Genomic DNA, 239,895 nt, shown 5'->3' with positions numbered 1-239,895 from the left:
TCCGACGACGGATTCACAGTCTAGAAGGAGGAGGCAGATAAAACAAAGCAAGTAGACATCAATATCATCAGAATAGATAAATAGAACCGTAGATAAATGCACATCATTAGTAAAATAGAGCAATAAATATGTACAAATATATACAAGTGCTGTGGGGAGGGGAAGGGGGTAGAGCAGGGGGAGGGAGGAGGAGGAATGGGGAGGGGAGGAGGGGCAGAGGGAAAGGGAGGGCTGAGTCTGGGAAGGCCGCCCGGAGGAGGTGAGCTCTCAGCGGGGCTTTGAAGGGGGAAAGTGTGCTAATTTGGTGGTTGTGAGGAGGGAGGGCCTGCCAGGTCAGAGGTAGGACGTGGGCCAGGGGTCGACGGCAGAACGGGCAGAAACGAGGCCCAGTGACGTTAGCGGCAACAGAGGAGTGGAGCGTATAATAATAATGTTGGTATTTGTTAAGCGCTTACTATGTGCAGAGCACTGTTCAAAGCGCTGGGGTAGATACAGGGTAATCAGGTTGTCCCACGTGAGGCTCACAGTTAATCCCCATTTTACAGATGAGGTCACTGAGGCACAGAGAAATGACTTGCCCACAGTCACACAGCTGATGAGTGGCAGAGCCGGAATTCGAACCCATGACCTCTGACTCCCAAGCCCGGGGTCTTTCCACTGAGCCATGCTGTATGGGGTGGGTTGGAGAAGGAGATAAGGGAGGTGAGTTAGAAGGGGGCAAGGTGATGGACGGCTTTGAAGCCAAGAGTGAGGAGTTTTTGCTTCACGCAAAGGTCGAAAGGCAACCGCTGGAGATTTTTGAGGAGGGGAGGGACATGCCCAGAGCGTTTCTGCGAAAGGATAATTCGGTCAGCGGAGTGAAGTATAGACCGAAGCGGGGAGAGACAGGAGGATGGGAGATGAGAAAGGAAATTGATTGATCACTGTGTGCACAGCAGTATACTTAGGAGAGTAATAATAATGATCCTATTTGTTAAGGGCTCACTATGTGCCTAGCATTGTTCTAAGCACCGTAGGTACAAGGTAAACAGGTTGTCCTACATGAGGGTCACAGTCTCAATCCCCACTTTGCATATGAGGTAACTGAGGCACAGAGAAGTACAATACAGTAGAGTCGATAGGATGGCTGCCCTCAAGGAGCTCATAGAGTGGGAGACAGACATTAAATTAGAGGCGAAGCGGTTGAGTGTAAGGACATGTATAAACGTCTTGGAGGCTGGGCGTGGGGTGCGTCTTCAAGGTCTTCAGAAGTACAGACCCGAATCCGAGGTGACATGGAAGGGAGGATGAATAGAAGAAATAAGGGCTCTTGGAGGAGATGTGATTTTCCTAGGACTTGGGAGACAGGGAGAGTGGCGGATATCAAGGGGGAGGGAGTTCCAGGACGTGTGCGAGGGGTGAGCGGCGAGAAAGTCGTGATCGGGGTACGGTGAGTAGGGTGGAATTGCAGGAGTGAAGTGGGCTGGTTGGATTATAGTAATGATAATAATATTTGTTAAGTGCTTATTATGTGCCGAGCACTGTTCTAAGAGCTGGAGATCGACGAGGTAAGGCAGTGGAAATAGCTGGTCGAGGACCTTCAAACCCACGGTAAGGAGCTTCTGGTTAATGCAGCGATGGAACGATTGGAAGTGTTTGAGGAGCCGGGAGACGTGGACTGCATTTACTCTAGAAGAATGATCTGGACAACACAGTGAAGTAGAAACCGGAGAAAAGAGAGACAGGAGGAAGGGAAATGAATGAGGAGATTTCTGAGAAGTCATGACAGTAAGTCCATAAGTGCTTGGATCAACATTTGTGCAGATTCCTCTAGACTGTAAGCTTCTCCTCTAGTAATGTTGGTATTTGTTGAGCGCTTACTATGTGCAGAGCACTGTTCTAAGCGCTGGGGGAGATACAGGGTCATCAGGTTGTCCTACGTGAGGCTCACAGTTAATCCCCATTTTGCAGATGAGGGAACTGAGGCCCAGAGAAGTGAAGTGACTCGCCCACAGTCACACAGCTGACAAGTGGCCGAGCGGGGATTCGATCCCATGACCTCTGACTCCCAAGCCCGGGCTCTTTCCACTGAGCCACGCTGCTTCTCCGTTGTCTCCTTGTGGGCGGGGAACAGTCTACCAGCTCTTGTTATAATCCACTTTCCTCAGTGCTTAGTTCAGCGCTCTGCACACGCAAAGGACTCAAATGTGACTGATTGATTGTCGATTGATCAGCCTAGTAGCTGTTTGGTTGGAAAGGAAGGGCTGGATCCTAGAAATGTTGTGAAGGTAGAATTGCCAGGGTTCGATGCCTGACTGAATATATGGGTTGAATGAGAAAGAGAGATAACTGGCCAGATGGTCCTAGTTATTGAGAAGCAGCGTGGCCTAGTGGAAAGAGCACGGGCCTGGGGGGCCGAGAACCTGAGTTCTAATTCCAGCTCCTCTTGCCTGCTTGTTTACCTTGGACAAGTTACTTCATTTCTCACTGCCTCAGTGACCTCATCTGTAAAATGGGAACTCAATACCCATTCTCCCTCCTCTTGGGACTGTGACCCCATATGGGACAAGAACTGTGTCTGACTGTATATCGCACCTACCCCAGCACTTAGTACACTGCTCGGCAAGTAGTAAGCAATCAACGAAACCTCCGTATAATAATAAGAATCGTATCTGTTAGGCAGTTATGCTGTGCCAAACACTGCTGTATTCCCTGGGGTAGCTTGGACACGGTCCCTGTCCCACGGGGGGCTCACATTCTCCAGCCCCATTTTACAGATGAGATAACCGAGGCACAGAGGAGTTAAGTGTCTTGCCCGAAGTCACAGAGCAGACAAGTAGTGGAGCCGGGATCCGCCCTTTCCTCTCTATTCAAACCGCTACCGTATCAGTACGATCCCTCATCCTGTCCCGCCTGGATGCCTGCATCAGCCTCCTTTCTGACCTTCCAACCTCCTGTCTTTCCCCACTTGAGTCTATACTTCACTCCGCTGCCAGGATCATCTTTCTACAGAAAGGTTCTGGGCACGTCACTCCCCTCCTCAAAAATCGCCAGTGGTTGCCTGTCAACCTTCGCATCGAACTCCTCACTCTTGGCTTCAAAGCTCTCCGTCACCTCGCCCCCTCCTACCTCACCTCCCTTTCTGTCTTCTAAATCCCAACCCGCACACTCCGCTCCTCTGCCGCTAACCTTCTCGCTGTGCCTCGTTCTCACCTGTCCCGCTGTCGACCCCTGGCCCACGTCCTCCCTCTGACCTGGAACGCCCTCCCTCCTCACATCCGCCAAACTAGCTCGCTTCCCCTCTTCGAAGCCCTACTGGAGGCTCACCTCCTCCAAGAGGCCTTCCCAGACTAAGCCCCCTTTCCTTAGCTCCCCCTCCCCTTCCCATCGCCCCAGCTCGTTCCCTTTACTCTACCCCCCCTCCTCGCCGCCCCCGGCACTTGTGTCTACGTTTATGTGGATAATTCTGTTTATATTAACGCTTGTGTGCTTGTTTTGATGTATATATATCTATAATTCCATTTATTTATATCGATGCTATTGACGCCTGTTTGCTTGCTTTGATGTCTGTCTCCCCCCTTCTAGACTGTGAGCCCGTTGTGGGCAGGGACCGTCTCTATTGCTGAATTGTACTTTCCCAGCGCTTAGTACAGTGCTCTGCACACAGTAAGCGCTCGATAAATACTACCGAATGAATGAAGGAACCCGCAACCTCTGCCTTCCCAGCCCGTGCTCTTGCCACTGGACCAGGCTGTTACCATGTAGGGGAGAAGCCAATTCCCCCTACATCCTGCACCATCCGGCTCTCCCTTGTCCGTCTCCCGTCTCCAGAAGACGAAGGAAAGACCCAGTGCGCAGTGGAGGTTGTCGGGTTCTGTCCACCTCAAGTTCCTAGCCTCTCTCCCCTCCTCCCCAAACTTCAGCCGGTGTTAACACAGTTGAGAGGCCTCTGGTCAGCAGAGGGTTGCCATTTTAATATGGGCTCGGTCAGATCAGTGTCACCTTTCAAACCTAAACGGGGCCCTAAATTTTTACTTTCCCGGGAGTCGGCAGTAGTAACAACCTCCAGTGACGGCAGATCTCGCTGTGGGCAGGGAATGTGTCTGTTGTTGTATCGTACTCTCCCAGGTGCTTAGTACAGTGCTCTGCACACAGCAAGGGCTCAATAAATATGATTGCCCGAATGAATGAAAGCCGATGGCCAGGGCACGGGGTTTTCCCCGGCTTTCTGTTGTTGTTGTTGTTTATATGGTATCTGTTAAGCGCTTACTACACGCCAGGCATCGTATTAAATGCCGGGGGTAGTTAGAAGTCAGTCGGGTTGGACGCAGTCCACGCCCCACATTTGTTCATTCTTTCATTCAGTCGTATTTATTGATCGCTTACCGTGTGCGGAGCATGGTACTCAATGCTTGGGAAAGTGCAATACAACAATGAAGAGACACATTCCCGGCCCACAGAGAGCTTCTAGGCTAGAGGGGCTCGCCGTCTTAATCCCCATTTTACAGATGAGGTACCCAAGGCCCAGATAAGTGAAGCGACTTGCCCAAGGCCACACAGCAGACGGGTGGCAAAGCCGGGATTAGAGCCCAGGTCCTCCGACTCCCAAGCCCGGGCTCTAGCCATTAGGCCGTGCAACTTCTCAGTCGAGAGAGATCTGCTCTTGCCTTTGGGTCAGCACTGGTGGGTCAGTAGGATTTAGGTTGCGATGAAGGAGGTCAGTGGCTCCTTTTATTACGCAGTGCTTCATAAATATAAGGTTTAACCCAAGAGTACCTCCTCTCATTACATCCATGATCATTCCGGATCCTCCAGACTGTAAGCTCACTGTGAGCAGGGAACGGGCCTACCACCTTTGTTCTACTGTTATAGCGTGATTCTATTTATTGCTATCTCGATTCTATTTATTGCTATTGTTTTTGTCTGGCCGTCTCCCCCGCTTAGACTGGAAACCCGTCAGTGGGCAGGGATCGTCTCTATCTCTTGCCGAATTGTACATTCCAAACGCTTAGTGCAGTGCTCTGCACATAGTAAGCGCTCAATAAATACTATTGAATGAATGAATGAATGGACCAGGCGGGGCTATGAAGAGGCCAGGACTTATCCTCCCCATCCCAGGCAGCATCGACTTCTCCCTTCACCTGCCTTCCTGGGTAAGAGCAGAGTGTGTGTGCCTGCATCAGCAAAGCTTCCTTAGTTCGCTTCCTCTTCTAGTGTCCTCTAACGAGGGACTGGAAAATCTCTATTCCCTGAGCCTTTTGAAGTTGAGAATGTAAAGAATGAGCGAGGTGAAAAATGAAAACGGATGCCAAAATGTAAGCTGGGATAGTGGAGCTGACTCAAGAATTCTTAATGTTTTCGCAACAAACAATGTCAAATTTGATAAGGAGCCAGGGGATCCAGGAATCAAAGTGACAATTTTTTTTTTTGGTAAGGTTTTTTGCCTCTCCATTTCTTTTTTTAAGGATATTTGTTAAGTGGTTTCTAGTTACTAGACCTGTTCTAAGCACTGGAGTAGTTACAAGATAATCAGGTGAGTCCCTGTCCCACATGGTGCACACAGCCTAATTAGGAAGGAAAACTGGTATGATGATGATGGTGATGATGGTATTTGTTAAGCGCTGTGTGCCAAGCACTGTTCTAAGCGCTGGGGTGGATACAACGTAATCAGGTCGTCCCGCGTGGGGCTCACAGTCTTAATTTCCATTTTACAGTGAGCAAACTGAGGCATAGAGAATTTAAGTGACTTGCCCAAGGGCCACATAGCAGGCCAATGACAGGGACTGGATTGGAATCCAGGCCCTTGGCCTCTCAGACTCCACTAGGCCTCGGTGCTTCTAGTGGAGTCGGTGGGTAGATGACGACTAACTGGACGGGAAGCCGCATGGTGTGGTGGAGAGATCGTGGGCCTGGGAGTCAGAAGGACATGGGTTCTAATGCCGGCTCCGTCACTTGCCTGCTGTGTGACCTTGGGTAAGTCACTTCGCTTCTCTGGGCCTCGGTTCCCTCATCTGTCAAATGGCGTTGAGAATGTGTGAGCCTCACGTGGGACAGGGACTGTCCAACCTGATTTGCTTGTATCCACCCGTGTGCTTAGAACAGTGCCTGGCACATAGTAAAGTGACTTACGTAGTCAGGTAGTTGCTCGACGAGGCTTCCTTCAATCCTTGTCCCTCCCTAAGTGAGAGGCCTATCTGGTTTCAAAAACTTTGAGAGGAAAAAGACACAATCCTTCCTCTCCATCTCAGAGCCTTAATAATAACTGTGGCGTTTAGTAAATGCTTACTGCGTGCCAGGCGCTGTACTAAGCTCTGGGCTGGAAATAAGCTAATCAGGTTGGACCCAGTCCCCTGTCCCACAAAGGGGCTCACAGACTTAATCCCCATTTTACAGATGAGGTAACTGAGGCCCGACAAGTTAAATGACTTGCCCAAGGTCACACAGCAGGCAACTGGAAGTGATCTGCCCAAGGTCACACAGCAGAGTGGCAGAACCCAGGTCCTCCTTTCTGACTCCCAGGCCCCTGCTCTATCCAGTCGGCCGTGCTGCTTAACATTCCCGATTTCCGTTAACACCCTCCCTACTGACCGCAGAGCCCCGTGCCGAGTGGTCGGAAACAGATGTCGAAGACATCGTCTTCGGGGCTCTTACAGCCGACTGGGAGTTTAGGAGATGCTTGCGATATCCTAAAGAGGACTGAACCAGATGCATTTAGAGAGGACCGTTCAATTCTTGACATTTCCATGGTCTTCTGCCAACATTCTCCAGAATCACCATGGCCACCTTCACCAGCTGGCATTCCGTACACTACCTAATTGCTTTTCACTCCCCGAGTCTCTTTCAGCGTTGCAGATTCTCATATTTCTCCCCATTTGTTCTGGTGTTTTCTCAATGCGTTCATTTGCATCTTTCAAATTGAAAGGAATCCGAAGTTGACGTCCCTCCTCTTTCCAAGGGCTGTCTTCTTTTGATTTCCCTCTTCTTTATCGTGTTTACCACCCAGAACCTCCAATTTCACATCTTGGCACGACTGATGAGCAAAGCCTCAGCTCTGGGTCATTAGCGGAGCTACGGAGATGGAAAGCGGTGATTTCCCTCCGGGCTCGACAGAGCCTCCTTTCTCTGGCCTTCGGGACCCGACGCAAGGACCATCTGCGTTGTCAGACATTCGCCAGAAGAGGTGGCAGGCGCCGGTCCCGGTTTCGAGTCCAGAAGTTGTAATTAAGTGTCTCGTTTTCGCGTGTGCCCGAAAGCGACGGGATGGACACGTCCGGACAATAAACGGTAATGCCTCACCGGCCTGCCTTCTCTCAGCGTGTTGCCAGTGACCGGTGCCCACGCTCTTCAGCGATTCAAGCCCTCTTCAATCTGTCGTGGGCATGGCGATCCATGAAGCATTCCATCTCACAGGATCGCCCAACAGGAAGCGGCCCGGCCTAGCGGATAGAGCACGCAGATGGCCATGGGTTCTAATCCCGGCTCCACCACGTGTCTGTTGCGTGATCTTGGGCAAGTCGCTTCACTTCTCAGTTACCTCATCTATAAAATCTGTCCCCACTCGGGACGGGGACTGTGTCCAACCCGATGTCCTGGCAGCACATAGTAAGCACATAACAAATACCGTCATTATCGGGAATTTTGTCTACGTTGATGAATACTTCCACGTTTGGACCTATCATCTACCCACCTATGAGCTTTCTCACGTGTTGGTATGAGCGATAAAATTCAATGGTTTATCTGGATCATAATGTCCATTTGGCATTTCTATGTCTCGAAACCTACTCTTAAGTTACCACTCTGGACATTTGATTTAAAAAAAAGACCGTGTATTTTCAATAGAAAGCAAAGATGTGATTTCAAAAAGAAACCTTATACCATGTTCAGGAGGATGGGGGACAAAGGATTGAAGCCTAAGAGAGATTTTTCTTAGGTCTTCTGAAGTGGTAAGCTCCCAGTGGTTGGGGAATCTTATGTGTCTTTTAATTCTGTTTCAGCTTCCAGAAGCATTTAAAAATGATAATGATGGCATTTGTTAAGTGCTTACTATGTGCGAAGCACTGTTCTAAGCGCTGGGGGGGGATACAGGGTGATCAGATTGTCCCACGTGGAGCTCGCAGTCTTCATCCCCATTTTACAGATGAGGTCACTGAGGCCCAGAGGAGTGAGACTTGCCCACGGTCACACAGCTGACAAGTGGCAGAGCGGGGACTCGAATCCATGACCTCTGACTCCCCAGCCCGGGCTCTTTCCACTGAGCCACGCTGCCTCTATTATCCACCGTGAGTCCCCATTACATCCCAGTTTGCCCTTTTCATTCCTCTCCGACTCTTCTGGTGCCTCTTACTCAACTCTCTCACCTCTGCCCCCCCACGTGTGTTGTCTTCCTTCCTGGAATTCCCTCTCCCTTCAGATCAGCCAGAGCACAACTCTCCCCATTTTTAAAGCCTTTCTGAAATCCCATCTCCTCCAAAGACCTTTCCCAATTATTCATTCCTTCCTTCAATCATATTTATTGAGCGCTTACTGCGGGCAAAGCACTGTACGAAGAACTTGGGTGAGTACAACAATTGATTTTTTTGCTCCTTAGATTATATCCTTCCCACTATCACACTCTTCAGCCACCTGCACACTTTTCTCACAAGCGACTGAGCACTTTACATGTTGAATTTCACTACCCTTCGAGCCCTTACTCACTCTTCACGCCCATTCTTTTTTTCCTCATTTCTGGAATGGTTTTGTGTCATTCTTCTCTGGTAGATTCTAGACTGTAAACCTGGTGTGGGCAGGGATTGTCTCTCTTTATTGCTGTATTGTACTTTGCAAGCGCTTAGTACGGTGCTCTGCACACAGCACTCGATAAATACGATCAAATGGATTACATTCATTGAGCGCTTACTGTGTGCGGAGCACTGTACTAAGCGCTTGGGAGAGGACAGTGTAACAGAGTTGGCAGACACGTTCCCTGCCCTGTGGGCGGGGATCGTATCTACTCGCCATCGACTCTCCCAAGTGCTTAGAACGGCGCTCTGCCTACTGCGGGCCCTCAATAAATGGCACTGATGGATTGAGACTAGGTCAACGACCTCACAGTTTTCCTGTATGACCTGGGCAGGGTGTGTGTTGGGTATATTGTTATATGGTCCTCTCCTGAGCGCTTATTACAGTGCTCTGCGCACAGCACTCAAGAAATACGATAAGAGAAGCAGTGTGACTCAGGGGATAGAGCACAGGCCTGGGAGTCAGAAGGACCTGGGTTTCTAATCCCAGAATTCTAATTCGAGAAGCAACGTGGCTCAGTGGAAAGAGCACGGGCTTGGGAATCAGAGGTCATGAGTTCGAATTCCGGCTCTGCCACTTGTCAGCTGTGTGACTGTGGGCAAGTCACTTAACTTCTCTGTGCCTCAGTTCCCTCATCTGTCAAATGGGGATTAACTGTGAGCCTCACGTGGGACGACCTGATTACCCTCTATCTACCCCAGCGCTTAGAACAGTGCTCGGCGCATAGTAAGCGCTTAAATACCAACATTAATCCCAGTTCCGCCGTGTGTCTGCTGCGTGACCTTGGGCAAGTCATTTAATTTCTCTAGGCCTCAGTTTCCTCATCTGTAAAATGGTGATTAAGAGGGTGAGCCCCATGTGGGACAGGGACTGTGTCCAACCTGATTAGCTTGTATCTACCCCGGCGCTTAGAACAGTGCTTGGCACTTTAGTAAGTGCATAAGGAGGACCATAATTAACTAATTGATTGATTAATCTGAATGTGCATCGGGGCTGATAAATGCCCTTGTTTGGGGTCTGAAATAGTTTTCCTCTTGGATCATTCAAAAATTTTCAACTGGGGACCAGACTCTGTCGATAGGTAATGCTTAAATCGCCTCTTGCAATTTTCTCCTCAGACATTTGTGTCACTTTTCCTGACCGGTTGTCTTGTTCAGCGTATTGAAGGAGGCAGCACGGCGATCACAAAAATAGGGTCAATAGAGTTGTTGAAAAGTGGATTATCCAGTGCGTAGCGTTTGATGCCCTTGGCTCTTCCTCCTCCCTGCTCCAGCTGTCCTCTTTCATCCAGGCTCTCTGCATTCTATCCCGTTTAGGGCTCCAGGGGTGTGGTAGCTAATAACTACAACGAGGTTTGAGATTTTTCCGTGGATTTAATCCCCCGATGCAAATCCCGCTCCCCCTTCGCTTGGAAAATCAAAACCAAGTGGACTGGCCAATTTTATTTGCTTTTCCCGCGCGTTACCTGGGAGAGAGGGGGAGGAGATTAAATACCATATGCACCCCAGGCAGGTAGAAATCATTATTGCCTACTGCAGCGGCCTCCTCTTATGAAATTTCCAAAGTCCATTCTGCTCACTGCTGTACCTCAACGGCTCATAGGGAGGGGTATTTAACCGGGCTATCAAACTCAAAGAGCTATGAATGATAAAAGAGACAATTCTCCTAGGAAATCAAGACATTCCAACAGAGAGGCGATGCATTTTCTCAGCAAAGATATCCACCCGGTTCCATAAATTATTTAAGCCCTCTCATCTTGACTTTACAGCTAAATAAACTGTGGATATGCACGCGCTCCTTAACACTGAGGCGGTGGATTTATCTCCTCTCCATCCCTGAATGAGTAAGGTTTTTAAATTGGGCCGTTTTAGATTTCAGGGCATCTGCCTGCATTATTTCGTAGCAGTAAATAATAGAGTGGGAAGGGAGGAAGAAGTAACTGCTTTGCTCAGGATTCTCCATAATAATAATAATAATAATGTCGGTATTTGTTAAGCGCTTACTATGTGCAGGGCACCGTTCTAAGCGCTGGGGGAGATACACGGTAATCAGGTTGTCCCACGTGAGGCTCACAGTCTTAATCCCCATTTTATAGATGAGGTCACTGAGGCACAGAGAAGTGAAGTGACTTGCCCACCGTCACCCAGCTGTCGAACCCATGACCTCTGACTCCCAAGCCCGTGCCCTTTCCACTGAGCCACGCTGCTTCTCCATCGAACCGGCCATTCGGGTCATCCGAAGCCACAGAGTTCTGGGCCTGGTGGAACGTTCGGTCCCGACTTGGCATGCTGACGTGGCATGAAGATAGCCTTTCTCGTTTCGTGTTGCCTCCGACTCTGGGATCGAAGGTGAAAATCGGATGGTTGTGATCAATCCAGTTAATAATAACATTTGAGCGCTTAACTCCATACGCAGCGATTAGTTCATGGGGAGCACTTAGTGTGGGCAGAGCACTGTCTACTAAGTGCTTGGGAAAGTACAATGCAACAGAATAGGTAGATGTGATCCTGGGGCCGGGGGTCAGAAGGTCATGGGTTCTAATTCCGGCTCCACCACCTGTCTGCCGTGTGACCTGGGGCAAATCACTTCACTTCTCTGTGCCTCAGCTGCCTCACCTGAGAAATGGGGATCGAGACCGTGAGCCGACCCGGTTTGGTGGTATCCTCCCCGGTGCTTAGTACGGTGTCTGGCACAGACTAAGCATTTAATAGCACAATTACTATTATTATTGCTACTATGTGAGAGAGTGCAATGGAGTAAATAAGGCCAACCCCTGCCCTCTAGGAATTTACAATGTAAAAGGGGAGATAGACTATAAAATAATTTGCAGGTTGGGGAAATACCAGAACATATGAATATACATGTTTCCTAATTTACTGTCCGTCGCCCGCTCTAGATTACAAGCTCACTATGGGTAGGGAATGTATCTATTGTTATATTGTACTCACCCAAGTGCTTAGAACAGTGCTCTGCACACAATAAGCTCTCAATAAATACAACTGACTGAACTGAACGAATGGATTGTGGGCAGGAAACGTGCCTACCGACTCTTGTACTCTCCCAAGCGCTTAGTACAGTGATCTGCACACAGGAAATGCTCAGTGAATGCGATGGATGGATGGCTATGTAGGTAAGTACTGCAGGAGAAAGGGTGAGGTGAGTACTAAATTTTCAGGGGGTAAAGACATGGGTGATGCACTAGGGGAGAAAATAGATGGGGGAGATGATAAATTATCCAGTGGAGTTAACCATATGTCACTATAAATCGTGATCTAATTGAAACTGGAGCTAACTTGTGGGTATGATTTGCAGTTTTAATTAAACATTTTCTTCACCAACTTCTTCTCCCTTATCACACTGTTTAATCTCTCTTTGGGTGGTAGCACTTTATGGACTCGGTATCAGCGTTCTATGATTCCGCTCTCCCCAAAGGTTTATTACTCGCCAGATCGGGGTAAGTGGAAGATTCTCTGACTTCAGTTGATATTTTTGTGGAATCACCACATCTCGCAGCCCTGACATTCCAAGAAGCATCCTTCATTGTCTACCAAAGATAGAAAGCAGCTGGAATAATAGGGGGCGGGTTACACTTTAAAAATTTTAGATTCTTAATTGTGATTCTTAGTGAAAAGCTTCCGAATCTAAGTGGTTCGGTTTTCCGCATAAGTATCTGCTCATGCTTTGAAGGTATTTGACGTGACAATTTTCCAAAAGATGCACATAACATTTAGCAAATTCCTCCTGTCAGTAATCTTCTCATTGAGGTGAAGATAATTTTCTTTTAAATTCCCATCCCTCTCGGCGGTCGCTTGTCATGTAATAACATGTTGTGCTGCTTAGTGACCTACATATATCCAGTGCTGCCCTTAAATTGGGACGATAAGGTATTTCCAGTGAGGTTGAAGGAAGAGTAGCTACTTGCATATTTTGTTCCGGAGGCTGTTCCACGTTTCAGATCTTGTCGCGAGAGACGAGGAATTTGAGCAGAGGAAAGAGTAGAGTCCGGGTGTCATTTCAAAACTAATTTGAACGACAAAAAGCAATTTTAGAAAGAACTCCAATCCCCTCCACACGGTCTCAATTTTCTTAATTATTTGCTATTGATTAAGTACCAAGTGGATAGAGCACGGGCCCGGGACTCAGAAGGACCTGCTTTCTCATCCTGGCTATGCCACGTCTTCTATGTGACCTTGGGTAAGTCGCTTCACTTCTCCGGGCCTCAGTTACCTCATCTGGAAAATGGAGATTAAGACTGTAAGCCCCACATAGGACCGGGACTGTGTCCAATCAGATTTGATTGTATCTACCCCAGCTCTTAGGACAGTGTCTAGCACTTAGGAAGCACTTAATACCATTTTTAAAAAGTCACTTTTCTCTGGACCTCAATTTCCTCATCTGTAAAATGGGGATGAAATGAATACCTGTTCTCCCTCCTACTTAAGACTGTGAGCCCCATGTGGAACTTTGTCAGATCTAATGATCTTGTACCCTCTCCAGTGCTGAGCCATCAGGGTTTGGCACATAATAAGCGCTTAACAAATACCACAATTATTATTACGATCTCAGGTAGACGACCAGGTCTAGGTGTGTTTGGGGAAGGCAAGGAAATCTCAGTGGTCTAAGAGGACACGGAGCAGTTAACGAGATATGCCTTTTAGGATTGCAACTTTTGTTTTCTGAGAAAGGCAGCCTTCCTCTGCCTGAGAAAAGGAGAATTTTCCGGTAAAGGGCATCAGTCATTCCTGAGTGTCTGCCCAAAGGTAGGCCCCACCTACATAAAAATAGGGCGGCACTTACCAGGTGTACCGGCTCAAATGTGAGAACGTAAATTGATTTGAATTGACATTTCAAGGGCAGGTCTGAGAGGCACTTCTAATGGAATCTAGATTTACTAGATCATGGCGGGAGAGTTTGCGTACACCGATGAAGCTAAGAGCTATGCCGCATAGGGCTACTCAGAATGGAAAAGTCTAAGCCGAAGCGTCAGCCCAAGCGGATTCACCCGTGCTGGGCGGCGGCGGCCTGGGAAAAGAATCAAAGGCGGATGATCGAGTGATTAAAACATTGACCAAAGACAGCGGCGGAGACTGAAGTTTATACTGCACAGGAGAAGGCAAAGGTAAACCACTTGCGTATCTTTACCGAGAAAACTCAGCGAATACACACACCAGAAGGACGGACAATGGGATGTTCTGAAGAGGGTGCGATCGTGGAGTTGCTATGGGTCGGAAAAGACTCGACGGCACTTGAAGAAGACTGTGTGCTGAGCACTATATTCAGCATCTGGGAGAGGACAATACACCAGTAAACAGACATATTCCTTGCCCACATTGAGCTTACAGTCCAGAGGGTAGGTAGAGGCTGGGAAGGGGGTATTTGAAGAAGTAACATTTCAGCATTCACCATATGCAAAGCTTGATGCCAGGAAACAAGTCTTCCAATTCTGTTCTATTGTACTCTCCCAAGTGCTCAGTACAGTCCCCTGCACACAGTAAGCGCTCGATAAATGCATTTGATTGATTGATGCCAGGCATTAGGGTCTTTGGCCCTCAGATGGTTCAAAATCTAAGACATGCATGAAGAAGAATGCCACAGTGTCACTTTCCTTTATCTTCTGAGAAGCAGCGTGGCTTTAGTGGCCAGAGACTGGGCTTGGGAGGCAGAGGACATGGGTTCTAATTCCGCCTCTGCCACTTGTCTGTTGTGTGAGCTTTGGCAAGTCACTTCACTTTTCTCTGTCTCAGTTCCCTCATCTGTAAAATGGGGATTAAGACTTTGAGCCCCACATGGGACAACCCGATTACCTTATGTCTACCTCAGAGCTTAGAACGGTGCTTGGCACATAGTAAGCACTTAACAAATACCGTCATTATTATTATTTATTCTTCAGTTGTATTTATTGAATGCTTATTGGGTGCAAAGCACTGTATTAAATGCTTGATATTTTGTTGCCCTGGTAGCCTCTCACTCAGCATGACTTATTATGTCTCTGCAATCAATCAGTGAAGAATCAATCAGAGAAGCAGCGTGGCTCAGTGGAAAGAGCCCGGGCTTGGGAGTCAGAGGTCATGAGTTCGAATCCCAGCCCTGCCACTTGTCAGCTGTGTGACTGTGGGCAAGTCACTTCACTTCTCTGTGCCTCAGTTCCCTCATCTGTAAAATGGGGATTTAAAACTGTGAGCCCCACGTGGGACAACCTGATGACCCTGTACCTACCCCAGCGCTTAGAACAGTGCTCTGCACATAGTGAGCATTTAACAAATACCAACATTATCATTATTGTTAATCAATCGCATTTGTTGAACTCTTACTGTGTGCTTAGTGCTTGGGAGAGTACAATATAACAGAAGTGGTAGATACGATCCCTGCCTACAATAAACTTGCAGTCTACAGACAGCCCGGGACTATAACAAAGATGGAGAAGACCAGCCGTGGTCCGAGTTATCCGCATCCATTTTTTGTTCCGGATTAAACGCGTGTTAAAAATCTTATGTGAATTTGTCAAAAGCTCTGCCTATTTTACCTCTGGTGTGGAATGCCCTCCCTCCTCACATCTGCCAAACTAGCTCTCTCCCCTCCTTCAATGCCCTACTGAAAGCTCATTCATTCATTCATTCATTCAATAGTATTTATTGAGCGCTTACTATGTGCAGAGCACCGTACCAAGCGCTTGGAACGAACAAGTCGGCGACAGATAGAGACGGTCCCCGCCGTTTGACGGGCTCACGGTCCGATCGGGGGAGACGGACGGACGAGAACGATGGCGATAAGTAGAGTCGAGGGGAAGGACGTCTCGTAAGAACCGATGGCGACTAAATAGAATCGAGGCGATGTACATCTCATTAACAAAATAAATAGGGTGATGAAAATATATACGGTCGAGCGGACGAGTACGGTGCCGAGGGGATGGGAAGGGGGAGGGGGAGGAGCGGAGGGAGATGGGGGGAAAAGAGGGTTAAGCTGTGGAGAGGTGGAGGGGGGGTGGTAGAGGGAGAAGAGGAGCTCAGTCTGGGAAGGCCTCTTGGAGGAGGATGCCTTCCCAGACTGAGCCCCCCTTTTCCTCTGTTCTTCCTCCCCTCCCCATCGCCCCTACTCCCTCCCTCTCCTCTACCCCCTTCCCCACCCCACAGCACTTGTGTATATTTGTACATATTTATTATTCTATTTATTTTATTGATGATGTGTTTATATCTATAATTCTATTTACTTATTTTGATGCTATTGATGCCTCTCTACTTCTTTTGTTCTGTTGTCTGTCTTCCCCTTCTAGACTGTTGTTGGGTAGGGATTGTCTCTATCCGTTACCGAACTGTACTTTCCAAGAGCTTAGTACAGTGCTGTGCACACAGTACGTGCTCCATAAATACCACTGAATGAATGAATGAGAAGGGAAGCAGTCTTTCCATGCAGCTCTTGGCATCTACTTAAAACTAATTTAAAAATCAAATGGGGACATTGTACAATTTTCCTGGAAATGTGGCTTGTGTTTTCCCATTCTGTGGTGTTCCTCCAGTGTATGAACATTCATTTTTCCTCAGAAACACTAAGGAGAAAAGCTATACGATATTCCCAAATGGATATTCCGAATGGATATAATTATAAGAACTAGAATAACGGTGACTATCATTACTATTGTTATTATCAAATTTCCCAAGTGCTTACTGTGTTCCGAGTGCTGGGGTAGATGCAAGGTTAGCAGAAGCAGCGTGGCTTAGTGGAAAAAGGACGGGCTTGGGAGTGAGAGGTCGTGGGTTTTAAACCCGCCTCTGCCACTGATCAGCTGTGTGACTTTGGTCAAGTCATTTGACTTCCCTGTGCCTCGATCACCTCATCTGTAAAATGGGGATTAAGACCGTGAGCCACACATGGGACAACCTGATTACCTTGTATATCCCTCGGTGCTTAGAACAGTGCTCGGAGCATAGTAAGCGCTCAACAAATACCATCATTATTATTATCGTTATTATTCTCTGTGCTTCAGTTCCCTCGTCTGTAAAATGGGGATTAAGACAGTGAGCTCCATGTGGGTCAGGGACCGTGTTCAACCTGATTAGCCTGTATCCACCCCAGTGCTTAGAACAGTGCTTGGCATATAGTAAACGCTCAAGTACCACAGTCATCGATGTCATTATTATTATTATTACCTCGGACATACTCTCTGTCTCACAAGAGGTTCACACTATGTCTTATCCCCATTAGAGAGAAGGAAAATGAGACCCAAATATGTTAAATGACTTGCCCAAGGTGACCCAGCAGGCCAGTGGGAGAGCTGCATCGCTTGACCCCCTAATCCCACGCCCTTTCCATTAAGGCCACCCTGCCTAGAATCGGGACCGAGTATTGTTCTTTCTCAGCACCCTCTCGTAACCTTCGCCTTTCGATTCGAAGCGTCCCAGAGCCGACAGAGTGCCGCTGGAAAATTGACATCCTGGTGTTCCATATTTATTTCCCATCAGCAACCTCTCTCTGAAATTCCCGCACTTAAGTTGGAGCCAGCCTGTCGGTTTTCTTCCATAGTCAGCACTACAAGCTCGACCGCGTATAGGAAAATCGAGCTGCCCGATTTCGACTTCAAAGATCGTTGCCACAGCAATCGAAAATTCAAGGCTCAGAACCGGCCGGGTGGTTCTTTTGAGCCGGTACTGGGGGTGCAGGATCCGGCTGACTTCTCAGAAGTTCCCTGTTCTGTTCATGGTGACGGGGGTGTGGATGGGTTTTTTTCTCTGTCGCAAAAGCTGTGTTGATTTCAAATCACCGGGAAGTGAGTCACAGCGGAGAGGACTGTCTGCAGTCAGTTCAGATCTCAAAGGCATCACGTGGTCTAGTGCACGGGCCTGGGGGTCAGAAGGGTTCTCATCCCAGTTCCACCACTTAGCCACTTTGTGATCTTGGTCAAGTGATTTTATTTCTCTGTACCTCAGTTACCTCATCTGTAAAATGGGGATTAAGACCGTGAGCCCCGTGTGGGACAGGGACTGTGTCCAACCCAATTACCGTGCATCTACCCCAGTGCCTGGCAGATAGTAAGCGCTTAACAAATACCACAATCGTTATTGTTGTTATTACAGTCGTTCCACCTGTGGTGTTTAGGGAATGGGCCATCTGATTTACGGGATGTGTTTCGTTCATTGATTGTGGAAGTACGTTTACGACCTTGAGTTATGAAAGGATACAGTCTTCCCCCTCAGGACTCTGGCCACTAAGCCACTCTGTTTCTCAGAAGATAAAGGAAAGTGGCATTCTTCTGTCATGCATGTCTTTCCCACTTTGATTTTGAACCATCTGAGGGCCAGGGACCCCACTGCCTGGCCTCAGTTATCTCATCTGTAAAATGGGGATAAAGACTGTGAACCTCACGTGGGACAACCTGATTACCCTGTATCTACCCCGGCGCTTAGAACAGTGCTCTGCACATAGTAAGCGCTTAACAAGTACCAACATTCTTATCAATCAATCGAATGTATTTTTCGAGTGCTTACTGTCCTGAGGGGAAGGGAAGGGGGAATCTACCTCTCCTCCCCTGTCCTCTCTTCCACCCTCCAGGCCCATATCTCCTCCTGCCTCCAGGACGTCTCCACCTGGATGTCTGCCCGCCACTAAAACTCAACATGTCTAAAACTGAGCTCCTTATCTTCCCTCCCAAACCCCGTCCTCTCCCTGACTTCCCTGTCACTGTGGACGGCGAGACCATCCTTCCCGTCTCACGGGCCCGCAACATTGGTGTCGTCCTTGACTCGGCTTTCTCGTTCACCCCACACATCCAATCCATCACCAACTCCTGCCGGTCTCGCCTTCACGATATCGCCCAGATCCGCCCTCTCCTCTCCATCCAAACGGCTATTGTGCTGGTACAAGCTCTCCTAATATCCCGACTAGATTATTGTGTCAGCTTCCTCTCGGATCTCCCTTCCTCCGGTCTCTTCCCACTCCAGTCTATTCTTCATTCCACTGCCCAGATCGTCTTCAAAACCTCCAGTGGTTGCCTATCAACCTTTGCACAAAACAAAAACTCCTCACTCTTGGCTTCAAGGCTCTCCATCACCTGGCCCCCTCCTACCTCACCTCCCTTCTCTCTTTCTACTGCCCACCCGGTACACTCCGCTCCTCTACCGCTCACCTCCTCACCGTCCCCCGTTCACGCCTATCCCGCCGTCGACCCCTGGCCGACGTCCTACCGCTGACCTGGAATGCCCTCCCTCCTCACATCCGCCAAACTAAGTCTCTTCCCCTCTTCAAAGCCCTACTGAGAGCTCACCTCCTCCAGGAGGCCTTCCCAGACTGAGCCCCCCTTTCCCTCTGCTCCCCCTTCCCTCCCCTCCTCCCCACCCTCTGCTCTTCCCCCTTCCCCTCTCCCCAGAACTGTGCTCATTTGTATATATTATTTATTACCCTATTTATTTTGTTAATGAGGTGTACATCTCCTTGATTCTATTATTTATCTTGATGATGTCTTTTTTTTTGTTTTGTTCTGTTTTGCTTTGCCACCTGTCTCCCCCGTTTAGGCTGTGAGCCTGACATTGGGCAGGGATTGTCTCTATCTGTTGCCTAATTGTACATTCCAAGTGCTTAGTACAGTGCTCTGCACATAGTAAGCACTCAAATACTATTGAATAGTGTCTGCAGAGCACTGTACTAAGCACTTGGGAGAATACAATAGAACAGAGTCGGTAGACTCCTTCCCTGGCATCATGCTTTGCATGTGATGAATGCTGAAATGTTACTTCTTCAAATACCCCCTCCCTGGCCTCTACCTACCCTCTAGACTGTAAACTCATTGTGGGCAGGGAATACGTCTGTTTACTGCTGTATCGGTAGATACGTTCCCTGATCACAAGGAGCTTACATTGTCAGATCTGAGGAGGGAGGACGTTCCAGGCCAGAGGCCGGACCTGGGCAAGGGGTTGGTGAGGTAGATGAGATCGTGAGACAGTGACTAGGTTGGCATTAGAACAGTGACTTGTGCTGGCTGGGTCGGAGTAGAACAGTGAGGTGAGGTAAGAGGGGGCTAGGTGATTGAGGGCTTTAAATCCAATGGTAAGGAGTTTCCCTTTGATGCGGAGATACAAGAAGAGAAGCAAATTATTAAAAGCTTCAGGATTATTGTTTATGGGAAAATCTCAGGCCTCCGTCCAAAAGGACCGATCTGGGCCAAAGATCAGTCTGGCCTTGCGTGGGCCGAAGATCAGTCTGGCCTTGTCTGGCTTGCTGTGAGCTGGGGGCAAACACTAGGAGAGAGATTCCACACACCAAAGGCAGAAGAAAACTGAAGTCGTGACCCTCCCGGCAATATGGAACCAAAGATTTTCATCGCGGCTCAAGGTTTAATAGTGTCATCGAATTCTGTTACCCAGACAGGCCCTGATAGATGGTTAAAAAGCAGCATGGCTTAATGGATAAGGCACAGTCCTGGAAGTCAGAAGGACCTGGGTTCTAATCCCAACTCCACCACATAATAAGGATAGTAATAATAACAATGATGGTATTTGTTAAGCGCTTACTATGTGCCAAGCACTGTTCTAACAATGGGGTAGATACCAAGTAATCAGGTTGTTCCACGTGGTGCTCACAGTCTTTATCCCCATTTTACAGATGAGGTAACTGAAGCCCAGAGAAATGAAGGGACTTGCCCAGAGTCACAAAGTTGACAGTGGTGGGGTCGGGATTAGAACCCACAACCTCTGACTCCCAAGCCCGTGCTCTTTCCACTAAGCCACGTCTGCTATGTGACCTTGGGTAAGTCACTTCACTTCTCTGGGCCTCAGTTACCTCATCTGTAAAATGGGGATTAAGAACGTGAGCCCCGGGTGGGACAGAGACTGTTTGAAACCTGATTAACTTGTATCTACCCCAGAGTTTAGAACAGTGCTTGGCACATAGTAAATGCTTAAAAGTACCATAATTATTACTTAGTATCATTAAAACAAGAAGCCAAAATGTATACAGGACTTTCAGCAGGCTTCAAGAGTGTGTTCTCATATTTTTTGTGTTAATACTAGAATGAATATTATTCTATTTATTATGGTATTAAGTGCCTGCTATGTGCAGAGCACTGAACTAAGAGCTGGGATAGATACAAGTTAGTCAGGTTGGACGCTGTCCCTGTCCACATGGGGCTCACAATCTAAGTAGGCGGGATTAAGATTTAATCCCTATTTTACAGATGGGGAAGCTGAGGCACAGAGAAGTTGTGATTTGCCCAGGGCCACACAGCAGGCAAGGGGCAGACCTGGGATGAGAACCAACCTGGAAAAGCAGCGTAGCCTTTTGGTTAGAGCACGGACCTAGAAGTCAGAAGGATGTGATTTCTAATCCCGGCTCTGTCACTTGTCCGCCATCTGACTTGGGGTAAGTCACTTCGTTTCTCTGTGCCTCAGATACCTCATCCATAAAATGGGGATTAAGACTGTGAGCCCCATATGGAAAATGGACTGTGTCCAACCTGATTAACTTGCAGCTACCCCAGTCCTTAGTACGGTGCCTGGCATACAGTTACGGGCATTACAAATTAAAAAAAAATAATAATTATTATAAAAAGCCCCAAGTCCTCTGACTATGCTGCTTTGTAAATCATTGATGATGCAGTATTGTCCTCATAACGGAGTTGATTTTCCTGGCAGTGTTTCTACCCAGATTGCAATGTGAGTGTCCCAGCCCAATAACCCTCCTGCATTTCTCTCTCCAACCCACAGAACAGTGTACATTTTGGCAAGGCCGGTTTTCCCAGCTCCCAAGAGACCATGATGTAAATGTTTGGCTACTTCCCGACTTCTCAAAGTGAAGGTTGTTCCAGAGTTTGGGTCTTTGAGCCCAAACTAGAATTTTTCTCCTTTGAGATGAGGCCTTGATGGTTTTGCCTTTTATCTCTGTTGGCCATTCAATGGAAGAGACATATTTTGAAGAGAAACAGTGTTTCCTGTGGAAAATCTATTTTGGATTCAATGTGGCCTAGTAGATAGAGCCCGGGCCTGGGAGCCAGAAGGACCTGGGTTCTGATCCAGCTCTGCCGCTTATTTGCTGGGTGAGCTTGGGCAAATCAATTCACTTCTCGAGGCCTCAGTTACCCCATCTGTAAAATGGAGATTAAGATTATAAGCCCTATGTGGGACAGAGACTGTGTCCAGCCCAATTACCTTATATCTACACGAGTGCTTAGTACAGTGCCTTACCCATAGTGAGCATTTAATAAATACCTCAATTATTATTATTATTATTAATAAAACCTGAACAGGGCAAGTTTAACGTTAGCAGCAAGGTGAAAGTACCAGACAAGCAGACAAGACTAATGTTTTCAGAATCACACAACGTACACATACACACACACACACCCCACACACCCCCACCTCCTCCAGCCTCATCTTCTTTTCTGCCTAGAGAATCCCATCAACCCACCCACCTGATTAAGAGAAGAGATTTCAGGCCTCTTTCCTCTGCTCTTTATTCAGCTGACATGTCTAGCGGATCTGTTATATTATATTCTCCCAAGCACTCTGCCCACATCAACTGGTCAATAACCATGATTGATTGACGTCCTGCGAGTCTCCGAGAACTTACCGTTTTAGGCTTACGGAGAGAACTGTTTATTAACTATCGTATGACAAAGCATGCCAGCCTACACTTGATTAATATTGTAGGAGTTAAATGAGTGAACCAAGGTGAAAATAAATGGTTTCCACAGGGTCATCTTAGGAAAGCTCCTTTTTTAATCTTTTATGAGCCGAAGGAAAAAATAATTAGAATTCTGCTCATTTATCTACATAGCCATAATGTATTTTAATGACTCCCTCCCCTTCTAGACTGCAAGCTCCTGTTGGCAAGGGAACGTGTCTACCAACTTTGTTATATTGTCCTGTCACAAGTGCTTAGAACAGTGCTCTGCACACAGTCAGTGCTCAGTAAGCACCACCGACCGATTAATTGTTCCTATTTAGAGACACCATGGCCTAGGGGAAAGAAAACTGGACTAGGAATCAGAAGAAGCAGCCTCTAGTCCCAGTTCGGAAACTAGCCTGCTGTGTCATCTTAAGCAAGTTACTTAACCTCTCTGGTTTTCGCTTTCCTTGTTTGCAAACTGAGGATGGGACCGTGTCTTCCTTCCTCTTAGACTGAGAATTTCATGGGACTGAAATTATCTCTGATCTGACTGCATTGGATCTACCCCAGTGCCCAGTACAGTGCTTGGCACATAATTAGCCTTTCTTAAATACCATCATTAGAGAACAAATCTAAATGGTATATATATGTACACACACAATAAATATGAATGAATGAGTCAGGTCCCTTGGACAGAGGCTGTCAATCAAACCGAGTCTCAAAACAGTCAAGAGTCACCCCAAGTTATTCAGATGCCAAAAAAGACAAAACCTCACCTCAACCAAATCTTTTGCCAACAATTCATACAGCTAACAGAAAGAATGATTCAGAGGAATCCCACTTTGGGTGGAAAGTGACCCAGTGACCATCGAGACCATTTTAAGAAAATCTTGATTTCTAAATTTGTTTTTCGTTTTGTCTTTCTCAAATCCTGCTGCTGAAGGCAGTTTACTAAACTGTGGAATGGAGGAAGAATTTGGATGCAGGTGAAGGGCTGGGGTTGTCCCGGAGATAAGTAGCAGAGGAAGACAGTAAACGCTCTTAATTTCCAGGGTGTATTTTTCTAGTTTTTTTTTAATGGTATTTCTTAAATGCTTACCATGTGGCAGGCACTGTACTAAGCTCTGGGGTAGATACAAGCTAATCAGGTTGGACACGGTCCCGGTCCCCCTTGGGGCTCACAGTCTCAATCCCCCTTCTACAGATGAAGTAACTGAGGCCCAGAGAAGTGAAGTGACTTGCCAAAGGTCACACATCAGACAGGTGACAGCGCTGGGATTAGAACCCAGGTCCTTCTGACGCTCAGACCTGTGCTCTATCCAGTAGGTCTTGCCGCTTAGTATTCCTTAATAGCTTAAGACTCGGAATTTGCCCAGAGATTTCCTCCCAGGTGATATTGTGAAAAGGCATTGTAATGTCTTCCAGGTAACTGCTCCCAAGGAGAATCGAGGGAATTGCCCCCCATTTAAACGTTTTCCTCTTTACCTGACGGAGCTACTCTTAGTACAAATGGATCCATTTTGGGAGCATTGCAGCACGCTGGGTGAATGTGGCTCAAGACAACTCTTTGGAAAATGGAACCTTAAGTCTTTGGGGGATTAAAGAACAATCATTCTCTTCTGGAGAGAAGTCGTCTTCCTGGGAACAGAACTTCAATCTGAAAATTGCAGGCGCATAAAATATACAGATATGCAAATAGGTGGGATAATAATAGACATTTTAAATGTTTCGTCTGACTCACAGGAGCTAAGTGAACCATGAAATGTGAAATTCTGAAACAAACAGAGCTGAATAACAAACCAAAACATGCCCTGGGCAACAAACAGGTTTTTATGGGGTTTTTTTTGTTGTTGTTCTTTTGTTTTGCCTGTTTCCATCTCTCTTGTGTGCATCTTTGTGATGAATGATGTGACAAAAGAATCCTCACTAAGCTAGAAATGCTGAAACCTGTATAAATTAAAAACTGACGATATTAGGGCTAACACTGCAGATGTCATTCCACAGCTTTCCTGAGGCCTTTCCTAAACATTTTTTAAGTAGCCGACTGAGTGGTCATTCGACAGCCCTAGTAAGTTGGAGAAGGATATGGGTCTCTGGAGACAACAGAGTCTGGAGCAATAAATGATAATAATAATAATTAGAGTATTTGTTAAGCCCCTTCTACATACCAGGCACTGTGCTAAGCACTGGGGCAGATATAAGCAAATCAGGTTGGACACAGTCCCAGTCCCACGTGGGGCTCACCGTCTCGCTCCCCATTTTACAGAAGAAGTAACTGAGGCCCAGAGAAATGAAATGACTTGCCCAAAGTCACACAGCAGACAAGCGGGAGAGGAGGGATTAGAACCCAGGTCCTTCTAACTCCCAGGTCTGTGCTCTATCCACTACGCCATGCTGCTTCTCTAGTGACCTCGTGACTAATAGTTTAGTGACTAAGCTTTCCCCAAACAAATCTTTCCTTTGCGGCCTCAAGGAATTGGAATCGGAAAGGTCAGTAGAAGTTGGGTTGCTGGGAGTGGGGGGGTTCATTCAATCATATATATTGAGCACTTACTGTGTGCAAAGCATAGTACTAAGCGTTTGGGAGGATACAGTATAACACCAAACATTCCTGCCCACAGTGGGCTCACAGTATAGAGGGATTTGTTTGGTCTTGGAAGGAATGAACGCCTTGATGGTGGGTAGGATAATCCTGTTTCATTCAGTCAATCAATCATCAATGGGTATTTACTGAGCACTTATTTTGTGCAGAGCACTGTCCTAAGCACTTGGGAGAGCACAATACAGTGGAATTAGAAGACACGATCTCTGCCCATAACGAGTTTACGGTCAAAATTCCAAAGCCCTTTATCCCCTTATCGTTAGCTGTCACCCCCAAGCTCCCTCTAGACTGTAAGCTCAATGTGGGCAGGGAGTGTGTCTGTTTATTGTTATATGTCCTCTCCCCAGTGCTTAGTACAGTGCTCTGCACACTCTGAGTGCTCAATAAATACCACTGAATGAATGAATGCCTTGAGCAATGGGTAGGATAATCGCATTTCCAAACAATCAGTCAATGAGTATTTATTAAGCACTAACTGTGTGCAGAGCATTGTACTAAGCACTTGGGAGAGAGCAGGGCAACGTAGTTGGTAGATGTGTTCCCTGCCCACAAGGATCTTATAGTCTAGAGTAAGAGATGGGCATTAAAAAAATTTTTGATACATACATAAGTACTTCTCATATATCCATGAGAAGCAGCATGGAGTATTGGATAGAGCACAGGCCTGGGAGTCAGAAGGTCATGGGTTCTAGTCCCAGCTCTGCCACTTGTCTGCTTGTATGATCTTGGGCAGGTCATTTAACTTCTCTGGGCCTCAGTTCCCTCATCTGTAAAATGGGGATTAAGACTGTGAGCCACACATGAGACAGGGACTGTGTCCAATTTGATTTGCTTGTATCTACTCCAGCGTTTAGTTCAGTGCCTGGCACGTAGTAAGCACTTAACAAATACCATAAAACCATAGACAAATAACAAATACCATAATAAATAAGTAAAAAAAGTGCACGGGGCAAAAACCAATGTCCAGCTGAAACCATTTCATATCGTCATCATCACCACATCATCAACATCTACTGAAAACTGACCAGGTGGTGTAATGAACACTTACTATGTGCAGAACACTGAACTAAGCTCCTTTTGAAGCCCAGCTTCCAATGGCTAGCGAGGTCAACCCCAACCAGACTACCACCCCTTCAGTCTCCAAAGATGGCAGCTGCGGGGGACCTTCCAAAGATGGCAGCCTCCTGTGCCATCTCACAGGCTTTTCTTCAACACGGTGGCAGGACAGGACAGTACCTCCCACGTAGGGCAGCACCCGACTATGATGCGTCTAAGGTGGACACCGCGTGGCTTCTCACAAAAGTGACTGTGTCACTTCCCTCCTCTAAGATGGTGAAGGGGTGGTGGTAATCCATTAGCAAACTGCAGTTTAGACAGTCGGAGCTGAGCTGTCCAGACCACTTGGTCTAGGAGTGGCTCCAGGGTTCCAGCTGCTTTGAAACACACCCACGCACCCCCTATTCTCCAAAAAAAGCTTCCGTTGACCCCACAGTTATCACCTCATCGCCCATCTACCTTTTCTTTCTAGACATCTCGAACAACGTATTTACACACCTGCTGCCTCCACCCCCTCTTCTCCATCTCCTTGACCTCTTCCCGCAGTATGGCTTCTGTCCCCTTCATTCACTGAAAACTGCCCCCTCTGAGGTCACTAATAACCTCTGGAGAAGCAGCATGGCCCAGTGAAAAGAGCACAGGCCTGCGAGTCAAAGGATCTAGGTTCTAATCCCGACTCTGCCGTTTGTCTACATGCATGATCTTGGGCAAGTCACAACTTCTCTGTGCCTCAGTTACCTCATCTTAACTATGGGGATTAAGACTGTGAGTCCTATGTGGGACAGGGACTATGTCCAATCTGATTAGCTTGTCTCTATCCCAGATCTTAGTACCGTTCCTGTACTTGTTGTCTTATGTTGTCGGGTCATGTCTGACCCATAGCGAAACCGTGGACTTATCTCTCCCAGAACGCCCCACTTGCATCGGCAATCGTTCTGGTAGTGTATCCGTAGAGTTTTCTTGGTAAAAATCCGGAAGTGGTTTACGACTGCCACCCTCTGCACAGTGAACGAGTCTCTGCCCTCGACTCTCTCCCGTGCCGCCGCTGCCCGGCACGGGCGAGTTTTGTCTTGTAGCAGATGGCCTGCCACTCACTAGCCACTGGCCAAGTTAGGAATGGAATGGACAGGCCTCTGCTTGACTCTCCCTCCTGTAGTTGAGACTGGTAGAGGACTGGAAACTCTCCAGGTGCCACCCCGAGAGGGGTTCTGGCGCATACCGGTGCTCAATAATAACCATTAAAAAAAGCTACCTTCTTCCCAAATCCAGTGGCTTCTACTCCATCCTTATCCTCTTGAACTTTCAGGTCCTCTCTGCTTCTTCCACTCCCTCCTGCATCGCCCTGACTTGCTCCCTTCATTCATCCTCCCTCCCACCCCCACAACACCTCAGTGCATGGCCTTGTGGCAAGAGCACGGGCTTGGGAGTCAGAGGTTGGGGGTTCTAATCCCAGCTCTGCCACTTTTCAGCTGTGTGACTTTGGGTAAGTCACTTGACTTCTCTGGGTTTCAATTACCTCATCTACAAAATGGTGACTGAGGCTGTAAGCTCCACATGGGACAACCCGATTATCTTGTATCTACCCCAGCGCTTAGAACAATAAGCACATAGTAAGTGCTTAACAAATATAATTATCATATATATATATATCTATGTCCCCCTTTAGACTGTGAGCTCATTCTGGGCAAGAAATATGTCTTTTTGTTATTACATTGTACCCTCCAAGTGCTTACTCTAGTTCTCTGCACACAGTAAGCACTCAATAAATATGATTGAATGAATGAAAGAATGAATTAGTTTATGTCTGCCCCAATGTTTAGTTCATTGCACGGTGCATAGTAAGCACTTAACAAATACCATAAAAATGTGTTAGAAAGGTTGGATACTGGTTCTTCTTCTTGTAATTCAACGCAGAAGAGGTGGTTGCTCAGGCTCCCAAATTATTAATCGGGGTACATGGACTGCACCCAACCTGATTATCATTATCATGGTATTTGTTAAGTGTTTCCTATGTACCAGGCACTGTACTAAGCGCTGGGGTATTTACAAGCAAATCAAATTGGACACAGCCCCTGTCCCACATGGGACTCACAGTCTCAATCCCTATTTTCCAGATGAGGGAAATGAGGTCCAGAAAAACGAAGTGACTTGCCCAAGGTGACCCAGCAGACAAGTGGTGGTGCCAGGATTAGAACCCATGACCTTTTGACTCCCAGGCCCAACCTGCATAGCGGCAGCTCTCTCCTACTCATATTAACTTCTATCGATCCCAGCACTTAGTCTGGTGCCTGGCACATGGTAAGAGTTTAGTGAACACCATAAAACAGCACAGAAAAAACCCCATCTTGCCCATGCAATCCCCATCAGGCTAGCTATGTAGGTGCCTGTGCAGATTTAATCCCAAATTCCAGGACATCTCTCCCCGATTTGGACCTACCCGCTGCCTGGTCATCTCGACTTTGTCTCGTGTTTCGAACAGCTGTGACCGTCAAAGCCATTTGCCGTGGAAATGCAATGGGCCTCTGGCGACCATCCGACATCGTAATTTGAAGTTGGCGGTCGGATTGCCCGGTGTCCACCTGCAGCAGAGAGATACCACCTGAGCAGCAAGGGCTAAAATTGTCCCTTTGATGAGTTTCTTGTATGTCCCTCCAGGAGAGGGACATAGAAGAAACTCATCAAAGGGACAAAAGGGACAGGAGAGGACTAGCCATCCAGTTTTTGAATATCCATTTTTAACGTCTCCAGTTCACTGAACCAGGATTAAGGGGCCTGTCTCTGTTGACCACCGCAAACGCTTCTAATATTATCTAAATATTTCAGCTATTAGGGGACCTGCCTCCCAACTCCTCTTCCTGCCTCTGGGCTGGAACGCCCTCCCTCTTCATATCCAACAGACCTTGACGCTCCCCACTTGAAAGTCTTATTGAAAGCACATCTCCTCCAAGAGGCCTTCTCTAAGCCCTCCTTTCCTCTTCTCCCACTCCTTTCCGCGTCTTCCTGACTTGCTCCCTTTCTGCATCCTCCCACCCAGCACCACAGCACTTATGTACATATCTGTAGTGTATTCATTCATATTAACGTCCGACTCCCCCTCTAGACTGTAAGCTCACTGAGGGCAGGGGATGTGTCTATTTACAGTTCTCCGTACATAGTAAGAGCTCAGTAAATACAATTGACTGACTCACTCACTGGCTATTCCAGTAGAGTCAACAACACTCAAACTGGGGGAGGTAGGGGAATCCCTGATTTAAGAAGGTAAACAGTATGATTTTGTTTTAAAATGTATCGTTTGCATTTGGCGAGCACTTATTTCACCCTGACCACCGTGTGAAGCAAAGGAGAAAGACTTGAGGCTATTGATTGTGATAGCATCCTTGGCACAGAAAGAACCAGTGGTAGAGGTTGGCGGGGCGATTACTCTGATAAATGCAGCAAAATGAATTCAAATCCTTGACATGAATTTCGTGCTCATCATCGACCTCTTCCTCACACCATACTTCCTGCCTTCATCTCCCTCCCCCTTCTCATCTGACAGAACACGGTTCTCCCTACCTTCAAAGTCCTACTAAAATTACACGTCCTCCGGGAAGCCTTCCCGGACTAATCGCACATCTTCCCATCCTATTTTCCTTCCCTACTGCTTCACCCATATATGGGAGTCTTTACCCAGAGACCCCTTAGGTACTGACCCCAACGTCCAACACCACAGCACTTACGTGCATATCCTTATAATATAATAATTATGGAATTTGTTAAGCACTTACTATGTATCAGACACTGTACTAAACGTTGGGGGGATACAAGCAAATCGGGTTGGATAAAGGCCCTGCCCTATTTGGGGATCACAGACTCAATCCCCATATTACAGATGAGGGAACCAAGGCACAGAGAGGTGAAGTTCCCCAAGGTCACACCGCAGACGTGGCAGAGCCGAGATCGGTTCCCTCATTCTTCTGATTCCCATGCCCATGCTCTTTCCACTAGGCCACACTGCTTCCCAATAGCTACAGTAATTGTCGCGGGCATCACTGCTATCAGTTGATTAATCAGTAGCTTTTACTGAGTGCTTACTGTGTGCAGAGCACTGTAGTAAGCCCTCAAAGAGTACAAAATAACAATCTCACGGATTCGATAGATATCATTAGACACTTCCTCCTTGGTAGAAGAAGTTTTCAGACTTTACATAGGCAGAATGTGAGCCGGTGCCCTACCTTCCAACCCGGTAAAAAATTAGTCAAGTTCTGGTATGCAGTGGGCTGGGGGGTGGCGTGTCTTCTCAGAACCCAAGGACTCGGCTGCTTCCAAACCTTCTGCCAACTCGATGACAGAAATTCTCCAAAACTGGGTTGAGAAGTTTATTGTTTCCTCCCCATCAATCTCTCCAGTGTTGAGTACGGAGCTTCACGTGTATTAAGTGCATGAGAAATCCCAGTGAAAATGATTTGCAAAGTCCAGTACAAATTTCCACAGTGAGATATGAGAGGTTACAAGACATTGAAAACTGGGTTCTATTCATCACCTTGGGAGACTGGTCAAGAACAACACAATTTAATAGAATCAGTTGAAGGCCAAGTATTTGGGGATACCCAGGTTTGCCCCTAAAAAGTGCTAAACTAGAAATAGACCCAACTGAAATATTCACAGTTACTATGAGATGCATAGAGATTCATTCATTCATTCAATTCATTCATTCAGTCGTATTTATTGAGCGCTTACTGGGTGCAGAGCACTGTACTAAGAGCTTGGAAAGTACAGTTCAGCGAAAAAGAGACAATCCCTGCCCACACCAGGTGTACAGTCTAGAAGGGGGAGACAGATATCTAAACAAGTAAGCAGGCATCAATATAAATAAATAGAATTATAGATATATACCAATCAAAACAAGGAAACGGGCATCAATATAAACAGAATTATAGATATGTACGTATATACATAAGTGCTGTGGAGTGGGGAGGGGGTTAGGGTGCAAGTCAGGGTGACGTGGCGGGGGCTGAGGAAAAGGGGGGCTTAGTCTGGGAAGGCTAGGAAGGGATCATTTTCAGGCTCTGAGGAAGCAGCTAGAGAAGACACAAATAAACCAGGATTATCCAAGTCGAACAAAGGCCACTTCATGACGAAGTGGGTGGTAAAACATTTGGAATTGACTACCAGGGGAAGTTGGAGAAGCTAAAAATATGCCAGAGGCTCTTGGATAAATTCCCGATTTAGTGGTTCATCGTGGACTATGAGAAGGGAAGTGAGGAAAGTAGAGGGAAAAGTTAGGGGTGTTAGTTCATCCATAACCATTAGGTGGAATGAAAAGGACAGTCACTGTCATGGATTTCTGCAAATGAATGCCGACCTTCCATTTCTCATTCAGTCGTATTTATTGAATGCTTACTCTGTGCAGAGTGCTGTATTAAATGTTTGGGAGAGTACAATATTACCATAAACAGACACATGCCCTGTCCCCAAAAAGCTTACAGTCTAGAGGGGGAGACAGGCACTAATATCAATAAATAAATTTCAAATATGTGCATAAGGGCCAAGGGAGGGGTGCTCCTCGAGGCCAGGGACGGGGTCTTACTTCTAATTAATTTTCCTAAGTGCCCAGTAAAATGCTCTGCACATGGTAAGGAGCCCAAACAATACTTTGCTCTCCGTAGACTCCCAATTAGATTGAAGGCATTCGGTACCATGCCCTGCACGTGGTAGGCATTCATTCATTCACTTGGTAGTATTTATTGAGCACTTCCTGTGTGCAGAGCACTATAATAAGCACTTGGGAAGGTTCAATATAACAATAAACAGACACATTCCCTGCCCATAATGAGCTTCCAGTTTAGAGAAAAGCTCACGATCTAGAGACTGACCACCCCCAATGCTGGAAGGGGTCAGAGAGAAGCCACGTGGCCATCTCCTCCAAGAGGCCTTCCCTGACTAAGCCCTCCTTTCTTCCTCTCCCACTCCCTTCTGTGTCACCCTGACTTGCTTCCTTTATTCACCCCCCCCCCCAACCCCAGAGCACTTACATAACATCTGAAATTTATTCATTTGTATTAATGTCTGTTTTCCCCTCTGGACTGTAAACTCATTGTGGGCAGGGAATGTTCCTGTTTATTGTTCTATTGTACTCTCCCAAGCACTTAGAACAGCGCTCTGCACAAAGTAAGTGCTCAATAAATACGATTGAATGAATGAACCTTAAGCACTGGAGTTAGACAAATTCTTGTCCTGGGTATTTATTTGCTGTAGGTACCGCAGCTGATATTGACAAGACTGTTGTGCATGAGCTAATTTATTTCAGAGTTGTTTCTGCTGTTTTCTCGTGCCCAAGGGCTACCAGCATCAGACACATTTCATAATAACCAAACTATAAATAAATAAATATGCTGGCCCATTGCCCAGACAGAGAGCTTGTTCTGAAGGGAAACATTTTCCCCTTCAAACATTTTTCAAGAGTTGGCGCTTCCATCAAACTCATGAACTGCGCCTGTGGAGGGATGGCAGTTACCTTTGCTGGGTGACACGGATCCTTTGAGAAAATCCTAAGTGGCACTTTTCAGTCCTTACCTTTTGAGACTATAAGCTCTTGGAGGGTAAATCCACACCCCTGATGACACAAATTCTTGAAACATTCCATATTTTTTCTTCATAACCAATTACTTTCTCCACTTTCAAACCCTTATTGAAGGCACCTCTTCTCCAAGAGGCCTTCCCTAAGTTCTCATTTCCTCTTTTCCAACTCCCTTCTGGATGGCCCTCATTTGCCCCCTTTCGTCACCCCTCCTTCAGCCCCACAGCACTTATGTCCTAATCCATAATTTGTTCATTTCTCTTAATGTTCGTCTCCCACTCTAGATTGTGAGCGCACTGTGGGCAGGGAACGTGTCTACCAACTCCGTTATATTGTACTCTCCCAAGCGCTTAGTATGGTGCTCTGAAAAATAAATATGACTGACTGATAGATATCTGGTGGTCTCCATCAAAGAGGGATATTCCATGTAGCTCCAGTATCTATAATCGCTACACTGGGAACTTTATCTTTACTGACATAACACAGTTTGGAGGTAATGTTGGTAAAGATAGAGTATCCAGCCTTGGTTCTGACTTACAGTGATTTGACTTACGGTGCCGTTCTCAGGAAACAAATCCGCCATCAATCTGAGGAGAATCTAAACTGGAATGCTAGGAATCGGAGCTCCCCAGACCAAATCACTTCTAAATCAGAGTACAAACGATTAACCTTGGGGTGTGCTAGGAATTTGGAACCGACGATAATAATGATGATGATGATGATTTTATTAATTATGGTATTTGCTAAGCAGTTACTATGTGACAAGGACTGTACTAAGTCGGGGTGTAATAACAGTCTTTCAGTCAATCATGGTATTTATTGAGCACTTATAATGTGCAGAGCACTGTACTAAGCACTTGGCAGAGCATAATATAACAAAATTAGCAGTTACATTCCCTGCCCATAAAAATAATAATAATATTTGTTAAGTGTTTACTATGTGCCAAGCATTCATCTTAGCACTGGGATAATAATAAAAATAATAATAGCAATGGTATTTATTAAGCAATTACTATAGACACAAGATGATCAGGTCCCTCATAGGGCTCACAGTCTAGGTAGGAGGGAGAACAGTGATCGAATCCCCATTTCGTAGATGGGGAAACTTAGGCACAGAGAAGTTAAGTGACTTGCCTGAGTTTGCACAGCAGGTAAGTGGGGGAAGCATAATTAGAACACGGACCCTCTGATTCCCAACTTAGTGTTGAAGCAAATCCTAGGGCTGTAATGCTATTCCTTGGTCCTGAGAAGCAGTGTGACCTTGTGGAAAGATTCATGGGCCTGGGAGTCAGGATACCTGGGTTCTAAGCGCAGCTCCACTGTTTATCTGTTGGGTGACTGTGGGTCACTTAACCTTTCTGTGCCTCAGTTTCCTCATTTGTAATATGAGGATAAAATGCCTGTTTTCTCTCTCCCCTTTAGACTGTGAGCTCTGTGTGGGACAGGGACTGAGTCCATTCTGCTTATGTTGTATCAACCCAGTGCTTGGCACATAGTAAGAACTTAACCAATACCAAAGTTATTATGAATCCTTCGCTTTGTCCTTAGGCTAGAAAGGGAACGGTGTGAGATGTTTCCATTCCATGGAGGGGGAAGATGAGAAGAAATGAGCAGATCACCCCACCCACCTTGGCCAATTACCGCTTTCTTGAAATATCCAACAGTCATCTGGAAGCTATCAGTCCTTAGACTCACTTTCTCTTCCTGCTTCGGTTTGGCTTCCAAAGGAAACAGATTCCCGAAGGTGCTAAGTACAGACTACGGGCCTGCTAAGCTAAAAGCCATTCTGTAGGATCTAAATCTGAATACTGTGAATCCTTAATATACACAGTGACTATACCAACAATTCCGGTCTGTTTCCTTCCCTCTAGACTATGAGCTCGTTGTGGGCAGGGAATGTGTCTATCAACTCTGCTATACTGTCCTCTCCCAAGGGCTCAGGCAGTGCTCTGCACGCAGTAAGTCCTCAATAAATACAAATGATTGATCGATTGATTGGTTACCGTCTTTAAAAATGTGTGGTGGTAATAATTCCCCTCTCAGGGTGGCAACCGGAGAGTTCCAGTCCTCTACCAGTCGCGACTCCAGGAGGGAAAGTCAGGCACCAGGCCTGTCCATTCCATTCCTAGCTTGGCCAGTGGCTAGCCAGCGGAAGGCCATCTTCTACAAGCCAAAACTCACCCTCGCTGGGCAGCGGCGGCTTGGGAGCGAGTCAAGAGAGGAGATTCAAGTTGACTGCCGGGGAGGAGGTAATGATAAACCACTGCCGGATTTTTACCAAGAACACTCTCTGAATCCACTACCAGGATTGCAGAAGGAGGCGGGGCGTTCTGGGAGAGATGTGTCCGTTGCTGCGCTATGGGTCGAAGACGACTCGACGGCATAAGACAAGTAATAGTGACAGTAGGAGGAGGAGCATTTTTTCAGTGCTCGCTGGGTGCCATACACTGTGCTATGCTCTTAGGAAATACAAAGTAAAAAAGAGAAGACAACTGTACCACACTGCTGCATACCATGTAGCTCTTAGTTCTCCTTTGACACGACTCAGTTAATTCGATCAATCAGTGGTATTTATTGAGCGCATATTATGTGCAGAGCATTCTACTAAGTGCTTGAGAGCCAGTCAGTCAATCGTATTTACTGAGCATTCACCATGTGCAGAGCACCGTACGAAGCACTTGGGAGAGTACAATAGAACAATATAACAGACACATTCCCTGCTCACAACGAGATTAAGGCTAGAGGGGGAGACAGACAATAATATAAATAAATTAATTACCATATGGACAGAAGTGTCTATGGGGCTGGGAGGGGGAGATGAATAAAGGGAGCAAGTCAAGGGGACGCAAAAGGAAGTGGAAGAAAAGGGAAAGAGAAAGTACATTACAACAGAATTAGTGGACACATTTCCTGCCTATAACAAGTGTACAGTCAAAAAGAAAGTAGGACAGACCAGTGGACAAGGTTAAGTGTGTTCAAAGAAACAAGGTCCAAATGAAAGGAAGATTTAAGTTCTCTAACACTCTAAGAGCACATTCTGTCCAGTTTTGCAGCTCTACAGATTGGGTCCGAGGGTAATTATAGGCTTATAAAAAATGCTAATCAATAGCACTTAATGGTTTCTTTAAAGCCATGACGATTGGATATTTTCAATCCTTGGAGATCTTTGAATTTTAGGATCATTACAGCAAGAGCCTTTTCACTGTAAGCAGTGTGGCCTAGTAGATTGCACGGATTGAGAGTCCCAGGCTCCGGGATTGGCTCTGGCTCCTGCTGAGTCACAGACTTCTCTTTGCCTTAGTTTCCTCATCTGTAAATTGGAGTTCATAACCTCCACATCTCATCTGCGAGGATGAAATGAGGCAACTGATGGGAAAGCGCTTTGGTAGTCTAAAAAGTGCCGTTTCAAAATTCAAGGGAATCAAAGAGGGAGGGATGAGTTTGGCAGTATTTCTCTGATGGAAGCCATCTTAGGCCTGCTCTTTTACTCCCCCTGCCACTAGTTAACTGCCCCCCTCCCCAGCTAGATTGCAAGCTCCTTTACAACAGAGATTGTGTCTCCCAGCCGTCTTGTATTGTACTCTCCCAAGCGTTTCATACAGTGCTCCGCACACAGCAAGCACTCAAGCAATACCGTGAGTGATGGTGAAGATGATTGGTGTTCACTGAGCACTTACCGTATGCAGAGCACTGTTCTAAGCATTTAGGAGAATGCAACAAAGCTGGTAGATATATTTCCCTCCCACAACAAGCTGACAATCAAGATGATTGTTACAAATCAGAGAATGTGGAACAAATATAATCATTCAATCGTATTTATCGAGCATTTACCGCGTACAGAACACTGTACTCAGTGCTTATATAATCCACAGGGGACAGGCAAGTCAGCATGATTTCGAGAGTTTGGAAAACAGAATTCCATGTCCTGCATTCCCTAGAAATCACTTGTCCAAGCTAAGCGCTTAGTATGTGTGAGGCACTGTACAAGCGCTGGGGTAGACTTGGACGTAGGATAATCAAGTTGGACACAGTCCCTGACTCACATAGGGCTCACGGTCTTCATCCCCATTTTACAGCTGAGGTAACTGAGTCCCAGAGAAGTGAAGTGACTTGCCCGAGATCACAAAGCAGGCAAGTGACAGAAAACTTGAATCCAGGTCTTCTGACTCCCAAGCCTGTGCTTTTTTCACCAAGCCATGCTGCTTCTCATAATAATAATAATGATGGTATTTGTTAAGCATTTACTAAGTGCCAAGCCCTGTTCTAAGGACCAGAGTAGATAAACAAGGTAATCAGGTTGTCCCAGCTGGGGCTCACGGTCTTCATCCCCATTTTATAGATTAGGTAACTGAGGCACAGAGAAGTTAAGTGGCTTGTCCAAGGTCACACAGCAGGCATGAAGCAGACCTGGGCCTCCTCTGGCTCTCGAGCCCGTGCTCTTTCCACTAAGTCACGCTTCTCGTGCCTTTCATATTGGAGTGGTCTTGGAGGAAAACCCTCTTCGTTCTTCCAACTCTATTAACTGTGAGTCCATTATCTCAGCTCTAGAAAGCACGTCCCTCTCTCCCTTGAAGTGCTGCCATTGACTTCCACAGGGGGTGAGAGGTGATTTTGACCTTTGGCTGAAGAAAATAGGCAGAGAGTCCTCCTTGGGAGAAAAGATATGGAGGATCCTTTCAATGCATGCATGGTGGGTGGATGGGCCTCGGTATAAAGATCTGATCCAGAAGAAGAGCGTGCAGGAACACCTCCTGAAGGTGATATATTCTCCTCTCTCGGAAAAGCAAAGAAGTCAGATAATTCTGCTGAGACTTCAACCGGGTAGTCTAGTTATTATTAACTGTGATATTTAGGGTTAGGGAATCATCTTCTCCTAAGCTCTCAGGGGGATAGAAGCAGCGTGGCTCAGTGGAAAGAGCCCGGGCTTGGGAGTCAGAGTTCATGGGTTCGAATCCCGGCTCTGCCACTTGTCAGCTGTGTGACTGTGGGCAAGTCACTTCACTTCTCTGTGCCTCAGTTCCCTCATCTGTAAAATGGGGATCAACTGTGAGTCTCACGTGGGACAACCTGATTACCCTATCTCTACCCCAGTGCTTAGAACAGTGCTTTGCACATAGTAAGCGCTTAACCAATACCAACACTAGCACCTGTGTTTCTGAGCTCGGGAGAGATGACCCTCATCCACAAAGAACTCTCCTTCCATCCCTAGTCTCAAAGAGAGAATAGTGATTGTAAACTCTGGTTTAGAATATTGAAATTTATTTTTCACCGGTCTTTGTTAAGACAGGCTGAAATGCACAGGAAAGACAGAAAAACAGGACCTTGTCCCTGCTGGAGTCTCTTTCACTGCTCCAAAACTACAAACTGGGAAAAATCGTAATGATTGGGGAATTTGTTAAGCACTTACTATGTGCCAAGCACTGAACTAAGTGCTCATTGATCTAGTGGGTAGAGCACAGCACTGGGAGTAAGAAGGACCTGGGTTCTTATCCTGGCACCACCACTTGTCTGCTGTGTGACCTTAGGCAAGTCACTTAACTCATCTGTGCCTCAGTGACCTCATTTGTAAAATGGGGATTAAGATCATCAGGCACTGTGTCCAACCCGATTTACTTGCATCCAGCCCTGCACTTAGAACACTACCTGGAACACAATAAGTGCTTAACAAACACTATCATTATTATTATAATACAAGATAATCAGATCTCACATGGGGCTGATAATCTAAGTAAGATAATCTAAGTTATTAAATCTCCATTGCGCAGATCAGGAAACTGAGGGACAGAGGGAAGTGAAATGACTTACCCAAGGTCTCTCACAGCAGAAAAGTGGTGGAGTCAGGTTTAGAACCCAGGTCCTCTGACTCCAAGGTCCATGCTCTATCCACTGGGCCATGCTGCTCTCTAACTGGGGGAATCAAGGTTCCGAGAGAAAAAATGAGTTTTCTGGCTATTCTGCTTCTTTCTTTAGGATCCTGCATTCTCTGCCCCTCAGGTCATTCTTGATGCTTGGCTGGGAATAAGCTGGGTTGAACCAATAAGCCCAACCTCATTTCTGAGGAGCAGGTGATTTGCTCTTAAGAGGCTTTTTGAGAGTGTATCTAATCAACCTTGATGATTGGAAGACAATATTCTCACCGCACCTGTGAATATTTGTCGGGTACAATCATGGAATTTGTAATTATTATGAATATCGACTAACGGATTTGAAGCCCCGGGGAATTGCGAGAGAATTCAGCCAGCTCTATTTCTGAAGGAATGTTTTCTGATAGATCGAGTTTCATTAAGGGTAATGGCTCCCTTCCATGCTAGGTTCTTAAATGAAAATTGCTTTACCAACTCCACTGTGAATTATATTTTGACATCAAAACTGGGGGCGTCATTTTACAGGTACAAAGCAATAATAATTCTAATAATGATTATGGTATTTGTTCAGTGTTTACTATGTGCTAGGCAATATGGTTGGACACAATCTCTGTCCCAAATGGGGCGCCCAATTGTAATGCCCATTTTACAGATGAGATAAACAGGCACAGAGAAGTTAAGTGACTTGCCCACGGTCACAGAGTGGACAAGTGGCGGAGCCAAGATTAGAACCCAGGTCCTTCTGACTCCCAGGCTTGTGCTCTACCCACTAGGCCATGGTGCAGCCTACCGGCCGAGTGGAAAGAGCCTGTCCCCTGTCTGCTGTGTGAACTTGGCACATAGTAAGCGCATCACAAATGCCATAAACGAAACTCCATTTTACAGATGAGGTGACACAGGTATGGTGAAGTTTCCCAAGCAGGTAAGTGGTGGAGTCAGGATTAGAACTCAGACCCTTCTGATTCTCAGGCCCGGGTACTATCCAATAAACAGTGCCGGGTGTGTATCACAGACACCACTGGTGGCATGTTTCTCAAGAACCTGGAAGGGTCACAGCCTTAGAGAAGCGGCGTGGCTCAGTGGAAAAAGCACGGGCTTTGGAGTCAGGGCTCATGAGTTCGAATCCCAGCTCTGCCACTTGTCGGCTGTGTGACTGTGGGCGAGTCACTTCACTTCTCTGTGCCTCAGTTCCCTCATCTGTAAAATGGGGATTAAGACTGTGAGCCCCACGTGGGACAACCTGATTCCCCTGTGTCTACCCCAGCGCTTAGAACAGTGCTCGGCACATAGTAAGCGCTTAACAAATACCAACATTATTATTAGAGAAGGTTGGACACCACTACAGGGCTACAGGTGCGCATCTCATTATTGAGGCCATTCGGTCACCAGCTGTAATCATTTTGCAAGGTTCCATGAGGGCCTTTGGGATTCAGTTATAATAATAATGATGATGGTAATTGCTAAGTGCTTCCTATGTGCCAAGCACTGTTCTAAGCACTGGAGTGGATGAAAGGTAATCAGGTTGTCCCACGTGGGGCTCACAGTCTTAATCCCCGTTTTACAGAGGAGGTCACTGAGGCAGAGAGAAGTGAAGTGACTTGCCCAAAGTCCCACAGCTGACAAGTGGCGCAGCCGGGATTAGAACCCGCGACCACTGATGCCTAAGCCCGGGCTCTTTCCACTAAGCCACGCTGCTTCTCCTTACGATGGCGTTTGTTAAGCCACTGAACTAAGCGCTGGGGTGCAAGCAAATCAAGTTGGACATGCAGGGCTCACAGTCTCAATCCCTGTTTTACGGATGAGGGAACTGAGGCCCAGAGAAGTGAAGTGACTTGCCCAAAGTCATACAGCAGACAAGTAGTGGAGTCAGGATTAGAACCCATGACTTTTTGACTCCCAGGCCCGTGCTCTATCCACTACACCATGCTGCTTCTATTTCGGTTATCTATTTCTTTGTCCGTCTCCCTAAAACTACACATCCCTCGGCACAGGGAAGTGTCTAGAAATGCATTTTTTTACGATGTTTTTGAAACGCTTGCTATGCGTCAAGCACTGTTCTAAAAGCTGAGGTAGATGCACGTGTATCAGGTTGGATACAATCCCTGTGGCACATGGGGCTCACAGTCTAAGTAAAAGGGAGAACAAATATTAAATCCCCTTTTTACAGATGAGGTAACTTGAGGGACAGAGGAAGGGAAGTGACTTGCCCAAGGTCACACAGACAAGCAGCAGAGCCAAGATTTGAACCTAAATCCTTCTGACTCCCAGCCCCGTGCTCTACCCGCTAGACCACGATGCTTCTCCACTGATTCCATTGATTTATTGATTGGTCGATTGCCTCAATCGACCAATGATACCGATGAAGCGACGTGGCTTTAATAATAATAATGATGGCACTTGTTAAGCGCTTACTACGTTCCAGGCACTGTTAGAGGAAAGAGCACAGGTCTGGGAGTCGAGAAGACCTGGGTTCTAATCCTGACTCTGCCACTTGCCTCCTGTGTGTCCTAGAATAAGGGCACTTAATCTCTCTGAACTGCAGTTTCCTCGTCTGTAAAATGGGGATGAAATAATAATAATAATGTTGGTATTTGTTAAGCGCTTACTATGTGCAGGGCACTGTTCTAAGTGCTGGGGTAGATGCAGGGTAATCAGGTTGTCCCACATGAGGCTCACAGTCTTAATCTCACAGCTGACAAGTGGCAGAGCTGGGATTCGAACCTATGACCCCCAAGCCCGCACTCTTTCCACTGAGCCATGCTGCTTCCCATAATAATAATGTCGGCATTTGTTAAGCGCTTACTATGTGCAGAGCACTGTTCTAAGCACTGGGGTAGATACAGGGTGATCGGGTCGTCCCACGTGAGGCTCACAGTTAATCCTCATTTTACAGATGAGGTACCTGAGGCACAGAGAAGTGAAGTGACTTGCCCACAGTCACACAGCTGCCAAGCGGCAGAGCCGGGATTCGAACCCATGACCTCTGACTCCCAAGCCCGGGTTCTTTCCACTGGGCCACGCTGCTTCTCTTATGCCTGTTCTCCCTCCTATTTGGCCAGGGAGCTTCACCTTGAACAGGGACTGTGCCCAACCTGATTTTCTTTCCTCTGCCGCAGCACTTAATACAGTGCTCGACACACAATAAGCATTTGGTAAATACCTCAGTTATTATCAGTGAAGCATCGGCCTGTGTCAGTGCAGCTTTATCCTTGTGATCATTCATTTGAGACCTTTTTCTCACCTTCCTCACCCCGTCAAACGTTTGACTCCAAGAAGAGGGATCAGCCCGGCCCCCGTACCGTCTCTTAAGTGTTTTAAAGGAGCCGCTCCCACTGTGGGGAAATTCAGACTTTCTGTGAATGACCACATTGCTCTGAACTTCGTTGTTGGATGACTTTAATAATTTTCCCTCGGTGGAAATCTTTCAGCAGCACTGAATTGAGCCGCATAGGTAGATAAGTGCCAAGATTTTTGTTGATTAGACTAATTATCGGCCATTACCAACAGTAGGTCAGCAAGACCTGGGAAAGGAGCTGATACAGGGCTTTCGTTCATGCCAGGTAATATAATCGCCGTGCATTCTTCTATTTATCAAAGCCTTTTGCAGGTTATTGCGTTATTATTGCTGGCTGGAGTTGTATTCCACCACCTTATTTAGCTAACAAGAATGTCAGAATAACTCTCCGTCAATATGCATTTTAAATAATAGGATAGTTTTCATTTCTCTGGGGCACTGTGAGTGTTATCTCTGAGGCTACATTGTTCAGTCCGGGTGTTAGGAGGGTGTTCGACTTTGCATTCAACTTCAAGCTTTAAAGGCAGAGGCAGCAGGACCCTTCAAAATGTCAGAACAAATTCCCACCGGGGAAAAGAATGTGCTCCTGATTTCAGTCTTCCCTGAGTTTCTCGAGGATTTGGTGTTTTTTGAATGGTGTTTGTTAAGCACTTACTTCGAGAAGCAGCGTGGCTCAGTGGAAAGAGCCCGGGCTTGGGAGACCGAGGTCATGGGTTTGAATTCTGGCTCCGCCGCTTGTCAGCTGTGTGACTGTGGGCAAGTCACTTCACTTCTCTGTGCCCCAGTTACCTCATCTGGAAAATGGGGACTAAGACTGTGAGCCTCATGTGGGACAACCTGATGACCCTGTCTCTACCCCAGCGCTTAGAACAGTGCTCGGCACATAGTAAGTGCTTAACAAATACCAACATTATTATTATTATTATGTGTCAGGCATTGTTCTAAGCAGCGTGGCCTAGTGGCAAGAGCAAGACCCCGGGCCTGGGAGTCAGAGGATGTGAATTCTAATCCTGGCTCTGCCACTTGTCTGCTGTGTGACCTTGGACATGCCACTTAACTTCTCTGTGCCTCAATGACCTCATCTGTAAAATGGTGATTAAGAACTGTGGGACAACCTGATTACCTTTTATCTACCCCAGTGCTTAGAACAGTGCGTGGCAGATAGTAAAAACTTAACAAATACCATTATTATTATTATTATTACAAGCTAATCAGGTTGGACACAGTCCCTGTCTCTCGAGACTGTAAGCCCATTCTGAGCAGGGATTATCCCTCTTTACTGCTACATTATACTTTCCAAGGGCTTAGTACAGTGCTCTGCACACAGTAAGCACTCTATAAATACAACTGAATGAATGAATAAATGAATGAATGTCCCACAGTGGTCTCACAGTCAATCCCCATTTTACAGATGGGGTAACTGAAGCACAGAGAAGTTAAGTGACTTGCCCAAGGTCACACAGCAGACAAGTACTAGAGCTGAGATTAGAAGCCAGGTCCTTCTGACTCCCAGGCCCGTGCTCTACCCACTAGACCACACGGCTGAGCACAAGGCCCTTCACTCCTTGGAGAGGTCTTTCAGGAGTGTAAGAGCCAAACTAGGGAGGGCTCAGGGCTTAAGTAATACTAATAATATTTTTAAATGGCACTTGTGAAACGATTACTCTGTGCAAAGCACAGTATTAAGCACTCAGGTACAAGATAATCAGGTCTGAGCCCAGTCCCTATCCCACTTGGGGTTCACATTCTAAGTCGTAGGGAGGAGGATTGAATTTCCATTTTAAAGATGAGGTAACTGAGGCCTGGAAAAGTGAAGTGCCTTGCTCAAGGACACACAGCAGAGAAGAGGCAGAGCTGTGATTAGAACCCAGGTCCTCTAACTACCAGGCCTCTGCTCATTTCAGGTGGCCGTGCTGCTTCCCTCTGCTTCCCTTCTGGCACCATTCAGAGAAGCAGCGTGGCCTAATGGCTAGAGCCCAGGCCTGGGAATCAGAAGGACTTGGTTCTAATCCTGCCTCCGCCATTTGCCACTGTGTGACTTTGGACAAGCCACTTCACTTCTCTCTGCCTCAGTTACCCCATCTGTAAAATGGGGATTCAGACTATGAGCCCCACATAGGACATGGACTGTGTCCAGTGTGCTTAGTACAGTCCCTGGAACTTGGTAAGCGCTTAACAAATATCATAAAAAAGCAGTCAATGGCACACCTTTCATCATCATTTTAATACAACTGTCATCATCTGCCCCAGTGACCTCCCAGCTGGAAGTCTAGCACAGTCCCTTCACTACTGATCTCCCGGCTTCCAGACAGAGGCCATTTCAGTAAAAATAGGGTGTCCCTCTTAGGATCCAAACAAGTCCCCCCCCCACCATTTATCAAATCATTCCTGTGGAAAAATTGGATCCCACTTAGGTTGCCAATTGAGACGGTTTTCAGGAAGCAGTTGTGTTGAGAATAGAAGCCGTCTTGTATTCTAATTCAGTCCTCTAACTAATAATAATAAATAATTACGGTACTTGTTAAGCACTTACTATCTTCCAGACACTGTTCTAACCACTGAGGTAGATACAAGTTAATCAGGTTAGGCACAGTCCCTGTCCCACATGGAGCTCACTCTCTTAATCCCCATTTCACAGATGAGGTAACTGAGGCCCAGAGAAGTGACTTACCCAAGGTCACACAACAGACATGTGGCGGAACTGGGATTAGAACCCAGCTCCTTCTGACTCCCAGGTTCTATTCACTAAGCCCCAGTGCTTCCCTACGAAGGCACGCTTTGACACAGACTCTGAATAAATTCAGTATCATGGTTCCTATAACAAAAGGTAATTTGCCCCATGCAGCTCCAACACATTCTTAGAAGTTGCTCATTTGCCAGAGGGGCCACTGGGGCATTGAATTCCAGGAAAGAGGTCTTATTCTACAGAATGATCAGGAAAAAATAGACACAGAACAACATTTTTTTTTTCCTTCTGTGGAGAGGAGGTGATTAATTAGAAAAAAAAATAAGTAATTAAACCGACCAGCAAGGCTCCTGGCAAGTAGGTGAGAGTGGTTAAGGTGCTTGAGACATTCTGCCTTGAGCAGAGGCAATCAGAAGCCAATTAGATACTGAAGAAATGAAATGGAAATTTCAGGTCAAAGAATAGAGTTTTAGAGCAACCTTTAAATTGAGCATCTAGTACTGTAACAATTATCAATCAATGAGCACTTACTGTGAACTGAGTACTGTACTAAGCGCTTGGGCGAGTGCGATACAACAGAGTTAGTAGACACATTCCCCGCTTATAATGAACATCTTTGCATCTGGATCCAACTATCATTAGCCTCTAATTGGCTTAATTGCTCATCTCCAAATACTCATGGAGATAAATATTGGGGCCAATGTGGGGTTTTTTTCCCCTCTAATCGCCTTTCTGTTAAGCCAGAGAGTAAATGAGGCCTGAAATGAATTTGCATGATGCTTTAATCAATAGTCAAAATATTTGGTCCCGTTCCTCACGCACAAGGTCGCCCGATCCACTCACCGCTGTTTTCCTGGAGCTAGAAAACTCCCTGATGCTCCAAAGCATAGAGCACCTCTTGATTCGAATCCAATTTCTGAGCCAGGGAAACCTGGTCAATGGCGAATAGTTTCCTGCCAGCTTTATCTCTGCCAAGCTAAGCTCTGCCAGGGTAGGCCAGAATGTGGCCACCTACTAATTAGCTCAGATTGGACCCGTCAAGTTGCCTGTCCTCGTCCACTGGAGGCCATTAGTGAGATCTGTTTTATTGAACTCTCCCAAGCACTTAGTACAGTGCTCGGCACACAGTTATTATTATCAAGTGCCGTCGAGTCGTTTTCGATTCATAACGACTCTATGGATCTATTTTCTCCAGAAAGTCCCGTCTTCTGCCATAATCCGTAACCTTGCTAACGGTTCTTCCGTTATTGTTATGGTTTCTATCCATCTAGCTGCCGGTCTGATTCTTCCTCATTTTCCCTGGATTTTTCCTAGCACTAGTGTCTTCTCCAGAGAGTTAGTCCTCCTGATGAAGTGTCCAAAATATAATAATAATTATGGTATTTGTTAAGTGCTTACTATGTGCAAAGCAATGTTCTAAGAGCTGGGGTAGATACAAGGTAATCAGGTTGTCCCACATGAGGCTCACAGTCTTAATCCCCATTTTACAGATGAGGTGACTGAGTCCCAGAGAAGTAAAGTGACTTGCCCAAAGTCACACAGCTGATAAGTGGCGGAGCCGGGATTAGAACCCCTGACCTCTGACTCCCAAGCCCGGGCTCTTTCCACTGAGCCACGCTGCTTCTCCATGCTAATCTATGTCGAGTCATTTCGCCTTCCAAAGACCACTTTGGCTTAATTTGCTCCAAAACCCATTTGTTTGTATTTCAGGCAGTCCATGGTATTTGCCAAAGCCTTCTCCAACACCATATTTCAAAAATTTGATGCCCTGCTTTCGGATCCATACACCATCCCTGGAAATGCCGTAGAATTGACAATTTGTTCTTTTCTCGCAATGGTTACATCAACATGTTTCATGACTTTTTCCAGGCTCTTCATAGCAAATCTTCCTAACACTAATCTTCAGAGTATTTATCGACTACTAGTTCCTTTATTATTGATTAGCGCTCCATAAATACCGCTGATTGACATTGATTGATTGGTAGTGTGGAAGCAGCATGGCCTAATGGACAGAGCACGGGCCTGGCGCTTAACAAGTGCCATAAAAAACCAAAGAAACAACAACAGAAAACATTGCTTGATGCTGGTAGTCTGATTTGGTTCTCGGAGTGTGTTGTGGGTGATTCTGCCTCGTCGTTTGATAGGAGTTGTGGCTTGCATGAACTATAGCCATTAGGAATCGTGAGTTTTTGAAATAGCTCAGATAATTGTGGTATTTGTTAAGCGCTTCCTATGTGGCAGGCCCTGTACTGAGCGCTCGGGTGGATACAAACAAATCAGGCTGGACACAGTCCCCGCCCCACATGGGGCTCACGGTCTCAATCCCCATTTACAGGGAAGGAAAGTGAGGCACAGAGAAGTCAAGTGACTTGCCCAAGGTCACACAGCAGACAAGTGGCAGAGCCGGGATTAAAAGCCATGAGCTCTGACTCCCGGGCCCCTACTCTACCCACTATGCCGTGTTGCTTCCCAGTGAAACGGTTGGTGGAAGGTGGAGGTGGGTTTTGTGAAATAAGGTTAGCACTGGCTCTTTTACTCAGCAGGCCGGAAGTTTCCAGAGAAGTCTGACAGCTCGTAATTTTGCAAGGTCACTGTCCGTCTCCCAGCTAATGAATTGCCCTAGATAAGTCCTTTCTTCCCCTGTCTGTTGTGGAGAGAAGATTTTCAGAAGCAGGAAACCAACTACTTTTTCAACCGGTGTAGCTTGTTCCTGACCCATTTAAGGGCTCAGTGATTATATAAGAAAAAAATATTCGAACGGGCCATCTAACATCATTTCAGATCCATTCAAGGCCCAAATGACCCCAGCGTCGTGCCGAGGCCGTGTTGGCTAGGCTCAGCCCGGCAGGTAACTGATTGTCCTCTCGCGGCTATCCTTTTAGCCTCCCACCTTGACCGGTTATTTTTCAGGTTTGCTGCTGTTCCCGTCCACCTCGGGAGAATGTCCAGAGGGTGCTTCAATCAGAAAATCTCACCTCTGTTGGCAAAGCCCCAGGACCCATTCTGCTCCTTCAGAATCAAGGCTAGAACCTAGGACTCCTGGGTCCCAGAGAGTGGACTAAAAGCAGGGCTAAGCCATCTGCCAAGTCCAACTCGTTCACTCCGCCTCGATCTTGTCTCTCTTCCCCTTGTTCACGCCTTCCCTCTTTTGTGAGACTCCTTTTCCCTTTGTATCTCCCAGACCCCCACTCTCCCCATTTTCCCATTCCTACTAAAATGGAACCTCCTTTAGCAAAGCTTCCCTAACAGATCTCTCATCTCCTCACCTGCCTCATTCTGCATCATCGTTCACCCACCCACCGAAGCAGTTAGGGATTCACCCCACCCCCACAGCCCTTATGTATGTACCTTCACACCCTGTGGCTGCCCTGACCTTTGATTTATTGTAGTATCTCTCTCTCCCCTACTAAACTGTAACCTTCTTGAGGCCAGGAACCCTACCTATTCACTCCAGTGTACTCTCCCAATCACCTAGCATGGTGGTCTGCACAAAGGAAGCCCTCTATAATAATAATGTTGGTACTAAACACTGTTCTAAGCTCTGAGGTAAATACAGGGTCATCAGGTGGTCCCACGTGAGGCTCACAATCTTCCTCTCCATTTTACAGATGAGGTAACTGAGGCACAGAGAGGTTAACTGACTTGCCCACAGTCACACAGCTGACAAGTGGCAGAGCCGGGATTCGAACCCATGACCTCTGACTCCCAAGCCCGGGCTCTTTCCACTGAGCCACGCTACTACTGATTGATAACATGTATATAATAATTAATAATAATCATTATGGTACTTGTTAAGCGCTTACTATATGCTAAGGACGTGGGGGTCTGATCCCGGCTCTGCCACGAGTCTGCTGTGCGACCTCAGGCAAGTCAGTTTACTTCTCTGTGCCTCAGTTACCTCATCCGTAAAAAATAGGGATCAGCATGTGAGCCTCATTTAGGACAGGGACTGTGTCCAGTCATGTTACCCTTAATCTACCCAAGCACATAATAAGCACTTAACAAATACCATAATTATTATTACTATTGAATACACTTCTGAGGGCCGGAATAGATGCAAGTTAATCAGGTCGAACACGGTCTCTGTCCCACATGTGGCTTGCATTCTGCATCTCCATGAGCCCTGAGGTCCAGAGAAGCCAAGTGACTTACCCGAGGTCACATAGCAGACATTTGGCAGAGGTGGAATTAGAACTCAGGTCCTTCTGACTCCCAGGCCCGTTCTCTGTCCACTAAGCCATGCTGCTTCTGGATGTACCCCAAAACACCCAGTCCACTAATGGCCCCAAAGTTGAGTGGTTCTCATGGTTTTTAAAGAACACAATAATCATCATCATCATCATCATCAAAGTGGCATCTATTAAGCACTTACTGTGCTCCAGGCACTGTAATAGACGTAAGGGTAAATGCAAGCTAATCGGGTTATACATAGTCCCTGTCCTACATGGGTCTCTCAGTTTTCTTCCACATTTGACAGATGAGATAACTAAGGCCTAGAGAAGTGAAGTGACTTGCCCAGGGTCACCCAGCAGCCAAGCGGCGGAGCAGGGATTAGAACCCAGGTCCTTCCGACTTCCAGGCCTATGCTCTATCATTAGGCCACGTTGCCTCAGACAAGCATCTTCCTTGCCTCTCAGAGAGACTATGGTATTCATTGAGTACTTACTGTGTGCAGAACACTGTACTAAAAGTTGCGCCCTCCTACCTCACCTCCCTTCTCTCCTTCTCCAGCCCAGCCCGCACACTCCGCTCCTCCGCTGCCTCTAACCTCCTCACTGGGCCTCCATCTCGCCTCTCGCTGTCGACCCCTGGCCCACGTCCTACCTCTGACCTGGCATGCCCTCCCTCCCACATCCACCAAACTAACTCTCTTCCCCTCTTCAGAGCCCTACCGAGAGCTCACCTCCTCCAGGAGGCCTTCCCAGACTGAGCCCCCCTTTTCCTCTGCTCCTCCTCCCCTCCCCATCATCCCGACTCCCTCCCTCTGCTCTACCCCCCCTCCCCCACAACACGTGTATATATGCACCTGTTTATTATTCTATTTATTTTATTAATGATATGTATCTGTCTATAATTCCATTTATTTATATTGATGTTATGGATGCCTGTCTACTTGTTTCGTTGTCTGTCTCCCCCTTCTAGACTGTGAGCCCGTTGTTGGTTAGGGATTATCTCTATTTGTGGCCAAATTATACTGCCCAAGCACTTAGTACAGTGCTCTGCACGCAGTAAGAGCTCAATAAGTACAATTGAATGAATGAATGAAGAGCTATGGTAGAAGAGCACAGTGGAATTTTCATATTCCAACATTACCATCATCAGCAACCAGTCACTTCACTGAACACTTACTGTGTGCAGAGCACTGTACTCAGCTCTTGGGAGAGTACCATAAAGCAGAGTTGGTAGATATGTTCTCTGTCTACATCATCATCAGTAGTTTTATTGAGCACCTCCTGTCTTCAGAGCAATCAATCTATTAATCGGTGGAATTTACTGAGCGCTTACTTGGTGCAGAGCACTGTACGAAGCATTTGGGAGAGTACAAAAGAGTTAGAAGATACAATCCCTACCCTCAAGGAGCTTAGAGTCTAGCAGTGGAGGTCCTGACCCTTCAATAAATTACAAATAGAGAGAATAACAAAATCACGGGACAAGGAGTCAGGAGACATTATTCATTCATTTAATCATATTTACTGAACGCTTACTGTGTGCAAAGTACTGAAATAAGCACTTGGGAGAGTACAGTATAACAACAGACACATCCCTGCCCAGAACGAGCTCACAGTTCTAATCCCACCTCTAATAATAATAATGATGATGGTATTTTTTAAGCGCTTACTATGTGCCAAGCACTGTTCTAAGCACTGGGATAGATACAAGGTGATCAGGTTGTCCGACGTGGGGCTCACAGTCCTAATTCCTCATTTTACAGATGAGGTAACTGAGGCACAGAGAAGTCACACAACTGACAAGTCACACAACTGACAAGTGGCAGAGCTAGGATTTGAACCCACAGTCTCTGACTCCCAAGCCTGTGCTCTTTCCATTAAGCCGCTCTACCGTGCCCCAGTGTGTGACAAGTTATTGTCTTGTCTTACGCCGTAGAGTCATTTCCAACTCATAGTGGCTCCAATGGACCCATCTCTTCCAGAACGCCCCACCTCCATCTGCAATCGTTCTGGGAGTGGATCCAGAGAGTTTTCTGGGGAAAAATCTGGCAGTGGTTTATCACTGCTTCCTTCCATGCAGTCAACTCGAGTCTCCGCCCTTGACTCTCTCTTTCGCTCTCACGGCTTTGACTACCATCTCTACGCAGATGACACGCAGATCTACATCTCCGCCCCCGTCCTCTCCCCCTCCCTTCGGGCTCGCATCTCCTCCCGCCTCCGGGACGTCTCCACCTGGATGTCGGCCCGCCACCTAAAACTCAACGTGAGCGAGACTGAGCTCCTCATCTTCCCTCCCAAACCCGGTCCTCTCCCAGACTTCTCTATCACCGTGGATGGCACGACCATCCTTCCCGTCTCTCGGGCCCGCGATCTCGGTGTCGTCCTCGACTCGTCCCTCTCGTTCGCCCCACGCGTCCTATCCATTACCGAGACCCGCCGGTTTCACCTCTACGATATCGCCAAGATCCGCCCTCTCCTCTCCACCCGGACGGCTACCTTACCGTTACGGGCTCTCGTCATATCCCGGCTAGACTACCGTGTCGGCCTTCTCTCCGACCTCCCTTCCTCCTCTCTCGCCCCGCTCCGGTCTATCCTTCACTCCGCCGCCCGGCTCATCTTCCCGCAGAGACGATCCGGGCGTGTCACTCCCCTTCTTAAACAACTCCAGCGGTTGCCTATCGACCTCCGCTCCAAACAGAAACTCCTCACTCAAGGCTTCGAGGCTCTCCATCACCTCGCCCCTTCCTACCTCTCCTCCCTTCTCTCTTTCTACCGCCCACCCCGCACGCTCCGCTCCTCCGCCGCCCACCTCCTCGCCGTCCCTCGGTCTCGCCCATCCCGCCGTCGACCCCCGGGTCGCGTCCTCCCGCGGTCCCGGAACGCCCTCCCTCCTCGCCTCCGCCAAACCGATTCTCTTTCCCTCTTCGAAACCCTACTTAAAAATCACCTCCTCCAAGAGGCGTTCCCAGACTGAGCTCCTCTTCCCCCTCTACTCCCTCTGCCATCCCCCCTTTACCTCTCCGCAGCTAAAGCCTCATTTTCCCCTTTTCCCTCTGCTCCTCCACCTCTCCCTTCCCATCCCCATGGCACCGTACTCGTCCGCTCGACTGTATATATTTTCGTTACCCTATTTATTTTGTTAATGAATTGTACATCGCCTCGATTCTATTTAGTCGCCATCGGTTTTTACGAGATGTTCTTCCCCTCGACGCTGTTTATTGCCATCGTTCTCGTCTGTCCGTCTCCCCCGATCAGACCGTAAGCCCGTCAAACGGCAGGGACTGTCTCTATCTGTTGCCGACTTGTTCATCCCAAGCGCTTAGTACAGTGCTCTGCACATAGTAAGCGCTCAATAAATACTATTGAATGAATGAATGAATGACTCTCTCCCATGCCGCTGCTGCCCAGCACAAGGGAGTTTTTACTTGGAGCAGATTGCCTTCCAGACTAATACATCCTTAAATTAAACTGATGATGATTAAACTAAATAATAATAATAATGGAATTCGTTAAGCGCTTCCTATGTGCTAGGCACTGTACTGAGCGTTAGGGTGGATACAAGCAAATCAGGTTGGACGCAGTTCCCGTCCCACGTGGGGCTCACAGTCTCAATCTCCCTTTGACCGATGAATTAACTGAGACACAGAGAAGTGAAGTGAAATACATCGCCTTGATTCTATTTATTTGCTATTGTTTTAATGAGATGTTCATCCCCTTGATTCTATTTATTGCTATTGTTCTTGTCTGTCCGTCTCCCCCAGTTAGACCGTACGCCCGTCAAAGGGCAGGGACTGTCTCTATCTGTTACCGATCTGTACGTTCCAAGCCCTTAGTACAGTGCTCTGCACATAGTAAGTCCTCAATAAATACTATTGAATGAATGAATTAAATATAATATAGAGCAAGTCAGGAAAAAAATCTGAATTTTCTTAGGCTACGAGAGACATGTCCCCTCTCAGGGTAGCATCTGGGGAGTTTCCAGTTCTCTACCAGTCTCGACTCCGGGAGGGAGAGTCAAGCAGAAGTATACCCATTCCATTCCTAGGTCAGGCAGTGGCTAGCGAGTGGCAGGAAATCTGGTACAAGTCAAAAGTCACCTGCGCTGGGCGGCAACGGCATAAGGCGGAGACTCACGTTGACTGCGCGGAAGAAGGCGACGGTAAATCACTTCCAGATTTTTGCCCAGAAAGCTCTTCTCTGCTTGGCTCTCCCTCCCTTAGCCAAGACTGGTAGAGTGCTGGAAACGCTCCCGATACAATCCTGAGAGAGTGACAAGTTGTTATAGAATGGGTTTAATAGCAGAAGTTTTAAAATCTTTGAAAATATAGCTAATCTGATCACACTGCTGTTCATGGGATTTGGAAGTTTTAACAGTATTGGGTCTTTGAGCTCGATTTCACCTGCAACATCCGATTTCCTTATTACTGAATTTCACTCATCCTGAAACTTAGCCTCGGGGTAGGGAGTCCTAAAGGATGCTAAAGGAAGAGGAGGAGGACTACTTGACGAATATTTTATACAGTCTCTGAAAACTGTAATTATTTTCAAAGCTTTAGAGCAAATGGAATATCAAAGGGGAGACCCTAATCCTGCTTGCTCAGTGGATAGAGCCCGGGCCTGGGAGTCAGAAAGACCTGGGTTCTGATCCCGGCTCCATCTCTTGTCTGCTGTGTGACCTTGGGCAAATCACTTCACTTCTCCGGGCCTCATTTAACTCATTTGTAAAATGGGAATAAAGACTGTAAGCTCCATTTGAGATGTGGACTGAGTCCAGCCTAATTGTCTTGTATCTATCCCAGATCATAATACAGTGTCTGGCACGTAGTAAGAGCTTAACAAGTACCATTAAAAACAAATCATTTATCTGCAAAATATGCACCAGTCTCTAAACTGTGACCTTGCTATAGTCAGGAATGTATCTCTTTGTTCTTACGTTGTACTCTCTCAAATGCTTAGGGCAGTACTTTGCACACAGTAAGCGCTCAATAAATATGACTGAAAGAATGAACGAATCATAAATTAACAAATTGTAAATCAGAGAGGGAAAAGAAAACCCATCTAAGCCTAGCTCTCCAAAGCATGAATCCCTACCTCTTAATAGCTTAAACTGTTTGGATTTATAACCACACTCAAAATGTGCTTTTAGGAGTGCTCTGAATCACAGTAAGCACTCAATAGATTTGATTGATTGATTGACTGACTGGAGAAAGGACTTTTCCAGAGACCATCTCTGCGAGGATCGATGCAGAATCCTGAACAGCCGCCTCTCTGTCTAGAAGGGAAGGTGTAATCAGGCCTAGTTGGTGAAGCAGGAATGATATTCTTCTCCGGGCCTCAGTGACCTCATCTCTAAAATGGGGATTAAGACCGTGAGTCTCATGTGGGACAGGGACTGTGTCCGACCTGATTACCTTGTAACTACCCCAGCGCTTAGAACAGTAATTAATGCATAGTAAGTGCTTAACAAATACCATAAAGAAACTCTACCCCAGGACTTAGTACTGTGCTTGGCATATTCTGAACACTTAAGGAATATAATAATAATAACAATAAATAAATAATAATAAACAAAAAATAAAGGTCCTACATCCTTTGTCTTACTGAAGTTGAGCCCTGTCCTTCCAAGATGGCGAAAGGTAATTAGAAGATCCCAGGTCAGAAGTGCAGGGGGAGGAAGCTCTGGGGAAAAGGGAGCGTGGCTCAATGGAAAGAGCCCGGGCTTGGGAGTCAGAGGTCATGGGTTCGAATCCCAGCTCTGCCACTTGTCAGCTGTGTGACTTTGGGCAAGTCACTTTACTTGTCCGTGCCTCAGTTACCTCATCTGTAAAATGGGGATTAAGACTGTGAGCCTCTATTATTATTATGCAGAAAGGAGTGGGAGAAGAGGAAAAGAAGACTTTGTCAGGGGAGGCTTCTTGGAGGAGATGTGCCTTCCATGAGGCTTTGAAGATGGGGAGAGTTTTTGTCTGTCAGATATGAGGAGATAGGGCGTTCCAGGGCAGACAACGTGAGCAAGAAGTCAGCAGTGAGATAGGCGAGATAGAGGTACCCATCCCCTTGATTCTATTTATTGCTATTATTCTTGTCTCTCCGTCTCCCCCGATTAGACCGTAAGCCCGTCAAAGGGCAGGGACTGTCTCTATCTGTTACCGATTTGTTCATTCCAAGTGCTTAGTACAGTGCTCTGCACATAGTAAGCACTCAATAAATACTATTGAATGAATGAATGAATAAAAATGCGAGGATTAGATGGGAAGCAAGTAGATGAGTAAGATTTCTAAATAATGCTGTCAGAAGAGTGCAAGATCCAGATATTTGAGGGCATTTAAAACGGATCGGCTTCTCTAACAACATTCTTTCACTGACAGCTCCCTAGATAGAAGGAGTGTGGGCTTCTGATGCTGACTATTGGCATTTATGGAGCATTTCCTGTGTTCTTTTCACCTCCCTCAGAAACAGATGTCTGAGAACTAAAAAGGGGAATGTGTCTACCGACTCTGTTAAATCGTCTCGTCACTCATCATCAGTGGAATTTATCGAGTTATTACTCTGTGCTGAGCACAGTACTGAGCACTGTTTGGGAGAGTATACACAATAGCGTGGGCAGACAGGCTCTAGACTACTGCGCTAGAGTGAGCTGAAATGGGATAATGGTAGCAAAAGAGGGTAGAAAAAAGGTTTTAAGGTAAAATGAGGGCAAATCTCAAACAATGAATGTCTGGGAGACAATCTTAGAAGACAGGCCAGCTTGGCATTCAACGATTACAAATGGAATAACTGTCTTAGAGCAGAACCTTTAAGAAAATCATGATTCACCAAGAGAGAAGTAAAAATGGAAACAGGTAACACATGCAATGGGGTGGTAAGGGACAGTCTTTATGTGTTTACACTGCAGAAAGGTCTTGGAGCTTCTAGATCTTATTTATAGTATAATTAAAATTGAGTATAAAATAAGTACCTGTAGGATCAGTTATTGGATTGGTTTCCTAGATGAAGAGATGACAGTCAGCACTTAGAACAGTGCTAAGTGCTTAACATATACCATTATTATTATTATTAATAACAGGCATGGATGACTGGTTCTTAAAAGAGATGGTAATTCTGTATTGCTGAGTAAATTGTAAAATTGGGGCTTAATACCTGTTCTTTCTAACTATTGGACTGGGAGTCCACTGTGGGGTAGGGACTCTGTTCAGTCTGATTATCTTATATCTATCCCAGTGTTTAGTACAATGCTTGGCACATAAGAAGCACTTAACAAATATCATTATCATTATCGGTAGTAATAATAATAATAAATACGTGGCAGTTCCAACTAATATATCATTATATTAAACTGATGAGTTAAACTTAATATATTATAGTAATAATAATAATAATGTTGGTATTTGTTAAGTGCTTACTATGTGCAGAGCACTGATCTAAGCGCTGGGGTAGATACAGGGTAATCAGGTTGTCCCACGTGGGGGTCACAGTCTTAATCCCCATTTTACAGATGAGGTAGCTGAGGCACAGAGAAGTTAAGTGACTTGCCCACAGTCACACAGCTGACAAGTGGCAGAACTAGGATTCGAACCCATGACCTCTGACTCCCAAGCCCGGGCTCTTTCCACTGAGCCACGCTGCTTCTCTAAATAGTGTAAGCCAGGGGAAAAAAAATAGAATTTTCTTAGTCAATGAAGATACATGAAGAACGTAACTTTTAGAAAATCTCCTTAAGAAAGCTTCAAGAACTTCTTTTCAGGTGGGAAGCTGAATGGATTTCCTGTCTAATTCCCTCTCCAGGTTAGCCTCTTGCTAGCACTGATGATGACGCTCTTGAATTATACCACCTAGGTGAGCCAAGACTGGCAGTCAGGCTGAATAAAAATCTGTCTCCAAATGAAATATGAACTGAGCTCAGCATACACAAGACAATCTCAGGATGTGAAAATCTCCTACTGCTGTTGGATCAGCTTTAAATTGCATTTCATAAAAAGAATTTTTTTTTGAGCAAGGAGATATCTCAATCTTGAGGAATGCATTCCTTATGGGTAGAGCTTTAACACCGACCACCAATAGCCATGACCATCTGGGTATTCTGCTTTAGCTACTGTATCAATCAATCAATTAATTGTATATATTGAGCGTTTGCTGTATGCAGGGCACTGTACTAGGCTCTTGGGACAGTACCTGGTAGACATGTTCCCTGCCCACAGGGAGTTTACAGTCTGCTAAAGTATCTACTGCCCTAAAGGGGAGGTATTTGGAGAGTGGCGCCTGCCTTTTCACTAGGAACGTCATTTGAGAGGCCAGAAATGTTGGGTGGAGAATAAGGGGGGATTAACTGTGTCTGATCTACTTCTATTAAATCAACCCCAGTATTTTGTACAGTGCTTGGCATATAGAAAGCACTTAACACATTTCATTATTCTTGTTATTTTATTATTATCATTGGGCAGGGCTGCTGCTGACATATGATCTGTTCTACATCTCCTCTTGCCCCAGTAATTGCCTTACCCTAACCTCAACCCTAACCCTAACGCTAACCCCTTGTTCTGCAGCCCAGTGAGTGGTGTTTGTTTATTCATTCATTCATTCATTCGTCTTTATTGAGCGCTTACTATGTGCGGAGCACCGTACTAAGCGCTTGGAATGTACAATTCGGCAACAGATAGAGACAGTCCCTGTCCTTTGACGGGCTTGAAGTTTATTCCTCACTTAGCACTTGGAAGCAGTGTGCACAGCGGAAGCAGCACGGCCTAGTAGATAGAGCATGGCTCTGGGAGTCAGAAGGACTTGGGTTCTAATCCTGTCTCCTCCACTAGTCTGCTCTGTGGCCTCTGGCAAGTCTCTTCACTTCTCTGAGCCTCAGTTACCTCCTCTGTCAAATGGAGATTAAGATTTAAGATTAAGACTGTGATCCCTGTGTGAGGCAGGGGCTGAATCTACCCCAGCACTTAGTACAGTGCCTGGCATGTAGTGAGCACTTAAGAAATACCATTATGAATTAATAAATTATGATGCAGCAGAGTTCGTAGGCAAATTATCTGCATGCAAAGAACTTAGAACCTGAGGGGAGACAGATATTGGTATAAGTGAAGAAATTATGGATTTGTACCCAAAATGAGTTACTCTTCATAAAGATCTTGTTAAAAGTCTACTTTAAATATGTTCCAGATGCATTTTTCAATGCAAGAAAGCTTGTGTTAGTTATAACAAAATTTACTTTTAATTTAAATAGGTGTAGATAACAAATAAAGTACATCTATCACCTTTTGCTGGTATTTCAATAAAAGGTATTTCAATACCTTTTAAGGGTATTGAAAGATGTTCTGTTGAACACCAGAGAAACTAAAAGCAGGGGATCCTGTATTTTTCACTTGGAATGATTATTCAGCTTCCATTTTTTCCTTAAAGAAAATATAAAAACTGTTTATTTTTCTTTATTTTTATTATTCCTTCTCTCATTTAAAGCGATTAATTTTCCTATGTTAATATTTTGTATGGGATTTATAAATATCCCCGTCAGTGGCTCAAATCTCAAGTAAAATGGATACTTAGGTCAATCAATCAATTAATCAATTGTATTTTTGGAGCATTTATTGTGTGCAGAGCACTATTCTAAGCACTTGAGTGAGTAGATTACAATGAAGTTGGTAGGCATGTTCCCTTTCTACAAGGAGCTTATAGTCTAGAGGGGGAGAGAGATATTACAATAAATTATAGATATTTACATAAGTGCCGAGTGCCCTAGGATGAGGTGAATAAAGGTTACAAATTCAAGCGACCCAGAAGGGAGAGGGAGTAGGGGAAACTTGGGCTTAGTTGGAAGAGTGAAGTTCTGTTATTTATGAAGTGGGAGGGAGTTCCAGGCCAGAGGCAGAATGTGGACAAGAAGCTTAGATGCATTAGATTTTATTTGATTTTTTCACCATTTTAATTTTTAATCATTTTATCACCCACTCTTCTCTCATCACAGCAATTACTTTTCTTGAGTTGATATATTGTGTGGAGTTTATGAACGTCTCACTCTGGGTGATATGTCCAAAGTTTTCCAGTTATCCAAACTGACTCCAGTTGACTCAGTCTTCCCCCGTCATTTAGTATAGTGGATCACATTAAACATTTAAAGAAAATCCCCTTGTTATGGCGATTATCGCTTAGATGAAATGATTGGGTGTGGGGTAACGCGTGTAAATTCTTCTGGTTGGTGAGCTTGCCTCAGCAGAGAACCCAGCCTGCTCCAAGCCTAACTATGGCCAAGTTTGAAAATTCCTTACTAGGCCTTAAACACCTCAAGAGCAGGGATCATGTCTACCAACTCTATTAATAATAATAAAGATAATAGTGGTGCTTGTTAAGTGCTTACTATGTGCCAGGAACTGTATTAAGCGCAAATCAGGTTGGGCACAGTCCCTGTCCCACAGAGGATTTATAGTCCTTACTTTCCATTTTACAGATGAGGTAACTGAGGCACAGAGAAATTTAGTGACTCTGCCCAGGCCTTAATACAATGCTCTGCACAGAGTAAGTACTCAGTAAATATCATTGGTCGACCGATTCTTAGAGCTAATGGGCTCCCTCCCCTAGAACAGCGTACCCACGGCGGGAAGTTGGCACAGTCTTATTTTCCTGGATTCAAATTCTGACTCCGTCACTTGTCTGTTGTGCGGCTTTGGACTTCTCTGTGCCTCAGTTATCTCATCTGTAAAATGGGGATTCAATAATGCCTGTGCTCCCACCCCCGACCCCCACCTACTTAGATTATGAGCCCCATGTGGGACGGGGACTGTTTCCCACCTCATTAGCTCGCATCTAGTCCAGCGCTTAGTACAGTGCCTGGCACACTGTGAGTGCTTAAGAAATATCAGTTTAAAAAAAAATCAATCGATCAGTAGTAATTATTGAGCATTTTTCACTTTCTATATGCAGAGCACTGTGCTAAGTGATTGGGAGAGAACAATGTAACAGACATTCTCCGCCCACAGTAGGGATACAGTTTATTGTGAATAAGGGAATAGGAGAGTATTTGACTATTTACTTGAGTGTTTGTGGTGCAGGGGTGAATGTCAAAGGACCTTCATGTCCTAGTTGATAGACTCCCTCCTTTTGATACTATAATCCTTGGGGTGGTTGGTGGAGAATTGAATATTACTAATAGCCAAAGAGCGTCCTTTATTCTTACATTGATTGCTTAACCAAGATATTGATGATGCTATTAAGGTTTTTAAAAAAGGAAAAAAACTGCATCTCAGATCTAATTTCTAAACTGGATGATTTAGGCATTAGCTTGGAGATAGTAATGCTAAAATTAGGCAGTGCATGCAGGTCTCTTGCATTCTAAGCAGACAGTTTAACACCACTTTTTTTTGACCAAATGCCATTATCTTACAGGATTTTGGCAAACAATTGAGATATAAATTTCAGCAATGAGACTAGCCTCAATATATTGGCAGAACATTTAAACATTATCATGACTTATTGCTAGAAGACAGTGAATAAATGCATTAGACACACATCAGCTATTTTAATTACCATTTTAAAAGCTTCACTAGTTCTTTTATCTTTTATGTTTAATAAACTATATTAACAGTTTTGTATTAGTGTCAATTTAACTTTTCTTTCTTCCTTAAAGAAACCTTCAAAGTGACTGAAATTTTTAAGCGTACAATTGAAATGGTTTCAAAAATGAAAATGCAGACTTCTTTTTTCTCCCCCTTATTAAGCAGCCCCTTTACAAATCTTTTATACGTTTTACTGACTGACTGATTAGATGGTAATTTGAGCCTTTGAATTAGAAGCAAGGCCCTCTCTCCTCCAAAGACATCCTTTCTCCAAATCCAACCTAAGCAGCCAATTTGAATAGAGTCCAATTGAGCAAGAGAGCTTTCCATAACTCGCCTAATATCAACGGTATCTTTTCAACTCAGTTTTACCATCATTTATTGAACACCTAAAATGTACAAGCACTGTACTAGGTGCTTGGGAATTCGGTAAAAGATGTGATCGACAAGAATAACAATAATAATAATAATAGAATTTGTTAAGCACACTATGTGTCAGGCACTGTTCTGAACACTGGAGTAGACACAAGTTAATCAAGTTGGATTCACTTCCTCTCTCACAGCCTAAATCAGTCAATCATATTTATTGAGCCCTTATTGTGCACAGAGCACTGTGCTAAGCGCTTGGGACAGGCAATATAACAATAAATGGACACATTCTAAGTAGGATGAAAAACAAACATTGAATTCCCATTTTTACAGATGAGGAGACCGTGTTCCAGAGATATTAAGTGACTTGCCTAAGGTCACACAGCAGGCAGTTAGTGGAGAAGGGATTAGAGCCCAGATCCTCTGACTCCCAGGTCCATAAAACAAGCAGATAGGAATCACAAAACACAATAAGGAAATTGAATAAGTAAATAACAGATGCACACAAGAATGTTAAAGTAGCCGATTAGAGGGGCAAGAGAGATGAGAGAAGGTGGGGGATTCTTTAGTCAGGGAAAGTCTCTTTGGAAGAAGGGATTGTTTTAGCCTGATGCTGAAGGAGGTGGTTGGGGATGTACATTTAAGTGCAGAGAGGCAAAATCCAGGAACATTCAGCCCCGCTATCAACTCCTTGCTCTCTAAGGGAGTGTCTTCTTTAGGACTCATCCCTCCCATACTCCCGTCCCCTTGCCAAACCAAATGGACATTAATGATAACTGCACACACTTTTTGTTTGTATCCATAGAGAATATTTCTTCTCAGAGGGTTCACAGTCTTCCTTTTTGATTATTTGGTAAAATACCAAAATGAACCTCCGACCCTCCAAGGAAGAAGGGAGAGTCTTAAGAGTCAATGATGAACTTCATGTGAGAGAGAATCTCAGTGTTACAAATCCTTTCAACAGTGTAGCAGGTAACTCTAGAGGCTCCCATCCACCTTTCCTCCCCACCCATGTCGTCGCCCCCTGCCACTTAATGCTGGGTGTCATTAAGGGGTTTTAGACTCATCACAATCACATGCATATTTGATCTGAGTACATTCAAATCCAAGAAGAATGTTCATATCCAGCTTATTTCATGATCCAGTGGAAGCTTCCTCTTTTTAATTTTTTTAATGGGATTTTAACACTATGTTTGAGGGACTTTTTATGGCATTTGTGAAATGCTTACTCTGTGGCAGGCACTATTATAAGCGCTGGGGTAGATACAAAGTAATCAGGTTGGACACAGTTCATTTTCCCATTAGGGCTCAGAGTCTTAATCCCCATTTCGCAGATGAGGTAACTGAGACACAGAGAAGTGAAGTGACTTGCCCAAGGATACACAGCAGGCAAGTCATGGATCTGGGATTAGAACCCAAGTCCTTCTGAACCCCAAACCCGTGCTCTATCCACTAGACCAAGCTGCTTCTCAGGATTCAGTGCCACAAGACACTCAACTAAGCACTGGGGTAGAAGCAAGATAATCAGATTGGACACAGTCCCTGTCCCACAAGAGGAAAGTCCCTGGGGCCTGGAAGTCAGAGGACCTGAGTTCTAACCACCCTCTGCTGCTTGTCTGTCGTGAGACCTTCGGCAAGTCACTGCTCTTTTCTGTGCCTCGGTTTCCTCCAATGTAAAATGGAAATTCAATACTTGTTCTCTCTCCTAGTTAGCCCGAGAGTCCCATACGGGACAGGGAATGTGTCCAAACAGATTAGCTTTTCTCTACTCGGACACTTAGAACAGTGCTTGACAGATAGAAAGAGCTTAATGAATACCTTTTTTTGTTTTGTTTTAAAGAAGAGTTTGGGCAGGCTGAAGCTGGAGAAGAGAGGTGTGAATTCTGGTACTGGCAGTGAGGGGAACAATCTGCAACCGTGTATCTATTAAAGCTGGAAAGCTGGACACAATGTTTTTCAGAGAGACTTTTTTATGAGATCAACATATTGGAAAACATCTTTAAACAATCACTTGCTACTCGCTGTTTGTTGGTTCAAGGGCTCTCGTGCATCAACAATTTGATTTCGAGGGACTAATCAATATTACACCCTGCACAAACTCTTTCTTTGACCTCAGGACTCACCAGAAGTGTTTCAGAAGCAGGGGTTTCTGCCTACTCAGTTTGTGCACAGGATCCCCTGCCCCAAGCTATTCATTCTTTAAAGGAATTTCTTTTCATGTCTGCCACTCAGCTTCAGAATGCAGCTTTGTGTCTTTGAGTGGAGCTGCCCCCTTGCAGATTTACCCTGCCCGATTTTATTTGATTTCTATCTTCTCCAGATGCAACCTCTAGGGGTTTCCTGTAGGGTGTCAGCCTTGCCAAAGCTGGAAAAGCGTTTATCTTGACTAAAACAGTTCAGAGCGAAATTTGCCTTTTGATTCACTGTTTTCAACATCTTCTTTGATTTCAGGGCATCTTTGAAAAACAGATCCCTACTAAAGCAATCCAATTTCCTTCTCCAAACAGTAGACTAATCGGAGACTCTGCCTTAGACTCTGTGGATGATGATGATGGTATTTTTTAGGCGCTTACTACGTGCCAGGCACTATTCTAAGTGGGGTGGTTGGGGCTGTTGCCTATAGAACTGTTAGAGGTTGGCTTGAAAGGCTACAGAACTTTAATTTTTGTTTTTATTATATTTGTTAAGAAACTGCTTACTATGTGTAAAGCACTGTTCTAAGCACTAGAATAGATAAATGATAATCAGGTTGGACACAGTCCCTGTCTTACATGGGGCTCGCAGTCTAAGTAGGAAAGGGAACAGGTATTTTTGAATCCCCATTTTACAGTTAAGGAAACAGGTCACACATCAAGTAATTGACAGAGTCGGGATTAGAACCTAAGACCTCTGACTCCCAGACCCATACCTTTTTCTACTGGGCCAAGCCGCTTCTTTGAATCATTTCATTCTCTTAGCTTTATTCTGGATTTTGAATTAATCGGTCAGTGGTATTTATTGAATGCTTATGGTGTGCAAATCACTACACTGTGTACTTTGGAGAGTACAATACCACAGTTTTCTCACTAAAGTCTAGCTGCTGTCAGTTGCCTGGAAGAAAAGGCTTCTAGAAGACTTTTTCTGTATAACTTGGCTAAAATGCAAGGAATCCACATGATTTACTTCCAAGTGAGCCCATTAGATTGTAAAATCTAGAGGGCAGTTGTTATGTATATTAGATCTATTGTATTGTACTCTCCAAAGCACTTGGGCAGAGCTCTGCTTCAGTAGATACCGAATAAGTACAGTTGATTGATTATAAGAATAATAATAATAATGGTATTTGTTAAGTGCTTTCTATGTGCCAGGCACTGTACTAAGTTCTGGGTTGAATACAAGCAAATCAAGTTGGACAGAATCCCTGTCCCACGTGAGGCTCACATTCTCAATCTTCACTTTGCAGTTGAGATCATATCTCCATGGTGAAATTTGCTTTCCCAATTTCCTCCATATTTAAGGAGTACCTACTGAGTTCAAAGTACAGTGGCAGATACTTGGAAGAATACAAAAGAAGCAAAATGCATATTGCCTGCCTGCACTCAGTCAATCAATCAACAATATTCATTCAATCGTATTTATTGAGAGCTTACTATGTGCAGAGCACTATACTAAGCACTTGGAAAGTACAATTCGGTAACATATTGATGCACTTTTTTTGTGCAGAGTATTGTACTGAGCCCCAGGCTAGAACAGTAGAATTAGTAGACGTGATCCCGGCCCTCAGTAGCCTACAGTTGAAGGAAGGAGAAAGGCAGACAAAAATTATTCATGAACAGTGGAAACAAGAAGTACAAGATTCAGCAAGTACGGACACAACTCCTCGATACAGGCCTGGTATGTTCCTCGACAAGCAACGTTGTCTAGTGGATACAGCATGGATCTGGGAGTCAGAAGGACCTGGGTTCTAATCCTGACTCAGCCGCATGTCTGCTGAGTGATCTTAGGCAAGTCACTTCCCTTTTCTGTGCCTCAGTTACCTCGTCTGTAAAATGGGGATTAAGATTGTGAGTCAAGCTGATTAGCTCGTCTCTACCTCAGTGCTTAGGACAGTCTCTAGCAAGTAGTAAGTGCTTAAGAAATACCATTAAAAAAAGGCACCATGGATGTATATGAGTGACTGGATCATGAGGTAATTTGTCCCCTAGATTTAAATATTACAAATTGGGATCCATTCAAGGACCTCTGATAAAATAATATGAATTCCTTTACATGCAACATTATTTAATTTTAAATGTCACTAGGCTATCATTCTCTATTAAAGCATTTCAAGGCATTACATCACAATATTCCCTAAATAAGGACTTGTAATATGACTATTAGTCTTTTCAGAAGGTACAGATGTGTTCTGCCAGCTGGGGTAATGATTTGATTTTTCAAATTTAGTGAAAAATTGGTCCAATTTAGATCGAGCAACAGTGGTCTTCTTTCTTCATGAAGTGCCTCAGAGCAACCTAAATCCTTCTGAACATCTCTTTACACTTTTTTATGGTTTTTATTGAGCACTTATTATGTATCAGGGACAGTACTAAGCGCTGGGGTAGACATAAGCTAATGAGGTTGGACATAGCCCACGTCCCACATGGGGCTCACAGTATGGGAGAGAGTAAGAATTGATCCCCATTTTACAGGTGACATAACTGAGGCACAGAGAAGTGACGCCTAAATCCACAAAGCAGACACAAGGTGGAGCCTAGATTAAAAGTTCTGTTCTGTTCTGTTTTGGGCACGTCAAGTCTGAGGTATCGGTGGGGCATCTAAGCAAAGATGTCCTGAAGACTGTAGAGAAGGAGAGAGATCAAGGCTGGAGATTTCAGAATCATCTGCATAGAGATGGTAGTTGAAGTCATGGGAGCGAATGAGTTCTCCAAGGGAGTGGGTGTAGATAGAGAATAAAAGGGGACCCAGAACTGAACCTTGAGGGACCCTCACAGTTAGGGGGTGGGAGGCAGAGGAACACCCAAAAGAGATGGAGAAGGAGCAGCCAGAGAGATAAGAGGAGGAGGAGAGGACAGGGTCGGGGAAGCCAAGGTGGGATAATATTTCCAGGAGAAAGGGGAAGTCGACAGTATCCAAGACAGTTGAAAATCTGAGGAGGATTAGGATGGATTAGAGGCAGTTGGATTTGGCAAGAAGGAGATCCAATTCCCAACTGTGGATTCTTTCCCAGTCCTTAATACCATGCACTGCACACAGTAAGCGCTCAATAAATACTATTACTATTATTACTACGTGACTGACTATGCATGTCAAGTCTACAGGACCCCTACTCCCAACTCGTCCAAGGACTGTAGAAACAAATCACCTCTTTTGGAGTTCCTCATATGATGCACCCAAGGTCGTGGGTTCTAATTCCGGCTCCACCACGTGTCTGCTGTGTGACCTTGGGCAAATCACTTCATTTTTCTATGCCTCAATATCTGTATCTGTAAAATGGAGTTTGAGATTGTGAGTCTTATGTGGGACAGGGACTGTGTCCAATTCAATTCAGTTATAATTATCCTCTGACTCCCAAGCCAGTGCTCCTTCCTCGAGGCCACACTGCTTCATGGGTTCTAATTCCGGCTCCTCCGATTGGCTGCCGGGCCACCTTAGGGAGGTCACTTGACGTTTCTGTGCTTCGCTTACCTTATCTGTAAAATGGGGATTAAGACCGTGAGCCTGATGTGGGAAAGGGTCTGCATCCAATTCAGTTTGCTTGTGTTCCCACCCAGCGCTTAGTACAGTGCCTGGAACATAGTAAGCACTTAAATACCACAGTTATAATTATGATAATGAAAACTCTGTCTAGCAAAAGGGTTGGTAGACACATTCCCTGCCCTCAACTGTAAGTTGTTTGGGGGCAGGGAGCGTGTCTGCCAACTCAGTTGCTTTGCTATATTGTATCCTCCCAAGCGCTCAGTACAGTGCTCCGTAGATACGATTTATCGATCGATAATAATAATGGTATTTGTTAAGTGCTTACTACGTGCCAAGCACTGCATTGAGCACTGGGGTAGATAGACCAGGAGAATAGGCTTTGAAGGAGATTTGGAGATTTTGGGAAGAGTAAACTGGATAAGCTACTGTGCATCTGCTTCAGCTAATGGAATACAGAGCTGGAAACCAGGAGAGGCCTGTAGGTGCTCATTATTGAAGAAGGTCTTTATGTCTCAAGCTGTCGTTATAGCCGGTGGCTAAGAGACGAAAGGTGAAAGAGAAAAGATGAAGTCTTCACCAAATGGTCTGCCCGGTGCCCCATTTCTAAGTTCATTTTCCCCGTTCTGGATTTGGGAACCCTAAGGAAAGAAAAGGAAAGTGTCACTGGCATGAAAAATGGGGTTAATGAGCTGTGAAGATGCATACTATAAACAGAGCGATTTCAACAGACACAGCTTGCACCTTCTGCTCTGTAAACAGTGAACACCAACTACAGAAATCGGCTGTTCTTTCCTTTCCAAACCACTTGGAGATGTTAAGAGGTTTGCAAGGTACTTTTCTAGGAAAAGGTGAATCCATCCTCGGGCTTCTTAAACAGAGCTCTTTTTCTGGGTTCACCCAATAGCTCAGGCACAAGTAATGGTATTTCTTAAGTGCTTACTGTGCGCAAGGCCCAGTACTAAGCACTGGGTCATCTAACCATCTCGATTTCATCTGACTCACCGCTGAACTCTCAACCGCGTCCTGCCTCTGGCCTGGAATGCCCTCTCTCTTCATAACCGACAATGATTCTGCCCCTCTTCAAAGCCTCCAAGAGGTCTTCCCTGACTAAATCTTCTTTTCCTTTTCTTCCACTACCTTCTACGTCATCCTGACTCAGCCCCCCTCTCAGACCCACAGCACTTATGTACATATCTATCGTTTATTTATTTATCTATCTCCCCCTCTAGATTGTAAGCTCATTGTGGGTAGGGAATGTGTCTGTTATATAATTGTATTGTACTCTCTCAAGTGCTCAGTACAGTGTTCTGCACACAGTAAGAATGCAGTAAAAACCATTCATCATAGAAATTCCACCCTTTCCAATAATCTTTTAAAGGACCTGGCTTCATCCAAATGTGAACTCTGGAGAATTTAAAGGACTATAAATTCATGGTCTGGAATTCTCTGGAGGTGCAAATCCAGGAAAATATATCCCTGACTGTAAACTCCTCTATTCGAATGCCAAATCCTCGATAGCATGAAGCGAGTCTCTTCTTTTTATTGTACATTCACAAGCCACTAATACATTGGGCTGCACACAATAGGTGCTTTTTTAAAAATGGTATTTCTTAAGCGCTTAACTATGTTCCAGACACTGTGCTAAGCGCTGGGATGGATACAAGCAAATCAATTTGGACACGGTCCTTGTCTCTTCTGGGAATCACAGTCTGGATCCTTATTTTACAGATGAGAGAACTGAATCACAAAGAAGTGAAGTGACTTGCCCTAGGTCGCAAAGAAGACAAGTGGCGGGGCCAGGATTGGAACCCTTGACCTTCTGACTCCCAGGCTCCTGCCTGGGTCCTCTATGCCAAGCTGGCAGGTGCTTAATATAGGGACTTTCTAGTTTATCTTTTGTTTGTTTCCCCAGTTTCAGTGCACACTCCTCTGGGGACAAGGATTAGTTCCCTCCCTAATTCTGCACTTCCCAAGCTCCTAGTTTAGTGCACCCTACTAAGCGTTTTTTTGTTTTGTTTTGTTTTTAATAGCTTTTGTTAAGCGCTACTATGTGGCAGGCCCTGTTCTAAGTGTTGGAGTAGATACATCTGTAATCTGTAGTCAAGTCAGACACAGTCCATGTCCCACATGGGGCGTACAGTCTTAATCTTCCCCATTTTACAGATGAGGAACTGAGGCCCAGAGAAGTGAAGTGACTTGTCCAAGGTCACCCCGCAGATAAGTGGGGAACCTGGGATTAGAACTCAGGTCTGGAGGACTCCCAGGCACATGAGTGCTAAATAAATGCTACTATTTATAGTAGTAATGTACTATTTCTATTACTACTGTGGGCAGGGAATGTGTCTGTTTATTGTCCTGTTGTCCTCTCCTAAGTGCTTAGTACAGTGCTCTGCACACATTAAGTGCTCAAAACATACAACTGAAAGAATACTTACTACTACTTCTACTAGCGTTTTTTGCACACAGGAGGCACTCAGTACATAATTTTCAATGAATGAATGAAAAGATGAATTATTCAAAGGACACATAGGATCATGGATCCCCTTCCTTGCCATCTTTTACATGTCTTCCTGTTTAATAATTATAATAATAATGATGGTGTTTGTTAAGCACTTACTATGTGGCAGGCACGGTTCTAAGCTCTGGGGGAGACATAGGAGAATTGGGTTGGACACAGTCCCCGGCCCTCACGGGGATCACAGTCTTAATCTCCATTTTACAGATGAGGGAACTGAGGCCCAGAGAAGTTAAGTGACCTGCCCAAGGTCACCCAACAGACAAACGGCAGAGCCCGGACCAGAACCCAATTAATCCATTCATTCAATCATATTTATTGAGCGCATACTGTGTGCAGAGCACTGGACTAAGCGCTTGGAAAGTACAATTCAGCAACAGACAGAGACAATCCCTACCCAACAGTGACCCACCGACTCCCAAGCTCATGTTCCATCCACCAGGCCCTGATGAGCCCATGTGGGACAGGGGCTGTGTCCAACCCGAATACCTTGTATCCAACCCCAGCGCTTAGAACAGTACCCGGCACATAGTAAGCACTGAACAGAGACCATATAATAAAAAAAGACAGAGAGAGAGGGTTGGGGGGGAGGAGCAGGGAAAGAGAGAGAAGAGAAAGATGATAAAAGGGGTGGAGGGAGGAGGAGAGACTTGTTAGAAGTTACAAGGGGACAAAAAAGAGAGAGCAGGGGGATGGGACCTGTTCTCCCAGACACACCTCAGGACATCAAGCGGCCCCAAAGGGCCCCACAGAAACACCAAAAGCAGAGTCTGAAATGACAACAGTGCTAATAGTACTATCTGTGGAATTAGGAGATTGCTTACTATGTACCAAGTACTGTGCTAAACACTGGATACAATACAATCAGATTAGAAAAAAATCCCTGATCCATATGGGGTTCACAGCCTAAGGTGTTGGGAGAACAGACATTTAATCCCCTTTTTTATAAATGAGGAAACTAAGGCACAGAAATGTCAAGTGACTTGTCCAAGGTCAAGCAGCAGGCCAGTACCAGAACTGGGATTAGAACCTGGGTCTCCTACCCTCCGGTCATATGCTCTTTCCACTGGGCCGTGAGGCTAAGATTGCAAAAAGATTTTCTCCTTGACTAAAGCATTCCTTTCCAGAGGGAAACTGTGTTCATCGACTAATCGACGGTATCTATTGAGTGACTGCTATGCTCAGAGCTCTGTATTAAGCACTTGGGAGAGTACAGTCCAAGAAACAGCATGGCTAGGAGAAGCAGGGTGGCTCTGTGGGTAGAGCTCGGGCCTGGAAGTCAAAAGGAGCTGGGTTCTGTGAGTACTCCAGTGCACCGTGTGTCTGTGTGACCTTGGGCAAATCACTTCACTTCTCTGTGCCTCAGTTACCTCATCTATAAAATGGGGATTAAGACTGTGAGCCCCATGTGGGACAGGGACTCTGTCCTAGCTGATTGGCTTGTGTCTACCCCAGGGCTTAAAACAGTGCTTGGAACACAGTAAGCGCTTAATAAGTACCATGATTATTATTATTAGAGTGGGTAGAAATGATCCCAGCCCTTAAGGAGCTTACAGCTTCCTCACACCGGTCTGGGAAAAAACCTGCCCTATTCAAAAAGGGCGGTGAAAAGGTCCTTTGCCAAAGAGAGACTTGGGACTTCCAGAAAAGTCTCCAGGGGCAGGCAAAACCTTGCCACACAGTGATTCCTTGCCACATGGGGCAATCCCATGAGGCTCTACTACAGAAAGTCCCCACCCACAACCCACTCTTCTGGAGAAGTGTGAAGGAGAACTGAGCAAAACTGCACGGTAGTTCTGACCTACCGGCTCCGAGCTGAGAGGTGCATTTTCATCACAGCCCAGGCCCGCTGGTCTCCCCACATTGGAAACCTTCAGAGCTGAGGAACAACTCCTACTCCGCAAAGCAAAAACGAAACTCGTGCGGTATTTACAATTCTTCAGGTGGAAAGTCACCCACATTTAGAGAGAAGCAGCGTTGCCCGGTGGTTACGGCCCGGGCCTGGGAGTCACAAGGACCTGGGCTCTAATTCCAACTCCTCCACTTGTCCGTTGTGTGACCTTGGGCAAATGCCTTCACTTCTCTGGGCTTCAGTTACCTCAGCTGTCAAATGGGGATTAAGACTGTAAGCCCCACGTGGGGCAGGGATTGGGTCCAACCTGCTTAGCCTGTATCTACTCCAGAACTCAGAATGGTGCTTGACATAGAGTAAGGCCTTAACGGATACCATTAAAAAGATTGCAAACCTCTGATACTGACCTAACAGAGTATCAGTTTGACATTTACTCCTCCTGTAGGGCTTGCAGTAAAATAAACGACTAATCTTTTACAGTGGTAAGCACATTCCTATGGATTGTACCCTCTGTAGCTCCCTGGCTTACTGCTTTCAAGTTGTTGCTACCGACAGTAAAATCGTACACATCCTGTATATGGACAGACTGTCCCTTTGATACCCTCAGTACCTCATACCGAATCCCTTTCACGTATCCCTCCTTATGGTGATTTTTCTCACTGCCCCCATTAGAATTTCTAATTGTTTTATGCCTCGTGTTTGTCTCCTTGTTCACAGTCTGTTAATAGCTCCTTCTTCACTATTTTCATTTCCTAATTTCAGGTCACCCTTCAGCAGCTGTTTAGGGTATCGTATCATCATCTCTTCCTCTCACACTTCCTGCCTAGCCAATTTCGATGAGAGAAATGTCGTCTGGAAGCTAGGAGATGGAATGAAAGAATTGCAAGGTGACATTATTTGAATTTCCAACTGATACTAAATACGGCATCTAGGCGGTATTGATATTGGTACTGGGCTGTAGAACTTAAATTGGACAAGTGTGTATTTTTTTTAAGGGTATTTCTTAAGTGCCTATTATGTATTAGTAGGGGTAGATACAAGATTATCAGCTTGGACACAATCCATGTCCTCTAGACTGTAAACTCACTGTGGGCAGGGAAAGTGTCTGTTATATTGTCGTACTGTACCCTCCCAAGTGATTAGTACAGTGCTCTGCACGTGGTAAGAGCTCCATAAATACGATTGACTGAATACATAGGACTCACAGCTTTAATCCTCATTTTGCAGGGGAGGTAACTGAGGCAGAGAGAAGTTAAGCAGCTTGTTTAAGGCTGGGATTCGAATCCGGGTTCCCCGATTAAAGACCTGTGTTCTTTTCATCAGGCCACGCTGTTTCCCAGACCAGGAGAGCAGCCCTGTAAGGGTGGCTACTACAGTTGAATAGCTGGTATAGACTTTTTGAAGCAGCGTGGCTCAGTGGAAAGAGCTTAGGCTTCGGAGTCAGGGGTCATGGGTTCGAATCCCGGCTCTGCCACTTGTCAGCTGTGTGACTGTGGGCAAGTCACTTAACTTCTCTGTGCCTCAGTTCCCTCATCTGGAAAATGGGGATTAACTGTGAGCCTCACGTGGGACAACCTGATGACCCTGTATCTCCCCCAGCGCTTAGAACAGTGCTCTGCACATAGTAAGTGCTTAACAAATACCAACATTATTAACATTATTATTACTTTTGGTTTGGTCTGACTCTCAGTAGGCACCTGACTTGATCAATCTTCCCAGGGATTCTTGATTCCATTTCCAAGCCGGTTGTCTGTCCTAGTCCTGTAGACTGTAAGCTCATCGTGGGCAGAAAATGTGACTGTTTATTGTTGTATTGTACTCTCCCAAGCTCTCAGTACAGTGTCCCACACACAGTAAGCACTCAATAAATATGATTGGATTAATTAATTAATTAATCCTGGGATCACTGGATAGTATTCTGTAATAGTAGCAGAATTCAGATAAGGCACTGTAGGACTGGTAATATTTATTAAGCATTTCCTCTGTGCAGAGCACTGTAGACCATAAGCTCATTGTGGGCATGGAATGTGTCTGTTTATTGCTATATTGTACTCTCCCAAGTGCTTAGTACAATAATCTGTACACAGTAAGTGCTCCATAAATACAACTGACTGACTGATTGACTGAACTAAAGGCTGGGAAAGGGTAAAAAGGTGCGATACTCAGCACTGAACTCCACATCATGTTGTCTGGGTGTAGGATTGGTCAGCTGTGGGTTAGTCCATACAGTGCTCAGGTGCTTAGTACAGTACTCTGCCCCAGTAGGTGCTTAATAAATATGATTGAATGAGTAAAATGGATCTCAAAAAGCTAATAGTCACTGCACAGCCCTTGATGGATTCTGAAAAGTGATTCAATAGCCGTGTTTTCATAATAATAATTGTGGCATTTGTTAAGCACTTAATATGTGCCAAGCATCGTTCTAAGCGCTAGGGTAGATACAGAGTAATCAGGTTGTCCCATGTGGGACTCAAACTTTTAATTCCCATTTTACAGATGAGGTAACCGAGGCTCAGAAAAGTTAAGTGTCTTGCCCATGGTCACACAGCAGACAAGTCACGGAGGCAGGATTAGAACCCACGTCCTCTGACTCCCAAACCCTGCTCTTTCCACTAACCCATATTGCTTTTCATCTGTTTTTATGTGATGAGTTTCTAGTTTTCAGCCCTCAGAGTCCATGCGTTTCTTTATGAGTTGATTCCATTACTTTGGTTTATAGCCCTAGTCTGTTGAATTGGGAGAATTTCCCAATAGACTGGAACCATATTCTAGGATCAACTTCCAAATTCTTTGTTGCATCGTCCTGCCCGGCTGCCTCAGAAAGGTTAAACCAGATTAGATTGAATCCTCAAGCCTCGCTTCACTCCATTAGTGATAGAGAAAGCGTCAGACACGACCCTTCTAATCTACTACCTTAGTATCCTGATAAACATTTCAAGAGTCAAACTTTCAATAATTGCAAGAACCCAGACATGCTAATGATGTCAGAGGCTTTTAAAAAGACTCTGGACATAAATTAAGTGTTCTGATGTTATTCCCTTTGCCCTCTGAACCCAGTGTTTGTCAAAATTCATATCGCCTCGGACCTAAATGTGTCTAGGAGTGCGTAGTTATGATGTCCTTCGATAGTTTTATCATAACGGAGAAGAACGGCCTAGCGGAAAGAAGCCAGGCCCATGCTTGGGAATCGGAGCACCTGGGTTCTAAACCCAGCTCTTCCACTTGTCTGCTGTGTGGCGTTGGGCAAGTCATCTAAACTTCTCTGTGCCTCACTTCCCTCCTCTGTAAAATGGGGGCTAAATGTTGCCCCTCCTACATAGACTGGGAAGCCCAAGTGAAACAGGGACAGTGTCCAATCGGATTATCATGCATTCACCCCAGTGCTTCACACAGAGAAAGCACTAAACAAATGCCTTGATAATAACAATCCCGTATTGAAGTTTGGAAACCTAATGGGCTGAGGCTGACAGATGTGTTTTTTTGTTCTAACATTGTGACCTTAGACATAATAATAATAATAATGTTGGCATTTGTTAAGCTGTTGCTATGTGCAGAGCAATGTTCTAAGCGCTGGGGTAGATACAGGGTAATCAGGTTGTCCCACGTGGGGATCACAGTCTTAATCCCCATTTTACAGATGAGGTAACTGAGGCACAGAGAAGTTAAGTGACTTGCCCAAAGTCACACAGCTGACAAGTGGCAGAGCCGGGATTAGAACCCATGACGTCCGACTCCAAAGCCCGGATTCTTTCCACTGAACCACGCTGCTTCCCTTAGGTGACCTAGAGTCTCCCCGTAGTCCGCCAGAGGAGTGTCATGTTTTTATCTAGTCTTCCTCTCCCTCTCTAAAGTAAGAAATGCTGCAAAGTTGTGGAGTCAGAATATAGGAAAAGGTTCAGTAAATAGATTGGCGTTATCTTTTAAATTTTCACTTTGTTATAACATTTGTTAAACACTTACTATGTGTTGGGCACTAAACTAAGAGGTGGGGTAGATACAAGCTAATGAGATTGACAAAGTCCCTCTCCCACATGGGGCTCACAGTCTTAATCCCCATTTTACAGATAAGGTAACTGAGGTACAGAGAAGTGAAGTGACTTATCCAAGGTCACACAGCAGACAAATGGGGGACCCGGGATTAGAACCCAGGTCCGTCTGACTCCCAGGCCTCTCTTCTATCCACTCCTAGGCCAGTGCGCTATCCACTAGGACATACTACAATGTGTCTGCTGTATTGTTATATTGTAATTATAATAATAATAATTGTGCTGTTTGCTATGCATTTACTATGTGCCAGGCACTGTACTAAGCACTGGGGTGGATACCAACAAATCAGATTGGACACAGTCTCAGTCCCACATGGGGCTCACAGTCTAAATCTCCACTTTACGGATGAGGTAATTGAAGTACGGAGAAGTGAAGTGACTTGTACAAGGTCACACAGCTGACAAGTGTGGGAGCAGGGATTAAAATCCAAGTTCTTCTGACTCCTGGGCCCATGCTCTATCCACTCCCAGGACTGCGTTATCCGCAAGGCCTCGCTGCAATGTGCCTGTTATATTGCTATATTGTACGCTTCCAAGCATTTAGTATAGTGCTCTGCCTGCACACGGTAAGCGCTCAATAAATAGGGTTGACTGACTTCTCTGGTAATTGTGATTGATTCTTACTGTTTTCTGTGCCTGTCCCCTAATCAGGCTGTGAGCTCCAGCTGTGGCCGTGACTTCACACCCAATTGCTAATTTTTTTTTTATATATCTACTCCAGAGCCTAGTAAAGTAACTTACCCAGAAAATGCTAAATGACTATCATAACAAATGAACATTAGATCTGGTTTTCTCTTTCTCCTAAATAACGGGACGCCACTGAGCAGACCAGAATGCATCTGAGGATCCCCCAAGGGATACTGGAGGTCTGCACTGTTAAGACTGTGTCGTTAAGATCAGAATGCTGTTTATCTGGTCTGGACATACTGAAATTCTGCAATGCCCTTAGAGACAAGAACCTGGGTGACATTTGAAATGGCAGGAACTTGTCTCGAGCAACGTTGAATCTCATTAGGTTGGAAAAAAGGAATTGAGGAAGTCATAAAACTAGCAAGACAAAATTTTCTGTCATCGACTCACGGGGCACTTAAAGCCTGTTGGTAGCATTAGTGGAATGTCGGACCAAGAAACTCCATTTTTAACTCCAATAATGAAGACATAGGTAGTTCAATCTGAGACACGGAGTAGAAGATTGGAAAGGGCGCGGGCCTGGAAGTCATAAGGACGTGGGTTCTAACCCCAACTACGCCACTTGTCTGCTGTGTGATGTTGGCCAAGTCACTTCACTTCTCTGTGCCTCAGTTCCCTCATCTGTGAAATGGGGATTAAGACCGTGAGCCCTGTTTGGGACAGGGACTGTGTCCAACCTGATTAGCAAGTGTCTGCCCTAGTGCTTAGTACAGTGCCTGGCATACGGTAAGCACATAACAAAGACCATTACAAAAAAGAGGAATCACTTTGGTTAAAAAAGCAAATGCTTCAAGTCCAAAATGAGAATCTTACCAATACATCAATGGTACTTTTGAATGCTCTCCATGTGCAGAAAACTGTATCGAGCACTTGGGAGAGATTTCTTGTTGTGGGCCGGAAATGTGTCTTCCAACTCTGTAATATTATTATATTGTCCTCTCCCAAGTGTTTCGTTCAGTGCTCTGCACAGAGTAAGCGTGTAGTAAATTCGATTGCTTGATTAATTGAGACACATTCCCTTCCCACCAGCAGCTTTCAGTTTGAGAGGGAGATATAACTTCATATATTAGTTTACCTTAAATTCTAAAAGAATAGAGCTGATATATTCAATCAGTTGTCTTATCTCTCCCATCAGCATTCACTGCCGAACTATCTCTGGCCTAGTAGATGAACTGGATCCAATCCTGTGGAACTGATGTGCTGATTTATGACAGAGTTTCTTTAGCACTCTCATACCCACAAAAAGCTTTGATAAATGTTTAACCCTGAGCTGAATCCCATGCTCTTCCTCTAGCAATTCAACTCCTTGTCCTCTTAGAAAATGTGTCTTTTGGGGCTCTTAATAATCCACGCATTAGACACACAGGTACTCCAAAATAAACAACAAAGAGGCACTTCCATGTGAAAAACTGTTCTCATGTCTTCATTCGATGACTTTCAGGAAGCAGAAGTCAGAGCATCACAAATCTGAGAACAAAAAATCCCTAAATGACAAAATCCACCGGCACCTGAAACAACCGTGTTGATGTTCAAGTCTCCTTCTGAAGTCATCAAGGTGTTTAGCGGACCAGCAAATGATAATAAGAAACCACCAGCCAAGCGTGAAACAAGGAACCAGAACTTGGCACTCATTCGCGTGCTTAAGCGAGGAGAGATGCTCTCAATAATATCTCTGCAGTGGAAACACAAGCTGAGACCAATTGGAGGTTGGGTGAGTTGTATTCTATTGTACTCTCCCAAGCGCTTAGTACAGTCCTCTACACACAATAAGCTCTCAAAATATACAGCTGATTGATTGCTATATTCCATCCCAAGCCAAGAGAACGGGGTACGGGGAGGGGTGTCTTGACCTTCCAGCTGATGTTGGAAACAAGCATCTTCCTGCAAGCAGGACGCATATTCGAAAACTGATTTGGGGCCACCTAATAATAATAATTATGGTATTTGTTAATTGCTTACTATGTGCCAGGCTCTGTACTAAATGGTGCTTGGCTTGATTTGCTAGGCATAATACCACCCAAAGCCCACAGGATATGTCCATGGACTGGGTGGGTGCATAATGTCAACGAACGATAACCCCTTTCCCCAACCTTTCTGAGGATTAAATCAAAGAACGCTTCTTCTCTTTTTCCCAACCTGTAAACTGACCTTCCAGGCCAATTTTGAGTTGAAAATAAGCCTGCCTGACTAGCACCTTGCTTTCAAACAATTGAACTAGAGTATTTATTGAGTACTTACTACATGTGAGGCACTGTACTAAGTGCTTGGGAAAGGACAGTGCCGCAGAGTTGGTAGAAGTGATCCCTGCCCCACTACGAGCCTGCTGTCGTGCTTTTTGAAAAGTAGGGTGCCGGGGGCTCCCCCTTCACATGCCCAATACATTTAGACACTTTTAGACTGTAAACTCATTGTGGGCAGAAAATGTGGCTGTTTACTGTTACATTGTACTCTCCCAAGCGCTTAGTACAGTGTTCTACACACAGGGGCATGGCATAATGGGTAGAGGATGAGCAAGGTCTTGGTTTCTAATCCCAGCTCTGCCACATGTCTGCTGTGTGACCTTGGGCAAGTCACTTTACTTCTTGGTGCCTCAGTTACCTCATCTGTAAAATAGGGATTGAGGCTATAATCCCCAAGTGGGACAAGGGACTGTGTCCCATCAGATTTGCTTGTATCCGCCCCGGTGTTTCATACAGTGCTTGGCACAGAGAAAGCACTTAACAAATACCATAACCATTCCAGTGCTTAGTACAGTGCCTGGTCCACAGTAAGCACTTGACAAATACCATAATTATTATTAATATGTGCTCAGTAAATACGATTGAATGTATGAACATCTAGCATGGCTCAGACCTGATCTCGGATATGAGGACAAAGCAGGATTATTCATACATTCGGTTGTATTTATTGAGCTCTTACCCTATGCAGGGTACTGTGCTAAGCACTTGGGGGAGTATAATACAATAATAAGTAGACACATTCCCTGCTCACAACAAGCTTACGATCTAGATGGGGAGACAGACATTAATAGGAATAAATATATTGTTAACTTTTAATATATAATATTCTTAACTGCGGCAAGATACTCATCTCATCTCTCTCGCTGGGACAGGATTGTCGTTCTTCTGGAGGCAGTGGAGACCCTTTCAACCATGCTCTGAGTATGGATTCGCTAGGTAGGTATAAAAGCGGCAATGAGTGACTATTTTAGGTCAGAGATCACCCCCTGGAGGAATCAAGCAATCGGTCACATTTATTGAGCGCTTACTGAGTGCAGAGCACCGTACTGAGCGCAGCGTACACTCTAACAGAGTTGGTAGAAGGAAAGGCCAATCCTTCCGACGGGAATGAATTCTAGTAAAAGAGGGATGGGGTTCATGATGGAGCAACCCAAACCCTCCCTATCGTATGCCTTCCGGAGCCCCTGATAACAAGAATCTCTCTCTTATGCTCCATAAAGCTGGTTGAGACATTTAGGTTAGGTCCATCCAGGTGAGTTACGTGCCACGGAAAGTTTCGACGACTGACCTTGTCTCCCCGCTACTTTTCCTGGCTGCCGTCCCACTCTTCCCCAGTTCACGTGCTTCGTTCATCTCCAGCCAACCCACTCATCTCGCCTCACGCTCAGGTCTCCTGCCACTGGCTTCCTGCTCACTCATCTCCCTCGAGCCTGGGCCTCTCTCCCTCCCTCCCTCCCTCCACACATCTGGCAACCACCACGCTCCCCATCCTCAAGGCCCTTCTGAAATCCCATCTCCTCCAGGCCTTCCCTGATTCATCTCTCATTTCCCCCACCCCACTTCCACTTCAACACGTAGGCGTTTCTTTTAAGCCATTGGGGGGGTAGTAGGAAGAGTATTTATTAAGTGCTTACTGTGGGCAGAGCACTGTGCCAAGGACTAGGAGACAATAACCACCGCACTCATGTTCATATCTTTACGCTCTATATTGTGTCTGTCTCCCCCATTAAATTATAAGGGCCCTGAGGATAAAGGATCAAAGTTTATGAATTTAGCTGTACTCTCCCGTATGCTCGGTACAGTGCTCTGCACAGAGTACACCCTCAGCGCTCAGACCAGTGCTTGGCACATAGTAAGCGCTTAACGTACCCCATAATAAAATAAACAACGATGTTTGATTTTTTTTAACGGTATTTAAACACTAGTATGGGTCAATCACCGTTCAAAACGCGGGGTTAGATACAAGTTAATTACGTTGGACGCCATCCCCGTCCCGCTTGGGGCTCCCGGCCTAAGGCACAAAAAAGCTGTGACTTGCCCAAGGTCTCGCAGAGCAAGCATTTGGCAGAGCTGGGAGTGGAAGCCAGGACCCCTGACTCCCAGGCCCACGCTTCTTCCGGTCAGCTCTGCTGCTTCTCCTGCTGATGCGACGAAAGAACGATCGCTTCTTGGCACCACCGGTTTTCATTTTCATTTTTAGGGATGTCTCAACCGGTGCCGGAAGCCAGCCGGAACGGTCGGGATCTTTGCAGTAGACGGATCGGTCCCGTAACGGCAGGTCCCTTTCCCCTTCCCCCCCAGGCTCGGGGCTCCCCGGCCGACTGGCGGGCCCATGCCCGCTCACCCCACGGGTCCGAGGACGGAGAGGGTCAAGAAGCCGCGTGGCTTAGCGGAGAGAGCCAAGGCCTGGGAGTCGGAGGACCTGGCTTCTAATCCCGGCTCCGCCGTGTGCCTGCCGCGTCACCTTGGGCAAGTCACTTTGCTCCTCTGGGCCTCTATTACCTCATCTATAAAATGGGATCCAGGACCTGTGATCGCAGTGCACTCGGACTGTGAGCCCCGTGTGTGACAGCGACTGTGTCTGACCTGATCATCCTCTATCTTCTCCTGTGCACGGAACAGTGCTTGACACACAGTAAGCGCTTAACAGATGCCATTATTATTATTAGTACTAGTAGTAGTATTTCTAGTTCCAGTAGCCCTCCGCACTCCCTCCACCCCACACGATACCCTTTTGTCGCCAGCTCACCTCCTCCAGGAGGCCTTCCCAGACTGAGCCCCCCTTTCCCTCTGTCCCCCTTCCCTCCCCCCAGCCCACCGTCTGCTCTTCCCCCTTCCCCTCCCCTCAGCACTGTGCTCATTTGTATATCTTATTTATTACCCTATTTATTGTGTTAATGAGGTGTATATGTCCTTGAGTCTATTTATCTTGATGATATTGTCGTTTTGTTCTGTTTTGCTTTGCCTTCTGTCTCCCCCGTTTAGGCTGTGAGCCCATCAAGGGGCAGATATTGTCTCTATCTGTTGCCGAATTGTACATTCCAAGCGCTTAGTACAGTGCTCTGCACATAGTAAGCGCTCAATAAATACTATTGAATGAATGAATGAAATAAATTATAGATAGGTACATAAGTGGTGTGGGGCTGGGAGGGGAGATGAATAAAGGGAGCGAGTCAAGGTGACGCAGAAGGGAGTAGGAGAAGAGAAGGGGAGGGCTTAGTCAGGGATGACCTCTTGGAGGAGGTGTGGAGGGGATTATAAGAAATGAGCCAACAATCTCAAATGGCCATAGCTCTTTCTCAGCTCCTCACGGTTTGGCATTTACACCAAAAGGGAAATCGTGGGTTTGAACTTCTCACTAAAAGTAGCATAATATTTTCCCCGAGCAAGTCTCAACTGCAGAGTTTCGGGCTGAATGTCACCGCGGCTTCTGGGTTTTGATTTGGCTAATCACGGAGGCTTTCTCCCACCCTCACTAAGGACTCCAAGCAGAACCTATTCATTCCCGATGAAGTCTTGCGGCAGATGACGTGGAATCATCTGAATCGCAGGCTTGTAAAATTCCATCTGAAAAGAATGAGGTGTCTCCCAGATTGACTTGGTGACCTATAGGAGCTAAGCATCCCCAGCAGAAACCAAGCCACAGCTGTGGCAAATAATAATAATAATTATGGCATTTGCTAAGCACTTACTATGGGCCAGGCACTCTACTAAGTGCTGAGGCACTGTGCTAGGCACTAGGAGTTGAAGAAGAAAGACCCTCTGAGACTGTAAGCTCCTTATGGGCACTAATTCTGTTGTACTGTACTCTTCCGAGCACTTAGGACAGTGAGCTCTCAGTAAATACCATTGATTGACTGGTTGATTGAGGAATAACCACAGAGATGATGTGACTGGGTTAAATTATTTTTGACTCTGAGAATGTTTTCCATTTTCTCTTCATTAGTGTTGGGTGGGTATGGGAAGTAAATTTAAATTTTGCATCCAGGCACATCAGGACTAGTGACTTTGCAAAACCCGCAACCAATTCCTTGAGTCCCCATGGATGTAGGCGTTCAGTCCATGCTCATTTAAGTATATCTGTAATTGATGTATCTTTAATTTATTTATATATCTGTAATTTCTTTATTTGTATTAATGTCTGTCTCCACCTCTAGACTGTAAGCTCATCGTGGGTAGGGAATGCATCTGTTCTATTGGAGAAGCAGCATGGCTTAGTGGAAAGAGCCCGGGCTTGGGAGTCAGAGGTCGCGGGTTCTAATCCCACTTCTGCCACTTGTCAGTTCTGTGACTCTGGGCAAGTCACTTAACTTCTCCATGGCGCAGTGGAAAGAGCACGGGCTTTGGAGTCAGGGCTCATGAGTTCGAATCCCAGCTCTGCCACTTGTCAGCTGTGTGACTGTGGGCAAGTCACTTAACTTCTCTGTGCCTCAGTTCCCTCATCTGTAAAATGGGGATTAAGACTGTGAGCCCCACGTGGGACAACCTGATTTCCCTGTGTTTACCCCAGCGCTTAGCACAGTGCTCTGCACATAGTAAGCGCTTAACAAATACCAACATTATTATTATTATTATTATTCTCTGGGCCTCAGTTCCCTCATCTGTAAAATGGGGATGAAGTCTGGAAGCCCTATGTGGGACACCCTGATTAGCTTGTATCTGGGGTAGATACAAGAACATTGCTTTGCACATAGTAAGTGCTTAACAAATGCCATTATTATTATTATTGCACTGTACTCACCTAAACACTTAGTACAGTGCTCGGCACCTAGTAAGCGCTCAACAAATACGATTGACCGACTGATTAAATACTGTTTTAAGAGTAGGCTTCTGATAGGATGCTTCTGCTTTCCTATCCGTGCAAGAGAATGTGACCCAAAATGCATATTCTGGATTGGTGCCCACACCATGTACTCATAAGGACGAGATAGCAAGCTTCTCCCCTAGAACGTCAGCTCCTTGAGGGCAGAAATCATACATTTGGTCTACCTAGAAGCAGTGTGGTCTGGTGGAAAAAGCATGGGCCCGGGAGTCAGAGGAGCTGTGTTCTAACCCCAGCTATGCCCTGTACCTGTTATGTGACCTTGGATAAGTCACTTCACTTCTCTGTGCCTCAGTTATCTATCTGTAAAATGGAGATTCAATTCTACTCCTTCCTACTAATACTGAGAGCCCCAAACGGGGTAATAATAATGGTATTTGTTAAGCACTTACTTTGTGCCAGGCACTGTACTAAACGTTGGGGAGAATACAAGCAAATTGTGTTGGACACAGTCCCTGTTCATTCATTCATTCAATAGTATTTATTGAGCGCTTACCATGTGCAGAGCACTGTACTAAGCGCTTGGAATGAACAAGTCAAGCTCCCTGTTCCACGTGGAGCTCACAGTCTCAACCCCCATTTTACAGATGAGGTAACTGAGGCCCAGAAAAGTGAAGTGACTTGCCCGAGGTCACACAGCAGACAAGTGCTGGAGCAGGGATTAGAACCCAGCACCTTCTGGCTCCCAGATCTTCACTTCTCATAAAGAAACCCCGATGGAGAGGGAGCCAAATCTTTTTGTGGCTTCTGATCTCTCCCCAGGAATGCACAGAGCATCTTTCTCCAGGAGAGGCGGAGCTCAAATTGGTTGAGTTGATGGAGTAGTGTTTCACCTGATTTTGCCAAATTGCCAAAGGCTGCAGGATTTTCAGATTGCCTTGACGCTTGCTCGGCACAACGATAAACTGAGACCGAGGTGGAGGGAAAAACAGAGAAACTGAAAGGAAAGCGTGCCTGCCCTTGTCCCTCTCAAAGGTAGGTGATAAAAAACCCCTCCGGAAGCAGATTGAAGTAGATGGATCATTTAATGAAAATGTCCAGGGAGTTTCAAAGGACAACGTCCTTATCTGATGTTGGCCCCTCCTGGGTTTCCTTGCCAGTGCTGAGCTTTGCGGTAAAGTTGGAGAGGCAGTTTATGAGCTTTCTTTGGAGACTTTTAAATGAGTGAATCAGGGACCCCGTTTCTCAATCTATCAGTGGTAGTCGTTGATCGTTTACTGTGTTCGGAGCATCGCATCGAGCCCTTGGGAGAGTACAGTATAATGGAATAGTACAATACGCCAACGCGTCTCGTCTCGGAGGATTCGTCCCAAGTTCTGCGTGGCGGCTACTGCAGAGAGTTCAAGGACACGAGTTCCAAAGACGCTGCGTTTGGCGGCTGTCACTGACCCTGCACCCAAAGCTCTGGGGTTTGTCTGAGAAGCAGCGTGGCCTAGTGCAGAGGCCTGGAAGTCAGTAGGACCTGGGTTTTAATCCTGGTTCTGCCACTTTTCTTCTGTGGGATCTTGAGCAAGTCATATCACTTCTCGGGGCCTCAGTTCCCTCAACTGTTAAATAGAGATTAAGAGCCCCATGTGGGATATGGTCTGTGTCCAACCTGGTTAGCTTGTACCTACCCCACCAGTTAGTAAGGTGACCGGCACATATTATGCACTTAATATAGAAACAAGCAAACAAACAAAAAATATTTGGTGGAATAGTGCTGGGATACTGCTGAAAATTGATTTTTCCAACCTTCTTGTGCATAATTATCCTAGGAAGGAGATCTGTGATAGAAGATGTATATATTGCTATTGTTCTTGTCCGTCTCCCCCGATTAGACCGTAAGCCCGTCAAAGGTCAGGGACCGTCTCTATCTGTTACCGTTTTGTACATTCCAAGCGCTTAGTATAGTGCTCTGCACATAGTAAGCACTCAATAAATACTATTTGAATTGAATGAATGAATCACAATCATTGTGATATTGGCTAACCTTTTTTTTTTTTAACGGTATTTGTTAAGTGTCTACTATGTTAAGCACTGGGCTAGATGCCCGATAATCAGCTTGGACCAAGTCCGTGTCCCACATGGGACTCACATTCTTAATCTCCATTTTATGGATGAGGTAAATGAGGCACAGAGAAGTTGATAAGCAGTATGGCCTACTGGATAGAGCGCAGGACTGGGACTCAGAAGGGCCGGGGTTCTAATCCAGGCTCTGTTACTTGTCTGTTGTGTGACCTTGGGCGAGTCGCTTCACTTCTCCGTGCCTCAGTTACCTCATCTTTAAAATGAGGATTAAGACGGTGAGTCCTACGTGGCACAGGGACTGAGTTCAACCTGACTACTTTGTATCTGCCCCGGTGCTTTGAACAGTGCCTGGCAGGTAGTAAGTGCTTCACGAATACCATTTAACAATAAGAAGAATACTGGCCCTGCAGTCAACTTTGCCCAGGGGCGGTGCCCACCTAGCCTCCATGGGCCGGGACCTGCCATTCATTCATTCACTCAATAGTATTTATTGAGCGCTTATTATGTGCAGAGCACTGTACTAAGCGCTTGGAATGGACAAATGGGTAACAGATAGAGACAGTCCCTGCCCTTTGACGGGCTTACAGTCTCATCGGGAGAGACGGACAGACAAGAACAATAGCAATAAATACTACGGGGCACCACGGCACTCATCCAAGTGGCAGCAGCAGCGTGTGTATATGTGTGTGTGTGTGTGTGTGTGTGAAGGGGCGGGGAAATTGATTTTATTCTGAGCCCTGAGCACATTGCATTCTGAGCACAGAGCAAACTCGGAACAGAGCATTGGAGATGGGGCGATAGGGGTTGGCTTTGAGGAGAGGCAAGAAAAGAGGAGAGAGAGGGAAGGAGGAGGAGAAGAGGAAAAGGCACGGAGAGAGCGCGGCGTTAAGCGTTTAGTTAGAGAAGCAGCATAGCTCAGTGGAAAGAGCCCCGGCTTGGGAGTCAGAGGTCATGGGTTTGGATCCCGGATCTGCAAACTGTCAGCTGAGTGACTGTGGGCAAGTCACTTAACTCTCTGTGTCTGTTACCTCAGATGTAAAATGTGGATTAAGACTGTGAACCTCATGTGGGACAATCTGATTACCCTGTATTTACCCCAGCGCTTAGAACAGTGCTCTGCACATAGTAAATACTTAACAAATACCAACATTATTATTATTATTTTTATTACATACTCGCCACACAGTAAAAGCTCTGTAAATTTTGCTGATTGAAAAGGAGAGAGGAAGGAAAAGAGGAGAAAATAGGAAAATAAAGAGGCATTTGAGACAAAATATCTAACATCGATCCATCAATCGATGACACTAATTGAGTGCTTACTATGTTCAGAACACTAAGCGCTTGGGAGAGTACAATACAACAGCAATAGCAGATATGTTCCTTGTATGGTATAGTAGAGAGAACATGGGCCTGGGAGTCAGAGGTTCTAATTTTGGCTCTGCCACTTGTCTGCTTGGTGACCTTGGGCAAGTCACTTAACTTCTCTGGGCCTCAGTTCCCTCATCTGTAAAGTGGGGATTGAGACTCTGATTGATTGAGTCCAACCCAATTTGCTCATATCCACCCCAGTGCATAACACAGTGCCTGGAACCTAGTAAGTTCTTAATGAATACCATTATTATTATTATTATTATTATTAACTTCTCTGGGCCTCAGTTCCCTCATCTGTAAAATGGGGATTGAGACTATGAGCCCCACATAGAACAGGGATTGTGTCCATCCTAATTTGCTTGAATCCATTCCAGGGCTTAGTACGGTGCCTGAAACATAGTAAGTGCTTAACAAATACCATAATAATAATAATTTATTGAGCATCTACTGTGGGCAGAGCATTGTATTAAGCACTTGGGAGAGTATGATACAAAAGAACTCATAGACTCATAGACACAATTCCTGCCCTCAAGGAGTTTACAATTTTCAATCATCACTCAATCAATGGAATGTAATCATATGTGTATATATATATATATATATATTTGGAATGTCCTACTTCTTCATATCCGGCAGACTATCATCCTCCCCACCTTCAAGGCCTTATTAAAAGCACATCTCCAAAAGGCCTTCCCTGACTAAGCCCTCATTTCCTCTTCTCCCACTCTCTTCTGTGTCCCCTTTGCATTTAGTTTAGCACCCTTAATTCACCGTCCCTTACCCCTATAGTATTCATGTAGCGATCTCTAAGTTATTTATTTATAATGGAATTTAATTATATATATGTAATTTAATTATATATACCATATATAATATATGATATATATAATTAAATATATATTAAAGAGCTTACTATTTGTCAGGCACTTTTTTAAGCTCTGGGATAGATACAAGCTAATCAGGTTGGACACAGTCCCTGTCCTACATGGGGCTCCCAGTCTTAATCCTCATTTTACAGATGAGGGAACTGAGGTACAGAGAAGTGAAGATACGTGCCCAAGGTGCTGGGATTAGAATCCAGGTCCTGCTGACTCCCAGGCCCATGTTCTATCCACTAGGCCACGCTGTTTCTTTGAGTACTTAGTAAGTGCATATCGTGTGCAAACTACTGTATGAAGCACTTGGGACAGTAAAAAGTGCAAACACTACACTGTAAACTCCTTGTGGGCAGGGACTGTGTCTACCGACCCTATTGTACTGTGCGCTTCCAAGGCCTGAGTACATTATAAAAATAACTATGATTATAAGATACAGATGATTAAGGTCCACTCCCGTCCATACTTCACTCGGCTGCTCGGGTCATTTTTCCACAAAAACGTTCAGTCCTCATTTCCCCACTCCTCAAGAACCTCCAGTGGTTGCCAACCCCCCCGCATCAAACAGAAATTATTTATAATCAGTTTTAAAGCAATCACTTTTACCTCCCTCATTTCCTACTACAACCCAGTCCACACACTTGGCTTTCTTAATGCCAGCCTACTCACTGTCCCTCAATCTCTTCTATCTCGCTGCCAACCTCTCGCCCACATCCTGCCTCGGGCCTGGAATGTCCTACTTCTTCATATCCGGCAGACTATCACCCTCCCCACCTTCAAGGCCTTATTAAAGCAGCGTGGCTCAGTGGAAAGAGCATAGGCTTTGGAGTCAGAGGTCATGGGTTCGAATCCCAGCTCTGCCACTTGTCAGCTGTGTGACTGTGGGCGAGTCACTTAACTTCTCTGCGCCTCAGTTCCCTCATCTGTAAAATGGGGATTAAGACTGTGAGCCCCACGTGGGACAACCCGATTCCCCTGTGTCTACCCCAGCGCTTAGAACAGTGCTCTGCACATAGTAAGCGCTTAACAAATACCAACATTATTATTAAAAGCACATCTCCAAAAGGCCTTCCCTGACTAAGCCCTCATTTCCTCTTCTCCCACTCTCTTCTGTGTCCCCTTTGCATTTAGTTTAGCACCCTTAATTCACCGTCCCTCACCCCTATAGTATTCATGTGCATATCTCTAAGTTATTTATTTATATTAAGGTCTATATTTCCCTTTAGAGTATAAGCTCGATGTGAGCAGGGAATGTTTCTACCAACTCTGATTTATTGTACCCTCCCAAGCTCTTAGTATGGTGAGGTACACACAGCAAGCTCTCAACAATATGATCAATTGACTGATCTTTTTTCAAAACTCCTCACAGAAACATCTAAAGCATTTTCTTTTTATTAGTTCTCTGATTGGCTGAATTTTTTACCCTCACATGACACCTTTGTGTGGATGCATGGAACACAAGAGAATTAATAATAATTGCATTTGTTCTTTTTTATTAATGCTATTTGTTCAGCCAAGCCCTGTCCTGAGAGCTGGGGGGGATACAAGATAATCAGGCTGGAAAGAGTCCTTGTCCCACATGGGCTTCACAGTCTAAGTAGGAGGGAGAACAGATATTAAAACCCCATTTTAAAGATGAGAAAACTAAAGCAGAGAGAAATTAAGTGATTTGCCCAAGGTCACACACCAGGCAAGTGGCAGAACTGGGATTAGAACCCAGGTCCTCTGAATCATAGGCTTCAGTGCTCTTTCCAGTAGTCCACACACTGCATTCCTCAAACAGGTGATAGAGAGAGAAATAAAGAGGAAAGAGGCCATGGGAAGGGCGAGGAGAAAAGAGAAATCATTTTTAGGGAAAAATATTGCTACTTGCTTCCATTTTCCCCCCATATCTCAGAAACAATCACACTACAGGGAAAAAAAAAATCTAGGAATGTAGGAGTTAATGTCAAAAATGATTGTAATATTATACCTGAACGAAGATAAATATGCTTGACATCAGAAACAGTTATCTCAATCTCAAGAAATGATGGATGGATGGCTTGGTAATTTTTCTCAACAAACCATCCAGTTCCTAGAGACAATTTGTTTCAAAAGCAACAGGCGTTGGAAAAACATGACTGAATACTGTGTTATGGTGTCACTGCGTTAAAGAGAGAAGGAAAGAGGATGTGTATATTTTTTAGTGCAGAAACAGGAGGATGCATTTGAAGCCCCTCGGAATTAATACCACCGGACGTATTGGTCACCGTTTTACTCAACCCCAGGGTTCCACTGAAAGCCAGAAAAATCACTCGATCCAAGTGGAATAGGGGGGATTCTGAGCCACACTGGAGCCAAGGAAACATTCCTGGAAGAACATTTTGCCCAGATTCCAAGAGAATTTCTAATTAAGGTAAACAAATACGGATGTTTATCAGCTATTTAGGCATGGATAACTGCAAACTCTGTAGTAATAGAGGAGAACGAGTCCCTCTTTTTTCACTTTAATGATTCAGCCCCACAACCACTTAGTATCCAGCTAAGGATGGGTGAACAGATTCCATTAAACCAAGTCTTTTCTCCACCCACTTGAATCTCTGCCAGGTCCTCGAAGCCAAAATACATTTTACTGTAGACTGGGCGGCATGGATTCCTCTCGCCACCTGCAGTAGTAGGTGCTTCTCCTTGGAAAGAAAAGTTTAGCAATTATGTGGAATGTTCTCCTGTTTCTGATCTCTCCAGGAGATGGTTGGACTCTTCACTACCAAAGCAAAGTCGACTTGAATTCAGTTGTGCCAAGGAATCAATTAATGGTAGAGCCATATTGCCAAATGTGTCCCTCTTCCCCGCCTACAACCTCCACTCATGGGTTGAAAAATAGTTTAATTATTATTGCTAGGTGTGAGGGCAAGCAAACTTTACACAATACCCAAGAAGCAGCATGATGTAGCGGAAAGAGCACGGGGCCTCGGAGTCAACAGACTTGGATTCTAATTTAGGTTCTGCCATGTATCTGCTGTGTGACCTTGGTCAAATCACTTAACTTCTCTGTGCCTCAGTTTCCTGACCTGCAAAATGGGGATTCGATACTTGTTCTACTTCCTACTTAAACTGTGAGCCTCATATGGTACATGATTCACTCATATTCAGTCAATCGTATTTTTTGAGCACTTAAGGTGTGCAAAGAACTGTACTAAGAGTTTGGAAAGTACAATTCAGCAAGAAATAGAGACAATCCCTACCCAACAGTGGGCTCACAGTCTAGTACTTAGTACATACAAGCCCTTAATGTAATAAGTGCTTAACAAATATCACAGTTATTATTATCCCTGTCCAGTCGAAAGGAGAATATGGGGCCGATCATAGGTCTAACACAGTAGCAGCCTTGTGCCTTATGGTTTTGGTGTCTCAATATCAACATTTAAATCAGGTGATTTCCAGCGGTGAGTACAATATTTTTATTATTGTTATGTTATTTGTTTAGCATTTACTATGTGCTAGGCTCTGTTCTAAACGCCGGGGTAGATACAAAGCAAATCAAGGTGAACGTGGTCCCTGGCCCATGTTGGGCTCACAATTACTGGTGAACAACCATGGAAAGAGTAGCTCCCATTCAGGCAGAAAAGTAAAAACCAATTCTTGGGCTTGAGGTCACGGCTGTCCTGTTAGAGCCACTCATCCCAGAATGAATTATTCTCCATCAGACTCCCTCTTTTATTTGTCTCCTGCACGAGATTGTAATCTCCTAGAGGGCAGGGATCATTTCCACTTATGCTGTTCTACTCTCCCAAGCACTTAGTACAGGGCTAAGTGATCAGAAAACACAGATAATGGCTCTCCCCACCTTCAAAGCCTTACTGAAGGCAAATCTCCTCCAAGAGGTCTTCCCTGACTAAGCCCTCTTTTCCTTTTCTTCAGCTGCCTTCTGCGTCACTCTGACTTGCTCCTTCTATTCATCGGCCTCTCCCACCCCCACAGCACTTATGTACTGTCTATAATTTATTCATTCATATTAATGTCTGACTCCCCCTCTAACTTAACAAATATCATCGTTATCATTATTCTCTCCACCCCACACCCTGAAACCTGAGAGAGTAGTGGATGGAACACGGGCTTGGGAGTCAGAAGTTCATGGGTTCTAATCCCAGCTCTGCCTACTGTGTGCTGTATGGCCTTGTGCAAGTCACTTTACTTCTCTGGGCCTCAGTTACCTCATCTGTAAAATGGGGATTAAGACTGTGAGCCCCATGTGGGACAGGGACTGTGTCCAACCAGATTTGCTTGTCTCCACCTTAGTTTTTAGTACAGTGCCTGGCACATAGTAAGCACGTAACAAATAGCACATTATTATTATCATTATTGTTTATTATTAACAATAATAAAAATAAACCCAGTGGTCCATTTCCCAAAATGCCACCTGTATCTTTGAGAGTCGTGCTCAAACATGTGCTCGGCAAGGGTTACCCACAATTTCCTGCAGTTGACACTGCCTTTTCTCAGAATCTTAGGAGGTTTTTTTGAAGCCCAGAGAATTGATGCGTGACCTTTATAAAGAACTCCGATCGGCTAGATAGGGAGTCAAGGTGCCCCCGAATACAGTATAAGAGAAATCAGAAAACAGAAAAAAGGATTTAATTTTACACTTGTACAAATGATAAAACAATGAAATTTAAATGCTGTACATAAAATAATATTTAAAAACAGTGTCAAACAAGACAAACCTGGACAGAATACACCTTAATTCTTCAAACCTACAAATGGAATTGCGGGTGGCCAGCAGACAGAATAACTGGGCTGCACTGCTGTTCTCTGTAAACTTTTTCTCCTGTTCTACACATTTAAACACTTGTGCTTTTGTCTACACAAAGAAACAATACTCCAAAAAAAGTGTCATTTAAATGAGACTTAAAAAGCAAATCTATGATGGGAAAATGCCATTTTAAACAAGTGGACCATCTCAAGATTGATTTGTAAAAGATATTCCTGGGTTTTATCCAAAGTTTCTTCCTAATACATCTACACTTATCCTAACTTACCCATTCTGGAAAACATTTGGCAAGTAGATAGGGATCATGACAATGACGAAACTGTTCAAAGCTAAAACTGCAACATTCAATAATTTTACATATCTTCGACCCTGTTCCTTGGGTGGGTCTGAAATTCTGGCCTAAGAGCATCTGAGAGCTAGTCTTTAAAGGACCAAGTGGGAAATCATGTGCATTGATGACGAATTACCTCCAATGCAAACAAATCTCTTTGACCCCTGACTTCCCTTGCTCTGTCTTCTGAAGATGTAGTAAGAGGCAAGGCCTGTTGGAAGAACTCGGCTCAGCAGATTTCCTTTTCTAAGCTCCTAGGAAGAACTTTCCTTTAGTGATTGATATACACTTTCACACCGGGTATCACACTCTGTCCCGTCAGACCTGTCCTCTCCAGTCTGTTGGAATCGAATTCTGGGTTTCATTCACTCAGGATTCCCCTCAGAGAATTACAGGTCATTAAATCAGGGCACTGCTTCCTCGGTTTATGTTTACCCATGTTAGTTTTAGCCCTAGAGTGCCCGGGAACTAGAGGTGAGAGTGTACTGGGTGTATCTCTGGTCGACAGTCCCGAAACAGTCTTCTCGAGAGGAGTTCCCACGGCCCCCAACTTTCTCGGGCTAGTTTAAAGCCGGAACGTGGAAGTGGGTTGCAGCTGTGAAATATCTCCAACTGCCTCCAGAGACACTTAAGATACCACCTCCTTGAAGGTGGGGGTCATGTCTTTCATCTCCATTGTACCCAAGCGCTGGGTACAGTGCTCTGCACACGGTAGATGCTCATATAACGTCAACCATCGAGCGAAACATTTGGGAGCACTTTACTCGCCTGCGGTATTCTTTCTTGGAGCTAATTGTGAATGATTTCTCCTCTTCACGCTCCTCCTAAATTAGTCCTAAAACAGTGCGTAGACAGTGGAACTGGGAGAGGGAGCGGGGTAGCTGTTTGTTAGCATATGAACTGGTCTAGCATAGTGAGAGCTTTATGGACCTAGAACAGAATTAACACTGGAGAATTGCAAGCTCCCTGAGATGAACAGAAGCTGTTTCCTCCCACGCCGAAACCCTTTTTGATAGCTACTCTTTCGACGAGAGGATAATTTCAGTCGGGAAACAGATTCAGAGATCACACAGATTCTATGGAATAGTAAAGCGGGGGAAGAAGTCGTATGGTATTTAGTTCGTCATGCTCTCAGTCAGTAGGTCAGTCGTATTTATTGAGTGCTTACTGTGTGCGGAGCACTGTACTAAGCGCTTGGTAGAGTACAATAGAACTCGCAGATGGACATCAGCGTTCAGTGACACCAGTGCTTACTGACATGGGTGCTTATTAGAAGAAATAAATTTACATTGATCACTGCCCATCTGCTTTGAAGACCCCGTTCTTTCTCTGATCTTAAACTCTACCTTGAACCATTTAACATATCCTGCTCATTAAGTATTATAGTACAGTGCTCTGTACACAATATAAGTGTTCAATAAATATCATTGATTGGCTGACTGTGTTCGATAGTTCCCCAAATTCATTAATCTTCCGGGAGAATTTGCCCCAGAACTATACCATCCGAAGTGAGGTCCTGCTCTATGAATGGTTGTCTGATGGTGGCTACTCCAAATAGATCTTCAATATGCTGCTACCTTCCCCAGCTTTTCAATGTTGCTCAATAATTTCATCAACTTAGATGGATTTTTGGACTTGGGCCACCTCAATTTAGCTATGAACGACCCAGAATATTGCTCTTCAGCCCGTTTTCCCTTCTGATTATTAGATGAGATGGCCTTTATTGTTTCAAGTCTGCGACCCTCTTCCGAGCCACGGTTGTCATCAGACACGATTTTCAGGGAGGAAAGAGCTCAGATGTACAAGAGATCCATTTCCCTTGAAAAATACTTTTTTTCCTTGCCCACTCAAGACATGGGGACTGTCCAAATAGCAGCCCTCCTCCCAAATGGGAAGGGGACCCAAGCTGAGATCTGACCCCCCTCATTCTTGATTCCTGGCTTTGAACACCTCCCTGGCAGAATAGTAGTGGGTAATGCTTCTCTGCTCTCCTCTTCCAGAGGAGATTTTTTATGGCCTGGCTTGGGGAACCTGGATTTCACTACTAATTTGCCATGTCTGCCCTTAGGTTTCCCTCTTGGAAGAAAAGGCAGAGTGATCGGTGAAGGGATTCTTATTTGTCATTCCAGAGTAATACTTTAAAATGGAATTTGGCCTATATTACTTAAGCACAGAATTTGCTACCAAAAAATCATATATTGCCCAACCTATTAAAGTGTCTCATTTAATTTATGGTTTCAGTTGGCTTTCTTCTCATTCATTTCACCTTTACAAAAGCAAGATTACAACCGAATTGACCCGCTGAATATTCTAGGTGACTTTAGTTCCTTTGAAGTGTGAAATTCTGATGTGTAAATTCCTTTTCAACTTGCTTCCCCAAACGACCCTCCTCTGCTAGGAAATGAACACTCTCCAGAGAGTCTATTATCTCTTTTACTAAACACAAAATTGAAAAACCCCTTAAACATCGAACCAATCTCCGCATTCAAATAGAAAGAGAAATTTTAAACCACCAGTCCAAGTTTCAGTTCAAGACCTCTTAAAGCCCGAATGTGTCAGCCGAGTCTTAGTAAATTCAAAGTTGAGAGATGCTGTTTTTTATTCCAACCAAAATTTAACAAAATACTAGTTTTTGGAACTAAAATAAATCTCTCAGGGACTACTTTCAACCGGGCAGTCAAACATCACATTACCAAAAGGACATATCACTTCAGTGGAGAGAGAAAAGTTTCTTGTGTTAAAAAAAGCAAAAACAAAAAACAGTGTAATCTTTGGTACCAAAAATAAGGGCACCTTTTCATTCACTTTTCACTTTCCTTGATGGCATGGAACAGATAGATCTTTCTTAAAGAAAGGCTCCAGGTGACTGAATCCCATCATTTAGTGGGCAATTTACCACATCATCCAAAAATACTTTGGCGATGTCCTCTTGTGCATTATGAGAGATGTTTGAATGACTTTTTTTCCCAGATATGAACATCAAAAGCGATTCTTTGATCATTTACGTGTTCCTGTTCATATTTCCAATCCCCAGACCAAATAGAAACCAAAAGACAGCAATAACAAAAATCGAAACATGAGGTTATAATATAAGATCAGACACCATCTCCTGACTGAAGGCATTTGCTTGAGTTGTTCGATCTTATGCATTCTGTTGCTTAAACTCTTTCCGTCGTGGGTTTTCCGGACAACAGTGATTTGATCGCCCACAAGGAAACCAGTTTCTTCTCGGACTCCCCTCCGAACGATTGGTTGTAGGTGTGGAGTTCCAGAGGAATACATCGGCTTCTCTCTATGGCGAATTTCTGTCGGGTCTTGTAAACACTACTGATTATACATTCAAGCTGGGTTCTTAAACTGGCAATTCCTCGCAGTCAGAAATGCCTACGTTTACAAGTAGGTCATCGGCTGATAGTAGATTTCTCGTCAACTTCCTCTTTTTTGTCCCCCAGTGACTTAACGGGTAAGGGAATCTTTCCTCTTTTGGAATCCCACTTCCATTCCAACAACTGGAGGGTTAAGTTGTGTCGGGGAGGAGCCTTTCGGATGGACTTATTGCTGTTCGCATTTTCCTGTTGTTAATCTGAGCGCTCCTTTGTTGTGCAACACGTTTAATGTTTTAAACTCCAGTGGCATCCGATGGGGGCTGGCGTTGGAAAAGTACCTGTATTTGAGGTCGTCATAGTAATGGTATTTGACTGCTTTCCCATTTAAATCCTTCGGGAAGGGCCAGAATCCGTACAAGTGAATTTCGTCACAGAATCTTGTGGCCAGGGTGTACATGAGGAGGCCTGTGCTGGGTCTTTTGATGTGAACCCTGTTGGTCAGCCAGTAACTGGAAAAGAAAAACCAGAAGAAAAGAAATTAGAGAATAGGCAGAACCATTCATCCTGAACAAGTCGGCGGCACAGATAAAATAATAATAATGATAATCATTGTGGTATCTGCTCAGCGCTTACTATGTGCCAGGCACCGTACTAAGTGCTGAGGCAGATACAAGGAGACTGGGTTGGACAGAGTCTCTGTTCCACACTGGGCTCACAGTCTTAATCCCTATTTTACAGACGAGGGAATTTAGACACAGTTAAATGAGTTGTCCAAAGTCACACAGAAGAGACCAGCGTCGGAGCCGGGATTGGAACCCGGGACCTTCTGACCCAGGCCCATGCTCTATCCACCAGGCCACGCTGCTTATAAACAAAATGAAAAGTTTTTGCTCAACAGATACATTTGAAAAACATAAACCTTTACTCAAGGACTTCATCTGTCCTTCGCACGATCAAGGATGTATTTTATAAACATTGTCTCCTCTTTGTTTTCCCCTAATTTTTATTACTCTTTGGGAAAAATAGGGTCAAAAGACCTAACTCTAAGCAATGTGGTTATACAAGCCGAAGTTCCAGTTGGACCGAGGGGAGTGAAGTGGGTAGAAGCTGGACCAAACCCTCGTTTCCCAGGGGAAGTCTCATTTCCCAAGGGGAAATCATCTTTCCCCTCTTCAATCAGGCTCAAACATGGAGAAGATTTGATGAGATGAGAAGCAGCATGGCTTAGTGGAAAGTGAGAATCAGAAGACCTGGGTTTTAATCCCAGCTCTGCCACCTGCTGACCATATGATCTCGGGCAAGGCATTTAACTTCTCTGTGCCTCAGTTTCCTCATCTGTAAAATAGGGATTAAATGTCTGTTCCCCCACTCCAATAGACAGCGAGCCTCATATAGATCAGAGTCTGTGTCTGATCTGATTGTTTTATATCTTCCTCAGCACTTAGTACGATGCTAGACATGGTAAGTACCCGACAAAATTATTGTTATTATTATTATTACTATCATTATGTTTCCTTGACCAGGGGTGGAGAGAAAGAGAATTACTGGGCAAAGTAGAATCACTATAATGGAAAAAAAAGAAACGGTGGAAGAAAGTTGGCCCGAAACCACAACATTTATCTGTATAATGTTTGACATTTTGATAAGCTCTTAGTACAGTAGTGTTGTGCACAAGGTAAGCCCTCAATAAATACCATTGATTGATAGGTGGGTAGGGGCTGTCAGTTACGGAGCCACCTTGCCTGTCACATACTTGCACAGATGGATAAAATTAACTGTCAGGAGCAGGTCGTAGAATATGAAGAGGGGTGGGTGTGTTTGTGTGTTTGTGTGTACAGAACAATCAGAATGACAGCTCACAAATAATGAGAATGATACAAGAAAAAAAACAGAATCTTTTGGAAACCACTAGATATTACTGCAGTGATTTTTATCACTCATCTGATTGTCTATCACCCTGTTTAGATGCTCAGTGAGTCCACAAGTTTGAAAGATATCACCATTATCATCATTTTCAAAAAGAATGGCAAGACAGATGAGGTGAGACTATTGTGAAACAGTGTCTTGCACGTAGTAAGCATTTAACAGATACCATTTAAAAACAAAAACAAAAAGTACTGTTGCTCTCCTTTGCTGACGAGCTTATCTAGGGCCCTCCTCAACTAGCTACTGAAAAATATTAACTCAGAATTCCATTTATTCAGTGCTTACTGTATGCAGAGCACTGTACTGGGTTCTAATCCCGGCTCCACCACTTGTCAGCTGTGTGACTTTGGGCAAGTCACTTCACATCTCTGTGCCTCAGTTCCCCCATCTGTAAAATGGGGATTTTAAGACTGGGAGCCCCACGTGGGACAACCTGATCATCTTGTATCCCCCCAGCACTTAGAACAGTGCTTGGCACATAGTAAGCGCTTAATAAATACCAGCATTATTATTACTAAGTATTTGGGAGAGTACAAAACAACAATAAACCACCACGCTCCCTGCTCACAATGTGTTACGTGCTCATCTCCATATTGAAATGATCCTTTCTCACTCATGATGTCTGATTCCTGAGTTCGTTGAGCCCTTATGCCTTTTCCTCCTAGATGGCATCCAGGAACCTGGATCAATATTGATTTGGTGATCGGGTCTGGGGACTTGACAGAGTGTTAGACTAGAAAGCAGAGAGGAATTTTGGGATCTTTTGCTAGTTGGAAAAGTTTACCTGTACTAAACAAGAAAGCGCTCAATAAATATGATTGCTAGGTAAAAGAAAAAAACAAAAACCCAAAACAGGCATGAGGGCAAAAGCCAAATGGGCACAGATGGACTCCATAGGCCTTTCCAGAATAATCCATCATATTTATTGAGCGCTTACTTTTTTATGGTATTTGTTAAGCGCTTACTGTGTGTCAGGCACTGTACTAAGAGTTGGGGTAGAATCAAGCTAATCAGGGTTGGACCCTCTCCCTATCCCACAAGGGGCTCAAAGTAATAATCCTCATTTTACAGATGAGGAAACTGAGGCACAGAGAAGTGAGGTGACTTGCCCAAGGTAACACAGCAGACAAGAGGTGGAGCCTGGATTAGAACCCAGGCCCTTCTGACTCTCAGGCCCATGGTCTATCCACCAGGCCATGCTGCTTACTGTGGGCAGAGCACAGTACTGAGCGCTAGGAAGAGTACAATATAACAGAGTTGGTAGACACATTCCCTGCCCATAGTGAATTTATTAGAGAGATAATAAGAAAAAATAATTGTGGAATTGGTTCAGTGCTTATTATAGGCCAAACCCTGTACTAAGCACTTGGGTAGATACAAGATATTCAGGTCAGAGGTAGTAGATGTTCAATAAATCCATTTGACTGATAAGGCTCAGCTCCAGACTGTAAGCTCACTGTGGGCAGGGAATGTAATAATAATAATGATAATGTTGGTATTTGTTAAGCGCTTACTATGTGCAGGGCACTGTTCTAAGCGCTGGGGTAGATACAGGGTAATCAGGTTGTCCCACGTGAGGCTTACAGTTAATCCTCAGTTTACAGATGAGGGAACTGAGGCACAGAGAAGTGAAGTGACTTGCCCACAGTCACACAGCTGACAAGTGGCAGAGCCGGGAGTCGAATTCATGACCTCTGACTCCGAAGCCCAGGCTCTTTCCACTGAGCCACGCTGCTTCCCCAACTCTGTTATATCGTACTCACCCAAGCGCTTAGTACAGTGCTCTGCAAACAGTAAGTGCTCAATAAATACACTTGGCTGAGTGATTAGGCCTAGTTTGGAAATTCCATGGCATGTAATTCTACACTATAATATTATACTCTACTACTATTACTATAATTCTATAACCCTAAGATCATTACAGACTCCACAAGGTCTCACAGCGCATGGCATGATGGATAGAGCACAGGCCTGGAAGTCAGAAGGTCATGGGTTCTAATCCTGGCTCTGTCACTTGTTTCCTCTGTTACCTTGGGCAAGTCACTTCAATTCTCTGTGCCTCAGTTCCCCCATCTGTAAAACAGGGATTGGGAAACTGTGAGCCCCATGTGGGACAGGGACTGTGTCCAACCTGATTTGCTTGTACCCACCCCAGCAGTTAGTACAGTGCCTGGCACATAATAAGCGCTTATCGGATACCATAATTATTACAGCAGAATGATCTAAATGGTCAATAACTGCAGGGAGTAATGTCAGTGACACACATTAAGACCAAATGTACACAAACTAGAGATACTCCTCATAGGCTTTGCCATTTAGCTTATTCTATTCATTTCAATTTTTAAAAAATGAATTCTCCGGTCTGATGCTTATGAGCACATATACATAATCGAGCCACTAATTCATGTCAATAATATCCAGTAATATTTCAGAAGTGTCTACTAATTTCAGGCTCATAATGTAAGCATTTGGGAAAACCATCTCATAAAATGAGGTCTGGCATCATAAAAATGAACAAGATGTTTGACAGGGTATAAAGAATTTTCCAGTTGAGGCAGATTAAAAAAGCAGCCAGGTCATCCCATTCTCAGATTTTCCCGAGAGAATCAGACAAAATAACATTCTAGCTAAATCCTAAGAATGGCTTTTAGGCAAAGATCAACATTCTCGAGCTGATCATCTCAGGAAATCATAATGGATGGGTTTCCAAAATAAAGATTTGCTTAATTTGCTCAGTGAGCAATTGAAATTCTTAAAAGGACTCAACCTTTTTGGGTTTTTGAGTAGATCTTCCTGCATCTGAAACTGGGATTCTAATTCACTGAAAACAATTTTACCTTTTGATTATTCAGCGGCTCCTAGCTTCAGCCAGGTGCTTTGGAAACAGAGCTTTTAATGGCTTCAGAAATGTGCCACTCAGTTTCTGGGCTAGTTGGATAGTGCCCTAGTAAATCAGAATCTTGGGCATTTTCCAAAGTTCACGTAGTTATGCTTGATAGGTGATGGTGATCATCAGAATTGCCATCCTTTTTGTCATTATCCTCATCAACAACAGTGGTCTCTGATTCAGAGCTCTGGTGTGTTTCCAAAACCTCCTCCTGGGTACCTCTTCCCCCCCAATTCACCATCTTGCCCTTGATTTAAATGGCATTTGTTAAGCACTTACTATGTGCCAAGCACTGTTCTAAGTGCCGGGGTAGATATAAGTCAAAAAAGTTGGACAAAATCCCTCTCCCACATGGGGTTCACAGTCTAAGTAGAAAAGAGAAGGGGTATTTAATCCCCATTTTACACTTGAGGAAACTGCGGCCCAGAGAAGTTAAATGACTTGCCCTAGGCCACACAGTAAGCAATTTCCCGAGCCAGGATTAGAATCCGGGTCGTCCGACTCCCAGGTCCACTAGGTCATGCTGCTTCACAAGACCATACTGCTTCTCTTGTCCTGGAGACATTCTGACAGTTCAGAATGAGAAGCAGCGTGGCCTAGTGCTTGGAAGAGTTGGTAGACAGACACATTCCCTGTCCACGAGGAGCTTAAACTCTAGAGGGGGAGACAAGACATTGAAATTATGGCTATGTACATAAATAAGTGCAGTGGAGCTGAATATCAAGTGCTTAAAGGGTACAAGTCCAAGTGCTTAGGGAAGCAGCACGGCGTAGTAGGGAAGTAGCATGGCGGAGTGGATAGAGCAAGGGCCTGGGAGTCAGAAGATCATAGGTTCTAAACACGGCTCCGCCACTTCTCTGCCGTGTGACCTTAGGCAAGTCACTTTGCTTCTCTGTGCCTCAGTTGCCTCATCTGTTAAAGGGGGAATAAGACTGTGGACCCCAGGTGGGACAGGGACTGTGTCCAACGTGATTTGGGTGCATCCACCCCAGCGCTTAATACAGTGCTCTGCACACCATAAGCGCTCAATAAATACGATTGAATGAATTATTATTATTTAGTGTGACCCAGAAGGGAGAGGGAGTAGGGGAAATGAGGCTTTAACTTACAGTTCAGCAAGACTTTTCCTTTGGTGAGAAAGATTAATTCTTATGAAATGTTTCAGACTCAATAACCTTAGAGTTAATTTAAAACACGCTTACCAATTTTCCCTTAAATGGAGAAAGTCTAAGCAACTGCCTACCTACTATTCGGTTCATTTTACGCTCAAGACATTTTACCCGGTCGTTTCTCTGACCCATAGCCTCTGTCCTTTTCCAAACAACCAATCAATCAATGGTATTTATTGAACATTTACTACATGCAGAGCATTGTAATAAGTACTTGGGAGAGTACAATATGACAGAATTTGGGACACGTTCCTTGACCATAATGAGCTCACAGTCTAGTGCCCAGACGCAGGAGTCTCAAGAAGCAGCACTTTAGTTGATAAGGAGGGCCAGCTCTTGTCATTTGTTTTATCTAATGGGGCAGGGTTGCCAACCTATAGTGTCTTTTGCAAGTATCAGAAGCTTCTCTTTGCAACACCACTAACTGTAATAATAATACTAGGAAGAATTGTTACAGAGAGGGGCTTGGGTCTCTATACTATACCTGGCCTCCCGATTCCAGTCCATATTTCCAACCTCTTCCACTTAAAGAAAATACAAAATCAAGTAGCTCGATCATTTGGGGACACTTTCTTCTGCTTCCCTATTACCCACACCCTTCATCTTTCTTCTTCCCTTTGGGTTGCATCGCTTCTCCACAACAAACTCCCTCTCCCTCTAGATTAGAAATTCCTCCAGGGAAGGAATGATTTCTGCTAACTCTATTGAGCTCTCGCAATTTACACCAGCACAACAAAAAGACAACCTTTTTGAGTGTCCAACATGGCTAAGGCTGCGGGCCTGTATTGGTCTTTCGGCCACAAAAATATAATAGTGGTATTTGTTAAACGCTTAGTATGTGTCGAACACTGTACTAAGCCTGGGGTAGATACTAGCTAATCAGGTCCCACATGGGGCTCACAGACTAAATAGGAGGGAGAACAGGGATTGAGTTTCCATTATGAAGATGAGGGAACTGGGGAACAGAGAGGTTGAGTGACTTGCTCAAGGGCACACAATGGACAAGGGGCAGTGTGGGGAATAGAACCCAGATCCTCTGACTCCCGGGCCTGTGCTTTTTCCTCTAGGTCGTGCTGCTGCAAAATGAATTTCACTCTTACGTGTGTCTTCTTTGAATATAAAGGGCGACTATATATGTATATATATATATATATATATATATATATATATATATATATATACATATATAGTCGCCCTTTATATATATATATATACACATTTTTATATACACATATATATACACATGTTTATATACTATGTATATATGATATATATACAAATACACGTTCTCCTAAGCCTTAGTATAGTACTGTGCCAGATTATGTTATCAATTTAAAAGAAGGACTTGAGTTCTAATCCCAGCTCCACCACCTGTCTACTCTGTGACTTAAGACAAGCCACTTCACTTCTCTGGGCCTCAGTTCCCTCATCTATAAAAAGGGGATTAAGACTACGAGTCCCACCTGGGATCTGGACTGTGTCAACCTGATTAGCTCGTTTCTACCCCAGCGCTTAGCACAGTGCCTGGCAAATAGTAAGCGTTTAACAAATATGATTAAATAAATGATTAAAGAAATAAATAATGTAAATACTATTGACTGAATGGTTGGTGGGAAAGAAAGAAACTCATTGGGTTGCCTGCTTGTTTCACTGACTTAGGTCAGGTTGGGGATAAATGAAGCAAATATGCAATTCACCTGAGCCACTATAGGAGAGGAAGGTTAAAGGAAGAAGAATCCTTCAGTGGATCCTGTCTTCCACTGTATTTCCAGTCATTAAAAATTGACTGACTGAAGCAACACTCTCCCAAATCCTTTAAGCATCAGTCTCACCTGAAGTAACACAGAAGTAGCGTAGCCTTATGAAAGCAGCATGACCTAGTGGAAAGAGTACAGGCCTGGGAGTCAGAGGACCGGGGTTCTAATCCCGACTCCCCCACCTGCCTGCTGTGGCACCTCAGGCAAGTCATTTCACTTCTCTGTGCCTCAATTCCCTCATCTACAAAATGGAGATTCAATGCTTGAGCTCCCTCCTACTTGGAATGTGGATTGCAAAGTTATCACCAAGCAAGCTTTCGCTCTAAGTCACCCCATTCCTAATTGTTGAATGTCACATCATTCTGCTTCTGTAATCCCTCAGCTTTCTGTGGTTTTAGCGTATGGTGCAGGGTTTTGCTTTTGGGCCTCCGAAACATTTTTGTTTTGTTTTGTTTTTTCCATCCTTTAGCTTCTAGTTCTCCTAGGTCCTTTCACCGTTACAGGAGTTGTTTCGGCATCCTGCTTTCATGCCATCGCCTCACTGCCCTGGCATAGTGATGCAATGGAGAGTACTTCACTGTTTTGGAGCAGGCCGGGCCCCAGGTTGACACTGTGACTGATCTTATCTCTACATTTGATGCGAGAATAGGGTGTGGGTGGTGTTGGCAGAACTGCTCCGAGAAGTCAGATGTGGTTTTCTGCACTAAGTCCTGATCTCATAGCTGCAGAAGAGGTCCCGCACTTCAAAGAGTGTATGTCACATGCAAAGCATCGTTAGCGTTTAGAAATCTCTCTGGATCCGGCATACCAGAGGCACAATAAGAATCAGAATTCAAATTTGTCAATATGTCTGTTGCAGGGTCTATTCAGCTGAAACAAACTACTCAGGTCTTGGCTTCCTACAGAGAAACATGCTTTATTTTATTATTTATAATAATAATAACAATGATAATGGTGGTATTTGATGTTTACTAATGCTAAGCACTGTACTAAACGCTGGGGTAGATACAAAGTGATCAGCTCACACATGGGGCTCACACTCTAAGAGGGAGAATGGGTACTGAGTCCCCATTTTGCGGATGAGGGAACTGAGGCACAGAGAAGTTAAATGAATCGCCACAGCAGATTAGTGGTGGAGCTGGGATTAGAACCCAGGTCGTCTGGCTCCCGGGCTAACGCTCTTTCCACTAGGCCACGCTGCTTCCCTCTTTTCATTTATAATGGACCTATCAGCGACCTTCTTTTTCCATCACAGCAGATGCTTATTAGAACAATCCCGAATGCAGAGCTTTTAATTATATATTTATAATGAGGGTCATTATGAAATCTTCTCCACATACCAGTCCACCATTAGACTGATCTGTGATTATCCAAAATTACCAAATGGTCCATCTCATCGTGATTTTGGAAGTAGGACTGATGGAACATGATACTGCCCTCACCAATCGGACTCTGTCACTCGGCGTGAGAAATAAAATAAAAGCACACACTGAGCAATTCTGCCAATAACTAGTTGCCAGGCAGGAGACAAGCATTCTATTGTGATTAATTTATTTCTCCACGCATAAAGATTGATGTAAATCATCCTTTTCCTGCAAGAGATAATGTTGGAGGCGGGTCAAGGTCACCCACTGGGAAGTTGAAATGGTCTGATTTGCTTTAGGATAGCATTCCTCAACTGGGAGTATTATTATCATTATATTATAACTATTATAATATAATATAATAATAATTGTGGGATTTGCTAAGTGCTTACCATGTGCCAGTCACTGTACTAAACAATGGGGCAGATACAAGGTAACTGGGTCGGAAACAGTCCGTGTCCCACATGGGGCTCACAATCTTAATCTCCATTTTCCAGATGAGGGAACTGAGGCACAGAGAAGTGAAGTGACTTACCCAAAGTCACACAGCAGACAAGTGGCCGAGCCAGGGAGCACTCACATTGCTGAACAGGGGTTAATTAGGGTTACTGATGATAATAATAATAGTAATGGTATTTTGTTAAGCGCTTACTATGTGCCAGGCACTGTACTAAACGCTGGGGGAAATACGAGCTAATTGTGTTGGAAATAGCCCATATCACGTTGGAATCACAGTATCGATCCTCATTTTACAGATGAGGGAATTGAATCACAGAGAAGTTAAGTGACTTGCCAAAAGTCACACAGCAAACAAGCGGCAGAGCCGGGGTTAGAACTCATGACCTTCTGACTCTCAGGACTGTGTTCTGTCCAATAGGCCATGCTTCAGGGTCAGGGTTAGGGGTGCCAGAAACTATGAAAAAGGGAAGTAGACAATGCACCCCAGAGTTTAGGATTATTTTCTTTTATATATGCCAAAGCAGTGTCAAGGAAGAGGGTTGATACTTAAATCCTGCGTTTAGTGGCCGGCCCATCACTCCTTTGCAGGTAGGAAATCAATGTCTGTAGCAGTTTCCAGTCCTCTACCGGTCTCGGCTACGGGAGGAAGAGTCAAGCAGAGACCTACCCATTCCATTCCTAGCTTGGGCTGTGGCTAGCGAGTGGAAGGCAATCTGCTACAAATCAAAACTCACCCGTGCTGGGCAGCAGCGGCATGGGAGACAGTCGAGGGCAGAGACTCCAGTTTACTGCGCGGAAGGCGACAATGATAAACCCACTTCCCTATTTGGACCAAGAAAACTCTATGGATCCACTACCAGAACGATCGCAGATGGAGAGCGGGGCGTTCTGGGAGAGATGCGTCCATGGCGTCGCGATGGGTCGGAAATGACTCGACGGCATAAGACAAGACAAGCACCAGGCAGTGAGAGCGGCAGGATAAATCAAGTCCCTAAATGTTTCAGAATTCTGGAAGGGGGATGTGGGATCATTTGTCATTACTGTACTAAGAATTTCCATACTAAGCGCTTAATACAGTGCGAAGCATTTAGTACAGTGCTCTGCACATGGTAAGCATCCAATAAATACCATGTATTGAGGCTTGATCGCTGTCCAAAAATCACTCACTTGGCTAGAGTGGAAGCTCCTCGAGGGCAGTAATCCTGTCACCCTACTCCACTGAACTCCCCAGTGGGCTGAGTACAAGTGCTCTGCACACAGTAAGTGCTCACTAAATAGCACTGGTGAATTGAAGGGAGGAGAAGAAAGCGAGTAGTAAAAAGAAAACAACTAGAAAATCAGAGAGACTACAGGTTGAAAATGGACCAAAGTTAATAACTCTTGTACCAGGTGGCAGTCAAATAAGCTTTCGACTGACATTCAAATAAAAGCTCAAGCTGTTCTTTAGAAGCTCTCCTTTGGGACCCTACAACCAGCCTGATAGCTTCCAAATAAAAGTTCATTTTACTGTAACTATACAATTTCCCCACCTCTCTCTCCTCCGTCTATTTTTAGCCCGTTAAACTGTTTACGAATGGGAACGAACAGTTTACATCAATAAGTCAGGTTCCATTTAACCTCCAGACTGGAGTGCTGAAGAAATCCGTTTCCAAAGAAAGAGGGCCAATAAATCCCACGATAATTCACTCGACACTGAAAAATGTTTGCTGGTTAAGTTCGCCAACCGACCTGCGAAAGTTATCAGGGAGCTCTTGACAGCCCTAACTAAGTTCGTCTGGCAAAAGTGCCCGAGATTGTGAGGTATTCTTCAAGGTGTTCCTGCTGGCCTCAATCCAGTGGCGAGTTCGGCTGCCATTCGTGTTCTCACTGGACATCTTCAGCCTCCTCTCCTTCTATCGAACAAGCCAGGGTACGACGCTAAGCCTTTGAGTCCACATCCTGTATTGCGTTTTAAGAGTATCGAGAGAGCAGGCTTTGGGAATGAGTTTCCACTAGACCGTAAACTCCCTGAAGACAGGGTTCACGTTTACCTACTCTATTCTATTCTCCCGAATGCTCAGCCCAGCACTTAGAACAGTGGTCCAGTGCTTAGAACAGTGCTTGGCACATAGTAAGTGCTTAACAAATACCTTCATTATTATTACAATGTTCTGTAAGCTCTAGACTGTAAGCTCATTGTGGGCAGACATGTCAACCGACTATTATATTTTTACATTGTATGCTCCCAACTGTTTAGTGCAGTGCTCTGCACACAGTAAGCGCTTGATAAATATGACTGTTTCGTTCTGCACGTAGTAAGCGCTCAATGAATACCATCAATTGACTGAAAGGGCTCTGGGCTTTCTGTGAGTTGCCCTCTGGCAGACAGCGCCCTTTAATGGCAAAGAAACTTTGGTAGGTATCCTCCAGTTCATTCATTCATTCACTCAATCCTATTTATTGAGCGCTTGCTGTGAGCCAAGCACTGTACTAACTGCTTCGAAGAGTTTATTATAACAATAAGCAGACACATTCCCTGCCCGCAACGAGCTTACAGACTAGAGGGCAGGTCAGCCGGGGACGCCTGCCCTGACAACCTGCACAATCATATCTTTCAAATTTCTTTAGGAGGAAATTACAAACAAGCATAGTCATCTGTCATTCATTCAATCGTATCTACTGACAGCTTACTGTTTGCAAAGCACCATACTAAGCACTTAGAAACTCTGTACCCTGATCTAAGTGCTTACTACAGTGCTCTCCACTAGATTGTAAGGTCCTTGGGGGTAGGGATTATGTCTAAAACCATAGTATTGTATTCTCCCAAGGGTTTAGTACGATGCTCTGCACCCAATAAGTGCTCGATAAATATCACTGAGTGATTGACTGCATACAATATAGGATCGATTAATTTCACCGATTGAGTGAAACCTGCTTGTTCTAATGGTATTTGTTAAGTGCTTACTATGAGAGAGGGACTGTATTAAATGCTGGGGTTGATACAAGCTAATCAGTTTGGAATCAGTCCATGTCCCACATGGGGCTCACAGTCTTCACTCCTATTTTAAGAAGCAAAAGCAGCATGGTTTAGAGGAAAGAGCATGGGCTTGGGAGTCAGAGGTCATGGGTTCTAATCCAGGCTGCCACTTGTCAGCTGGGTGACTTTGGGCAAGTCACTTAACTTTTCTCTGCCTCAGTTACCTCATCTGCAAAATGGGGATTAAGATCGTGAGCCCTACATGGGACAACCTTAGTACAGTGCTCGGCACATAGTAAGTGCTCAATAAACGCTATTGAAGAATGACAACCTGATTACCTTGTATCTACCCCAGTGTATAGAACAGTGCTTGGCATATAGTAAGCACTTAACAAATACCATTATTATTATTATTTTACAGAAGAAGAAACTGAGGGAATCCCCATTTTATAGTTAACTATGAGCGTCTTGTAGGGCAGGGACCGCGTCCCATCTGATTAACTTGCATTTGCTGCAGATCTTAGAACCAGTGCTTGACACATAGTAAGCACTTAACAAATGCCATTGAAAAAAAAAGCGGTGGAACTGGGGTTAGAACCCAGATCACCCGGTTTCCCTTCCTGCGCTTCCTTCCACTAGGCCATGCTGCTTCACCCCCAAGTTTTGGACACCGTCAAAAGCAATTTGGATTACGGATATCCGTAATCAGTCAGTCAGTCATATTTATTGAGCGCTTGCTATGCGGAGAACCCTGTATTAAGCATTTGAAAAAGTACAACGTAACAGACACATTCCCTGCCCACAATGAGCTTTCAGTCTTGAGGGGGAGAGGGACATTAATATAAATAAATACCAAGGAGTTCACTGTGAGTAATGTGAGGTACTGCTTTGGGCACTAGCCACCCCAAATTTCTAATGAACTTCAAGGTGAATGGATGGGAACTACAGAATAGGATATCCAATATGAAAGCAATCATGGAAATCTCATCAGGACTCCCTCTTTCGTAAAAGCCGAGTGAACTCAAAGTGAACTCGGAAGTATTTGCCAAGTCCTTAGTTTTCCGGCTGCTGTTATCTGGTTTTCTTTGGATCTACAGCTACCATAGCAAGCCAAACATTGTACTCCTAAATCCCGCTGCTTGTCTCTAGTTCCTCGAGAAACAATGCAAGTCGACGCAGATAATTAACTCTACCTTCATAATGATAAAATCACCATCTTCTTCAAAATGAACATGCTTTAGCAAAGGTTCTGCTTTTGGCCTGAGAGCATTATTTCCAAAACAAAACTTCCAAATCACTTGTTTGATGACAGGGATTATTTAAATGCCATCTAAAGGCAGGCCTCATTGAGAGAATGAACATTTTTAGCATGTGTGGAGTGTTTCTCAACCATCTGTCTCACTTTGTTTGTACATATATGTAAATGCTCTTTTTCCTTTCTAGCATTGTATTGCATTTCTAAAGTCTCTAAATGAACTAAGCAGTGAAAGCATGAAACCTACATAAAAGAAGGATGAGAGTTACTGAGATCTTCCTTAAAGGCTGCGAGTTAAAGGCTAAATAAATGATACTTGGGCAACACCCTGCCCTCCCAAAATCATTTGGAGCATTCTGGGTAAGGCTGACTTTCTTCTCCAAGGTGGGAAAACTCCCTCCTCCTTGGAGGTGTAGTGGAGTTTTCCTGAGAGCATAGCAAAGGGAAATATTCCCCTTAGATTGAGCGCTTACTGTGTGTAGAGCCCTGTACTAAGCACTTGGGAGAGTACAATGTAACAATATAATGGACACATTCTCTGCCCACAAAAAGCTTACAATCTTGAGGGAGAGAGAGACATTAATATAAACACCAAGGAGTTGTGAGTAATGTGAGCTACTACACTGGGGATTAGGCACCCCCAAGTTTCTGCTCTAATTGTATTGAGTCTACCTCAGTGCTTGGCACCCTGTAAGCATTTAACAAATTCTACCATTATAATTAATTATATATGAGAAGCAGCATCGCCTAGTGGAAAGAGCAAGGGCCTGGGAGTCAAAGGATCTGGATTTTAACCCCAGCTCCATCACTTGTCTGCTGTGTGATCTTGGGCAAGTCACTTAACTTGCCTGGGCCTCAGTTACCTCATCTGCAAAATGGGGATGTAAATTGAGCCCCATAAGAAACAGCCCGATTAGCTTGTGCCTATCTCAGCGCTTAGTACAGCCTGGCTCATTGTAAAGACTAAACAATCACCATTTTTAAACAATTTATAATAATTGTTATTGCTATTATATTGTTATTAGTATTAAGGAAAATGGTTGTGAACTTCTCTTGCCTGTGAAATTAAAGCAGCCTGCTCTCCTAAGACCCAGCCAAAAGAGATCAACTTTTGTATTTTTCTCTACTTAAGCTGTACCTGAAGTTATAAGGAAGTTAGAATAGGTTACTTTGGTCATTATCTTCATTTGTGGATTCCTTTAGACTAAAACCCATTTTCCAGATTTTTCCCCAGGCAGAACTATCAGGCAGCTCCAGACCTAATAATTAACCACATGACTTCTGTTCATCAAATCCCCTCCTTAACCCTTAATATTTAAATCTTAAACTTCACCCCTTAAACAGTCTTAAACCTCAGTCGCTATAAATATCATCTTCCAAACCTTGATTTTAGCATCTTCTGTTGTGATTTTTTCCTATTTGTGTGACTGATTAAACCCCAACTTCGATCTTATCTGCCATGGTAATCTGGTTCACCCGAGGTCATTCATGTTTATCCATGGGAAAAGACTGACAGACTTGAGGATTTACAAATAATGGGAACAGGAGAGAGAAAACAAAACGGCAACTAGTAGTTGTGCAGGCATAGAACTGCCACAAAACTCTCCATTAGATCTTGGACGGACTCCCTAATTCTTTCTCTTCCTTCATTGGTCCTAGATAAGAAATGGCTGACTTTGGTCCTCATTTATGGTTACACTGCAAAATGGCCCAGTTTCAGTCTCCTGAGGGAAAAAAACCTCAACGGAGTCTATTTTTCAATAAGGTATTTGTTAACTGCTTATTATGTGTGGAGCACTATTCTAAACCTTGGGATGGATGCGATCTAACACGTTGGACATAGTCCCTGTCCCATATGGGCCTCACAGTCTAAATCGGAGACGGAACAGGTATTGAATCCCCACTTTACAGTTGAAGAAATTGATGAAATTTTACAGAGATACTGAGTGACTTGCCCAAGGTCACACAGCAGGCAAGTGATGGAGCTGGGATTAGAACACAGGTCTTCTGATCCTCAAGTCTACGGTTTTTCCACTAGGCCACACTGCTACTGATAGACTCGAACACTCCCTGTGAAATTTAAGGACTTGGGACATTCTAAGTAGCTTTTCAATCAGTCAATCAATGGTATTTGTTGAGTATCTATGGTTTGGAGAGGACTATACAGTGCTCAGCACATAGTAAGCTCTCAATAAATACTATTGAATGAATAAATACTAAGTGCTTAGGAGAATATAGTAATAGAATATATTCATTTATTCATCCAGTCATAATTACTGAGCACTTACTGTGTGCAGAATGCTGTACTAAGTGCTTGGGAGAGTACAATATAACAATAAACAGACACATTCTCTGCCCACAACAAGCTTACAGTTTAAAGAGGCAGACAAATATTAATATAAATAAATGACAGATATGGTCATAAGTGCTTTGGGGCTGGATGGGGGGGGGGGGGGCGGGACGACTACAAGGAGCAAGTCGGTACGATGCACAATAAATGCTACTGATCGATCAATCATTGGTATTTACGAGCACTTAACTGTGAGCACTGCTTCAGTGCTAGATACAGTGCTGATGCCAATGATGTACAGTCCTAAACAACTTCCCCTCTTAAACTGTACAACAGAGTTGGATGGCCCCCAGCTTCAACATTCGTCCATTCAAGCAGCATCTGAAGTGGCTCTGTCACATGGAAATCAATAGATGGTATATTACTTACTGTGTGCAGGGCACTGTACGAAACGCTTGGTAGAGGACAAAATAATGGAGTTGGTAGACACCTTCCCTGCCCATAAGGCACTTACATTTTTCAGGGAGAGACAGACATTAAAACAAATTGTAGAACATAACTGCTGTGGGCTGAGAGTGGAGAACATATCAAAAAGGGGAATAGTGTGGCCAAGGCCAAAGTTGAGGGGGGTTTGGGGTGATTACTATGTGCCAAGCACTACCTCCTACCTCACCCTCCTACCTCACCACCCTTCTCTCTTTCTACTGCCCACCCCGTACACTTGCCTCCTCTGCCACTCATCTCACGGTCTCCCGTTCTAGCCTGTCCCCCCGTCGACCCCTGGCCCCCGTCCTCCCGCTGTCCTGGAATGCCCTACCTCCTCACGTCCACCAAACTAACTCTCTTCCCCTCTTCAAAGCCCTACTGGGAGCTCACCTCCTCCAGGAGGCCTTCCCAGACTGAGCCTCCCTCTGCCCTCCCTCCTCTCCCCATTCCCCCTTCTCCCGCCTTCTGCTCTTCCCCCTTCCCCTCCCCTCAGCACTGTGCATATTTGTATACATTATTTATTAGTCTATTTATTTCGTTAATGACTTGCAAATGATTCCATTTATCTTGATGATATCTACACCAGACTACTTGTTTTGTTTTGCTCTGTTTTGCTTTGCTGTCTGTCTCACCCTTTTAGACTGTGAGCCTGTTATTGGGCAGGGATTGTCTCTCTGTTGCCAAACTGTACATTCCAAGCACTTAGTACAGTGATCTGCACAGAGTAAGCGCTCAATAAATACTATTGAATGAATGAGCAATATACTAAGCACTAGGGCAGATAGTCTGTTGTATTGTTATACTGAACTCGCTTCAGTGCCTAGTAGGGTGCTCTGCATATGATAACCATCAGTAAATACGATTTACTGACTGACTAGAGGATAATCAGGTGGGACACAGTCCCTGACCCACATGGGCCTCGGAGTCTAAGTAGGAGGGAGAACAGGTACTTCATCCCCATTTTGCAGATGAGAAAACTGAGGCCCAGAGAAATGAAATAACTTACCCAAGGTCACACAGCAAGGCAAGTAGCAGAGATTGGATTAGAACCCAGAGCCTCTGACTCCCAGGTTCATGGTGTCTGTACCCTCTCCTTCTCCCCAGCAGCACATGACTGTCTTCTCATGAGAGCAGGGATCATGTCTACTGATTTTATTATTCTCGTCCAAGCGCCTAGGACAGTGCTCTGTTCTCAGCAGAGGCTCAGGAAATAATGCAACTGATAATTTCTGTCATCTGCACCTAAATCAATACGGTTTAAACACTGAAATGGTGTTCATCTTCCCAGCCAATGAGAATCAAGTTGGGTTCTTATAGAGAGAGAGAGAGAGAACCCAAGGGACACGAGTCTGGACTTGGGAAATTCTCATGTATATGGAAGTGAAACAAAGAGGAAAATGGAAAGGACAACGCCTGGTTGCTTCAACTGTTGGTGGACAAATTCCAGGAGCGTGGGATACAAACAGAAGGAGAGGGAGGTCAGAGCTGAGGACCTCAATCATGATGCAACTGGAATAACATAAACCAGATGAGACCGCGCTCATAAATGCAAAGCTATATATAAGCTCTATGCAGTTGTTCAAGGAAAGCAGATGGGAAAAAAATGGTTTTCCCTAAGTCTTGTAATACTTTCTTCCACTACCCGGCAGAACTGTCTTTTTGAACAACAGCCAGAATCCTTGAACTCCTTTGCCTCTTACACTCATCTTCAAGAGAACCACTGCTCTAAGAATGTTTTAAGTTTGTTTTCCTAAAATTCAGTTGATCGTACTCATTCATCTCTTCCTTTCCCATAGGACATCAAGACTGGCACCTAAAAGGATAAGGGATGATTTTTTTTTTAAACATTATTTGTTAAATACTCACTATGTGCCAGGCATTGTTCTAAGCTCTGGTGTAGTTACAAGATGTTCAGGTTGGACAGAGTCCATGTCCCACATGGGGCTCACAGTGTTCATTTCCATTTTACAGATGTCAAAACTGAGGCACGGAGAATTGAAGTGACATGCCCAAGGTTGCACAGCAGACAGGTGATGGAGCCAGGACTAGAACCCAAATCCTTCTGACTCCCAGGCCTGTGCTCTACCCTCCAGGCCACGCTGTGATTGAATAACTGCCCTGAAATCCAAGATGTTTTTATAAGCTGGATGGGAACAATTGCCTCTCAGCCCATACGGGTCTGAAGAAGAGGACATTGGCCTTAAATTGAAGTGGGGGAGATTTCAGTTTGATGAGCCAGTGGAAAAAGGGATTGTGGAATCCCAGTTAAGGAGGGAGTTCTTGAAGAAACTACGAGACACTGATCAAGTCCCTTACCCACTTCAAAAATAATGATAATAATGATAATTGTGGTATTTGTTAAGGGCTTACTATGTGCTAAGGATTTTTCTAAGCGCTGGGGTAGATACAGGGTAATCAGGTTGTCCCAACTGGGGCTCACACTTTCATTCTCCATTTTACAGATGAGGTAACTGAGGCAAGGAGAAGTTTAGTGACTTGCCCAAGGTCACACAGCAGACAAGTTGCGGGGGTGGAATTAGAACCCATGTCCTCTGACTCCCAAGCCCTTGTTCTTTCTACTGAGCCATGCTGCTTCTCTGCTGCTTCAAGGCAGAAGACTCAAATCTCTCAACTAGTAGTAATAATAATAATAACAATGTTGGTATTTGTTAAGCACTTACTATGTGCAGAGCACTGTTCTAAGCGCTGGGATGGATAGAGGGTAATCAAGTTGTGCCACACGAGGCTCACAGTCTTAATCCCCATTTTACAGATGAGGTAACTGAGGCACAGAGAAGTTAAGTGACTTGCCCACAGTCACACAACTGACAAGCGGCGGAGCCGGGATTCAAACCCATGACCTATGACTCCCAAGCCCAGGCTCTTTCCACTGAGCCACGCTGCTTCTCTTTTGAATGCTTATTGAATTATATTGAATTATGCTTATTGAATTGTAGTACTTATTGAATGATCACTCTGTGCAGAGTATTGTGCTACGGGCTTCAGAGAGTTCAAGGTAATAAAGTTAGTAAACAGGGTGGCTGCCCTCAAGGAGTTTACTGTCTGGCAGGAAACCTTAGATTCTAGTGGCAGAAACAGATGAACCCTAGGAGATTTCTATCAATTATTTTGTAATAATCTAGTTTGCCTCCCCTAGTAGACTGTAAGCTTCCCGAGGGAAGGGATACTACCTTCCTACTTCTACTGTACTCTCCCAAGTGCTTTGCCAGAATATATAATATCCATTAGGGAGGGTAATGTCTTAGTGCTTTCATTCACTCATTCAATCGTATTTACTGAGCGTTTACTGCGTGCAGAGCACTGTCCTAAGCGCTTGGGAGAGTACAATACAACAATAAACAGACACATTCCCTGCCCACGATGAGCTTACAGTCTAGAGGAGGGGAGTCGGACATTAATATAAATGTATAAATTACAGATGTATACATAAGTGCTGTGGGGCTGGGAGAGGGGAAGAAGAAAGGGAGCAAGTCAGGGCGATGTGGAAGGAAGTGGGAGAAGAGGAAAGGGGGGCTTAGTCGGGGAAGGCCTCTTGGAGGGGATGTGCCTTTAATAAGAGTCAGATCTGGCCTCAAAGTGGTACTGTTGAGGTGTGATGGCCCCACACTGCTAGGGACTGAATGAGTTCCTTGGTTTGATGGATTCTTTGGCATTCCAGATGCAAAGACAAGGTGCACCACTCACACACCCATCAAAGTACACAGAAGTACAGGGGAAGCAGTGTGGGAAGAGCACAGACCTGGGAGTCTTAGTACTTGGGTTCTAATCCCAGCTCGGCCACTTGGCTGCTGGGTCACCTTGGATGAGCCGCTTAACTTCTCTGTGCCTCAGTTCCCTCATCTGCAAAATGGGGATTCAATACCTGTCTTCCTTCCTACTTAGAATGTGAACCCCATGTGGGATCTGATTTTGTTGTATCTATCCCCGCGCTTAGCATAGTCCTTGGCACAGAGTAAATTTAAGAAATACCACAATCATCATTATTATTACCATCATCATTATTGCTCTTCGTATTATTAATGCAACAAGAGCAGTTGGGCATTATGGCTCAGGAAGCAGCATTCCAGACAGCGTTCTCCCATTTTAGACTGTAAGCTAGTCGTGAACAGGGAACGTGTCTGTTATATTGGACGTTCCTAAGTGTTTAGTACAGTACTCTGCTCACACTAAGTGCTCGATAAATATAACTGAGTGACTGACTGATATCAGTCCCAGAAGCCACAGCGGCAGCCATGACCTTCACAGCTCACAAGTTGAGAAGGCCTCCCCTGTGGCTGTTGTTTGCGTGCCAGCGCAGCCGGAGCAGGGTATCATGGAAGTCCTTGATGGAAGTGGTCGCCTTGAAGCAACGTGGCTTCATAGAAAGAATTGAGCCTAAGACTCCTTGTGGCTTAGTGTCATCAGTCACAGAAGCCACAGAGGCAGCCATGTCCTTTCTACAACATTCTAAAAGTTGAGAAGCCCTCCTCTTTGTCTGGTGTTTGCGTGCTACCCGAACTGGAGCAGGGGGCTCTGGCTGTCCCGATGGCCTTTAAGCACCATGGCCTAGAAGAAAGAGCACGTCCTGGGAGTTAGAAGAACCTGGGTTCTAATCCCACTCCGCCACTTGTCCGCTATGGGACGTTGGGCCAGTCACTTCGCTTCTCTGGGCCTCAGTTAACCTCATCTGTAATATGGGGATTAAGACCGTGAGCCCCATGTGGGACATGGGCTGTGTCCAATCTGATTAGCTTGCATCTTTCCCAGCACTTAGTTCAGAGCCTGGCACATAGTAAGCACTTAAATACCATAGAAAAAGATTCTATAATCAATTTGATTCTATAGCTCTGTAGATGCTAATGTAGTTAATATTCATCTGGTTCTTGGCAGAGCCTAAGAATGTGCATATTTATCCACTTACAGAAACATAACTGGAATCATAGAATCTTCCTTTGTGTACTTTAGCCGGGAGAAGTCCTGAAAATTGCCCACAGTTTTATGCACTTTTAAACCACATAATGATAAGTGGCAATCTTCAAGTTCCCACTTAAACACAGTCAACACAGACCATATATACTGGCTTCGAGATTATCTGAGAATAGGTGCACCTATCACCAATACACCCTCTCCTGCTTCCTTTCCCTTTGCTCCGGTAGGGAGTCGAGGAATGGGAAAGCCGAAGTCTAACATGACTTATCTCCAGCTAGCCACCAAGCAACCTGGCACAGACCCAAGAACAACCGCCCGTGGCTCACAGACCGTTATGACGCAGGCTGGTTTGAGCTGACATCGAACTTTTGGTCCGGTGGTGCGGGCGGTTCACTCCGGAGAGTAACCACTAGGTCCTTCCAAAGGCAAAGAGGCTGCCTCAGCACACTGTGTTTTTTAGAATGTTTTCAATTAAGGGACTCTTACCCAGAAGCGTCACTTTTACCACAGCCCTCTACTCTGGTGTAAATCCAAGACATTATCATTGTTATTTTCCTGGCATTCCCTTTTATTTCAAACAGCCCAGAGTCAATCCTTCAAGAGTTGTACTATATGATTTGTCTGAGCCCTACTCCAACACACCAAGGAGACAGGATAACTGTGAACCACTTTGACTTTGCAGAGTCAGCTGGGTTTATGGATTGCCAGTAAATCTGAAGAAAACCAGAGCAACCAAATAGTCCTCTAGACCATAAGTTTGTCCTCTTGACTATAAGCTCACTGTGGGCAGGAAATGTGCCTAAAATCTCCGTTATATCGTAGTCTCCCAAATCCTTAATACAGTGCTTTCCACCCAGTATGTGCTCAATAAATACCATTTATTTCAACTACAATAATAATAATTAATAATAATGTTTGTTAAGGGCTTACTATGTGCCGAGCTCTGTTCTAAGCACTGGGATAGATACAAGGTAATCAGGTTGTCCCACATAGGGCTCACAGTCTTAATCCCCATTTTCAGATGAGGTAACTGAGGCACAGAGAAGTTAAGTGACTGGCCCAAAGTCACACAGCTCATAAGTGGTGGAGCCGGGATTAGAACCCACGACCTCTGCCTCCCAAGCCCGTTGCTCTTTCCACTAAGCCACGCTGCTTCTCTTTGTTCCCTGTCCACAGCGAGCTTACAGTTGAGATGGGAAATCAGGAGACCTGACTTCTAATCTGATCTTGGGTGAGTCACCTGACTTCCCTGGGCTTCTGACTCCCCATCTTTAAAATGGGGATAAAATACTTGTCTCCCCTGCCCACATAGACTGTGAGATCCATGTGGGACCGGGACTGAATCCGATGTGCTTATCTCTTACCTACCCCAGAGCTCGGCATGTAGTAAGTGCTTATTAAATCACATCACCTCACTTTGTAGTGAAGAAGTGAAAAGGAGCTTTATTTTAATGGTATTTAAGCGTTGGTATTATGGTATTAGTTATGTGTTTACTATGTTCCAGGCACTGTACTGAGCGCTGGAGTGGATACAAGGAAATCGGGTTGGACTCGGTCCCTGTCCTTTGTGAGACTCACAGTCTCAGCCACCATTTTACTGACAAGGTAACTGAGGCACAGATAAGTGAAGCGACTTGGCAAAGTTCACACAGCAGACAAGTGGGAAAGCTGGGATTAGAACCCATGGCCTTCTGATTCCCAGGCCTGTGTTCTATCCAACACTGCTTCTCTACAACATGAAACTAAATGTCACCAGAGAATTCTACTACCTAAGTAGCAAAACACCCACATTGTGACAACAGATGAGAATGTAGAAAATAGGAACCAATAAAACAAAATATACTTTGGGAGAAAGATTCAGGGTGTAGTAATATGATAGCAGGATGCAGACCAAAACTGAAGGTCTCAGTGTTTAGTGTACCACTCTAAGATATGGACTCTCCCTCAGACGCCACATCAATCAATCAATTTTATTTCCTGAGTGCTTACTGTACTAAGCACTTGGGAGAATCCAATATAATAGAGTCAGTAAACACATTCCCTGCCTACAGTGAGCTTACAGTCTAGAGGGGATTCAATCAATTAATCAATGGTATTTACTGAGTGCTTACTGTGTGCAGAGTGCTGTACTGAGTGCTTGGGAGAGTCCAATACAACAGAGTTGGTAGACACGTTTCCTGACCCCAATGAGCTTCCAGTCTAGAGGAGCACATGTGACTCTCTGAGCGGGTCTCTCAGCATCGCTCATGTATTTTAGCATCAACTAGCAAGAGAGGATAAAAAAACAATAAAGTTCTGGAAAAAGTTCCAGCAAGGAACACTGAAGTTATGATCACCTCACTCCAGCTTCCCTGGGTGAGTCACGTGAGGAGACTGACTGACTGACCCTCTTATATTCCTAGATTGTGAACCCCTTGAGACTCAATTATCATGGCTAATTCCCATCTCTGTATACTTTCCTGGTGCTCCGTATAGTGCTGTGCACACAGAAAGAGCATACAAAATACTATTACCCTTATTATGACTATTCAAATAGGAAGGAAAAAGAGATGTATATTCTTTTGCTAAGAACATGACCATCGGAACCCATTGACTACACCATGAATACAGAGCAATGTCCCCTCCCAGGGTGGCACCTGGAGAGTTTCCAGGACTCTATCAGTCTCGACTACGGGAGGGAGAGTCAAGCAGAGGCCTGTCCGTTCCATTCCTAGCTTGGGCGGTGGCTAGCGAGCGGAAGGCCATCTGCTACAAGTCAAAACTGCCCTGTGCTGGGCAGCAGCGACATGGGAGAGATTCGAGGGCAGAGACTCGTTTACTGCAAAGGAGGCAGCGGTAAGACACTTTTGGATTATTACCAAGAAAACTCTATGGATCCGCTACCAGAACCATTGCAGACGGAAGCGGGGCGTTCTGGGAGAGATGTGTCTATGGCGTCGCTATAGGTCGGACATTACGACAGCACAAGACGATGACAACAGACCAATGTACTAGTTGCTTGGGAGAATTCAACAGAAGTTATAATGGTATTTGTAAAGTGTTTACTCTGTGCCAAGCACTATACGAAGCACTGGGCTAGATACCAGAATATCAGAGGTCCCATACAGAGGTCACAGTCTAATTATGAGAGAACAAGGATATTTAATCCCCATTTTAAAGATGACATAAACTGAGGTACAGAGAAGGAAAGGGATAAAGTGACCTGGCCAAGGCCTTGCAGCAGACAAGTAGCAGAGCCAGGATTAGAACCCTGGTCCACTGAGGCCCAGACCCGCACTCTTTCCACTAGGCCATGCTACTGCAACTAAAAGCAGACGACACTATTTCAGCCCAAGAGGAGTTTAAAATCGAATATAATAGGACACAGGTGGGACTTTATGCCTCTGTGTCTGAGATTATGTTACATTACGCCAAAACTCTGTTCTCCAAGCAAGATAAGACTTTTGTACTCACAAAACTGTCTTAGCCTCGGTTGGATGAATGTTTTCTGGAAGCAAATCTACTCAGCATCAGCTGAGGCCGTTTCCAAGCGAAAATATTGTTTTTGATCCCCCGGGGTTGCTGACACCGGTTACTTCATCTTGCATTTAAAATGAAAACCCGGTATGACTGTGTGTTACTGAGAGAGTCTTCATCGTCTCTTGGTGTTAAGGGAAAAAAAGGACAGAAGAGAATAAATGTGTTCTGCAAAGGGCAAAACCTGAAAAGAGTTTCAGTAGAAAGAAGAGCAAGGTGGAAAGTGATATCTTCCAGGGTTTCTGGCTCTTTCTGCCTATTATTATTGTTATTATCATCAAGTGCCGTAGACTTGTTTCCGATTCATAGCGACTCTATGGATCTATTTTCTCCAGAACGTCCCATCTTCCACCATAATCCATCACCTCGAAAACGGCTCTTCTGTTATGGTTGTTATAGTCTCTAGCCATCTAGCTGCTGGTCTGCCTCCTCCACGTTTTCCCTGGACTTTTCCTGGCATTAGTGTCTTCTCCAGAGAATTAGTCCTCCTGATTATGTGTCCAAAAGATGCTAATCTAAATCAAGTCATTTGGCCTTCCAAAGACCATTTTGGCTTAAATTTGCTCCAAAACCCATTTGTTTGTTTTTCAGGCAGTCCATGGTACTCGCAAAAGCCTTTTCCAACACCACATTTCAAAATAAATAACTTTCTATCCTGTTTGTTCACTGTCCAGCTTTTTGATCCATACACTGTCCCTGGAAACACCACAGAATTGACAATTTGCATTTTTGTGGTAATTGTTACATCAGCACATTTCATGACTTTTTCCAGGCTCTTCATAGCAAATCTTCCTAATGCTAATCTTTGGCATATTTCTTTTGGCCTGCTTGCCCTAATTTCCCTCCCACCTCTTACCTCCCCGGTTGCTTCCCAACTCCTATTCGAATTCACAAAGTCTCGCCGTTTGTTGCCGGCCCAAAGCCGGACCTAAGTTTTGTGTGGGATGGGTAACCTCCAAGCAATGGGACTCTGCAGTTTTAGACTCTTAGCTTGTTGTGGGAAGGGAATGCATCTATCAGTGGTGTTGTATTGTACTCTCCCAAGCGCTTAGTATAGTCAATCAGTTGTATTTATTGAGTGCTTACTGTGTGCACAGCACTGTATTAAACGCTTGGGATAATATAATAGGCACGTTCCCAGCCTGCAATAAGCTTACAGTCTAGAGGGCGAGACAGGCATTAATATGAATACAATACATATATAATACAGATATGTACAGTGCCCTACACAGAGTAAGCACTCAATAACTACCAATGATTGATTTGATATCTGCCCCATCCTCAACCCCACAGTACTTATATACACATATTGAGAAGCAGCCTGGCCTAGTGGAGAGAACACAGACTGGAAGTCAGAAGGTCATGGGTTCTATTCCCGGATCTGCTCCTTGTCTGGTGTGTGTGATCTTGGGCAAGTCACTCCACTTCTCTGTGCCTCAATTACCTCATCTGTAAAATGAGAATTGAGACTATGAGCCCCAACGTGTGGCAGGGACTGTGTCTCTTTCAGTTTGTTTTTATCCACACCAGAGCTTACTAAAATACCTGACATACAGTAAGAGCTTAACAAATACCATCGTCTTCATCATCATTTAAATTTTATATTATATTTATGTCTGGCTGTGGAGGAAACGTGTCTACCAACTCTGTTGCATGTATTCTCCCAAGCGCTTAGTAAAGTGCTCTGTACATAGTAAGTGCTCAATATAAACCACTGATGAGGATGATAATGAGTTAGAGAGAAATAAGATTGGCCACTGAACCTCTCTCTCAGTTCTAGGCTCTCTGCTTTCTGCTCCATTTTGCTTTTCTCTTGAAAATAGCGGTATAGCCGCCGGAGAAGACTTTGCAGATGAGGAAGACAGCCTGTCCTAATAATAATAATGGTATTTGTTAAGCACTTTTTACGTGACAAGCAAGGTACTAAGCTGAGGTAGATACAATCACTCACTCAATCAATCAATGCTATTTACTGAGTGCAGAGCACTTAATAAGCACTTAGGAGAGTGCAGTTTCACCGAGTTGGTAGACACGTTCCCTGCCCACAATGAGTCTAGAGGAAACAAATGGGAAATGTTGTCACTATAAAAACTAGTCATATCTACTTAGATGTCGATTACTACTGGGACCACATTCGTTGTTGTTATCTACAGATTTTAAGTTTTCAAAGGAAAGACTGCAGTCCTTCCTTTTTAAAAATGGTAGTTATGTTAATGAGACCAAAATGTTCTTTGCTAAAAAATGTTATTTTCCGAAGAATTTTCTGACTTACTGAAACAGGTTAATCAGGTCAGACAGGGTCTCTGTCCCACATGGGGCTCACAGTCTTAGTAAGAGGGAGAACACGTACTGAATTGCCACTTTACAGATGAGAAAACTGAGGCCCAGAGAAGTTAAGTCACTTGATCAAAATCACACAGCAGGCAATTGGTAGACCCTGGATTAGAACCCAGGTTCTCTTGGGTCGAACCCAGGTCGAGAAGTCATGGGATCTAATCCCAGCTCCACCACTTGTCTGCTTTGCGACCTTGGGCAAGTCACCTAACTTCTCTGTGCCTCAGTTACCTCATCTGCAAAATGGGGATTAAGTCTGTGAGTCCCATGTGGGACATGGACTATGTCCAACCTGATTAGTTTGTAGCTACCCCGAGCGCTTAGTACGGTGTCTGGCACATAATAAGCACTTAAATACTTTGTTATTATCATCATTATTATTATATCTTACCTGAATAATTCCCAGCACTCCAGGTTAGATAAAGCAATACACTACCTGTAACACATACTCATTTGTACCCATCCTGAACATTTATGTAGATGTGTCTACTCGATTCCACATTTAATTATTTATTTTGATTACTTTGTAAGTGCTGTCCTGTCTGCCTCCCAGTGTCAGAGTGTAAGCTCTTTGTGGGCAGGAAGTGGTTCATTTGCTTAGTGTACTTCCTTAGGGCACAGTACAATCAGTCGATCAATCGTATTTAAGGAACTGTGTGCAGAGCACTGCTCTAAGAGCTTGGGAGAACACAATAGAATTAGCAGACACGTGCCCTGCCCACAGTGAGTTTAGAGTTTAGTGGGGGAGACATCGTACAGTGCTATTATTAGCTCCTCAACTATTGCAAACGTAGGCTAGCTGCAGAGCTGGTCTAGACTGGAAGCCCGGTGTTGGCAGGGATTGCCTCTCTTTATTGCTGAATTGTACTTTCCAAGCGCTTAGTACAGTGCTCTGTGCACAGTAAGCACTCAACAACTACGACTGAATTCCATGAATGAATGAACGAAGCTGGCATTAGAGCGGTGGTGGTTGGTGGAAAGGGACAGACTTTGGAGATGCTGTGTAGGATGAATTGGCCAAAAAAAGAAAATGAGGAAATTAAAAAGAAATATAAAGCAGGACTGTATACAAGTGCTAAGGCTGTTGATGGGATGAGCTGGCAGGGAGGTGGAGGATAAAATCATGGAACGCTTCCTGCAGGAGGTGATTCTTCGGGAGGGCTTTGAGATGGAAAGGGACTTGTTTAGGGGATCTACGGAAGGAGAGAATTAGTTCCATGTGGAGGAAGAGGTGAGACAATAATTAGAAATATGAGTGGTTTATATTATTGTGTCTCCCCTTCTAGACTGTGAGCTCCTTGTGGGCAGGGAATGTGTCTGATATATTGTTATATTGTATTCTCCCAAGTGGTTAGTACAGTGCTCTGCACACAGAAAGCATTCAATAAATGCACTTGAAAGAAAAAGTGTCATAGATTACAGGATAACAGTATAGGAAATTATAAGGGAAGACTGGGATTCCCCCACTGAGCAACAAGGATTATGGCTGACCTGATTATCCTGTATCTGCCCCAGTACTTAGCATAGTGCTTAGCACATCATAAACTCTTAAAAAATACCATTTTCTAAAAAATCCTTTCTCTGACGGACTACTTCCACCAAGAAACAGCTGATTCCCTGGTTTCTGAAATCCTTTCAGTCTGCCTCTTATGTCTTATGTAACGATATAGTTTACTGCTGGAGAGTTGAGACAAATAGTCAAGGGCAATTGATCATTTCAATGGCTTAGAACTATGGTGGAAAAATTAATTTCTTTCTGTGTAAACAGATGGATCTCTTCGGTTTCATTTTTAGTGTTCGCCTCGTGTGATGGGTGTTTTTGATCTGAGTTTGTGTTGTTTGTGTGTGTGTTGGGGAGGTATTTAGCATAGTGCAAGGGAGAGAGTTCCAGAAACAGAGATCAGCCAGACTGATCTGATTAGGGACGTAGGCAGCATCTTAGAAGAGGGGGCTTCAGGAAGATGGTAGCAGCCAGAAGAAAAAATGAAAAAGCTACCATGCAATAGGGGGAATGAGCTGCAGTTGAATAACCGAGTCTTTATATGCACATGATTTAGAAGGGATTGTCAGTGATGAATTGGTCTGTCAGGCACTCAAAAAGCACCAATAAAAATTTTGCACAGTTAGGAGGGTCATCTTTGAACCCAAAGGATGTGTATAAAATACAACCAGAAAGGTTTTCAAGTTTATAGACTATATATACATAGATCCACCACCAATGTAACGTATCAAGGCGATTGAGTTCTACCCATTTATAAAGCTGTAGGCATAATGTTACTTAGTCGTTTAATGTATGTGTTTATAGGCACTTAAACTCACACTTTCGCTTATTCATCCAACACAGTGCCGACCAATTTTACCCACTTCAAGCCCACCTCCTATCTCTGATTATTCAACCTGATGTAGAACTCTGCTGCGGCTATTCAAGGTAGAAACCTTGAATACTCGTCAAAGTACATTTCTCAGGTCTCGACAAAATGTTCTTTTGTTTTATGGTATCTGTTCAGCACTTACTATATGCCAAGTACTGTACTAAGCACTGGGGTATAAACTAATTAATCAGGTTGGACACATTTCACGTTCCACATGGGGCTTACAGATTTAATCCCTATTTATTCATTCATTCATTAAATTGTATTTATTGAGCGCTTACTGTGTGCAGAGCTCTGTACAAAGCACTTGGAAAGTACAATCTGGCAACAGAGAAAATCCCTACCCTACAACGGGCTCACAGTCTAGAAGGGGGAGATATTTACAGATGAGATAACCGAAGCACAGAGAAGTTAAGTTCTTTTGCAGACTTTTGTTGGTTTTGTTTTAATGGTATTTATTAACCTCTTACTATGTTGCAGGCACTGTATGAAGCACTGGAGTATTTATGAATTAATAGGGTGGACACAGTCCATATCCCACATGGGGCTCGCGGTCTTAATCCCCAATTTACAGATGAGGTAACTGAGGCACAGAGAAGTTAAGTTCTTTTGGGGGCTTTTGATTTTTTTTCATGGTATATGTTAAGCGCTTTCTACACATTAAGTACTGTTCTAAGCGCTGCGGTAGATACAAGTTTTATCAGGTTGGACAGAGTCCCTGTCCCACAAGGGGCTCACGCTCTAAGTAGGAGGGAATAGGATTGAATCCCCATTTTACAGTTGAGGAAAATGAGTCAAAGAGAAGTTTAGTGGTTTGCCCAAGGTCACCCAGCAGACAGGTGGTGGAGCTGAGACTCCCAGGTCTGTGCGGTATCCGCTAGGCCACGCTAACTTTCTCCTGAAAATTAGTTTAGGAAAATCACATTCACCTGTCACATCATAAAAATAAGGTCCCAATTCCAAGCTCAACAGGAGCATGGAGAGGGTTAAAGAGATTGCTATACTATAAGCTCCCTTCTAGACTGTAAGTTCCTCGTGGGTAGGAAACATGTCTACCAACTCTATTATACTGTAATCTTCCAATCCTCTGCACACAGTAAGCACTCAATAAATATGACTGACTGAATGAGAGAACCCTAGAAAGCTCCGTGTTCACTGGAATGACTCGAAGAGATAATTTTGTTCAGGCAGCCTGACTCCTAGCAGTTAGAAATGGAAAGCTTAGAGCAGACACTTCGAGAAGACCATGACTCAAAAAGGAGGAAAATAAAACAGTGGTAGACACTTCAAATACCAGATGTAACCGTGTTTTCAGGACACAAACATAAATACATTCACAAACACACACACACCTGGGGGTATGGTGGTTATACAACTTCCCATTTTCAGTCATACCGACACCCCACGCCCTCCAAACGGATAAATCTCACTATCGGAATAATGGTCAACTTTAAATTCCACAGTGTCCCTCGATCGCTCCCTTTTTATCTCAGTGTTTCTCAGCTGCTCAGATCAATCAATCAGTCGTATTTACGGAGCATTTAATAATAATAATGTTGGTATTTGTTAAGCGCTTACCTTGTGCAGAGCACTGTTCTAAGCGCCGGGGCAGATACAGGTTGATCAGGTTGTCCCATGTGGGGCTCACAGTTTTAATCCCCATTTAACAGATGAGGTAACTGAGGCACAGAGAAGTTAAGTGACTTATTGCATGCAGAGGATGTACTAAGCACTTGGGAGACTACAGATACAATGAAATTGGTACACATTTTCCCTTCACATCACGAGCTTACGGTCCAGAGCTCAGACTCAAGATATAACCGTTATCTACTGTCATCATCCAAACTTCTCTAACGATAGATCGAAGAGTATATGGGCAAAGGTTGTTAGCCCTACTTTAAACGTAGTTGAGGGGAAACATCCAGAACTCAGGGACAGGCTTAGAACAATGTTGGAAGTGCCGACAAGTCAATTCAGTTTTCCTTTCCTCCAGGCAGGAGTTTAGATTTTGTTGGGCATGGAAAAAGTGTGTTTCACCATTTTGAATGAAAAAAAGTTTAGAATGAACTCTAAACTCATTTTCATTCATTTTACATAGTTATTTAGTAAGGATGTATATCTGTATATTTCTCAGTTCATATATATAGTCATTCATTCAATCGTATTTATTGAGTGCTTACTGTGTACAAAGCACTGTATATATATATATATATATATATATATATATATATATATATATATATATATATATACACATTTTTTTACTAAGTAATTTGGTACCTGGATTTGGATCTCTACCCTTTAAGCCCTTTTGATATTCACCTCACTCTCAGCCCCAAAGCACTTATGTCCATATCCATAATTTATTCATTTTAATGCCCGTCTCCCTCGCTAGGCTGTAAAATCCCGGTATATAAACTGTATCTACCAACTATGCTGCCCTGTACTCTTCCAAACACTTAGTAGAATACTCCGTACCCAGTAAATGCTCACTATATACCATTGATTGATCGATCAATTGATCACAAAGAACAAGTAGAAAGTGTTGGGAAACTGATTTCACCCAGTATTTAAGTTAACAGTCAAAAAGCATATCATCAATTTATATGATTAATTTTTTTTTGGTTTTATGATATGTGTTAAGCACTTACTGTGTGCCAGGCATGGTACTAGTCAGAGCTCGTGGGTTCTAATCCCACCTTTGCCACTTCTCAGCTGTGTGACCTTGGGCAAGTCACTTAACTTCTCGGTGCCTCAGTTACCTCATCTGTAAAATGCGGATTAAGACTGTGAGCCTCACGTGGGACAACCTGATTACCCTGTATTTATTCCAGCACTTAGAACAGTGCTCAGCACATAGTAAGCGCTAAACAAATACCAAAATTATTACTAAGAGCTCTACTGAGGGAGACAGACGTTATAGTTAATTACACCTAGGGGAAATAGTAGAGTAAAAGGATATTTACAGAAGTGCTATGGACCGGAGTATCATAAGGCTGAAGGAGTAAAGGGCCATTATGTCACCTCCCCCCGCCCCTCCCCCCAAGTTTCCAGGGGGTGGGGGACTTCTAGACTAAAGACACCCAGAATTTACTCTGGCCCCACGGTATTACCCCTATTTATTTTGATAATGAGGTGTACATCCCCTTGATTCTATTTTTATCATGATTAAGTTGTCTTGTTTTTGTCAGTCTGTCTCCCCCGATTAGACTGTAAGCCCGTCAATGGGCAGGGATTGTCTCTATCTGTTGCCGAATTGTACGTTCCCAGCGCTTAGTGTACAGTGCTCTGCACCTAGTAAGTGCTCAATAAATACTATTGAATGAATGAACGCCTCCCTGCCTCCACTTTAATGCCAAACAGACACCAACAGGGAAAAAATGAGCACCTTGTCTTAACCACCCAAACCTACTTCAGATTATCGCCTTTCCCGTGATATTTAAACTCTGCTGATACCTTTGATACAACTTCACATTCATCTGCTTTGAAATGTTTACCTGACATTAGTTCTTTTTTCTTTTTTTTAATGGTATTTGTGAAGCACTCCTTATGTGCCAGGCACTGTTTTAAGCTCTGGGGGAGATAGAAATGAATTAGGTTGGACACAGTCCATATCCCACATGGGGCTCGCAGTCAATCCCCATTTTCCAGATGAAGTAAGTGAGGCCCAGAGAAGTGAAGTGACTTGCCTAAGGTGTCACTGTAGACGTGGTGGCATCAGGATTAGAACCCATGTCCTTCGGATTCCCGGGCCCGTGATTTATCGACTGGGCCAAGCTGCTCTTTGGCAAATGGATGCCAGGCCTTTAACATGGGTAACTAAATTCAATTTTTGAATAACCTGATCACACCTTGTTCTCAAGACTGTAAGCTTGTTGTGAGCAGGGAAGTGTCTTCCAACTCTGTTAGACTGTTATATTGTACTCTCCCAGGTGCTTAGTACAGTGCTCAATAAATACGATTGATTGATTTTTATTATGGTATTTGTTAAGCACTTGCCACGTGTCATGCATTGTCCTAAGCTCTGGGGTAGATACAAATGAATTAGGTTCACCACAGTCCACTTCTTAAAGTGTCCTGCACTACAATAGAGAAGCTTCTCTGACGGGGTCATTGTGTTCCATTAGGAGGCTGATTTATTTTGGGTAGCAAAGAGGTGAGTAGAAAGGTGACCAATCAGCCAATAGTAATAATAATAATAATGTTGGTATTTGTTAAGCACTTACTATGTGCAGAGCACTGTTCTAAGCGCTGGGCGAGATACAGGGTCATCAGGTTGTCCCACGTGAGACTCACAGTCTTCATCCCCATTTTACAGATGAGGTAACAGGCACAGAGAAGTGAAGTGACTTGCCCACAGTCACACAGCTGACAAGTGGTGGAGCCGGGATTCGAACCCATGACCTCTGGCTCCCAAGCCCATGCTCTTTCCACTGAGCCACGCTGCTTCTCATCACCTGGTAGCTAGTGGACTTCTTGCTGCTCTGGGATATTGATTGGTGAGCCAAGAGATAACCCAATAAGGGTGAAACAAGAAACAAAGTTGTTTTCTGGTCGTGTTCGCCTGAAACAGAGGACGTAAAACTACCCCGCCTACCAACGAAACCCAGTGAAGTGAAAGAAAATCATTTGTGTCATTGCACAGCCATCTCTACACTGTAGGCTTATTGAGTGCAGTGAATGTCTCTGCTTAGTGTCATATTGTACTCTCCCAAACGCTTAGTATAGTGCTTTCCTTGCAGTAAGCGCTCAATAAATATGATTGAATGGATCTCGCCTTCCAGAAATAGATCTTCTTTCTCCGCCTACCGATGAGGAGTGAATTGGAGGATGAGTTAGTTCTAAAACAACAAAGGATGTTAAAAGCCGCATTAAGGCTTTGGAATTAGCAATTGGATTAGATGATCATTACAAGATGTGTTGTAATGCACTATACTCCCATTCAATCCGGGAACGATGCCTTATTAAAAACAAAAGCTTAGAAGAACATTATTTCTCCTTTTACTGTTTTGGAAATAAATTAAGGTCTGTTGTCACTTGCTAATTACAGTGCCGTGATTAACTGCAATGAGTTACTTGACTTTCACCTCCGCAGATCAGCAGAGTCTAATTCACCCCCACAGTGGGTAAGGCAGGCTGTCTTCAGAGCACAATGGGATGCTTAAATGATCACTGCCTAGTGGTTAGAGCAAACACGGGCCTGGGAGTCAAAAGGACATAGGTTCTAATCCCTGCCCCACCACTTGTCTGCTGTGTGACCTTGGGCAAGTGACTTCACGTCCTCTATATCTCAGTTACCTCATCTGTAAAAACGGGGATTAAGACCGTGAGCCAGATGTGGGACAGGGACTGTGTCCCAACCTTATTAGCTTGTAGCTACCCAGCACTAATACAGTGCCTGGCCCATAGTAAGCACTTATCAAATACCACAATTATGATTTTTATTATTATTACTCCCTTGCCTCACAGACCATTTGGGACTCTTCCTCCAGGCTTGTTTTGGCAGTGCACACCTCTGCTATCTCTTTCCCTTAGGGGATCTCCTGTGGGATTCTTTTTTATGAATTCACACCGTTTAAGGATTAGTAATGATTCTCAATAATAAGAATCATTGTGGTATTTAAGTGCTTACGTGCCAAACACTGCACAAAATGCTGGGGCAGATCACACCATCGCATGTGACACAGTCCTTTCTCCACCTGGGAATCAGGGTCTAAGAGGGAGGGAGAAAAGGAACTGAATCCCCCTTTTATGGATGAAAGAACTGAGGCACAGAAACGTTAAGGTCATGGAGCAGACAAAGGATCAGAACCCAGGTCCCTTGATTTCTAGGCCTGGGAAACTTTACTAGATTGTAAGCTCACTGTGGGCTGTGTCGGTTTATTGTTATACTGTATTGTCCCAGGTGCTTATAATGCAGTGCCTGGCACTCAGTAAACACTCGAAATATGATTGAATGAATGAATAGGCCACGCAGCTGGAAAGGAGTCACTCTAAGGAAGGGTGGGTGAGACCCAGAGGAAACAGCAGAGAACCAGAGAGTGACCCTCTGCTGTAAATAGACCACAGCTGCTCCTAACCAAAAATAAGAAGAAAACTGTGTTAAAATAAGAAGAAAACTGTGTTCACCTCTTCAACTCCAGAGAGTCTGTGACTGAACTCACAGGAGGTTCACACAGGACGGCAAGGCACATTAATCTCTGTCCTCCTGCCTTGGAGCAAGAAACCACATTATCTCAAACTATAAAAGAAACTAGATTTCCCCTTTGGTGGGCCTCAATGTCAACACGACCGAAGCTTTTAAAAGGGAAACAAACGTAGCTCTTCTAAAAATGCTTTCAGGCATTTATAATGGGGATTTTAAAATATCTGCATTTTGCCTTGTCAAACGTATTAAGCACGCCGGTGGGTGGATTTCAGAATTTGGGATACGATGAGGAGTTCGGGCTTCTTAATATGAAGTGCAAAGTCCACACCCCTTCCTCTTGGAGATCAAAAAGTGTAAAGTTTGCATATTATTTCAAAGGACTTGGAAAGGCAACCTTAGTAACAAAGCAGAAGATTCAAGCTCTTTACCTTTAGTCAATAACATTTAGAGCCTCCATTTTAGTGATTATTCTATAAAATATCCATTAGGCACACTTGAATTTGATAAGTAGAATAAACCAGAACCGAATAATCATATGGGAGCTACTGATTTAATTGTTACCCAGCCCGTGGTTGTCAGTGCTTCGTATTAATCGCTATAAGCAGGCATGGAAGTGATGGAAAAAAGAAAACACGAGAACAGTGTAGTGTAGTGGAAAGAGCATGGATCTGGGAGTCAGAAGGTCATGGATTCTAATCCTGCCTCTGCCGCTTGTCCCGTGTGTGGCCTTGGGTAAGTCACTTCACTTCTCAGTTCCCTTGTCTGTAAAATGGGGATTAAGGCTGCATGCTCTACGTGGGACAGGAACTGTGTCCCACCTGATTACCAGGCATCTAACCCAGCACTTAAGACAGAGCGTGGCACTTAGTAAGCACTTAATAAATACTGCTGGAAATAAAGGGAGCCTTTTAAATAGCAGAGGATGTTTATCTTGGCAGAGGTGTTGAAGTTTACTCGCCGACTCCTTCCCGAACTGGATATTGATCAGAGTCTTAACCTTCTTCTCCAGACTTATCTTTCAAGGACGAAAGTGTCACAGAGATTGTGGATTAATCCAATCTTTCCTCTCACTCTGCTGAAGTTGTAAAGAAGGAAGGCAAATATTGTTGCATTCACTTGGGTTTCTTCATCTAGTGGGCCACTCTAGCTGCACTGAGACCGACCCAATTTTGTGAGGAAACAGAAAGGACACAGGAGGCTGCGACTTCCCAACTTTGCTAAACGATGGTATGCCCAAGGTAAAGAGCGACAGAGTAATAATAATAATAATTGTGGTATTTGTTAAGCCACTGCTTGATTAGATCTGGGTTCTAATGCCAGCTCTAACATTTGCCTGCTGTGTGACTTTGGGCAAGTCACTTGACTTCTCTGAGCTTCGGTTTCCTCAACTGTAAAATGGCAATTCACTACGAGTTCTCCCTTTCATTCATTCATTCATTTTCGATCGTATTTATTGAGTACATTCTGTGTGCAGAGTACTACACTAAGCTCTTGGGAGAGTACATTATAACAATAATAATAATAATGTTGGTATTTGTTAAGCGCTTACTAGGTGCAGAGCACTGTTCTAAGCGCTGGGGTAGATGCAGGGTCATCAGGTTGTCCCACGTGAGGCTCACAGTCTTAATCCCCATTTTACAGATGAGGGAACGGAGGCACAGAGAAGTTAAGTGACTTGCCCACAGCCACACAGCTGACAAGTGGCAGGGTCGGGATTCAAACCCATGACCTCTGACTCCCAAGCCCATGCTCTTTCCACTGAGCCACGCTGCTTCTCAAGTGCTTGGGAGAGTACAGCACAAGAGAGTTGGTAGACACAGACCCTGTCCACGAGGAGTGTACAATCAATAACACGTCCCCTGCCCACAACAAGCTTAAAGTCTAGAGAGGGAGACAGACAATAATATCAATAAATAGCATATACATATATATAATCCCTCCTATTTAGACTGTGAGCCCCATTTGGGATAAGGACTGTGTTCAACCTGAGTGTCTTGTATCCATCCCAGTGCTGAGAAGGGTGCTGGGCATACAGTAAGCACTTAAAAATAATAATAATCATATTTGTGAAATACTATGTGCCAAGCACTGTATTAAGTGCTGGCAGATATAAGGTTGGACGCAGTCCCTGTTCCATATGCACTTAGTACAGTGCTTTGCATATACAGTACGCACTTAATAAATTTGATTGAATATAGGACTCACAGTAGCAGTAGCAAGAAGAACAGATGAGGAAACTGAAGCACAAAGTCAAGGGACTTGCCCAGAATGACACAGCAGGCATTTGGCAGATCTGGGATTAGAACCCAGACCCTCTGACTTCCTGAAGCAGGGCTGGAAAGTGCAAATCTCTGCTGATAGAGCCTTTCCCTAAGACTGTACAGTACTGTAGTCTGTAAACTACCCGTGGGCAAGGATCATGTCTACCAACTCTATTATATCATACTTTCCCAAGGGCTTACTTAGTACAGTGCTCTGCAGGCAGTATGCGCTCAATAAATTCACTGATTGATTGATTTGCCTTCAACACATCGAGATGCAAGTCAGACCAGGTTGCGTCATCACTCAGTCGACTGTATTTGCAGCCGACCTATGGAATACCAAGTTATAGAATGTGCTTCATTAGTGGCTTTTGCTTCTCTGACTCCTTGACGTGTTCAGCTTTGCGATTTAAAATAAAATACTCAATCTTCCTTCCCGGAAAGAATCCTGATGCACAACTGCAGATTTCAACTAAAAAGCTGGGGGTGGGTGGGTGGGGGGTGGGGAATAATTCTTCTTTTGTACTTTTAGGTGATCTACTTCGTAAATGGTAAAATTTTCCAATTTGGGGGTTGATTTTTGCATCACTTAAATGCTTATAGAAAGGCAGCAGCTACAGTTCAATCAATCCATCAATTGATTGCTTTATTGAGTGCTCTCTGCACAATAGGCCAAATATTCTGCTTGAAGATTTGCTAGCACTCTACCTGTCATCCCAGTTTTGAGAAACAACAGCAGGCAGCAAGTAATGATAGGGGGAATGATAAACTGTCTAAATCGAAAAGTCCCTTCATCAACAAATTCACATCTCCAGTGTTGAAAACCATTGACACCAAACATCATCAATCTCAGTCACTTAAAGCCTTATTATGCTTAAACTTAAATTAGGGACTAAGAAATGGGATCTGACTGGATTTGGAAGTCAATGTTTATTCAAAGATTGTTTTGTTGACTACTGTCTCTCAGACCTTTGATTTTTTTTTTTTAAATGGTATTTGTTAAGGAATTACTACAAGCCAGGCACGGTACTAAGAGCCGTGGTAGATACAAGATAATGAGTTAGGCATAGTCCCCGTCCCAGATAGGACTCACAGTCTTAATCCCCATTTTACAGATGAAGTAACTGAGGAACAGAGAAGCAATGCTGGCTAGTGGATAGAGCACAGGCCTGGGAGTCAGAGGACCTGGATTCTAACCCCAGCTCTGCCACTTGTCTGTTGTGTGACCTTGGGCACAGTCACTTCGCTTCTCTGTGCCTCAGTTACCTCATCTATAAAATGGGGGTTAACACTGTAAGCCCCAAATGGGACAGGGGCGGTGCCCAACCTGATTAACCCGTAACTATGCCAGCTTTTTAGTACAGTCTGGAACATAGTAATAGTTTAACAAAAACCATTTAAAAAGAAAAAAGTTAGGTGACTTGCCCAAGGTCACCTGGCAGACGAGTAGTGGAGCCAGGATTAGAATCCAAGTCCTCTGACTTTCACACCCGTGCCCTTACCACTAGGCCATACTGTTTCTCATTTCCTCACTTTGCTACCTGACGGGAGAATTATAATCAAGCAAAATGCAGTCAGACCCTTATGTGCTTCACCATTAGACAACTTCACAACATCATTAAAATCTGCCCTTTCCTCTCCATCCAAACTGCTACCATGTTAATCCTCCAAACATCCTATCCTGCCTTGATCATGGCATCGGCACTGTATCTCCCCACTCCAAACCATACTTCACTCTGCTGTACGCATCATTTTTCTAAAAAAAGTTCAGACCCCGTTTCCCCTCTCCTCAAGAACTTCTAGTGGTTGCCCATCCACCTCATCGTCCTCATCCGTAAAAGCTTCCTCATCTGTAAAATGGGGATTGAGACTGTAAACCCCACTTGGGACAACCTGATGACCTTGTATCTACCCCAGCGTTTAGAACAGTGCTTGGCACATAGTAAGCGCGTAACAAATACCATCATCATCATCCTGCATCATGAGAAGCAGAGTGGCTCAGTGGAAAGAGCACGGGCTTTGGAGTCAGAGATCATGGGTTTGAATCCCGGCTCTGCCACTTGTCAGCTGTGTGACTTTGGGCAAGTCACTTCACTTCTCTGTGCCTCAGTTACCTTTGGAGTCAGGGGTCATGAGTTCGAATCCCAGCTCTGCCCCTTGTCAGCTGTGTGACTGTGGGCAAGTCACTTCACTTCTCTGGGCCTCAGTTACCTCATCTGTAAAATGGGGATTATGAATGTGAGCCCCACCTGGGACAACCTGATTCCCCTGTGTCTACCCCAGCGCTTAGAATAGTGCTCTGCACATGGTAAGCGCTTAACAAATACCAACATTATTATTATTATCTGTAAAATGGGGATTAAGACTGTGAGCCCCACGTGGGACAACCTGATTCCCTTGTGTCTACCCCAGCGCTTAGAACAGTGCTCTGCACATAGTAAGTGTTTAACAAATACCAACATCATCATCATCCTGTGAGACATGGACTGTATCCACCAGATCACTTTGTATCTTCCCCAATGCTTAGAGTAGTGCCTGGCATAAACACTTAACAAACACCACAATTATAAATTATCATTGAATTACTTTTATATCTAGATAACAAGCGTGGGTAGCGTCTGAGATTCCCCGAGCCAGGTTAGTGGCAGTTCCAAACCGTTTAGTGTAATTACCCCAGTGCTTAGAATTCTATATTACAAATTATTTATTCAGATTAATACCTGTCTCCTGCTCTAGACTGTACGCTCGTCATGGGCAGGGAACATGTTTGTTTATTCTGCTGTATTGTTTTCTCCCAAGCACTTAGGGCACCGCTCTCTGCACATTACTAAGCACTCCATAAATTCAACTGATTGATTGATTATTGCCTGGCACATAGTAAGCACTTAAGGAATTCCATAAAAAAATTAAAAGACTGCCACGCCTGGAGACTGTAGCCAGACTGGTCTAGGATGAAGGGAGAGCAGGCAACATCTGTGGGGAAAGAGGAAAGGGGATGGTGAAATTTTATTGGTATTCTTTCTGCTTGATGGAGAATCGAGTAGTAGAAGACTCTTGATGGGAAACTGCAAGTGGATTATTCTTTGAGGTGATAGGCACATCATGGTCTGTGCATTAGGAAGGTGTTTGCATAAAACACTTTAATTATTTAGTTATGTGTTAATTGTTTCTAGCAAAAATATCCAACTGATTAATGTCACATCTGCCGTGGGTTCTGCTTAAGCATATGTTCCAGGAGAAACACGTAAAAAGGAAGGATTTGCACACTGAATCTCCATGCTGATTCCTGCGGAAAGTCACTTTTATGAGTAGGGAGCTGTCAAACGCACTATTTTTCTGAAGACTGTCGGAATGATCACTAGTAAGAAGCAGTAAAGGAGATCAGGACTGGAAGGAAATTGATTTCAAACTATTATGCCCTTCATTTATACTCTTTAAGCCAAGTTCTGCCCTCACATATGTCTTGAAGCACAAAAAGGTTAATGCCAAACAGGGCCGCTACAGGTTCAAGTCCCCGGAAAATCTTTTCAGCAACCTTTAATTAGACTGTTTACTCACTGTGGGCAGGGAATGTGTCTCCCAACTCTGTTACACTGTACTCTCCCAAGCACTTTGTATGGTGCTCTGCACCCAATAAGTGCTCAAGAAGTGTGATTGATTTTAATTCAATTTAATTTCATCTTAATTTTGAAAATTTATCAATTAGGAAGAAACCATCTCAATCAGTCAGTGGCATTCATTGAACGCTTACTGTGTGCAGAGCACGTACTAAGCTCGTGGGAGAGTATACCTGATAAGACCTGATAGACAACCTGATGACCTGATAGACCCTGATGAGAAGCAGCGTGGCCTAGTGGATAGAACCCAGGCCTGGGAGTCAGAAGGACCTGGGTTCTAATCCCGGCTCCAACACTTCTCTGCTGTATGAACCTAGGCAAGTCGCTTCATTTCTCTGGGTCTCAGTTACATCATCTGTAAAATGGGGATTAAGACTGTGAGCCCCCTGTGAGACTTGTTCTTTCAGATAAATGGGAACATCAGCGCTTAATACGATGCTTGAAAAAGTGTGATGCACATAGTAGGTACTCAATAAATAAACTGCACTGATTAATGGATTGATTGGAGTTGAATCCACCTCCAGAGTCACCCACAGTGCTCAACGCTTAATACAGTGTTTAGCACATAGTTCTTGGAGGAGAACACTGGAAGCAAAGGACACTTTCCCATCATCAAGATGCTTACAAGCCCTAGACAGAGTTCTCCCCCGACACCTCAAAGAGCACCAGTACTTAAAAAATGGCTAAAGGGGAATTTCTTTTTTGAACAATTTAGTTGGGAATAATATTATTCCCACTGGAAGTCATAAAGTTTTCTACTTAAAATGTAGAGGGAGAGGGTGGCATATTGGAGCAATACGTTCTGATATATTTGTGAGCAGAGAGGAAATAATGGACACTTTCGTTTCCTTGTTCGTTGAACCCTCAACGGGTTCTGAGCAGAGTATCGAGACCTCAGTGGCAGTTTGGTGAAGATGTTAGCCAAGAATTCACTGACAATTATTGCCAAGAGGAGATTTTTTACCTATCACTGAGGACAGGATAATGACACTGGCATTTGGACTGGCTATCCTAAAGAAATTTTACATTTTTTCCCCTGTAATGACTAAATATTCAGAAAGTTAAAGGGATAAAAAGAGGAGAGAAATGTCACGGGTGTTCTAATATCGTGAACCACAAATCAAAGAGGTATCTAAGACTCTTAAATTGGGAGGCTCATGTGGGACAAGGACTGTGTCTGGTTTGGTTATCTTGTATCCACGCAGCACTTACCACAGCAATTAGAACAGTGCTCAGCGCTTAGAACAGTGCTCGGCACATAGTAAGCACTTAACAAATACCATCATTATTATTAGTAATAGGACAATGTTAGGCAATGGTTTAACAAATACCATTTTAAAATAAAATAATTAAAATAGTAATAGCAAATATCCATCATTTGATTCATCAAATTGATAGTATTTACTGAGCTAATCATATTGGGCTTAGACTGTTTACTCAATGTAGGCAGGGAATGTGTCTACCAACTCTGTTATACTGTACTCTCCCAAGCTCTTTGTATGGTGTTCTGCCCACAGTAAACACTCAACCTTTACCTTTGATTAGGTTCCAGACACTGCAATAAGCCCTCGAGAAGTACAGAAACATTTGCAAAAATGCTACTTGTGGTAAAATATAGGTATTTTTTCTTTTTTTAAAGGAACATAATATTGTGCTTCTACTGTGCATCTCAGAGTTTTGAGCAAAGACTAGAGATATTCAATTGCAATTATTGAGAGCTTACTGTGGGCAGAACACTGTACTAAGCACTTGGAAAGTACAATTCAGCAACAAATAGAGACAATCCCTGCCAAAACGGGCTCACAGTCTAGATATTACCTAGTCCTTTCAAGCTCTACTATTTAGCACTTAACACATTCACACATCCATCCTTTTATTCTCTCCTTCCTCCTCTCTGTATCCATTTAGTGCTTGTCTCCCCAGAGGATTGCAAGCTTCTTGAGGGAAGAGACTGTGCACTCTAACTAAGTGCCCTGTTCAGTGATTTGGACACAGTGGGCTCGATAAATAATTAATATCGATAATATTACGTCATATGAACTGGTGCCATCTTGGTTTGGGCTAATCTCGTTGAAAGAGAGTTTCTCTATCAGATATACGTTATGGGGGTTTATGCCAGTCTCCGGTTTGAGGATTACTGGAAGATCTGGTTTGATCAAGGAGCACAGTGGATCAAACTACAGATGTTCCAGCTAGAAGACTAGCTCTCCCATGCCATAAGGCTGGAATCTAGCTCAATTTTAGCATCTCCAGGTCAATATGGCCCCAAGAAAAAATAGCAACTCCACCAATGCTCTAGCCCAATACTAACCAAAATTACTCTAGACTGGAAGCGCACTGTGGGCAGGGAATGTATCTGCTTATTGTTATATGGTACTGTCCCAAGCACTTAGTACAGTGTTTGGCACACAGTAAGCACTCAACAAATACCACTAAATGAAAGAATGACTTTTCAGTTCCCCGTCAGAGGCTCTGCCTCAAAAACTTAAATTTGTATATCAAAGAGATTAATCCATCAGAAAGCATGTTTTAAAACTACAATTTACTTGTGGGATTACAGGACAATTACCTTTCTTGGCAGTGACTTTGGAAAATACAATATTTAATAAAGTCTACCCTTCGACTGAAGAGATGAATTCCTAGTGTTGACCTTCTTCATAATTGCAAAATATCAATCCTTTCATTTCAATGTCTGTTTACATGAAAATATTAGATGTTATTAAATGACACGGAAAGAGAGAACAAAGCAATTAAAATATATCCCATGCAGTACGGTAAAAATATGGATGGATTATTACTTTCTGGCATCTCAAAAACATAAGATTATGTCTGCCAAAAATAGGAATGAGAAATAGGTTAAACAATTCATTCAAATTGACAAAAATCAGATTGAAATGTAAACACTTTAAAATTCTTGCCAGAATTATGCTAAAAAGATCCTATATTTAAATCATTCTTAAAATCTTCCATTTCCTAAAAAATGATTTTTAAAAAATGATTCTAGTCAAATCTTCTATGTGCATCCTCAGTTATAATATGATGCCATATTAAATTTTTATTCTAGGAGGCTTGCTAAGGAAGATAATAATTGTGTTGTGCTCACTCTTCCCCCACCCCTATCCATCTCCTCTTCCAAGAGGTTCTATGGATAGTTCTTGAAACATGGGTTATACAGGCCATTAACAAAATTAAAAAAAGAAACTGGGTAATTTCTGTGAACCAAGAACTGAGATAGAAAGCAGATGTGAAATTGGTCCCTAGACATTAAGATGACGACTCAGTCACATATTTCCCAAGGCCTCTATGCTTTAGGTTAGCATTTGTGAAATCTATAAGCTCTGGGCTGTAATTGAAATGTTCCACGGGGAGTATTATGGGGCTAATATTCCTCTTGAGTTTTTTTTTCTTTTATAACCATTCAACTAAAAGTTATTTGTAAAGGATAATCCCACTTGATCAACTTGAGGCTTGGGTTTGCACATCTAACAAAGTCACTGGAAATCACGATTAAGGTCCTTCCTTATCAAATAAAATGGAGAAAAAAATATCAGTGGGGCCAAAAGGCCTTTCTCCCATTAACTGCTCATTGATGAGAACAGCAACAACAACAACGAAGCAACAACAGAACAGCAACAAGAACAACCACAACACAACAACAATAATAATATGTGACATTTAAGTGCTTACTATGTGTCACAGAGTGCTGGGGTAGATACAAGATAATCAGGTCAGACAGTCCCTGTCCCACATGAGGCTCACACCCTAAGTAGGTGGGAGAACCAAGTATTGCATTCTCATTCTCAGGGAGGAAACTGAGGCACAAAAATGTTAAATGACTTACCCAAGGTCACACAAAAAAAGGCAAGCTGGAGCTGGGATTAGAATTCAGGTCATCTGACTCTCAGGCCCATGTTCTTTCCACTGGGCCACACTGCTTTGTTGATTATCTGTCCTACCAAGCTAGTTGAAGGCACTTCCGTAGCCTGTTAAATAGGACACAATGCAACTCAACTGTCACCATGAGATTATCCTTTCAGATCCAGGTTTCTCTTTTGGGGGGATCTTTTTACATCATCCCTTCAGCTCAGACTTACGCATGTCTCCTCTAGATTTAGTTAATCTGATTTTGGATGGGTTTCAAGACACTAACAAGAAACAACTGGAGTTTATTAGTCAATAAGGAACCCTTATGACTTCAGTGACGGTTAGTCTTATCATCAGAATCTCATGTAACTCCCAACCGCCTACATATGGAGGCGAAGCAGCAGTTGTAATACTCAGCGTGAAAGGTGGCAGATTGAAGTGCTGGGAAACTCTAAGCAGCGGGGATAGTTCCCGAACGCGTCGGATAAGGCATACACACTGCTGCTTCAAAGGAGGTTCTTTATTTCTGGATGGTTTTCACGGTTTCTTATCCAAAAGTGCTTGAGATCCTCATTGATCCACTCGTTTTCCCTTTGTTGCATTTGCCCTGAGAGCTTTGGGAGACAGGCTGAGAAGATGGACGTTCGCCAGCGAGGCCAGAGAATAAAGCTTCTGGTTTTTCATTATTCTGCTCGACGTGGACTCAGGTCAATCGGTCAATCGTATTTAATAATAATAATGATAATTATGGTACTTGTTAAGCACTTACTTTGTGCCAAGCACTGTTCTAAGCCCTGGGATAGGTACAAGTCAGTCAGGTTGGACACAGTCCCTGTCCTACATGGGACTCACGGTCTCAATCCCCATTTTATAAATGAGGTAACTGAGGTCCAGAGAACGTTGGTATTTAACGTTGGTATTTGTTAAGCGCTTACTATGTGCAGAGCACTGTTCTAAGCGCTGGGGTAGATACAGGATAATCCGCTTGTCCCACGTGAGGCTCACAGTTAATCCCCATTTTACAGATGAGGTAACTGAGGCACAGAGAAGTTAAGTGACTTGCCCACAGTCACACAGCTGACAGGTGGCAGAGCCGGGAGTCGAAGCCATGACCTCTGACTCCGAAGTCCAGGCTCTTTCCAAAGTGACTTGCTCAAGGTCATATGGTAGGCATATGGAGGAGCTGGGATTAGAACCCAGGTCTTTCTGACTTTCAGGCCTGTACTCTGTCCACTACGCCACATTGCTTATCTCCTTTATTGAGCACTTACTGTTTACAGAGCACTGTACTAAGAGCTCAGGACAGAAAAATACAACAGAGTTGGCTGACACGTTCTCTGCCCACAACCGGCTAGAAGAAAGGTTGTTCTCGGGCCATCCTTCCCAATCTGTGCCCCATTTTTCTCTTTTTCTTTTTTTTTTAAATAGTATTTATGAAGGGCTTACTATATGCCAGGCACTAAACTAAATTCTGGGATAGACACAAGATAATCGGATTGGACACAGCACCCGTCCTTCATAGGGCTCACAGTCTTCACCCTCATTTTACAGAGGAGGTAACTGAGGTCCAGAGAAATGAAGTGACTTGCCCAGAGTCACATAACAGTCATGTGGCAGAGCCTGGATTAGAACCCAGGTCCTCTGACTCCCAACCTCCTCTCCCTGCCACAAAAAGAGCCTTTCTCATCACTAAAGAGCAACTTCCAAAGTCCTCCCACATCTGAAGCACTGGAATCCAGATTTCTACACATCTGTGCCTGTTTACGGACCAAGAGATTGCTGTGGGATTGAATCCCTGTTCTCCCTACTATTTAGACTGGAAGCCCCATGTGAGACAGAGATTAGGTCCAGCCTGATTAATTTGTATCTACCCCAGCGCTTAGAACAGTGCATGACACATACTAAGTGCTTAATAATGTAATAATAATTCTACCAAATCTGTTGTATTGAACTCTCCCAAGTGCTTAGTGCAGGGCTCTGCACACAGTACGAGCTCAATAAATACCACTGATTGAATACTTCTCGTGATAATAGTGTGGGAGGAGTGAAGAGGGAAGGAGAGACAAAAAAAGAAACCCTAATGAAGTTGGTTCCTGACACCAGAGCTTAGGGGCTTTGCTAAAGATCACATGGGACAGAAAGAGGCAAACAGCTCATGTAGAAACCACTTTCCCTTCATTTCTCTTTTCCACACTTCAGAATTTGTTCTCTTTCTCCACGTCCTCCTTTGCCCAATCATTGGTATTTATTGAGCACTGACTGTGGACAGAACACTGTAATAATAATAACTGTGGTATTTGTTAAAGGCTTACTATGTACCAGTCACTGTACTGAGCGCTGGGGTGGATACAAGCAAATCAGGTTGGACACAGTCCCTATACCACAAAGGGCTCACAGTCTTTAATCTTCATTTTACAGTTGAGGGAACTGAATCACAGAGAGGTGACTTGCCCAAGGCCATACAGCAGACAAGTAGCGGAGCCAGGATTAGAACGCATGACCTCCTGACTCCCAGGCCCGTGCTCTATCCACTAGGCCATGCTGCTTCTGGGAGAACACAGTACAACAGGTCGCAGTCCTGCAGGAAAAAAGGCCCACATGAACCTGTCGCACTGTACTGTCAGAAGTTAACCCATCAGGAGTAAATTAGGTACTTAAATAAAGAACAAGACTCCAGTAGTTACCCTTTCTTTCAAATTACACTTCTCTTCCATTTCATTGGTGACTCACATCACCTTTTTTGGCCTCGGTTTCACCCGAATTAAAATTGGAGCTGCCTTTCATCTTTACCACCTGAATGATTTTTCCATCCTGCTTTAACGGCGCCAGAGATTTGGGATGCTATCACCACGGGCTTTGTAAATCCACAGCTTTGTAACCATTCCTCTGGCTGCGTATCTATGGCAGGGAGGAAGCTGAATTGCTCAGAAGACAGGCCTGGGGCCCATAATAATAATAATGATAATAGTATTTGTTAAGCACTTACCATGTACGAGGCACTGTATTAAGTACTGGGATGGGGACAAGCAAATCGGGTTGGACACAGTCCCTGTCCCAGATGGAACTCACAGTCTCCATCCCCATTTCACAGATAAGGGAACTGAGGCACAGAAGTGAAGTGACTTGCCCAAGGCCACACTGTGGCAGAGGCAGGATTAGGACGCATGATCTTCTGACTCCCAGGTCTGTGCTCTAGCCACTAAGCCAGAAGCTGCAAGGCTGAGCTGCTCCTTTTAGAGTGTGAAGAAGTGACCCCACGGGATGCTCTGGTCAACTCCTCAGGACCCTCCAGTGGTTGCCCACCCACTTTTGCATAAAACAGAAACTCCTCAAACTCGGCTTTAAAGCACTCAATCACCTCGCCCTCTCATGTCTCACCTCACTAGTCTCCTACTCTAACCCAGCCTGCACACTTCGCTTCTCTAATGCCAGCTTTCTCACTGTACGCTGATCTCATCTATCTCGCCGCCTATCTCTTGTGCACGTCCTGCCTGTCCTGAAATGCTCTCCTTCCAGTGCTTAGAACAGTGCTTCGTACATAGTAAGCGCTTAAACACTATCATCATTATATCTGACAGACAGTTACCCTCCTCCCTTCAAAGCCTTATTAATGGCATAGCTCTTCCAAGAGGCCTTCCCTGAAGAAGCCCTCCTTTCCTCTTCTCTTCTGTGATGCCTTGACTTGCTCCTTTTATTCATTCATTTATTCAATTGTATTTATTGAGCACTTACTGTGTGCAGAGCACTGTACTAAGTGCTTGGAAAGTACAATTCAGCAACAGAGACAATCCCTGCCCACAACGAGCTCACAGCCTAGAAGGGGGGAGACAGACAACAAAACAAGTTCATCCCCCTTACTGGCCCCACAGCGCTTAGGTACATAGCTGTAATTTCAGTCATTTATATTAATGTCTGTCTCACCCTCTAGACTGCAAGCTCATATGTCTATTATATTGTTGCACTGTATTCTCTCAAGTGTTTAGTACAGTGCTCTGCACACAGTAAGGGCTCAGTAAACACGATTGACTAACTCAACCGCAAGCTTTCTAGAAATGACAAACTCAGTCTTTCCGTGGGAGTGCTTGACAGGTTTAAGACTCAGGAACAACCTGTGAACCAGTTTCCCCACACAAGGAGTGAGTCCTAGTGGATAGAGCATGGACCTGGAAGTCAGAAGGGCCTGGGTTCTAATCCCAGCTCAGCCTCTTGTCTCCTGTGTGATCTGGGGCAAGTCACTCCATTTCTCTGGGCCTGAGTTAACTCATCTGTAAAATGGGAATTGAGACTGTGAGTCCCACCTGGGACAGGGATTGTGTCCAACCTGATGTACATGCATCCAATCCAGTGCTTAGTACAGTTCCTGGCACACAGTAAATGCTTAACAAATACCATTAAGAACTATCGGCTTAGAAAAGACCAAAAATACATGATGCATGTCCAGGGATAATAATTGACTTTGTTCCATGGTTACAATTGGAGAGGAAAACATTGGCAAAATCTGTGGGAGGAAAAAACAGAGAAGACATCCCCTCCAAGCCCCTGGAAGCAAACTCCTCTGGGGTGGTGGAGGGTGAAGGGCCCCACAGTTTTCTGACCTTAACTCCCACACATACTCACCTGACAAGACCTGAGAGTTTCCAGTCAGACTGAAAATACCCAAAGTGGTGGTTTTCTGATCTATAATCTCTTTGAAGTCTGACAGTCTATAAATGGAGAAGCAGCATGGTCTAGTAGAAAGAGCACGGACCTGGGAGTTAGAAGACCTGGGTTCTAATCCCAACTCTGACAAATGCTTGCTGCGTGACCTTGGGCAAGTCATTTCACTTCTCCGTGCCTCGGTTTTCCTCTTTTCCCTCCTACTTAGACTGTAAACCCCATTCTGGACAGGGACTGTGTCCTACCTAATTCACTCTTATCTACCCCAGACCTTAGAACAGTGTTTGACACAAAGTAAGTGCTTAACAAATAATATGAATGACAAGTGAATAAATAATAAATTGTATTTATTAAGCATTTACTGTGTGTGCAGAACACTGCATTAAACATTTGGGAGAGCACAAGATAATAGAGTTGGAGTTAACAATCTCCCTTCCCAATCCTCAAACCCCTAAAATCCCTTCCCCATTCACTCGCACAATGAAAATCCGGCACCTCTGCCCTTGCCTAATATTGGCTGAAGGGCAAACTCTCTTTGCAGGTTCACAAAGACCACTTGGATGAGTTAGTGGCACTGGGGCTTGGATTTTTATGTTGCCTGTCAAGTTTGAGGGAAGAAATTGGAGTCTGAATCTTAGGGGAGCTTTGTTTTACTAATAATTACTATTATTGTCCTATTTGTTAAGCGCTTATTATGTACCAAGCACTGCAGTAGGGATGGGAGTAGATACAAGTTAATCAGATTGCGCACAGCCCCGTCCCATATGGGCCTCACAGTCTAGGAGGGAGGGAGAATAGGCATTTGATCGCTATTTCACAGGTGAGGAAACTGAGGCACAGAAAAGTTAAATGACTCGCCCAAGATCACAGTGTAGGTAAGTGGCAGAGCGGCTACCACGTTAATGCATCGGCCTCCTTGCTGGCCTTCCAGCCTCCTGTCTCTCCTCACTCCAGTCCATACTTCACTCTGCTGCCCGGATCACTTTTCTACATAAACACTCAGGACATGATTCTCCACTCCTCAAGAAACTCCAGTGGTTGCTCATCCAACTCCACATCAAACAAAAGCTCTTCACCATTGGCTTTAAAGCACTCAGTCACCTTGCCCTCTCGTACCTCACCTTGTTTCTCTCCCTACTACAACCCAGAGGGCCCATTTTGCTCTTCTAATGCTGAACTTCTCTCTGTGCCTTGAGCTCACCCCTCACCGTTTTACCTCTGACCTGGAACACCCTCCCTCCTCAAACCCGACAGGCAGTGACTCTCCTCTCGTTCAAAAGCTTATTGAGGGCGCATCTCCTCCAAGAGGGCTTCCCAGACTAAGCCTCCCTTTCCTCTCCTCCCATTCCCTTCTGCAACTCCCAGACTTGCACCCTTTGTTCAACCCCCGTCCCAGCCCCACAGCACTTTTGTCGATATCTGTAATTTATTTATTTATATTAATGTCTGTTCCCACCCCGCCTGACTGTAAACTCATTGTTGTCCAGGGAATATGTCTGTTTAGCGTTGTACTGTACTCTCCCAAGCGGTTAGTAGAGTGCTCTGAACACAGAAGCCCTCAATAAATGCGATTTTATGAATGAATTAATGAGATTAGAACGCAGGTTTCCTGACTCCCGGACATGTTCTATTTCCACTAGGCCATGCTATTTCTCACACTGGCCTCATCACTCTTCACTCAGACAGGATATAACATATCAGTATCAGAGCCAAACATTTTACCCAAGGGTCTTCTCTTGAGGTAATTCCCCAAGAAAAACGCTCTGGGCTGTTCTAGACAAAGTCAACTCTATGTAGGCATGCATAGGACTGGCTGAGTCCCCTAAGCTTTTCTCTGAACCTTAATAAAAGTGAAAAATCATCATGAGAAAAACTTTGCCCACACCCACTGCAAGTTCATGCAGCAGTTGCACTCGATTAGGTCCGAGATGTGATTGACATCAATTGCGGTTTCACTTTCATGTTGCAAAATCATTTGTTTTTCCTTAAAGAGATGTTTTTCCCCTTCTTCTTTTAGCAGAACCTGAAGATCCTATCAAACATTTCAGAAATAAGCATGTTAAAGAATCCAGCCCCCGAGCAAGGTGGTTACTGGGTTCAGATGGTCCGAAGGAAAGCAGTGATTAAAGTCATTTTTTCCTCTAAGGAAAGGTATCAGAAGTTGGACAGAGAGGGAGAAAGCAAACAAAATGAAACCCATCAACGAATCATCTTATAGCTCCGAGGGCAGAATCCGGCCTGAACTGACTCAGAGTAAAGCAGGCATTTCAATTGTAATATTATCTCAAGCAACACCGGTTTAGAAATAATCAGACCTACTGGCTCTCCTAGAAATTCCTTCCCACAGTACCTTCGTCATCATTACCCCTCTCAGCTCCATTTCTCCTGGAGTTCTAATGAAGAGCCATGAATCCTGATTGGCCTCTTGTGAGCATCCAAGAAAAAAGAAGTATCAACAGGCTGATTCTTAACTCACTTCACTCAATGGTATCTATTGAGCACTTACTGTGTGCACAACACTGTACTATAAGCGCTTGGAAAGTAGCTTGGCACAGGCCTGGGAGTTAGAAGGCTCTGGGTTCTAATCCCGGCTCTGCCTCTTGTCCGTTGGGTGACCTTGGGCAAATCACTTCACTTCTCTATGCCTCAGTTACCTCATTTGTAAAATGGGGATTGAAACTGTGAGCCCTATGAGAGACGTGGACTGTGCCCAACCTGATTATTTTATACCTACCCCAGAGCTTAGAACAGTGCCTGGCACACAGTAAGTGCTAAACAAATACCTTAAAACAATTGAGAAGTTGTTTTAGGATTCTTAACCACTCTCAACCAAGAAGAGGAGCTTGCCTAGTTCCCCCTCTATACTGTAAGTTCGCTGTGGACACAGAATGTGTCTGTTGATAATAATAATGATGATGGTATTTGTTAAGCGCTTACTATGTGTGAAGACTGTTCTAAGCGCTGGGCAGGGGCTACAAGGTGATCAGGTTGTCCCATGTGCGGCTCACAGTCTTAATCCCCATTTTACAGATGAGGTAACGGAGGCACAGAGAATTAAGTGACTTGCCCAAAGTCACACGGCTGACAAGTGGCGGAACCAGGATTAGAACTCATGACCTCTGATTCCCAAGCCCTTGGTCTTTCCTCTGAGCCGCGCTATTAAAATTGTTCTCTCCCAATCAATCAGTACAGTACTCTGCACACAGCAAATGCTTAATAAATACTATTGCTTGATTGATTGGGAGCACATTAAGATGTAGCAGTCCAGCCAGGATACATTCACTCTGCCTCCAGGTGGCATTGAATTGCTTCTTCAATACTCTTAGTATTTTGGACTTTTTAGTAGCGGCTGGAAGCTATTTTTTGTTTTCTAACAACAAGACTCTTGATTGTAGGTGGAACTCATCTTCTTTCTCAGACGGGCAGGTAAAAACACAGCCATCCAAATTTTGCCCCAAGGGAATGAGAAAGATTACTACACTCCCATTTCCCCTTTCTCTAGTGTTTTGAGCTTACCCTAGTGCTTTAGAAAGGAAGAGGACTGAAAAGAAAAATACATTTACAGCAAAGCAAATTTAAATTCATGGAACGAGCACTTCAGCTTAAAGAGAATCAAAATATAGAGTCCTTTCAAAGTTTACTAAAGGGTTTTCCTGTCTGGGGAAAATTTTTAGTTATGAGTTCCATTGTGCCAAGGACAGAGCAGGCTTTTCCAGACACTTACCCTCTGACAGCATGAATAAGTCTCAGTGATGGATAGGCAGTTCGCACTTTCAATTTATTCTTAAGGATTAAGGCATTAACCCACTCCACATGCTTCTCTCCGCCTTTGACCATGAAAGCAGGGATCCAAAGGACACTGTCATTCAGCATGGATAGTCTATGCACAAATTTTTCTCTGTCACTTTCATTCCGAAAGCCTCCAAACGCTCTTTGTACAACTGATGGATTCATGGTAATAAAATCAGATTTAGTTCCCACATCGGCAGCAAACTCCACCACAGGAGCTAGATTGCACCTGAAGAGGAAGACATGAATGGATAAATGAAAAATAAATATGAACCACTCACTCCTACAAAGAAAGGCTGGGGATGAACAAGCATGTCTGTTTCAAACCAAGCGAGAAAAACCCACCAAGAATAACTGTAGGGATATCATGTCATAGATGTCACACAGTACTTCACAGAAATTGGAAACTCTTTTTTCCTGCAAATCATTCCGGCTCAGCAAATACCGTACAGGGCATTCAGAAACAAGTCATTTTTAAAATCGGATTTTGTATCTAAGAAAAATGATCATTTATAGAACCACTAACTACATCTATTCAATTTACTATCTCTGGTTGCTCTTTTTACCTATATTGACAGAACCATGCAAGTAGAACTTATTCTTCCATTTAACTAGAACAAGGGGTACACAAGGAGCATTTACTTTTTGTTATACAGCAGGCAAACTCCAAAGAATTGAAATATATTCTGCAGTGAAAAGTGTACAGTTGGAGGTCTTAATAAATCCCACGGTTCTTCCCCACTGAAGTTGGGCTAGACCAACTGGACAAAGACACAGTTTTTGTATAACCACAGATGAAGGCAAAAATGACCTGCTCCAAAAACATCTTCCAGAACCTAGAAAAGAATGAGAGAAACTAGGTTTAAGGTTAAAAATCCCTTCCCTGGTTTATAGGGACAGATATCTGCTGTAAGACAAAAAAAAGCAATATACATTATCAATCGATATCAAATGATTCTGGAATATTGATCATTTATACTTGCCTTAAAAATTACATGACTTATAGGTTAGAAATGTATTCAGCCAATGGATGAAAACAATAGAATTTATTCCCACAGTTATGCATACCACAAAAATTTATATTTAGGTTGTGAAGAGAAGTAAGCTTTCATTGATTCATCTAGTGTTTCGTTTTTGCAGTTTTCAATGAATTGTAAAAGCTTCTCACATTTCCACTTGATAATCTCTTTCTAGTGCATTTCATCATATTAATTAAATTCTCAAAATGTTCAAATTTTAATTAAAGATGTGAATTGTGCAATGGACTGTTAAAATATATTGACTTATGTAACTCTTCTGTTTCAAGTTAATTAATACTGCCCTACTACTTTTCCAGATCTTTATTGCATTCATTATTCCACAGAAAACTATAGTTCAAAAAAATAGGAAGAGATTCTGGCTCTTCAATCATGGACTTGTAAGGAAAATTTTTTAAAAACCCAGTTCCATCACAAATCTTCAAAAATAAAATGATTAAAATCAAATCATCCCCCAAAATCTGATTGTCTGGAAAAACAAAAGCAAAAATTGGATTTTCCACCATGTCCTCCACATCTTTCCATGACAACCGGTCTATTCATTGAGCTGATTTTGATATCTGGAATCTTCAGGGATTTCCGTGTTTTGGACAATTGGACTTTGGTTGTTTCGATGTCGATAATTTGTTCTCCGACCTCATGAAATAGACCTCATTACTTCCCTGAAACATCTTCATTGTTTCCATGAAGATTTCCATGTTCAGACTGACTACTTTCCCCAGCAAATACGGTATAATTTTTCTAGCTCTAGCTCAGGGAAACAATCTTCTTGCTAAAGGTCGACTGCAGGGACGCAAATTTCATAATTAGCCACCTTGGAAATTGAAGGATTTTAAAAGAGAACTTCAAGGATCTCAAACCTTCCAGGAACAATAGAGGCTCCAAATAACTTGACTCTATTAAAACGCAAGAGAGAGAAGAAAAGAGAAAGCCTAACAACTTCATTGAATAGACAGCTACTGATACACAGTAGCTTCTCTACATAGACGCATCTCTTTTCAGTTAAGAAAACGGTGATGTGTATAGAAAAATATAGTATCATTTCCTTGTAAGACGAAGGAGTCTTTAGACAGCTCGGTCCACCGTGCAGTTCCTCAGTAATATGATTACAGAACATTTCTCCTTCAGTGATAAAGTGTCTGTCTTTCATTTCTTCCATCACTGAGGCTGAACCAACCTTGTAACAAAGGCCTAAGAACTTCTACATTTTGACTTTTTACTTTCAGCAGCATAAACTCATTTTTCTGTCTGTTACCTATTTTTTTTTTGCCTTGGAGTTCATATGAGGAAGCTTCATTGGTATATTTTCTCTTTCTCTTTCACTCCACCAAAACTGCCCTAAGTCACCAAGGATTTCCTTGGATCCTCTCTCCATCAGCCTCTACTCCATCCTAATCCTCCTCGACCTCTCAGCTGCCTTCAACACTGTTGTCCACCGCCTTCTGGAAACATCATCCAATCTCAGCTTCACTGACACTGTCCTCTCCTGGTTCTCCTCCTATCTCTATGGCCACTCCTTCTCAGTCTTTTTCATGGGCTCCTCCTCTGCCTCCCACCCTCTAACTGTGGGAGCCCCCTCCTGACTCAGTTCTGGGTCCCCTTGTATTCTCCATCTACACCCACTCCCTTGGAGAATTCATTCGTCCTCTATACGGACGATTCCAAATCTGTATCTCCAGCCTTGATCTCGCTCCTTCTCTGCAGTCTCATATTTCCTCCTGCCTTCATGACATCACTGCTTGTATATCCTGCCGATACCTCACACTCAACATGTCCAAAACAGAACTCCTTATCTTCCCACGGAAGGCCATCCTCCCACTGACTTTCCTGTCACTCTAGATGACACCGGCATCCATCCTGTCACGCGAGCCTGTAACCATGGTGTTATCCTCTACTCCTCTCTCTCCTTCATCCCAGAGATTCAATCTATCACCAAATCCTGTCAGTTCAATCTTTACAACATTGCTAAAATCCACCCTTTCCTCTCCATCCAAATTGCTACTCCCCTCCCACTGCCCCCACTCCCTCCCTCTGCTCTACCCCCTCCCCACCCCACAACCTTATGTGTATATATATATATATTTATAATTCTATTTTATTACTGATGTGTTTGTATAGCTATAATTCTATTTACTTGATGCTATTGATGCCTGTTTACTTGTTTTGATGGCTGCCTCCACCCTTCTAGACTCTGAGCCCATTGTGGGCAGGGATTGTCTCCATTTGTTGCTGAACCGTACTTTCCAAGTGCTTAGTACAGTGCTCTGCACACAGTAAGTGCTCAATAAATACGATTGAATGAATGAATGAATCCATCCACTTATCCCACTTTGATTACTGCATCAGCCTCCTTACTGACCTCCCTTGCCTCCTGTCTCTCCCCATTCCAGTCCACACTTCACTCTCCTGCCCGGATCATTCTTCCACAAAAGCATTCAGTCTATGTTTCCCCACTCCTCAAGAACCTCCAATGTTTGTCCACCCACCTCTGCATCAAACAGAAACTCCTCACCATCGGCTTTAAAGCACTCGATCACTTTGCCCTGTCCTACTTTACCTCGCTGCCTTCTTACTCCAATCCAACGCATATATTTCACTCCTCTAAAGCCAACCTACTCACTGTACCTCAGTTTCATCTATCTCACCACAGACCCTCGCTTACATCCTGCTTCTGGCCTGCAACTCCCTCCCTCTTCCTATCCAACAGACAATCATCCTCCCCACCTTCAAAACCTCATTAAAAGCACATCTCCTCCAACAGGTCTTCCCCGACTAAGCCCTCATATCCTCTTCTCCCACTCACTTGTGCATCACCCTAGCACTTGATTTCAACCTTTTATTCACTCAGTCCCACAGCATTTATGTCCATAGCCATAATTTATTTATTTATACTAATGTCTGTCTCTCCCGCTAGACAGTAAGCACAGGGTGGGCAGGGAACAACTTCGTTATATTGTATTTCCCCAAGCACTGAGTACAGTGCTCTGCACATAGTAAGGGCTCAATAAATATGATTATTTGATTTCACATCATCATTGGCAGCAGGTATTGACAACTAAAATATCAGAGTTGCCTTTCTGAGGTTTGACTTTCACTGTCGTAGTTGTCTCTGAAGATATGTCTACATCCATTTTCCAGTCTTATGAGATGAAGCTAGCCGACCCCTATCCCATTTTGCCTCTACAAGCCCCTTCTCTAGGGGGTCCGAGATTTCCCACCTACCCCTAACTCATTCTCCCTCTCTCTTCCCACCACGAAGTTGGGGTTGGGGGAGGAGAGGGTCAGGGATAGGATACACACAGAAATTCAAAGTCAGAAAGCTAAAGGCTGCAGAACTTCCCGATAAACTTTGTCAATTGTTTTCCAACTATCTGATCTCTAACTTCTGCTTTACCACTGAAACAATGGCCAAAACAACCCGATTTTCCTTAATGGTATTTTCAAGGATCAATGGTATTTATTGAGTTCTCACCCAGTGCCGAGCATTATACTAAGCAACTGGGAGAGTTCAGAATAACCGAGTTGAAAGGCAGGGAATCTGAACTCTCCCAGATTCCCTGCCCATGTGCAACTCTTGCACTGAAGCAAGAAAGACTGTAATGATTAATGTATTATTAATTAATTCACTGTATCAATTAATGTATAGGCATTTTCTGTCTTTTGTTGTGTTTGTGTTAACTGCTCCTAAGGAAACAGGCACCCCTGTTTGTCTTTCTATATATGTCCCTGCTTCCATAAGTGCTTCTATGTGTGTGAGTATGTGTGTGTGTGTGTATGTGTGTGTGTATTTTCTTGTAAATTTTTCTGTGTCTCTCTTTTGTTTCATTTGTGTGAGGATTCTATATGAATGCTTCTCTGTGTTATGTGTGTGTCTCTGTGCTTGTGTGTATGAGTGTTAAAGTCTGTGTGGGTGCACACGCTAAAATCCAGCTCTCCCCTAGTCCTGGTTTTTCTCTGTTGGGCAGCGGCCAAGCGGCTAAGAGAATTAAAGTTTTACCGAAAATGAAGAGGAAGAGGAATTTCTTGACGCTGGGCTGAGAATTGAGAAATTTCCTTCCCTAGTTGTTCAGGAGAGGCCAGTTTTGGGGGCAGTCAGGCGTTCAGACCCATCTGTCTGTTTTTATCTGTTCGTGTACAGACGTTCCCTTCAAAACCACTCACTTTCACTGGCCCACAAACTAAGAGTCCCATGCACCATCCGGCCCTAGTCATCTTCAAGCCGTCTCAAATGTTTCTGCCTCTCCCATGCTGACTACTCTGATGAAAAAAGTGGGCTCAGTTCTGATTGATCTGCCCATCTCTATGACGACTGCCACTATTGCTAATCCTCAAGGTGTCAGACTTCAGTGGAAAGGCAAATTCACCCGGGTTTGGAAGTCTGCACTGAAACCCAAGAGTCTGTTAGCCAGTGTTGGGGGAAACACATGTTTTTTAGTCAGACAATACTTTCCCCTTCTTAGGCATCAGAATAAGGCCCCATTCATTGTTAGTAGCATTCTCACACTCCTTCTCTCTTTCTCCATCCCTACATCGGTCCTTGGGGACTTCAAAATCCACATGGATTTTGTTACTTAACTGACTTAACGTACTGTTACTTAACTGACCTGCTCCATTTCCGCTCACCCACTCACCAACTTGGATACACACTGGACCTCATCATCTTTAGTCACCATACACACCTCTATGCCCATCAACTCTGAAATCCTACCCGATCACAACCTCCTCACCTTCCTTCTCTCCCGTTCACTCTCATCCTGAAAATCTATCTGTTTCCCCACACAGACCTCTGTTTTTTGACCCGGCACCAATTTACTAAAGTCATCATGCCCCATTTGCTCTCTATACACAAAGTGCCTTTTCTTGATGCACCAATTGATGCCCTCAACACCACCCTCTCTGCTGAACTGAAATTCTTCACTCCCCTGCCCCTCCACCAGTCTCACACCACTAAGACGCAGCCCTGGATCACCCCCACAGTACACTCCCTCGGTTCCTGTGAACCAGCTGACCTCATCCATCTCAAATTCATCCTCGACTGCTTTAGTTCTGCCTTTTCCAACACCATTATTTCTCCATCGTTATGACTCCCTTACCACTGCTCACGCTAGCTGTTTCAGAAGTTTAACTCATTCCTCAAACCCCCATCCCCTCACCTTTGCATCTCTTGCCTCTAATGACCTAAGCACTTTATTGAGAAAATTAAAGCCATTAGGCATAATCTCCCTATAATTTTTCCTGCTCCTCTCCAGCGGCTCCCTCCTCCTGCCCCCTTTGTGACTCTCCTATCTTTCCCAGCAGTATGTCAAGAAGAGATCGCCGGCCTCCTCTCAAAATCGACTCCACCCACCTGCACCTCTGACCTAATCCCATGGCACCTTACCAAAACACTTGCGCCTACCAATCTTCCCTCCCTGACCACAGTCTTCAACTGCTCACTCTCCAGTGGCTTCCTCCCCACTGCTCGTAAAAATGCTCATGTATTCCCTATCCTAACAAAACCCTTCCTTGACCCCAAAGCTCCATTCAGGCATCACCCTTCCTCCCTCCTACAATTCCTTGCCAACCTCCTTGAGTGAGCCATCTACAACCACTGCCTCCGCTTTCTTTCCTCCAATTCTCCCCTTGACCCCTTCTAATCTTATTTCTGCCCCCTTCACTCCATGGAAACTGGGCCCTCAAAGGTCACCAAGACGTCTCTCTTGCCAAATCCAATGGCCTCTATTCCATCCTAGTCCTCCTCTACATCTCAGCTGCCTTTGGCACTGTGAGCCACCCCTTTCTGTTGGAAACATTATCCAAATTTGACTTCACTGACATTGTCATCTCCTGGTTCTCCTCCTATCTCTCTTTGTTGTTCATCTTGTCTCTTTGTGGGCTCCTTCTCTGCCTCCCACCTCTAACTTTGGGAGTCCCTCAAGGCTCAGATCTGGGCCTCTTTCTAGTCTTCATCTATGCCCACTGCCTTGGAGAACTCATTCACTACCACCACCATCTCTACATGGATGATTCCCAAATTTATCCCATCTCCAGCCTTGACCTCTCTCGTTCTCTGCGGTCTCTTACTACCTCCTGGCTTCAAGACAACTCTCATTGGCTGTCCCACTAGTATCTCAAATTCAAGCTGTCCAAAACAGAACTCCTCATCTTCCCACTCAAACCCTGCCCACCCCCTGAATTTCCCATCACTGTAGACAGTAGCACCATCCTCCCTGTCTCCCAAGCTCATAACTTTGGCATTGCTCTCAATTCATCTCTCACTCAACCCGCATATTCAATCATTAAATTGGTCAGTTGAACCTTCATAACACCACTAAAATCCACCTTTCCTCTCCGTCCAAATTGCTGCTATGCTGATCCGAGCACTTTTCCTATCCCACCTTTACTGCATCAGCCTCCTTGCTGTCCCTGGCACCTGGTTCTCCCCTCTACATTCAGTACTTCACTGGAGGATCAGAACCTCCACCTCAATAACAAACAGAAACTCTTTACTACTGACTTGAACACTCAATTAGCCCACCCCTCTTATCTTACAACACAGCCCAAACATTTTGCTCCTCTAATGCTAATCTCAGCCATATCCTGCCTCTGGCCTGGCACTCCCTCCCTTTATATCTAACTGGCCATCACACTGCCCGCCTTCAAAGTCCTATTAAAAGCACATCTCCTCCAAGGGGTCATCTCCAATTAAGCCCTTATTTCCCCTACTCTCTCTCCCTCCTTTATTGCTCTTACATTTGGATTTTTACCCTTTATTCATCCTACCCTCAGTCCTGCAGAACTTAGGTATATCCATAATTTATTTTAGTGTCTGTGTCTGAGGGCAGGAAATGTGTCTAACACTCTGTTTTCTTTTGCTTGTTTTTTTGGTTCTTTACTGGTATTTGTTAAGCGCTTATTATGTGCCAGGCACCGTACTGAGCACTGGGGTAAATACAAGCTAATCAAGTTGGACACAGCCCATGTCCCACAAGGGGCTAGAGTCTTAATCCCCATTTTACAGATGAGGAAACTGAGGCCCAGAGAAGTAAAGTGGTTTGCCCAAGGTCACTAGGCAGACAAGGGGTGGAGCCAGGTCATCTGACTACCCAACATATTCTGTTTCCACTAGGCCATGCTGCTTCATGCCGTTATATTGTATACTGTCCCAAGTGCTCTGCCCATCGTAAGCACTCAGTAAATATAATTGATTGATTAATGTTGAACCTGAAGAGCAGAAACAGGAAGTCCCATTGAGGGAGGGATCAAATCCAGGCTACCTCAGTGGATCAACAAACCCCAGGCACCTCCCCGTTCTAGGTTTTCCTTCAACCTCTTGCGAATCCAGTGGAAAAAGGAAAAGGAGAAATATTTTCCAAGGATTCTCCCTAATACACACTGAGGGAGAGAAAGAGGAGAGAGAGAGGAAAAGGGAAAAAGAAGTAGAGAAAAAAAGAGAAAAAGAAAGAGAGGGAAGGGGAGAAAGAGCAACGATGGAGGGAAAAGAGAAAGAGAGAGGGGGATGGGGGTAAATAATGATGGTATTTGTTAAGCGCTTACTATGTGCCAAGCACTGATCTAAGTCTTGGGGAGGGGGGGAGAATACAAGGTGTTCAGGTTGTCCCATGTGGGGCTCACAGTCTTAATCCCCATTTTACAGATGAGGTAACTGAGACACAGAGAGTTAAGTGATTTGCCTAAAGTCACACAGCTGGCAAGTGGCAGAGCCAGGATTAGAACCCATGACCTCTGACTCCCAAGCCTGGGCTCCTTCCACTAAGCCACACTGCTTCTCTAAAAGAAGCTGCTCTAAAAGCTGCTTCTATAAAAGAGGAGAAAGTAGAAAGGGTATGGCCTAGTGAAAAGCAGCATGGTCTAGTGGATAGAGTATGGGCATGGGAGCACTATCACTTGTCTGCTGCGTGACCTTGGGCAAATCACTTTACTTCTCTGTGTCTCAGTTACCTCATCTGTAAAATGGGGATTAAGACTGTGATCCCCATGTGGGACCTGGACTGTGTCCAATCTGATTACCATGTTACCACAGCACTTAGAACAATGCCTGGAGCATAGTAAGTGTTTAACATTGTACATTCCCAGCACTTAGTACAGTGCTCTGCACATAGTAAGCACTCAATAAATACTATTGAATGAATGAACATTATAAATGGAGATTGTGGGGGGTTGGGATTGAGGGGCAAGAGAAATAGGATAAAGAGAGAGTGAGAGAGGAGAGAGTGAGAGGAAGAGAGGGGACAGAGAAATGACTAAGAGGAGAGAGAATGATTGCAAAGAGGAGAAAGAGGAAGAGAGAAAGAGGAAGAGAAAAAGAGGGATCTGTGGCCTCTAAGTAGCATTAAACATGTATAACTCAATAGGTACATCCGTAGTATCAGTCTCTGTCACATTTAAGAGTTGCCAACACCCTAAAGCACCGTGGGCTGAAGATAAAGTGCATTAATGGGAGCCTAAAAAAATTATGATATTTGTTAAGCGCTTACTATGTGCCGGGCACTGTACTGAGCACTGGGGTGGATACAAGCAAATGGGTTTGGACACCGTCCCTGTCCCACGTGGGCTCTTAGTCTCAATCCCCATTTTACAGCTGAGGTATCTGAGGCCCAGAGAAGTTAAGTGACTTGACCGAGGTCACACAGCAGACATGTGGCGGAACCGGGATTAGAACCCATGACCTTTTGACTCTCAGGCCCGTGCTCTATCCACTATGTCATACTGCTTCCCAGAATCAGCATCAGTCTACCATCCAAAGCTGAACTGTTTAGTTCCCTTTTGCAGCTTCTTCCACAGGAAAACAACCAATTGTTGCAAAGGGAGAATAAGAAGGTCCAGAGTTTGTGTCCATTGACTTTATGATCCAGCTCAACTCTGAAGAAGAACGCTTGAGAGGATATTTCCCATCTCACCGCCCTGCAGTCTAAACAGTAAAAACATTCCCCTGTCCGGCTGCTCCAAGATATTGAGTCAGAAAAGCACAAGCAAAACTTAGAGACAAAAACAGGAAAATGAAAGAGACACTTCACATTTAGATGACAGGATCCAGCTGAAAGAAAAGGAGTTTCCAAAAGCAGACACTGGGAAATAGGCCTGGTGCAAAATGTAAAGGGAGGGCACTGTAAGGAAAAACAAAGAGCCCCGCCACAAATCTAGAAATAAGGATTGAGTTGCTGCTATGTTTACAGTGGACTATTTTATAAAGATGACTTTAGACATCAAAGTGTATAGGTGAGGTGCTAATTTGGGCCTTCCTGGCAGACAGAGTAACCGAAAAAGTCAGGAGCCTGGGGTTGGGGAAGAAAGGAGATAGGAGAAAGGTGGGGGAGGGAGGGAGAGGGAGGGAGAGGGAGAGGGAGAGGGAGAGGGGGAGGGAGGGAGGGAGAGAGAAAGAGAGAGAGAGAGAGAGAGAGAGAGAGAGAGAGAGATTCTTTCATTATCAATTGTAATAGATTACTTTTATGCTTAAAAGCAGCATGGCCCACTGGAAAGAGAACAGGGCTAGGAGTCAGGGGACCTGGGTTCTATCGCCGGCTCTGCCATGTGTGACCTTGGGTGCCTCAGTTTCATTCACTCATTCCTTCAATGGTATTTATTGAGCACTCACTGTATGCAAAACACTGTACTAAGCACTTGGGAGATTAGCAGCATGGCCTAGTGGCAAAAGCCCGGGCTTGGGAGTCAGAGGTCATGGGTTCTAATCCTGCTCTGCCACTTGCCTGCTGGGTGACCTTGGGCAAGTCACTTCACTTCTTTGTGCCTCAGTTACCTCACCTGTAAAATGGGGATTAAGACTGGGAGCCCCACGTGGGACAACCTGATTACCCTGTATCTACCCCAGCGCTTAGAACAGTGCTTGGCATACAGTAAGCGCTTAACAAATACCATTATTAATATTATTACAATATAACAAAAAACTGACACATTTCCTGCCCAAAATGAGCTTACAGTCTAACTTCCTCAATACCTCTCCTCCCTCTACTTAGACTCTGAGTCCTAAGTGGGACAGGAAATATGTACAATGTCTTCTATCTACCGCAGCACTTAAAACAGTTTCTGACACTTAGTAAGCTCTTAACAAATAACCTCATCATCATCATCATTATTATACACACCATCCTCATTGGACAGTGGGCTATCTAAGGTAACAGAAATGACAGCATTCAACTCTAATTCACCTATAGAAGTCTCAGATTGTACTTGGGACTTCTCTGTTGTAACTTGGTTCGTAATCTTGGTCTTTTTCCAGGAAATGAATATTCCCGAAACGTTGCCTTTTGCACATACATGATTTGGAAGAATGAGAAGTCATGTCTAACATCAGATTCCAGGCCCCTGGTGATGCATCTTCAAGCATGATTGCGTAGAGTAGATGGAATGGAACCAGACCTATTAACAGCACCCTCCTTTACTGATGAAAAATGAATGAGAAGAAAGATTTTCAAATCAGACACACTCATGGAATTGTGTGAGGGGGTCTCGGAAACTTTGAAAGGCCGCCCGTTTGACAGCTACAGTCCCCTCTAAACTGTAAGCTTGTGTCGGGCAGGGAATGTGTTTGCTTATTTTTCTACTGTACTCTCCCAAGAGCTTAATACTTTGCTCTACTCTACTACTTGCTGTAGTAAGTGCTCAATAAATATGATTAAATGAATGAATGACACACTTAGCAAGTTCACCATTATATTATTATAATTGGCTTGTGCCTGCTAAATCTTAAAATAGAACCAAAACGTTCTAGGCAGTGATGGGGAGTAAAGGCGATTGCTTACCCCTTGCCCTTGCCCTTCCCTTAATAGAGGATTTCCTGCCTGCACCTCTGTAAACACCAACAATGCTTCCTCAATTCCCGCTCTGCCTGAGAAGTCTGAAGGAAGGGATGTGTTTTCTGCCGACACGGCAGATACAATCCTGAAATCTGAAGTCCCAAGAGGTTAAATAGACAAAATAGAATAGAATCAAATAGATGAATAGAGTTCAATGGCCAAACTGAAATCGACCATTTTGCTCATAGTAGTCTGTTTGGAGGTGCTGAGATAAAGCAGGTTGAAACTAATAACTGGAATGAATTTGGATATTGCTGATATTTTCTGGGCCCTCTGCCCCTCCCCAGAAAACATGAAAATCCAGCATTCGATACCCTCCCGTTTTCTGGAAGAAAACAAATGAAAATCTAATACTGCCTGTGGGGAAATTATTAACTGTGCAGTGCACTGGGTTGACTAGCAAACAAGAAACTCCACTGCTTATAAAGAAAAAGGACTCTACTGTCACTGTTGTTGGCAGGGCATATCTATTATATTGTTGTACTCCCAAGCGCTTAGTACAGTGCTCTGCACACAGTAAACGTTCAAGAGATACCATAGATAAAGAAGGTCTCTGTCACTGAGATGGCTATTTGAGAGAGCACGGTTTAGGATCGGGTAAGTGGTCTGTTGTTAACCTCATTATCGGGAGATATTAGATTGTAAAATGCTCCATGGCATGAATTCTTTCTTCCACTGTAATAGAATGCCTACATGCCCCTAGAAGAGGGCTTGTTATTCAGTAGATGCTCAATCAGTCGATCAATGGTATTTACTCAGCACTTTACTATGTACAGAGCCCTGTTCTAAGCACTTGGGAGAGTACAGTACAACAGAATTAGCAGAACCATTCCCTGCCCATAAAGGAGTTTACAGTTAAGAGGGGAAGGTAGACATTAATATGAATAATTTATAATAAATTATATAAAGACATGTACAGAAGTGCTGTGGGGTTTTGGGTGGGGCAAATATCAAATGTCCAAATGTCCAAATGCACAGATGATGCAGAAGGGAGAGCGAATGTGCACAGATGATGCAGAGGGAGAGCGAACAAGGGAGAAGAATGGCCTTAATTTGGGGTTGAAGGTGGATAGAGTGGTGTTATCCTTGGCTCCTCTCTGTCATTCAACCCATATATTCAATCCAACGCCTAATCCTGGCGGTTCTACCTTCACGACATCGCTAAAATCTCTCCTTTCATCTCCATCCAAATTTCTACCACAATAATGCAATCACTCATCCTTTCCTGCCTGGATTATCAATCGCAACAGCCTCCTTGCTGACCTCCCAGTTTCCTGTCTCTCCCCCCTCCAGTCCACTCTTTGCTCTGCTTCCTGGATCATTTTTCTACAAAAACGTTCAGCCTTCTCCTCAAAAAACTCTAGTGGTTGCCCATCCACCTCTGTATCAAACAAAAACTCCTCACCATTGACTTTAAAACAGTCCATCACCTTGCCCCCTCTTACCTTACCTCACTTCTCTCCTTTTAGAACCCAGTCCGCACACTCCGCTCCTCTGTTCCTAACCTTATTACTGGGCCTCCGTCTCACCTATCTTGCCACTGACCCCAGCCCATGTCCTGATTCTGGCTTGGAGCAGCCCTCTGTCCTCAAATCCAACAGACAATAACTCTCCCCCACTTCAAAACTCATTGAAGGCCCATCTCCTCCAAGATGCCTTCCCAGATTGAGCCCCACTTTTCCTCATCTCCCACTTCCTTCTGCGTCACCCTGACTTGCTCACTTTGCTCTTCCCTCGTTCCAGTCCCACATCATTGTTGTATACATCTGTAATTTCATCTATTTGTATTGATGTCTGTCTCCCCTGCTCCGGCCTGTAAGCTCTTTGTGGGCGGGAATGTGTCTGTTTACTGTTCTTTTGTACTCTCCCAAGGCCTTAGTACAATGCTCTGCACACAGTAAAGTGCTCAATAAATACGAATGAATGAATGAATGAATGAATGAATGAATGAATGAATGAATATGGAGGGGGAGGGAGTTCCAGGCAAGGGCTTGGATGTGGGAAACGGGACGGCGGTGAGGTAGATGAGGTAAATGATGATGCTATTACTACACTTCTGTCAAAGGGCCACTCAGCAGCTTTCACCATTTTGTACTGGTACAACCTTGAAGGAATACTTCAGTAAGGAATCCTTTAATAATAGTAATAATAATAATTGGGGTACTTTTAAGTGCTTAATATGTGCTAAACATTGTTCTAAGCTCTGGGGTAGATACAAATTAATCAAGCTGGACACAGTCCCTGTCCCACATGGGGCTCACACTCTAAATCCCCATTTTACAGACGAGGTAACCGAGGCCCAGAGAAGTGAAGTGATTTCCCCAGGATCACACAGCAGACATGTGGTGGAGTGAAAATTAGAACCCAGGTCCTCTGACATCCAGGTCCATGCTCTACCCACTAGGCCATGCTGCTTCTCTTTCGCAATCCCAACACTTAGTACCATGCTTGGCACATAGCAACTATTAAATATTATTATTATCATCATCCTCATCATCATCAAATGGCACAATGAGATAATGAGAAATGAGATTGTTGTTATCTCCACAGCATTGACACAATGCTTATCATAACACAGCTTCACTGAATTGGTCACTTGAAAAGACTGGGCAAGAGTCGAATTGAGAAGCAGCGTGGCTCAGTGGAAAGAGCACGGGCTTTGGAGTTTGAGGTCATGGGTTCGAATCCCCACTCTGCCACTTGTCAGCTGTGTGACTTTGGGCAAGTCACTTAACTTCTCTGTGCCTCAGTTATCTGTAAAATGGGGATTAAGACTGTGAGCCCACGTGGGACAACCTGATTACCCTGTGTCTACCCCAGCGCTTAGAACAGTGCTCTGCACATAGTAAGCGCTTAACAAATACCAAAATTATTATTTCCAAAGAGCCACGATATGGTGAAGTGAAAATGGCCTGTATAAGCAGGACGAAAGAGAAACGTTTCAAAGACATAGTGAAATCCAGTCTCAAACAATGTGATTTAACTGGACCAAAGAGAGACCACCACGTGCACAAAGACCAGCCCGATGTTCAGTAGTCAAGAAAGGGTCTCTTTCCTTGAGCAGCAGTGCCATGAAGTTCAAGATAGCAAGAGGACGCTGCCAGAACCACAACGCATCGTATAAGCAGCAAACGCAGCGAAGAAAAGGGCCAAGTCCTTGAATGTATTTATGGACACACAACATGGAAGGATTGTGAGTTGTGCCTTGTTATTTTCAGCTACGCCAATCCACGTGACACCTATCCCCGAATAAGCCCTCCTTTCCTCTTCTCCTACTCCCTTCTGTGTTGGCCTGACTTGCTCCCTTTATTCATCCTCCCTCCCGGCCCCATAGCACTTTTGTCCATCTCTATAGTCTATTTATTTATATTAACATCTGTCTCCCCCTCTAGACTGTAAGCTCGTTGTGAGCAGGGAATGTGTCTATTTATTGTTAAACTCCCAAGCACTCGTTCATTCAATTCAATTGTATTTATTGAGTGCTGCATGCAAAGCACTGTACTAAGCATTTGGGAGAGTACAATGCAACAACAGACACATTTCCTGCCCACGATGAGCTCACAGTCTAACTCAGTACAATGCTCTGAACACAGTAAGCGCTCAACTCCTCACTATTGGCTTCAAAGTTCTCCATCACCTTGTCCCCTCCTACCTCACTTCCCTTCTCTCCATCTCCAGCCCAGCCCGCACACTCCGCTTCTCTGCCGCCACTAACCTTTGGGGTGCCTCGTTCTCGCCTGTCCCGCCGTCGACCCCTGGCCCACGTCTTATCTCTGGCCTGGAACGCCCTCCCTCCTCACATCCGCCAAACTAGCTCTTTTCCCCGTTCAAAGTCCTACCGAGAGCTCACCTCCTCCAGGAGGCCTTCCCAGAATGAACCCCCCTTTTCCTCTTTTCCTCCTCCCCTCCCCGTCGCCCCGACTCCCTCCCTCTGCTCTACCCCCATCTCTGGCTCACAGCACTTGTGTATATACGTACATGTTTATTATTCTATTTATTTTATAAATGATTTGTACATATCCATAATTCTATTTATTTATATTGATGCTATTGATGCCTGTCTACTTGGTTTTTTTTGTTTTGTTGTCTGTCTCCCTCTTCTAGACTGTGAGCCCGTTGTTGGGTTGGGACTGTACCTATTTGTTGCCCAACTGTACTTTCCAAGCACTTAGTACAGTGCTCTGCACACAGTAAGAGCTCGATAAATTCGATTGAATGAATGAATTAATTGACTGACTGACATGGATAGACTCTCACCATTAGCACTCAATAAATATAATTGATTGATTGATCGATCAGGTATGTTATGTTCAAAAATGGACAGGTCCCTCCCTGTCTCTTTCTCTTCCTCACTTTTCATTTCTCCCACTATGTTCAAATAGGTATATTCATCCTCAAAAATATCACTGGGTATTGAAAAGAAAAATGCCACATGAATGAAGAAGCTATGGCTGTATTTCCATCGCACAAAAGTTGCTTTTTGGCAATGGCACAACGATATCTTCATTACCTAGTGGACTCTTGTTCATTGGACTAATGGGTTAATGAAATTATGGACCACGTGGCCATTTTAGTTGCCAGGGGAATGCTTTGGCATTTCCCAAGTTTTAGTAATTCAATGAATATCGCAAGCCAAACGTTACGGCAATATCACACGGACATTCAAGTTATTTGTTTACTGAAAAGGAAGGAAAAGCAATTGACGATTTAACTTCTCACACCAATGGACAGGTTGCAGTCGCTGGTCGAAAAGGGCAGTGCGATAGCCAAAGCTACTTTCCAGCTGAGATTACGTGATTTGCTTCTGGGGAAAGTTTTCCGAGGCAGAGCGATTTTCGAAATAAGCCCCAGTTTCACAATCTAGGATAGTCTGCATCAGAGAAATAGCTCATCAAAAAGGACCACATACATTTAACACTGTTGTCACCAGGGGTAACAATACCACTTTCCACTCTAATAATAATAATCATATGTGGTATTTGTTAAGCACTTACTACGTGCCAAGCACTGTTCTAAACACTGGGGTAGATACAAGATAATCGGGTGGGACACAGTCCCTGTCCCACATGGTGCTCACAGCCTTAATCCCCATTTTACAGATGAGGGACCTGAGGCACAGAGAAGTTAGTGACTTGCTCAAGGTCACTGCTTTACAAACTATATGGCTTCATTGTAAGATATTCCATGGAAATAAACTTCCTTTCAAGAAAAAAAACAAAGATGCAAAACTGTGTACGACACACAAACCTCAAGGCCTAGGAAAGAATTTTGGAGTTTAGGTGATCACCCTTTGGGATCATTTTCATTTCCCCCCAGAATCCAGTTCCCTTAATCACTTCAAAGTTAAATTTTCCAACTTGTCCATTCTTCTCCCACACCTTGGGGGGGGGGGGGGGGGGGTTACAGTTTTGAGTCTATAGCTGTCATGTTTCCGGGGGAATCTTCAATGGCAGCAAAGCTTCCAGATGGCAAATTCCCCAGGTCTCCGAAGTAGGTAAATCACAGCAGAAATGAATGTGTCCGAATCAACAGTCCCGAAGCCCCTAATCAAAGAGACCAGGTCTAAACAGAAATGAGGCTGTGGACAAGGACAGCTCTGAGTGAAAATGGCCTAGATGACTCACTGCAGTGGAACTGTGCTTTTTTAAACATTATTATTATTTATAAAGTGCTTACTATGGCCAGTCACTATACTAAGTTCTGGGTTAGATACACAGTACCTGTCCCACATGGGGCTCACAGTCATAATCTCCATTTTACAGATGAGGTAACTGAGCCACAGAGAAGTTAAGTGACTTGCCCAAGGTCTCAGAGCAGATAAGTGGAGTCAGAATTAGAACACAGGTCCTTCCGTCTCCCAGGCCCACGCTCTAACCATTAGGCCACACTGCTTCTGCAGAAGACAGATGTTGCCTGCAGTCAAATACTCCATCGTTCTGTTTTGGGATGGTTTGGGAAGTTTGGGTGGCAGATAAACATTTTGGTGACTTGCATTTCCTCAACCACCATTGTGGGCAGGGAATGTGTCTACCAACCCTGTGCAATTATACTCCTCCAAGTGCTTAGTAAGGTGCTCCGTTTGCAGTAAGTGCTCAATTAATATGATTGATTGAACAAAGAATGTTCTAATATCAAGGAAAAAGGCAGCATGTTTATCACTAGGCACCTGTAACTCTGAGAAGAGAGAAATATCTCTGAATTTTGCTTGTGGTTTTGACAAGGAAACTAAAAGTTCTCATGGCCGGATTTTGTTCCTCTTTTGAGCAGACGTCACATCTTAATGTCAAAGTCAATTTGACAAAGAATTTTTGCCAAAGGCTTAACTAAGTAGTCTTCCATCAGATCATTAAAGGACAGATCACAGATACCCTCTAATATAGAGCTGGTCAAACAAAGTATTCCATACACTGATAATCTGGTGAGCCTTAGGGAAGGAGATAATGTGTGGAGGATTTGAAAAATTAATACAAATGAAGGGCAAGACACGGGCATGCGAATGGCCAAGGACTGAGTAGGATTGTTATTAATGGTTTTTATTCTGAGGTCAAAGAAGGATAACACAGTCCACGCACTTAATGCCCAGGTGAGGAAGATTATGCTCATGTCTCATAGGATAAAGACAGGACGTCTCCCATGTTTCAGCGATCGGTCCATTCTAAAAACTTGGGAGGGATGGTAACAGTAATAACAGTGAGGGTATTGATTCAGCACTATGTGCCAGGCATTGTACAGAGCGCTAAAGCACTGTTCTAAGCACTGGTAGCAGATGTGAGAAAGGGGGCTGGGACTGGGGGAATGTGGATACAGAAGTGGAGGGGTTTATGTAGCCACCCGGCCCCCATCTTTCTATCTTTCCTCTCCAGGCCACCTGGGCTCCTATTTGTAGGCTCCATGTGGAGCCCGGGCCTGGGAGTTAGAAGGACTTAGGTTCTGATTCCAGCTCTGCCACTTGTCTGCTGTGTGACCTTGGGCACATCACTTCATGTCTTCACGCCTCAGTTTCCTTATCTGTAAAATGGGGATTGAGACCGTGAGCCCCATATGGGATAGAGACTGTGTCCAACCTCATTAGCCTGTACCTACCCTTGTGCTTAGAAAAGTGCCCATCACATTAAGTGCTTAACAAATGCTGTTATTATTTTTATTATCATTCTGCTCTTGTTCTGGCAACATGGCAGGAATGGGGTATGCCATCGTTTCCACTAAACAATGATTCCAACTGTGGTTCTAGAAAGAGTTTGGACCCTCTCTGCCTTCAAGATCCCCCCTGGGATCTTGGACCCACGGGTCTACATTGGACCCATCCCGTGTGAATGAATGACAAAGTGGATGAGGCATCCCACCTCATTCTGCTTTCCAATAGAAATTGCTTCTCCCTCCCCATCTCCATTTTTTTATGGTATTCGTTAAGCGCTCACTACGTGCCACGCACTATACTAAGTGCTGGGGTAGGTACAGCTAATCAGGTTGGACACAGTCCCTATTCCACATGGGACTCAAAGTCTTAATCCCGAGTTTATAGATGAGGTAACTACCACAAAGAGAAGTGAAGTGACTTGCCCGAGGTTACTCAGCGGACAAGTGGCAGGGCTGGAATTAGAACCTGGATCCTTCCGGGTTCTAATTTGATGACGATGGTATTCGCTAAGCGCTTACTAAGTGCCAAGCACTGTTCTAAGCACTGGGGTAGATACAAGGTAATCACGTTGACCCACAAGGGGCTCAAAGTCCTAATCCTCAATTTACGGTACCTGAGGCACAGAAAAGTTAAGTGGCTTGCCCAAGATCACACAAAACTTCTGAGGTCCTGTGGATTCCACCACGGAAAAGGGGACGGACCGGATTCTGGTGTCCTTGGGTGCTTCCACTGCCAGCAGGACCAGGTCTCCCAGTTTCTTTGTCTATGGCAAGATGGTAGCCTCCTGCTCCTTCCCTCTGACCCATGAGCCTATCAGTTGCTATTCACGCCAAAAATTGGAGAAGAACAGAAGTAAACCCTTGGAGCTCTAACTGGAGACGAAAGACTTAGTCTGGAAGTCCGACGTCTGACTTTGGGGGCCCTCGTGAATTACCGTGAAACGACCATTGAGCCGAAGATACGGGGAGTTGTGTCTCATCAGATTGCATTCAATCAGTAGTATGCGTGGAATGTTTACTATTTTGCAGAACACTGTACTAAGCGCTTGGGAGAGGACAATAACAACAGAGCTGACAGATGCTCTGCCCTCAAGGAGAACTCGGCAAAGTGCTTGGCACATAGGACGCATTTACAAATGCCAGAATTATCATTAATTATTACTAATATTATTAGTTGTAAAGGTAATGACTATGATGCCCATACCCCCAAGAATATTAGCAGCTTTCTGACTGACCGGTTACTCATTCTGGCTGTGATTCAGGTCACGATAGGTCGGAGAGCATTATCGTCACCTCCGTCGGTATTTACTGGATACTTTCTCTGGCTAAGCCACTCTCAAGCTGTATGACCTTGGACAAGTCATTTAACTTCTCTGTTCCTCAGTTTCCCCCTCTGTAAAATGGGGATTCGATATCTGTTCTCTCTCCCCCTTAGGCTGTCAGTCCCATATAGGAAAGGGACTAGGTACAAGCTGATTCTCTTGTAACTATCCTAGTGCTTAGTACGATCATAGGCACACGATAAGTGCTACATAAATATTGCAATTATTATTTCTGTGGGCAGAACCCTGTAGCACAATCTTGGGAGGACACAGTCCCTGCCCTTGAGGAATTTACAATCTAATGGGGAAGCAGCATGGCTCAGTGGAAAGAGCCTGGGCTTCGGAGTCAGAGGTCATGGGTTCGACTCCCGGCTCTGCCACTTGTCAGCTGTGTGACTGTGGGCAAGTCACTTCACTTCTCTGTGCCTCAATTACCTCATCTGTAAAATGGGGATTAACTGTGAGTCTCACGTGGGACGACCTGATTACCCTGTATCTACCCCAGCGTTTAGAACAGTGCTCTGCACATAGTAAGCGCTTAACAAATACCATCAAATACCAATATTATTATTAATGGGGGAGACCAGCAGACACAAATTGTAAATGTGGGAGACTTTGAGCTCACTGTGGCCTGAATGTGTCTACCATCAATGTTATAGTATACTCTCCCAAGTGTTTCTTCAGTGCTCTGCACACAGTCAGCACTAAATTAACACGATTGATTGATTGAACAAGTGTAAAATTATAAATACAGTGAGACTCATGGGCACTATTGTTGGCTATGGGATTAAAATTGCTAAGGAGAGGAGGATTAGTAGAGGAAGAACATGAGGATATAAAAAGAAAAGCTTATTTTGAAAAACAAGGGTGAGAAGGAAGGAAGGGAAGGTAATAGCCAGTCCAAGGATATCTTAACACCCAGCCTTCATAGTTTACGCAACCAGATTGAATTCAGTAGCACTGGTGAATAGTGTTTATTAAAATATCTAGTTATGGTACTTGCTGCAATAAAATTATCTTGATAATTACCGGGCTAGTTATCAGATTTGTTCCATAGAAGGATTTTCAAGAATTGACTTAAATCTCTTCATTCTGGCTGTCTGGTTTTGTAGAGTAGAAAACTCCCCAAGACTCAAAATACCTATAAACAAGCTACAGAAAGACGATCAGGGAAAACTTTTCTCTGAATCCTGTTCAAATCACGGGGTCACAGAGAGATGGACAAAGGGGGAGGGAAGAGGAGGGTAGGAGAGAAGGAAATTTGGGAAAGTTGACCGGTACCAAAATAGAGATGAAAAGGGTAGTTTTTTTAATCTACCGCAAATTGAAATAGGAGCACACCACTCTTGCCTACTCACACCAGATTTTTTTTCTCTACTGGTTAAACAAGTATTGTGTGCCAGTGTTCTTATGGCTGGGGTAGATACAAGCTAATCAGGTTGGAGACAATTCAGGAATCACATGGGGCTCAGAGTCTTAATCCCCATTTTACAGACAAGGTAACTGAGGCCCAGAGAAGTGAAGTGACTTTCCCAAGCTCACACAGCAGACAAGTCATAGAGCTGGAACTAAAACCCAGGTCCCTCTGACTCTCAGGCCCATATCTACCCATTAGACCAGGGCACTTCTCAGATTTATATCTCAGGAGGAGGAAAGTTGGCAGTCAAGCAAGTAACGCACCGCTAATAACTTTGCAGCTACTTATTCAGGACCAAACCTAAGTGGGAGAAGTAGAGAGATGGCTAGGCTCTGCTGAATGCCATTACACAAGAATTTCTCTACATCCCTGCAGAGTCAATGTGAACTCTACTCTGTGTACTTGTTTTGTTCTGCTGTCCGTCTCCCGCTTTTAGACTGTGAGCCCGTTGTTGAGCACGGATTGTCTCTATCTGTTGCCGAATTGTACATTCCAAGTGCTTAGTACAGTGCTCTTCACACAGTAAACGCTCAATAAATATGATTGAATGAATGAAACCCCCCCCCCCCAATACTTTATATACAACCAGTTTTGATCTTAAGGATGATGCTGCTGACAGCGAGATGTCATCCACGTGTCTGTGGGTCTGAAAAATCTACTTCTTATGGTAGCCACTTTTTTTTAATGGTTTTTATTTTTATTTAGCGCTTACTACGTGCCAGGCACTCACTGTATTAAGCGCTTAGATAGATCCAAACTAATCAGGTTGGACACAGTCCCTGTCTCACAATGAGCTCTCAGTCTTAATCCCCATTTTACAAATTAGGTAAACTGAGGCACAAAGAAGTGAAATGACTGGCCCGAGGCCACACGACAGACAAGTGTCAGAGCTGGGATTAGAACCTAGGTCCCCTAATTCTCGGGCCCGTGCTCTTTCCGCTGGGCCAAGCTGCTTCTCTTATGGGAAACTCTTCAAGATCTTTCTGTAGTGTTCATAGACCTGTTAGAGGTACTGGCAGATCTGAACTCTGACAGTTTAAGAAGTATAGTCATGCTGATAAATTTATCAAAATCCTACGGTAACTTCATGATAATATTCCCAGTGGAGTCAGAGTTGCAGCTTGCCTTCTGTGACTCTTCCTCCTTCACTAAGAGAGTGGAGGCAGGATATCAGAGCGGTGTAATGATCAATCAATCACATTTTTTCACAGCTTACTATGTGCAGGGCACTGTATTAACCACTTGGGAGAGTACAACGTAGTATCAATCAATTGTATGTTTTGAGTGCTCACTGTGTGCTGATTATTGTTCTAAGCACTTGGGAGAGTACGATGTAACCAAATAACAGACACTTAGCATGTCTAATATAATATAACTGTGGTATCTGTTAAGCACTTACTATGTGCCAGGCACTGTACTAAGCACTGGGGTGGATAAAGGCTGATCAGGTTGGATGCAGTCCCTGTCCCACATGGAGCTCACAGTCTTAATCCTCATTTTACAGATGAGTGAACTGAAATACAGAGGAATAATAATAATAATAATGGTATTTGTAAAGCGCTTACTGTGTGCTGATTATTGTTCTAAGCACTTGGGAGAGTACGATATAACAAAATAACAGACACATAGTAGGTCTAATATAACTGTGGTATCTGTTAAGCACTTACTATGTGCCAGGCACTGTACTAAGCACTGGGGTGGATAAAGGTAGAGAAGCAGCGTGGCTCAGTGGAAAGAGCCCGGGCTTGGGAGTCAGAGGTCATGGGTTCTAATCCCGGCTCCGCCGCTGGTCAGCTGTGTGACCTTGGGCAAGTCACTTCACTTCTCTGGGCCTCAGTTACCTCATCTGGCAAATGGGGATTAAAAACTGTGAGCCCCACGTGGGACAACCTGATCACCTTGTATCCCCCAGCGCTTAGAACAGTGCTGTGCACATAGTAAGCGCTTAATAAATGCCACAATTATTATTATTATAAAGGCTGATCAGGTTGGAAGCAGTCCCCGTCCCACATGGAGCTCACAGTCTTAATCCTCATTTTACAGATGAGTGAACTGAAATACAGAGGAATAATAATAATAATAATGGTATTTGTAAAGCGCTTACTATGTGCCAAGTACTCTTCTAAGCACTGGGGGAGATATAAGGTAATTAGGTTGTCCCACCCGGGGCTCACAGTCTTAATTCCCACTTTACAGATGAGGTAACTGAGGCACAGAGAGCTGAAGTGACATGCCCAAGGTCACACAGCAGACAAGTGGCGGAACCAGGATTAGAACAATGTGATTCAATCTATTCCTAGCAGCCACGTTGGAGGATGCAAAGAGTGATGTATGCTGTAGGCATATCCACAAGGGGTAGGCAAATGATTGTGAACTGCTCTGCATGACCAGTAAAGCAGTAGGGTCTAATAATTAGTCTGTAGAATATCGAGATCGTGTAATCGCCCACACCTGGCAAGGCTTACACCGAAAGTTGAACGCCACCGATGGATTCTGCTATCTAGGTAGCAAACCATCTAATCACGCATCAGTAGACGAAACTAAATCGAGACCCTTTTGTAGCGCGTGAGATTGTCTGGCAAAAAATGCGCATCAAACAGTGGTATTTATTGAGCGCTTATGGCCTGCAGAGCACTGCCCTAAGCCCTTGGGAGAGTCTACTATAAAAGAGTTGGTAGACAGATTCCCTGTCCACAAGGAACTTAGGGTCTAGGGTCTCAAGTTTTATACCAAACTGAAGGCCGACAGAGCTGAGGTGATATCCAGTAACAGTAATAGAAGTAACGGTAGTAATAATGATATTTGCTAAGTGCGCACTGAATACAGTGCCCTATCCTAAGCGCTTGGCAAGTTCAAAACAGGGCAGGGAAATACCTGCCCACAAAGAGCAAACATTCTGACAGGGGAGAGGGACATAAAAAAATTTACAATTAGAGGACTCAAAGTCACACAAATAACATATATGTGAAAGTGCTCAGGACAGGCAAAAATAACCCAATTGATGGGGTTAACTATTGGACTTGCATAACTTTACATGCTGGGAGCTAATCTGAAACACCTGTTGAAAGAAGTGGGATTTCAAGTGGGCACTGAATGAGTTAGCCAAAGGTGAAAAAGGAAGCAGCATGTCCTAAGGGATAGAGCACGGGCCTGGGAGTCAGAAGGACCTGTGTTCTAATCCGGGCTCTGCCACTTTGCTGTGTCACCCTGAGCAAGTCGTTTCACTTCTCTGGGCCTCAGTTACCTCATCTGTAAAATGGGGATTAAGACTGTGAGCCCCATGTGGGGCATGGACTGTGTCCAACCGGATTACTTTGTACCTACCCCAGCGCTTAGAACAGTTCCTGGAACATAGTAGGTGTCTAACACATACCATAAAAAAAAAAAAGGGCACCCAAAAGGTTGATGTAAAGAGAACCAAAGAGTAGGAAAACAAAAACTAGGAGGGTAGAATAATAATAATGATGATGATAATAATTATAATAATACCATAAAATACTTACTAGATACCAAGCGCTGGGTAGATACAAGATAAGTAGATCGGACACAGTCCCTGTCCCACATGGGGCTCACGGTCTACATAGGAGGGAGAACAGTAACTGAATCCCCATTTTACAGATGAGGAAACTGAAGCACAGAGAAGTAAAGTGACTTGCCCACAGTCATACAGCAAACTAATGGCGGACCTGGGATTAGAACCCAGGTCCTCGGACTCCCAAGTCAAGGGTGGGGAGATGAGAGATTAGTCGGGGAAGGTTTCCTGAAGGGACGCGATTTTATTAGGGCTTTGAAGATAAAGAAGTGGGTTTTCTGAATGGGGAGGTAGTTCCAGGAAGGTTCCATAAGAGTAGGGTCAAGCATCTGGGTTCCTGGAACAGGAACATGCCTTTCTTTATGGTATATGTTAAATGCCCACTAAAGGCCGGGCCCTGTTCTGTACGCTGGGGTAGATACAAGCTAATCAGGTTGGACACAGTCCCCGTCCCACATGTCCCACAATCCACATTTTACAGAGAGGTAACTGAATCCCAGAGAAGTGAAGTGGCTTAACCAAGGTCACGCAGCTGACAAGTGGCAAAGCCGGGACTAGAACCCGGGTCCTTCTGACTCCCAGGTCGGTGCTTTATCCACGCCATCTGGCTGCTGCCTCCCACCCAAACAGCCCCTGCCTGTATATCCACAGCCAGGGTGTCAAGATGCAGCAAACGTATCCTTCCCTCCCCAGGAAATCCATAAAGAGCAGTTTCTGGGGATTTACGAGGCCAGAGTTTTCTCCCGCACGACAGGATAAATAGAGTCACCGTCAGGACCCCCATCTGTCAGAAGTGGCATCATAATATCTTTTCCCATAAAGCTCAAAATGCTTTAAACCTCTCAGTGCTCAGAGCAAAGGGTCAAAGGAAGGTTTCCTCCTCTCTGTTTCAATAAGAACCATAAACCTCTGAAAGATTAGCGATTTTCTCAAGTCACCGAAGAAAGAACCACCTTCTCCTGACTCTTCATTTTATAGTCCCTTTTCTACCCTCTAAAGCCTTTCACTCAGCACGCCAACCAGTTTCCAGCAAGCCCTTTCAAACAACAGAAAACGATCTGACCAAGTAAAATCACCAATTCCTTTTGCTATTCATAGCCTTAGCTGTCCTTCAAATTCAAAGAGGATGCGGTTGACGTCTACAGTCTATCTCTGGGTGTGAAGGTGATGTGGAAGATTGGTATTCCCTTCCCTATAGTGCCTGGAAGTCACAAGGTCGCGGCTGCTAATCCCGGCTCCGCCGCCTGTCTGCTGTATGACCCTGGGTGAGTCACTTTACTTCTCTGGATGTCCTTCCCATCCCGATGGGCTACTGTTCCTTTCCAGTCAGTCAAATTCATTGAGCACTTTCCCAAATTCATTGAGCGCTTAGGAGAGTACAGTGGAACAATATAATGGACACATTCCATGTCCACGATGAGCTTACAGTCTAGAGGGGGAGACAGACATTAATATAACTAAATCAAATTGAAGATATGGGCATAGATGCTGTGGGGCTGGGATGGGGGATGAACAAAGGGAGCAAGTCAGGGCGACACAGAAGGGAGTGGGAGAAGAGGTTAGGAGGGCTTCATCAGGGAAGGCTTCTTGGAGGAAGAGCCCAACTCTAAACAGCCCTAACTGGGAAACCACATCCAGAGCCTCAAGATGGAGTAAATGTTTCTTTCCCTGCTTCTTTCCTTCCCTTTCCAGCCTGTTCATTTCAGCTAGTCACTTTTCCGAACTCTGGCTATTAAGAGTTGAGGCTTTGTTCTTCCCCTTGCTGTCCGTTCAGGTAAACGATTTTACGTCTCCCCAGTTAGATCGCAATAATAACAATAATAATTGTGGAACAGTGCCTGGCACATAATAAGCCCTTAACAAAACCATTAAAAAGCACCTCCTGCCTTCTACCCTATGAATTCAAAGCCTAGCCAGGTTAGGGCCTTCTTAACCTCTGGCCTCCATTTCCTTTTTTGCCCCCTTGGACTGCCAAAGATGGCTAAAGACCACAGCCTCAAAAACTTTCAGAAATGGGTCAATTAGTTTGAATCCGTCGATCATTCCATCGAAAGCAGTGTGGTCTAGTGGAAAGAACACGGTTCTGGGAGACAGAGGACCCGAGTTCCAATCCTGATCCATCTTGCCACCTGTGTGGCCTTGGGCAAATCTCTTAACTTTTCTGTGCCTTGGTTTCCTCATCTTTAAAATGGGGTTTCAATACATGTTCTTCCTCCTATTCATACTGTGAGCCCTTGAGGGACAGGAACTGATTATGTGGTACCTACCCAAGGACTTAGTGCAGTGTTTGGCACAAAGTAAGGGTTAAAGCAGTTATTATTTCATCCTTCTCTGGATCAAAAAGTCACTGTTAGAGAGAGTAAATGTGGGATGTCAATAGAGAGAGGGAGAGAGAGAGAGAGAGAGGGAGAAACAGAGGGAGAAAGACAGAGAAATAGAAACAGGAGAAACAAAGAACCAGAAAGAGAAAGAGAAAGAGTGAGGGACTGACAGGCAGACAGGAACAGACAGAAATAAAGAAAAACAGACAGAGAAAATACACTCTTTAATAGTCTTCTACCTAAATATCGATCCTTTTGCACACCCGGTGGTAAATCCCGGCGCCCAGGAGCTTTATTACGTAGGAGGAAAGAGCTCCTTAACTGCCAAACACCTGTCACTCTGTGAAGGAGGAGGAAATCAGTATTGTAAGAAATCAGATAATAAACCGATCCACCTCTGGCTGCGGGGCATGGCCCGCTTCCACTTGTCTCTCTTCTTGTTCACCAGCTGTTCAGTAACCCAGACGCAGAATGACGTGCCAGGCAAAGATTCTCAGATTCCCGATACTGCATCTCCAGGACCCAGATCCCAGAGGAAGTCTGAGTCTGATCCCGCTTGCCGTTCTTTCTGATGCTGCTTTCGGCCTCGAACCCAAAGTGGGTGTGGTGGCGGGTGGGGAAGTAAACAAGAATGAACCAAGCCCAAAGGATTCTCTGACTGCAAGGCTGACCACTGCAATTCTCGGCCTGACCTTCAGGCTGGCCTCATGCCCTTCCCGGTTTCTCTTCTAATGATCTTCACCATTTGTGGCGATCGCATGCTAAAACTACCAATGAGCAAGAGCGGGAGGGCACCTAAGATGCACGGGAAGCAGCATGGCCTAGTGGATAGAGCATGGGCCTGGGTGTCCGAAGGTCATGAGTTCTAATCCCGACTCCGCCATTTGTCCGCTGTGTGACCTCGGGAAAGTTACTTCTCTGGACCTCAGTTCCCTCATCTGTAAAATGGGGATTAAGATTGTGAGCCCCACATGGGACAGCGACTGTGTCCAACCCGATTTGCCTCTATCCACCCCAGTGCATAGTACAGTGCATGGCATATAGTAAGCGTTTAACAAATACCACGATTACTATTATGAAACCCGGCTCGGCCACTTGCCCGCTGTGGCCTGGGGCAAGTCGCTTCACATCTTTGTGCCTCAGTTATCTCATCTGGTAAATGGGGATTAAGACTTTGAGCAAGACAGGGACTGCATCCACCCCATTTGCTCGTATCCACCCCAGCACTTAGTCCAGTTCCTGGCCCATTTTAGGTGCTTAACAAATTCCATTATTATTATTCCTCAGGATGCAATTCCCATTACTCAGGCCCTGATTTTGATCAACTTCTTTATGAAAAACCGGATTATCTTCCTTTGCACCTATTTATTCGATTACAAAGTCACTCTGCCATCTGAAACTTTGGGTTTCAAAAATAACTCCAAATCTGCAATCCATCAGGACGATGGAGGTGATGTGTAATGGATTTTCTACTGCTCTTTGGCAATGTTCTTCAGAGATGGTGCAGGGGCTGCAGATCTGTGCAATATTCCAGTGAAATAAACTGCTTTATGCAGGTAATTCTGGCCAAAACAAAAGGCCGGGTAGGGGAGATGGGTTTCACATGGCCGAATGGCATGTGTGTGTGTGCTTTTGTATGTGTGTTAGAGTTCCTGGGTGTCTATAAAATGGAGAGATATATTGTCAGTGCAGTTTTCAAAGGTGTCTGATTTGCAGTTGTCCTAGAAGAATGGGGCTTTTAGAGAATCACTTGCGGCATGGCCTAGCGGATAAAGCACAGGCCCGGGAATCAGAAGGACCTGGGTTCTAATCCCGACTCTGCCACTTGACCGCTGTGTGACCTTGGGCAAGTCACCTCACTTCTCTGCACCTCAGTTCCTCATCGTTAATAATAATAATAATGTTGGTATTTGTTAAGCGCTTACTCTGTGCCAACTGTTCTAAGTGGTAGGGTACATACATGGTAATCAGATTGTCCCATGGGAGGCTCAAAGTCTTAATTCCCATTTTACAGATGAGGTAATTGAGGCATCAAGCCATTAAGTGACTTGCCCAAAGTCACGCAGTTGACTGGTGGTGAAGCCGGGATTAGAACCCATGACCTCTGACTCCTAAGCCCGTGCTCTTCCCACTGAGCCACGCTGCTTCTCGTTAAAATGGGGAATTGAGACTGCGAGTTCCATGGGGGACAGGGACTGTGTCCAACCCGATTTGCTTGTATTCACCCTAGCGCTTAGTAACACACCTCGCATGTGGTAAGCTCTTAACAAATACCATAATGATTACATTTTTATTATTAGACGTGGGGTCTAATGAAAAAATTTGAAGGATGTTGGGCAGGATGGGCTGGGATACTGAGATCAGGGAGGGAGTCGGCTGGGTCTTGGTAGACGGGAAAAGACTTGAGTCAGTGAGCCGTTCTGGGATGTGAACAATAGTCCATCCTGTCCCAGGCTTCCCCTCGGAGGAAAGTGAGCAGACCGATGGTATCGGACATTCCGACGGCTATCTGGCCCGTTTTCATCTCTGGCTCTAGAAGGTGGTTGGGAGCCAGAGATGCTTTCCATCAGCAAGAGAAGAACCGCTACTGCTTCAAGGAACGTCCAAATCTCCGATCGGATGGGCCAAGTTGGGAGGAGAGTGAATATTCCTCTCACGGAGAGAACATTCTGTAGAGAGTGGTGGCGTGGGAAGCAGTGTAGCCTAGTGGGAAGAGACAGGCCTGAGAGTCAGAGGACCTGGGTTCTAATCCCAGCTCTGCCATTTGCCTGCTGTGGGACCTTGGGCAAGTCAAGTAATTTCTCTGTGCTTTGGTTTCCTCATCCACCTGTCCTCCCTCTTAGACTGAGCCACATGTTCATTAATTCAATCATATTTATTGAGCGCTTGCTGTGGGTAGAGCACTGTACTAAGCGCTTGGGAGAATACAAAATAACAATAAACAGACACATTCCCTGCCCACAACGAGTTTACAGTCTAGAGACTGTCCCATGTGGAACAGGGGCTCAGCGCGGCTTAGTGGAAAGAGCCCGGGCTCTATCCACTATGTCATGCTGCTTCCCCACCATGAATTCCGTACCATGGAACTGACTCAAACCTACAAAATGTAGGAGTAGGACTTTCCACTCATCCTGAACACTTCAGCTCCTAACACCTCTTCTAAAGAGAAGCAAGCAGGTTCACTCCCACGCTTATTAGCATCTTTGAAGATGTAAAGTACCTCATCTTAGCTCAGCACCACCAGCTAGATATAATTCAATTCCAGTGTTAAATCATACACCAGGTTATATTGCATTCTAATTTTTTTATGGTATCTGTTAAGCGCTTACTGTGTGTCAAGCCCTCTTTGACGTGCTGGAGTAGATACAAGTTAATCGAGCTGGATACAGTCTCTGTCCCGCATGGGGCTCACAGTCTCATTAGGAGGGAGAAGAAGCACTGAATCCCCATTTCACAGTTGAGGAACCTGAGGCACAGAGAAGTTAAGTGACTTGCTCGAGGTCACAGAGCAAGGAAGTAGCAGAGCAGAGTTTAGAACCTGGGTGCCTTGGCTCCCAGACCGATGCTTTATCATCTAGGCCACGATGTTTCTGTAATGAGAGTTTTTGGTACCCTGTCGGAAGAAATACTGTTTTACTACTCCAGCTGCTGGCTCTGGAAAAATCAATTCCCACTAATCCCAGAAATTACCACAATAAACCAGGATGGCTATTTCTAAATAGAAAAAAAAAACCAAGCTGCAGATTTTCTAGCCCAGATTTTGCACCTACAATTTTGGTTTCTCCACTCCAACCTTCGCCGAGGGAAAAAAAAGAAGAGAATGAGCAGCTGATCATATATGCATCACAGATGTGCAATACTGTTGCTCCCGGGGGAACCCGATGTTGAATAAACAGTGACTTCTCCGATCTCCCAAACCCTCTGAAAAAATCTGAAGGTTCTGAGGATCCCTGACTGAATTCCAAATGCCAAGCAATTCCTTCTTCCCAGAAGTTCGGACTCTGGACCGTGGACCATACGGCAGCTGACTGTGCCCTGGGTTCAAATAATGACGATAATCATTATGCATTTGTTTGGCATTTACTAGGCACTAAGCACTGGGGTAAATTCAAGCAAACAGGTTAGACTAGTCCTTGTCCTACAGGAGACTCATAACCTAAAGGGGATGAAGAAAATGTATTTGATCCTCATTTCACAGATGAGGAAACTGAGACACAGAGAAATTAAGTGACTTGCCCAGGGTCACATGGCAGGCTTTCCGGCACTATCTGGGAAGCCGCAAAATCGCACTTAGTGCAGTGTTCTGCACATAGTAAGTGCTCAATAAATACGATCAATTGACTGAACCAGTATTAGAACTAAGGTCCCATGTCTCCCCCTGCCCATGTCCTGTGGGCAGGGAATGTATCTAACAACTCTACCATATCGTACTCTTCCAAGTGCTTAGTACAGTGCTCTGTGCACAGTAAGTGCTCCAAAAATATATTTGATTGACTGAATCATGATTAGAACTCAGGGCCCATGTCTCCCTTGCCCACACTCTATCCCCTCGGGGCTGTAAACCCCTTATAGGCAGGGAATGTATCTACCATCTCTGCTATATTGTACTCCCCCAAACATTTAGTACAGAGCTCTGCACACAAAAAGCGCTCCTAAAATGTGACTGATTTGGCCAGGCTGCTCTCTCTGCTGTCACTCCCTCATCAGGAGATGCTGCTTCCTTGCTTCCCTGTGCTGTGGAATCTTGGGCAAGTCATTTCACTTTTCTGCGATTCAGTTTCCTCATCTGTAAAATAGGAATTAAATACCTGTTCACCCTCCCTGTTTTGCTGTGTGCCCCATGTAGGTCAGGGACTGTGTCTAATCAGATTATCCTGTAAGTAGCACAATGCTTGGTGCAGAATAAATGCTTAATCCATACCGTAATAAATAAATAATTTCCCTTTCTGTAGAGAAATAATCAAAATATTCTCTCTCACAAGATGTGTCCACTGGGCACCAGAAAGGAAAAGGTTGTTGCTGCAGACCTGTGGCTCTGTGACTCTAAGCAAAATTCTGAAATAGTAGTATTTCACACACAATAGCACAATGTTTGGCACACAGTAAGTGCTTAATCAAAATAAAATAATTTCCCTTTCAATAATCAAAATATTATATCCCCAAAGATGTTTACATCTGGCACCAGAAAGAAAAGGTTTGTCACTGAAGAGATGTGTCTGCCTCTAAACAAAATTCTGCAATTGTAAGTGAAGGTTGAACATTTCTGCTGGCATCTTCCCCCACCGCCGCGCCCCAAGGAACAGCCGGAACAGTCCTCCGCTCGGAGGTGGACGCTCACCTGATGACAAAGTCGTGCTTGTCAATCTCTTTGCCGCATTCGCTCTCCAGCAGAATGCCAGAGTTTCCAACCACGGCGCAGGTTTTGAAGCGCCGGTTTTTCATCGGGGAGACCTCGGGGAGGAGGCTGTGTAAGTCCTGAGAAATGTTGAGGGTGCGGCGTCGATCCAGCACATAGTGGATCACATCTCCCGGCTTGAAACTGCTCTTCACCACGGAGACATCTCTTTCCGCATCCAGGAACCGGAGTATGTTCTTCCTGTATCGGAAACGGAGAGCACGCTTTATCTACCGACAGTTCACCCAGCGCACCGCTGGCAAAAATCAAAGACACACAGAGATCCACACAACAGCGCTGTCTATTCAATCGTATTTATTGAGCGCTTACTATGTGCAGAGCACTGTACTGAGGCCTATTGGAAAAAGCACGGGCCTGGTAGTTAAAGGACCTGAGTTCTAATCCTGGCTCTGCCACTTATTTGCTGTGAGAGCTTGGGCAAGTCATTTCACTTTTCTGAGCCTCAGTTATCTCTTCTGGAAAATAAGGATTAAGACGGAGAACCCTATGTAAGACAAGGACTGTGTCCAATCTGATTAGCTTGTATCTACTCCAACATTCCCCCTCCCCAATCACTGGTATATATTGAGCGCTTACTGTGTGCAGAGCACTATACTAAGCGCTTGGAAAGCACAATTCAGCAACAGATAGAGACCTGCCCAACAACGGGCTCACAGGCTAAAAGGGGGAGACAGACAGCAAAACAAAACAACTAGGCAGGCATCAATACCAGCGAAATAGATAAATAGAATCGTAGGTAAATATACATTTTTAATAAAATAGAGTAATAGATAATATATACAAATATACACAAGTGCTGTGGGGAGGGGAAGGGGGTAGAGCAGAGGGAGAGAGAAGGGGGAATGGAGGGGGAGGAAGGGCAGAGGGAAAGGGAGGGCTGAGTCTGGGAAGGCCTCCTGGAGGAGGTGAGCTCTCAGTAGGGCTTTGAAGAGGGGAAGGGACTTAGTTTGGCAGATGTGAGGAGGGAGGGCATTCCAGGTCAGAGGTAGGACGTGGGCCAGAGGTCGACAGGTGGACAGGTGAGAATGGGGCACAGTGAGGAGGGCACAGCGAAGCAGAGTGTGTGGGATGGAGAAGGAGAGTAGGGAAGTGAAGTAGGAGGGGGCAAGGTGATGGAGAGCTTTGAAGCCAAGAGTGAGGCGTTTTTGCTTGATGCAAAGGTTGATAGGCAACCCCCGGAGATTCTGAGGAGGGGAGTGACATGCCCAAAGCGTTTCTGCAGAAATATAATCTGGGCAACAGAGTGAAGTATAGACTGAAGCGGGGAGAGACGGGAGGATGGGAGATCAGAAAGGAGGCTGATGCAGTAGTCCAGATGGGATATTATGAGAGACTGTATCAGAAAGGTAGCAGTTTGGGTGGAGAGGAAGGGGCGGATCTTGGCGATGTCGTGAAGGTGAGACCGGCAGCTTTTGGGGAAGGAGTGGATGTGTGGAGTGCATGAGAGAACAGAGTCAAGGATAACACCGAGGCTGTAGGCTGGTGAGACGGGAAGGATGATCGTGCCGTCCGCAGTGACGGGAATGATCGCGCCGTCCGCAGTGACGGGAATGATCGCGCCGTCCGCAGTGACGGGAATGATCGCGCCGTCCGCAGTGACGGGAATGATCGTGCCCGCAGTGACAGGAATGATCGTGCCCGCAGTGACAGGAATGATCGTGCGGGAAAGTCGGGGAGGGGACAGGGTTTGGGAGGGAAGATAAGGAGCTCTGTCTTGGACATGCTGAGTTTCAGGTGGGGGGCAGACATCCAGGTGGAGACGCCCTGGAGGCAGGAGGAGATAGGAGCCTGAAGGGAGGAGGAGAGAACAGGGGAGGAGATGTAGATTTGGGTGTCATCTGCATAGAGATGATAGTTGAAGCCGTGGGAGCGAATGAGTTCACCAAGGGAGTGAGTTTAGATGGAGAACAGAAGGGGACCAAGAACTGACCTTTGAGGGACCCTTACAGTAAGTGGATGGGAGGGGGAGGAGGAGCCCACAAAGGAGACGGAGAATGACCGGCCAGAGAGGTAGGGAGAACCAGGAGAGGAGACTTATTCCTTGACACGTTCATTTGTGCATGTTTTCATACACTTTCTCATACTAGATGCCCCCACTGATAAGCACTTAGTACAGTACATTGCTAAGCACTTGGTGCAGTTCTCTGCACACAGTAAACGCTCAATAAATATAACTGAATGAATTCTAGACTTTGTGCCTCTCTTTCCCTAATCAGTCAATTATTGAGCTCTTACTTTGGGCAAAGTACTGGAAGGAAGTTGTGGAAAGCATACAATAGAGTTAGTAGATCTGATTCCTGCCCTCAAGGAGTTTATAATCTAGTGGGAGAGACAAGCATTAAAATAAATTACAACGGAAAGCAGGAAAAGAGATAAAGATAGGTGCCCTGGAAGGTGGAGGAGGGAGGGGTGAGTCTTCAGGTGTTCAGAAGATAAGAACTAAAGAACATAGATGAGAGAGTAGGTGGGAGTAACAGGGAAGGGAAGTGATCAATTAATGGCATTTATTGAGTGCTTACTTTGTGCTGTACTAAGGATTTGGGAGGGTACAATATAACAGAATTAGCAGATAAGCCCCCTGACCACAACTAGAGAAGGTTTCCTGAAGAAGATGTGATTTAAGTAAGCTTCAAAGGTGGGGAGAGCATCTGGAGGTCAAAGGGGAGGGAGCTCCGGGCAAGAGGAAGGGCAAGAGGGTGAGGAAGAGAGACAGAGAGAGACACACAGAGAGACACAGAGAGAACGAGAACAAGGCACTCTGAGTCGGGTGGCATTGGACGAGAAGCAGCAGCGGTACGGAGTAGTGGATAGAACACGGGCCTCATTGTCAGAAGGTCATGTGTTCTGATCCCGGCTCTGCCACTTGTCTGCTGGGTGACCTTGGGCGAGTCACTTCACTTCTTTGAGCCTCAGTTACCTCATCTGTAAAATGGGGATTGAGACTGTGAGCTCCACGTGGGACAGGGACTATGTCCAATCCGACCTGTTCGAATCCACCGCTGCACTTAGTACAGTGCCTGGTACACAGTAAGCACTTAACAAATACCATAATTATTATTATTATTATTATTAAGAGATGTGTATGGGCTGAGTTGTGGTGAAAAGGGGAGTAATCAATCAACTGTATATACTGAGCACTTACTGTGGCAGATCATAATAAGAATAATAATGTTGGTATTTGTTAAGCGCTTACTATGTGCAGAGCACTGTTCTAAGCGCTGGGGTAGACACAGGGGAATCAGGTTGTCCCACGTGGGGCTCACAGTCTTAATCCCCATTTTACAGATGAGGGAACTGAGGCACAGAGAAGTTAAGTGACTTGCCCACAGTCACACAGCTGACAAGTGGCAGAGCTGGGATTCGAACTCATGAGCCCTGACTCCAAAGCCCATGCTCTTTCCACTGCGCCATGAGATCACTATAGTATGCGCTTGGAAGAGTACAACATATCAGAGTTGGTAAGCACGGTCCCCTGATTGGATCATTAACTTGTCAAGGGTAGACACTGTATCTTTGTTATCATTCTCTCTCAAACACTTGACATATTGCTGGGCATACAATAAGCACCTAATAAACAAATGACCTTGGGTTAATCACTTAATCTCTCTAGGCCTCAGTTTCCTCATCTATAAAATGGGATAAGATAGTTATTTTTTCTTCCCACTTCTTAAATTTTGAGTTCCGGGTGGAACGGCGAATAAGTCTGATCTGATTGTCTCGTATCTCGCCCAGCATTTAACGCAGTGATTGGAACACTGAAAGTACTTGAAAACACTATAATTATTACTTGACACTATTTCCTATTTCATCAATAACTTCTGGTACTTCCTCCCTTCCAGACTCTGGCAGAAACAAGACTTGGGTAAAATTCAATGGACTTGGACCAAATTCAGTGGAAATACTCAGTTTTATGAATTGGCAGCCAAAAACTTTAGAAAATCACCACATTTATATTTGTGAGGCAAATAACGGTCAAGAAAGCAATCTGTGTGGTTCTGGTTAATTGCTGCTACTGTGCTTCAATCATTCAGTCATTCATTCAGCAGTGTTTATTGAGCGTAAACTGTGGAGATTTCTATGGGTAATTAAAAGGAGAAAACAAGAAGTAGCCTCTGCCCTCAAGGGGTCTAAAATATAGTAGCTAGGCAATATCACCACAAATATTTGACATACAAATAGCTAAAAATTGCAAGTCTCAGAGGTCCCTAAGTGAGGTGTGAATAGGAGCTCAGAAGCATATAGGCATATTTCCCACATGTCAACCATTGTTGCGGCACATATTTTTGAAGATAGTTTCTAGAAGGGCAGGCCAAACCGGTCTTGCCAAGAGGTCGTGATGGCGTTCCGCCTCCCTTCAGTGATGTACGAGGCTCCCATTCTCCTGCCACCCACTCCACCAGCTTTGTGCCCATTTCGAGAATTGCGGTATTTGTTAAGTGTTTACTCTCTGCCAGGCGCTCAACTAAGTGCTGGGGTGGATAAAAGCCATTTTGGGTGGGACACGGTCCCTGTCCCGCATGGAGTTCACAGTCTTAATCCTGGTTTTACAGATGAGGTAACTGAGGCCCAGAAGGTGACGTGACTTGCCCAAGACCACGCAGAAGACGAATGGTGGAGCCGGGATTAGAAACCATGACTTCCTGACACCCAGGCCCGTGCTCTATCCACTATGCAATGCTACTTCCCCTGCCCTCGACCTTGTAGCAGTTCAAGTTGCTGCTCTTGAGAAGTTGGAGGGGTCTGCTGACAATTCCTTCCACTCAGCCCTGCCCCTGCCTGGGGGCTGGGTCTCGGGTGTCGTCCATGGGAGTGGAATGAATTTAAACATAAAATATCGATGAGTTGATAGGCCAACTTTACGCAATGTCATTTGCAGGAAAGAATTCAGGAGAACAGAGCATTCTCGAGACAGAATGTGCTCCCTGTGGGGAAAGGGAAGAAATTTTTGCTTCAAACGGGTGAGTCAAACAGTCTCAGGAGCAGTGGATTATAAGAATTTATTTATTCAAGTGCATTTATTGAGCGCTTACTGTGTGCTGAACACTGTCCTAAGCGCTTGAGAAAGTATAAGATGCCAATAGACATATTCTCTTCCCATATCGAGCTTACAGTCTAGAGGAAAGTGAACTGTATTCACTGTTAAGTAATAATAACAATAATAATAATAATGTTGGTATTTGTTAAGCACTTACTATGTGCAGAGCACTGTTCTAAGCGCTGGGGTAGACACAAGCGAATCAGGTTGTCCCACGTGGGGCTCACAGTCTTAATCCCCATTTTACAGATGAGGGAATTGAGGCACAGAGAAGTTAAGTGACTTGCCCACAGTCACACAGCTGACAAGTGGCAGAGCCGGCATTCGAACCCATGATCTCTGACTCCAAAGCCCGTGCTCTTTCCAGTGAGCCACGCCGCTTTTCTAGTGCTTACGGTGGCTAAGCACTATAACTACAGTGTAGGCAGATTAGACAGTCAATCAATCAATCAATCCATGGTATTTACTGAGGGCTTACTGTGTGTAAAGCACTGTTCTAAGCACTTGGGAAAGTAATTACTTATATTACTTATATGAGTTATTTCTATTAATACATTATTTATGATATACCATGACATATTACTTATATTGATGTCTGTCTCCCCTTGTAGATCCTAAGCTCCTTATGGGCAGGACCATATCTTCCAACTCTGTCGTTGTGTATTTTCCCAAGGGCTTAGTACAGTGCTCTGCACAAAGTAATGCTCAAAGCAAACTACTGATTGATCGACAGAATCAGTGGTATTCACTGAGCGCTTACTGCTAAGCTAAACGAGTACAATACAATAGAGTTGGTAGAGAATAGCCCTGTCCTCAAGGGGAAGTATGGTTTAATGGATAGAACGTGGCTCTGGGAGTCAGAAAGACCTGGGTTCTAATCCTGCTCCATCACTTGTCTGCACTGTGACCCTGGGCAAGTCATTTCACTTTTCCGGGCCTCAGTTACCTCATCTGTAAAATGGGGTTGAAAAACGGTGAGTCCCTTGTGGGACGTGGACTGTGTCCAACCCGATCAGCTTGCATCTACGCCAGCACTAATAAAGTGTCTAGTTCATAGCAACTATTTCACAAATACCATGAAAAAAAGGAGCTTGCAGTCTGTCCCACATAGACTGCGGTTGAGTTGCTTTAAAAACCATGCAAGAAAAAGGGACAAACCAATCAGTGAGTGGTATTTATTGAGCTCTCACTATGGACAGAGCACTCTACTAAACGGAAAGCTAGGCTGGAGGTTCTGCTCTCCATGGGCTCTAACACAGCAAACTTTCTCATCTTAGTTTTTTCCCATCCTTCTCCTAAGAGTGAAAGGGTTTCCCACCGCAGCTATCTGATGGTGTTATCCCCACCGAGGACCAGACCGAATGGATGGTAGAAAATAGTACAAGGGTTTAAGAAGCAGTGTGGCCTAGTGGATAGAGCCCGGGCCTGGGAGTCAGAGGACTTGGATCCTAATCCCCACTCCACCATGCGTCTGCTGTGTTACCCTGGACAAGTCACTTAACTTCTATGTGCCTCAGTTTCCTCATCTGTAAAATGGGGAATAAAACTGTGAGCCCTCTGTGGGACAGGAACTCTGTCCGATCCAGTTATCTTCTATCTCCCCCAGAACTAAGTACAGAGTCTGGCACATAATAAGAGCTTAACAAACACCATAATTATTATCATTATTACTATTATTATTATACTTGAGGAACTGAGAAAAAAGGGAAACAGCCAATCTGTTGTTTTCATATTACTGTATCACCCTCTAGACTGTAAGCTTTTATGGGCAGGGAACTTGTCTGCTCATTCTGTTGTATCGTACTCTCCCAAGCACTTAGTACAGTGTTGTCCACATAGTAAGTGCTCAATAAATACTACTGATTGATTGATTGAAACTCCAGAGCAAGACAAGCCTGTCCCTTCACTCAAGGAGACCATAAAGGAAGTAAAGTGGGGAAGAAGTAGAGAGCTTATGTATCTCAGTTTCTACATTATCAGTACTTCCCCTCTCAAAATGACTGAGAACGCACTGAGCACGCTCCAACCTGAATGTCAAACTTCAAACCCTTAAAGGGGATAAGAGCAGCAGGGGATCAGTGCAAAAGCCTTGGAAAACAGGAAAGGGAGGGTGCATAATACAGTGGAAGAACATCAGGCTGGAAATCCGAGGATCCAGGTTTGAGTTTGAGCTCTCCCACAGGCCTGCTGTATGACCTTGGGAAAGTCACTTAATCTCTAATTCAGGTTCCTCCTTTGCAAAATGAAGAAAAGAAACCTATGTCACAGGGTTGTTTTGACGGCAAAAATGAGAAAAAGTAATATGAGAGTGCTTTGGAAATACAAGTGCTGCACAAGAATCCACAGTCCTGCTGGATTATAACAAAACAATGGAATTTATTGAGCACTTACTGAGTGCAGAGAGCCCTGTACTAAGCACTTAGGAGACTACAATACAATAGAGTTGGTAGACACATTCCCTGTAACAATGAGTTTACAGCTTAGAGGACTAGCTTAGAGTCTAGACTGAAATCTCCTTGAGTACAAGGATTTTACCTACATCGTCTATTGTATTCTCCCAAGTGCACAGTACAGCACTCTCCACAGTGTAAAACCTCAGTAATTGCTGATTTCTAAGATAGGTTTTTCCTTATTCCTCCCTCAACTCAAGGGCTAAAAATCCCCTAGTTGGAGAAAATCTTGCTTGGTGGCTGTCCTGAAATAGTGGCTGTCCTGAAACAGAACAAATGCGAAAAGAATGAAAGAGCAAGTCAGGGTTCAGTTGGCATTGGAAATTTGAGACACTGATTGACTTGAATGGCTAAAGAGGGAAAAGACCATGGCTCCAATCCAGAGGAAAGCAGAAAGCAATCAGGAAGATTTCTGTCCATAAATGGAGGCATCTGGAGGAAAACTGGGAACATTTTCAGGGCTCTAAAAAGCATCCAGAGAAGAAGCTGTGAGTCCCATCTCTGAACCATTTTGTGACATGAAGGAAAAGAGGCCCCCTCCTTATCACCAAACTGTGTCATTAACACTTACAAAACAGCTAGGCAAAGTAGGAGTGAATTTCCTGGCCTGACTGAAACCAAAACTCTATTCAAGCTTAAAACCATCATATGGTTCACATCTTGTCTCTCTTTAGAAACTCAAGATGATGAACCAAGAGCTAAACACCCTTTTTTAAGATAACCAAGTATACTTTTAAAGTGGTTATCTTTATCAATTCTATGCCCATGGGTTATTTTGCCAGCTATGACTTTCTGGACTGAGAGGAAATGATAACTCAAGCAAATGGGAGATCTACAAACTCCTGCACCTCAAAAGGGCAGTCAAGACTGAGAAGCAGAGTGGCCTAGTGGAAAGAGCCCAGGCTCACAAATCAGAAGGCCTGGGTTCTAATCCCGGCACTGTCACTTGTCTGCTATGTGACCTGGAGCAAGTCACTTCATTTCTCTGGGCCTCAGGTACTTCATCTGTAAAATGAGGACTAAGACTGTGAGCCCCATGTGGGACGTGATTGGGTCCAATCTAATTAGCTTGTATCTACCCCAGTGCTTAATACAGTGCCTGGAACATAGGAAGCTCTTAGTAAATAACATTTAAAAAGAAATAAGAACCGTGGCCATCAGCAGAATGCTAATGCTGAAAAAGATTCATGGCTGGGTTATTATCTACTAACCAAACCAAGGACTTGTACTCATCATGAAAGACGCTCTAAGATCTCATGTAGTTGTAGTTGAAGATGATAGTGATATGTGTTAAGCACTTACTATGTGCCAAGCACTGGACTAAGCACTAGGGTAGATGCAACATCATCAGGGTACACTCAGCCCCTGTCCCATGTGGGGCTCACAGTCTAAGTAAGAGGAAAAACAGATATTGTATCCCCCAGTTTACAGAGGAAGAAATGAGAAATTAAGATAAATTAAGTGATTTGCCCAAGTTTCCCCAACAGGCAAGTAGTAGAGTGGGGATTAGAACCCAGGTCCTCAAACTCCCAGGCCCATGTTCTTTCCATTGGGTCAGGTGGCTCTGTTTTTTGTTAGAGACAAGGAGGGTATTCTGCAGAAATGGTACCGATCAATCAATCAATAGCATTATTGAGCACGTATTGGGTGCAGAGCCCTCTACTAAGTGCTTGGGAGAGTGCAACAGAACAGAGTTGTTAAACACATTCCCTGCCCACAGTGAGTTTACAGTCTAGATCTACTGTCACTTTAACTAAATGGTAAACACACTTCAGTGATCTTCTGAACATGCCTTCCACCATCAAGGAAAAAACCCCTTTGAACTGTAGAGAACTGGCCAATTTAAAGATGTGATCTTAACTCCAACATTTAAATGAATCAGGAGTCAAAACAATAGGGCAAAGCTCTGGCATCTATCTGTGCCCATCTACATGGAAGGAGGGCATTTAACGCTCAGAGGTCTGTTTGGGGTTTTTCCTCAGCATATGGAGCATAAAGAAACGTCGTGGACTTCAAAATGCCACCTTAGTGACCATGTTCATGAAGGGGGAAAAAATCTGACCGGCGAAGGGCAGGGGAATGTCTATCTCACCGCTCTTCATGTCCGGCAAGAACTTCCATACTGGCTACTGTAAAGTATCTTCAACCATCACCGTCATGAATCGCCGTGGAACTTCAGAAGACAATGCAGCATTGCAGACATGAAATTTGCAGTTTGACAGACGTAAGAAAAATGCAGGGAGAAACGCTACATTTCTACTGTATATGTGGATCTTGCATAAGTATTTGACATCATTATCTACACCTACCAAGCAATTTCGTTACATTGAGAAGTTCGCCAATGGTCATAATTGACCCTAGGGAGTAAGAAAATAAGGACAGGACCTGCTGGAGAGTCAAGGAAACATCTCCTTCTTTTGCTTCCTTACTTTCTCCTACTTATCTCTCCTTCCCTTCTTCCATTTGCTTCCTCTTTTCCTATCAACTAGTCAAAGGTATTTATTGAGCACTGACTGTGTGCAGAGCACTGTAATAGCAATAGTAATAATGATGGCATTTGTTAAGTGCTTACTATGTGCCAAGCACTGCTCTAAGCATTGGGAGGGATACAAGATGAGCAGGTTGTCCCATGTGGGGCTCACAGTCTTTATCCCCATTTTACAGATGAGATAACTGAAGCACAATGAAGTTAAGTGACTTACCCAAAGTCACACAGCTGACAAGCGGCGGAGCTAGGATTAAAACCCATGACCTCTGACTCCCAAGCCCGTGCTCTTTCCACTGAGCCACGCTGCTTCTCTACTAAGCGCTCGCGGAGAGTATAATGCAGTAGGGTTGATAGACATGATCTCTGCCCACAGTGGGTTTACCTTTGGCTTACCTTTCCCCCCCATTTCTTCTTCTCAGTGCCCTCAAAGTCCTGCCTCCAATTTCACCCCTACACTCAAAATGAAAAGTTGGTACCATTCCGGGAGCCTAAATTTATTCCATGAACTCAACATGGCCAAGACTGAGCTTCTTATCTTCCCTCCCAAACCCTGTCCTCTCCCTGACTTTGCCGTCACTGTGGACGACACTACCATCCTTCCCATCTCACAAACCCACAACCTTGGTGTCGTCCTTGACTCCGATCTCTCAGTCACCCCACATATCCAATCCATCATCAAAACCTGCCGGTCTCACCTTCACAACATCGCCAAGATCCGCCCTTTCCTCTCCATCCAAACGGCTACCTTCTTAGTACAGTCAGTCATCATATCCCGACTGGATTACTGCATCAGCCTCCTTTCTGATCTCCCAACCTCCTGTCTCTCCCCGCTTCACGCTGCTGCCTGGATTATCTTTCTAAAGAAATGCTCTGGGCATGTCACCTCCCTCCTCAAAAATCCCCAGTGGTTTTCTATCAACCTCCATATTAAGCAAAAACTCCTCACTATTGGCATCACAGCTCCCCATCACCTTGCCCCGTCCTACCTCACCTCCCTCCTCTCCTTCTCTAGTCCACACACTCCGCTCCTCTGCCACCAGTAACCTCTACACTAGGCCTCATTCTCACCTGTCCCGCCGTCGACCCCTGGCCCACGTCCTACCTCTGGCCTGGAAAACCCTCCCTCCTCACATCCGCCCACTTCAAAACCCTACTGAGAGCTCACCTCCTCCAGGAGGCCTTCCCAGACTAAGCCCCCCCTTTCCTCTGCTCCTCCTCCCCTCCCCATCGTCCCGACTCCCTCCCTCTGCTCTACCCCCTCCCCATCCCGCAGCATTTGGGTATATATGTACATATTTATTATTCTATTCATTCATTCTATTAATGATGTGTATATATCTATAAATCTATTTATTTATACTGATGCTATTGATGCCTGACTAGTTGTTTTGTTTTCTTTTGTTGTCTGTCTCCCCCATTCTAGACTGTGAGCCTGTTGTTAGGTAGGGATTCTCTCTATCTGTTGCCGAATTGTACTTTCCAAGTACTTAGTACAGTGCTCTGCATACAGTAAGCGCTCAATGAATACGATTGAATGAACGAATGAAAGAATAAATGGCCAATCGGTCCAAATTAAAGATGCCGTGTGAGTCCTTTTGCTTATTCACGTCGAAGTAAAGCAAGGCAGTGTGGAAGATCCAAGCCTATAGCACCTCTTCTACGCTGCCATGCTGGAGAATGCGACAAAGAGAAATCATACCGCACTATCCTTGTCTTGCACTCTTGCCTGCTGGCTCCTTGCCAATAGCACACATATACAGCTTTGAAATGTAGATGGCTTTGTGGAAGCCAACAGTATATATTATCCAACAAACACTGGATTTAGAGTGCAACGCTCAGAATTGATTTTCACAAAGACATCTATTTTCGATATCTCTGTTGCCCTCAGATAATGACTCCAGAATTCATCTTCTCTAAATGGTACATTTTGCTAAGTCTAAGTAAATACTATCATATTCATATTTATCTCTGGAATATTTGGAATGTCTCCAAGGTCCTTATTATTTTCTTATAGGGTATTGTTCAAAGATACAACTTCATGGACAGGGCAGTTAAAAAAAAAACACACAAAGGCACCCCAAAGGCATGTCACAGGCAATCTCATTATTCTTCATTGCTGGTAAGTTCCTAGCCAGAGCCCTCCCTGATAGGATGCTAAAGAATACCACTGAACTGATGCCAGAATCATAGATATGGCCTCTTCATAAAACCATAGGACAAACACATCTTGAATATTGACTAGATTCCGGGTTGTTACATATTGGGAAGAGTGTACTAGTAGTCAGCTAAAATCACCAGGAAAATGGAGCAATATCCACATGATAATGATGATGATGACTGTTATATTTGCTAAGTGCTTACCACGTGCCAAGCGCTTTTCTGAGAGGTGGGGTAGATGCAACTTAATCAGGTTTGACACAATCCCTGTCCTACATAGGGAAACAAGCATTTCATTCTCATTTTATAGTTGGGATAAAATGAAGTGATTTGCCCAAGGTCACCCAGCAAGCGACTGGCAGAGCTGGGATTAGAACCCATATCTGCCGACTGCCAGGAAAGTGCTCTTTCCACTGGGCCATGCTGCTTGATAAACTGGAAAGATTAGGACTCCAATGTGGATAGATGGAGGTTGAGAGAGGACCCAGTCAAGGTAACAGAACGATGAAGGAGGTGAATAAAGAACATGGCAATGCTGCTTGCCAAGTTCAACCCCAGAGGATTAAGGGGTATCCAATGAAGCCTGAAAGTGGTAGACTCAAGAAAAATAAAATTGAACACTTATTCACATTGCATAGAATAAGCTTTTGGAACACATTACTACAGGAACTCATTATTCATTATACCACTGGAAATTGGGCGCCCAGAAAGCTTCAGTTGAACTCAAAAAGGATTTAAACAAATGCAAAGACAATTAGAGGGAAAGTTGGGGAAGTAAAAAGGCTGAAGAAGGGTTTAAATAGATTCATGGGATGACAGTTCCAGACGGGTTATGAGGAGTAAAAGTTAGAGATGTTGGAACGGAAAAGAAAGGTTTAGATCAAATTTTAGAGAAGCCGTTCCATCTTTTATCTTCTGACTATAAATCATCCAAGCATTCTGTTTCCCATCATATAGAGAACACTAAGATCAGTGGACCGTGAATTTAACCCAGAAATGGCATTACTTAAGGTCTCCTATTCATCATAAAGGCAGAATTAAAAATACTAAGGGAATTCCAAGAGGTTACTTTAGACCAACTAAAAAGCCCCTTACCATTCCCTTCGCAAGTGTTTACTTCAGTCAATAAACACATTTAAAACAGCAAAGTAGATTTAAAGCACCAAATCAATAACCCAAATAATTAATCTTTAAATAATCCTGAGAATCATTATTTTATTTGGTGATGCTTTCAAATTGTAAGCATCGTATGAGAATTAATGATTAAAAGCTGTACTCGCTTTTCTTAAAATCCAGTCTTCTCCAATGACCTGAATAAGAAAGCTTCATTCTGCTTCCTTTCCCATTAAATATATTAGCTTTCCTTTGAAGAAGCCAAGCGTGGTTCTTTGCAAATCCATATTTCCATATTACAAACACCACAATTCCATATTCATTCTCTTGCATTCCTTGACCCAGTAGTGGGTGGATGATGATGATGATGATAATGATGATGATTATATTTATGAAGCGCTCACTGTGTACCAAGCAGGGTTCTAAGCTCCGGGGTAGATACAAGTCAGTCAGGCCGGACACAATCCCTGTTCTCCTCGGGGCTTACAGTCTACGGAGGAGGGAGAACAGGGATTTGATACCTTTCACAGATGAGAAAGCTGAGGCTCAGGGAAGGGACCTGCCCAAGGTGACACATCAGACAAGTGACAGAGCTTGGATTAGGACTCAGGTCCTCTGATTTCCAGGCCAGTGCTCCTTCCATTAATAATTGTAATTGTTGTATTTGTTAAGAGATTTCTAAGCACTGTTCTAAGTGCTGAGGTAGATACAGGATGATCAGATGGTATTTGTTAAGCACTTACTATATGCTTGACAAAGACATGGCCACTTCATAAAACCATAGGACAAACACACCTTGAATATTGCCTAGTTTCCGGGTTGGTACATATTAGGAAGGGTGTACTTGTGGTTAGCTAAAATCACTGGGAAAATGGAGCAATATCCACATGATGATGATGACACAGTCCCTGTCCCACATAGGGCTCACAAACTAAGTAGGAAGGAGAACAGGTACTGAATCCCCATTTTACAGATGAGAAAACTGAGGCCCAGCAAAGTTAAATGACTTACCCAAGGTCACACAGCAGGCAAGTGGTGGAGCTGGGATTAGGACCCGGGTCCTTTGACTCCAAGCTCTGTGCTCTTTCCATTAGGCTATGCTACTCCTTGTGTGAATGTGATTCTCTTCCTGCTTGTGAGTGAGGGTAATGGGTTTGTGAGACTCCCTGCTTGAAAAACAAGGAGCAAATTGTCACTTACCAGGTGCCTCTGGCAGCGTGGCCTAATGGCTAGAGCACAGGCCTGGGATCTGAATCTGGGTTCTAATCCCCGCTCTGCCACTTGTTGGTTGTGTGACCTCGGACAAGTCACTTCACTTCTCTGGGCCTCGGTCGCCTCATCTATAAAATGGGGATTAAGACCGTGAGCCCCATGTGGGACAGGGACTGTGACCAAACTGATTAGTCTGTATCTACCCCAGCACTTCATACAGTACCTGGCACACAGTAAGTGCTTAACAAACACCCTAAAAAAAAAGTTGTGTCATTTGATCTTTAACTTCGTGATAGGGAGGCAGTGTAGTCTAGTGGAAAGGGCACAGGACTGGGAATCAGGAAACCTGGGATGAATTCCCAGATCCTCCCCTTGCCCGCAATGGGGCCGGGAACAAGTCACTCGATCCCTCTGGGCCTCAGCTCCTCATCTATAAAATGGGGATAAAATATCTGCTCTTCTTCTCCCTTAGGTTGTGAGGAAAGGAGTCTGTGCCCCATCTCATTCTGTCCTAGTTAGCAGTTAGCAAAATGTTTAGCTCGCAGTCAGTCTTTTCTAAAGGCAATCATCATCACCATCAGGATGTTATCAAAGCTTCCAGCCTTATACCATATTGGCTGCACCAGGTCAAAAGGCACATCCCTTTAAAAGGATTCCGGGGCATCTGTTTCCTCGATGCGAACCTTCGGTATAACCCCTACCGAACTCGCTGCATTCACTCCTCACTAATCTTGGAGTCATTTCAAATATCCTCAGACCCGCTGACCTCCGTAGGAGATGTCTGGAGATCAAAGAAAACCGCTGGGCTGTTTGAACTGGTCCCATTTGCTGTGCTAGGAAAGTCAGCTAGTCAGCTTAAACCAACACTGAAATGTTTTCCTTCCCAAACAAGGGGAGAAGAGAATGTCTAAGACTACGCCCGGGGCAAGCGTAGCTGGGACACAGTCTATGGTTGATTCAGGGTGGCCTACAGGAAAGAGCACAGAAGGGTGAGTCAGGAGACCCAGATTCGACATCCTGACTTCGGGACTGCTGTGCTACCTTGGGCAAGTCAGCTCGCTAGAGGCAGGGAACGTGCCTGCTAAGTCTGTTGCACTGTACTCACCCAAGCACTTCAGCTCCTATAGACTGTAGGCTCGATGTGGGCAGGGAATGTGCCTGTTCACCATTAGATTATGCTCTCCCAAGTATTTAGTACAGTGCTCTGCACACAGTAAACACTCAATACGATTGAATGAATGCTCTCTTACAGTGCTCCTCTAGACTGTAAGCTCGCAGTGGGCAGGGAATGTGTCTGTTTACTGCTATATTATATTCTCTCAAGAGCTTAGCACAGTACTCTGCACAAAGTAAGTGCTCAATAAGTATCTGACGAGATTAACTGACTGACGGCTCTGCACATAGTAAGAGCTCAATAAATGCCACACTGATTGAGGTAGGACAGGGACTGCGTCCAACCCAATTATCTTGTACCTACCCCAGCACTTAGAACAGTGCCTGGCACATAGTAAGTGCTTAACAAATACCATTATTATTATTATTATTTAACTTCCATAGCCAGCTTCCTCATTTATATCATGGGGATTGCTGCTTAGATTGTGATCCCGGTGTGGGATAGAGGTTGTGGCTAATCTGATTCTCTTTCCTCTGGTCCGCCTCTAATAAAAACTATCATTATTATTTGAAACATCTGTTTAAAAATTATTTCCTGTTTCATTGATAGCTACATATTTTTTGCTGTTTCTCTTTTTTACCGTCCCTACAGATATGGAAAATCAGTGGCTAGACCAAATAAATAATCCAAAAAAAAATCAAAATCGTTCAACAGATGACCCACAGAGCATGTTCCAATTACGAATTTGCATCATTTGGGACGGATCGTTCATTTTCTATGAAAAGATCCATAATGCTACTGAAATTTTATATCGATTCCCGGAAGATGAGTGGACATTTATCAAATCTGCAATTGTATTTATTTACCCCGCAAGGCATTGCTTTACACAAAGCTTTCAGTCTACAGAGGCAGCATTAAATCATTTTCTTAGAAGCTGAAATTCAGGTCTTCAATAAAGAACAATGTTATTAAACTGTGGCCATCTTTTCTGAGTTCAAACTTTCTAGGCGAGTGACCTATTTTGGCACTTGTACCCACTTAAACTTATTCACTGAGTGACAAAATAGTTAAAAAAAACTTTCTGTTATGCAAACTTGAATCACAAGTGCCACATGAACAATAATTAATCACTGTAGTATTTATTAAGTGCTTACTATGTGTCAAACACTGTTCAGACACTGGGATAGAAAGATGCTGGACACAGCTCCTGACCCACATGGGGCTCACAGTCTAAGTAGGAAGGAGAATAGGGATTGAATTCCCATTTTACACATGAGGAAACTGAGGCACAGAGAAGCGACGTGACTTGCCCAAGGTCACACAGCAGGCAAGTGGTGGAGCCGGGATTAGAAGCCAGGTCCTCTTACTGTCAAGCCTGCGCTCCTTCTCCTAGGCCACGGTTGCTCCCCTCCGATATGAGCCAACTCATAATTCAGCACAGTTTCTAAGCAATCTCTGAGTGAACCTCAACAATCTTAAAGCCAGTTTTTGTAGTGTGAATTTGGAACAGTCTGAACTGTGAATGCACATTACAAAGATATAGAGGTAGAGACAGATATAGTGATGTACAGGGTGTAACTTTTGCAGTAATATATTTGCCACATATGTCTATATTCTGCTCCAAAAGTTGTAATGCATATTCCTGTGCTATCAATCAAGCAATCAGTGATATTCATCAAGTACTGAATGAGTGCAGAGGGCTGTACTAAGCACTTGGGAGAGTACAATGCATTAGAATTGGTAGTCATGATCCCTGCCCTCAAAGAGCTTACAACCCAATAGTAAGGATATTACTATTTATTTTGTTAATGAAATGCACATCGCCTTGATTCTATTTAGTTGCCATTGTTTTTACGAGATGTTCTTCCCCTTGACTCTATTTATTGCCATTGTTCTCGTCTGTCCGTCTCCTCCGATCAGACCGTAAGCCCGTCAAACGGCAGGGACCGCCTCTATCTGTTGCCGACTTGTTCATTCCAAGCGCTTAGTACAGTGCTCTGCACATAGTAAGCGCTCAGTAAATACTATTGAATGATATTTATTAGAGGCTTACTATGTGCAGAGTACTGCACTAAGCCCTGTGGAGACAGACATTAAAACACATATATTCTGTTTCCCATCATATAGAGAATACTAAGATGAGTGGATCGTGAATTTAACCCAGAAATGGCATTACTTGAGGTCTCATACTAATCATAAAGGCAGAATTAAAAACACGAAACAGCAGGATACAAGAGTTGTATGTAAAGTGTGGTAGAGGGGGTGGGGGCGAGATGAGGGGATCAAAGTGCTTATATAATAATAATTATTATTATTATGGTATTTGTTGAGCACTTAACTATGTGCCAGGCACTGTACTAAGCTCTGGGGAAGATACAAGCAAATCAGGTTGGACGCAGTCCTTGTCTCATGTGGGGCTTACAGTCTCAATACCCATTTTACAGATGAGGTAACTGTGGCACAGAGAAGTGAAGTGACTTCTCCAAGGTCACACAGCAGACAAGTGGCAGAGCCAGGATTAGAACCCGTGACCTCCTGACTCCCAGTCCGGTGTTCGCTCCACTATGCCATGATGCTTCTTCTAAAGGGTAGGGACTTCAGTGCCTAGGTGAGGCAGAAGCTTTTTTGTTGCTGTCCTTTTTAATGGTATTCGTTAAGCGCTTACTGTGTGTCAAACACTGTTCTGAGCACTGGAGTAGGTACAAGTCAATTTGGTCAGACACCGTCACTACCCCGCAGGGGACCCCCGCTCTAAGTAGGAGGGAGAAGAGGCAACCCCATTTTACAGTTGAGGAAACGGAGGCACAGAGAAGTGAAGTGACTTGCCCAAGGTCACGCAAAGCAAGCACTTGGTAAGCCGGAATTAGAACCCAGGTCCTTCTGACTCCCAGGCCCGTGCTTTTTCCATTAGGACATGCTTTTTCTCCATTTTCAGGTCCTTCATTTTCAAAGATGATAGCAGGGCCCTTTGAAACATCCTGAATGACCACAAACATTAAGCTAATTGAAGCCCCATATGAGCCCTGACTGCATCTAATGGCTGAAGTGGTGGAAAGGTAAGTGGAGACGACCCGGTAAAGGGCCATGATGTATCTTGAATAAAAGTGAATCGCCATGGCTAAGTCAAGGAAAGAAACAGTTCTAGGTCCATCAGGCCTAAAAATAGAGAAGGCGAACATGAAATTTAACTTCAGGGTAACATTTTCAAGATGACAATCATTTCAGTGAGGTACCTTATCAAGAATGTCAAAGAGTCGCTATAAATCCTATCGAATGGAAGTCCTTTTGAAAAGGGTTTATATAATGGACTTAGTCACTGGAGGAGCAGAAAGTTGTTAGCAGTCGTGATGTCAAGCAGCAAATTGAGTTAAGACTTTTGAGAAAGTCTATAATGTGTTAATGAAGGACACTCAGTAGAGCCCGCGTAAGGAAGGACAAAAAAAAGAGAGAAACGTTCAGAATCTCCAAGTGGGGCCCAAAACACCTTCAAATGTATTTGCACCCCGCAACATCGACAAGCAGGCGTTTCTCACTTTTGTCATGTTTTATGGTAAATATCACACTGATTTAATACAAACCAGTCACTACCGTTTATGGCAATTATACTTTTTATGAAGTGCTGGCTCACTGTACATTAAAGGTTTTACAAATTGCTTCTTCATTGCCAGGAACTGACAACCCTGGATGCATTATTCAAGATTTGCTCAATGTTTTATTGTACCCTTCTTTTTTATTTTATTTGTTATGGAGCTCCTCGTACTCCTCAAGCCCAATTTTGGAGTCTCTCCACGTTACCATGAGCTATGATAACTGAGGATCTATCGCCTTTCTGATCTGCAAAGGGCAAGTAATCTAGAGAAATCTGGGAGGTTGCCCAGTAGCTCTCCCAGAGAATCACGAAGGTCAGTTTTCAGTAATCATCTTTGGCTTCAACATCTTTTATTTTTTTTTATGGTATTTGTTACGCATTTAGTATGTGCCAGGAACTCTAATGAAGATTGGAGTAGATACAAGATAATCAGGTTAACCACAGTTGCTGTCCCACATGGGACTCTCAGTTTTAATCCCCATTTTACAGATGAGTTCACTGAGGCACAGAAAAGTGAAGTGACTTCTCTAAAGTCACACAACAGACAAGTGGCGGAGCCGGGATTAGAACCCAGGTTCTCTGACTCCCAGGCCCGTGCTCTTTCCACTACGGCACGCTGCTTCTCAAATGGATCTTCCATGTTCATTCATTCATTCAAATCGTATTTACTGAGCGCTTTCTGTGTGCAGAGCACTGTACTAAGTGCTTGGGAAAGCAGAGTGCAAAAATAAACCGTGCTATTCCCTGCCCACAATGAGTTAACAATCCAGAAGAGGGGAGACAAGCGTCAACACGAATAAATAAAATCACAGTTATGGACAAAAGTGCTGTGGGGCTGGGAAAGGGAAAAAGCAAAGGGAGCAAGTCAGGGTGATGCACAAGGGAATGGGAGAAGAGGAAAAGTGGGGCTTAGGCCGGGAAGGCCTCTTGGAGGAGATGTACCTTCAATAAGGCTTTGAAGGCGGGGGAGGATAATTGGTGGATTTGAGGAGGGAGGACGTTTCAGGCCAGACGCAGGAAGTGGGCTGGGGTCGGCGGTGAGACAGACGAGAACGAGGCCCAGTGAGAAGGATAGCGGCACCAGAAGAGCGGAGTGTGCGGGCTGGGTTGTAGATGGAGAGAGTCGAGGTGAGGTAGGAGTGGGCAAGGTGATAGACTGATTTAAAGTCAATGGTGAAGAGTTTTTGTTTTGATATGGAGCTGTCACCATTATCCAGTTAGTTGACGTTTAAATAAACTGCTATTGAGGGGTAAAATGAAGGGAGTAAAATGAAGGGATACAGCCCCGGTCGATTATCTACGTGACTCAAAAATAGGCAACTTCCAATCTCCTTGCTCATGTCGGGCTGATAAGGCAGGGCCACACCAACACTCGCTCCCTGTGAAGCTTTTAGAACAAGAGCTTAGTCCAGTTTCCTGCACACTGTAAATGCTCAATAAATACCACTGACTGATTGAAGAGATTCATTGATACTGATATTCTGTCTACTGGAGGCAACCACCTCTCCCCACTCCGTGCAGGTCTCCCTTAAAATCCAGAAATATTCTGGAGCTTTTGAGCAATATTGGACCCAGAGTTCCATTCACTTTTATAAGAAGGCATTTATAAGTAGTAACAGTAGTAATTATTATAGTGTCTATTAAGTGCTGGCTATATGCTAAATCATACACCGATCGAACGAGCCTCCGTGTCATGCCGGGCACACAGAATAAGAGGTAGGCAGAGCAGGAATCTTATTCTTATTTTTCAGTTAAGGAAACCAAGACTCAGAGTAGTTTAGTAACTCGGTTGAGGCCACCCGACAGGCCGACAGCAGAGCTAGAAATAAAGCTAGAGAAGCGGCATGGTCTAGCGGAAAGACACGGGCCTGGAGTCAGGGGACCTGGGTTCTAATTCCGGCTCCACCACGTGTCTGCTGTGTAACGTAGGGCAAGTAATTTAACTGCTCTGTGCCTCAGTTTCTTCATCTGTAAAATGGAGATTAAGACTCTGAGCCCCATGTGGGACAGGGACTATGTCCAACCTGATTTGCTTGTATCTACCTCAGGGCTTAGTTCAGTGCTTGGCACATAGTAAGCACTTAACCAACACCCTAAAAAAAAAGAAATCTGGATTTAGAACAGTGCTTGACACATAGTAAGAGCTTAACAATATCAATAATAATGACAATAATAATAATAATAAACTCTCCTGACTCCCAGATCCATGCTCTTTTCAAAATCTTAAGGCCACTGCAGTGTTCTAAGGGTTACAAATTGGGGCAATAGGATGAGGAAATTTCTACACAAAGGAAGAGCTCGATAAATAAGATTGATTGATTGATATATCTGTGAGAAATAAGTGTTCCTCTCCTGGCCTCCATGTAGGAGATGATTCGCTATTTGGCTGGAAAGCACTCTTCAAATTGAATAAATAAACCGACAGAGGAAATCATGCTAGCGCGTTCATAACCATCGCTACTCTAGTTGGATTCCCAGCGTATTCGGACACTAAAGGAAATGTCATTTAGAATACACAGTAAATGCTGTCACCTGTACAAACAAGGAATCGGTTCTGGATGAAAGCCTTCTAAAACTACCCTTCCCATTAATTCCAGCAGTGTTGCAGAGGGAAGGCTAATCATCAAAGCGGCAGGGCTTAGTGGACAGAGCCCAGGCCTGGGAGTCAGAAGGTCATGGTTCTAGGCCCAACTCCACCACTTGTTTGCTGTGTGACCTTGGGCAAATCACTTGATTTTTCTGTGTCTCAGTTACCTCATCTGCAAAATGGGGATTGAGACTGTGAGCCCCTCATGGGACAGGGACTGTGTGTAATCCTATTTGCCTGTATCCACTCCAGGGCTTAATACAGTACCTGGCACAAAGTAAGAGTTTAACAAATACCATAATCATTATTATTATTATCCTGTCTCTGGCCTGGAACACCCTCCCCCTTGGGAATTTGCACCCAAGAACACCCCCAACCCAAATCTTCCAGAACCATCCGCCAGCTAAAATCAGCCCTCGGGGCCATGATCTTCCGAGTCAGAAGCCTGCACGCCAGCAGATGATCTGTAAATCAGTCAGTCGTATTTACTGAGCGCATACTGTGTGCACAGCACTACACTAAGCACTTGGGAGAGTACTGAAGAACACAGAAGAGACAAATTCCCCTGCCTACAAAGAGATACAGTCTAGAGGGGGAGACGGATATTAATAGAAGGAAATAAATTATGGATTTGTGCATAGGTAATGTGAGGCTGGGAGGGGGGATGAATAAAAGGAGTAAGACAGGGCAACGCAGAAGGGAGTGGAAGAGGGCTTATTCATTCATTCATTCATTCATTCATTCATTCATTCATTCATTCGTATTTGTTGAGCGCTTACTGTGTGCAGAGTACTGTTCTAAGCACCTGGAAAGTACAATTCGGCAAAAAATAGACACAATCCCTACCCAACAACGGGCTCACAGTCTAGGTTTAGTCAGGGAAGGTTTCTTGGAGATGTGCCAGCCTCTTCTGACCTCGCATCAAGAGTGCTGCCAACATGACAAAGGTCCCTCATTACCAGCCCATGCCCACTGCAGCCCCTCGGGCCCACAGATAATAGCAGTAACGGAGGGATTTGTCACGCATGTGCCAAGCACTGTACAAAGCACTGCGGCAGATACAAGATAATCAGGTCAGCCACAGTCTCCGTCCCACACGGGGCTCACAGTCTAAGTACGGGAGAGAGAACAATTGGCCAAGAAGCTGGATGGGCCAGGCCCAGGTCAGAGATGAAGACTCATGGATTCACACTAACCCCAGTCTCCCCAGCTAGACAGGGGAGAAGAGAACCCCTTAGATCACCTGCAAGGTGCAGAAAGATAATGAAAAACTGATGGTAGTCAAAATGTCACCCTCAACAGAGGGGTTCTGTCCAAGCTAAAGTGTTGGCGAGGCGGATTTTTCTCTATCTCATTTCCTGTCTTATTCAGAGTCCCAGATTATCTATCCTTTGACATGCAAATGGAAGAATTACTTCAATTTTCTCATCTTGTTTCATTCTGTGGATAATAATAAAACCAGCAGAGTATTTTAATAAAAATATCCCTTATTTCAATGATGAATCAAATGATCCCCGTGGGCAGAAAAAGAAAATCGACCAAACCTAAAGAATTCTAGAACATAAGAGGCATTTCATTGGGTCTTATCGAAGAAACTCACCTGATCTCCAGGACCAAAGTAGAATTGATTCTCCAACCTTCTACGGAGTGCTGGAAGATTGAAGAGCCACCTTTCCGAATGATCTTATCGGAACTATTAACCAGGGATCTACTCAAACTCAGCTCACCGTCTCTGAAATGCAAAACAGAAAAAGCAGTTAAAGGGAGTTTGGTGAGAAGGAGAAGCAGGTCCCGAGGGACATTTCAATACGTTAGACATCCCGCACATATTTTTCGTTGCTGCAGGAGCCCGAATCATTTCATTTCGTCCATTCTGCACAGGGTAAGCGCTCATTAAACAACACTGATGGATTGATTAATGGAAGTAAAATTGGACAAAGATTGTAAGCACCTGGAGAGCAGGGATCATCTCTTTCAACTTTTCCAATGATTGGGAGTCCCCAGTAATTGTTGTGGAATTTGTGGCATTTGATAAAAGTTAACTAGGGTGCCAAGCAATTTATTCAGAGCTGGGGAAGAGATGATATCTGCAGATCGAACACAGTCTCTGCCTCATACAGGACTCAGCCTGAAGGAAAAGCTCCCCTGGTTCCAGAATCTCCATTCCAGTAGGTAGTAACGTGGCTTGGTGGAAAGAGCAGGGGCTTGGGAGTCAGAGGTCATGGGTTCTAATCCCAATTCCACCACTTATCAGCTGTGTGACTTTGGGTAAACCACTTAATTTCTCTGTTCCTCAGTTACCTCATCTGGAAAATGGGGAATAGGACTGTGAGCCCCATGTGCGACAACCTGATTACCTTGTATCTACTCCAGCGCATAAAACAGTGCTTGACACACAGTAAGCGCTTACCAAATACCGTCATTATTATTACTATTTTTAGTTCCTAAAGATGTCTTCCGCTGAATAGGACCAGGCTGGTTTTCTAAGGAAGCGACCACTGGCGTCATTAAAATGCTAACAACACACGCCGGCTTGAGGCTCAAGCAACTATCCTGATGTCACCGAAAAATCCATCTGTTTCCTCTGACAAACCCACTGGGACTATGTTTTTTTCTGAAACTTCTGCATAATGTCTCCTTTAGATGTCTCCTTTAGATGGTTGTCAGTTTGCTAATGCTTTAAAGGCATTTTGAGGACAGTCAGAATGTAGGGCACAAACACGCACGCATGCACGCACACACACACATTGGTATAAATTCCAATTCTGCTGGCATTATGCAGGCACGTCACCCACTCTCACTGGGAATTCTGCCTGTATCAGACCTGCTCGATGAAGCCTCTAATTGGAGGCTTTCCGTACAGTATTTTGTTCTGTAATATTTTCAATAACAGATTGTTAGGATCGGAAGCATCTTCAATCAAAATCACTCCCCCTCCCAAATTTAGGTTATCTAACTACAACTGCCCTAAGATATCTTGGCTGATGAACATGATATATTTAAATGTCTATGCCTGGAGGTTTTATAACCAAGCCCACGCTTTCATTCCTATTTATTGAGCGCTTACTGTATGCAGAGCACTCTACCATTTAGGGACTAATTTCCACTCACGTACATATGCCCACTTTGTTTATTTTTGGCCTCTCTAGTTGTAAATTGTTTCATTCATTCATTCAATCGCATTTATTGAGCCCTCACTCTGTGCGAAGCATGGTAGTAAGCACTTGGGAGAGTACAATAGAACAACAAACAGACATGTTCCTGCCCACGACGAGCTCACGTGTTTGTCCTTTCCATTAGAGTGTAAGCTCCTTGTGGGCAGGGAAGATCCCTGGAAGCCAGAGGACCTGGGTTCTAATTGCGGCTCTGCCACTTGCTGCTGTGTGCACTTTGACCAGTCATTTAACTTCTGTGCGCTTCACCTGTAAAATGGGGAGTAAATCCTACTCCCTCCTACCTAGATTGGGAGCCTCATGCAGGAGAGAGGCTGCGCCCAAACTCTTAACCTTGTAGCTACCTCAGCACTTAAAACAGTGCTTGGCACATAGTAAGTGCTTAACAAATACCATCATCATCATTACTACTTTATTTACCTCCCAAGAGCTCAGTACAGTGCAACACACCAAGAGGATGCCCAATCACTTAGTACAGTGCTGTGCATAAAATAAGCACTCAATAGATACGATTGAATGAATAAACTCTACTACTAGTCCAGTCACTCGTATTTATTGAGCTCTTACTGTGTGCAGAGCACAGATTACTATTACTACTGCTAATAGTTCTATTACTCATGATATTAATGCCCTTCCAGAGGCCACTCATGACACAGTCAATCAACCAATCGTTTTGACTGCTTATTGTGTCCAGAGGACAGTACTAAATGTTTGGGAAACTACAATGCCATGGTGTTGGTAGACACAATCCCTACCTACAAGGAGTTTACAGTCTAGACGGGGGAGATAGACATTAAAATATAATAATAATAATGATGGCATTTTTTAAGCACTTGCTATGTGCCAAGCGCTCTTCTAAGTGCTGGGGTAAATACAAGGTAATCGTGTTGTCCCACGTGGAGCTCACAGTCTTGATCCCCATTTTACAGATGAGGTAACCGAGGCCCAGAAAAGTGAAGTGACTTGCCCAAGATCACACAGCTGACAAGTGGAAGAGGCGGGATTAGAACCCACATCCTCTGATTCCCAAGCCCGGGCTCTTTCCACTGAGCCAGGCTGCTTCTGAAGGTCATGAGATTCAACGGAGCCCTCACGGGCTTGGAAAACCATTTTTAGAGCTTGCACCTAAAGATGGGAAGAGCCAAGGGCATGCAAAGCTAGGAGCAGACAGAAAAGATAAAAGCAGCAGGTTTCCAGCAGAACCATAGCAGGGGTCGTACAGGAAAGAGTGACTGAAAACCAGTGCTATTGCTCAGCACCCATTTTACAGGTGAGGAAACTGAGGCACACAGTTGTTAAATGACTTGTCGAGCTACAGCAGCAAGTGGCAGAGCCGGAATTAGAACCCAGGTCCTCTGACTTCCAGGGATCTTCCCTGCCCACAAGGAGCTTACACTCTAATGGAGAGGGCAAACACGTGAGCTGGTCGTGGGCAGGAACGTGTCTGTTTTTTGTCATATTGTACTCTCCCAAGCGCTTGGTAGCGTGCTTCACACACAGTAAGTGCTCAAAAAATGAGATTGAATGAAACAATTTACAACTAGAGAAGCCCAAAATAAACAAATAACCCCCAAATTGCAAGAGCTCGACTGGGTTCTTTCCACTCCCCATTGCACTGACCAAAAAAGATGAATCCTTTAACTGGAGAAAGGGAAACTCAGTACACTGTTCTCTGTTGGTGGAAAGCAGGAAGGAATGTAGTCACATCTTTTCCTTAGATTCTTCAAAGAAACTTGGAAGAAGTTTCCACTCATTCAGTCAGTCGTACTTAATGAGCACTCTGTTTGCAAAGCACTGTTCTAAGCACTTAGGAAAGTCCAATATAACAATAAACAGACATTTTCCCTGCCCACAATAAATTTGCAGACTCATCATGGGCAGGGAAAGTATCCGCTAATCTCCCGAGCACTTAGTACAGTGCTCTGCACCTAGTAAGCACTCAGTTCATACCACCGATTGACTGATGGATGAGCCGATTTGCAAGGAGCTAAAATCACTGAGAACATCCTGACTGAAATCAGCAGTGAAGGCCACCTGAGGAAATAACCAATCTGTCCTGCGTTCTTTCTCCAGTTGGGTAAACCACAGCGCTACCCTCATTCTCCATCCGGACCTTCCCTTCGAAAAGACGCAGTACGTGAGACTAAGGAGAAATTAACCAGATCCATCAAGGAAAGTATACAGCATAAAAATATATTGGAAGCAATTCTCGCTTATGCTGAGCTAAGAATAATCCATTAAAGTCTTCCTTGGGATAGTGCTGGTGCCAGGAGCTAGTCATTAATTATGATCCTCTGAAATGCTGTTGTCGAGCATGTTCCCAAGATACTCCTCGAGGTCTGCAGTGCGTTACTGTAATTTATTGACATTCATTCAATAGTATTTATTGAGCGCTTACTACGTGCTGAGCACTGTATTAAGCGCTTGGAATGTACAAATCGGTAACAGATAGAGACAGTCCCTGCCCTTTGACAGGCTTACAGTCTAATCAATATTCAATATTGATATTGAATTGATATTCAAGCCTGTCTCCCCCTCTAGACTGTAAGCTCACTGCAGGCAGGTAACGGGCCTGTTTATTGCTATGTTGTACTCTCCCCAGCACTTAGTACAGTGCTTTGCACACAGTAAGCACTCAATAAATACGACTGAATGAAGGAGCGTATGACGTTACAAACACGGAGCAGTGAAACACCTACGAATCACACCTTGGATGAGATCCTAAATGTCGTGTCTTCGACTCTGTCGAAAAGTCTTCTTGGACAATCACACAACTCTGGCTCCCACCTTCAGCCCCTCTCCCCTTCCCCCACCCCAGGGCTTACATTTGTATGCACAATTTATGTATTTATTTAGTTTAATGTCCATCTCCTCTTCTAAACGGTAAGCTCTTTCTGGAGAGGGAACACGTCTACCAACCTTCCAACCGCTTAGCACGGTGTTCTGCACACAGTAAGCATTCAGTAAATACCACCGATCGATTGACTCTCTTCCTTGGTCTTCCTTCCCACTAGATGGTAACCCACTCTATTTTAATTTTCCACATGCGCAGTACGGTGCTCCGTACACAGTAAGCGTCCGATAAATACCATCGGTGGATTCTCCTCGCTGCTTCTTATTCTCCGGCGTTCTAAAACCCACTAACCCACAAAACTAAAACTTGCCTCGGTATAACTCCAAGCACCAAAATTAGGAAATTCCTGGTTGGCGCTGTCATTTCGGAGAAGCGTCCAAGCGGCACTGTGCGAAGCCAAAGAAGGACGGAAGGCGTACGCTAGGAATGGAAGGTCTCGACTCCACTACGGTCACGATGCGTCGGTACGAGAGGTGCTAGGCTACAGCGATATTAGTGGTTCTGAAAAGACAGATGTAGAAAAGAGAGATGGCCTTGTCTTGACTATCGAGGAGAGCTATATCGTTTCAGATTCTCAGGAGACAAAAGGAGACCAAGAGATAGCTCGCTCTGGCCGGGGGATGTGTCTGTTATTTTGTCATATTGTACTCTCTCCCGAGCACTTAGTACACTGCTCTGCACACGGAAGGCGCTCGCTAAATACAACTGACTGATGGATTGATTAATAACCCCTGAATTAAGGTGGTCATTAAAGGGATCTATTATGCACCTCCAAAACAGGAGGAAAGATGGAGAGGGCCCTCTCTGATAGCGTCATTATTATTCAACGCTTAGTACAGTGCCCGGCACACAGTAAGCGCTTAACAAATACCATCCGTATCATCAACTAGAGCACCCAGATTTGGGATTTGGAGCAGCATTTGTGAGTAATGGAGGGAGAAGGATTTGGGGGCAAAGGGGAACTCGACAGACAGGCATGTGCTAGAAAATCTATTTAGCAGGGTGGGGCTTATCCCACTGATTTGGGGATTGGATGAAGGTGGTTTCATTGTGCGGAAAGAAGAGGAATTAAGATAAGGCAGAGGTATTGATACTTCCTAACAAAGAAGAATCCATCAAGGATCTATAGGAGGAATGATCTCCGGATGATCATTTTCTAAATCTCGGGAGACGGGAAGAAAGAAGTCAGCGTGACAGTGAACGAGCTTCCGGAAACCAAGGGTGAGCACACTTAGGATACGAGTGAGAAGGGCTTGAAGGAAGAGAATGCAGAGAGAGAGAAGAGTCCCGCAAATCCATCGATGGTATTTATTGAACGCTAACTGGGTACCGAGCACTACACTAAGCCCTTAGGATTGTACAGGAAGCAGCGTGGCTCAGTGGAAAGAGCCTCGGCTTCGGAGTCAGAGGTCATGGGTTCGATTCCCGGCTCTGCCACTTGTCAACTGTGTGACTGCGGGCGAGTCGCTTCACTTCTCTGTGCCTCAGTTACCTCATCTGTAAAATGGGGATTAACTGTGAGCCTCACATGGGACAACCTGATGACCCTGCATCCACCCCAGCGCTTAGAACAGTGCTCTGCACATAGTAAGCGCTTAACAAATACCAACATTATTATTATTATTACAATACCATAAGCGCTGGTAGACCCCATACCTGCCCTTAAGATGCTTACAGTCTAGTGAAGAGAGCTGATCTTCCAAAAGACAGTTCCACAGGCTCAAGAACAAAATATACCAGTTGAAAAGACATGAAGAATGACAAGATACGAAATCACTTAGTCAAAAAAAAAAAAGCTCCACAAGGACCTCAGTGGAAAACGAGAAAGTTGCAAAACGCAAAAATTAGGCCAAGTAACTAAAGAGGAACATAAAGAAATAGTGAAATATGAAAAGACAAAATTAGAAATGCCAAAATTGTACAGGAGATGCAAATAGCATGAGTCACAAAAGGAAACTCAAAGAAATTTTTCAATTATATTAGGTACAAGGGAAAATGTCAGATACACCCTTCCCCCATCCCTCCTGATAAAACCAAAGGTAAAACTGACGACAGAAGTCCGTGAAAAGGCAGAGATGTTTATTTGTGTTTTTTTTCCACTTGGGCCTTTATGAGAAAGATCAATCGTGAACTGACGACCGGAGGAAATGCCGCATACAATGGGAAAGGTGGAAAGCTAAGTTGGAATACAGAAAGAAGCGGTAAAGATGTTCTAAAACCAAAGTGGATCTATTCACAACAGTGAGGCTCAGTGACGTATTTCCGAGGGTATTTAGGGACTTGGCGGATGTTTTTGCATAACTCGCTGGCTGTTGTTTATAAGAAATCAGGGAACAAAGAAGAACGCCCTGAGTGGGCCCATCTATATAAAAAGGGAGTGGGGGAGGGAAAGGATGATTCAAATATCACAACTTAATATCTAACAATTAATTTGCAACACCTGGAAAAACATAAGCTACCCAGGAAGACCCAGATTTGACTGAGTGGAGGACAAATCGCGTCTAAACAACTTGACTTCTATCCATCAATCCACAGTATTTATCGAGCGCCTACAGAGCTTGGGAGGGTTCAAAATGAAAGAATTGGAAGATCCGATCCTTGCCCTCAAGGAGCTTGCAATCAGAAAGCCAAAGCAGGGATTTAAGAAGGCTTCAGAAAGGATTCTGGTTCCATCTTAGATAAGTTGGAAACCTTTGGTTTCTGGACCGAGAGGGCTCACACCAGCCAAAAGACAATGACCAATGGTCAAGGTCAAATATTTAAAAGCAATGGAAAAGTGAAGGAAGGTGAAAGGAAGTGGGATTGGATTGCTTTGACTGAAGAAGACGAGACTGAAGCCTGGTTTAATAATGTCTTTCAATACTTATAAAGGTTTTTATGGGCTGGGGGAAAGTGCAGACGGGTGGTTCCCCCTGCCCAGTGAGGCCCAAACGAGAGAAAATGGGCTTAAAATTACAGCAAGAAAGATTTTGGTCGTATGTAAGATCGAAGTTCCTGATCACGCTGAGAAGCTGCATGGCCAAGTGGATAGAGCAAGGGCCTGGGAGTCAGAAGAACCTGGGATTTCATCCTGGCTCCGACACGTGTCTGCTGCGTGACCTTGGGCAAGTCATTTCACTTTTCTGTGCCTCAGTTGACTCATCTGGAATAAGAACGTGAGCCCCCTATGGGACAGGGACTCTGTCCAACCTGATTAACTTGTACCTTCCCGATTGCTTAGAACAGTGTATAGTAAGTATATAGAATATACTTATATATAGTATATATATAGTATATAACAGCATATAGTAAGTGCTTAACAAGTACCATAATTATTATTATTATCATCACTGAATGATGGATCAATGGAATCGGTGGAACAAGCTGGAAGCAGGATGGTGTAGTCACTCTCCTTGAAGATTTTCTGGGCAAGAACAGACACCAACCATCCTGGATGGGTGTGTCGGTCACCAGATGGGCGGCAGTTGGACCCAATGAGCCCTTCCCGTCTACCATCGAAGACCTTGACTTTGGATTTCCTCTCTTATAGAGACGATTCTCTCCAAGAAGGAGCAGCATGGTTGACGTTTCTTTTACATGAGAAACAGCACGGCATAGAGATGGAGCGTAGGTCTGGGAGTCTGAAGGTTATGGGTTCTAATCCCCTCTCCACCACTTCTCTGCTGTGTCACCTCGGGCAAGTCACTTCACATCTCTGGGCCTCACTTACCTCATCTGGAAAATGGGGATTGAGACTGGGAGCCCCATACGAGAGAGGTACTCCCATACGAGACAGGGACTCCTTCTACAACCCAGCCCACGCACTTTGCTCCCCTGGTGCTAACTATCTCACTGTGCCTCGATCTCACCTCTTTCGCCACCAACCCCTGGACCACATCCTGCCTCAGACCTGGAACGCCCTCCCGCCTCAAATCCACCAGACAATTCCTCTCCCAACCCCTTCAAAGCCTTCCTGAAGGCCCATCTCCTCCAGGAGGCCTTCCCCGACTAAGCCCCACTTTTCTTCGGCTCCCACTCCCTTCTGCGTCTCCATGACGCGCATCCTTTGCCCTTCTCCCTGCCCCTCAGCACTTATGTATGTACCAGTTATTCTATTTATTTATATTGATGTGTGTTAATTTGTATTGATGTCTGTCTCCCCGCCTCTAGACTCTGAGCTCATTGTGCGCAGGGATTGTCTCTCTTTATTGCCGTTCTTTACTTTCCCAAGTGATGAGTATAGTGCTCTGCACCCCATAAGTGCTCAATAAATATGACTGAATGAATGAATGAAAGAATGATTTGCTTGACTCTACCCAAGTGCCTGGCAAACAGCAAGTGCTTAACAATACCACAATTATTATTATTATTATTACATAAAGTGAACTGTAGGTCACCCATGCTGGTTTCCCCAGTTGGTGCCAAGTGAAGCTCACCCACGACGAAGCCTTCCTTGCCTCCTGTCACCCCTCTCAGCTCCTCTCTGAGAAACTTTTCCCTCTGCTCTCATGCCACCGTGGCTTTGAAAGGTTTTTTTTTTTGCCATTTCCCCGCAGTTCCATCCACTTAATCTCCGGTCTCTCCCCATCACCCAGTGCTTTTCTTTTTTTAACGTGCGGTGCTATTGCAGCTGGTTCTTTCCCCAACTTGACGTTCAGGGTTCTGGGAGGACCGGGCTGAACAGGGGTGACCCGGATGGGTCAGGAATTAGCGGCGCAGACCGGGGAAGGGTCCGGGTGAGGGTGGGCTCATCAGCTCTTCATTTGGAGATACCGCCACCATTTCAGGTAGAGAAGCAGCATGGCCTAGTGGAGAAAGCGGGAGCCTGGGCGTCAGAAGGAGTTGGGTTCTAATCCCGACTCTGTCACTTGTCTGCTTTGTCACCTGGGGCAAGTCACTTCACTTCTCTGAGCCTCAGTCACCTCATCTATAAAACAGGGGTTAAGATCCTGAGCCCCAGGTGGAAGAGGGACTGCACCCAACCCGATCTGCTTATATCCACCCCAGCACTTAGTACGGTGCCTGCCGCGTAGTAAATGCTTAATAAATACCACAGTTATTATTATTACTAGTCAGTTTGCGCAGCTGTAAAAGGGAAAGATCTTTCCATCCTTGGTTTAGGACCCTCTTCTCAGTCAGTGGCAATCCGGTTAGCAATTCGCATCATGAAAACTGGAGCTCGCAAAGCCGCCTGCGTTTTAAAACACCTTCAAGGAAATTTCTATTTAAAAAAAAAGCAGGATGACGCCGAAAGCTCTACAACGAAAACCCCAGTCAAGTTGGGACGATCTACCGACCGAGGCCAACGGATCGCTCCCCAAGACGTAGCTGTGACACAGGCTTAATGCCCTCACGCCCTTGGGAATTCTTACTGTCTCTGACAGCACAGTTCTCAGTGGCCACAAGCGAAATTAAGACATCACAATCGAAATCATTGAGGTTTTTGTTACGCGCTTACTGTGTGCTTAACTAAGCTCTGGGGTAGAGACAATACAACCCGACTGGACGCAGTTCCTGTCCCACACTGGACTCTCGGGCTACAGATAAATGCAGTTGGTAATAATCTGGAAAACATTCACTCTGCCTACTGAAGCTCCCTCTGTTCCAGGCAAAGCCACACAGCTGGGTTTTTGCTCCCACCTCTGTCTCCAAATAGGTGTCCATCCCAGCTGCCGCTCAGTGATCCCTGTCCCCGACACCGGCTCGTCTCCTTTGCAAGACGCCCCTGAAAGCGGACCTTCAGCCTTAACCCTCTGCGAGATTGGAGGGAGGGGTGGGAGAGGTCCAAACTGGGGAATAGGCCCCCGGCCGGAGGGGGGGGGGGGGAAGGGGAGATGGTGGAAAATGGGGATGAAATCCCCATGTGGGACACTGTCCGATGACCAAACACCAACATTATTATCATCTGAGCGGGTTCACTTGCGTCAACCCCAGGCGCCCAGTAAGGGCTTCACCAATCCCACAGTTATTAATATTATGATTATTAGGGGCGGGAAGGGGAGGAGGAGGAGTGGGGAAGGGGGACGCGGGGGCAGCATCCGGAGGGATCGGGGAGGGAGCTGGGACGGCAGCCCCTTCTTCTGGGCCAAACAGCCCCCTCTGCCCCCAACCAAAGATGGACCCATCTCCCTCTCCCTTCTCCTCGCAGCTCCTGGGTGAGGCCGAAGAGGGAGTCGAAAAGGACCTTCCCGTTGGATCGGAGCGGCTCGGGTTGGGGAAACCACACGGTGGCCAGAGCTCGGGCGAGGGGTCCCAGGGTGGAAGGGGGCCCCTGACGACCCTCCCAAGGTCGCCCCTCGACCCCCGGCCGGGCCAAGGGCCCCCTTTTCGCAGGAGGAGTTGGCACATTGGCAGCGACAATAAAAAAAAAACCCCAGCCCCGCGACAAAGCCGCCAAAACCACTTGCAAAGATTTAAAAGACCTACACAGCCCACTCCCGCCCACACACAACACACAGGCGAGCACTCTAACCAACACACCCCTGCACCCTGACACAAACACACACGCACAGGCAAGTACTCTAACCAACACACCCGTGCCCCTAGACACACACACACGTTCTCTGTCACTGCCCCACAAACACACCCACACCCCAATACAGACACGAATACACACACACACACACACCTTCTCATACCCTGCCACACACGGGCAAGCATCCTAAGCAATACACACACACACACAAACGTGAGCCCGTTGTGGTGTAGGGATCGTCCCTATCTGTTGCCGAATTTCACTTCCCAAGCGCTGCGCACAGCAAGCGCTCAATAAATACGACTGAAATGAGTGAATAGGAACCCGGATACACACACACACACACACACACACACTGGCAGCTTCTCAGACACTGCCACACACACGGCCAAGCACTCTACTCAACACACACACGCGCACCTTGGCATACACACAGACACACAAATGCAAACACCGATACACACCCAACCGATACACACACACAGACACAGAAATGCAAACACCGATACACACCCAACCGATACACACACACACACACACACACACACTCGCACATTCTCAGACACTCTCCCATACATGGCTAAGCACCCTAACCAACACACACTCGCATCTGGACACACACACAGACACACACACAGATGCAAAAACGGATGCTACACACCCAACCGATACAAAGACACACTCGCAGCTTCTCAGACACTCCCACAAACGCGGCCAATCACTCTAACCAACACACACGTGCACCTAGACACACACACACACACCAATGCAAAACGATACACACCCAGCCGACACAAACACACATGCTCACACACACATACACACTCACATATTCTCAGACACTCCCCCCAGACATGAGCCTTGACACACACACACACACACACACACTCGCAGCTTCTCAGACTGCCACACACAGGGCCAAGCACTCGAACCAACACACACGTGTACCTTGGCACACACACAAATGCAAACACGGATACCCTCCCAGCCGACACAAACACACACACACACACACTTGCAGCTTCTCAGACACTCCCATCCACAGGGCCGAGCACTCTAACACACACGTGCACCTTGGCACACACACAAATGCAAACACGGATACATACCCAGCCGACACAAACACACACACACACTCGCAGCTTCTCAGACACTCCCACACACACAGCCAGGAACTCTAACACACACGTGCACCTTGGAGCACACACACAAATGCAAACACGGAGACACACCCAGGCGACACAAACACACACACCTGCAGCTTCTCAGACACTGCCACACACAGGGCCAAGCACTCGAACCAACACACACGTGCACCTTGGCACACACACAAATGCAAACACGGATACACACCCAGCCGACACAAACACCCCCCTCCACACACACTCGCAGCTTCTCAGACACTGCCACACACAGGGCCAAGCACTTTAAACACCACACTCGCGCACCTTGGCACACACACAAATGCAAACACCATTGCCATTTATTGCCATTGTTCTCGTCCGTCCGTCTCCCCCGATCAGACCGTAAGCCCGTCAATGGGCAGTGATTGTCTCTATCTGTTGCCGACTTGTTCATCCCAAGCGCTTAGTACAGTGCTCTGCACCTAGTAAGCGCTCGATAAATACTATTGAATGAATGAATGAAACACGGAAAGACACCCAGCCGACACAAACACACACACACTTGCAGCATCTCAGACACTCCCCCACACAGGGCCAAGCACTTTAAACACCACACTCGCGCACCTTGGCACCCACCCACAAATGCCAACGCGGTGACCCCCCCTCCCCAATGCAAACACGGATACACACCCAGCCGACACAAACACACATGCTCACACACACGTACACACTCAGACATTCTCAGACACTCCCCCAGACATGGGCCTTGACACACACACACTCACACATCCTCAGACACTCCCCCATGCATGGGCCTTGACACACAATACACACACACTCACACATCCTCAGACACTCCCCCATGCATGGGCCTTGACACACAACACACACACACTCACACATCCTCAGACACTCCCCCATGCATGGGCCTTGACACGCATAACACACACACTCACACATCCTCAGACACTCCCCCATGCATGGGCCTTGACACACATAACACACACAAACACTCACACATCCTCAGACACTCCCCCATGCATGGGCCTTGACACGCATAACACACACTCACATCCTCAGACACTCCCCCATGCATGGGCCTTGACACACATAACACACACAAACACTCACACATCCTCAGACACTCCCCCATGCATGGGCCTTGACACGCATAACACACACACACTCACACATCCTCAGACACTCCCCCTGCATGGGCCTTGACACGCATAACACACACACACTCACACATCCTCAGACACTCCCCCATGCATGGGCCTTGACACACATAACACACACACACACACACACAAATACCAACTGGGATCCCCACTGGAAGGATACCCAGACTTAGGCTCTCCCATCCTCAGCCTCTCCCACGCCCCGGGGCCAACCACTCTAACCAACACACTCAGACCCACACAAAGGCCCACACAATAGACACCCCCCCCCCCCCCGGGCCAAGACACACAAGCACCCGACGGCCGAGCCGCTTGCCCCCCTCCGTGACACACGAGAGCAAAACGCAGACCTAATTCTCTTCTACACCATCCCATTTTAGACCGGGAGCCCGGGGTTGGGCAGGACCGGTCTCTCTCGGGATGCCGGGTTGTACTTTCCAAGCGCTTAGTACAGTGCTCTGCCCACAGTCGGCGCTCGCTAAATACGATCGGCTGCATGAATGAATTCATTCGATCGTAGGTATTGAGGGCTTACTGGGTGGCGCTTAGTACAGTGCTCTGCACACCGTTGGCCCCCGATAAATACGATCGGATGCATAAATGTATTCATTCAATCGTATGTATTGAGGACTTACTGGGTGGCGCTTAGTACAGTTGCTCTGCACTCAGTTGCCCCCCCCCCCATAAATACGATCGGATGCATGAATGAATTTATTCGATCGTATTTATTGGGGGCCGTGCGGCGCTTAGTACAGTGCTCTGCACACCGTTGGCCCCCCGATAAATACGATCGGATGCACGAATGAATTCATTCGATCGTATTTATTGGGGACCGTGCGGCGCTTAGTACAGTGCTCCGCACACCCGCTGGCCCCCCGATAAATACGATCGGATGCACGAATGAATTCATTCGATCGTAGGTATTGAGGACCAACGGTGTGGCGCTTAGAACAGTGCTTGGCACAGAGTAGGCGCCTAACAAATACCATCATTATTATTATTCACGACGCCCATTGGCTGCCATGTACCCAGAGTCTCGTGATAATAACAATCCCTGTGATTATACTGTTATTTTTTCATTAATCATATTGTTATTACGGGTATCTGTTAAGCGCCTACTCTGTGCCAAGCTCTGTACTGAGCGCTGGGGTGGCTACAAGCAAATCGGGTCGGACAGAAGCGCTCACTCTGTGCCAAGCACTGTTTTAAACGCTGTACACACGGCAGGGATCGTCCCTCTTTATTGCTGCATCCTACTTTCCCGAGCGCTTACTACAGTGCTCTGCACCCTGAAAGCGCTCAATAAATATGACTGACCGAATACATATATAGTTAGAGGTAAGGATGAGGTAGCTAGATAGCTAGAGATATTTCCCCCCGGGATTGACCCTCACTCCGAAAAGTCCCACGCACCGCCTGATTGAGCGCTCACTACGTGCCAAGCACTGTGCTAAGCGCTTGGGAGAGAACAAGAGAACCACACACACAAAAAAAAGACCCATCCCCCGCCCCCAGGGAGCTCGGAGGGGTCGGGGTGGTGGGCAGTGCCCGGGGGACGGTGCTTCGAGAGACCCCCGGCTAGATTGGCATTCATTCATTTAGTCGATAGCATTTATTGAGCGCTTACTAGGTGCAGGGCACTGTACTAAGCGCTTGCCCCCCCCCACGGGCTGCACAAAAGTTGCCACGGCTTCTCCCAACCAACTCCCAAGTGCCGGGAGCCCCGGGGAGGGTCTTTGGGGAGGGGGCGCTTTTGTTTGGAGTCAGGAGGTCCTGGGTTCTAATCCCGCCCCCGCCAAGCCGTCTGCTGCGGGACCCCGGACCAGTCCCCGCTCCGAGCCTCAGCTCCCTCCTCGGAAAAATGGGGTGGAAACTGGGAGCCCCACGTGGGACAGGGACTCCGGCTGACCTGGATCCGCCCCGGCGCTTAGTACAGTGCCCGGCACATAGTAAGGGCATCAGAATCACGGTGATTAGAGAAGCGGCGTGGAAAGAGCCGGGGCTCGGGGAGTCAGAGGCCGTGGGTTCCCATCCCGGCTCCGCCAATTGGCATTCAGTCCTAATAATAATAATAATAATAATAACGTTGGTATTTGTTAAGCGCTTACTAGGTGCAGAGCACTGTTCTAAGCGCTGGGGGAGACACAGAGTGGGGGCTCACCGTCTTCATCCCCATTTTCCAGAGGAGGTCACTGAGGCCCAGAGAAGCGAAGTGACTTGCCCACAGTCGCACAGCGGACAAGTGGCAGAGCTGGGATTCGAACTCACGACCTCTGACTCCCAAGCCCACGCTCTTTGCCACTGAGCCACGCTGCTTCTCGGTCGCGTTTACTGAGCGCTTACGGTGTGCCCCCAGCGCTGTACTGAGCGTGCGGGAAAGTACAAGACGTGACAGCCGGGGTGACTTTGGGCAAGTCGCGTAACTTCCCTGGGCCTCGGTGACCTCCTCTGGAAAATGGGGACGAAGCCCGGGAGGTCCCCCCCCCCTCCCCCCCAGGTGGGACAACCTGATCACCCTGTCTCTCCCCCAGCGCTCAGGACAGTGCTCGGCACATAGTAAGCGCTTAACAAATACCAACATTATTACGGGGGAGGGATGGAGGGGGGCAGAGACACCCTCCCCCTCTCCTCTTCTCCCTCCAGGGCCCCGGGGGGGAGGGTGGAAGGACGGGTCTGCCCACCCAAGGGGCATCACAAGGGGCATCGCGAGGGGCATTCATTCATTCGATCGTCTTTACTGAGCGCTCACTATGCGCAGAGCACTGTACTGAGCGTGGCTCCGCGGAAAGAGCCCGGGCTTGGGAGTCAGAGGTCGCGGGTTCTAATCCCGGCTCTGCCGCTCGGCAGCTGGGTGACCTTGGGCAAGTCACTTCTCTGGGCCTCGGTTCCCTCCTCTGTCAAAGGGGGATTCAAAAACTGTGAGCCCCCGTGGGGCGACCTGATCGCCTTGTCTCCCCCGGCGCTCAGGACAGTGCTTTGCACGTAGTAAGCGCTTCACAGATATCACAATTTATTTACTTAAGCGCCTGGGATGTAGCATTCGGCAAGAGATGGAGACAATCCCAGCCCCATGACGGACTCACGGGGGCATCGCAGGGGGCATCGCAGGGGGCATCGCAGGGGGCATCGCAGGGGCATCGCGAGGGCACGCATCCATTCAAAAGTATTTACTGAGCGCTTATTAAGTGCAGAGCACTGAACTAAGCGCTTGGAATGGACCATTCGGCCACAGACAGAGACCATCCCTGTCCCACGACGGGCTCCCGGGGGCATCGCAAGGGGCAATCATACATTCAACGGTATTGACTGGGCGCTCACTATGCGCAAAGCACTGGACTAAGCGCTGGGAATGGACCATTCTTCAACAGATAGAGACCGTCCCTGTCCCTTAACGGGTTCGCAGGGGCCTCGCAAGGGACATCAACTCATTCAATCGTATTTATTGAGCGCTTATTATGTGCAGAACACTGAACTGAGCGCTTGGAATGGACTATTCGGCAACAGAGAGCGACCATCCCTGCCCCATAACGGGCTCCCGGGGGCATCGCAAGGGGCAATCGTACATTCAATAGTATCGATTGAGCGCTTATTACGTGCAGAAAACTGAACTGAGCGCTCGGTATGGACCATTCGGCAACGGAGAGAGACAATCCCTGCCCCCAAAACGGGTTCACGGGGGCATCGCCAGGGGCATTCATTCACTCAATAGTATTTATTGAGCGCTTATTAAGTGCAGAGCACTGAACTGAGCGCTTGGAATGGACCACTCGGCCCCAGACAGAGTCAGTCCCTGCCCCACGACGGGCTCACAGGGGCATCGCAAGGGGAATTCATACATTCAATTGTATTTATTGAGCGCTCACTATGTGCAGTGCACTGTACAAAGCACTTGCAATGGACCATTCAGCAACACATAGAGACAATCCCTGCCCCAAAACGGGTTCACGGGGGCATCGCAAGGGGCATTCATTCACTCAATCGCATTTATTGAGCGCTTATTATGTGCAGAACACTGAACTGAGCGCTGGGAATGGATCATTCGGCAACAGAGACAATCCCGGCCCCGTAACGGGTTCACGGGGGCATCGCAAGGGGCATTCACTCATCCGATCGTACTTATTGAGCGCTCACTCTGTGCAAAGCACTGTACGAGGCGCTCGGAATGGTCCTTTGGGCATCAGAGAGAGACAGTCCCTGCCCACAACGGGCTCAAAGGGGCATCGCAAGGGGCGTTCATGACATCCAATCGTATTTATTGAGCGCTCATGATGTGCGGAACACTGAACTAGGCGGCTGGGAATGGACCATTGGGGCGGCGGAGAGAGACGATCCCTGCCCCATAACGGGTTCACGGGGGCATCGCAAGGGGCATGCATTCATTCAATCGAATTTTTATGGAGCGCTCGCTCTGTGCAGAGCACTGTACAAAGCGCTGGGAATGGACCCTTCGCAGACAGAGACAGTCCCCCCTAAGGGGTCCCCGGGGGCGTCGCGAGGGGCGTCACGAAGGGGGCATCAGGAGGGGGGCATCAGGAGGGGGCATCAGGAGGGGGGCATCAGGAGGGGGCATCAGGAGGGCAGGGCTCCGGCTCCGTCCCAGGACCGGCCGCGTCCCGAAGGGGGGGTCCGGGGAGGGGGGAGCCGGAGACCCCTCGGAAAGGGAGAGACCCCCGGCCGGGGAGGGCGAGGGCGGAGGGACCCCCTCCTTCCCCCCCCCGCCCCGGTGCCCCCCGCGCAATTACCCTGGCAGCGGCGCGTCCTGCGCTCCTCGGGTCTGGCCATTTCTTTTGTCTTGTAGACGATGAGGAGGATGCTGATGGTGCACGACGGTCCAGCGCTCCGCACCGACCGCATCTCGGCCGCGCCGCTCCTGCCCGGCGCGCTGCGCTCCGCGTCCCGAGCGCTGCACGGGTCCCGGCGGGGGCGGGGCGGGGCGGGGCGGGGCGGGACGGGACGGGATCCCGCTGCCGCCCTCCCTCCTCCCTCCCTCCCTCCCGGCCCTCCTTCTCGGTTCGGTCGGTCGGTCGATCGGTCGGCCCTCCCGGACCCCGAGGAGGGCGGCGGTGCCACGGCGCGACGGTGCACAAGGCGCTGGGCGCTGCGGGCTGGGCGCTGGGCTGGGCGGGCCCGGGCCCGGGACGGGAGGGAGAGGGGGAGGGACGGAGGGGGGGACGGAGGGAGGGACGGAGGGAGGGAGGGACGGAGGAGGGGACGGGACGGGACGGTCCCGCCCCGCCCCGCCCCGCCCCTCCGCGTCTCGGCCAATCAGGGCCCGGGGGCGGGGAGGGGGGCGGAGCTTATGGCGCGGGGGGCGGGGCCTGGCGGCGGCGGCGGCCGCTGCTGCCCTCCAGCGCACGCGCGGCAACGCGCAGCTACACACACGCACGCAGCTACACGCCGGACACACGGCTACACACAGGCACACGGCTACCCACAGCTACACACACAGACACACGGCTACACACCAGACACACAGCTACACACAAAGACACACGGCTACACACAGACACACGGCTACACACCCAGACACACGGCTACACACCGGCACACGGCTACCCACACAGACACACGCCATACACACAGCTACACACACAGACACACGGCTACACACCATACACACAGCTACACACAAAGACACACGGCTACACACAGACACACGGCTACACACCATACACACAGCTACACACACAGACACACAGTTACACACACATACAGCTACACACCATACACACAGCTACACACCTACACACAGTTATACATCATACACACAGCTACACACAGACACACAGTTACACAAAGTTACACACACATACAGCTACACACCATACACACAGCTACACATACACAGCGCTACATACAGATACACACTCCCATCTACACACACATTACACACAAACTACACAGATACACACCAGCTTCACACCACAGCTTCACACACAGCTACACACATATCCATACAGACACACACAGCTTCACACACAGCTACACATACATACAGAAGCATCATGGCTCCGTGGAAAGAGCCCAGGCTTGGGAGTCAGAGGTCATGGGTTCAAATACCCGCTCTGCCACTTGTCAGCTGTGTGGCTGTGGGCAAGTCACTTCACTTCTCTGGGCCTCAGTTCCCTCATCTGTAAAATGGGAATGAGACTGTGAGTCTCACGTGGGGCAATCTGATTACCCTGTGTCTACCCAACGCTTAGAACTAGTGCCTGCACATAGTGAGCGCTTAACAAACCAACATTATTATATTATTATTATTATACACATAGCTACACACACATATACATACAGATACACACAGCTGCACACACATACATACAGCTACCCACACAGCTACACACACACACATACCTACAGATGCACACACACAGCTACACACACGTACATACAGAGAAGCAGCGCGGCTCAGTGGAAAGAGCACGGGCTTTTGGAGTCAGAGGTCATGAGTTCGAATCCCAGCTCTGCCACTCGTCAGCTGTGTGACTGTGGGCAAGTCACTTCACTTCTCTGCGGCCTCGGTTACCTCATCTGTAAAATGGGGATAAGACTGTGAGCCCCACGGGACGACCTGATTCCCCTGGGTCTACCCCAGCGCTTAGAACAGTGCTCTGCGCATAGTAATGCGCTGAACAGATACCAACATTATTATTATTATTACAGCCACACACACAGCAGTTACACACATACACACACCGTTCTCCCTTCGTCCCCCAGAGAACAGAAAGAGTGCACATTCACAGCCCCACACACACGATGGGGAGCTAAACACATGCACACAAACACACACCCGAGTGACCTGAAAGAGTGCACCTTCACACCCACTCACACCGCATACATACACACAAACACTCCACCACACAGTTACAGCACACGCCCACCCAACATAGCATTTAAATAGAATTCCCTGGAATGCAAGCTCACACCCCAGCCCAGGAAATAAACACACACACACACACACACACACACAGAGTACACCACACAAATACAGCACACTCAGAGCATTATCACTTCTGAAGAACTCCTACAGCGCAGCATTCACACACATCCAAGCTAAGGACACACACACACAGAGCAGAGTTCACCTCGATAATTAATAATAATAATGTTCCTAGAGTGCACCTTCACACATTTACGGCTTATGACGCTGCGGCCCACCCCCTTTCTTCTGGAACCGTTGTCCAGCCTTTAGCGCTCAGTACGGTGCTCCGCACACAGTAAGCGCTCAATAAATCTAATTGAATGATCCACGAACGTTGGCCTCCCTGATTCTGTCCTCTCCCTGGTTCTCCTCTTCGGGCCGCTCCTTCTCAGTCTCCTTCGTGGGCTCCTCCTCTGCGTCCCTCCCCCTAACTGTGGGGGTCCCTCAAAGTTTCAGTTCTGGGCCCCCATTCTATTCTCCATCTCGCGCCCTCCCTTGGAGAACTCATTCGCCCCCACGCTTCAACTCCCACTTCTATGCGGGATGATTCCCAATCCCCATCTCCTCCCCCGATCTCTCTCCTCTCTCCAGTCTCGCATCTCCTCCGGCCTCCGAGACATCTCTCCTTGGCCGTCCTCCCGTCGCCTCAAAACTTACCGTGTCCAAAACGGAGCTCACTTACCTTCCCACCCAAACCCGTGCTCCCCCTGACTTTCCCATCGCCGTAGACGGCGCCACCGTCCTTCCCGTCTCACCTCGGCGTTATCCTCGACTCCTCTCTCTCATCCGGCCCGCGTATTCAATCCGTCACCAAATCCTCTCCGTCCCACCTTGGCAACATCGCTAACATCTGTCCTTTCTTCTCCATCCAGACCGCTACCCCGTTAGTACAGGCCACTCGTCCTATCCATCCTGGATTACTACACGAGCCTCTTTGTAATGTTGGTATTTGTTAAGCGCTTACTATGGTGCCGAAGCACTGTCCTAAGCGCTGGGGGAGACGCAGGGTAATCAGGTCGTCCCACGTGAGGCTCACAGTTAATGCCCATTTTACAGATGAGGTCACTGAGGCACAGAGAAGCCAATGACTTGCCCACGGTCACACAGCTGACATGTGGCGGAGCAGGATTCGAACTCATGACCTCTGACTCCCAAGCCCGGGCTCTTTCTCCTTTCTGACCCGCCGACCTCCCGCCTCTCCGCATTCCAGTCCGTACTTCACTCCACTGCCCGGATCATCTTTCTAGAGGAAAACGGTTCAGGACATGTCACCACCCCCTCAAAAATTTCCAGGGGTTGCCTATGCACTTCCATATCCAAAAGCTCCTCACCGTGGCTTGAAAGCTCTCCATTACCTCGACCCCCACCTACCCGCCTAGCTTCTCTCCTCCTCCAACCCAGGCCTCACACTTCCCTCTCTGGGCTAAGCGACTGTGAGCCCAAAGCACACGATCGTGTCTAATCCCACCCGTCTATTCTTTCCCGTGCACGGTAAGTGGTGAATAATATTACTATTACTGCAATCCAACGACAATAGCCACCTGTCCCAAACACCCCACAAGCAAAAAAGGCAAAGTTTGTCCCGTCAGTAAGAGTCTTTCAATCCGAACAATAAGAGGGCTCAGGAAGTTTCCGACCTGCAGGAGGTTTCTAAGATGTCCCGAGGGCGAAGAGCACCTCGGAAATTGACTCTGGATTGATCGCGAGGTCGATCGTTTCCCGGGAAACGAGTCGAGATCGAGAGAAAAATGGGACACTCCGAAGTCCCCCAGAAATACAAAGAGGCACAACGGTCTATGGTCCTGCCCTTATTGATACTGGCCCAGACCAGTTAAGTCACGGAGGGGTTAGTAGGGAATCCTTGAGTCATAATCGCTGCCTCCGGAGGCAGCTGGGTGGCCTTTGGCCATTCGGTTTCAGCTGAAGCAGTGTGGCCTCATGGAAGAGAGCACGGCCTGAGAGTCAGGGGAACTGGCTTCTGACCCCCCCCCCCCCCCGCCGCTTGCCTGCCTTTGCGACCCTGGGCGAGTCACTTAATAATAATAATGTTGGAATTCTGTTAAGCGCTTTACTATGTGCAGAGCACTGTTCTAAGCGCTGGGGAGATCCAGGGTCATCAGATTGTCCCACACGAGGCTCACAGTCTTAATCCCCATTTTACAGATGAGGTCACTGAGGCACAGAGACGTGAAGTGACTTGCCCGCAGTCACACAGCTGACAAGGGGCATAGCCGGGATTTCGAACCCATGACCTCCGACTCCCAAGGCCGTGCCACTTTACTTCTCTGGGCCGCAGTTACCTCACCTAGAATGTGGAGATGCAGAATCTGTTCTTCCTTACTTTAAGCTGTGAGTCCCATGTGAGACAGGATTATCTGGGATCTACCTTAGTGCTTAGTACCGTGTTGGGCACAGACTTAGTAAGCCTGGAGCAAATACCAAATGTATGATTATGCGAGGCATCAAGAACCAGAGGAAGAAAGGCCATTCCCCATCTTTTAGAAGATACCATCCTTTGGCTGGAGAAGACAGTTCTTTCTCCACTTGACGCTTCCCACCCACATTGCCTTGGCCCTGATTTCCTGCTATTTTCGGGCGTCTGCCGAGTGTGAGTTTGGATGTATCGTACACGTCTGAGCTTTGAGATCTCTATCGCTGGGTCCCCGGATGGAGGTTGAACTTTCCCAAACGCTTATTACGGTGCTCTGTACACAGCAAAGTGCTCAACCCATTGTACCGATTGTGTGCTTAGTGATCAAAGCAAGGGCCTGGGAGTCAGAAGACCTGAGTTTCTAATCTCTGCCCGCCACGTTTCTGCTGTGTGACCTTGGGCAAAGTTCACTTCACTTCTCTCCGCCTCAGTGACCTCATCTGTAAAATGGGGATTGAGACCGCGGAGCCCCAAGGGGTCAAGGGATTATGTCCAACCTGATTTGCTTGTATCCACCCCAGTGCTTAGTACAGTGCCTGACACATAGTAAGGGCGTAACAGCTACAATCATCATTATCATTACTATTAACAAGTGTCACAGTAATAATATTTCTTATTATCGTTTATGTGTGTGCATGTGTTTCTACATATCCATGGAATTTCAGGTCCATGTATCACCCATGTGTGAAAATGAGTTTGATGTGCCCATGGGAAACAGGGAAGAGGGAGCATCTTAGCTGAAAGGGATAATGTTCCCTGGCAGGCAGGGGTGAAGTGGCAGAATGAAGGAGAGCAGCATAACTTAGTGGGCAGAGCGGACCTGGGAGTCAGAAGGATCTGGGTTCTTGTCAGTTGTGTGACCTACGGGCAAATCACTTCAGTTCTCGGTGCCCATTTGCTTGCTATCTACCCCCGCGCTTAGTAATAATAGTAATAATAATGGTATTTGTTAAGTGTTTTTATGTGCAACGGCACCGTTCATAGCGACTGGGATAGATACAGGATAAACAGTTGTCCCATATGGGGCTCACACTTTTAATCCCCCATTTTACAGATTATTTTACTGAGGCTCAGAGAAGTTAAGTGACTTGCCCCAGGTCACACACAGACAAATGGTGGGGGCAGCATTAGAACCACCTCCTTTTGACTCCCAAGCCCACGCTTTTTCCACCTAAACTACGCTACTTCTCTACAGTGCCTGGCCCATAGTAAGCACTCAAAAAACACCACAGTTAATATCAAACTAATTAACCTTTCTGGCCGTCATCAGAGTCACTGTCCAATGAGAGCGACAGACCCGAAACAGACCTGTTGGCCCACTAGCTTCAGTTAATGAAAGGACACCCTTCCATTTTTTATGGTATTTGTTAAGCGCTTACCATGCGTCCAACACCATTCTAAGCGCTGGGGAGGTACAAAGTTAATCAGGTCGGACACACGGGGCTCACAAGTCTAAGCAGGAGGATAAACAGGTACTGAATTCCATTTTATAGTTGAGAACTGAGACACAGGAAGTTAAATTAATAATGTTGGTATTTGTTAAGCGCTTACTCTGTACAGAGCACTGTCCTAAGCGCTGGGGAGATCCAGGGTCATCAGGTTGTCCCACGTGAGGCTCACAGTCTTCAGCCCCCATTTTGCAGAAGAGGTCACCGAGGCCCAGAGAGGTGAAGTGAGTTGCCCCACAGTCCCCAGCGGAGAGGTGGCAGAGTGGGGATTCGAACCCATGACTCTGACTCCCAAGCCGGCTCTTTTCACTGAGCCACGCTCGCTTGAAATTACTTGCCCAAGTCACACAGCAAGCTAATGCAAAAAGTGGGATTCTCAACTCTCAAGCCCAATGTTCTTTCCATGAGGCCAGGCGCTGCTCTATTGTCAAGACAAAATAATACATAATTAATGTTATGTGCTATTTGTTAAGCGCTTACTATGTCTGCCGAGCCTTCTCTAAGCGTGGGCTAGACATAGGGGGATCAGGTTGTCCCCACGTGGGGCTCACAGTCTTAATCCCCATTTTTACAGATGAGGGAAACTGAGGCCCAGAGAAGTGTAGTGACTTGCCCACAGTCACCACGGCCGACAAGTGGCAGAGCTGGGATTCGAAACTCATGAGCCCTGACTCCAAAAGCCCGTGCTCTTTCCACTGAGCCACGCTGCTTCCCAATAACAATAGTAATGTTATTTGCTAAGCACTTGCTATTTGTCAAGCACCCATTCTAAGTGCTGAAGAAGGTACAATAATAATAATAATTATGGAATTGTTAAGCACTTACTATATGCCAGGCACTGTATTAAGCACGGGGTGGATACAAGCAAATTAGGTTTAGGTCAGAAACAGTCCCTGTCCCACACAGGGCTCCCCCGTCTAAGCAGGAGGGAGAACGGGTGTTGAGATCACCATTTCCAGTTGAGGAAACTGAGATGCAGAGAAGTTGGGTGACTTGCCCAAGGTCACGCAGCAAGCCCAATGACAGAACCCAGGTTCTCCGGCCCCCAGGCCTGCATTCTTCCCAGTAAGCCCCACTGCTTCTCCTTTGGCGGGACGTACCAGGGTCCGGGTTAGCAAACGCCGGGTTCGCCAACGCAGAACGGATCAAGATTTGGTCCATCAACAGCTGAGTCATGGGGTGGAAATTCTCATTTCCCTGTTCAGGTCACCCAGCAGCTATAGGACTCAGGAGATCGTTAAGACAGGCAGGCGTTTCTTTTTTCAAAATACTCGTTAATGCCCAGTAAGGAGGCCTATTTTTGAACCCAATCAATTCAGCATCGACGCTAAATGATCTCCCCTCGATCACCATCACTTTAAACTGGAAGCTTCCTCAGGCAGGAACGTGCGCTATGTTAGTCAGGACAGTTCGATCTATTATCCAGAACTCTGGGTATGTTCAGAGCCCTCTGAAGTATTCATGAGAATAACGGTGGCCGGGTCAGTCAAAAGAAGCCATTTATCCCCCCAAGCTCTTCCTAACCCCATCCTTCCCCTATTTGTTTTCTTTTCCTCTTTATCTCATCGTCATCATCATCAATAGCATTTACTGACCGAGTACAAATTGCATACAGAGCACTACTGCTTGTAAAAACAAATGACAAAAATTGCCCTGGAGGGCAGCGGCTCTTTTGGTAATGTTACTCTCCCAAGCACTTAGTACAGTTCTCTGCGCACGGTAAACCTTCAATAAATAGCATTGATTGAATGATTGATTACAGTCTACTGGGGCAGACAAGCAGACGGAAACGGCCAAACACGCTTTAGTTAAAAGAGCAAAAAATAGGCCCAGAAGGAAGATAATTAAAAAGCAAGCAAAGTGATGAGATGAGCAGAAATGCAAGTGAGCGCTAAGGTAGCTGCTGTCGTGGGGTGACCAGAGAGTTTGGGGGGAGGGGGAGGCGAAGGGGTGATCGGGGAATGCTTCCTGGATGAGGAGTCGTCCAGTAGCATGGCTCAGTGGAAAGAGCCCGGGCTTGGGAGTCAGAGGTCATGGGTTCGATTCCCGGCTCGGCCACTTGTCAGCTGTGTGACTGTGGGCAAGTCACTTCACTTCTCTGTGCCTCTGGTACCTCACCTGTAAAATGAGGATGAAGACCGTGAGCCTCATGTGGGACCACCTGATTACCCTGTAAACCCAGCGCTTAGAACAGTCTCTTGCACATAGTAAGGCGCTTAACAAATACCAACATTAGTAGTATTAGTAGTGAGTAGTGGGCTTTAAGGGTCATTGTGGGATGGGAGATGGATTGATTTTGTGGATAGGAAGGAGAGGCATTGCCATACGGGAAGAAAGCCTCGAGAAATGTGGCAAATTCCGTATCCTGGAATGGAGAGCTTTTAGTTAAGCGGTGGAAAAGGATTGAGAACCCAGTCCTTCTGACCTTCCAGGGCCTCGCTCAGCTTCCCTCTCTGTAAATGAGCACCAAAACCTCAAATGATGGAAAGAAGAACTCTAGGCAGTAGGTATCATGCCAAAGAAGACAAGTCAGCCTGGCATCCAGAATTCAGAAATGAGATGATTTTCTTCGGAGCAGAAGTTCTAGAAGGAACCTGGTACCAAGAGAGAGAAATGAAAATAAACATCAGACACTGTGGTTCTATGAACGTCTGCATTTACTTGTTGTTTCATCTGCACACAGACCACCAACAAACTTCAGTTATTGACAAGTTTGAAGGCAGTGGGACTGGGGAGAGGACTAAGGGGAGGCAGAGAAGGATAATAATAATAAAGACAAACAATAAGATGGTGTGCGTTAAGCGCTCGCTACGGGTCAAGCACCCGTTCTAAGCGCTGGGGTAGATCCAAGTTAATCACGTTGGACACGGTCCCTGTCTCACATCGGGCTCACAATCTTAATCCCCATTTTACAGATGGGGTGACTGAGGCCCAGAGAAGTGAAATGACTTGCCCAAGGTCACACAGCAGACAAGGGGCGGAGCCGGGATCAGAACCCATTCTAGTGGATAATGGGTGGGGGGTAACAGAGGGGAACCTGAAGAAGAGGGGGTATCGGAAGAGCTCAGAGGAGAAGGTCTTCATGAAGAGAGGAACTCCAGGCTTCGGAAGAGAGAAGATTTATCGAGCAGTCAATTAATTAATCAGTCAGTGATGTTTATTGAGCATGTGCTATATGAAGAGCACTCTACTAAGCACTACGTTAGAATGGGTGGCCATGACCACTGCCATCAAAGAGCTTACGGGCTAGCAGGGGACACAGACGATAAAAAAAATTTCAGATCGGGGAGGCAACCGACTATAAAGACAAGTGCTGGGTGGAGAGGCTACCTAAGTACCTGGAGAGAAGGGCTCAAGTGGATTGGTGACGCGGGAGGAGGGAAAATTAGGGTGGAGAAATGAGAGATGAGTCAGGGAAGCCTTCCCGGAGGAGATGTGCTTTTCATAGGGCTTTGAAGATCGAGAGGGGAAGAGGGTCAGGGATGTGAGCGAAATGCCAAGTGCCTCCTGAAGGAGGAAGCTGGTAAGGGAGGAAGTTCTGAGGGAGAGGAGATTTAGGGAAGAGCTTTTAGGTCAGGGTAATGTTATCATCGGGGGGTGGGGGAGGTTAGGATAATAAACCGGGAAAAGTGGGAGAGTGGGAAGGTTCCGAATTAGGGAGAGAATAAAGGGAGTCCCAGGAGATGAGGGATCCTTGGGGCAGCGAAGCTTCACTGGCCTAAGCAAGACTTTTGAGGGCCGGGATCTCTCGCCGTGCTCTTTTAATAATTATGGTATTTGTTAAGTGCTTATTATGTGCAGAGCACCGTTCTAAGCGCTGGAGTAGATACAGGGTAATCAGATTGTCCCACGTGGGGCTCACATTTTTTTTTCTCTGCAGTTCTACAGTCCCACACCCACACACCCACTCGCTCACCCGTTGGCAGACTCAAGACCTCTACAGACTCACTAGAGCTCCAATTCCTGGCTGGCATTTTAAGAAACAAACACCTGTCTAGACAACCACCTGCTTTTGAAGATCATCCATCAAAAGGATCACTTGTCGGTTGCACGGCGAGGAACCTCTCTGCAAAGCTTCCCTGCAGCTTCAGCCGTTTCTAACGATTTGGAACCGAGCAGCTTCTGCCTCCCAATATTCTCAGACTCGGGTTCAGTGCTCTGTCGACTCACGGACCCTCCCCGCCCCCCACCTCTGTCCAGTAGGCAAATGTTGACACATTTTTTTTTTTATTAATGTAATTGTTAAGCCCTTACTATGTGCCGGGGCACTGTACTGAGTAGTGGGAGTAGGAAATCAGGTTGGACACGGTCCCTTGTCCCACCATGGGGCTCACAACCTTAATTCCCCATTTTACAAGATGAGGGAACTGAAGCCACAGAGAAGTGGACTTACCCAAGGATACCCAGCAGACAAGTGGCAGAATTGGGGATTAGAATAATCTGGGTCTCTGAATCTGAGTGCCAGGCCTGGGCTCTTTCCACTTGGCTACACTGGCTTCTCAAATGCAAAAAAATGGGATGCTGAATTAAAGATTTGTTCTCCAAGAATTGAAAACCTGAACTCGTACGCTGAATGAGATTTCGTTTACGCATGAAAAGTGATGTAAAGGGGAAAGTTTAAAGGCATGAAGCCGTTTTGGAATTTCCCTAGAGATAGATTTATTCTTGTTTCTTGGTTTGATGTTGAAACTTCATATGAAATAATATGAACCTTTACACACCCTCTGAAGTTTCTAACAAGCCCTTATCTTCTTTATCCCTAATCAATATTATCAGATTTTTAGAGAGGACTAGCTACAAAATACTGGACTTCAAGAGAAAGCTTTTCCTGGCAAAAAATTCAAAGGAGAAACAAAAAACAACCCTTCTAGATGAATTTCAGCTGGTTTTGAGGGTCTGAAAACCAAAAAGACTTGTATTTATTTTTTTCCTGGAGAGAATACAACCATTATAATATGTACCAGGGCTAGCCACAGAATGGAAGGTGAATAGGATTTCACCACATTTTCATAGTTTTTCTAAAAGCCAGAAGAAATGAAAGTTCAAATCCCACTTTCTTCTAACTGCCCCCAAGGGCATAGAACAGTGCTGGACCCCATAGTAACTGCAGAAGCCGGTGTGGCCTAGTGAAAAGAGCACTGGCTTGGGAGTCAGAGGATCTGGGTTCTAATCCTGACCCCGCCACTGTATCTATTGTGTGGATTTTGGACAAGTCCCTTAACTTCTCTTTGGCTTCATTACCTTCTCTGTAAAATGGGATTAGACTATGATCCCCGTGTGGTCATGAACTACGGTCCGACATACTTATCTTGGAATCTACTCCAGTGCTTAGTACAGTGCCTGGCAGATAGTTTTCTATTATAATGGAGAGATAAATAATTCTATTCTCTATTTTTGATGCTACTGATTGATGCTATTTGATGCCTATCTACTTGTTTTTGTTTTGTTGTCTGTCTCCCCCCTCCTAGGCTGTGAGCCCGTTGTTGAGTAGGGATTGTCTCTATCTGTTGCCAAATTGTACTTTCCAAGCACTTTAGGGACAGTGCTCTGCACACAGTAAGCCTGCATCAGTAAATACGATTGAATGAATGAAGTGAATGAATAGTAAACGTTTAAGAAAATACTATTTAAAAAAAAGAAAGCAAGAGCTTGACAAATTACTATAAACAACAAGGGGTGGCAGGAGATGGATTCCACACTACAGATAGAGGCAGCGTCTCTTGGAGAAAGGGGGTTTTCTTGTCTGTCATCTGAGGTTTCCGATCCCAAGTTGGACAGGATTATAGGTCATTCCCAATTGGCCAGAAACGATTTAGAAAGAGGACCCAAGCTCATAATTCCTAGGGGTTTCACCCACCCCTACCCTCTCCCCCATCTTTCTCCCAACCCAGATGTCCGTGTTTTTAAAAACACACTGAAAAATCACCCTTCCCTTTGAAGAGTAAGGTGTGGCCTAAGAAACTTTCAACTGGTTTATTTTTCTATAGTTGTTTGTTTTCAGTTGTCTAGTTAATTCAGTTTCCAATCTCCTTTAGGCTTTGTGTGCTTCCAAAACTGTATTTGAAAACCTTTCTCATGAACTCTGCTCTAGTTCTTTTCACGAACGTTCCTCTAGTTGCCGAAGTCGATTTCCTTTCTCGCCATCACTCCGAAGACCATTTCTATTCCCATTAATGGAACCTGGGGCTTTTTGATGTAACAATTTGGAAATCATCAAAATTAACCTTTGGTCACAGGATCACTTTATCCCATATCCTCCTCTGGCTCTATACACTGGAAAGAGCAGGGCTGCCTGATGGAGAGAGCTCAGGATTGGGGAGTCAAGAAGATTCTGGGGTTCTAACCCCCCACCCAGCCCCCCGTTGTGCTGTGTGACCTTGAGTAAGTCATTTCACTTCTCTCTGCCTCGATTTCCTTAGCGGTAAAAAAGGGATCCAATACCTATTCTCCTCCCCATTAGATTGTGGAAGCCCCAGTGTGGGACAGAGACTGTGTCTGATCTCATTTGTACTATCTCTACCCAACACAGAGCACTGTGGTTAATAATAAATTATAATCATGGGTATTTATTAAGTGCTTACTATGTGCCAAACACTGTTGTACGCTCTGGGGTAGATAGAAAGTAATCGGGTTGTCCCACGTGGGGTTCCACAGTCTTAAACCCCGTTTTTCAGACGAGGAACTGAAGGCCACGGAGAAGTTAAGCGACTTGCCCAAGGACACAGAGCAGACAAGGGTGGAGCCAGGATTAGAACCCACGTCCTCTAGACTCTCAAGCCTGGACTCTTGCCACTAGGCCAAGCTGCTTCTATGGGTGGCCCTTGATTAAGCGGTTAACAAACACCACAATTATCTGTGGTCGCAATGGGTCCAGGGTGAGAAAAGGCACCTTCAGTTCTAGCTCAGCACTTAACTATACCACTGTGGTGATGGAATTAATTATGGGACTTGTTAAGCACCTTATTATGTGCCAAGCATGGCTCTAAGCACTGGGGGTTAGATACAAGTTAATCAGTTGGACCACAGTCCCCTGACCCACATGGGGCTCAAACTCTTACCCCCATTTTATAGATGAGGTAACTGAGGCCCAGAGAAAGTGAAGTGACTTTACCCGAAGGTCACACGGCAGACCAGTGGGATTAGAAACCCAGATGGTTGATGGGGGAGTGGAAGATGGTGGTGGTGGGTGGGTGAAGGGGGGTGTGGATGGTGATGGTGGCTGGCGATGCGGATGGTGGTGGGTGGGTGGGGATGGGTGGTGACAGTGGGAATGGAGATGGGTGGTTTTGGTGGGTGGCGGAGGTGGGTGGTGATGGGGGATGTGGACGGAAGCGGTGGGTGGTCCCAGGTGCTGGAGGACGGCAGTGGGTGAACGGGAGTGCCAAAGGGCAACCGTGATGTCAGCAGAAGAGGATAGGCGGTAATAATAATAATAATAATAATGGTATTTGTTAAGCGCTTACTATGTGCCAGCAGTGGTCTAAGCCCTGGGGTAGATAATAATAAGAAGAATAATAATGTTGGTATTTGTTAAGCCCTTACTATATGCAGAGCACTGTTCTAAGCGCTGGGGAGATACAGGGTCATCAGTCGTCCCACGTGAGGCTCACAGCTAAATCCCCCATTTTACAGATGAGGTAACTGCAGGCACAGAAGAAAGTGAAGTGACTTTGCCCACAGTCACACAGCTTGCACACAGTGGCATTAGGCGGGATGTCGAACCCATAACAGGTATATCCGCCTGTCCCACGTGGGGCGTCACGTTGGGGTACCGTGGATGGTATGAGTGGCATTAGAGGTAAGTAGCACGGTGGTGGTGGGTGACTGCGGCAAAAGCCAAGCTGATGATTTCTGCTCTCTCCTTCTTTACACTTTATCCTCATTCCGCATCCTCACAGCCCCACCCCGCTCCTCTCCTGAAAGATGAAAGGCTTCTCTCCTTGGATTTTGAGTTTGGGGTCGGGGGGTTACACCCCTCTGCCAGAAGAAGAGGCGGCGTAGTCTAGCCGACAGTCAGGAGACTCCCTAATTCCGGATCCCCCATTTGCCCCTTGGGTGACCCTGAGCGGACCACTTAGCTGACCTCTGACTCAGTTTCCTCATCTTTAAAATGGATCAAATACCCATTCTCCCAATCTCTTAGATGCGAGGCCTGCGTGGACTTGGACTGGGTCCAACCTGATTATCTTGTATCCACCCCAGGGTGTAGTACAGTGCTTGACACATAGTAAACACTGACCAGATACCACAGCTATTACTCCCAGGCGTCTTCTGGGGTGCCTAGGAAAGGTCCCACCCTACGAGAAGAAAGTAAATGAGTCTCAGACCCGTGGGTGAAGATCGTTGCTCTAGAACAACGTGATGATAATTATCATGGTATTTGTTAAGTGCTCACTACTCAGCAAGGCTGTGCTAGTCACTGGGGTAGAGATAAGGTAATTAAGAATCCCTGGCCCACATGGAGTTCATTAAAGGGGAGGCAGAACAGGTATTTAATTGCCATTTTACAGGTGAGGAATCTGAGGCGCAGAGAAGTTAAGTCACCTGCCTACAGTCACACAGCCAGCAAGGGGCAGAGCTGGAATTAGAAAGCAGATCCTCCGACTCTCAGCCTTTCCACTGGGCCACATTTCTTTCTTTGTGCAACCCAGTTCATCGCTGCCATTTTCTCTACTCCAGTGCAGACCCTCACCACTAGAGTGAACTCCCTCTAGATTCCGAACTCGCTGTGGGCAAGAAATGTGTCTGTTCACTGTTATATTTTATCTACCAGGCGCTTAGTACAGTGCTTTGCATGCAGTAAGAGCCCAATAAATATGATTGAATGAATGAATGAAGAGCACCTGTAACCATTTAATTCTTTTCAAAATATTACTCAGCTTAGCCCATCCTAGGCACTGTGGGCCTTTCTTTTTCCGTCGGCGTCCCCAAAAACGTGTTTTTCTCAGTCTTTATCCAATTGGAATTTTATGAAATTAGCATAGAGATTTGTTAACTAATTGGAAGTGCAAATAGTCTCTTCATTGAATAACATTTGTAAACAAACGGATTTTTTGTGAGCCATGATCCAGAAGCTAATTATTTTCTTATATTTGTTAAGCACACGCAATGTCACAGGTTCTGAACTGAGAGCTAGGGTAGATACAAACTATCGGACAGAGTCCGTGTCCCGTATGGTGCTGACGGTCTTAATCCCCATTTTATAGATGAGGTAACTGAGGTACAGAGAAGCAAAGTGACTTGCCCAAGGTCACACAGGAGACAAGCAGATTAGAACCCAGATCCTTTCGACTCCCAGGCCCATGCTCTAGCCACTAGACCACGCTGCTTCTCTAGAATTTCCTGTCTAAAACAAGTTACTTCCTTCGTTTTGATCCAATCTAACATCTTACCAGAGTTCTCTAAAGAGAAATAAAAAGAGGCATATTGTTAATTGTACCAGGTAGTGCATTTCATTTAGAATGGCGAAGCTTAACACGAGCCGGAATGGGTTTACTGTAAGAGAAATGTCAAAATCCTATCCAGTGCCTCACCGGTTTCTTTAATTATTCTTCTTTAATGTGCCATTTGCTGCATTATGAAGTGCTAACAAGCTACCGAAGAGGACGTCCTTAAAGGATACTTCTCCTCTGTTATCAAAACTGAAGATATTTAGATAAAAAGAACGAGCTTTAAAATCAGATTATATTTCTTTCCAGAACCTCCTTTCGTGCCAGCCCGATGATGCTCGTGTAGTTACCCGAAGCGGAACCAGGGACATAAAACACAAACGATTCAAACCGGGACGTGTTTAAGACCTTCAGATTTCAGCATGCTAATTAGCTCATATAACACCATCTACCTCAGAGCACAACCGGGTCCTGGAGAATTCCCTTAGGGGTTAGAAACCTTCTTATGAAAACTGTTTCCGCGTCACTTGCAAACCCAAAATTTCAAAAAAAGGTTTGCTAAGCCTCCTGTTTCTCCCCATTTCAGTCCTTACTTCAATCTGTTGCCCGGTTCGCTTTTGAAAAACAATGTTCAGGCCACCTTTCCTTGCTCCTCAAGAACCTCCAGTGGTTCCCATCCACCTCCATTTCAAGCAGAAACTCCTCGCCCTTGCTTTAAAGCGGTCAACCATCTTGCCCCTTCCTACCTCACCTCACTACTCGCCTCCTATCACCCAGCCTGCACACTTCACTCCTCTACTACAAACTAGTCACTGTACTTCCATCTCTTTTCTTTTCTCGCCGCCGACCTCTCGCCCCTGTCCCGCCTCTGGCCTGGAACTCCTTCCCGCTTCATATCCGCCAGACCATCCCTCTCCCCGACCTTCAGAGCCTTACTGAAGGCGCATCTCCTCCGGGAGGCCTTCCCCGTCTAAGCCTTCATTTCCTCTTCTTCCACTCCCTTCTGCGGCATCCTTGGGCTTCGATTTGCACACTTTATTCATCCCACAGCACTTCCGTCTGTAGCCATAATTTATTTATTCATATTAATGAAAATAAGACTGTGAGCCCCACGTGGGACAACCTGATTACCTTGTATCCACCCCA

At 45.2% G+C, this 239,895-nt stretch overlaps 1 protein-coding gene and 1 non-coding gene across 3 annotated transcripts; one reads left to right on the top strand and one right to left on the bottom strand.

The window, feature by feature from the left end:
* Positions 1-91,182: 91,182 nt before the first annotated feature.
* Positions 91,183-223,413, bottom strand: ST8SIA4 (ST8 alpha-N-acetyl-neuraminide alpha-2,8-sialyltransferase 4). 2 transcript variants are annotated; one of them, XM_029065222.2, is made up of 6 exons: positions 223,311-223,413; positions 219,848-219,857; positions 205,374-205,505; positions 181,951-182,208; positions 148,968-149,261; positions 91,183-95,506 (listed from the first exon to the last, which is right to left on the bottom strand). In XM_029065222.2, exons 1-6 carry the CDS (start codon positions 223,411-223,413, stop codon positions 95,224-95,226), a joined length of 1,080 nt encoding a protein of 359 aa, XP_028921055.1. In that variant the 3' UTR covers positions 91,183-95,223. The 2 variants fall into 2 exon arrangements, with proteins under 2 accessions (XP_028921055.1, XP_028921063.1); XM_029065230.1 differs by lacking the exons at positions 91,183-95,506; positions 148,968-149,261; positions 219,848-219,857 and adding an exon at positions 209,918-209,935 and having other exon boundaries at positions 181,947-182,208; positions 205,374-205,503; positions 223,302-223,413.
* On the top strand, positions 119,094-119,231 carry LOC114817708. The gene has a single exon (XR_003765566.1). It is a non-coding gene; the product is annotated as a small nucleolar RNA SNORA7 (small nucleolar RNA).
* Positions 223,414-239,895: the final 16,482 nt, after the last annotated feature.

This window comes from Ornithorhynchus anatinus, chromosome 1 (assembly GCF_004115215.2).
Source record: "Ornithorhynchus anatinus isolate Pmale09 chromosome 1, mOrnAna1.pri.v4, whole genome shotgun sequence".
NCBI lineage: Eukaryota > Metazoa > Chordata > Mammalia > Monotremata > Ornithorhynchidae > Ornithorhynchus > Ornithorhynchus anatinus.
This window is presented reverse-complemented; position numbering and strand designations above follow the sequence as displayed.

Bases quoted from the DNA above. Each gene is read 5' to 3' on its own strand.
- ST8SIA4 (XM_029065222.2), bottom strand. From the start codon at position 223,413: ATGCGGTCGGTGCGGAGCGCTGGACCGTCGTGCACCATCAGCATCCTC. The intron at 182,209-205,373 runs GTGAGTTTCTTC...TTTCCGATACAG, and splicing joins ACTTTGGTCCTGGAGATCAG to GAAGAACATACTCCGGTTCC. The intron at 149,262-181,950 runs GTGAGCGTCCAC...CTTCCTCTTCAG, and splicing joins AAGCACGACTTTGTCATCAG to GTGCAATCTAGCTCCTGTGG.